The following is a 276,515-nucleotide window of genomic DNA, read 5'->3' on the forward strand; positions in this document are numbered from 1 at the left end:
TTGACCTGCTGCATGCTATCATATTCTAATTAAACTAAATTTGAGTAACATAAATCATTGCCTGCTCTCATAGTTACACTTCACATAGTCCAACTTTGGGGGAGCATGTATGAAAATCAGCACTGACAAGTTTATAGAGATGACTCGCGCTCCATCATCACAGCACACACACACACACACACACACACACACACACACACACACACACACACACACACACACACACACACACACACACACACACACACTGAGCTATCTCAGTTGACAGGAATAATACAAACATCACCTTGTCATCCAAATCACCCAGGAGGATGACTCCTCTTACTCTTTTTTTGTATACACACACACACACACACACACACACACACACACACACACACACACACACACACACACACACACACACACACACACACACACACACACACACACACACACGAAGGCTGTATATTCGCTGTAACCCTATTGTTGTTTTATGCAAACGGTCTGAAGCTGGATAGGACACACAGAGAGACACATGCAAATCAGCTTATCAGGCTACACAAGGTGCACTGCAGAGGTGAACGCTTCTCCACTTAGGAAAATGCTCATGAGCAGCTGTGGATTTCCAAAACTTTTCATCCTAACTTGCGCTTCCTCCTGAATAAGCAGAGAGGCCGACAGATTCAGAGCAGTGCAAACACTCTCCACCTGAGGTAAGTCACCCGTCCACAATCCTGCTTGTGAATATTAAAAGCAGGGTTCAGGCTGGAGTTTGTGTGGTTTGGAGGGGAGGGCGCATTAGAATAAACTCAAGATCATTTTCCTGGGTGGCCTGAGTGCTTCATTGTCCTGGAAAAGTTACAATCCTCTAGGAAAATCAGCTATATTTATCATTACAGATATTAAGATGAGCTCAGACACGGTAGAGCAGTCGGAGGCTTCAGCGGAGCAGACAGGTAAGAATATTTCATCCTCACCTCGGCTTAATCTGAATCAAAATATGCAGATGAAAGCAAGGAAGCTGTGTTTACTCTGATGCTACTGTTTCTGGGCAAAAAGTTGTTGCATCACCTCCTCCAGACTGAAAATACAGTTTATTCCCTCAGAGAGTGGCTCACAGAGTATTTATGTCTAAACTTTGGTTAGTTTGTTCATTTCAGTGAGTCGAGTTAAAGTTTTATTTACAGCAGGGATGTTTGCACAGTTGCATTCAAGATCCGTGCAACAAAAGGCTCATCGTGCTTGGGTCATTGCAAACAGAGATGAAATGAACAGCTTTTTGTTTTTGTGTGAGGCTGCATGTCTGGGTTATGCGTGGATACGTTTGACAGTTGGAGTCTGTTCGAGGTCGCCCCTGAGGCCATTTTCTCAGGTACAGATTACCCAGAGGCTGATGATGCCAGCATGAAAAACCAGGAACAAGCCACAGAAAAATGTGGAACTTTTATTTAAACAATAGATGCATGAGAGAAGTGACAGATTCTGCTTCACAGAAGTCCTAAATGCCCGTATTCTTTTTGCCACTTTAGACCATTAAAGTCTTGTTTCCAGCGGGGCCTCTTCCTGGAAAAAAAAACGCACAAATTCAGCTGTGCTAAACTCTTTTGTGCGTTTTTTTTAATTGCAAACAGATATTTCAGAGACTAAATCAAATGTGCACTTGCATGAAGAGACATTATGTAAGCAAACATAATTTTCCTTGTAATTCAAGTGGGTTATCTTCTCTGGAAACAAGAGGAGCGTTTGTCTCAGGTGAACTTCTACCTGCACCTGCTCCCTCTGTGCAAACCTGCTGTCTGGAGCTCACTCTTGCAGACAAGCTGGAGACAAAATCTACAGCTGCCTTAAAGACCAGATCTCAAGAGGTTTTGCCTCCTGGCCTAAACCAGTTTGTTCAAGTTCTGGATGTTCTGGTCATTCCCAGTACCTTAAAAGGATCTCTGAAGCTTAAAACACCTGAAAAAGAAGAGGTGTATTGTCACATGACCTCACAGCATGTCTTATCCGTGAACTAAAACCCTGCAAGCCTTAATTACTGGGTTTCACATAAGAATCTGGTTTGTTTACAAAAAATGTGTCCTTCAAATTATTAAGGAAAATTACCTGCAGCATTTTTATTACCATCAATAACAAAACAAACACAACAGAATCACAGTTTAATCAAAATGCTGGAAGCTTGTTTTGTTTCACTTCCAAAGGGTTCAGATGAAGGCAACTGGACTTCTTTGGTTTCTTGAAGACGTTTCGCTTCTCATCCGAGGAGCTTTGTCAATTCTAACTGGAATATGGGAGAGTCACGTTTATAAGCTGTAGCTGTCTGTTGCTATTTAAGGAGCAGAAACTACTCTAGATGCATTTCTGCGTCTTATCACAACAACTCCCTCTCAATAGAGGCTAACAACTCATCAGAGGATGGAGAGGTGGGGTACCCAGAGTGGGTAAATTACAATAAACAAAAAACTTGACTCTCCCATATTCCAGTTAGAACTGACAAAGCTCCTTGGATGAGAAGCGAAATGTCTTCAAGAAACCGAAGAAGTCCAATTGCTTTCATTTGAACTCTTTGGATTACCATGACCTGGATGACTGAGAACCTTCACCAGCATTTTGTTTCACTTCCTGATCAGAAAGGATGATTTATGGAAGAATAGGTTGATTTCTCAGAGGTGTTAAAGAATTCAAGATGGTTTATTGTGAACTTGGTTAAGAACACGCTTTTTTGAAATCTTTAAGGTGTTTTACAGTGTCATTTGTGTACAAAAATTCTTAAAAACAGGAGTGAAAATTTGACTGTGTGGTGATAATTAATGGAAATGCTTTGGCTCTAACTTTCTGTTTTTTTCTTGCCTTCCTTTTTTTGATAACATTACCTCTCAATTTAACCCAAAAGTCCTCAGAAACACAACTTCTTGTTAGTTTTATGATTTCCCATGTTTCTATTTCAATGTCATTCGAAATTATGTTTGGAAATGAACTAATATGAATCTTGATGGGTCTCTAGAAAACCTAAAGTCACCAGAATTGATAGGAAATAGAGATGTGAGGGGGAAAAAAGAACAAACCTTTTACTTTTCTGTAAATTAGTGATTGATGATGCTGAGCCCAAAAGAATCTGATTATTACTAAACAGAGTAAAATAGAACATTTGACATTTTTGGGGAAAAACAGTCGTTTTAATGTGTCGACTTCAGTTAAATTATTCCATTATTTAAAGCTTGTTCTCTACAGCCTCAAAAGAGACCCACGTCTGTATTTTCAGACATATTATTTCGTCCCAATTGTAAAGAAAACCAGGAATCCACAAAATCAAAAATTAAAGTTAATTTTTAAATGTTAAATGACTCAATAGATGCTCTCTAATTAGATTATGAAAGTCAACTTTAACGCAGAAAAAAAAGCTTAATATTTCTTTGCTTGCTGTCTCAAGGGTAGTTTGTGTACTTTTCCTGGATTTCTATCCCAACATCCAGACCCTGACCACGAGTATGGACCTGTGTTCTAAAGCTCAACACAGAGATCCATTGTGGTTCAATAATGAAGAAAAAAACTGCAGATATTTAGTGTTTACTGCAGTTGTTGCTACAGAAGCGGTCTTCTTCCTATGAGTGTTTGAAGCACTACAAATCCTTAAATGCACTATTTATTCCTGCATAATTAAACAATGCTAAACTCTGCTAAATTAATTTTGTTTACCAAAGTGGCATTTGTAAATTATTTTAAATCATTTCATTTCACTAAAAGCCAAGAATCAGACAGTAAACAGGAATCTAATGTCACAAGACTCAACACGATATGATATGATATATTATGATGGGATGGGGTGTGATGCAAGGCAACACTATAGGGTACCGTACAGTGCAATGCGGCGCAAAGCGATATTAAACAATACAATAGAGCAAAATGCTAAAAGTTATGATACAATACAAAACGATAAGGCACAATACGATAGGATATATTATTCTATTCAATTTATTTATATAGCGCCAAATCACAAGAGTCATCTCAAGACACTTTACAAAGCAAACATTCCAACTGAACGTGCAACAACTTCAGTTCATTATGTTAATTTGTTCAAAGTTCCTTGCCGAAGAATCCCAGCAGATTTCATCGAGTCACTGACTTGTTGGGTCAGAAACTTTACAGCAATTTCCAGACTGAGTAAGCATGTAGCGACAGCAGAGAGGAAAACTCCCCTTTACCCGGAAGAAAACTCCAGCAGAACCTGGCTCAGTATGAGCAGTCATCTGCCGCGACCCACTGGGAGTTACAAAATGATACTATACAATCCAGTACAGTAACTGTGTTATTAGGGTGTCATGGTATTTGTGTTCACATATGAATATTTTAGTACAGGACAGACGCAAGTTTCCACACAGATTTAACAGCATCTCATCTTAGCCAACATCACATTTGGTTACCCCCTTCAAAGGACCCAGTCTACATAGTCTACATAGGCTTGAATCAGTACCACACACGGGTCCTTTGTTGACCTGGAAGACCAGAAGTAAAACTGGCTGTGAAAGAAAACAGTCTACCGTCATATAGATTCCCACCCTCTCTTAGACATGTCCTGTCTCGTAGCACGATGGTGCTAAACAGAATGTAAAGATAAACGTATACCTCTGTCTCTAGCAAGATGATATTTTGTACCGGTCAACAGATCTGTCCTTTCAGCAGATATTGTGGACAAATGAAATTTTTTTAAATCAAAAACAAGAAGATTGGATGAACCTGAACAAGGCAACAAGCTGGAACTAATGTTTTCGTCTTCGTCTTCGTCTTCCCCTGCTTATCCGGGTCCGGGTCGCGGGGGCAGCATCCCAATTAGGGAGCTCCAGGCCGTCCTCTCCCCGGCCTTGTCCACCAGCTCCTCCGGCAGGACCCCAAGGCGTTCCCGGACCAGATTGGAGATGTAACCTCTCCAACGTGTCCTGGGTCGACCCGGGGGCCTTCTGCCGGCAGGACATGCCCGAAACACCTCCCCGGGGAGGCGTCCAGGAGGCATCCTGACCAGATGCCCAAACCACCTCAACTGGCTCCTTTCGATCCGGAGGAGCAGCGGTTCTACTCCGAGTCCCTCCCGAATGTCCGAGCTCCTCACCCTATCTCTAAGGCTGAGCCCGGCCACCCTACGGAGGAAACTCATTTCGGCCGCTTGTATCCGCGATCTCGTTCTTTCGGTCATTACCCAAAGCTCATGACCATAGGTGAGGATTGGGACGTAGATCGACCGGTAAACCGAGAGCCTGGCTTTGTGGCTCAGCTCCCTCTTCCCCACGACAGATCGGCTCAGCGTCCGCATCACTGCAGACGCCGAACCAATCCGCCTGTCGATCTCCCGATCCCTCCTACCCTCACTCGTGAACAAGACCCCGAGATACTTAAACTCCTCCACTTGAGGTAGGACCTCTCCCCCGACCCGGAGGTGGCAAGCCACCCTTTTCCGGTCGAGAACCATGGTCTCAGATTTGGAGGTGCTGATCCTCATCCCAGCCGCTTCACATTCGGCCGCGAACCTACCCAGCAAGAGCTGAAGGTCAGAGCTGGATGAAGCTAGGAGGACCACATCATCCGCAAAAAGCAGAGACGAGATTCTCCTGCCACCAAACTCGACACACTCCACACCACGGCTGCGTCTAGAAATTCTGTCCATAAAAGTGATGAACAGAACCGGTGACAAAGGGCAGCCCTGGCGGAGTCCAACCCTCACTGGGAACAGGTCCGACTTACTACCGGCTATGCGGACCAAACTCACGCTCCTCTGGTAAAGGGACTGAATGGCCCTTAACAGAAAGCCACCCACCCCATACTCCTGGAGCGTCCCCCACAGGGTGCCCCTGGGGACACGGTCATAAGCCTTCTCCAAATCCACAAAGCACATGTGGATTGGTTGGGCAAACTCCCATGCCCCCTCCATCACCCTTGCAAGGGTATAGAGCTGGTCCACAGTTCCACGGCCAGGACGAAAACCACATTGCTCCTCCTCTATCTGAGATTCAACTTTCGATCGGACCCTCCTCTCCAGTACCTTGGCGTAGACCTTTCCAGGGAGGCTGAGGAGTGTGATCCCCCTATAGTTGGAACACACCCTCAGGTCACCCTTCTTAAAGATGGGGACCACCACCCCGGTCTGCCACTCCCTAGGAACTGCCCCCGATGACCATGCAATGTTGTAGAGACGTGTCAACCATGACAGCCCTACAACATCCATAGCCTTGAGATACCCAGGACGAACCTCATCCGCCCCCGGGGCTCCGCCGCTGTGTAGTTGTTTGACTACCTCAGCAACTTCTGCCCCCGAGATCGGACAGTCCATCCCCAGGCCTCCCAGCTCTGGTTCCTCCTCGGAATGCGCATTGGTGGGATTGAGGAGCTCCTCAAAGTATTCCTTCCACCGTCCGACTATAGCCTCAGTTGACGTCAGCAGCTCCCCATCCCCACTGTAAACAGTGTGAGCGAGTTGCTTCCTTCCTCTCCTGAGGCGCCGGACAGTTTGCCAGAACCTCTTTGGAGCCGATCGATAGTCTTTCTCCATGGCCTCACCAAACTCCTCCCACGCCCGAGATTTTGCCTCGGCAACTGCCACTGCTGCACCCCGCTTGGCTATCCGGTACCTGTCTGCTGCCTCCGGAGACCCACAGACCAGCCACGCCCTGTAGGCCTCCTTCTTCAGCCTGACGGCTCCCCGAACCTCTGGTGTCCACCAGCGGGTACGGGGGTTGCCACCACGACTGGCACCGGCCACCTTACGACCACAGCTAGCAACAGCCGCCTCGACAATCGCAGAGTGGAACAAGGCCCACTCGGACTCAATGTCCCCCACTGCTCTCGGGACGTGGTCAAAGCTCTGCCGGAGGTGGGAGTTGAAGACCGTCTTGACAGGTTCTTCTGCCAGGCGTTCCCAGCAGACCCTCACTATGCGTTTGGGTCTGCCAGGTCTACGCGGCATGTTCCCTTGCCATCTGATCCAACTCACCACCAGGTGGTGATCAGTTGACAGCTCCGCCCCTCTCTTCACTCGGGTGTCCAAAACATACGGCCGCAGGTCAGATGATACGACTACAAAATCTATCATCGACCTGTGACCTAGGCTGCCCTGGTACCAAGTGTACCGGTGGGCATCCTTATGTTCGAACATGGTGTTCGTTATGGCCAAACTGCGGCTTGCACAGAAGTCCAATAACAAAACACCGCTCGAGTTCAGATTAGGTTAATGTTTTACTAAAGGAAATACAGAAAGTTATTTTTTAAAGACAGAACATTTCTATTTTCAGTGGTAAGTTTCTAAGGTGAGAAAGCTGAAGTACTGATATTGAAGTTTCTTAAACAAAAACTACTTCAACTGTTAGATATTATTAAATATTTTGGTAGCACTTAATAAGGTTCCCTCTATGAATGTTTATTAATGCATTATTAAGCATTAATATACAAAGGGTCCCTTTATTAACTTTTCCCATAATTGTTAACTACTAAAGCTTGAGTCATGCTTCTCCGTCTGTGTCAGTGTGGAGACATGCAATGCCATTATCCGTCATTGCGTAGGGCCCCGGCAGGTACGTAAGGAGTCAAGCCAACTTTTTTAAACATCCGTCCGTCAAGACAGAGAACGCAAGCTTGTGATTGGTCAGAACGCCGCTACACCGCCACCATTGCGCCCTCAAAATAAAGAGAGCCGAGGATAACTAGCGGCAGACACAGAGAAGCTTGAAGAATACCTCGCAAAAAAAATAAAATATGAACGTTTAATTCCCCCGTGACTGGATGAGTGAAAAGATATGCAGCAAGTGTTTTATTTGTGGACGGAAATGACAGGAAATGTGGGTTTAGAGGGTGAGCGCAGGAAGAGGTGGAGGAGAATGAAAGACAAATTTGTCAGTGTTAAAAAGTCTCTTATATACAAAAAACACAATATAAACACACTATCTTGGACCGGATACATGACAGGATACCACAGAACAGCGCTACGCCTTCTGTTGTCCTGCCGGGGAATTACTTTGCAACACTCCCCAGCAGAAGGAGAAGTATGAGAGCAAAACGCTTCCATCAATCCGTGCATGTCTGTCCCTTGCGGAGCTGACGGAGAAGCATGAATCAGGCTTAAGTGTCTTTAAGGTAAGGACGAAGAGCCGGGAGGGTACTGCTTAATAATGCATTACATAATATGGTTAAGCAGTTGTTCATACATAATTTAATAGTTTATTAATAGTTAATATTGTACTAAGTAATGTTAATAAAGGAATCTTATTGTTAAGTGTTCAATGTTGTTACCTAAGATTATTTTGTAGGAGAATTTACTGCAACTCAAATTCTACTTTAAAAGTAATTAAACTTTTCCTTTATTTGCTCACTGTACCAAGAATTAACCGAACCATGAAATAAAACCAAGGTAAGTACAAAACCTAGATTTTAGGCATACGGTCAGGGTTTGAATTACAGGAGAGCTAAGGGGAGCAAGCTCCTCCAAAAGGTGATGGGCTCCCCCAGAAGTCTTCAACTGACACACCCCCAGGGGGAACCCAGAAAATGATCCATCACTCCAACTCACACAAGCCCTTTTGACAAGACACACCGTGGCGGCAAATCAGCGTAATATAACCACAACTGTCATGATCAGAAGACGCCCACAGGAAACCAGAGCAGGGCGGGAGGAGGGGGACAGGAGGGAGGGCCAGAGCAGGGCGGGAGGAAGGGGACCAGGAGGGAGGGCCAGAGCAGGGCGGGAGGAGGGGGACCAGGAGGGAGGGCCAGAAGAGTCTGGGGGGCCGGCGACAGGGAACCAGGAGCCGGGACTGCGGGAGTCTGGGGGGCCGGCGGCGGGGAACCAGGAGCCGGGACTGCGGGAATCTGGAGGGCCGGCGACGGGGAACCAGGAGCCGGGACTCCGGGAGTCTGGGGATAGAGGACACTGGAGGATGAGGACTAAGAGGGGACTCTGGGCTAAGACTAAGAGGGGACACTAGAGGAGGACGACTAAGAGGGGACTCTGGGCTAAGACTAAGAGGGGAGACTAGAGGAGGACGACTAAGAGGGGACACTAGAGGAGGACGACTAAGAGGGGACTCTGGGCTAAGACTAAGACTAAGAGGGGACACTGGACCACGACTAAGAGGGAACACTGGACTACGACAGGACTCTGGAGACTGAGGGGACAGAGGGAACTCTGGACTGTGACTAAGAGGGGACTCTGGAGACTGAGGGGACAGAGGGGACACAGGACTACGACTAAGAGGGGACACTAGACTACGAGGGGATTCTGGAGACTGAAGGGACAGAGGGAACTCTGGACTGCGACTAAGAGGGGATTCTGGAGACTGAGGGGGCTCTGGAGACAGGGACGTAGACTCTGGGACTGGGGGGGGGACGGGAACTCTGGAGACAGGACCTCTGGAGACAGGGACGTAGACTGTGAGAATTATGGAGACGGGACCTCTGGAGACAGGGACGTAGACTCTGGAAATTCTGGGGACGGGAACTCTGGAGACAGGAACTCTGGAGACGGGAACTCTTGAACAGGCTGGACTGGAGACAGGAACTCTTGAACAGGCTGGACTGGAGATGGGAAATCTGGAGACAAGAACTCTTGAACAGGCTGGACTGGAGACGGGAACTCTGGAGACGGGAACTCTTGAACAGGCTGGACTGGAGATGGGAACTCTGGAGATGGGAACTCTTGAACAGGCTGGACTGGAGATGGGAACTCTGGAGACTGGAACACTGGGGACATAGACACTTGTGGGAACACTTGAGACTGGGACATAGACACTTGTGGGAACACTTGAGACTGGGACGTCGACTTTGAGACTTGAGACGGGGATGTCGACTTCGAGACTTCAGACGGGGACGTTGTCTTCGAGACTTGAGACGGGGACGTCGTCTTCGAGACTTGAGACGGGGACGTCAACTTCGAGACTTGAGACGGGGACGTCAACTTCGAGACTTGAGACAGGAACCTCCCACTCGGGAACAGGAACCTCCGACTCGTGGATGGACTGGACCAGAGCCTCTGCGTCCTCCGGGACCACCGCCGAAGCAGGATGCGATGCGTCCTCCAGGACCACCGCCGAGGCAAGATGCGATGCATCCTCCGGGACCACCGCGGAGGCAGGATGAGATGCGTCCTCCGGGACCACCGCCGGGACAGAATGCAAAGCGACCCTCGGGACCACCGCTGGAGCAGGACAGACGGAACCTCTCGGACAGACGGAGGTGGGACCCCTGCTGGACATGGATGTGGTGCTGACCCTGGGACCACCGCTGGACGTGGATGCGATGCAACCCCTGGAACCACCGCTGGACTGGGGCAGGCGGAGCCTCTTGGACAGACGAAGGTGGAATCTCTGCTGGACAAGGATGTGGTGCGGCCTCTGGGACCACCACTGGACGTGGATGCGATGCAACCCCTGGAACCACCGCTGGACTGGGGCAGGCGGAGCCTCTTCAAAAGGCGGAAGTAGGAACCCCACTGAGCGTGGATGCGGTGAGACTCCTGGGACCACCGCGGGACGTGGACGCGGTGCGCCTCCTGAGACCACTGCTGGACGTGGACGCGGTGCGCCTCCTGAGACCACCGCTGGACGTGGATGCAGTGCGCCTCCTGGGACCACCGCTGGACGTGGACGCGGTGCGCCTCCTGGGACCACCGCTTGACGTGGACGGGATGGAGGGACTTGAGGCTTGAGCGGCGTAGCTGCAAAACCTTGTGTCTGTGAAGGCCATGAACTAGTAGAAGGTCTCCGGGACTGCCACTGTTGCGTTGTCAGGAACCCGCTGCACAAGACGGTCGCAGCAGGCCTGGACGGAGGAGTGGAACCTCTTTGTGGCAGTGGCCTGATGGCCAGCCGCGTTCCCCAGAACGGTGACTCCTGCTCCTTCTCTAGTTCCATGAATTCCAGGAGCATGCGATATTCCATGACAGGTATGAAGAAAAAAAAATACTCCCAAGTGCTGTGTCGGTGTCGGGTCAGACTTTTGGCCAGATTATTCTGTCATGATCCGAACTCAGAAGACCCGTAATGACGCCAAACACAGTTAAAGTATATTAAAAAAGTATTTTATTTTTGGTGGAGTTACCAGATGGGCGAGGCTGGAAACAGAGTCGGAGATAGGCGAAGATCAAAATGGCAGGCAGAGTACAAGGCAGGGGTCAGGAGAAAAACGAGGTCCGGAGGCAGAGAAAAGGCAGGGTGGATGGCTGGAGAATTTACTGGCACAAAGTTTTCAATAATCTGGCAGAGACTGGATAGCTGGATGGTTCTTTTATAGCAGGGGAAGCAGGTGTGTGAGATGAGCTGAAGAGTCAGGACCAGGTGAAGTGGATGAAGCTGATTACAGGAACAGGTGAGATGAATGGAGTTGATTGTGAAGCTGACTGAGGTTGCTGGGGAAAACAGGGCTTGGCTGGAGCTTGGTGAGGGGACCAGGTGAGCTGAATGAAGAGGCAGAGGAGGGTGAAGGATAGGAAGTCATGACAACAATGGTGTGTCTAAGGGGCTCGACACACGGGAGGCGACAAACGACCGCGGTCAGCGAAATTTGTCGCTGTCGTTTTTATTACCTGACACACGGGAGGCGACCCACGGCAGTGGCCAGCGGCAAAGCTGTCCATGCGTTCTGTTCCATGGCGAAATTGAAACTTCCGTTGTTTTATTTGGCTGTGTCAGGTTGGAGCGAATTAAGGTTATCTAAGCGGTTCAGAGTTAAAAAAGTGGTAGATATGATGTTTCACAAGTTGCTGCTAGAGTTATGTGAAATCTTACTCCTGATTTTACTATATAAACCAATAACTTCTCCTTCATGTTTGCTCAGAGATGTACAGAGCTTCCTGTCCGCTCATTGGTCAGTGAATGAAACCTCCGTTGATTGGTCCTCGTCTGAGCGACAGCAAAGAAAAGTTGAAAATGTTTCAACTTTCTGGGATCGCGTCGCTGGGTCGCCTATGCACGACACGTGCACGAGCGCAAAATTTCACATGCACGTTTTTCGCGTTTCGCTTGGTAGGAGGGAGACCCGCGATTATCGCTTTGTTGCACACGTCTCATTGAAAATGAATGGAGGAGAGGCGATGTCACCTCCCGTGTGTCGAGCCCATTATAAACGTGCAACGCCGGCATGGCGATGTACAAATTTTACGGCATTCCTTCCGCTTTGCTTGGTAGTAATATTGCTGTAATTGTCTGTCTTATAAACATCGATTGCACCTTGGCTGAACAAAATCAGCTGAGACGGCAAACTGAAGAGATGCAAAGCCTGTGGAGCTTCTCACCGTTAGAGCTGGAGCAAAGATCACCAGAGGCTGCACGGGGACTGTGGGGAACAGGCACCTTTGGAGCAGCTTGTTAAAAAAACGTAATGAGCGTGGCTTTGATCACAATAAACAGGACACAATTGTGTCACATTACCGCCACGGTCTGACCACTTAAAAACAACCTAAGGCTCCCTGATGCCGCCACGGCTTTGCGGCAGATTGACAGCATTGTTTTGTAAAAACGGCTACAGCGTTATAAGAAAGGTGATCGAGCAAACAACACCCCCCCCCACCACCCTACCCTGCCCTTAACTGTGTTTTCGTGGGGCTACCCTGGAAACCTGTGTGTAATTTGAGCCCTGCAAACAGTTACACTCCTGTGTGTGATAATTTGCAGTACAACAGAGTGAAGTGGGATATAATATGCTACGATACAATGTGTGATGGTGCCTTCATACACTAATATAACACATAGTCGTGATACCACACATTCCAGTGTAATGCAGTCTAATATGATAGAGGACAACACAATCAGATTTACAATCCATCCATCCATTATCTGAACCCGCTTGTCCATGCAGGATTGCGGGGGGCTGGTGCCTATCTCCAGCGGTCAATGGGCTAACAGGCAGGGTACACCCTGGACAGGTTGCCAGTCAATTGCAGGGCAGATTTACAATACAGTGTCATACAATGCCATGCAATACAATACAACACAATACATAAGGATTTATTCAAAATATTAGTGTGATAAGAAACTGTTCAATGTAATCATATGCAATATTTGACAATACTCTATAATATGATACAATCTAATTCATGACATTTTCATAGTCAGAGAAATTTGGTTGCTGTCACAAAACTACATAAGCCATAAAAGCAATTTTTACACTAAATAAAAAGAGGAAAGGAAACTATTTTGTTTGGTTATTTGTAGTTTTTTTCCCCACTTTGAAATGTTTTTGTATAATTTCCTTTTAGTACAAAATAAAAGATGTAAATGATGTGCTTGGTTCTGAAGTACATTGTGGTTCTAGTATAAAGCACATTGTGAGTCATGTGGAAATGGAAAACAGTTCTGTGAAGCGTCACATTCAACCCTAAAGATTAACTGAAGGCAGAGATCCTCTCCTGGTGGTTTTCCTGATCACCGAAACGTCACAGCAAGAGATTTTAGATCCCAAACAAAAACATTTTTCAGCTTTCTGACTGAAGCTTTGTGCCTTTGCTGTGGTGAGCAACCACTAGGATTAGTGTGTGAGTGTACGTGTGCATGCAAGTGTGTGCGTGCAGGCGTGCAGGTGTGTATGCGTGTACATGCGCAAACAGAGGCTTCCTGCACTCAGAGATGATTTGCATGCTCTGGTCATTTCCATACTGGAACCTTGGCTGTGAAGCTGGCTATGCAGTGTGTGTGTGTGTGGGGGTGGTGGGGGTGGTGGGGGGGGTGGGGGTGGTGGTGGTGGTGGGTGGGGGGTTAGGAATTAGTCTATTTGCATTATGTCTTAAATGCGACCAACTCACTGCTTCTTTCGCTTGCTCTTTTCCTCTCTCCCTCCCTCACACACACACACACACACACACACACACACACACACACACACACACACACACACACACACACACATGCACGCACACAACCCAAAAGGCCCAATTTGACATTCAAATGAAGCGAGCTTATCCAGTAAACCTTTGCACCATCTTCCTCTATGATCTGTCTCCCCGCACACACACAGTTCTGAATCTTCCCAAACACACCGGTGTATTTTTGTATGCACATCTGCATTGTAAGGGTCAGCAAACCAGAAGTTTTCAAATCCTACAAAAACTCCAAGAATATAACTGAAATCATCACTGGCAAAATACAGAGAATATTACTTAAATATGTTACTTTTTATCTGATCTATCCACAGATTACCAAATTAGGGAAAACTTTAGAAAAAAATGTAAGATTTGTTTGTCATTCAGACTTGATAATTTTTTTATTCTCAGATTAATAAAAAACAGCTGATCTCTCTTTAGAATAAATGATAAATGACCTGCACTTATATAGCGCCTCTCAGATTAAGGACTCCAAAGCGCTTTACACTACAGTGTATCATTCATCTATTCACACATTCACACACTGATGGGGATGAGCAACGATGTAGCCACAGCTGCCCTGGGGCGCACTGACAGAAGCGAGGCTGCTGAGTACAGGCGCCACCGGTCCCTCCGACCACCACCAGCAGGCAAGTTGGGTTAAGTGTCTTGCCCAAGGACACAACAGCAGAATACTCTGTCTGGAGCTGGGATCGAACCTGCAACCTTCCAATTACTGGACAACCCGCTCAACCTGTTGAGCTACTGCTGCCCCAGAATAAGAGTTTACCCACTGTATAAAACATTTTAATAAATTATTACAAAGGTCAGAGTGGTACATAATATTTAACTGTGACAGTAAATATATTATGTAAAGCAATTTTGGGAATTTGACCACAGACCACAACAAAGCATCCATCCATCCATTTTCTGAACCCGATTTGTCCACGCAGGGTCGCGCGCGGGGGGGGGGGGGGGGGGGGGGGGGCTGGTGCCTATCTCCAGCGGTCAAGGGGCAATGAGGCGGGGTACACCCTGGACAGAGAGACAGTCCATCGCAGGGCAACACAGAGACACACAGGACAAACAATCATGCACACACACACATGCCTAAGGACAATTTAGACAGACCAATCAACCTAACAGTCATGTTTTTGGACTGCGGGAGGAAGCCGGGGTACCCGGAGAGAACCCACACATGCACAGGGAGAACATGCAAACTCCATGCAGAAAGATCCCAGGCCGAAAAGCAAACCCAGGACCTTAGGCAACAGCTCTAACCACTGCACAGCCTCACAGCAAAGCACTGAAATAAAAATTATTTCTAAAAATGCAATTTCACTTTTGCTTTCAGGTTTTGTGTCTGCATCTGATTTAAGTTTATGACCTGAGTTCAAAACCTTGAACTGTGTGGGATGCTTTATTGGAGAAGAGCAGGGTTTACTGACTTTGATATTCAAGGATCATATTAGACTTAATTCCTTAAAAATTATGTTTAAAAGTGATTAAAGAAGATAAATGTAATCTTTTTGCAGCTAAACAAATTTTCTTGATTGATTGATTGATAACAGATTGTAAAACATTAGGCACTGACGTTTTGAAGGTATTTATTGAGTTTTTATGATTTATTTTGTTTGATGGATAACATTTTATGTAACCTCCCTGACTTATCTTAAAAGATTTTATCAGAGGGCTAAAAGTAGTTTTAATGAGGTTGTCTCCATCAATGCATGGATGGAAAAAATAAATCAAGTTTAATCAATAACAGTCATCTGTTTGTGAAATGTGAACATTTGAAAGTAAATCTACTGTATATTATAAATAGCACTCAAGAAATGGTTCATGTTAAACCATATTTAAATTAATATTTTTAAAAATATTTTCTTCACATTTTTCATTGCTGCTCAGCTTATTAGCAATTGTTATTATTATCAAAATATACAGATGTTTTTTTTAAATCCCTAACATGGATGAAGATAAAAATGAATTATTATTATTATTATTATTATTATTCGGCTGTGCAGTGGTGCAAGGTCCTGGGTTCGCTTCCCCGCCTAGGATCTTTCTGCATGGAGTCTGCATGTTCTCCCTGTGCACGCGTGGGTTCTCTCCGGGTACTCCGGCTTCCTCCCACAGTCCAAAAGCATGACTGTTAGGTTGATTGGTCTGTCTAGATTGTCCTTGTGTGAGTGTGTGTGTGTGTGCATAATTGTTTGTCCTGTGTGTCTCTGTGTTGCCCTGCGATGGACTGGCTCTCTGTCCAGGGTGTACCCCGCCTGATTACCCATTGACCGCTGGAGATAGGCACCAGTTCCCCCACGACCCAACATGGACACGCGGGTTCAGACAATGGATGGATTATTATCATTATTATGTTATTTTTCATTAGTATTATTATAATAATAATGATAATTATTATTATTATTACTATTATTATTATTTATTTGATTAACACATCCAACTTTATCATTACTTGGATGTTTTATTCCTGCAGTAACAAACGATCATCATATATCACCATGCAACACTTCTGCGTATAACAAAGTTTTCTAAGTATTAATAAACCCATATAAGTTGCAGAAGAGGAATCACATTTAAAAATCTGACTTTCTTCTCTTTTCAGATCGGAACGGGATAGACTTCAACCGACAGGTGAGTTCCTGGCATCGCCTCCTGAGCTCCAGTTCTCAGGAATCAAGGTTGCATGAAAGAAGTCTCTGTTCCCGTCAGGATGATTCAGGGTGACTTTTTTTAAACATGCAACTCTTTCCTCTTTGCTCGCATGCAACATGTTTGTTTCCTGCACTGTGGGTGGAACAAAATTTACTTCTGAATCTTTGACAAAGCATGTAAATGAAGCCAAGTGTTGTTGCAAAGTTCCTCTCATTTGGTTACTTCATACCTGCTCTTTAATTAAGTTTTTTCCTCAGTAAAGTAGCTGCAGCTTGTTAAAGAGGTCAAATTAATGCTATAACTATACTTACAGTATCAGTTTAGGTGCATACTGCAGGGTTTCTAACCTGAAGCTGTTTTAAAGCTCTGAAGCAGCAAATCTTTCACTTTAGATGGGTTGGATAGTTAAATTTGTTAAGCAGATTTTTGACAGTTCATGTTCAACTTCCGTGGATACCTCTTCAAACAACAACTTCAACAAATACAAGCTTTGGGTCATTTTACTGCACATAAATACAAATATATAAATCATTTGCATTCAAACGTTGGAACCATCCACATAATCCAGAAAATATATGTGACCAACAGACATCAATCTTGGTGTTTTAAACATTTTATAGTATTTTGGGACATCAAAAGGTGTTGCGTACATCTTATAAAAAGAGTGTTTTGTAATAAAAATAGTCAGAAATTGTCGGAAATCTGTGACATTTATGTGATTTATTTGAAAATGAGGGATAAAGTTTGTATTAATAGGAATATTTTAACAAAAATGTATTGGCAGATCCAACCTTTTTTTTCTGTGCACTGAGGAAGTACCATGGCTTTCGGGAGTGTGTGTGTGTGTGTGTGTGTGTGTGTGTGTGTGTGTGTGTGTGTGTGTGTGTGTGTGTGTGTGTGTGTGTGTGTGTGTGTGTGTGTGTGTGTAAGGGGGGTGCTGATTTGCATATCGGTTTACCTTTACCCTAAGGGAGGGTGAGCTCTTTGTGTCATGTTGAGGAGCCAAACTGGTCCAGAAGCGAGAGCTCGTTGAGTGTGTGTGTGTCACTGAAAAGCTCTCATCCATCAGATCCTAGCCTGTGTTTTCCATCCTCTCAGCTCAAGCACCCTCTAAACCATCTTCTGTGTAATTTGTTTTCTGATTGCGTCAGCTGAGATGCGTCCTCCGTGTCTTGCAGATAAAAACAGAAGACATCAACGACTCGCCTCATTCATCCACCTCAGTGAAGATATGTCACCTTCCACAGGGCTCTCCAGTGCAGCTGAGTGGGGTAAGACACACTCAGATATGTACTCATACTGGTAAATATAGGTAGACAAACACTCCTGCAGATTAAAAATGAATATAAAAACATACGTCAGAGGATAAAGATCTTTACTTTTACAAGTTTCACTGTCACCAAACCAGACTGGAACAGCAAAAATTACAATTTGAACTTGAGTGAAATATGTGATTCTGTTCATCAGGTAACCCCAGCATGTTACATTGTGTGTATTTGTCCATTAATAACATTAAAATTGACAAAATAAACATTGTTTCATTAAACAAGTCTTAAAATTTGTAATGAAGAACAAAGACTCACCCTGGGATGTTTTACTAAGGTAAAAAAAAGGAATAAATAAATAGTTAAACTTGATTTCTTACTCTTTTTAACCATCGGGAGAGTTACTCCCTACTGGAAATTTTTAAAAAGCATCTCAAATAAGTTCTGTTGATTAGATCAAAATGGACATTTTAGAATAGAATAGAATAGAATAGAATAAAATAGAATAGAATAAACTTTATTAACCCCACAGTGGGGAAATTCACTCGTTACAGCAGCAAATACACTTAGAGTAAATAAAAATAATAACAAAAGAACAGATAATAGCTTAGAGCAGCATTTCTAATGTTTTATTTGACATATTAATAATGATGCCACTAAACACCAGTCACACATCAGGATTTGTGATTTTTCACTTGCAGTCAATCAGGATTTGCACCTCAGTGAAGAAACAATAGATATAATTGAAACATTAACTGTTTTAACTTATTGTTATATTATCCCACTTATTTGTCTTGACTCCATCTGACAAAAACACACCTTAAATGTTTGCGTCTATGTTTATTGTTATTTAAGGAGCTCCCATCTCTCCATCCCATGCAACCACTGGTTCTGATGCAACCTGCTCACCCCTCCCCCTTCCTGCTCTCCCAGAGTCCCTCCAGCCACCAAGGTAAGTGTTTTTCTCAACTGAGTTACTGATGGAAAATGAAGCCTGTAGTGAATAACTGCAGGAAAAGTAAAATCTGTTACATGAAGTCAGTGTTGATGTTTTGATCTGCAGCCCTTCTGCAGCCAAACCTGCTGTCCCTTCCTACTCAGAGTCAACCCGGTCTCCTTCAGCATCAGTCTGGACTGGCTCTGACTCCGCAGGTGGGTCTAAATGTTGCAAAGCAAAGGGATGCGTGCAGTGCATAAAAGCTTGTAGAATAGGGGTGGGGAACCCTGGTTCTCAAGAGCACGTTTTAGTTGTTTCACTGCTCAACATTCCTGATTTTGTAGTTGAATCAGCTGTTCAGCAGGTCTTACAGCCTGTTAATCACCTGCCGATTCAGATCAAGTGAGTTTAAGTAGGGAAACAACATGCAGGTTGGCGGCCCTCGAGGGACTGGGATTCCCCACGTCTGTTGTAGAACAGAGCAACAGTTAGAAGTTATTTGTCCTCCTGTTAGTTTAAATCCTTGTGGTGAAAATTTGGCTCAACCTTCTGGATGTCGATTTAATTCACCAAAGTCTGATTAAATAAGTACCCTGTTGTTGATTTGTTGATGCATTTGGGATGGTTGTCCATTTGCATGACCAAATTCAGGTCATGTTTCACTCATAGGGCTCTTTTTTAGTATTAAATTTACTGTTTTGTGCCTGTTTTTACATCGGCCTCTCTTGTGTTTAAGCACTTTGGTCAGCTGACATGCTGTTTTTAAATGTGCTCTACAAATATATTTAGTATGGTATGGCATAGTACATGAGCTTCCATTTAACTCTAGACTGCTAAATTAGCACACACTGCAAACACAGAATTTTCATTTTTAGACATTTTAAACTTTATTTCTAGTCTAAAAAGAAAACAAAATCTCTGGAAAAACAGGACTGCTTGTAATAAGGGTCAATATTCTTAAATGTGATCACAATTTTCTTGTTTTGAGTAAAAAAAACTACTCGGGTTATGCAAACTTTGCTTGGCTAGAATTCTTAAAAGAGCAAATAAATCAAAATTTACAATATTGCTAGTTTTAAGAATTCTAGCTGAGCAACTTCTGCTTACCCATTGGGGTGATTATTTTACTCAAAACAAGAAAATGTGGATCACATTTAAGAATATTTACCTTAATTTAAATAATGGATGTTTTCCTTCTTTCTTTTTAGACTAAAAGTAAAATCAAATGTCTAAAAATGAGACTTTTTTTTTTACTTTCTTAGAAGTCAGTTTTGCAACCCCTCCACTGCGCTCAGAGTTAATTTGTGATGTTTGTCCTGATTTGGTTCTCATGCCTTTTTTAGATTGTTTAAAAGTAGTTTTAAGCAAGTTCTTCTTTATGGGAGGTTTAGGTTTAGCTCATTATTTTCTCCTTTTTCATTTATGGCTGAAGATTTCTGTCTCTGCTGCTTCTCTGATGCAGGCTATGAGTCGTTCTGGTTTGGTTGGGCCGTCTATGTCTATGGAGAACCACATGGACATGTCCCATCTGCAGATGCCCAAGCACATGTCAGTAGCACCACAGGAAGAACCCAACGATCTGGAGGAACTGGAGCAGTTCGCCAAAGCGTTCAAGCAGAGACGCATCAAACTGGGCTTCACTCAGGTGAACAGACATGGAGAAGCTCACTCCGCCTACCTTTGCAAACTAAATTTAGAATTCAAATGTATTTATTTTCAAAAATGGAAATGCACCAAAATAAAACCCAAACTATACTGAGTTCGGATAACCTAAAACTTTTGTACATTTTAAACAAAAGTTGATTACATGAGGGTAAAAAATGCCTCCAACCTGAGGTTTAGATCTGTATTTTGACTTTGGGATGAATGAACTTCATGTGCTCTGTTGTTACCGTCTTACAGGGAGACGTGGGCCTTGCTATGGGAAAACTGTACGGGAATGATTTCAGTCAGACCACGATATCTCGGTTTGAGGCTCTCAACCTCAGCTTCAAAAATATGTGCAAGCTCAAACCTTTGCTGGAGAAGTGGCTGAGTGATGCAGGTACACGTTGGTGATCGTCACCGTGACTCAGATGCATTGTGCAAAAACCTTTGGGTCTACCTGAGCTGGGTCTGAATCTTAGTCATGTCTGCTCACTCGTTTTTGTCTTTTAGAGAGCTCTCCTTCAGACTCCATGAGCACTTCCACCTCCCTGCCTCCTCTGATGGAGGGCTACGGACGCAAACGGAAAAAGAGGACAAGTATAGAAACAAACATAAAGCTGACTTTGGAGAAACGTTTTCATGACGTAAGTTGGAGGTGGACGCATCGTTAAGCCTCTTTTAATTAAGCAGCAAACACAATTTAGAGTCAGTTTTTGATGCATTTTGAGATGCTGTTTCTAAAAAGCAATCCCATTTTGTTGCATTCTTGGCTTTCAGAATCCCAAACCCAACTCGGAGGAGATAACCCTGATCTCAGAGCAGCTTTCCATGGAGAAGGAAGTGGTTCGAGTTTGGTTCTGTAATCGAAGGCAGAAGGAAAAGAGAATCTACTGTCCAGTGGCTGCTTTACCAGTCAAATCTCACAGCTACAACTCCAGAATGGTAAGCTGGTAGACACATGCTTCTATAGCTCACATTTGATAATAAAATTTAACTTTTATTAAGAGCTTACTGGAAGTCAATCTCTGGCTTGCTATTTAGAGTGCGTGATTTTAATATTTGCATAAACCGATGATCCACCCTGGATATTGAACAGCATCCTTGATTATGGAGTGGATAGTAAAGTACAAAACAAAACCAAGTTAGTTGTTATTTCATAAAGGAAACGGCTGGGTCTTTTGTTTTAAATTCTAAAAAATTAGCTTTAAAGTGAATTATTCCAACTAAAACAAGTCTGTTTTTCTTCTGAAGTTAAGCAAATCAAAATGACACCTCTAATTATTTCCTACTTGTGTTCTATTCAATAATCTAGTCCCAAGTTTAGTGATTTAATATTTGTTTATAGTTACCTAACAGTTAAATACACAAGAATGATACTTTTTCTAAGCAAAGATATCGCACATCTAAAATGTACTTTAAACCTGTTTCAGGCCTCCACGTCTGGGTCCTACAGCCCTCTGGCTTCAGGTGCAGGTGAGTATCTTCTTATTGATCAGATTTCAATAATTTATTACCTGTTTTTTACATTCTACATGTGTTTTTCTTCCAGTTTCCTCCAGTTCCTCCCCAAACAGTGCGAGTCGTGAACCGTCTCCCAACGGTTTGGCCTCAGCTTCAGTTGCTCTGACCTCTCCGGTTAACCCAGCTTCTTACAGCGCACCGGGGTAAAACCCATCATACAAGCACTTGTCTCACACGATAAAGCCTGAACCTCTCATCTAGCCTTTAAGGAGGACATATTATGAAAAACTCACATTTACCATCCTTTTGTGCCACCATGTGGGCCTCCACTGCCACTACACAGTGGCAGTGGAGGCCCTAAAACAAGCCGTTTCGAAAAGACCCTGTTTGTGATGTCACAAACAGGGAAAGTAGAATAGCACTACTTCTTACGTTCAAGAGCGAGCTGCTGCTGGAGGAGAAGAAGCTGTACTCCAAGCCTCTCGCAGAGATCAGAGCTACTCAGCTTATAGCAGCCTGATTGGGGGATATGTGGGTATGGCCAGCTCCAGCTTGTTTTCTTAAAGAAACGGCTCATTCTGGAAGGCATGAAAACATGTTTGATATCAACCATAGAACTATTATAACTTAAGAAATGTTTCATTATATGTTCCCTTTAAACCAACATTTGAGCTAGTTTACATTCACTAATAGTGTGTTTGTCCCCTTGCCGTTTCAGGTCCTGGTACCGAGCTTGGAATTCTGCTCCATATCACCACTGAGAAACATGAACTGTGTGATATGAAGCTATCAGACATTGTTGGAATTGAGAAGATTGGGAAACACAACGTTCCTGTTTTGAGCAGAGTTACAAATAAAACGGACTCATGAAACGACTCAGAAAGACAAGCTGAGAATTGCAACGCCACATCAAAATCCTTCCAACCCTCAATTCAATATCAGTTCAGGTCCCAGAAGACTGAAGCTGTTTGATTAATGCTCACAGGAGCCTTTATTCTTGAAGATGAAGGACAAAGAAGGATCGACGTATCAGAAACACTGGTGGGAAGTCTCGTGTTTGCGTCTGTAAGCTCAATTTATTAAAATGTTGAAGGATTCAACTTCTTTTCCTTTAGCCACCCGTTCTGCAAAGGCCTGTTTGTTAACATGCTTTTTCATTTTAGTTTTTATTGGTCACATTTGAAAAAAAAAAAAAAGAATAGAAATTTGAAGTCATTCTGTTCTAAATCAGCAGTTTTCCTATTTTACTTATGACTGATGAAAAAACAAAGACAATGTATAAAACCTATGATTTCTATAAGCTTTGGTCATTTTCCATCCTTGATGGGTTTTTTTTATTCTAAAATGGTTTTGAAGGTCACTAAAATTGGCCTAAAATCGAATGACAGTGGCTCTGAAATGCACAAACAATCTTGGTTTTAGGAATAATAATATGAAGAAAAGTGTCCTACTTGTTCACACTTACCAGAACAATAAATGAGCAACATCTCTTTAATACTATTTGAAAGTAGAGTTCATATACTCCTTTGTAAGTAACTTAAAATGAGATTTAGAACACTTGTTAGTATTTCACAACAGTTTTTGGACAAGAATGGAGCTCTGTGGCACTCAGGAACAAGATGAATCAGAAATGTTAATAAAATCTTTTTTTGTGTGTTTTGATCAGATTTGTTTACTTTTAAAAAGCAAAACATGACTAGACTTCTCCGTCTTCTGGACATGAGAACTTGAGCCTGCGCCAGTCCAACATAAGGCTTCTGTCTTCCTTATTTTCAACTTTTGTTGTTTCTTCTTCATAACAGCTGGTAAGATATCGACTGTTTTGTTGTTTAACATTTTCTTTTTTGTTCCTTGTGTTTTATTTAATTTTGTGGAAACATGCTTCAGTAGTCTGATAGTCTGAGTTATTCATTTGACTGAACATGACATTTTATGTTGCAGTAGGAACAATCAAACATAAAATAAACTTTTTTGACTGAAGCTTCGTCTAGAAAGACTGAATCATAGAAATCTCATTTACGCCACAGGAAGTCACTTGTGTAATTTTGAATTCATAGGCTGGTTGTCATGACTTCAGAAAGAAAATCATTTATCATCTGAATTTCAGGACAAAAACACTCAGAAACAAAAGATCCGTGCTGAAGTTTTTATTTTTAAAAGCATCTTCCACTTATGGTAAATATGTGTTTACCAAGCTCACTCGCCTCATCAATACATCCAAACAATTAGTTCATCTAGAGGTCAAAGTTCACAGAGGATGAACTTTGGATGTCAAAACTGCAAACCCTAAAAGAGTTGGACAGACAGATGATCCTCCAAAATGTTTGTATTCCTTGAGTAAAAGTACCTCATTTACATAAGTCCACGTGGCTGTTAGGTATACGCTAAAATGATGAGAACAGAATACAAGTGTTGGTCTTCTGAAATATTTTATTCTTCACAACAAGCAGCAAAAGCATTATTTTACAGCATATCTGAGCCTTTCCACAGAAAAATCTTCCCAGGTTGTTAAAAACGTTACTTATGAGGAATCAGGATAAAAAGAATAAAGATAATTCACAATATATACACTTTAATGATAAAAACCATTTATTGATTAGTTATTTAAAAAAGGAGTAATTTCTGTTTTATGGACAAAGATGTTTTTCCCTGTACAGTGAGATGAGGTCTGATTCAGCGATGTTTCCCTCCTGAGTGTTTGGTTTCCAGTTAGATTTAGATTCAAAGAGATGTTCAGACTTCTTTAAACCTGCGAGAAAAGATTAAAAAGAAGAAAAGAATTCTGCTTATAATACATACAACTTTAACAAGCTATTTTTCAGACTTTTGCTCTTCATGCTTAAAATTTTAATCTTTGTTTAAAAATTCACATTAAAATGGCTGATTTACTTAATTTTATTTAAGTTTCTCTCAAAAGGCTCATTTGCTTATTGATTAGAGTGCACCGATCACTTGACATGGGGCTAAAATCGGCTGGTTTTCAGCCTGAAGGATGGTGAGAAGATAAGGCATTCAAAAATCCTATTTTTTCCTCCAAATCTGAACACACCGTTGCAAAAACATGAACTCTGGCTAGCTCAAGATATCTTAGGTGTAGAAGTGAAACTTATGCAAAGATTTCAATTACAATTTTTGGAAGGTCAGAAAAAGTGCAATAAGTAAAGTGAAAGACCTGTTTTAGCTACAGATCAGCGATAATGCAATTACTTTTTTTGCTTAATTTGTAAAAATATCAGTGTTCAGTAAACTGAACCAGTTTTTCTTTAGGATTAAGGGCAAAAAGAGAGCTTTGAATGCTAATAATTAGATCTTTGAGTGAATCGGACAAAATCAGAGCCAGCAGGTCAAAAATAAGACTGAACAGAAAATAGGAAACTGCAACCAGAGCATCTCTGGTACAGATAAACGATAATATTAAGTTTTCTATGTATTAGCTTCGTTACTACCAGTTTCAACATGTATTTATGCTAGAATAAACAAACATATATCTGCTTCTCCTCTTCTGTTTTAACTTCTGAAGAAACACAAACGTTTTTGTCTAAATGCTAAAATCCATCTTAATGTATTTTTGTATATCAGAGCTGGATTAGAAACTACATTTAATTTCCTTTAAAAATACAGTAAAATATATGTAAAGAGAAGTTATGCTCTTCTCTCATGGTGACTCACCCTCTGAGTCGGGGTCCACACCAGCCTTTAATTTCCTTGTAGACGAGTCTGGACAAAAGCTGAGGAACAACAGATAAACCATGTGGTTATTAAACTGTAGATGGTCACTGGTGATGTCAGCTCAATGCAAAACTGATTAAGTGAAAATGTTGGAACGACTCTGAAGTTTGTCTATTTTAGAGTCTAAAGTTCTGATCAACAACCAGAGTGTCTGACCAGGCAGGCGAGGACGTCTGCAGCAATGAGCATGTAGAAGACGTTGTTCCAACCCGTTGGAGAAATCAAACCAGCCAGCAGAGGACCCAACGCTGCGCCTGAAGAGATGACATACAAAACCTTTAGTTTCCATCAAAAAGCCTTTTATATCTTTACCTGCAAACAAAAGTAAAACCTTTTCTGGTAGATAGATAAAGTATAAATATAAAAGGTACATAAGAAACATGGAGCTACTTTATAAAATCGGCTAGTTTAAAAAATGATTAAAAACAGATAAATAAAATGAAAGAATATAAAAGTCTGGCATATTCATCCACATCTTTCACCTTTCCTCTTCTAGAAAGGCATAATTTGAGTAAATTACCCAGCAATCCACGTCCTTTAAATTCTACATGCAACTGGAATTATTTCTAGTTTCTATTCAAGAACTTTAAATTTCAAAGCATGTCACTTAAATCATTTTTGGCTTTTCTTTAATGCCTTGCTTACCTCCTGATTTTCAAAATATAATTTTTTTTTAACTTGAATTATTTAAAAATGTCCTTTTTTATTGTAAAATTAAGAAGAAATACCCTGTTCATCAATGAGGGCCGTTAAGAGATAACCTGCAGGTTATCTTACACCTCTGCTGCTGCGGTTCAGTCAAAACAATGATTGTCGGCCAGTAAGAAGAGAACGTGTGTGTGTGTGTGTGTGTGTGTGTGTGTGTGTGTGTGTGTGTGTGTGTGTGTGTGTGTGTGTGTGTGTGTGTGTGTGTGTGTGTGTGTGTGTGTGTGTGTGAATAGTAGTTCAAAGCAGTTTGAGTGATCTGTGAGACTAAAAACCCCTAGCATCTGTTTAATCCTCACAAACAGCTGAACTTTCAAAACAAAACAGTAAAACTCCCAACAAACATTATAATACAGAAAAATGAGTCACTGTCAGCCTGTTAGACCTCCTGCAGTCTGACCAGAAACGTCTGTTGCCATAACAACAGAGCATGAAGCATTTTGATGTTGAGCCTGTTTTTTTTCTTTCTTCCCATAAGACAAATAATTAAATTTTAAATATATTCCTATTTGCAGAAATGGGACACACTTTTAAGAATTATTTAGCTTATCTTGCCTGGTGGATCAAGGAGTCAGCAAAAACATGTAATTAAGTTATTAACATTTAATACGCAGATGCTCACATACCGATTGATCCAGTCCCATCGATGATGGCACTCACTGTTGATAAAGCCCTGGAGTTTCCTCTCAGACTCTCGTGTGTTCCCTGTAACGTAACATAAGTATCAGCTGTGTCAGACCTTCGGCAATGACCCAGAGCAAGACAATATTTCCCATGATGCTTCAGTTCATACCAGGTCAGCAGACACAGCTGTTGTTATCAGAGCGTAGGGTCCGTTCACCAGGGCGCCACACACCAACAGCATACCTACACATTTAAAACAAATCGCAATTAAAGACACTTAAAAATGACGTTTTAATTATTGTAAAAAAATTTCTTAATATATTTTCAAGAGTTCAATTGTAATTTGTGTGTTAGTTTATTTGTCAGCAGACTCTGCTGATTCTTCTATTTCAGTTCAAACTTGTGAAAATAGCATCAATCAGAAGAGTCTTGTTTATATTTTTAAAAGTTCATTAAGTTCACTTTTTTCCTGGGGAGGCAACATCATGGACTGACTTACTACCACAAAGTAAAGACGTGATCACTCAGTAAATACATCAGTGAACACCTTATCTCAGGATCAATTTCCAGATGCTAAAAACGGCCTTATCAAGTCTGTCTTTTTGATGTGATGTTGTGTAATCTGCTTCTTCTTTCAGCTGCTGTTTTCTGATCATGTAATCGAGTCTTTTTACTTTTATCGCTTATGCCAAGATGCATACGTCAATGAAATGATTATATCCACTTAAAGTCATTTGGCTTTAAGTCTAGTTGGATTACTACAGTTAGAGCTTTCTTTAATGCTGATTGGGGCTCAAAGATTGTTTTTATCTTAGTCAGAATAGGAATCAATAAAGAATCAAACAGTCTATGTGGACATTTTCACCATTGTGTCAAAGTTTAATGTAAATATGTTAGTAATCGTCAGCTGTATGAACCTGAAGAGAAAAAGATCTTACCAATTGTAATGCCAAGACTCTTTTGTCCAATGTAATTATAAAGAAATAGCTGCAACAAGAATAAAACAATCAGAACAGTTATTAATAAACATCTATGTTTATCAACAAAATGATCAAGAAATCTGGCTCAGTGTTTGGGCAATGCTTGGACTCATTTGGCATGATCATCGACAAAAGGATGAAGAGTAAACTTAAGACGGTTATGTCTCTGGAGGATCACCCCCTTCACCACATTTTTAAGGATCTCAGGAGCTCTTTCAGTGGGCGAATGTTAATGCCCCGGTGCTCCACTGAACATTTTAGGAACTCTTTTATTCCAGCTGCAGTGCGTTTTTACAATGAGCATTTCGTATGATTGTATATTTGATATTTTTATATTTTATCAGGACCAGTGAATGTTTTATGTGTGGATGTGCATGTTGTGTTTACTTGTCCAAGGCAAGTCAATTTCCCCCTTCGGGATTAATAAAGACAACCTTGAACCTTGAACGTTGAACCTATATCTCCTGACTGCTGCACGTGCTCTTGTCTTCTATAAATACTGTTGCTAATAAACCAAACTCCCAAAAAAACAATAACACCAGTACTGATGTCATGTTTTAAAAAGCACATAAAAGACAGAAATCCTTGTGTGAGTCCAGAGCCTGAAATGAATTTAAATGTTGTGTCGCAATATGAATTTTTTTCTTTAATCAGTTTTACTAAATATTGTTAACGGCAAATACCATATTTACTATTCATGAAATAAATAAATACAAAATTCAATTCAGTTAATTTTTATAGCACCAAATCACGACAAGAGTCATCTCAAGGTACTTCACAAAGTAAACATTCCAATACAGGTCAGTTCATTAAGCCAATCAGTAAAAGGTTTCCTCTACAAGGAACCGGTCAGATTGCATTGAGTCACTGAATCGTGTCAGTGACTTTACAGCAATCCTCATACTAAGCAAGCATGCAGCGACAGTGGAGAGGAAAACTCTTTTGTAACTGGAAGAAACTTTTAAGACTTTTAAATATCCATTTGGACAACGTGGACATAAATTTGTTTCATTTATAGAGTACCTTCCACAACCCTGGCAGAAGCCCAAGGTGTTGAACACAACAATAAAAACAATCACAATAAATACAATAAAATTATTTAAAAAACACACTAAAAACAGCATAAAAACAGATAAATGAGAAAACTATTCAAATCAAAGCAAAGTTTCAGATCCCCAATGAAAACGCCTGGATGGGCCTTTTGATGGGACGTAAAAATCTGGAGGGAAGGTGCCTGCCTAAAAGTCAAAGGGAGACCGGTCTGTTCCACAGAGTTGGGAGCCAAAACTGCAAACACACGGTCTCCCCCAATATGCACCTGGAGCGAGGGACCACAACAACTCCTGGTCAGCAGAACGAAGAAAACGGGTAGGGACATGTCTATGAAGTAAAGCTGATAGACAGGCAGGAACAGTACCGTGTAGAGCCCTATAAGCAAGCATCAGCACTTTAAACTTTGCTCTGTACTGCCCGGGAAGCCAGTGGAATTTCGCCAACACCAGTGAAACGTGTTCTAACTTGTGCCTGTCAAAAACCCAGCAGCTGCGTTTTGAACCAGCTGTAGGCGAATGCCCTGACTCAGACCAGCATACAAGCCATTACATAGTCGAGTCTGGACAGGACAACGGCATGAATGACGGATTGTAGGTGCTCTGTAGACAACGGGCTTGATCTTAGCCAGATGTCTCAGATGGAAGAAACTGGAACACACTACCTTATAAATGTAAAATGTCTTCTGCTTTTATTTTTATTTTTTATTTCCAAGAGGATTATGGATACACTCAGCTGCAAAGAGCTTATTTTATTCTTGAAGCTTTTATGGATAAACTCTGTTAACAGTAAATGAAGCTTTAAACGTAAACTCAGTCAGACATGACACCAACATTATTAGCTGTTAAACATCAAAAACATAAACAATTCTGAACTTTTGTTTTTGTAGCTCTGCAGGCTTCAGCTTTACGTGTTTTAAAGAGAAAGAAAAAATCTAATTCAGGGTCTTCTGAACTTAGGCTTATTTTACCAGTTTAATAGTTGGTCTTAGAAGTTTTGTTCTATCTGATGTTAGATATTCTCACCATGGGAGCAGCAGCAATTAGCATCACGTAGCAGGTTGACGCACGTCCTCCAGTGAAGTCAGATACAAGACCCGCCATGATGCCTCCTGTAGACAAAAATGTCAAATGTTTAAAAAGCAAAGAAATGGGAGGAATATGAAAATGCACATGAATTTTATATTTAGAATTTGCTGTGTTCACTTTTGACTATTTTAAAAGCTTGAAGCAACTTACCCACAATTCCTCCAACATCAAATAGAGTCGACATATCTCCTGCTTCTTTTGCCTTAAAATGTGCTGAGAGAATAACACACAAACAAACACACACACACACACACACATTAGATACACATAATTTTACATTATTGTTTTTACTGATCCTGATTGGATAAATAAAGACATTTGTGTATAATACTGACCAACGTTTGAGATGTAAAGAGGAAGCCAGTACAAAAACGTGTAGCTGACCAGTTTGGCAAACATCAGACAGAGAGAGAACTCCACGACTCCCTATGAGAAACACAAAGACAATAAATCTGTGTGCTATGATGAAAACGTGTCAGATTAAGTGGATCTCATTCCAAATAGAGTAAAATTACTCTTCAGTCACAGCTAAGCTTTTCAGTGTTAACTTCTTTCACATTAGTGCTAAAATGAACACTGAACTAGACGGGTAAATGAAATAAACACTGCATGTCTGCAGATGTTAACACTGACTTTTAACTCTACTGTTTGAGCTGGTTTACTCTTCAAATAGTTGTTAATACTCTATAGGTTAAATAAGTTGACACTGCAATATTAACACTTTACTTTTTACAGTACGGCAGCAGGAATGTCAGCTCCAACACCAACAAGAAAACAAAAACATGTAAATCTAGAATTTTACTGTGGAGCTGTTTTTGACTGCAGACCTGCAACCCTGGTCCTCTAGAGCAGTTGTTCCCTACCTGGGGTCCGTGACCTCCAAGGGGGGTCCCCACAATTTAGACTGTGCTGATTTTATGAGGGTACCAAGATTATATTTGTAAAAATATCATTCATTAAATCCCAATACCACACCCAATAGTATTAAAGCTCTGTGTAAGAGTTATAACTCTGCCTGCAGGGTTTTTCCTGGCTCAAATTGAGGCGGAGGTGGTACCATCCTGACCATGCACCAGCACATGCATGCATTCAACTGCCTCACTTTTTTAAAGGCAAAATATTTTTTCGTTCAGTGTTCTAATCTAAGCTTCTGTTGATAAATTGAATATTCCATTTGACAACGTTTCAAGTGAAACAAAACTGGTTTGTGAATGCTTGTGTGAATGGATGAATGATACACTGAAGTGTAAAGCGCTTTGGAGTCCTTACTCTGAAAGGTGCTATACAAGTGCGGGTCATTTATCATTTACTTATCATTTGTTGCTAAAAATTATTAAATAAAACAACAAAATGATCAGGCTGAAATAACAGACTCTTATTATAAAAGGCTCAATAATATGCATTAGATTGGTGTTTAGTTCCCTTTTTCCCATCTGATATTTATAGTTAAAATATTTTTAAATATTTGACCTACATTTCAGTAACATTTTAGGTTTGTATTAATAACACTCATCTTAGTAAAAATAACACATAAAAGTAAAATATAATGCATTTCATTAACATGCATCTGTATTGGAAATGGTAATAACATTTAATTTCTGCTGCTAACAATGTAATGGTGCAATGTCTATTATGTACAGGTTGGCAACAATCCAGTTTAACTTATGTTCAAAGATAGAAGTATTAGAATTATATACTACAACGGCTTGCTGTACTTCCTGCTCCAGTGTGTGGAGCAGACTTGTAGCAGTAATGTGACTCGTATCTGCAGCGGTTCTGATCCGTAGCGCTGCAGGATGCAGAATAAACAGGATGGTGGGGGCTTTCCATCCGCTTGTAGAGTTTAGTCTTTCTTAAGTTTTACGATCATCATATATTTTTCTGTGCGCCACTTGATCGTGAGACTACTACCCGTTAGCTTTAGCATTAGCCAATCTGCGTGTAGCTGCACTTTTGATCCCAAACTTTGGACTGGTTCTGCCTTTGTTGGTTCCTTTATTTTCCTCCACTGCATCCAGATTACCACACTGTGCGCCAGTAAAAAGCATTTTTCTTACACGTAACATACTTTTGTTCAATAAAGTTCTGGGGAAAACAGTAATTCAAAGATGATTCACCAATGCTACTAGTGATGGGAATTCCGGTTCTTTTGGCTCTGCTGGAAGGCCCCATCACCTCTGACGTTCTGTTTGGTCCCCATCTTAGGAGCGTCATCGAGAGGGCTCAGAAGACAGCTGAACTGTCAGCCACGGTGCGAGACCTGGTCCACCCTCGGCCCGCCTCTCACTCCGGCCGTTCCTCCAGAGGATGGGACGAACGGCGCGGAAACTTCAGGCACCCAGCTGCACCGCCCGCCCCGCGGAGCCGGCCTCCCGCTGAGGTGGAGCCGAAGCGGGACCAGAGAGTTGGCGGCCAACGGTTCCGAAAGAGCCAGCAAACACCGTCTTGGCAGTCACAATTGCAGGAACCTCGCCGAAAGCAACCACGAAAATGACTCGTTGGGGGGAATGTGTGTGCTTCTGACTGTAACGTTAACTCTATGAATGATTTTGGTTTTGAAATAAAACCCAAAAAACGTCACATAGAGAGCACAATCCTACAGTTCTCTGCAGAATCCTCTGCCGAATCCTCACACATGTTCCCCACACCAAGCACTGCGACACATCTGCATGTTCCCGCAGTCAGTCATATTACACGGCCAGCTGTACGGGTGCGCTCCATTTGCACACCGGCCCTAGCTTCCAGCCAGGCCCAACACATCCCGCTCCCCCCACAACGTAGGGTGGGACGGGATGTCATGGCGCTGTTGCGACCACGTGCGGCGAAACAGTGCGCGCCGCGGCTCCATCCGCTGGCATTTAGTCATCCCCATGCACGGGCCCGGCTCCCACTCGTCCTTTATCTTTGGACTCCACGCTCCGCGGTGCGGATCAGCCTCTTCCAGCTGTTTCACACTCGCCCTTTCGAGCGCAGCCCTCCATGGGTCGCTCCCAGTTCTCTGGTGCGAGCGACGGCGGTAAGGGCACGAACCCAGTCCTCAGATGTCGTTCACGTGACCTCGAACACGCGTTCGCTGTCGGAATGCGCGCAAGAATGGCGCCGCCCTTGTCTCATGAGCAAATGGATATCGGACACCATTCATTGCGGTCACACACTCCATTTTCAGTCCGCTCCTCCTCCCTTCAACGGGATCGTCACAGGAACAATCTCAGGCCCTGGAGCTGGAGCTGCGGGAACTTTTGTCCAAGGACGCCATTTCCCAAGTCCCTCGCGGACAAGAGCTCTCAGGCTTCTACTCCCACTACTTCGTAGTACCGAAGAAGTCGGGAGGAATGAGACCAATTCTCGACCTTTCCCTGTTCAACTGCTCCATGGCAGTGATGCATTTCCGCATGTTAACAATGAGGTAAGTCCTAGAATACGTACGCTCCGGGGACTGGTTCACGTCAATAGACCTGAAAGACGCATAGTTCCACATCCCAGTAATTCCCAAACATCGGAAGTTCCTGCGCTTTTCATTCAAGGGAGTTCAATACCAGTTCAATCGTCTCCCTTTCGGCTACTCACTAGCCCTGTGCACTTTCTCCAAATGTCTGGAGACCGCTCTGCAGCCATTGCGCACGGAGGGAATGAGGGTTTTATTTTACCTGGACGATTTGCTCCTATGCGCCCGGTCCAAGGACGAGGCGTCAGAGCAAACCAGGAAGTTAATAGAGCATCTGTCAACCCTGGGGTTTTCCATAAACTGGGAAAAGAGCTCCATCCTTCCATCCCAGTCGATTGTGTTTCTCGGGGTGGAGCTGAACGCCTCCCTAATGAGAGCACGTTTGTCTCCGGCGAGAGCGGCAGATCTCACCACGGTGATCTCCCGCGTGCAACCCCGCAAGATCGTGAGAGCCCTGTTAGTCATGAAACTTCTGGGCATGATGGCTGCAGCCCACGCTGTGGTGCCGTTAGGTTTACTGCACACGAGACGCCTACAGCGTTGGTTCATCTGCCTCCGGGTACACCCGATACATCAGAAGAGACGTATGTTGAGGGTTCCCCCTTCAGTGGGCGGGGACCTCGCTCACTGGGGGAATCCCAGCATCCTCTCACAAGGGGTTCCCAACAGACGTCCTACGTCACACGTATCTGTGTTTACGGATGCGTCACTGTTGGGATGGGGGGGCACGTGCTTGTCCCATACAGTGGCAGATCGCTGGTCCTCCCACACACACGAGCACATAAATGTGTTGGAGCTTATGACAGTGAGGAATGTGATCAGACACTTCGCTGCCCTTCTCGAGGGCCGTCATGTCGAAGTTCACACAGACAAGCAGGTGTAAATCGCCAAGGGGGGGTTTGATCCCTCCCACTATTGCGCGTAGCCACAGATTTACTGTGTTGGGCACATGTCCACCTGCTGTCCATCAAAGCCACCTACATTCCGGGGGTCCTGAACGTGGCAGCAGACATCCTGTCGAGAGGGGGACCCCGCGACTCCGACTGACGTCTGCATCCCGCACTGATATCACAGATCTGGATCCAGTTCGGGGAACCCTCTGTAGATCTGTTCGCGGCTCGGGAAAACGCTCAGTGTCGCCTGTGGTTTTCCCTGAGTCCCCGGAACCAGCCCCCACTCGGAGCGGACGCCTTCTCATACCAGCCCTGGCCTCAGACGCTCCTGTATGCGTTTCCGCCAGTCCCACTGATTCCCCGTCTCCTGGACCGAGCGGTCGGAACAGCTCTCTGTAATTCTGGTAGCTCCCAGACGCTTGTCCGCGTCATGGTTTCCGGACCTGCAAGCGCTAGTGTCCGGCTCCCCGTGGAGGGCGGACACCCTTCTCCAGGCGGATGGGATAATGAAACATCCTCCGGAAATAGGCCAGCGGCTGTGGGTCTGGCCGCTGAGCGGTCACGCTTAGAGGCTTCTGGGCTGCCGCATGATGTGGTCGCCACGATTCAGAGTGCGCGGGCGCCTTCTACCGTCACATCTTATGCTGCTAAATGGGCAGCTTTCCAGAAATGGTGCACAGAGCAAAATGTTCAAGCGCTCTCCTGCCAGCTCGCGGATGTCCTATCGGTTCTGCAGATACTGATGGACAGGAGCCTCGCATTTAGCACTATTAAAACATATGCTGCAGCTATCTCATCCTGTCACCAGGGTTTTGGAGATAGATCTGTTTTCAATCATCCCCTCACAAAACGTTTTCTAAAAGGTGTCAGAAGGAACAGACCTGTGTCCCGCCCGCTATTTCCCCAGTGGGATCTAACGGTGGTTCTGCGCGGCTTATCTGAAGCCCCATTTGAACCCTTGGACCAGGTCTCACTCAAGTTCCTGTCACTCAAAACTGCCTTGCTGCTGGCGCTGGCATCTGTCAAGAGAGTGAGCAACCTAACCGCCCTCTCAGTGGCTCCTGCATGCCTCAGGATCCGGGAAGATGGCAGGTCTGCTGTTTTATGCCCCAACCCAGCCTTTGTGCCTAAAAACATTAATACTTCATTCAAATCCAGGTCAATTTCATTGGCTGGACTTTTTCCTCCTCCCCATAATTCTGATGAGGAGGCGGCTTCCCACCTTCTCTGCCCGGTGCGCGCGCTCACACGATATGTGTCACGCACTTCAGGGATTCGCCGCTCACAAAGCCTGTTTGTGCACTACAGAGATTCTTCCCTTGGGCAAGCACTGTCGACCCAGCGTTTTGCACACTGGCTGTGTGACGCCATTTCACCAGCTTACACATCATCAGGGCGGGATCCTCCTGAGACACTCAGGGCTCACTCAGCCAGAGGGATTTCCTCTTCTATGGCGCTCCACAGTGGTGTGTCGATGGAAGACGTTTGTCAGGCTGCTTCACGGGCTTCACCCTACTCGTTATTATTTATGAGATGTGTCTTCAGGATCCATCACTCGTTCAGTGCTTGGACCTCAGCAGGCTGAGTGAAAGCGTCATGGCACCACATCAGCCCTACCTGAATGAATTTCATCCTCTTGTGGATGATATTTTAGTGTGGGCCCCACTCTTCTCTCTGGCTGCCTCAGCCTTTTAAGCCCTGGGCTGAGGCTGAGCGACCCTCGCTAAAAGGAGACATGTTGGGTGTGTCCATTGGTTGAGCTAACCAGTGTGGCGTAAACCCATCCAGCTGCGCATTATTCCAATAGCAGCTAGCTTAAGGGCTAAGACTAGACGAAATAGAACGTTGGTTACGTATTGTAACCCCAGATTCTATGAGTCTAGTCGCAGCCCTTAAGCCAATGGCCCCACTGGTTCTGTTAGGACTAAGAGCCATCGGAGGTGAACAGTGGAGTCACTCCACTTATATACCCACAGGGATGCCCACCATTGGTGGGCGTACATTTAAGCTCTTCCTGATTAGCTGATGCTGAGATCATCCTTCCAATAGCAGCTAGCTTAAGGACTGCGACTAGACTCATAGAATCTGAGGTTACAATACGTAACCAACGATCCTCCCTCTTCCCCGCCCCTATTGCTCTGTGTGTGGACAGTCTGGACACGCAGTTACACATGCTGACCAATCGCCTGTAGCTTTCATCAAAGCAAGAGGGGAGGGGAGGGGAGAGGGAAGGGGACGGCTCCCAATGACGAGCTGGCTCCCATCGTTCACTTCAAAGAGCAGTTCGTTCGCTACCGACACGTCACTAAGTGCTACGTTTAAAAATAGACAACACACACACAGACAGTTGTTTCCGTCGCACAGGTACAGCCCTGCTCTGATATGGAAGAGCCTGGGGGAAAATCAGGATGTCAGTAGCACCAACCAAAGATACGTACCAAGTAGCGAGAAAAGGAAATTTTGATTTTTTTCTGCAGCGGTTTTAGCACTTTTCGGTGCACCGCTGCTGATACAGCGCCCTTGTAGTGGTGCAACGCTGCAACTGCAATTAAAATAACATCCATATAGCTGGGGACAGGGTAAAATCAGGCTAGGGCGGCAAAAAATAGCTGGAGGCGGCCACCACGCAAATATTAATGCAGGAAAAACCCTGGCCTTTTATGGTCATTTTTATGAGGACCACTAGATGGAGCCACAGTGTGCAAGTTTTAAACAGAATGTTTTAGTGTAACAAAACACACATTTGTAACCAAATCTAACTATTTCTGTTATTGGAACAAATAGTTCCTACTCACAGGAATACGGAGAGCACCACAGAAGCTTATGGCCTTGGAATGGTCCTCTACAATCTCTGGAATCTCTGTGGAGATGGACCTGTTGATGCTTTGGTTCCCATTGGGCAGTAGAGGCTCTGTTTCATTGATCTCCTGAACATTCTGAAACATGATCACACTGCTGTGAGTTCAAATAGTCAAGTTACAGATGAAGGACTAGTGTTACTGATAGAACTCACATGATACTGAGGAGGAGTGCAGTTTACATCTTCAGGTTCTGAATCAGAAAGAACAAGAAGCTTTTAACCTTACAGGCAACAACCAACACATGACTAAAAAGTGACATATTTTATTGATATGAACAAATACAGACAGTGTTTGTGTTGAATAATAAAACTGAGTTAATCCAGCAGCAGCTTCATGACGTAATCAAGGGGAAATTGTGAAATAACTCTTATCGGTCTGTGTTTGGTGTGTTTATTTTCTTCTAACACACAAAAACTGACTTTCAACCAGGAAGAAGAAGCACAGGATCCCAGTGGAGGCGATGATGATTCCAGGGACGATGAAGGACATTCCCCACGCCGAGGAGACAAAGACACCAGCGATGAGGGAGCCCAAGATGTTCCCCACTGAAGTATGAGAGTTCCACACACCCATGATGAAGCCACGCCTGACAATTATAACACCAAAAAGCACTGAGCAGTCATCTTCATACAAGCACATTTGCTTTTACTTTCACTGCTTTCCAGAAGAAGGAAACAGTTTAGCCACTAAACACAGTTTTTAACTTCTCAGATCAGATGATTTCAGTTTTTAAAATCAACTATGGTATAAGAATTTTAATTTAAGGAGCTATAGATACATAGGGATGGTGTGATGGATTCTTCAGTTAAATGGGGGATTTTTGATCATTTTTTAAATATTCATTCAGTCAAAGGAGAAAATAAAACAAGTATTTAAAAAGGCAAATTAGTTGTTAGAATTATAGTTTTTACCTCCACTGTTTTAGGTATGAAAGTTAAAAAGTTTGGATATTTTGAATGAACACTGAGGAGCTACAGCACAGCTGGACCTGTCATGACTTCCTGTCACCTGACTTCTGAGATGCTGCCTGTAGCACGTAGGCATTTAAAACTGTTACTAGCTGGAATGAGAAGAGTGGGAGTCATTCAGACATGTGACCACTGCTGGGGAAAACGACACGTTCTGACCTTGTTCATGTTAGAAAGAACCAGTTAGACCTGTTCTTCTACTCCAAAACAAGATATATGATGCTACTCGTCACAGCTTGGTTCATTGTCGCATTAACATGTGACAAATGTGTCGGATTGTGTTTCGACTGGAAACAAAAAATAAATAGATAAAAATAAATCACTGTAGAGTCAGCATGACTCACTTCCCCTTTCCGAACCAGTTCCCAACACAAGCAACCACAGCTGGCCAGCCGGTAGTTTGCATGAGTCCGTTCATGACCTGAAGAGCGAAGCAAACAGAAGGAGACGCCAGCCTGTTAGTGCATTACAGCATCATAACCCTCAAAACTCAAAGTAGAAGAAGAAGAGGGAGAGGGATAAATCTTTACGATCCCATACAAAACCTACAGGAACATCCATGTGACACAGCTGTGAGTCATGTGATAACTGAGTTACGTTTCAGTGAAGAACATGAGATCTCAGCATTACTTTCTGGGGTCAGAGGGGATTTGTATAAATTCTCGAACTACACAATGAAAACTCCTGCAGGCAGTAAACAAGTTGTTAATAATGCCATAAATGCACTGGTAGTAACAATAAGGTTGTTTTGTAAAAGAAAGAGCAACCTCTTTGAAGGTCTCTTAATTAGAGTATAAATATCATTTGTATCTCTGGTTCCTCCTTTAGGAAAGGAAAAGAAGAAGGACCGAGGACTACGGATCTATCTGGCATTCATTCAGTCTGGATAATTGCCAGTACACCCTAGAATATGAGAGGTGCTCCAATATTCATCTTTTATGTTTTCCTCCTGTCGACCAAGGATGTTAGCAGCTCAGGATAGCATTAGCAGTAGTTCAGGATAGCATTAGCTGTAGCTCGAGCTAGCGTTGTTCTGCGATTAGCATTACTGTGACCAATGTTTATGTATCGCCAATGTTGAGGATGTGTCTTCTCTGTTCAGCTCTTCTCAGAACATCGAATTTCTCTTTGACCATTACAACATCACTAATAGGAAGCCGGTCAGGGACAGCACAGATTTTTTTAGGATGCTGCATCATCAGACACCGCAACCCTTTATTCAACAGCAACGTAAATCTGGTCTTAAATTTAGGTCCATTTTAACAAGACAAGAAATTTGCATGACAGTCACAAATCGTTAGCATTTATGTTATAAGCCTCAGGTGACGTGAATGTATATAAAACCTCTGGTGTCATCTGGACCAGATCAGTGATTCCAGCTGAAAATTTAAAGATTTTTATAGCTATTTTTTTCTAACTAATCACCAATCAGAAAACGAAATGACTTACAGTACTAACCATGCTCATCAAATATCTGTTTCAGAGTGAAGACAAAGTGTTTGTGACTTTTATTTTGTGTAATAAATATTCACTCTTTTTAAAGCAAGTGTAGGATTTCACAAGCTCAAATAAAACTAAGTTTGTGTTTGATTTCTTGAACACTGAGAAATTTCTGAACTTAAAAAAAAAAAACAAGTGGAAGCTACTCAGCAGCTGCAGGTCAAACACTTGAAAAGAAAACACCTTGTGTTAAATTTTGCTTTCCCGTATATTTCTAAAGCATCTCTGACATCTGAATGAGTTCCGGTAACTGCTGGTCAACAGAAGTTTAAAAAAAGAAGTGAAACAAAGCTTTGTGACACGTTTTTTGTTTGCAAAGAGGCCTTAAATATGAGTCCGTGTTCTCAGCAATGTTCCTACAGAGCTGAGCCACAAATGAAACCTGATGTGTTTGAGCTAGAAAGGCTTTGGTCAGCAACAAACGGCTCATCTGATCTCTGTGCTTCCCTTTTTTCTCCATGATGCAGACAGAATGGGCTTCTTAATGGCTATTTGAGGCACAATTTGTTTCTAAACTTTGATAAAAAGTGAATAATAAAAGGATATATTATTATTTAAATATGTATTGTTAGCTAAATTCAATTAGCAAGACTGAAACTGGGTCCATTCAGAGGTATTAAAACCAATTGCGGTTGTTTTATCTGATTACATCCTGTAAATGCAGACTTGGGTTTCTTTAGAGCTTTCATAAATAATCAATAAACCAGACTCTGGTCTTCATAGTGCATATTGCTATCAGCTGATGGGCCACAATGTAAAACCAATTTATGTTCAAATAAAACAAACCAGGCTGAGTAGCTGGAACATAATAGCCAGGTGTTTGACACTTGAATGAACTAAGGGGATCTTTTAAATGCAGCGTGCTGAGCATGCTTTTGCATCATTCATTTCTGTTAATTATTTCTGATAGAACCTATTTGACTTTACTATGAGTCAGCTTTAGAAGTTACCTCTGAAGATGGCTAAGTAAACACAAATGCAACTGCAGAGGGGGGCGAGCCCATCACTGGGAATAATACACAGGACAGGATGGGCATGCCAAAAAAGTCAAAGCCTCTTTGGAAATGGATAAACAGGATGTGGAAATTATTCTGGGTATCCAGATAATACTTGACTCTTACATATTTTATTACATCTCCCTAATGAGAAGTAGGAACACAGGTATAAAAACTGCTGTGTCTGTACCTGAATGAAGGCGTAGTACCATAAAGAGTGGATTTCCCAGTAGTAGCCAAGTCCAAACAGACAAGTAAACACTCCACTCAATAGCATCCCAACACTCAGGTAGTACCGCAGAGGAAGGCGCTCACCAAATATGCCACTGTGGATGTGAGAAATTGTTTGAAGTTGTTTTAGAGCAAAGTCTCAAAAGAGGATCGGCCGACACCAGCACATACAAACCTGAAAAACATTCCAATGGCATAGGCAACCAGGAAGGAATTATCCAGGACTCCAAAGAGGGTCTGATAGTTGTCCTGGTCTGGAGAGAATACATGAAAATGTGTTATGACACATCAGTAGATAAATGTTTTCATTTCTAGTTGTTTTCCTTTTTTCCCAATGTTTTTCTTGATGATTCTGCCCTCGCTTAAATTTAAACCTCTAAAAAGAGTAGCACCACAATTAGTTTGTTTCTTTTGAGAGGTTCATGTCTAGTGTAATCATTAATTTAAGGGCTAATTAGTGATTTGGTCCATCTCTCGCCCGGAAATCCAATGTATGTATTTCCTAAAATGTCAGAAAAAAATCTCCCCAGCCTTCATTAGTGTCTACAGGAGTGATTCATCACTAAATTAAACAAATCAGCTGTGATCAAAATCTAAAACATGCAGGAAATGTGCTAGAAGCAAACTGCAGCGCCAAGTATGTCAGCTCAACTTTTTTTAAGTCCAACAGACCAGACTGGCACTCTGAATTTGCAAATGTGGTATTCTGGCCACAGAGGGTGTTGGGGGTCAATGTGACATTTATTTAAACCTGTAAAGGGTCGTTTTAGCACATACTGGCTCAAAAATATCATTTAAAAATATGGAAAAGTTGCTAAGTATCCCTTTAAAGGAAAATTGCTGAGCATAGAAAACGACAGGAGGTTTGTTTGAAAAAATAAAAACAGGAAGAGCCAGCTTAAACTGTGATTGTGAAGATAAACTGGGCAACACTTTTCTTTTTCCTTTGAGTGACATTTATCTAACTTTATAATCATAAAATAAATCAGACTGTTAACACCTTTTCACCTGTATTTGCAAGCATCATGTCACTAATAAAAAGACCACTTGCTGAACACATGGGTAACAGCCAGTAAACGACTTACCAAAGGGCACCCAGTCACACCAGGTGTCATTATCGGTGATGTTGAGGTCTACTGGCCGAATGACGGTGGAACAGTTCTTATGCAGCTCACTCTGAATTTCAAACAAAAACAAACACATGCACACATGCACACACACACACACACACACACACACACACACACACACAGAACAGGAAACATGTAAGCCAACATGCATAAAAACATCAATAAAAAAACAAGCCAAACAATAACTGCAGTAGCTTTTATTTATTTAATGGCAGAATTTGCTTCTATTGCCTTTAACAAACTTTTTCATGACTTCCTCTATGTACTGTGCAAAAAGCAGTTCTACCACAAATAAAACTGCTACTGGAGAGCAAAAGCATGCAATGTACTGGACACACCCTGCATGAGTCATGAGTAATTAAAATCAAAGTTTATTATGAAGAATGCATGGAGTACAAAGTCCAAGGAACTGGTCCTAAAATGTAGGTTAATAAACTGAATCCATCTATTCAATTAAAAAAAAGCATCGTGAAGATATTCCTTTTGTTTTTTCTAACAGCATATTTTGAAATATTTGATGGAGGCAGAAGAATTATCATGAGACACAAAACAACAACAACACAAGGGATTCTGTCTGTTTTCCTTCTAAATCATTTAAAGAAAAGATGTAAGGACATACAACCCTGTGCTGTGTATAGGCTTAAAAAATTATATCTATATGTAAATAAATTCCATTATTTGCTTAGTAAAAATGTCAAAGAAAAATAGGATTTTAGTCAATATTTATCATTGTTGAAGACTGAATAAATGGATTGCTCCAGTTACCTTAACAATACTGATGGGTTTCCGTGACAGATGGTAAGCTGTGTAAAAGAGGAATGTGAGGAACAGAATAAAGCCGCGATACCTGCAAGAATAAAATTCAAAGTCAAGTTAATAAAGTAAATACTGAAAAGTCAGTTTTCTCTTTTTATTTTACAGCAAAAGAACTAATTATAAATAAATCCATGAAAGACACAGAATTGTATGAAAACAACAAAAAACACTTTAAACAAAAAGCACACATTCTCAGTTATGCACAGTGGGATCAGGCTAACGTAAAACAATCTAAATGAATTTATTTATATATTCATCACATCTGAGTTCAGAGACTTGGCTTTGTGTACCTCATCGGTCTGATTTATTCACATACATGAAACATGACACAGCAATGTGAAAATGAGCTTAAATTAACACTTCAATCATTTTACTGGGTACAGTAAATAATCACAATATTCCTTTAAAGTGAGTCTCTATCCAGAACTGGTTATTCATTATATATTTATTATGTTTTACTTTGCTCTAATGTTATCTGCTCTATAGTTTTGAAACAGCAGACTTTTTTTGACACAAGACCCACCCACCCTCTAAAATCCACATTCTTTTATCAGTGTGCATTGTTTTGGTACGTTAAACTTAAAAAATTGCATTTTCATACATTTCTAAATGTAGTTGCCTCACCTCACAGAGTGTATTTTAGACATCTAATGTTTGTCAGCATAATAAATGTCTTTTAAGGAATACATGAAAGTATTTAGTTAATATATTCTCAACAAGTTCTCAAAGTGGGGGTTGGAAATTCTTAGTGGGTCAGTCATAAGATACTTATGTGAAGGGTGTGGACATGATCTCCTGAAGCAAAAGAAACTGGGTGATCAGTCATAGCAAACATGTTCACCACAAAAATAGTCATCTCAAATACTTCAAGGGACGTTTGACAGCTAAAACATGTATAGAAATAATAAATTTCTTCTTCATACATTCTCCTGCAATGCCCTGGTCCTGTAGAATGAGCCCTGGCATTTTTACTGTGATTGCCTGTTTTTCTGTAAAATCACAGAAAAGAGAGCTGCTCGGGTCGAGCAGGCTGCTTCATGCGCGTTCACGCTCAGGCATAGCCTGTAGCGTTTGCTATCCGTAGCTTTAACAGCAGAGAGAGAGAGGCAGTGCCAACTCAGTGACTTTGTCGCTGTTCCTAACGCCTAGTGATGAACCTAGCTACATTTCTGAGGACCCTTAGCTACTTTCTGTAGAACTTTCTTCTAGATACTTCCTGCAAATTAGCAACAAAATAGCCATTTTCGCTCCAAACAGTTGTTTGGGTTGACGTTGTTTCAGCTGTCATCAAGGATATAAATGTTACAGATACATCTGACATTACTGGTGCTTTAGCTCACCTAGTAAGATGGCTGACTCTTATGCTGAGGACCTGGGTTTGATTCTGGATGTGAACATAGTTTATTTGGAGTTTCTTATTTACATTAATGGTATATATTGTTTTACAATAATAAGACGCCCAAATTTTTATTTGAGACTCTCCAAAAGGCATTGAATTCACAGATAAAAAATATGTGGGATCAACATTCATTTTGGAACAATTTTTCAAGCAAGGGATGGGAACGATCTGAGCATGCAGGAGGACTGACCCATTATAAACCTTTGTCAGCTGTGCTGAAGAGAAAGGTACAGAACCAAATTATTTAATTAATTAGCTGCGCATTCTCCTGTCCTCTGTCCTCCGGGCCACACAAACACACACACAACCACACACTGTACATTCGGCCGGTCGACGAGAAGGTGCAGCTGCAGAGACAAAGGCACATTATTTTATTAATTTGCTGTGTTCTTCTGTCCTCCGGGCCACACACACGGGACACTCTCAGAGCTCTGTGCTCTGTCTCAGCTGTTATTTTCGTTAAGGAGTGTGCACGTACAGCATGCATGCCTCGTGCACGAGCCTACTATTGAAGCTGCCGTTATGCTTTTGGCCTGAGGGAGCAATCGCGAGCATAAGAGCAAGTCACCCCCTACCAGAGTATAACTCCACTCCCACTTCCTGTTTGAAAAGTGCAACAAATGCTGTTGCCTAGCAGACCGAGAAGGCGGAGCCGCTAACAAATAACACACACACACACAGGCTCACAACGACATTGTGACATCATGTGGTACCAGCTAACATTCTAGGGTACCTCTTAGCCAATAGCAATGGCAGATTTAAATTCAAATGCAGTGCAAAATTTTTACCTGACAATGGCACAACACTGACAGTTTTAGGCAGAAAATTAAAATTTTAACTAAAATGCACTAAAGTTCAGAACTATTGACTACACGTGTCTGCAGCACAATTAGACACGCATTTATATAGCTTATCAGAAAAAAAGTTGATTTGGGGTTGACTTGCTCTTTAACTCATTTGCTGCCAGCCGTTTCCTGATCAGTAAAGCCCAACGCTGCCGGTGTTTTTCACCATTTTTACTGTTATTTTAATAGTCACAGAACGTTGCGCGCTAGGATTATGTCGACGCCACAACAACTAAAACAAAGTGGAGACACCTCTTACAACAGGAAGAATCTGCGCGTTTTGAGCTTTATCTGTTCTTTCGTAATCCGCTGTTGAATTGTGATCGGCAGAAGCTTTTCCGGTTCGCGCCTCACTTTTTTACAGAAGCGGCTCAAAATGATCTAACACATGGATTTTCTATTTCCTGATCACGTGACACTTTAGAGCTGAGATGTTTGTTCTTACGGTGCGGGGGCTCGTTCCGATGCCCACACATTAAAAACATGCCAATGACGACTTTCGTCATTGGCAGTGAATGAGTTAAAGGTAGTTTTAAAGTTATTGGGATGGTGTTTTTTATAGCCCTGTATTTAAAGAGCAAGTCACCACCTAATCAATTATTTTTTCTGATAAACTATATAAATGTGTGTCTAATCGTGCTGCAGACGTGTAGTCAATAGTTTTGCACTTCAGTGCATTTTAGTTAAAATTTTAATGCTCTGCCTAAAACTGTCCGTGTTTTGCCGTTGTCAGGTAAAACCTCTGCACCGCATTTGAATTTAAATCTGCCATCACTATTGGCTAAGAGGTACCCTAGAATATTAGCTGGTACCACATGATGTCACAATATCGTTGTGAGCCTGTGTGTGTGTGTGTGTGTGTGTGTATGTGTGTGTGTGTGTGTGTGTGTGTGTGTGTGTGTGTGTGTGTGTGTGTGTTAGCGGCTCCGCCCTCTCGATCTGCTAGGCAACAGCATTTGTTACATTTTTCAAACAGGAAATAGGAGTGGAGTAATACTCTGGTAGGTGGTGACTTGCTCTTTAATGACCAACAGCGTTTGTTTACTTCAAAAAGCATCAGAACAGTTGCTAATCATAGTTTGCACGTTGGAAAAAAAAACTTTGTCATAACAATAAGAAGAAAACCAACAGCTTTTGTATTAACCTTGTCCAAAATGTAAGAAGCTTTTAATGACCTTTATTCAGTAAAAAAAAAAAAAAAAAGAAACCAAAATAATTATGACTGCACCTCAATTAATAATAGTTTTGTCTGCTTCTAGAACACCAGCAGTGGATCATCTGAGGTTTGTGCATTAGGCTTGCTTCCTACCTACACCATAAAGTCTCTATAGACGGGAGTCTGGGGAGACCGCATGCCTACAAAGCCTCTTTGGTGTAGGGGGTTTTGATTCAGAAAAGAAATCTAGCCAGATTGTGGGATTCAATTTCAAATCAATCCATCAGAGTAGAACGTTATATGATAATGCACAGATGCAGATTATGGTCACTTTAAAGGGCTGGACAGCTGAAAAATGTGCAAATATACCTGGATTAGAAAACTTTAAAAATGTCTTAGTTGAAAATAATTGCTGGTTTTCCTTTGTTTTGTTGTTTGATTTGTAAATTTGGTTTGATTTTACAAAGTCGTTGGAGAAAAAAAAAAGTGCAGCCAGCTTCTCGTTTTTAAAGAAAATCACTGAAAAAAAGTATAGAGTAAACCCCGTCTTCTTCCCACGCAGCAGCTGTGTGATCAGGAGTGTGTAGTACACTTGTTTAAGCACATTCCTCACATGCTGGACGACCATATCAATCCATTAGAGTGCGAACGTGCATCAATAATCGAATATTTCCATCTAAAAAGAATTCCCAATTAAGCAATAATGGAAAAAACTGATATTACACCATAATAACAGGTGGGGAAACGTTGAATAATAATAAACAAAAACACTGCAGGTTGGCTGACCTGAAATAAATGAATAAAAACCAGGTGTAACGACCAGGCTGAGTTAATAATTGACAACAGATAGATATTCAAACAGATAAGGTTGTCTGTGTGTAGAGAAAAGCTGAACTCACCAGCTGTCCCGAGAAAGGGACGTAACTACTTGTATCCCGGGTGCCAGGGGCGACTTCATTTTCGATTAAAACCTTGTTGCAACTTTACACCGAAACTATTAAATTACAGACATTCCTTCGAGCATATGAGGCGAACAGATAGACGGGTACTATGTCTAATTAGGAGAAAAATCCGCCACCCTCTGATTTCACGGAACTGTCTAAAGTGAGAGAAAAAAAAAACCGGGAAATGGTTTTGAAGCTGGAAGATGAAAGTAGACGTTAGCTGCTGGAGGGGAAAAACGGCTGGTGTCCGGCTTCTTGGTCGGAGGGACGGTCCATTAGCATCCGGCAGAGCTCCATAATGTACCACTAAGTTTATATACACCGGTGAGAATGTGCCAGCCTACCTCCGCGACGCTGTATTAAAATGTTCAGCTTGGAAAAACACGCTGGAACAGAAAAGGAGTATTTTTAATACTCGTCCCAGATCCTCCTTCCCCAGGGAATTCCGGGAGGAGCCTGTTGTCAGAAGAGACGCACGTCATTGACGTAATCACGTCGTGGCAAACAGAAAGCGCGTCTTGGCCTCGGAGATTTTATTACAGATAAACGTTTAAAATAATTAAAGTAAAAAAAAATAATAATTGCAAACACGTTTAGATTAAATCTTTTTTCAAATTCCTTGAACATGTATTAAGAGTTTCAGGTGTATGTTTAAGATTTTACAGTTTATAAATATTCCCTACTAAATACCTATCATTTTGTTGCTGTTCCCTCCTGTATCCCCTCTCAAAATATTCGGAAATAAAAGTCAAATGTAAAAGGATTAAAGTCTGCGTGCAGATTTTAATAGAACTTCTCCAAGCATTTACTTGTCCCGACATGCCTTTATAGTGAAATGCTGCTGTACAACTACATGAAATTGCAAAACATGTTTTTCACTGTTGATTTAAAAAGACACTGAAGTATGCTTTTGTTTTTCTATTCTAAACAGTCAAAAGCAAATCTCCGACTTAGACTTTTATCTAAATCCTATTTGAAGAATTTATACTTCAGCAAAATATGCTGTATGGCAAAAGGAGTACAAATAGAAATCAGAACAATATGGCAATATTCACGAGCATCTTATAGTCAATCTTCAACATATATTATGCAAAACACATAAATGATACTAATATTCGCTAATAGAAAAAAGGACTAGATAACAATAAAAGTCTTTATTGCTAGTTTAAATGTATTTAATTTGGTTTAGCATACACAGCTGATTATATCAGTAGCAAATGTTACAGCTGAAACCAGTGTTTCATGTAATTTCTCAGCCTTTTAAACCCACAATATTGTAATAAAATTTTCATTTTGCCAATGGATAAACCCACCATACAGCTATGTAATCCCAGTAACATAGTAAACAGAAACACACAAATTTTCTATTAATAAAAACAAACTTCACGTCAGGATTTCTGAATAAACACTTTATTTAAATCTCAAAAACAATGGTTCTCAGTTCTCACAATTTTACACTTAGAAATTAAAACTTTCATTACTTATTTTAACATGTCCACTGAGCCATTTTTCAAGTTTGCACAAATGACTCCTACCGTTTACCTATTTTGTAAACTAATGAACTGCACATTTGACAAATGTACATACTGAAATAGCATAGAATAAGTTTTCTAGAATCCCCAAAAGACTTGCTTACAGCTCTGAACGGTTATAGTGGCGTCTGAGCCACTGTGGCATAATGTAGCTAAAAAGCTAAACGTTTACTAAACCCTGGTGGGAGTTTGATTAATCCCCCTGAGTCTTTTAAATCACAACAGAAACCACCAAGAAAACAAGATTTTTGTGCAAAATCGAACACATGATCAGACAAGGTGAAAACTTTGGCACATGACAACTGTCAGCGGACAGTTTATATTGTCTTTTTTAGGTTAAAAACAGATAAGTTGTCATCTCTGTCAGACGATTGGTTCAGGAGCTTCCTTTATTTAACACATCACTGCTGAGTGCAAAGCCTTGGCATACGCTGCAGAAGAAATAACAATTACATACGTCTGTTCAGAGAATGTGTGTGTTGTGATCATTAGTGTAGTAACCACCTTTGGGATTGTTGTGGAAGACACAGTTGTTAGCACAGGTGTCAGGGTGGGAGTCCCAGAAGGAGGAGGCGCAGCAGCAGAGAGGAGGAGGCTCCAGCTTCAGCAAAGAGAGTCGCTCCTTCATCTGAGCTCTCAGAGCCTCGACGTACCTGCCCAAGAGCCACCAGCAGGTTGTTAATCAGATCAGCCTCAACAGCACTAAGGCACTTTCATAAAACACTAGTTTGGGGTGACGGTGGAGTTAAGCATCTGCCCCGTTATTGGAGGGTTGCAGGTTCGAGCCCCACTCAGTCTGTCGCTGTGTCCTTGGGCAAGACACTTAACCCACATTGCCTGCTGGTGGTGGCAGTGTATGACAGCCTCGCCTCTGTCAGTGTGCACCAGGGCAGCTGGTATGATGTAGCTCATCACCACAATGGTGTGAGTGGATGAATTACTCATTGTGTTGTAAAGTGCCTTGGGGGGTTCTAGGACTCAAAAAGGTGCTATGTCAAATACAGGTGATTTTCCACTTTTATCATTACCATAGAAAAGTACCTAGATCAAACACACCTTTCAGTTCTCAACTCACATTATTTTGTCCATCCTGATTGTTTCTTGTTTTTCCAAATGGGTTGAAAACATTACTGATCTTTAACAGTTGGTGTGTTTTTCTTTTCCAATGATTTCATTTTTATGCATAAAAGTGGACAGAGTAGGCACCAATTTAGTTCAAACGTTCTAGTTAGGCATAAAAAGGATAACATGTATTCAGAATCAACCTCAAAGCAGCTCTTACGCAAAAAAGTACGTCAAAATGTCTTATCGTATTGAAGAGGTGGCCTGGATAACCTGTTCAATACATTCTTCTAAAGAATCATCCAGAGGAAAAAAAGGTGAACACAAAATCCTTCAAATAGATTACAGATCTGCTCCTTATTTTTATTCATTTGCATCAACTAATATTACTAATCTTATATTTCACTTTAAAGGAAAACATCTTTTCTCTTCCCAGCTACATTGAATGCTGGTTGGTCTATCTGGAATGCGCTGTACTTATTTGTGTGATACCTCTGTTTCTATAAGGTTGTGACAAAGCTGAATCATTACCACCACACTGATGGATTTCCCCTGTTACAAAAGAAACCAGTTATAACATAATGACTTATGTATGATGGCTTTATTTTGTTCATGTTTTGTGAGTCCGTATCACACATTTCTTCTTCTATCTGAGAATTTTACAGAAACGTCCCATTTGCGATACTCTGAGGGTAATTTACGTGTGCACACAGCCCTCTGATATGCAGCTGAAACAACAGATGCGAGCAGTCGCTAAATATGTCAGCCTTGTGCTCTTTTACATTATCCTTCACAACCCAACAAACTATTACCTCCTGGTGTCTTTTTCTTCCTCCTTAATCTTACTCCTTTGAAGTTGCACAGCTCTCTCCTCCTCTTCCTCTTCGAGCTTCAGCCGTGCTTGAATCAGCAGCTCTCGTTCCTCCAGCTTCCGTTTGACCTCTGAAAGCTGCTGAATTCTCTCCAATCTCCTCTCCTCCTCCAGACGAAGCTTTTCCTTTTCTGCTTTCATACTTGGATGAGGACAAGGACATTTAAAACAAGAACTGGTGACTCTGTCATGCATTAGCGAAGTTCTGCTACATTATGCTGTTCCACCTGATCCTCAGGCTCATCTATTCTAATCAGGAACAACCGAGCCTCAGCAACCAGCAGATTGCTGCCGTGTGTGTCTGCCTCTGTATTAACAGCTCTCAGTAACATCTCTAGCATTCCAGCATAACACGGTTTCCTGATTTCTGTCACAGATGACCCCAGCCCTTGTTCTGCCCATGGATAATTTAGTCTGTACCTTGCTAGGCTCCGATCAATCCTCCTGCCTCATCATCATCACACTTCTGCCTCCTGATCCTTCTGTGGACCAAACCCATCCTTAATACATTTAAAAATCTGCTTCTGTGCAGTTATCAGGTCCCGTTCCTGTACCGTGTTTTTATTCATTTCAGATTTTGCTCATAAATGTGCTTTATGAAAACATTTAGATGAATAAAAAGTCATGTGGAAGAACACACTGTGTTGTTGTTACCTCGCTGTCCTCTGCAGGTGTTTCCTGAGTTTTCTCTTTTCCTTCACATGTTCTCGCTCGCTGTTCATTTCCTGGCGGCGGTGCATCAGGAACTGAGACTGACGCTGCAAACGAAAAATCTGTAACATCCAGTCTGCCAGAAGTTTTAAAAACCTTCATCAGAGCTTTTCCTCTACCTGTTTTCTCACTTTTTCCTGGTCGGTCAGAGGCCAGAGAACCTGTGGGACTCTGGACTTGGAACCAGGATCAGGATGGGATTCATCTGGATCCCAAAGAGTTTGTCTCACCATCTGAAACATTTAAACGCAGAGACTGCGGAAAAATGATAAAACAGAACAACAAATATATAATCTGAAAATCTGTAGTCTCTTTATTTTAAACTAAAACATCATTGCTTTGATTTCCATACTTTTCCAACAGACTCACATCTAAGAAGGAGACGAGCATTGTGACTAGACAAAAGGGAAGCAGACACTCTGTCGCCAATGAAAATAGTCAGAAACATTATGTTTATCTGTAAAAGGGGGATTTTTCCAAACCTCTTTACCTGGAACGTGTATATTTAACAGCAAAAAGGAAAATTAGTAACAGAATTAATTCTGTGCATTCCACTATAAAATATGAAAATGTTCAGGGGGGAGTCCTTGAATCAAGAGCTGTTGGATCAACTTTGGAGAAATCATTTGACAGGATTGACGAGCTTGATGGCGTGGAGACGCTATCTTTGCTGCAGTCTATAAACTTCAATCTTAATAAGATCACAGAACCCTGTTTTAAAAACGTTCTTTTCACATTTCAGTTAATCAGGCAGAAAGATTCAGATTTCCTACAGAAAGGGTCCCAGACTGCATGTTTTAGCTTCTGTAACAAAAGAAAAGAATCATTTCATTTGTAGACAAAGCGATAGCAGTGATATGCTTTATCTAGTTCCAATGCTTCAGCTGCAGTTTGTAGAGATTAAAAAATGCCTTTGTTGTGGTTCTACTTGCAAAATAGGCAGAACTCCTTCCAACTGCAGCTACTTCAGGCACAAACGATGCCAGGGTGGAAGTATTTATTACTTGATACGGCAGAATTATGCTTTATGAGGATTGTAAATGCAACTTTTAGTTCAACACTATAGTCTGCTAAATCATTTTAACAAATTAAAAAAGGTAAGTCTGGCGGATATCAGCCGTGGAGGGGCTGATAGAAAGATTATAGGGAAACTAATATATATATTTTTTACTTCCTACATCTCCGTCCCTTTTTGAATATTATACCATTGGGATGCACAACAATTGTTTAATATAATAAATGTATTATATGACTAATAAATAAAGGTTACAGATAAATAAATAAATGTATGTTAAATACAAAATAAAGAGAAATCTAAACCAATACTGAAAACTTCTCTTTTCATCATAAGTACTAATATCTAACATCAATGAGATTAATAAAGTAAAATAATGAAACGTGACAGACTGAAGATGACACACAATCGAAACGCTGCTGCATGCTAGGAGTTTGGTCACCTTTTGCTGAACAAGTGGACACTCATGTTGACTAATGAAGAGAGGAACATCTTTCTCCTCTTCTTCCTCTTCTAGAACATCCTCCTCTGGTCTGTGCATGTGAGAACTGTCTCTCTGTTGGGTGGAGAGGGAAATGTTTTCATTTATAAACATGCTGGAGCACACCCTGTGCTTAAAAAGAGGAACAAAGCGTTGGGAGCAGACACTCACACGTCTGGTTGAAGAGCTGTTCCATCTGCCTCCTGGAAGATCTGACATTGTTTCCTCTGGCTGGATCGTCCGGCAGGCAGCCAGTCTGAGTCTAACCTGCCTCGTGACTTCACCCGGCTGGAAAAATGTGAAAATAAATCATATTCCATATTTATCACAATCCTAGCTTTCCATAAGTCACACATGGAAACAGTTTGCACATCCGGAACACATCACATTTTTTAATAACACATGATAATAACACTATCACAGCAACAAGTGCATTCTGTCCCCATGACACAGAGGCCATAAACAAAACTAGAACTCACAGGAAACAGACGGATCCCAGATAGAAAATATGTAAAGTAAAAAGCAAATGGGAATTTTAAAACGTAAATAATCGGTTTAGAAAAAGACCTTTACTTTGATGGGTATTTCGGCTCTGTCTCTAACAGACAGTTCTAATTATGAATGTGTGAAAGCCGCCGTGTGCCCTCTGGTAGATAGACAACCACAGAACAGCTTAAAACCCAACCTAATTTTCTAAATATAAAATACATAAACATGGTTTTTAGTATTGTTTGTTATGTTTATGCCTTCATAACTAAACCAAGATGCTTATTGTGTAAAAACCTGTTACCATTAAGAATAATCAACTTTCAGTTTTAGGGCAGAGCAAACTTTCACAGACAAGTTGTTCACAGCACAAATCAGCAATAAGAAAACTTTGACTTAGCTTCTTTTTGAAAGATTTTTAAATTCGTAAACTGCTGCCTCTCACTTTAGGAGAAAATAGAGGAAAATATTGCAGAAAAGAAATGACTAATTACACTTTCCTTTGAAACAAAGCACGGAACGCTGACCGGTAACGAAAAAAAAACACATCTGTGTGATCAAAGTGAGCATCATCAAAAAGACTGTAGAACTTGTGACGAAGTGGAAATGTGTCATCTTCATCAGAACATTGCTGTCCAACAGGATTCTGTCCGGTGTTGTCACACCATCAACGTTAAGCTCCACTAAAGAACAAATGATGTGATTTTTCTAAACACGACTAGTGACCATGTTCCCGTGAGTTCTTTCTGAGCTACTTTGATGGGAAAATCTTCCAAATTATAATGAGTTGTAGCTTTTAATTTCTGCATAATTAGAAGCTTGCATCTCACCTCTGGAGAACTCCTTTGTTGTAACGTCGTTTCTGCAGCCGTTTTCCCTTTCCTGGCAGACACTTGATGCTCCCAGACCTGGTGATGTGGGATTCTTATGTGAGGTGTCACCTGGAAAAAGACACAGAGCTCTAAAATGAAAACAAAAGAGTGATGTAAGGAGCATCAACAAAACAAAAATCCTCCACAGGCCCTTCAGTTGATCCAGTCTCAAGGATCTCTAATTCAGGCCACCAAAGGTCACTGTCCTACAAGCTTTAGCAGTTTCCCTGCTAATCCCCTGATTTAATCACCACATCATCGTGTCCTTGAGCTCCCCTCAAGCTTGTTAATCACCTGGAAAAAGAAACATCTAAAACATGCAGAACAGTGGCACTCAAAGACCGGATTTTAACATTGTATGCAAATTTCTCCACAAGTAGCTCTTTAGGAAAACCTTGAAAGTGCTAAAATGCTTTGTTTACATTCTTAAATTACCATAGATCAAAGTAATCTATTTCAAGAAACAATTCTCTGGAGTTCAGATTGGACTTAAAATTAGTACTTAAAAAAAAAGCAATGTCTAAAAAAATGTTAAAGAATTTTAAGAAACCTGAAGAACTGTTCATCAAGTCCACTTTAAAGATTACATGTCCTTGGGATTCCAGCTATAATTGTTGGAATAATGAAGATATGTTTTATTTGTTGCATCTAAACAATCATGAAGATATAATTTAACACATTTAACTCAGAACTTAAGAAAAACAACATTTTAGGGACTTTTAATTTAATTTTCATTGCTCTCTCTCTCACTCTCTGTTTATTTAGTAGTACTTCACTGTTAGAGTCAGTATTTCACCTCTGAATTTATATGAGGCTGCTGCTGTCTTTGGATGTTAGCTCGCTGGGCCACACGGTGCCGAACTTCATCCTGAAATCGTCTCAGGCTCTCTTCTTTCTTCTGTCTCTTTTCTGTTTGCAGCTCATCAGTCAGCAAAGCAAGATCCTAAAACACAACACAACAAAATATAGTATAAACTGAAAGTGGGACTTCTGTGCAGCTTATCATCTTAGCTTATACAAGTCATTTCAGAACCACACATACAAAAATAACAGTGATCACACCTGGTGGAACCCAACAAAGGACTCTCCTCTCAGCTTCTTGTGAACTTCTACAGAGCCACAATAGAGCATCTTCTGTCTCAGCATGACATTTTGGTACTGATGCTGCTCAGCACAAGATAGCTGGTGAGGACAGCTCAGGGGGTTGTGGGAGAATCCCAATCCCAAACCTGGGCTTGGAATATGCTGATTGGATCCATAAAATGCTGAAAAAGGCTGTTTAGATTTATTTATTTTTTCTAGAAGTTTCAAAGATCAGATATAAATGTCGAGGTGATCGCTCTTCTTAGTCTGTTGCACCTCTTAATAATGCTTTTAAAACCTCAAGTCCACAAAAGAAAAGAACAGCTGTTTCATAACTTATTTATGAAGAGGAATAGATTTTATTTTAAAGCAAGTAGGTGTCTACAAAAAACGTTCTGCATAAATGTGCCCCAGGGCTAGCCTGGCCTGCCATACTGGCAGGCCAGGCTACCCCAGGGCACAATCAGTGTGTAAATGTGTGTGAATGATAGATACACTGTAGTGCAGGGCTATTCAATTCCGGGCCTCGAGGGCCGGTATCCAGCACGTTTTTGGTTTTAACCCTGCTTCAACACACCTGATTTCAATCAGCAGGTGATTAACAGGCTTCTGCAGAGGCTGATGAGCTGCTGCACAGGTGACTCAACCACTTAATCCAGAGTGTTGGACCAGACCAGAGAAACCACCAAAACGTGCTGGATACCCAGCCCTTGAGGCCCGAATACGAATAGTCATGTTGAAGAGTAAAGCGCTTTGAAGTTCTCTGACTTAAAAAATGCGGGTCATTTATCATTCATTAATCACAACGTTCTGGGTTGCTTAGCAACAGTTTAAGCCATACTTACTGACGGGTGTTCCAGCAAGTCCTGCCCGCTTTCCACCCAGGCTCCTACCGCCACCACCGCCTGGTTCCTCGCAGCCAAAACCTTACTGGTTCTTGAAACTATGAGCTCCTTATTTTGGTCCACTCGGGCTCGGTTCTGGAGGTGTGTTAACGTTTGAACCTTGCTTACACTCATGGTCAACAGATGCTGAACTACAGCTAATAATTGTACTAGCTTGTGAGATCAATTAAAAACGGACGCAGCAGTTGACATAACTTACTCATCTGGAATATTCAAGGAAGAAAAATAAAGAAATTTTTGATTAAAAGCAGTAAAAACTAAAGCTATTCGTTTGAGGTTCGCTCGCTTCCCCCTTTTCTTCCTCTACGGTCTTTTTACGGTTGTCAAACAGCCTGAAAACCCGTCAGCGCCACCTGCTGAATAAAAACTGTTCCTAATAAATTACCTAAAATAAAGGCAAGCTTTTCCTTTTTTTAATCTGTTCTAATGTTAAACACCATTAATGCATGTTTGTCTGTTTCTGGTTGTTTTCAACAGGAACATTTTCCCACTTCATCAGTTTAGGTTTTATTTTTGTAAAACAGCTCTCTACTTCCCCCTTGTGGAGGAGATGAGATACTGAACGTTTATTACGAGAATTTTATTATTGCAAGTAATGAATTACAAAACAAATCTCAATGTATTAAAATTTTTGACAAAAACAAATACAATCGTTTTACATATAAAACAGAAATATGATAGCCTCTGTGTATAAATCTGAATTGTAATGTATTACAATTCCAAGAGGCCAAAAAATCTGTTACACATTTGTCCGTGTTATCTAAAACGCTTAAATTATTTTGGGTCCAATTTTAAACTTACTCTCAGTCCATGGCTCATGCACGACCAATTATGGTGCATTCCTTGTTTGTACAATATTCAAATTTTTATTTAAAACAAGACCAGCTTTTGGAATGAATTGGTTTGGTATTAACACAATCTTAGAATTAATTAATAAGTCTGATGTCCTGAATATGGACTTGACTAAAAAAAAGTTGATAGGCAAATAAAGGTTATACTTGATTTTAGAAGATTTCATACTAAATCTAATTATAATCATAGTGACCAGCAGGTGGTGCTACACGCAAAACATGAGCATATCTCAGAGTTCAAACTCCTTGGATATAAATAATAAAATGACAGAATTTTATCATGATTTCAGAAACACACACATTTAAAGTGAATTATTGTTAAAATCTGCAGCCGCATTTAACTGCAGCCATTTGATTCCTGCTGAACATGCAATTTACTCAATTTTCATCATTGGAACTTAATTTTTCCACATATGAATAATAAGCAGCAAAAGGCAGCACACGTCTCTGGAGAACCTTTTAATAGACACTTTAAAGACATACATCTAAACTGCCAAAACACAAATATTTTAGAAAAATCGTTGTTTTTACAAAGTCTCATTACAGGAATTTATGGTTGTTTTGCACCAAGAGCAACATGGAAACATCAAATATAAAGGTTACTCTGAATTTCAGTGGCTCTGACAAACTTGCGGAGTGCATCCGTCTGTGGAGACGAGTTTACCTGGACAGGAAAAAAAGAATTTTTAAAGAAAGTGGCTCAAGTATATTTTAGCACTGATAAAATAAACAGTGGCACATTTTTAATTCTCTGGGAGCTCTAATTGACTTCTGTGTGATTTGAGTGATCGTTGATTATCAATATAGAAACATAGCATAAATATCTATGTCCACACTGTGTTTTGGGAGTAAAAGTCCTGCCTAATCACTTGCACACAATCATTGTTTTAAGCATCAAATAATTAATCATGAATGATGAAGCAGATTACAAACTACATGAATTCAGTCAACAACTAAAAAAAAATATCTCAGGTGGTTTTAGTCAGGAAAATTGCTTTTGTTTACAGAAGAGAGAAAAAGACCTAAAACCTATACTGCAGCCAGCCACTAGGGGCGTTGTCACTTGGGTTCCTGTTGATTAATAAAAAAAAAATTATTTAAATTGTAAAAAGTCTGACTGATAAAAAGAGCAAGCCTTTAATTTTGGGAAGGTGGATTAAAACTGTAAAAATGTTGACAGAGAAGCTCCAGAAAACAAACTGCTGCCAAACTCCTTTCACTTCTGAATTCTGGGTTTATTACAAACATTTGTGACCAAAATTTAAGTGCTCTGACTTGGCCTCCTCACCACAGTCACAGTTGTCAGCTCATGGAAATTGTAAACATTAGAGGAACAAACAATGCCAAACAGATTCACAACGCATGAATTCTTCTGAACAAATCTGAAAAGTGTGGACCGTGGGGTTTGGAAATGAACACACAAGCAATAGGAAAAGACTCTTGGCTCCAGCTACTCCTTCAGCTATAAAACCCAAAGTCATCAGCTGTCAGAACTTGCAGTTACATCCCCACCTGGACTTCAACCACATCTCACTGATGTTGGACATCGGCGTGCACCCTTTCTTAGTGACCTTTTCAAAAATCCTCTCAGATATAAAAAAAAAGAAAAGAAAAGGTGACTCACCTGTATAGACTTGCCAAGCTTGGTTAGTGTAGGTTTATAGGTCTCCATGGTGACAGAGTCAGGACCAATGACATCACTGTAACACTGGTAAACAACAGCAGCGATGCGGTGCACCTGGCAGTGGTTCAGTACTGATAAAACAGCAGAAGGACGAACACAGCAAGGTTATCTGGTGACTAAAAGGTGACCTGGGTGAAGATGAGACAGTCTGACTGGGACAGTCGAGACAAACGTCCTTCATGCCGATAAAATGTCTGTTTGGATTTAATGTATTTAAGCGTTCTGGCAGCATAATAACCACATCAGGATGCAGGATGGTGCGTGCTCAGTAAGTGGAGAGGGGCCTAATGACACTACATTTCACTCAGCTGGCAGAGGCATTTGTTCAAAGTGAATGTTTCCACACACACACACACACACACACACACACACACACACACACACACACACACACACACACACACACACACACACACACACACACACACACACACACACACACACACACACACACACACACACACACACACACACACACACACACACACAGCTGTGTGGGGCTCATTGCCTGGCTCAACAGCAAGACAAAAATGTAACTTGTCAAAAGTCACACTTTGGGTGATACCCGTTCCACATCCCCCTTGTTAAGGGGGACGTCTACCAATTCCTTCATAGCAGTGTGTTTGTTTGCAGTATGCTTGCTTTAGAAGTGGGCACACACTCGTTATTTCAGTTCATTTGTTTTGCTCTCTCTAGTATTAATGAACGCCCTGTGGGGAAAAAAAGCTCTGGCGCTCCTGTTTTTGCGTGGTAGAAGTTAAGCCTGATATATGCTTCTCCATCGGCGTTGGTGCAGAGATACGCAACGCCATTATGCGTCGCCACAAGGGCTCTCCAACGGGCTCACAGATGGTGAAGGAGACCGCAAGCTTGTGATTGGTCAGGACGCTGCTTCCTGTAAATTCGTCACCAGCACCGTCGTTGCCCCTTTAAAAAGTAAAAAGACTGAAAAGATTGAAGAATGCATCATGGAAAAAGTGCTAAAATATGAACGCTTATTGACCCGTGACTGAAGGAGTATAAAATACGGAGCAAACGTGGACGAAATGATGGGAAACGTTAGTTTAGAGGTGGTGACCACATGAAGAGGTGGAGGAGAATGAAGGAGAAATTTGTTTGTTTCATAAAGTCGCTGACGTATTTAAACAATTTAGTAAATACACCATAATGGACCGGATACATGAGTGTTATGGCGGCAGGATACCACAGAAAAGTGCTATGCCCTCTGTTGTCCTGGTGGGGAATTGCTACGCAACCCTCTGCTGCCTGTGCAGAAGGTCCAGTGTGAAAACCTTTCCTACACTCTGTGTGCGTCTCTCCGTTGCAGAGCTCACGGAGAAGTATGAATCAGGCTTTAGTTGGAGGAGTGGGGGAGACGGGGGACAACACGATTTAGAGTCTCACTCATCAATATTAATGATATGCAAACACCTTGCCTCTGATTGGCTAACAGCAACGAGACTCTTGCACCACCTTTGTTTGTTCTTTTTTCGTGGGTAAAAATGTTTTCAGGCTTGTGTTATTTGTGGATTATTGGGTATTTGTGGTGTGCTAAAACACCAACGTAACTTTTCTTTACCCAAGTAAGATGAAGGCAGAGGAGGAGTTGGGTTGCTGTTAGACAATCAGAGGCTATTCATTTGCATATCATGAATATGAACGAGTAAGACTCCATATCCTGCTGTTTTCCAGCTAACTTCTACCCCCTGAAACAGGATGGCCAGAGCTTTTTTCTCTCCCCAGATAACAACTGACAAAGAGTATTATGGGCTATTCCCATCTGTACCTGGTCGGCCCGGGCCGGTTAGTGTAGGTTGTTTACATATCTGGGTGGCCTGGTATTTTTCCGGGCCAACCAAGGCTCATTCTCAGCCCTCTTCTCGAGGGGGTCTGCTTCAGGCCGACCAGGGCCAACACACCCACTGCTGACCGCAAATTCACACCTTCCATTAGAGCAAGCCTCTGATTGGTGGGTAGAATCAGCCCACATGGGCTTAAGGCAAGGATGTGTGGAATCAACCGGGCCAGGCTGGGGCCGACTGGGGCTACCCGGCCCGGGCCAGATGGGAATGGCCCATTAGAGACCTCAGCAAATTCACTGAAATAATATAACCCTAGATTTTGGCTGAAGGAACAAACACAGGTGAGTTGTTCTCCTTTTGCTTTTATCTGCACTAAAGCAGGTGACAGAAACGCTTGGTAATCCTGGTGGATCAGTCAGTCAAAAGAAAACTAAATTACTGTTATGGGCAGTCACATATTAGAACATACTACTTTTATTAAAGCTACACAAGTTTGGGAAAATCTTTGCAAAACTCCATTTGAACTGTGTCCCAGAAAACCCTCAGCTGTCCTACAAAACCCTCACCGCTTGCCCTCTACCTACATCCCAAAAAAAGAATCAGGCTACCCTAGTTCTTAGTGTGAACACTGAAAACTGTGAGATGTGTTTTAGAGGTAATGAGACAAACGAGTGACAGGAGGCCAGGCCTTTGCAGTGCGCGTGAGGCACAAATAAGCACCTATAAGGGTAAAATAGCAATAAAAGCAGATCTACAAAAAAAAAATAATAATAAAAACAGATTACTAAGAACCTCCAGAGGGAAACAATTTGAAGCACAGATAATGTTCAGCAACTCAAAGTATGAATTTAAATCAGGCAGATTTAAGTTTATGCTCATTTTATTGTTCTCTGCCTCTGGATATGTGGGTTATGTAATGGTCAAAGCAGGAAAAGGCAGGGCGAGCGGTGAGAACGTACGATCATCATTTTCTGTCTGCTAAAGAGCTCAGGGGCCATTCTATGTGATATAAAGCTGTTTAACAGTGCATCGGGTTGGCTTGTTTAAATTAAGCGTATATTGATTGAGGAATAAAGGTAACGTGCACATAATATGTTAAGCTGTGACGTTCAGCGATCAACATCATCCAGAGATAACAGCAACAGATGATTAAATGAATTAGCATAATTTGTACATTAACTAATCACCAGTCTTGGCTGCGCAGCTGCATCAGGATTCTCCTCAGGTTCTTAGATGAGTTCTAGTTTCCACTACATGAAGGGACTTTTGTTTTACACGCAGCTATTTGTGATTGTTTTACTCAAATACACATTTTATAGGTAGGGAATGTATAATCTGGGTTATCAGTAGGGTTGTCACGGTGTGAAAATTTAACCTCACGGTTATTGTGACCAAAATTATCACGGTTTCTGGTATTATCGCGGTATTTTTTTTTAAACGTGCTACATTTTCAGACAACTAAATAAACCCTGTATATCAGAAAAATATTGTCCTCGGTTTGTGTTCCAGTGAGCTTTGCAGATGTGGGTAAATGTCATCAGGCAGTAATCATTGTTAAATTCATAATTATTCTCGGAGAGAGACCAACTCTTATCTGCCCCTGGGAGCCCCATAATGCATAGCGTCATTTCAACATGGGGGTGTCCGCGACACGGTTTATATGCAGGTAGCGGCGCTGCGGCTGCTTTATATAGCGACTCGTTGCATTCTCCCTCAACCCAAATCCTCGGATCACGCATTTTAGCTAAAACGCTAACGTTAGCTTGCCTTGCGTTGACTGTAGAGTTGTGGGTGATGGTCACGCAGATGTGCCATGAGATTTGAAGCGTTGCTACCTTTCACAGACCCTTTTTCTGCACGTGCTGCAAACAGGATAGCCGTCTTCTATCAGCTGTCCCTCGGCATTCTTCAAATATCCAAAAATGCCCGTACTTCCCACTTTGTCTTCTTTGAGGGATAAAAAATGTCCTCCTGAGCGCTGCCGTCTCTTCCTTTGGCCATTATTTCAGCTTTAGCTTCAAGAAAGTTTTGGTTGTAAACAACAAAGTGCGCATGTGCCGCCAGCAACTTCAGCAGATGATACGGTGGCTGGTAAGGGTCACCGCGCCTACACCGCAGCCACGGTAACCCACCGAGATATATTTTTTAAAAAACAAGACGGTTATTATTATTGTCATTTTTTTTACCGCTACACCGGTTACCATGACAACCCTAGTTATTAGTAATTAATCAAGCTTTGTAGGTTGGACTAAAATTTTAAATGTCAGAAGTAAAGGTAGCTAGAACCACCCTGAGTGCCATGAAACAACAAGTGATTTATGATTTATCATCTCCAGCCTCACACAGAAACATCTCTCTAATAAAACTCTAAAAGGACAATCAACCTGGGACGAAGTAGTAGTAGCAGTAGGTCTAGAATTAAATCCTCAGCTAAATGTGCTAATTTGTGAGACTGATGAGTGAAAGTGAGCCTTAGCAATGCTTCTGACATGCTCATGTTAAAGAAAATCCGAGCACACCTGCAGCTGGAAGTCCTGTAACTATGTTTGGCTGCTCCAGTGGCTGGCAGACAGGCTGATCACTGAAAGCACTGGTGTGGAGAGCTCGCAGGAAGGGAGCAGAGCTGCTGCACAGATAGTCTGCCGTCTTGTAATCAGCCACCGAGCCATCTGACAGCACGGTCACAGTCAGCTCCCTGGGCTGCAGGCAGTCAAACACCTGCAAGAGACGATGACAGCGAGACCAACAAAGCGTTGTGTTACACATCATCTTCCATCATTAATGGAGGCAATATGTGCTGAAATAATATCCCCTAAAAACAGCATTCTTGGCCAAAGTCAGCACAGATCGTGTTGTTGATGCCAGATTTTACTTGTGTATCTGTGTTTTGGTGGCTAATTCTGACATGTGTGAGAGCTGCCAACATTTTCCCAATTTGCAGTTGTCAAGTTCTGAGAACTTGCGCCCATTATAAGCCAAGGTCAAACAAAAAAAAGAAATTAGACTCTATGCTGAAAGAAGTGAAATCTGTCAGTCCTCTGCTGCTGCAGCAGCAAATCAATTTAAAGGTTGATTGTATTCAGAGTATTTTCTAATTCTCAAGCCAGCTCATCTGGCACCAATCAGCAAGATCTCCACCCTCCTGTTTGCTCTAAAACAACAAAACCTCAACAAAAAAACCTCGGGCCATGTTGTTTGCTGTTTAAATGAAGGATGACCTAGTTGGTGTGGTATCAACACTCTTATTTAACGACATATGTGCAGTTCTTGCGGTGTCCCATTGTGAGGTTTCACAACAGATTAAAAAAATCCGCAGCCTCATCAGGCTGATTGACAGTACCTTTTCAGTCCACTGAAACTGTTGATCTTCTGCGACGTAGCAAGTCACATGGCATATCAAAACCTTTAAGGGGAAAACAAATATTTCACATCAAAACTCACAGATAAAATCAAACACAGGCATCTATCTGCAGGTCGGTTAATGCCGAGGGTGTTTTCAGCACGCACGCGGTGCAGGAGAGTTAGAAAGATGGATTCAGGTTTTTAGTAAAAGTCTGTCGCTGGGTGAATTCATTTAGGTTATTCAGGTTTAACGGGTCTACCAAACAAAAAGAAAGTAGACACATGAAGCACCAGTCCCTAGGGAATGATTAAATAATTAATAAATGATCTGTTTGAGGATTTGATAAGTTCAGATCAGGGGCCTCATCTATCAAGCTTGCTTACGCACAAAACGGGGTCGGAAAACTGCGTAAGCAACTTCCACGCAAACTTTGGGATTTATAAAAGAAAACTTAGCGGAAAAATGTGTGCAACTTTAAGTTGACTAAGGACCTGGCTTACGCACATGTTGGACATGGAGAGCACCTGCAGTGCTGCTGCTGAGAAGGATAAAATTATGAAATCCTGCAGCATTATACCTTGTACTGCTTTGTTTTCACACAGAACAAGACCCCCACACGCGCACATGCACACATGCACACACACACACACACACACACACAGCCTGAAGCACAGAGTACGGAATGCAGAATATCAGCAGGGGGACAGATTGAGACAGAATGTCATGCGTCTGTGACAGTGTGTGTGTCCTGTCACTGTGACCCGATTGATCATGCACCCTGGCTGCTTGGACAAGGGAGATCTCCGTTTGGGTGACTGGCTAGTGCGTGTGACTTTCACCAGGGAGTCTGGGGATTGAATCCTGATTGGACCATTTTTTTTATATCCGCCACAGATCTCTCTGAAGAATTCACAACATTGACGGCTTCAGCAATGCTGTGCCACTCCGTGGATTTTCGCTTATTTGTTTTGCAAAAGCACTTCCTTTCATTTCTTCACCTCACCCACAGGTACCGAAATTTCTGCTTCTGTGAAATTGTGCTTCCTTGATCTGCCTTGATCTACGGTCGCCATGTCATTGGCGAAGCACTGCAACAGCCGGCTTATGTATATGCATGAGATCCACAAGGCACTTTGCATTGACTATTTATGGCAGTAAGTGGGCGGGGTGAGGGTGGGATGTGACTAAAAAGCAGCTGAGAACCTTTCTAGATAGTTTCTGATTTATGAAGCGGAGATTGCGTGAAGCTGTGCGTACTCCACGTTTGATAGATCACAAACCTACTTGGCGTAAGTACTTTTTTTTTTGCTGAGCTTAAGAACGGTTTTAGTAAGGATTCTACACGATGTTTGATAAATGAGACCCCAGATCTGCATCAGATAACTTTTTTATTTGAAAACCAACTACTGGTAATAATTTAACAGTTTCACTTATTTTAATATATCCATCCATCCATTTTTGTAACCCGCTTTTCCATGTAGGGTTGTGGGGGGCTGGTGCCTATCTCCAGCTGTCTTTGGGCAAACAGGCGGGGTACACACCCTAGACAGATTGCCAGTCCCTCGCAGGGCAACACAAGGACACACAACCATGCACACACACACACTTAAGGACAATTTAGAGAGACCAATCAACCTATCGGTCATGTTTTTGGACTGTGGGAAGTGCACTGGAGAGAGCCCATGTGTGCACAGGAAGTAAATGCAAACTCCATGCAGAGAGACCCCAGGCTGGGATACGAACCCAGGACTTCCCTGCTGCAAGGAAACAGCGCTAGCCACTGCGCCACTGTGCAACCCTTATATTAATATAATAAAACACAAATCAAATCCTTTTCTTCCCATTACCAGGGTGAACTGACCTCTCCTTACAGCCCAAAAACCACATAAACTGACCTCAATCCTGTGAAAACTGAACCAAAATATGCCACCTTTATAGTGGGAATAAAAGGACTTTCAGTAAACCGGTGATTCATAAATATTTTGTGAACAATCACGCTTATCTGCTTCTGTCGTCCCTCCGTTTGTTAAAATCCCTGCAGCCCTCTGAAAGAAGCAGGACAGGTGTGATAAATCTGAAGCTTCCGCTGCAGCACACAGTCATTATCTGCATTCATCTTGATTAAATCAAACGTGAAGGACGTAAGGCAAATACAACAAAGGCACGCACACGCGCGCGCGCACACACACACACACATACACAACTGGCTGCTTGAAACTCTAAATTCTGACACTTAATCCAACATGATTTTCTTCTCTTGTAATGGCCTTTGATGAAGTAAAAAGGATCATTTTTGTCACAAGTATTCATCAACACGTAGCCTGCAGCTGGACAATAATGACATTAATAGAAACATCTCTAACAGCACAGGAGACCAATTAAAGGGAGGATGAGGAGCAGAAGTTCTCAACAGTCATGTGCTTTCTGAGGTGTTATTCAGCAGCAGATATATTCTGAAGTGTTGATTTTCTCAGTGTGTCACTCACTGCTGGGGTGTCCTTGTGTCGGTAGAAAACACATGCCGACTCCTCGCTGGTCTGCCCGGTTGCAGCACGGCTCCTCTCGTTCCACACCAGCGCTCGTCCAACTGCGTCCCACTTTGCAGAGGCGAGAACGTACGCTGACAGAAAGCCTGCAAGGACAGATCCTCTCAGTATTCAACAAACAGCTCGCATGAGAAAAGAGTGGGGCATTTTTCAAGCGACAAACTGTGTTGGAACATTTTAATTTCATCTTATAGCTGGAGCTCAGAGTCTCATGACAGGCGAAGAGAAAGTCTGATGCAAAAATGAATGAAAACAAATGCCATTGAAACAATTATTGTTTGATTTGGGTCAAATCTGTACCATGCAACTATGAACAGCACAAACTATGAAGACTGAAGACTTATTAGTGTGCTTTATTAAGAAATAGATGGTTCACGAGAGAAGAGTTTTTTTTACTTAAACTATTTCTAATATAACAGGTAAGTAGATAAACAAATAAAACAATAAGTCTTGCAGTAATAATAACCTGCAGAGACAGAATCATTTTATAAATACATTAAATTTGCTGCACAGATGATCATACAGATTACTTGTATTAATAATAATAATAATATTAATAATATATAATTAATAAAATGCCAAGATTTTGTTTCAGTTAGCAGACAAGACTCAGTATGGATGAGTTAGTTCTGTAATATTACTGGCTGTGCCACATGATGGACACATCATAGATACGACCAGAGCTGGACACAACTCACTGGCAGCATTGTGTCCCACGGCGAGGACAAAGTCTGAACACAGCAACTTGTTTCCACTCCTCAGTGACTCTGTGACATCAGTGCTCCACTGCAGCTGAACAGTCCTGATTAACGGAGGTGTGGGGCAGAAAAAATACACATGATTTAAATGTGCTGAACACTCATTCAATCAATACATTTGCATTTAACTCCTCAGTTAAAGTTTTACTGGCATTATCCTGGTACACAATAACATTAATGAAATACTCTGTATGTGTTCAATACCTGTGCAATTCCAGATTTACATAGTATGTCTATGTCCCTTATAGTATGCTGCATAGTTTTAGAATCCAAGTTTTTCATTTTTTATTTGAGGTTTTTAGCGGTCGAATTTTACGATACTAGCTTACTGCCTATGTGTATACACATGTACCTTTGTTATTATTTTTCTTCAAATTATTTTCTTAAGTGTTTGCGTAGCTGTAACAAGTGAATTTTCCCACTGTGTGATCAATAAAGTTGATTATATTCTGTTCTAGTAGGAATGAATGCCTTTTAAGTCATACTTATGGGGGAAAAAAGCCCAGAAGTGCCTGAATCAGCACCGAAAAACACGGCAGAATTCGGAGGCTTATTTCCTGATATTTGGACATCTTGTCTCTGGCAAGCTAACAGCAATGCAACTCTACCACTGACTCCAATTGCTCTGCAATGAGGAGCTTCTACTGTGTGGTAGAGCTGCTAATGGTAATGGTTAGCCTCTGCTAGTCGAGATGTTCTCTGCCGTTTCCTGGATGCTAAAACAGCAGCATTCCCCATCGTAAGTCAAGATGGGTGAATCCACAACTGTTAAGTGGCATTGTGACGCAGATCTGTCAGGCTTTTCAAATCCTAGAGTTTCACCGTTTATTTTCTATCAGAAGCTAATTCAGGAGATAGGTGTAGGAGGCTGTTTTCATGTTCGGCCTGCATGAAAAACTCAGAGTGACCCATCATAATCAGAAATAATCATTAAACATGTTTTTTCAGCATTCCACACCTTTGACTTTCACTGGGTTTTAAACATAAAAAATGCCATTAAAGGGCTAAAAACATGTTTGTTTGTTTTTTCAATCAAGGCTTTTATGATGAATGTGTATTGGTGCTGCATGCACATGCTGAACTAATTCAAGTGTTTGTGCTCAGCCCACTCACTAGATTTAAAAAGGATGGCAAAAATAATAGAAAAACATTACTTACTCAGGACAAAACAAAATTAAACTTAAACAATAGCCCTATTGAACAGTTTGAACAAAAACAGTGACAAAGACGGTGTTTGCCATGTTGTTTGAGAGTAGATTTGATTGGTTTTAGGCAGAAAAATGAACAACATATAAAAATGCTTTTCTTAGCTTCTGCAGTGAGTTTCAAAGACAACGTTTACTGTTTCTGTCCTGACGACAGCTTTGGAGTTCATAGGATGACCAAAAAAATGCTAAACATAACAAACAAGTCAGATCCTGGACAGGTACTTTTCAGCTCTACTAACAACAAAAATTATTTGCTCCTTTTGCATTAAAGACTTATGGTTGTTTTTATTTAAATTGACAAATTGAAGTTTGCACCACTCCTACAAATGCATTGCTGCAGCATGTAACAGTGATCAGTAATTAAAGAAAGTAGTTAAAACACTGTAAACAAATCATGATCAGACGGTGGTAGTCTATTCTTCTGCTATTTTAAAAAGCGTTAAATAATAAATTAAGAACAGAACAGCAAAATACATTTGTTTTCGTGTGAAAAATTGCATAACACTACATTTTTTGCTGTTATAAATCCAGTTTCATCGTGGTGCGTTCAATGACCTAAAATGTCATTCGTCATGTTAGCTAAAGCCACTGGGAAGATGCTCGTAAAGGAGAGATGTGAGACACGAAACTCCACAAATATAAAATTGGGATCTACATATATAAATAGCATACATATAGCATATAAATAACTTATTTAACTATTCTAATTCCTATTTTCTTGTCTCCCTCGTGCTACTCATGCTAACGTATTTTACCTCTTTTCGTCCAGTTCTCTGCGGATTTGCTCATCTTCTTCATTTTCATCAAGGTCCTCGTCGTCTTCATCTACAGCCCGAGAATATACAGATAACACTTCACCGAAAAACGTTGCCATTATGCCTGAAACTTAAACAAAAAGTGAAAGTTTAGCTTTGACACACACATTCACTTCCGCCGGCAGTAGATAACTGTCAAAATAAAAGCGTCACCGTCTCCTTGTTTCAGAATAAAAGCGACACTTTTTCCAAAGATAAAAGTGAGAGCGGTCTGTTTGATAGGTTTTACTAAAACAATCCAGCAGTATAGTTTCAACATATTTTTTCAATTAGTTTGGGTAACATAGTGAAAAAAAATTAACAATGCTCACTATTCCTCCCTTACATTAAACCTCAAATTAATCCTAAACCTTACACATTCTTAATGATAAAGTCCTATTTATTTGTAAAAAAAATAAAATGAAATAAATAAACAAAATACATTTAAACATGGATTCTTTTTTTTACTGGTTTTTCGTGATTTATAAGATGATTTTCTTGTCTACAGAACTGCAACATCATCTGACAATTCTTGTGGGATTCCACTGGATTTATGCAAGAGCTGTTCATTTAAATCACTAAATAATTTAAGGGTGTGGCTCTTCCATAAGTGTTGTTTTACAAATCCTTTTAGTTTGAATGTGACAAGCAACTGGAGCAGGCTGCGTGCTATTTTTGGCCCTTTTCACCAATCACGGATAAACTTGACAGGTTACAAGCCTCCACCAGCCTCTATATGGTAATATATAATTAACAGTGGATAAAAAGCAAGAAAGTTAAAGGATGCTGGCAGATCATCTTCAGCATGGCTGGCTGGAGACATAAGCCAAGTCATTCTGGGGCAATTTGGCCTCAAGTTGACTGCAGTGAATCTATCCCTTCGATTGTGTTGTATAATTCATTTCCCTGTAAGCGGTGCCCTGAGAGATGAGGGGGAAAACAGAAATGTAATGATATCAGCATGGTCATAAAAATTCTTCATTGTCACCAGAAAATGTCCAGTCTTAGAAAGACAAATTGGATATCAGGGTGAAGCTAGGAGGAGAATAGAAAGTAAGCTATATTACTGGTGTGGAGCAATAATGTATCAGGAGGCCATAAAGTAACAACTGGAAGGTTTCCCGTAACAGAATGGAGCAACATGCTACGAGGAAGCTTCGGGCTGCTGTTAATATAATTGATAGTCTAGAGGAGGTGAGTGGGAGGGATGTTCTGCAGCTTAACAGACACTAAAGCCTACGGGGCTCAAAAAAAGGGGGGAATGTCAAAACACGACAAACAGGAGTGTCGCCACTTTACTGGCCATTAAAACAGGAAACCAGTACAACCTGCCAGAGGAAAAATACTTCCATGTCTGTCCATCCCCATGCCAGGACGAAAATGCTGATGGTCCCTCTTTGAATTTATGTCACGATCCATGGTTAAAGAAGAAGACCTAATGCAGGACTAAGAAGATGGAGGAATAAACCTGTAGGAATGAAGGCTTTGGAAGTTGTTCTTTGGGGAATCTCTAAGGCACTAGGAAATTGTCATCTGGAGGAGAAAGTAGCTTCAAAGGAGCTTTACTTCTGATATTTAGACATCTCGCCTCTGATTGGCTAACAACAATGTGATTCTACTACTGACTCCTGCAACGTTGATGATTTATCACCACAAATAACAAAAGCCTGAAGGAGTTCTAATGTGTTGTGGAATTGCTAATGCTAATGGTTAGCTTCTAATGGCCGAGACATTCCCTGCTGTTTGCTGGACGCTAAAACAGCCTTCCCCGTTGTGAGCCAAGCTGGGTGAGTCCATAAGTGACAGATTTATTATGTAGATCTGTCTGGATTTCCTTACAAAAGACCTTAAACAGAAACAGTTTCTCATTTTAACATCTTATTGATCCCCACCCTATATTTTTGGGAGTTTGATTCATTCATTTTTCTGATGATCGAAATAAATCAATCACAGCCGATTTTCTCCTGTTTAAAATTTTGTGGTTCAGAAGGATCAGCAGCTCTGGGTCTCTGGTGCATCCTTTTTTAGAACATTATTACCTCATCAGTCAACACCAAGCATTTCCACAGCGTTACAAAGTGGATGATTGAACAGCTGCACATCTCAGCTTATTTTTTTTCCTTTTTAGGCCTGGAGTCACATTTGTGTCCTTTTACATTCCTTAAGGCAGCATCTGAGATGTATTTTTATTTTTTTCATATTTAGTTTCTTTAAAGCCCCATAAATAAAGTTTTTCAGGTTTAATGAGGCCGCTCAAACATTTTCCTATTCATTTATTTTTTTTGCAGCTCAGTCGCCGACCTTGCAAAGCTCGCTGAGTGAACCGAAGTCTTTGAAACACTCCTTTCTAATTGGATGTTTTTGCTTTGTGCAGAGACAGATAGAAACACACATCATCTACAAGGCCTACAGGCAGAACCAGCAACTAATGCGAGAAAAAAATAACTCCCCAAATCACAGCCAACCGTCATCATGATTAATCAGTTTAGGGCCATAAATAATCTGACGATGAGTTGTCCGGGAAAAACTGAGAGAGAGACAAAACAGTAAATAATGATAAATGAATAACTTTCTAATGGTTTATCAATAACCGCTCGGTGTAATGCATGAATTAATTTGTACATAATCTGTAATGAATGTTTAAACAATCAGACTGAACTAGTTCTCTGTGTTCAGAAATTAATTTGAAAATTAATGATGAATGACTCAAAAAACCTCATGGTAGTGTCTTTACAGTTGTTATCAACTACTAATTGTAGTCAAGCAGAATGTTGTGATTCATAAAATTAAATTTGATTATTAACGCAGAAAACATGCTCAGCGATACCGAAACTACATGTTATTTACAGCATCAGATAAGAGAAGCGTCTGGAGGAAGACACAAAACAAAATGTGAAACGACTGTGAAAAGAAGTGATGAGTATAAAGAAAAGATTTTTGTTTAATGAAAACCTATTTTTTAATGATTATTCCTGATTGTAATCAGCCTCTCTGAGTTTTTCATGCAGGCTGTACATGAAAGTAGTCTCCTACATCTATCTCGGTGAAACTCTAGGATTTGAAAAGCCTGAATGGTCTACGTCACACTGTCACTTAACATTCATGGACTCACCCATCTTGGTTGACGAAGGAGACGGCTGTTGATGGTTTAGCGTCCAGAAAACAGCAGAGAACATCTCGGCTAGTACAAGCTAACTGTTAGCATTAGTACCTTCACCACACGGCAGAACTCCTTAAGGTTAATTGTAGAGATAAAACATCAACGTTGCAAATCAGTGTAGAGTTGCGCTGCTATCGTCCAGTCTGAGGAGAGATGTCCAAAAATCAGGAAATGAGACTGAATCCTGCCGTCTGAAGCTCAGCTGTGATGTGGGTCACTAATAGTTCCTGGAAAGGGTGCACCAGTATATTTGCCCCCCCCCCCCCCCCCCCCAGAACAACTTACAAGGCATTTACTCCTTGAGACCACTGCTAATGTATCGACTGAACAAGTGAACCACATCTTTAAAGAATGGGAATGAATGTTTTATTTGAACAAAATTTTGGAGTTAAACATACATAAACGCATCTGATGATGTAAGAATGATTGGATTTTACACAGCTGCATGGTGGCGCATTTGCTAGTGCCTTGAAGCAAGAAGGTTGCAAGTTTGAATCCCGGCTGTTTCCTATCATCCTCAAGTGTGCTTGGGTTTGCAAGCACTCCAGTTTCTTCCCACTTACCAAAAACATTCAAGTTAGGATAAATGGTTAATCCTAACTAAATTGTCCCTTGGTGTGAGTGCTTCTCCCTGTGATGGACTGAAGACATGTCCAGGGTGTCTCCTTGCCTCTGGCTGAGTGACTGCTGGAGACAGACACACGCTCTCCACAACCCTATAGAGGATGAAATGGTTTAGACAAGGAGTGTGAGAGATGTGATGCTCTCTTAAATTTTGTCTCCTGTCTGATGACTGCAGGGTGGGACAAGTCCTGGTCACTTTGGTCCAACATCTGCATGTTTATTCCCTCCAGGGATGGGACAGCTCACATGCAGCAGCCCTTCCTCTGTAAGGCTTTGACATCCTGAACACAGACTAGGATAACATCCTATGTGAGGATGATTTAAAACTATTGAGAACCCTGAAGACCTCAAATATATACAGTTGTTGACTGGTCAAGTACTTGGTGTGGACATGATGAGACTACGTCAGGTCCCGAAGCACATTTCAAAGACAGAACACCCCTCTAATTACTTCTTCACATAGAAAATTAGCCGATTGAATGAATAAATGTACAACTCGTGTAAAAAAATCTATATCAGTTCCAACTTCGTCGTCGTCTTCCTCCACTTATCCAGGTCCGGGTCGCGGGGGCAGCATCCCAACTAGGGAGCTCCAGACCGTCCTCTCCCCAGCCACCTCCACCAGTTCCTCCGGCAGGACCCCAAGGCGTTCCCGGACCAGATTGGAGATGTAACCTCTCCAATGTGTCCTGGGTCGACCCGGGGGCCTCCTGCCGGCAGGACATGCCCGAAACACCTCCCCAGGGAGGCGTCCAGGAGGCATCCTGATCAGATGCCCAAACCACCTCAACTGGCTCCTTTCGATCCGGAGGAGCAGCAGTTCTACTCCAAGTCCCTCCTGAATGTCCGAGCTCCTCACCCTATCTCTAAGGCTGAGCCCGGCCACCCTACGGGGGAAACTCATTTTGGCTGCTTGTATCTGCGATCTTGTTCTTTCGGTCATTACCCAAAGCTCATGACCATAGGTGAGGATTGGGACGTAGATCGACCGGTAAATCGAGAGCCTGGCTTTCTGGCTCAGCTCCCTCTTCACCATGACAGATCGGCTCAGCATGCGCATCACTGCAGACACTGAACCAATCCGCCTGTCGATCTCCCGATCCCTCTTACCCTCACTCGTGAACAAGACCCCGAGTTACTTAAACTCCTCCACTTGAGGTAGGACCTCTCCCCCGACCCGGAGTTGGCAAGCCACCCTTTTCCGGTCGAGAACTATGGTCTCAGATTTGGAGGTGCTGATCCTCATCCCAGCCGCTTCACACTCGGCCGCGAACCTACCCAGCAAGAGCTGAAGGTCAGAGCTAGATGAAGCTAGGAGGACCACATCATCCGCAAAAAGCAGAGACGAGATTCTCCTGCCACCAAACTCGACACACGCCACACCACGGCTGCACCTGGAAAATCTGTCCATAAAGGTAATGAACAGAACCGGTGACAAAGGGCAGCCCTGGCGGAGTCCAACCCTCACTGGGAACAGGTCTGACTTACTACCGCCTATGCGGACCAAACTCACGCTCCTCTGGTTAATGGACTGAATGGGCCTTAACAGAAAGCCACCCACCCCATACTCCTGGAGTGTCCCCCACAGGGTGCCCCTGGGGACACGGTCACAAGCCTTCTCCAAATCCACAAAACACATGTGGATTGGTTGGGCAAACTCCCATGCCCCCTCCATCACCCTTGCAAGGGTATAGAGCTGGTCCACAGTTCCACGGCCAGGACGAAAACCACATTGCTCCTCCTCTATCTGAGATTCAACTATCGATCGGACCCTCCTCTCCAGTACCTTGGAGTAGACCTTTCCAGGGAGGCTGAGGAGTGTGATCCCCCTATAGTTGGAACACACCCTCAGGTCATCCTTCTTAAAGATGGGGACCACCACCCCGGTCTGCCACTCCACAGGAACTGCCCCCGATGACCACGCAATGTTGCAGAGACTTGTCAACCATGACAGCCCTACAACATCCATAGCCTTGAGATAGCCAGGACGAACCTCATCCGCCCCCGGGGCTATGCCGCTGTGTAGTTTGTTTGACTACGTCAGCAACTTCTGCCCCCGAGATTGGACAGTCCATCCCCAGGTCTCCCAACTCTGGCTCCTCCTCGGAATGCGCATAGGTGGGATTGAGGAGCTCCTCAAAGTATTCCTTCCATCGTCCGACTATAGCCCCAGTTGACGTCAGCAGCTCCCCATCCCCACTGTAAACAATGTGAGCCAGTTTCTGCCTTACTCTCCTGAGGCGCCGGACAGTTTGCCAGAACCTCTTTGGAGCCGATTGATAGTCTTTCTCCATGGCCTCACCAAACTCCTCTCACGGCCGAGATTTTGCCTCGGCAACTGCCACTGCTGCACCCCGCTTGGCTATCCGGTACCTGTCTGCTGCCTTCGGAGGCCCACAGACCAGCCACGCCCTGTAGGCCTCCTTCTTCAGCCTGACGGCTCCCCGAACCTCTGGTGTCCTCCAGTGGGTACGGGGGTTGCCACCACAACTGGCATCGGCCACCTTGCGACCACAACTAGCAACAGCCGCCTCAACAATCGCAGAGTGGAACAAGGCCCACTCGGAGTCAATGTCCCCCACTGCTCTCGGGACACGGTCAAAGCTCTGCCGGAGGTGGGAGTTGAAGACCGTCTTAACAGGTTCTTCTGCCAGGCGTTCCCAGCAGACCCTCACTATGCGTTTGGGTCTGCCAGGTCTACGTGGCATCTTCTCCTGCCATCTGATCAAACTCACCACCAGGTGGTGATCAGTTGACAGCTCCGCTCCTCTCTTCACTCGGGTGTCCAAAACATATGGCCGTAGGTCAGATGATACGACTACAAAGTCTATCATCGACCTGCAACCTAGGCTGCCCTGGTACCAAGTGTACTGATGGACATCCTTATGTTCGAACATGGTGTTCGTTATGGCCAAACTGCAGCAAGTCCAATAACAAAACACCACTTGAGTTCAGATCAGGTGGGCCGTTCCTCCCAATCACACCCCTCCAGGTCAAGCTGTCATTGCCCACGTGAGCATTGAAGTCCCCCAGCAGGACAATGGAGTCCCCTGATGGAGCACCATCTAGCACTCGTCCCAGGGACTCCAAAAAGGGTGGGTACTCTGAACTGATATTTGGCCCATAAGCACAAACCACAGTCAGGACCCATTCCCCGACCCGAAGGTGCAGGGAAGCTACCCTCTCGTCGCCTGGGGTAAACCCCAACACACAGGCAGAGAGTCTTGGGGCTAACAAAAGCCAACCCCAGCCCTCCGCCTCTCACCCGGAGCAACTCCAGCAAATGAGAGTGTCCAACCCCTCTCAAGGACTTGGGTTCCAGAACCAATGCTATGTGTCGAGGTGAGTCCGACTATATCTAGCCAGTACCGCTCAACCTCTGCCACAAGCTCCTGCTCCTTCCTCGCCAGCGAGGTGATGTTCCATGTCCCAAAAACCAGTTTTCTTGTCCGGGGATCGGACCACCAAGGCTACCGCCTTGGTCTGCCACCCGATCCACATTGCACCGGACCCTTCATGTTCCTCCTGCAGGTGGTGGGTCCACAGTTGGATGAGCCCATATATCCGGTTCGGGCTGGGCCCGGCCGGGCCCCATGGGCGAAAGCCCGGCCACCAGGCGCTCCCTCATGGGCCCCAACCCCAGGCCTGGCTCCAGGGTGGGACCCCGGTCACCCTCTGGGCCGGGTACTCCGACTCTTTGAATTTACTTCCATGAAAGATCCTGTGAACCGTTCTTTGTCTCACCCTTCACCTAAGACCAATTTGTCATGGGAGACCCTACCAGAGGCACAAAGTGCCCCAGACAACATAGCTCCTAGGATCATTAGGGCACTCAAACTCCTCCACCACGATAAGGTGACGGTTCAAGGAGGAGCAGTTCCAGCTTAAATAGCCAAAATATTTTAATCCGGGTTTAAAAGTTTGTCAGGTTTTCTAATAATCACTTCAGTACATTTTTTTTAGCTCAGAACTTTTGTAGCTCATTCAAAGGTCAAAATGAATTTGTCTTCTCTAACTAACAGAAAAGTTTTTTCAATCCTCAAGTTGGATGCAAGATCATTTGGGTAATTGTTTTTGACTGGAAGTAGAGTTTTGCATTTAAAGAAACTGACACTGACATGTCTAAATAATCAGATGAGGAAATTTTAACTGTTGAAACAAAAACTTAAATTTTGACTGATGATTTTGAAGTTTTTTTCTATATCTTCTGTGAGTGTGGCTGAGATAATTGTTGAAAATAAAGAAATACCATCTCCCAGACATCTAGACAAATGGAAACCGAAGCCCTTTTTAAAATAGCTCAACCATCCCCTCTGAGTTTGTGTATTGACAGTCTCCACCACTTGTTTGGAGGCTATTTCTCGCATCCAAACCCACGCTAACAAAAGCTGAAACGCTCCTTCCACCACCTCTGAACACTTTTCGGCACGTAGGAGTAATTCAAATTGTTCGTTTCGACTGTGGATTGTAGGAGGACAGAGCCTGGAGAAATCCCACGCAGACACACAGGGAACATGCAAACCCCACACAGATAGGATCAGTTGCTTAGGAACAGAATTGTTCATCAGCTGTGGGTGTGATCACGTCGGAGCAAGGTGTGGGTTTTTATTCATATAAAGGCATATGTAGCAGGGCTCTGATAATGCTCTCTGTGCAGCTGGAAAAGGTGAACCACCACTTTCTGTACCTGTGACACGAATCAAAACGCAACCATGGCATCTTGTATTTAACTTGATTGCAGCTAATCAGTTTGTTTTGTAGCAAAAGCAAGCTTTTTTGTGGCAATTTTAATAAGAGATGATGTGCAATTAATCAAAATCAACTCAGAACTGCAGGTACATGTTTTTTTTAGGTGAAGCTGGTGTGGATGTCATGGACTCCTGCAGCTTAGATGCCAAAGAAAGCTAATCTGTTTCACAGAATGAGCAGTGCAGTGGTTTATCCCTCTTTCTTTTATTACTCTATCACTTTCAGTATCTGCACAACATCATAAAGGCTTTCAAGAAGCTGAAAAGGGGAGCACGCTTCACTCGTACTGCAGCTGAGACTGACAACACAACACATGGATATATTACAATTTAGCACGGCTGCAGTGATAAATGCATCCCTCTCAGGCCTCAGTGATGTTTCTGATGTCTTTTTTAAATGTTTGAACATGAAGCCCTATGCAGCATTTTTCAATGGGTGGAGAAACTGTCTGGCTGAGGACTCAGTTGGATGATTAAAATTATAGAAAATACACTGCAGACTGTACGTGTAGGACTTTGTCATGCAGGGAATCAATCATGATCAGAGTAAAATGATATCCGATAGGTAGACGGAGGGGTAATGAGGCACACTAAGCTGTGATGGATCAGTGGGTAACACGGACCAAACAAGAAAGTTAAAACCTAAAGTTGTTCCAAATGAAATCGGAGAGAGGAAGGAGACAGCAGAGCCGATAAATGGAGGGCAACCATAAATTATTTTAAAAACTCACAAAATTATTAAAAAAACAAAGAGTGAAATACATAAACAAAACATAAAACATATCCAATACAAAATTTAGAACAGTTTTTGATTATTCATATTCTTATTATAAATCCATCCATGTCGGGTCACAGTGACAGTAACCTCAGCAGGGAGGCTCAAACTTCCCTCTCCCCAGCCACTTGGGCCAGCTCCTCCGGGGGAATCCCAAGGCGTTCCCTGGCCAGTTGAGAAACAGTGTCCCTCTAGCGTGTCTTGGGTCTCCCTTTAGGTCGTCTCACGGTTGGACGAGCCTAAAGAACCTCACCAGGCAGGCGTGCAGGACACATCCTAACCAGATGCCTGAGCCACCTCAACTGGCTCCTCTCAATGTGGAGGAGCAGCGGGTCTACTGCCAGCCCCTCCTGAATGACCGAGCTTCTCAACCTTTATTGTAAATTGTAGCAGCAAATTTGAACACAAACATGCACCATTCCTTTTATACTTTGAAGTTTTATAAAATGGTGAGCATGTGTGTGTTTTTGATTATTTTGTTCAGTGTGTATTTTTAAAAACAAAGATTGTTGATCCATTCAAGGTTGCTACTATTTTTGAGAGCTCATACCTTCAGATCAGCTGCTTTTAGATGTAATTTACCAAGTTCAGTGTCTTGGGCTGTCTTGATTGGTGGTGGGAAGGTGTTTTATAAAGTAATTAATTAATTAACAAACTAACTAACTTACTTACTAACAAACACATAATAAATAAATCAATAAATGAATTGCTTTTGAACGTTTCCAGATCCAGGTTCAGGAATAAATAAAGAACAAGGTGACTCCTTATTTGTAGAACAAACTGTCTTTAAGATCACAGCATCTGCTCCACCACTCAGTTCAAATCACAGCTTCAAACACATTCATCTCTATTTAATTTGACTGATGTGTTGTTGTTTTTTATCAGTGAGGAGGCGAGTGACTCTTCACCAATGGATCTTAAATAATTGATTTGTTGAATCGAGGACCTTCTGTGTAAAGCTTGCGTAATAACCTCCGCAACATGAAACTCCTGACAGTAAAACTAAATTACATTTACTAAACTATTTTAATCTCTTCTTCATTTTTATGCTGTGTGCAGGGGTTTGGACTGTTGGTCTCATGAACTCAGGGAAGAAAATATTTCAAATCTGCTGAAAACAGGGCAGACAAAACCACAGGCTTGATCTTCCTGACGTGGAATGAAGGATGGGTTAGGGTGGCGTCGTCCAGGCACAGCAGACGAAGATTGGTCTCTACCTCCTGATTGTGCCTCTCGGTCAGCCCATTAGTCTGGGGGTGCAAACCTGAGGAGAGGCTCACCTGGATGCCCAACTGAGCGCAGAACAATTTCCAGAATCTGGAAACAAACTGTGGACCCCTGTTAGACACAATGTCCTGGGGCAGGCCGTGAAAGCGAAAGACCTCACGAGTCAGGACGTCGGCCATGTGAGAGGCGGTAGGAAGCTTTCTGAGGGGTACCAGGTGGACCATCTTCGAAAAGCGATAGATGACTGTGAGGATGACTCTTTAAGTGTTGGATGGAGGCAGACCGGTGATGAAATCCATACTGATCTGGGACCATGGTCGATGTGGGATGGGTAATGGACAAAGAAGACCAGCAGGGGGTCTATGAGATGACTTGGCCCTGGCGTAGATGGAGCAGGCTTTAACAAAGTCCTGAGTGTCCTTAGAGAGTGTGGGCCACCAAAATCTGCTCATTTGGGTGACAGAACAAATGAGAGCAGTGGCAAAACAAGAGTACCTCAGTCCTAATGTGGTCAGGGACATAGAGACGATCCACCGGGCACTGAGAAAGGTCCGGGTAGAGATGTTTAGTCTCCTGCAGTTTATCTTCCAGCACAAGGCGGGAAGCACTCAGCAGGACCCCCTCAGGCAAGATGGTGGAATTACCATACCATACCATACCACTTTATTTATATAGCGCTTTCAACACGGCATTACAACCATACAAAGCGCTGCACAAAAAACAAGCAAGAAAACACAAGTTAAAATAGTCAGGTAGATGGAAAATGTAAAAAGGAGCAAAAGAAATAAAAACAACAGATTATTAACAGTAAAAGCAAATAAAACCAGACTATAAAAACACAAAATTAAAATCGAATTGTCTAGGAGGGACAATGGATGAGCTAAGGAGTTATGGAATTAGGGATCGAATGCGTAAGTGAAGTAGAGGGTCTTCAGATGAGATTTAAAGACTGCGATAGAGGAAGCTTGCCTAACCTGCAGTGGTAATGAGTTCCATAACTTTGGGGCACAGACTGAAAAAGCCCTTTCCCCACGAGTCTTCAAACGTGCCTTAGGGACAGTTAAGAGGAGTTGATCTTCAGACCTAAGAGCTCGAGGAGGGTGGTAGTAATGAAGGAGATCACACAGATAGGGAGGCGCTTGACCATTCAAGGATTTGAACGTGAGAAGTAAAATTTTATAATTGATCCTGAATTTAACGGGCAACCAGTGAAGCGTTTTAAGAATAGGTGAGATGTGGTGTCTTCTTTCAGCTCCAGTCAAGAACCTTGCTGCAGAATTCTGAACAAGCTGAAGCCTAGACAAAGCCGCCTCACTGATACCGTACATAACGCGGTCAGGCAACGCCAACCCTCCAAACGTTATCAGCAAGGGAGTCGACCCACCCTCCGCATGGCCACAACCGATCCCCCTCTGAGACTGTGCAACAACTCAGACTCGGAGACATCATTAGGAATGTTGTAAACCACCCCTTTAACACCAACCTCAACACTGCACAGAAATGTCAACTCCCACTCCCAAAAACTGCTCAAGCTAAAGTGCCTTATCCCACTGCTCAACCGAACAACACACAATGGACAACACACCACCAGGCAGGACCGTGGCGTCCACCACATCACCAACCTTCTCCTGCAGCTCTTTAGACACCCGTAGCAGACTGGAGAAAGAGAAACTGCCCCTGCCAGACGCTTGCAAGCGCACAACCAGGCCTGACTCACCACCGCCACCAGTCCGGAGCTGCTTAGCAGAGCCATCCGCCACAACATCCTCCGGAGACAAGTCACCATGGTCCCGCTTGCCGGTACCCCAGCTCTCCACCTGCATAGCGACTCCAGCACCACCGCCCGTCCTCCGTCCCATACCCACCGAGATTGAATGGGAGCAGCATCAGAACCGTGGTACCGGACCTGTACAGGCCGTCGGCCGATCCCCATTCACCCCTCCCGGCCAACCCAAGCCGTCAAAAGCTTCCAGCGGCTGATGTGCTCCCGGCGATCAAACAGCCGTGTGTCAGCCCCAGCGACTGACTGCCCCAGAGTGCTGGTGGTTGACTGTGGAATATATAGCTGGTGAGGCAGGTGTGTGGCATGAGCTTGATGAGGGGACCAGGTGTGATGCATGAAGGCTGATGAGGTGAATGGTGGTAGCATGGAGGTCAGGACATAGCAGGATCATGACACATTTACATTAGGAAATCACTTTTTAAATTAGAATAAACTAAAAGTATTAAATCAAGCTCTAACGCAAGGTCCTTTGTCAAACTGTGCATATTTATTTCCCTCATTTTATTTTTCTTCTTGAGGCTAATCATTTTTGCTTTAATTATTTCTTTCACACATGGCTGTGCACACCTCATCGGAACAAAAAGAAAACATATCTACAAGACCATGACTGAAAAGAAGCAGGAAGTTCATCTCCTTTCCAAACACAAGTTTTTAGCCCAATCTCTTAATCTAATTAAACGTATGTGCTCTTTGAATTAGAGCCGATATGTTTTTATAACACTGCGGTTTAAAAGCTGACTCTCATCCTTACTGAGATGTTAAACATAAACACGTAAACTTGAACGCCACCCACAAACAGTGCTTTTAGGTGGCGTTCACAATGCTGCCCTAATAAAAGGCCAGTAAATGGTTTGCAGGTATGTCACCATTTCTTTATGCTTAATAAACATTTGTAACAGCAGTGTTATTTTACCATAAACTGTATTTAGCACAAGCTCTTATTCAGCATTTCTAAACTCATAAACAAGCCTCGTAACATTAACAAAACTACATCATACCACTTTGCATCAATACTTCGCTTTTGGCATTGATACATTTTTGATATGCCTTTAAAAATGCTTAATAGCTATCTTAGGTGTGTTCTTGCTGTGTCTTTCTAAATCCATGCTTTCGTTCTTTTTTAAACACAGAAACAATTTTGTTTACCTGTTAGTAGCTACAGTTTCGCCGACGGCTGCCGGCTTCTTCAGGCTGACGCTGATGAAAAAGAACCAGAAACCCAGAAAGACAAGAACCAAAACCAGTGATAACCCTACCATACATCAGAGGCATAACGGAAAAAATAAGAGCAACAATGAAAAAACACAACATAAACACACCAACAAAGCCATACACAACAGTTAGAAACAGACTAGTACACCCAAAAGACAAAATATCAGCTGGACAAAAATGTGGAGTCATCTACGAAATCCCATGCAAAATATGCAATAAAACATACATAGGAGAAACCGGACGCCAACTCAATACACGGACAATAGAACACAGAAAGGAGTGTGAGAAAGAGGCAAATCGTAAACACACAAGAGCAGCAAAAGAAGAAGCAGAAAGTACAATAAAAAAGTCAGCCGTAACAGATCATTGCTTAAGAGAAAACCATATAATGGACTGGGACAGCACACGGATCATAACCACCGAACAACAAAAATACAAAAGATGGATCAAGGAAGCAATCGAGATAAGGAGACGTGGATGTGGGACCATGAACAGGGACGACGGAGTTTACACGCTGGACCACGCATGGGACTGCATCGTCGGAGAGGGGAGAGCAGGCAGTAGAGGGCGACAACGTCCTCTGCTGCCCGCAGATAAACGGAGAAGGAAGTGACGCGCCACCATCAGCGTCAGCCTGAAGAAGCCGGCAGCCGTCGGCGAAACTGTAGCTACTAACAGGTAAACAAAACTGTTTCTGTGTTTAAAAAAGAACAAAAGCATGGGCTTAATAGCTACTTTAAACAAGTTTACTAGTCATTTTTAAATGTTTAACATTGTACCATGTTTTACACATTACACCAAGACTCCCTTTGATAGATGTCTATCATGCAGCAATAAAGAACAATATTATATATAAGTCTTATATTTCCAAATGCACTTTGTGCCTAAAAAGTAGTAACTTAGTCTGAAATGTTTCATTTAGCAGCTGAAGATAAAGAAAACAGAGCTGGCTCACTATTTGGCAAGACAAAGGTCAGTTTTGTCTCTTTCTCATCCTTAATTAATGCAAATGTTATGAACGATTTCTAAAGTGTTAACAGATGAATTAATGACATAGCTATTAAATATTTATTAGACATTTTAAGGGGAGCCTCGTTGTAAAAATGGTCATATGGAGCTTACGGACATAAAGGGTTTTCATGCACAAATCAAACAAGTCAGCCTACAGAATGCAAAAGTACCAGATCCTCACATGGAAAATGTAAACAGTTTTTCATGCACTAATGTTAGCTGACAGCTTCATCATTAAGAAAGAAGAAAAATCAATTCATGAAAGACATTTCCTCTATATGAACACAGGGCCTCATTCATTCTTTCCTAAAGAATTTCTGTTGTGCACAGGAAGAAAGTTGTTTTGTGTCAAGTTTGTGTGTGTGTGTGTGTGTGTGTGTGTGTGTGTGTGTGTGTGTGTGTGTGTGTGTGTGCATGTGTGTGTGTGTGTGTCTGTGTGTGTGTGTGTGTGTGTGTGTGAGTGTGTGCGTGCGTGCGCGTGCACGTGCATGCATGGTAAAATGGCTTTCTTGCAATTCATTACAAATTCTGCTGACAGAGACCTGCACAAAAAGCAGTTGTGTGCTCGTGGAAGGAATATAAAGAAGTCTGTTCCTGCTTGGAGATGGCCTGCAGCTTTAAAGATATGGGCTCGTTTGCATGAAGACGTAAACCGTCACACACACACGAATAAACGAACACTGGCGGGACACCGGTGTGTACGTAAATATCAGGTTGGCATTCAGAGCCACAAACCTCTCTCATTACTGTTAGCAGTTCTGCGAGCAGCAAGGAAAGGGAATAAAATGCTTCAGTAATGGGCAGGAAAATAAGGTCCCGTGTGTCTTTAAGGAAAATCCGGACAGTTGTTGAGTTTACAGGTTAAAAATACTTTATAGCACAGAGACAAGGTCAGTAAAAGAATCAAGAGCAATAACGCAGATAAAAAATGAAATTCACTTTGAGAAAAAAGCAGATGAAAGAGAAGCTGAAAAGTAGCTGAATTTATGCATGATGTTTAGGAACTAATAACTAAAGTTTTTGTTTTAATAACTTTTAATACAACTCTCTGCCCAATTTAATGTAGTTCTGTTGTGTTTTTGAAGTCAGATAAACTCCTAAACCTTAATTAACCTTCCTTGTTTTCATTAGTCCTCTTCCTTGTTTGTGTCAGTCTGTTTAGCTTTGTGTCATGCACGCAGAAGGATTCAGCTTCCCAGTCCAGTCATCAAATGGTAATTACAGCTGCAGGGTTTTTCTTTTTGTCAGTTCATTATATCTCTTCACCTGTTTGTTCTTGCTCTTCTCTTTATCTGTGATTTGCTGCTTTAGGATTTCTGCCCTGAAGCACCCTTTGTTTTGCCTTATCATTTAGTTAATTACAGTTGGCCTTCTGCTCATTTATCTTTCTGCCTGTTGGTCCTGCGTTTGGTTTCTCTCCTCAACAGGTAATGCTGATGATAAGTCAGATCTTATTTCCTACTTTAGTGTGGCAGGTATTTACCTGTCTTTTCCTGGAGATGTTCTCCCTATTATTAATGTTGTCACAATAAAACCTGATTAAACTGTGGATCTATTTACATTTTACATTTTATCATTTATTTTTGATCTCTCTCTGAGATTATTCTGTTTTTCCTGCAGATTGACCTTTCCAGATTCTTAACAATAAAGAGCAACTTTTTTTAATGTATTTGTGCATTTAAAATTTTTATTTTATTATCTGATGTTTTATGTTGTCACATTGATTTTAATGTCTTGTGTTCTTGCTGATCTTGCACCTGGAAAGCACATTGAATTGCTTCTGTGTATGAAGTGTGCTGTATAAATAAAGCTGCCTTGCCTTTAGGGTGAAATCGTAAAATAATGTGAAAGTACCAGCTCACAGACAATGATAGCAATAAAATGTTCATCTTACAGAGCTAGAAAAAACCAGAAACACATTTTAATAGAGAAAACATTAGATTAATAAAAAAAATCCAGATTATTAACAACATTTCTCATCTGAATACCAATGGCATAAAGCTGTGGTCTTTATTGAGAAAGCAATTCTTCTCACAGGGATGAACCATGGGGAAAAGCAGAGCCACGGAAATGAGGGTACCAAGCAAGCAGTTTCCATGGCAACATGATCAATGATGTTAAAAGCCTGTTTAAGAGAAACCAACAGAAGTAACTCATTTTTGGCCAATTTATGAACCCCACCCCCCTTTTATCGTGATGAAATCCCAAAGTCCTGAGTATCATTATGGAATCAGAGGTCCCAGAATCACCGTTTTAGTTTTTAAGTTTTCTAACTAAATCAGAAAAGATCAGTTTTATAGTTATAATGTGAGGTTTTGTATTTATAACATCTGTGCCAATGTTAACGAAGGTCAAAAAAATAACCTGCTGAAAAAAGCTTTTAAATCAAAATCAGTGTGGTGGAGACTGATGTCAGATTTAAATGTAATCCATCCAACAGAGTCACAGAGGCAAGAACCCCAGATGCCTCCCTCACCAGCACCCTTCAGCTCCTCCAGAGGGATCGCGAGGCATTCCCAAACTAGAGAGGATATTAAATCGCTCTAGCAAGTTGTGGGTTTGCCCAGGAGTCTCTTTTAAGTGGGAAATGATAAGAAAACCTCCAGAAGAAGGAGACCAGGAAGCATCGTAATCTGATATCCAAACTCAAACTGGCTATTTTTGATGAGCAGGAGCAGCTTCAGGGTTAAAATTTCATCAGAGTTGGAACATAGACTGGCCAGCTTCTTGACAGACAAAATTCTGGCCCATTGGTCCATCTCTTGCTCCATTCATTGAGAGAAGTAAACCAAGATCCTCTGCTTAAAGGAAGGACCAGATGGAGCTTTCCAACCCCTTTCCATTTGACTTCAGAAGCCTTCATGAAGAAGGAGCATGGAAAGCAGGATTGAGAAATGGGGAATGGGGCACCTTTGACCACCTGGTTAAGCCTTGGCTGCAAAAAGGCTGCAGAGGAATAAAAGTAGCAGGCATGAGCAGAGGGCAATGGGTTCTAAACTGGCTTCTGCATACAAAAAAGCAGATATATCTCATATTTAAAAGGTGCTAATGAGCAAAAATCAACCCACAAACATGTGGGTGGGAAATATTCCCAATTAGTGTGTTTCATTTCAAAGCTCTTTTACTGTTCTGAAGGCAGCCATAGGTTGAGAGGAGAAAGAAGAACAGAGATGGTTGAACGTTTTGAGTTTCCTGGCACTAACTCTGCAGCTTAGCTCAAAGCTACCGGATGCTGGGCTCGTCGTTGTCGTGTGACAGACTGCAAACCCCTTTTTGTTGTGGCTCACTCTGTCAGCAGCTTGATTTCCAGCCACAGCAGGAGCAAACACAGTTAAACCAGCTGCTGCTGGTGTTGAGCAGACAGCATGCAGTTTACAGAGGTGTGAAATTGGACAGGGTTTTATACTTGTCTCTCCAGCTCCCTTTTTATTTTCTACACATCCACTTTTTATGTGCAACACCATGAAAGCCTCTGAGTAGAGGCTGTTGGAACATGCACACCGTACCTCCCTAGGATTCATCACATCGAGACTTAAAAGATACACAAAAGACACTGAAGTCTTGAACAGAGATTGGAGGGGAAGCAGGAGAAATGAGCCACAGTGCCAGGAGTTTTGCACCATTTCCAAGCAAGATGCTAAAAATACATCACTTTGGGATTGGATGATTTAATTTATTTGAGGGGATCATTTTTTTAAACTCGTCCTGCAGGATTTCTGTATCAGTTTGGGTCGTTTTGGCAAAAGCTGATCTACTCGGCTTAGTGGACAAGTATGAATATTAGAATAAGTGCTATAATCACTCTTCATTCAAGAGTCTTCAAACATATGCCACACTTTAAACTGTGCATGAAAAGCTGCATAAATCTTTCAGCATGCACTCATCTACAGCGAGTTCATCATCCAGGGACCCTCACTCCCTCTATAGCCATTCATTTTTCATGGAGCCCCGCTGGTGATGGAGCATATCCACGAGTAGGACCAGGAAATTACTGTGAGTCTCAGACACTTTGTGGGCGGAATACTAAGAAGTACAAAGACCTTTATCTAATTCAAGGCCTCTCTTTGTTTTTATCTGTTGGTATGAGTCACCTCCAGAGTGCTGACCTTTTACTGAACGCAAACGCCTAAAATCTGCCCTCTGGGTTGAATTTATTTGGTCATTTTAAAAAGTCAGGCTTGGCTTTGAACAAAAAGTTATTATTTTTAATCTGCAACAGGTTTAGTCTGCAACTATTGACAACCATATCAGTATGAAAGGTGACACAACAGTTGTTTCCACAGTTTTTATGCATAATGAAATCGTTATGAAACTATTTTCTGCTTCAGTGTTTTCTGAGCATTTTGTCAAACAAAGTACAATTAGAAGAATTTAATGGGGTTCACAGGTTTTTATTGGCAATTACATTCAATTTATGCAAAGAGTCAATAACTTCAGAGTAGTTTTTGTATCTGAAGACCTCCACTCTTCACCCTGGCATGCTGTCAATTGACTTTTGGTCAAAATCTGATGGCAGCTAATTCTTCCATAATCAGTGTTTGTCAGAATTGATGGGTTTTTGCTTGTCTACCCAGCTCTTGAAGACTGACCACAAAGTCTCCTTCGTTTCCTTGACGTGGACCCGACTTAGATTTTGTGTCCTGTACCACTTATGCCCCTTTTCCAACAGCACTACTCAGTGTGACTCAAATGGGGTTGACTCAATTGGTCAGCATTTTTCAACAGCATAGGTCAGTATCTTCCCCTAACTTTTCAGTAGCTGCTTTGCCGTGGCTCCAGGCATACTGAGCTGTGCCAAAAACACGGCTGTAGGGCCACTGGTTGGCTAGGGGGAGGAGTCACTGGTTGCTCCAGAGCTTTCTGCCTCATAACTGTTTCTGGGTTCAGAGTCTAATAAAAAACAGCGACTGAGCAGAAAGTTCAACATCACCACCATTGTTGTGCTGTTTTGTGTTTTTATGTGACTCATGGATCATCTTACGCAGTAATGGGTGAAGATCACAGTTAGCTCCTGTCATCCTCATGAAACATATGAATGTTGATCTTACCAAGTAAAATGCGTTCACTGCAAATCTGAAAATACGCTGAGGGCTGCTAGTCCGTTTGATTGATCGCTGCAGTTCATTCCTGTTTTTGGTCTTCATCAAAGTTATTAAAAAGGACAAGCTGGGTTATACCTTTGTTTGTTTGCAGCAAACTGTTTTCACCATTTTACTGTGAATTTAACTAAAAAAAAGCAATACAAGGCTACAAACGGGCTTATTTCAACCTGTGTAGACAGTCTGTCTACCATCCCTAATGGCTAACGGGGCGGTCTCGTGAGCGGTGAGATGTCAGGTACAAAGGGTGAGCCTGAGTGGTCTGAGTGAGGGAGGGGTGGGTGTGGCCAGCTCCAGCTTGTTTTCTTAAAGTCACAGAGCACAGAAACAACTCATTCTGGAAGGTACTGAAACTGACAAGAAGAAAACTGACCCCTTTGTGTGAGAAGGATTTATGCAAAGAACTTCATGAACATGTTTAGTATCAACCAGAGGACAATTATATCTTTTTAAACTCATTGCATGTCTCCTTTAAGGCAAAAGGCTCCATTATGCTGGAAATACATATTTGTGTCAGTTTGTCAGATTTGGAAGCAAAGTCAAATTTTTGGTTTTGCATCGTCATTAATGTTGGCATTCTTCTCTGTTGAAATGACTGATCGTTTGGTTGTGGTCATGTTCTTGTTCTGTGCTGTGAAGTGCTGTTGCAGCAGACCCAAAGCAGCTGACACCAACAGAATCAACAAGAATCAGGATCAAAGATGCAGCAGTAGATTGGTTCAGTCCGATCCTCTGGTAGAAGTGTCAAAGAGGAGAAAGCTGCTATAAAATCTGTTTCATGAACAAAACCTGACACCACTGAAGCAAACAAGAATATCTGGACAGCTGTGAAGGCGGTCAGAAACTGAATCATCCCAGAGGATAAGATTCAGCTGAATTTGAGCGTGTGACTGAATGCTGAAAAAAACTGCTTTTCAAATGTCATGTTGTACAGTATGTCACTGTGAAGATGATGGACTGTAGACAACAACTCTGCAAGTGCACTGCCAGAGCTCCAGAGACTGAGGGTTGTCAGGGAGACCACTTTAATTTCTTGCTACTGCAAGCTAATGTTTTTGCCTCTGGCTTTGAGTGTGCAAGCCTGTGTTTGTTCATGCTTAGGCTAAATATCTAAAAAAAAAATGTATTGAAACTCCCAGAAAATAATCACTGGTTAACTTTTTGAGTCAACCCAGTCCAAGATGGCCAGCACAGGTGGCGTTAGCAAACACAAAAGTTTGTATGATGCAGTTTATTTTACAGATAACCTAAAGTTGGGTGTGGCTTAGAGTGGTTTACTCTTGTGATTACTCTTGCATGAAAGATGATGGCCGACATACGTTCCTCTGAGAAATTCTAGCCTTTTAGTGAACATTGAGAAACATTTAGCTTGTTCAAATTTGAATCATTTATGGATAAATTCATGTTACCTTAGTTGGTCATTTGATTTTAATTTCTAAAACAAGAATAATCTGGTTGACAAAAATTATTTCATTAATTAGATCTATTTTCTATGACAGAATTTGTCTAATTTGGAATTCTTTGTTAAATTATGCTACAATTTTAGGATTCTGGGTATTTTTTTAAATATCTGTTGTTTCAACTTCTTTTAAAATATTCAGATTATGCTTATTCTTATAGATTACAAGCAGATTATTTTAAAATGACAGGAAATGGATTTTAATTATGATACCAGAATAAACAGTTTTGCATATTTCAAACAGTGCTAATAAGGAAAGACCTAAAACCCCAATCCTGTTTTTGAGAAATCAAATGCATTTAAGGCAAGAAACAATAAAAACAGAGGGGGATAAATAACAAAAGGACAGACTACCAATTTAACAGAATAAGGAAGAAACCAGAGCTAATGCATAAGGATTAAGAATTTCTGAGAAGACAAATATCAGCACAAAACTTCAGAAAAACTCAAAATTAATTTTTTTTATATTTTCCAGCTCTCTCTGTGCTTTGTCTGTTTTGTGCATTGCACCCATCAGCAGCCCATTCAAAATTCAAGCCCTTTCCATACAAACATTTTATATTCCATATATGCCAAAGTTGTATATATATATATATATATATATATATATATATATATATATATATATGTATGTATATGTATGTATATGTATGTATATATATATGCATATGTATATATATATATATATATATATATATATATATATATATATATATATATGTGTGTGTGTGTGTGTGTGTGTGTGTGTGTGTGTGTGTGTGTGTGTGTGTGTGTGTGTATATGTATAGCTGTCTCCTTGTGTCCCGCTGACAGCACTGGGTTGTCATGGTCTGCGTCTGTGTCTTCCTTCATGTGTCTCCTGATGTTTCTCCATCCCTCTCTAGATTCCCTTCCGTGTCTCATAGCGCCCTCATGTGTCTTTTGTCTGCATCTCAGTTAAGTGTCTCATGTTGTTACCCTTTTAAATCATTCATCCCAGGTCAGCTCCAGCCTCTTTGTCGTCAGCTCAGTGTATGTGTGCGTGAGTGTATGTGTGTGCGTGTGTGTGTGTGTGTGTTGTGTGTGTGTGTGTGTGTGTGTGTGTGTGTGTGTGTGTGTGTGTGTGTGTGTGTGTGTGTGTGTGTGTGTGTGCGTGTCCTTCCCAACTCAGTGTAAGTGTGTGTGTGCGTGTGTGTGTGTGTGCGTGTGTGCGCGCGTGTGTGTGTGTGTGTTTGCGTGTCCTCCACAACTCAGTGTAAGTGTGTGTGCGTGCGTGTACGTGTGTGTGTGTGTGTGTGTGTGTGTGTGTGTGTGCGTCCTCCCCAACTCAGTGTAAGTGTGTGTGTGTGTGTGTGTGTGTGTGTGTGTGTGTGTGTGTGTGTGTGTGTGTGTGTGTGTGCGTGTCCACCCCAACTCAGTGTATGTGTGTGTGTGTGTGTGTGTGTGTGTGTGTGTGTGTGTGTGTGTGTGTGCTTCTCCAGCTAGTTTGAGCCCTTCCCTCTGTCTTTAGATAATTGTTGTTTAGTTTTGTGTTTAGGTATTTGCCCTCCTCTGTTTCTGTTTTCCCAGTTAGATTATCATATTCACCTGTCTTCCCTCCAGCCCTCACTCCACACTCCTGCTGCCATTTTCCCTAATTACTCCTCCTTGTGTATATAAGCCCTGTCTTGTCGCTGTCCTGTGTCGGTCCATTGTTTGTAATTCTGTCAGTCTTGCCTTGGATTACTCGTGTTCTTGTTCTTCTCGTATCTCAAGTATTTTTGGATTTCCAGATCGTTATCTGGACTTTGGATTTTCGGCTTCCAGCCTTTGGACTTATTTTGATCTCCTTAAAATAAAGGATTTTTCTTATTCTTCATCTCTGCCTCATGTCATCCTGGGTACTGCATTTTGGGTCCCACCAACACTGTATCATGACATGGATCTACTCCTTTAAATATATATGTATGTATGTATGTATGTATATATATATATATATATATATATATATATATATATATATATATATATATATATATATATATATATATATATATATATACATACAGTGGGGCAAAAAAGTATTTAGTCAGCCACCGATTGTGCAAGTTCTCCCACTTAAAATGATGACAGAGGTCAGTAATTTACATCATAGGTACACTTCAACTGTGAGAGACAGAATGTGAAAAAAAATCCATGAATTCACATGGCAGGATTTTTAAAGAATTTATTTGTAAATCAGGGTGGTAAATAAGTATTTGGTCACTTCAAACAAGGAAAACCTCTGGCTCTCACAGACCTGTAACGCCTTCTTTGAGAAGCTTTTCTGTCCTCCACTCGTTACCTGTATTAATGGCACCTGTTTGAACTCATTATTTGTATGAAAGACACCTGTCCACAGCCTCAGTCAGACTCCAAACTCCACTGGCCAAGATCAAAGAGCTTTCGAAGAACACCAGGAAAATAATTGTAGACCTGCACCAGACTGGGAAGAGTGAATCTACAATAGGCAAGCAGCTTGGTGTGAAAAAATGAACTGTGGGAGCAATTATCAATGGAAGACATACAAGACCACTGATAATCTCCCTCAATCTGGGGCTCCACGCAAGATCTCATCCTGTGGGGTCAAAATGATCATGAGAACGGTGAACAAGAATCCCAGAACCACACGGGGGGACCTGGTAAATGACCTGCAGAGAGCTGGGACCACAGTAACAAAGGTCACCATTAGTAACACACTACAACGGCAGGGAATAAAGTCCTGCAGTGCCAGACGTGTTCCGCTGCTGAAGCCAGTGCATGTCCAGGCCCGTCTGAAGTTTGCCAGAGAGCACATGGATGATATAGCAGAGGATTGGGAGAATGTCATGTGGTCAGATGAAACCAAAGTAGAACTTTTTGGTATAAACTCAACTCGTCATGTTTGGAGGAAGAAGAATACTGAGTTGCATCCCAAGAGCACCATACCTACTGTGAAGCATGGGGGTGGGAAAATCATGTTTTGGGGCAGTTTTTCTGCTAAGGGGACAGGACGACTGATCCGTGTTAAGGACAGAATGAATGGGGCTGAGATTCTGAGCCAAAACCTCCTTCCATCAGTGAGAGCTTTGAAGATGAAACGTGGCTGGGTCTTCCAACACGACAATGATCCCAAACACACCGCCCGTGCAACAAAGGAGTGGCTCCGTAAGAAGCATTTGAAAGTCCTGGAGTGGCCTAGCCAGTCTCCAGACCTCAACCCAATAGAAAATCTGTGGAGGGAGTTGAAAGTCCATGTTGCTCGGCGACAGCCCCAAAACATCACTGCTCTCGAAGATCTGCATGGAGGAATGGGCCAAAATACCAGCTACTGTGTGTGCAAACCTGGTAAAGACCTATAGTAATCGTTTGACCTCTGTTATTGCCAACAAAGCTTATGTTACAAAGTATTGAGTTGAATTTTTGTTATTGACCAAATACTTATTTTCCACCCTGATTTAAAAATAAATTCTTTAAAAATCCTGCCATGTGAATTCATGGATTTTTTTTCACATTCTGTCTCTCACAGTTGAAGTGTACCTATGATGAAAATTACTGACCTCTGTCATTTTAAGTGGGAGAACTTGCACAATCGGTGGCTGACTAAATACTTTTTTGTCCCACTGTATATATATATATATATATATATATATATATATATATATATATATATATATATATATATATATATTGCTCTGGGAGCTACACATTTATTATTGTGACCTGCATTATGTGATATAAATATTGATTAGAATCTAAACAGAGAGAAATTATGGTGTGTCAGTTTCATTTTCTGCAGTAAATCTGAGATTATTACTGACGTTTTCACAACATTTATTCTGGAGGGACTCGGAACTTATTCTAAATGCTGATTTTGATATTTAAAGCTCTCATAAGGTTTAAACAACCACCAAATTTACTGCTTCAGCCTGACAACAGCCTCGTAAATGTTGCAGAAAAGTCTCTAATTTAAACAGGATATTTGTGGTAATAAAGTGATTTTAGAATGAATATAATGTGCAAAGAGGGCTTCAAGAAACACCCGCCCCTGCCAGCTGACTGGTGGGCTATGGGATTTTTAATGCAGCTGCAGCTTTTCATTCAGATGCTGAGTGGAGCGGCGGATGACCGGAGGAGGGACTCTGCCCAGAGGAAACCAGACGGCTCTAATCGCATTTTCACAAAACTCACTTTGATGCATAGCTGAGGGATTCTTCCGCTACCTGTGATATTCATATGGGGAAGTGCTGCCCTGGAGAAAGACTGAGAGGATTGCGGCAATTCAAAGCATCCCGAATGATCGGAGCTCAGCAGCAACATCTCATTGTGTGAAATGCGTCACCGAGATCCAGTTTACCCATTTCAGCTCTCCACTAAAGGACTGGTCCCCGTATTGACCGTTGTGTCAGGTAATAATTCAGCTTTTCAACATAATCTTCATAACTCTAATAATTTCCAGGCTCTGAATAACACTGATGCAGACACAATCCTCTGCGTAAAAGCTGACTTTTTGCGCTGCGTGCGGAGACTGGTGGCTTAATCTCACAGGCCTTTAATTATAACAGATGATGTATTGTTCCGAGTTCCACCCAATCTTATTCTAATCTGGGCCAAGGCAGGGGTCTATGGAGCATGACTCAAAAGGTGCGCTGTCTCCACGTTTATCGCACCGTTGGATTTCAGTGCCTCTTTTGAAGCAGGCTGAGCGGGTCACATGTATTTTCTCTTCGGTGCAGGTAACCACATGCGCGGGCCGGTGTCACCGTGCTGAGCCCGAAGAGCACGAAGGGTATTGGGGTCAGACAGAGACACGAGTGGTCGGAGACAGACGGACCGGATGACAGCCAGACCCGCCGAGGCCTCGTCTGGGCTGTCGGTGCCGCTGCACCGCTGCCACGGAGGTTTCCAAGCCAATAATGGCACCTGCGCGGAGCATCTCAGCCTCTTCCCGCCGTTCTCCTCCACCCTCGCTCTCCTCGTGCTGGTGGCCGTGCTCGTGGGGATCATCCTTGTTTCCCTGGCAACGTTCCACTTCCACAAGAGGAAGCTTCGAAATAGGAAGATCCAGCGCGCGCAGGAGGAATACGAGCGCGACAGTCGCAAACCCGCGCGCGCCCGGGCGAGCGGGGAGCCCGTGAGGCCGTGCGTCATCGTCCGACCGGTGAGGCGCGATGAGAAGCTCTCGTGCCAGAGCACGGACAGCGGAGACGTCGCGGCTGAGGGCCAACCGGCGCCGCACGAGGCAGTTCCTCTTGACTGTTAACTCAGAGAAACTTCAGGGAACGAGACTGTGGACTAAACCGGAAAAGCAATAAGGCACAAAGATTCACTCCCATCTCCGCTGCTTGTAGATGACATAGAAAGCAGTAAAATGCAGAATACTGAGCAGATTAGGCCTTTAGGGATAATAGTGACCCACAGGTTAGCTGTGTGCCAGCACACCTCCATAGTATAACACACACACGGGCCACGCACCAGCTACTGGTTTAATCAGAGTTAAGGAAAAAAGATGAAGGCTCGGATGGGTCAGGATGGGAGTCATGAGGACATGGAGACTCAGAATGAAGGTTCTGCCTCGGAAAGAATATAGCCTGGCCAGGTACCTGAGGGGGGAGTAGAATACTGATGACTAGGGATAAGCTAAGGGATGAAGGACAAGAATGATGGTGAATGGATTTGCTGTAACCGGACTGGATTTACATGAATTTGACCAAACTGGTCAGTACACAACCGGATTTGTGTGAGGCTTGTTTTGTATCATGCTCTCAGATTACTTTAGTTGTGAGTTTATTGGTGGATTTGTATTGTGTAAAGAAATGTAATTTAATTTAGCTAAGTTTATGAGAAGAGTTTAATGACAAGTCGAGAGAAAGGAGTGGGATGACATGGGGATGAGGAAGATGATAAGGGTTGGGATGAGCATGAAGGGATTAGGAGGAATAGCATGAGTGGGATCAGAGATTGGGATGAGGAGAATGAGTTGAGAAATGAAGGGCAGAGAAAGGGTGGGGATTAAAAACGAGGAAAATAAATAAAAGGGAAGAGATTGAGTGGGATTAGTAAAGCATGAGAAAGGTCTCATAAAGCTGACCACTGGTGACAAGTTGCAAACAAAATTACTTAGTGTTTTTAATGTGCTTGCCTGAGCCACGGGCCTGCACTTTCACATCACTGTAACTGTTCAAAAATATGCAAGAATCTGACTAGATGTGAAGCAGGCGAGACAAAGTTGCAAATAAAATAAACATTTTGTAATTCAATTACAAGATATAATGTACAAATGTTGCATGAATGTTGCAATTCATTAACAGTTTCAACAATAAGCACCAATTCCAAATGAAAACTTCTGTATTTACTCTCATTTTTATGTTTCCAACCAGTCGCCAACAGTTGCATTACAGGATGAGACAGCAAAGGACTGACATAAGGAAGACAGAGGAAAGGGTGAATAGTACCCGTGCTGGATCATGAACGTTTGAAAGGTGATTTGTTTATTGTGGTTGTGGCGTGGCCCTTTCTCCACAACCTGAGTTAACACCATTTAGCTCTTTAACTCTTTCTAAAACTGTATTAGCCTGCTTTGATTTTTGGACCTCTTCTTGTCCTCTCTGCCTTGTTTTGACTCAAAGATGTTTAAACTTTAAATCCTCACTGGGACATGACACATGGGAGTGTGACAATACTAAGACTCAGTGACACAGCTCTGTCATCGATTGCCCGCTGACCTTCCTTGGCATGTCCTCCAACACACTACCAGTAGTTAGACTATAATGGATGTTGTGGTGCTGTTAGCCAGTGCAAAGCTGCACATACGCTATAGAAATAGCTTATTTGTTTGCTATTTTTCTTCAATTAAGTGACTTAGCATATTTGCATAAAGTACTGTCCTCCGATGTCGTTTAGACATATGTTGGTAGCTATAGATAGCTTGACAGGATGCAAGACCTTTTGCTGTAGTTATGCACACAAACCTGTTTTCCTTAAAGTGTCAAATAGCCTAGCAAGTTTTAGTGCTTATACAGAATTTTGATTTATGAATATTTATAATCTATTCTCTGAAGTATATTAAACTGAGAACTCTTCCCAGCAGAGGCTCTCAGTTGAAGCCAGTCTTTTTTGATCTGTCATATCGTGTCATTGTGAGCCTGATAAAATACTGTCATTTATTATGTGAATACATTGTAAATGTATGCCACTGTGTGAGCTGGAATGTTTTGCAGTAACATCTTTCTGGAGTTCATATAACCTGCCTTATCCAAGGAAACTATGTAATATTTATAAATAAATGCGTAATGCCTAAAGGCTTTGCTGCTCTTTATGTTAATATCAGGGCTGCATGTTGAACCATGGTGACCCAAGGTCAGGTTATAGGTGTAAGGTAGACGTGCCACTGGGTGCTGGAGAGCGTAGCTGCATTGCCGCCATATTGGACGGGTTCCTCACTCTCCAAACCCAACTAGAGTCAAGGCAGTGTGAGCAACTATGCCCCTTTTCTAGCCTACTTGGTGGGATTTTATATTTAAATTTTTGTTCATTTATTTTATTTAACTATATCTATATTTTAAATATCATGTCTGATTTAAAAGAAAAAGCTTGATAAATGTGGGTTTTTTTAGTTTGCTAAACAAAATAAAATAAATGCACTGGATTAAAATGGAGACCCATCCAAGATGGCGGCCAGCCACTACAGCAGCTCCAAAAAGCAGTGCCAGTCCACGTTGTGTATGTGATGTCTGTGGGTGTTAGAGGACCATGGAGGAAAGCCAAGATATCCCTAACAACACCACACACCTCCTCCTTGGGGATCGCAGAGCATTCGTCTTTTAGAGAGAAAATGTAATTCCTCCAGGGGACTCTTGGTCTGTCCCAGGATCTCATTTCAGTGGGACGTGTACGCAAAGCAAGGAAACCTCCTGGTCATACGTTGGAAAAATATCAGCCAACTTCTTTTGATACAGAGAAGCTGTATTTTTCTTGTTTTGAGCGTCACAGTCGTTGTTATGATAAGTGAATGATGGACTGTTGATGGACCAGTAAAGTCTTTCTTTTCAACCATCTTTCAATCTAGAGTTTTGTCTTTACCATCATTAGACTGGAGCAAGTCCTCAATACGGAAGACAAAGCCCTGATTTATTAGTCTATCTTTCTCCCTCCACACTAAAATCACTCACAAGAAACAACAAAAGATCAAATACATCCATTTGAAGCAGAAACACACAAACAACCCAAAGGAAATATCCCACCCTTTTCCAGTTAATCACCATGGTGTCAGATTACCTGGAGCTGAAGCCTAGTTCTCCGTCAGCAAATTTGCACTCACCAACAACACCAGCGCCGTTGACAAATTCAAAGGAAGTGGTGTTGTAGCGAGCGTGTACTTTTAGTGGTTCCGTTAGAACCTTAGAATACGTTGCTTTTTCAGGGTAATGAGGCCGTAGGTGAGTTTTATTGTACAGACCCTGGTTTGGACTCCCTAATTAGAACTCATTTTCTATTTTAAGGTGGAATGGAGATTGTTGTACTTGTTCTTCTGTGACAACACACTTTCCTTTTAAGTTCCTGTTATTCAGTGGTTCTGAAAGTTTACTGGAGGCCATCCAGCTGACTATTATTTGGGGCCTATCAGGATTAACTTGCGCCTCTGTCAGCAATGTGGGCGATGGTAACTAGAAAATGATTCCTGTTAGTTGATCAGGCTAACATGGATTTATCAATTAATCTAATTAATCCACCCTTTGAAATGGTTCCTTCCCACGCTAAACAGAGACTTTTTCACACGTGCAGAACAGAGCCTGTTTGAACCATCTAACCATTATGGTTTATAACCCTTAGGAGGTCCCGCTGCACGAGGGAGGAGGAGAGACTAGCTCTCATTACCTAAGGTATCTTTTCTTAATCTGTCACAACCTGAAAACAAGTACTGAAGCACAGGAACAAGCAATTTCAGGTGGCTTACCTCTTCTATCAGATCTGGTCGGGGCTCCCACTCTTAGACTAAGAGAGACATCTAAGAATCGAGAATGAGGATTCGTTTTCCAAAAAGTTTATTTCAAAATTAAAAAATACAAAAAAGAGTACATCTAAGATTAACTAATCCCCTTAGGAGGATGCTACTTCTAAAAATCTTACTAAGAATAACTGCTCTCTCTTCCTGCAACTGTCGCTGCTACTTCGTCGACTTGTGTCAACTCTAACTGCCACACACGAACTCTACTTCTAACTGCCCTTTATATATCATTCTAGAAACTGCCAAGCAAAACATTTTCCATAGTGAAGCAATATCTCAACCAGTCATGAGACAACCTAAACAATGTAATCATTTGTCAGTTACATACATCTTTTTATCACAAGACAGCAAAACAATTCAATTCAATTGAATTCAAGTTTATTTATGTAGCGCCAAATCACGACAAGAGTCGTCTCAAGGCACTTCACATAATAAACATTCCAATTCACAGTTCATTAAGCCAATCAGAAATAATGTTTCCTATATAAGGAACCCAGCAAATTGCGTCAAGTCACTGACTAGTATCAGTGACTATACAGCAATCCTCATACTAAGCGAGCATGCAGCGACAGTGGAGAGGAAAACTCCCTTTTAACAGGAAGAAACCTCCAGAGAATCCTGGCTCAGTATAAGCAGCCATCCTCCACGACTCACTGGGGATCGAGAAGACAGAGCAGGCAGACAAAGACACACACATACACACACACACACACACACACACACACACACACACACACACACACGACAAGCAATGTGTCTATAGTGGTTAGCAGCAGTGTGCTAGTCGATGGCCCCCTCCATGAGGCCACCACAGCTCAGCAGAACGTCATGGTAGCTTCTTCTGGGGAGAAAACACTTACAGAGAAAATAAAGTTAACAGCTGAAATTGCACAAAATAGTACAGTTAAAGAGCAGACTGTAGAATAAAGCAGTAGAGTGTGAAAAGTGGTCAGTGTGTCCTCCAGCAGTCTAAGCCTATAGCAGCATAACTACAGAGTTAACTCTGGATAATCTATCCTATTTAGATGGAGGCCTGTTGGAGGCAGGGCAAGGGAGAGCCGTCTTTACCGACTGTACACTCCACCTCCCTGTAATCCCCCACTTGTCCAGATTTAGGCTAACATCAGATTTTAACTATAGGCCCTATCAAATAAAAATGTTTTAAGCCTATTCTTAAAATTCCCATTGCAAAAACAATGTGATTACTTGTCAGTTACATATCTCAAACGCACGACAGCCAAACCCATATGATCGTTATATTTGTAAGCTGGTTTCAGCTCCACCCAAAGTCTACAGCTCCCCCACGGAGGACTTTCACATCCAGAGATGTCTCTTCAGTTGGCCTTCTTCTGTCCCACATTCTGTGCTGCTTCCTGTTCAGTTGGACCACTCCTCCTTATCACCTGCCTGATTCCACTCGCAGCAAAAGGCTCTCGCTTATCTTTGTGCACCTTATGACTTCGTTTATTGCCCCCATTGTTTCTGGCATGTGAGAGCTTGCAACAGTGTCAAGCCAGAAATGATCTTTGGCTGTTGTTGGGCTGATCAATCACAGACATGCACTCTTTATTGCATTTTATGGATAGTAAAAAATTTAGCTCTACTGTGCTCCGTCCGTCCTTGCATGCCTGTCACAGAGCCCTTGCGTTGACAGAAAATGGCGCTGCATGTCTCCATACCTCTGCAGACGGAGAAGTATAAACTATGCTTAACTCTCATCCCAGCTGCTTCGTACTTGTACTCCAGACACACCTCTCTCTATGACTATGAGATCCTGGCCATAATCTGAGGCAAGGTGCAGCTCTGGTGGAGTCCAACCATTTAGGCGATGAACTTGGTCTAATGCAGAGAATGTGGACAAAGATCTTGCTTTGATTGTACAGCAGGGACCAGAAAGTTCTTACAAGTGACCCTAGCATTTCATATTATGCCAGCATCCCCCACAAAGGTCTCTAGAGGACATGGTTGTATGCCTTTTCCTTGTCCAAAATGCACATGTGAACTGGACAACCAAAACTGCCATGAGCGCCCCCCTCCATGAAAAGTGAAGATCTACTGTTCCATGACCTGAACACAAGTCACACTGTTCCTCCTGGTTCAATAACTGGTTGGATCGCCTTCCCAACATCCTAAGGTCAACTTTTCCATATGGAGTCTCATGTAGTAGCAAATTCAAAAACAGGCTGTAATAATGAGCACTAAACAGATGCAGTGTCATATGGCACAATATGCAAATGTGTGAATAGACTTTAATTAACCGACTCACCATGGGTAAAAATGACCTTCTCAATGAGCCTCACACAAAGAACCATGCACAAGAATCAGTGAAACGTGTGAACTACGTGTGTCTCTTGAATACAGAATCAAAACCACTTCATAGAAAGCAAAGGAACCTGTACACAGATACTATCACTCCTTCCATTAACGTTTAGGCTTGAAGGTTGGATGTCCCCCTTCTTACACTCAACATCTCTCTGCAATTAATCCACATCATGTCCTACTGGAGGGTCAGGGGAAGCCGGTCTGCATCTGTTGGTGAGTTGGCCAAGTGCCAGGACATCGTGTTCCTAATTGTCCCTAACAAAAAAGGGCCTGAGAATATGAAGCAATCATTGGACAAACGCCAGCCCTGGAAGATGCACTAAAAGTCTGCTGCCTTTATCTCATTGGCATAAGTGCAGCACAATTAAAGCATTTTTGTCCCTGCAGGGAAACTGGAAGAAAGTCAAAGAAAGATGACTAATGCATTTCACATTTAAACACATTTTCTTCAGAGCAATTAACAGATTAAAACTTAGCAAATCAAACATATTTTTTAAAGAGAAAAATAAAAATACACCAGAAAGCTTACATAAACTGCTAAACTCTAACAAAGATTATGGTTTTTCTTGTGCTTCTAATTTTCAGCCAATTAAATTAGATCAATTTTGCAATAATCATACATAGAAATAATCATTTTTTAACATCCATCATGTAAAAAACCATCAAACCTCACTATTTGACCTGCCAGTGAGACAAATCTCTCTGATAAAAGGGAAGTTTAACATATGTATTTAGGCAAGGAAGCAGCTGGTGCCAAGAGATAGTATGAGATTGTTAAAACTGGTTTCCATGGAGACAATTTATTGCAACTTTATGGATAGCAGCAGTTACATAACAAAATGTTAGAAAGTCAGTGGCTAAAGCTGTAGGTGAATGGTTATAGAGAAAGATGCTGAGCAGCTCTCAGCTGTCAGGGATGGATGGACGAATGGGAGGAGGTCAGGAATAGCTGGCTGTCAGATGATGGGGTCAAGTGTCAGCAGCTAAAATAGATGGCGGCAAAGCAATTGAGATCAATGGCTGATAATGGACTCGGGTAAGTTTTGACTTGTAATATATGTGTGACTAAGAATCAATCAAGGTCAGCAGCTGAGAATGTATGGAAGTCAGTGGTTTATAATGATTGAATATAAGTGAACAGAAGTTGATGGAGATCAGTGTTTCCTTAATGATGATGACGAGGGACTGATAGATGAAGGTCAGCAGCTAGTTATAGACAGAACTCATTCATTAGAAATCCAGCTCACTGAGTATAAGTGGATGATTTTAAGACTTGATGGTGTCTGGAAAGAAATTAAGATCCATGACATAAGAAGGGTTTTGGCTATGAATGAATGGGGGTCAATAGTTAAAAATTAATGGAGCTCAATAGTTGGAATAAAATGAGGTCAGTGTAAGGTAGAGATCAGTGGTTGATTTATTCAATATATTTACTTAACTGTACCATGTTCAGCGCTTTGGGCTTCCTGACAGGGTTGCGGAAGGCGCTTTATAAATAAAGCTTTGATTGATTGATTGATTGAGGACAGAAATGTCTTATCTATTGTGACATATGCTAGCCTGAACAAAGGCAGTGTGAATTTTTTTTTCTAATTAAGGTTTGCTATGGGAATAGCCTACTTATTGTCTCCAGCTCAATTTAGAATTAATGAGGCCATTTTTTAAGGTTTTGTTGTCCCAAGGAGAGTGCTTCTGAAAACTTTGATTGGCTAGTTAGTGGCACAAGCCCAGGTCCTTTGTGGCTGTTGGTAATTCTGTATTTTGGTATTAAAACAGGTAAAGATTTAATGCAACTCATAAGCATCTTTGGTTATCATAAAACGCACAAAGAATTATGTTTCATTTCAGTAATTGAGATTTTTCTCTTAAACGCAATAATTCGTTTTTTTGGTGTGATGTCAATCTGAATTTTAAAGCCTCTTTTAAAGTGACCCTAGAATTTAAACCCTATTTACCGTGTTGTTGTTGAATGTAGGCAGCGTAGGGTGTCGGATGCAACATATCGCTAAGTCTGTGCAGTCTTCGACCTGCTTTCTTATGTAAATTACTAATGTTGTAATGTAATGGTCCAGAAGTAGATGGGCGTGACAGAGAAATGGTTCTTTTTCAGGAAAGCTGGTTCATCATGTCATAAGCACACACCACCTTAAATTTTCATGTCCCAACCCACTTCAACAATGGCGCTATGGAAACGTTGGTCATGGTGATGCTAACCGCAGAACAACACTAACCCAAGCTACTGCTAACTAGAACTTATGCTAACCCAAGCTACTGCTAACTGCACTTTTTGTTGGACAAGAGGGAACCAACAAAAAATGCTGGAGCACCTCTCAAGTTCCAGGATGTACTGCAAACATCCAGTCCAATGAATGTCAGATTGATCCACACCTTTTCACAGAGGTGTACAAATGACAACTAACTGGATGACTAATGTGGATAATAGGAAATTAAAAGGGACTGTATTGTTGGATCTGAGTGCAGCATTTGATGTAGTGGATCATGATTTATTATTAGAGAAATTAAGTTTGTATTGTTTCTAAAAATCAGCTGTTAAATGGGTGAAAAGTTCTCTTACTGAAAGGGAGTTTAAAGTACTTTTTAATGGCAGTTACTCAGAAATGAAGACGCTCTCATGCGGGGTGCCTCAGGGAAGCTGTCTTGGAACTTTGATATTTTCAATTTTTACAAATGATTTGTCATTCATGTAGTTGGTTGTGAAATATATTGTATTTTCTTGTGTTATTCTGTGGTATTTGGTGCATTGTATGGTGGGGATGAATATGGTATGTGTAACCAGTTTGCCTGATGGCCCAGTGTTGATGCATTTCAAGGACAAAAGGAAGAATAGCCACACAGTGTTTTAACACACACACGCACACACACAAACACACACACACATACACACACACACACACACACACACACACACACACACACACACACACACACACAAACACACACACAAAGTTGGTTTCTCACTACAGGCAGTCTCAGAGCCATCAAGGTAAACCGGCCAATCAACACACAGCTCATTTAATATTCATGTCTAGACCGTGTGGGGGGAGGGGGTTGGGCTTTATCATGGGGTTGAGTTTAGCCATTTCTCAGGACTTCCGTGCATATACTTAATATAGTCTAAAAGATCAGTTTCTAATTGGAAACAGAAAACTATTTTAGTACACCTTAAAATGCTTTAGGTCTTTTGAAGTAGCTCTCTGCGGAAACAAAACAAATACTACTTTAACCCTTTGAACATTTACACTTTGGTAAATCATGAATAATTTTGACTGGACTGGAATAATGACTAAGTTAGGTCAAAACCAAAGCAGATTTCTGTCCTCTCAAAACAGCTGTAATCAAAAATTTGATTGAAACAAATGCACATTTTATTTCTAATCTCAATACAGTCAATTTTTTATTTTTCACAAAGAATTATCAGATTGTCTATGAGCACATGCAGCAGCTATAATGCAGCCTGTTGCACGTCCAGCAGATATACATCTGCTGTCTATAGGGGTGTCAGCGTTAGCGTGAAGCACTATGAAATGTTTGTGGTGTTTTTAAAATACTTTCTGAATGCAACAGAATGCTCAAACTCACAAACGCCCTAGACCTCTAAATGCTGAAACCACATTCTGATCCTGCAGCAGGTTGAAAGGTTACAATAATAAACATATTCCAGCAAAGAGCAAACAAGCCCATTTAATGTGAGGTGTGACAACCAGTATGTTAATTAGCCTGTTTGCTTGGCCTTCCAACAAGCAGTATGGTGGATCTCAGAGCAGGGTGTTCTCACGAGACCTAGTGAGTAAATCACTGGGTGCACTAATTAATAGGTTTCTATGTGAAATGGCCATTAAACCAATATTCTGCCTGCAATCTGCCAGCCTGCCTGGAGAGGAGCATCAGACTTTAAAAGGAGACACATCAACAAGAGCAGCTTGGGTAAAGGAAGAAGAAACTGCATTAATAAACACTTCACAGGCCGCTGCATCACAGATTGGAAAAATTCAGCATCTCTGCTATAAAGCATGAATCCATGAAGATGAAAATATTTCTCAAGGTGAGGGGATGAATCAGACTGGCATTCAGTTGCATCTTTCTCATACTGATGAGGTTCTGCCCCCCGACTTTGCAACTCACTGCGATTATTCCTCCGGGCTGCATTAGCAGATTGGTTCTGGGCTTCGTATCTCTGCTCGCAGCGATGAATAGTGTCAGTTTGCTGTCGGGAGGAGAGCACACTGCTGCTCCCATTCTCACCCCTGCTGTCAGAGTTTGAGGAGAGCGATTTGTCATCACGAGATTCACTTTATATGCTTCATTACTGTGGGTTCAAGCTGTGATTTCAAGGGCATAAGGCCCAAAAAAAAGTACCTCCTTCTTGATCTGTAAGCAAAAGAAGGCATAACAGGAGTGTTGGGAATGTGTCACAGACAGAACGGATGTATAATAGTCACACAGATCACTCAATGGGATAAAAATTAGGCACAAAGCAGGCTGGAGGGGTGGAAATGTCAGTTATGAACCAGACTAATGTACAGTATATTTCAGTCTAATCTTGGTTGATTCAAGTTCTAGTAGCTGTTTTAATCAGATCTAAACAAACTAATTAAATGGATAATCTGATGTAAACAGATGCATCATTAGGCCTTAAAAGTGTTCCTTTGAATGCTTTGACGTTGAACTCTGTGATCTACACACACAACTGAAGGGCGTGTTTCCTCTTTAGTGATGCAGGATCTGTTTTCGGACCTTGTTTACTTGTCGGTCTCTCTGCCTTCTTTATTTTAAGAATGAAATGCTGTCATGGCTTAGAGACGCTCCGTGTCTTATTTTGAAATATTTTCACCATATGCACCTGTCGTATTTTCCTTTATGCCTTTTCAGTTTTTCAGCAATTGCCATGCTTGAAATCCAGACCACGTACCCGTCAAACTGATGACCAGAAGCAGCCCTCACCCCGTCATGGCTTTGGAAATAATCACATACAGACATTTAGACAGATGGAAACGTATTAAAGAATTGCATTTGTAAAAATCAGCTTCAAATTAAGATTATTAAATTGCCCAGTTTTATGAATTTGTTTTATGCAGCTCCAAATGTGGAATTTAGTCCAAATCAAACATTTTAACCCTCTCAGGCTCAAAACGAGTTTTGATAAAAGGGCGATCAACTACTGTAAGTCCTTCAGGGGTACTTCTGAGTTTAAAAATGCTCATGCTCTAATTTCCTTCTAGGATTAATAAAGTATCTTTGAATTGAATTTGAATTTGAAATACATATGTGACGTAACCAGGTAGGTAGGTTTTCAACATTGCAAATCTGCAACGTCTGTCTGTTGTTGGTGATAATAAAGGAAATGTACAGTTGGTTTACTTCAAGACTTCTTTTCCAGACCAAGCATTTGCTTACTGCTGCAGAAAACAAGAACAACAAAATTGCATCAAAAATTAAAGGCCTTGCACTCCTTGAAGGAATAATAATCCTACAATAATAATGGACTTAGAGCTGCTTTAAATCCATAACATAATGCTAGATGTGATTTGACTCTATGCTCATTTTAGAACAATATCTGGACAGTTTGTTTTTGATTCAAAAAGTTACCCAGCTGTAGAAGTCCATGCAAACATCATTTTTTGAGATTTTTGATTAAATCTGTCCAGTAGTGCATCATATATTTTAAACACAGGCACAAACATCATAGCCCATTGTTTTCCCTTCAAGAATGAGCACTGTAACAATCCAGTGGGTCATAAAATAAGTCAAAATCATTATAAACTGATTAAAAAATGCATTAAACAGCTAGATAATTGGTTCACACTGTGTGCCTTCTGCTTGTGATGTTGAGCAGAGAAACACCTTCTCTACAAACTCACGATGGGTATTGATTTATTTATTTTTCACCCTCCTGTGGCCTTTGTGCATACTCCAGTTGGTGGATGAAAGTTTAAAAGACAGAGCAGAGAGAGAACCGGAGCAAACATGAGGTTTGTTGTACACGAGCTGGCTCCTGCAGTGCAGAGAGGCTTTAAGATGAGATTACTGATGGATGAGGCGGCTGCCCGCTAACACTCCTGCAGATTTATGGCTGCTAGACTTCATGTCCTGTGCACTAATCCATTTGGGGGGACACTGCATCATTTTTCTGACAGCAGAATTAGGGTTCTGTGTGATTGCTTACCTTTGTTTATTGCACAAAGGCTTGCAACATCCAATCGTGCACAAAGGCCAGGGATATTTTTCCTGGTAAGAGCGTTATGTAATGCTGTGGCAGCTGTTTCAGTGTGGAACAGAGGTGATCCCATTACAGCAGCAAAATGAAACTTTTCATATAATCCTTTTGCAAAACACTCTGCCATTTAAATAGGGAGTAGATTTGTTTATTTCTAAAGAAAAAATGTTTTTACTCTGGTCTGTGCATTTGTAGCCAGAAACCTTTTTGGCAGAGCACATGATGCAGCTGTGAGAACAAGTCAAATAATTCAAACTCTTAGAAAATTCATAAGAAAATGTAGTCTCTAAACAAACCACACATGCATGTGTTTTGGTCTGTGGGAGGAAAGTGGAGTGGAGAAAACCCATGCATGCATGAGAACATGCAAACTCCACACAGAAACGCCACAGCCTTCTCACTGCCAGACACCTCTGCTACCAACCATGCAGCACCAGAAAAATAGCAAAGAAATAACCATGAATATTTTTCCCTGTCTGGTTATTCTATAAAAATGCATCTAAAATGTATTTTTAACATTAGACATAAAAATGTTTCTTTTTTCAGTCTTTTCAATTCATTTACAAAACAAATGTCAAATTTTAAATTGTGTTCTAAAACGTATTCAATACATTTGGCTAAACTATAAATTTCTAACATTTTTTGTATTTCTAATGTTACAGAAATATGTTTCTTTGATTTTCAAATCTAAATAGGTCTCAGTTCTCTAAATCAAATTTAAAATGTGCTTTTTAAATTATCCTTGTTTAGTAGACTTAAATATACGTTATAGTTTAAATAGCACACGTTAATTTTTCTTCTTTAACGGAAGAATTCCAAATCCAATTATAATCAGTTTAGGTTTGCCTGAAAATAAAATATAAACAGTTGTTTAGCAGTAAAAAGGTTGCAGGTCTGAATTAACCTGCTGCCCCTGGTGAAGAGGAGCAAAAGAACTAAATACCCTGCAGCTGGACTGACGATGAATCATGAGGCTCTTGACCAAAACCAAGCACACATTTACAGGTCCTTCTCAAAAAATTAGCATATTGTGATAAAGTTCATTATTGTCTGTAATGTACTGATAAACATTAGACTTTCATATGTATTAGATTCATTGCCCACAACTGAAGTAGTCCAAGCCTTTTTTTGTTTCTAATATTGATGATTTTGGCATACAGCTCATGAAAACCCAAAATTCCTATCTCAAAAAATTAGCATATTTCATCCGACCAATAAAAGAAATAAAATAAAAGTGTTTTAAATACAAAAAAAGTCGACCTTCAAATAATTATGTTCAGTTATGCACTCAATACTTGGTCGAGAATGCTTTTGCAGAAATGACTGCTTCAATGCGGCGTGGCATGGATGCAATCAGCCTGTGGCACTGCTGAGGTGTTATGGAGGCCCAGGATGCTTCAATAGCAGCCATAAGCTCATCCAGAGTGTTGGGTCTTGCATCTCTCAACTTTCTCTTTACAATATCCCACAGATTCTCTATGAGGTTCAGGGCAGGAGAGTTGGCAGGCCAACTGAGCACAGTAATACCATGGTCAGTAAACCATTTACCAGTGGTTTTGGCACTGTGAGCAGGTGCCAGGTCATGCTGTAAAATGAAATCTTCATCTCCATAAAGCTTTTCAGCAGATGGAAGCATGAAGTGCTCCAAAACCTCCTGATAGCTAGCTGCATTGACCCTGCCCTTGATAAAACACAGTGGACCAACACCAGCTGCTGACATGGCACCCCAGACCATCACTGACTGTGGGTACTTGACACTGGACTTCAGGCATTTTGGCATTTCCCTCTGCCCAGTCTTCCTCCAGACTCTGGCACCTTGATTTCTGAATGACATGCAAAATTTGTTTTCATCCGAAAAAAGTACTTTGGACCACTGAGCAAGAGTCCAGTGCTGCTTCTGTTGCCCAGGTCAGGCGCTTCTGCCGCTGTTTCTGGTTCAAAAGTGGCTTGACCTGGGGAATGCGGCACCTGTAGCCCATTTCCTGCACACGCCTGTACACGGTGGCTCTGGATGTTTCTACTCCAAACTCAGTGCACTGCTTCTGCAGGTCCCCCAAGGTCTGGAATCGGTCCTTCTCCACAATCTTCCTCAGGGTCCGGTCGCCTCTTCTCGTTGTGCAGCGTTTTCTGCCACACTTTTTCCTTCCCAGACTTCCCACTGAGGTGCCTTGATACAGCACTCTGGGAACAGCCTACTCGTTCAGAAATTTCTTTCTGTGTCTTACCCTCTTGCTTGAGGGTGTCAATGATGGCCTTCTGGACAGCAGTCAGGTCAGCAGTCTTACCCATGATTGCGGTTTTGAGTAATGAACCAGGCTGGGAGTTTTTAAAAGCCTCAGGAATCTTTTGCAGGTGTTTCGAGTTTATTAGTTGATTCAGATGATTAGGTTAATAGCTCATTTAGAGAACGTTTTCAAGATATGCTAATTTTTAGAGATAGGAATGTTGGGTTTGCATGAGCTGTATGCCAAAATCATCAATATTAGAAACAATAAAAGGCTTGAACTATTTCAGTTCTGTGTAATAAATCTTATATGAAAGTCTAATATTTATCAGTACATTACAGACAATAATGAACTTTATCACAATATGCAAATTTTTTAGAAGGACCTGTATGTGATCATGGGACCCAGAAAAGCTCTGAAGTCCCAGTTTGGATTGAACAAATGGTATTTATCTCATCCAGGCTGCAGGACACGGCTGAGAGGAATTAAGTAAAAGTGAAACCGCCAAACTTGTAGGACTAGATTTCGGTTTATTGTTGCCGTCTGGCCAACAACAGTCACAAATATTCACTAAATTCACACCCACCTTCTCAAGTTATTCCTCATATTTAAGCCAACTTACAGTCAAAGCTGAACAGACAGTAAAAAAGTGTTTAAAATGATATTCATAGATTTTAAATAGTCCATGTTACATTCACTGGCCTCCTCCTTTCTTCTGCTTCAGTTTCTTCTTCTGTTTCTTGTCTGCTTTACTGTCGGTTTGTGTTTTGCTCCTTTTCGCCGGGCTGGACTGTGAAGGAGGCGCCGCCGCGCCGTCAGCAGCTCGTTTCCTTTTAGGCTTCTTGTTGCGTTTCTTTTTGGCCTGCCCCGTCTCTTCCCCTGGTTTGTTTGTGGAGCTTGACTTGTCCCCCGCCGGCTCCAGAACAGGCTTGTTGCGCTTTTTGCGCTTTTTTGTTTCTGGCAGAAAACCTTTTTTCTTATTGGGAGCTTCTTCCTGCAGCTCAGCATCCTTGTCGGGTTTTGTCTTCTCGGTTTTGGGCTTACTGGAAAATAAACATACAAAAATAAATAAAACAATAATAGAAAAATGACCAAAAGGCAAATAAAATTCAGAATTTTTTCTTGCCAGGAAATGTTAAATATGCTAATTGAACAGGAAAAAACGTGCAAACGTTTTAATTTGTAACACTTTAAAATTCAAATATAAAATTTCAGTCAAGGACGACCAGTTTCCTTCTTTCTCATTTATAGGTGCTTTATTTTTCAGTTAGGACACTGAAGGGGGCGGGGCCTAAAACATACACTGCAACCAGCCACTAGGGGGCTATTTTTCCCCCACTGGTTAATCTTTCACATTAAAATCCTCTAAAGAATAAAGTGTTGCCTGTTCCACACATTTACATACATCTGCTGTAGAGGGTGCGGTTCTCAAACAGGAAATAAAAACTAAATAAAAGTCTAGTTGAAGATCTTCTGTGGAAGGTGAAACAAGGCGATAAGGTCAACTTCTCTCCAATAATTACATGAAGATCTAATTTCATCAACGTTGCATCGTGAATTTTAGATCTAATGAAAAAATATTTCTCCACGTGGAAAACACAAAAATAAGTTTCCACATATTAGGATGACAAATAAAGGTTTTGTTTTTTAGAGACGTTTCTGGAGGCGTGTCCAAAACTCACATCACTCCAAAGTGTTTCATCACAGCCCAGTAGGTGTCCTCCAGTGTTCCCGTCTTTTTGAAGGTGACGACGTTGGTCAGGGGCTGCAGGACATTTCGGAGAGGCTCCAGATCCACAGAGAGTTTCTAAAGAAACAGCAAAGACACAGTCTGGAACCTTGCTGACTTCCTGGTTGTGGGTTTGATCCCCACAGGTGAGTCCACCCACCTTCCAGTGAACATGTTTCACCAGAAACTGACACAGCTCCAGGGTTCTCACCAGCTTCTCTTTGGCCACTTTGCTGTCACTGACCTGCTCCAGACTCTGGAAAACAGCAGCAGGAGGGTTAAATTAGCTCAGATTTAACAGATGCACTAAATATTTATGTGTGAAGCAAAAGCCTTTGAAAGTTCAAATCTGCAGTTTTTCTGTATTCTTTCACCATAAAGTAAAGCAAAAATCTGAAGATTAAAGGACAGAGGAGTTCTGATTTTAGTTCAGGAGAAAAGACAGGAGAGGTGGAGGATTTACGGAAGCATGTAATTACCCATGTCTTCACCTCCCTCTCTCTGGAGGACACGAGGAGGACAGCGAGAAGAGCAGTGCCTCCAATTATCATTTATCACAGCACCATGCAATCTCATAAACTTTCCAGATTAATATAATTAAACTGCAAACAGGCCTAAAGTATGCACATGTATTAACATCTCTGCTTAAAGCAGGGGACACGACATGCGGCTGCAGCCTCGTGCACACGGAGAAAACCGATTTCAATCTGTTCCACAAGGAGGGTTTGGCAGAATTAGAACTGAGGCTGGGAACAGGAAGTGGATGGAAAACAAAAAACAAAGGAGGAAATGAGTGAAAGTAAGATGTCCTTCATGGCAGACAGTAATGATTTTGCCTCTGTGTGTGTAGGAGCCATATGTGTCACATATGTGTGTGTGTGTGTTGTGTGTTGTGTGTGTGTGTGTGTGTGTGTGTACTTACTGCAGCCAGCTGCAGCGTCACCTGCTCACAGAGCTTTGTCCACTTTGCGCCGCTCAGAATCTGCTGGACATCTCTGCTCTGCATGGCTCTGAGCACCAACACACACGCCTGACCCTGAACACATACACAGAACGAGACTCCTAAAGCCTGATGAGTGGAGTGCAAACCCAACACGCTACTCCGCCAAAAGCTTTGCAAAGTCTCAAGCTTCTGCCAAAGCTCTGATTGGACATTCTGCCTCTAAAAATAAAGACTAACTTCATGTCTCCATATTTAATTTCACCAGCGATAAATATTCTGATTCCAAGAATCGTTTTCTCATTTATGTTTTAATCAAAGCTTTTGTACCTGCTGATGTTCCCGGACTCCAGATGTGATGTGCTGCACAGCTGTATCCAACAGATTCACACATAAAACCTGAACAAAGCACCAAGTGTCACTAACTGCTCTGTGGTGACTAAACTTTACAGCATGAGACGAGGGTCTGCACTCACGGGGAATCTGCAGAACAAGTCGGTGAACATCTGAGAGGTCAGGGGGCTTTTCCTCCGACTCATGAAGGAGACCAGAGCGTCTCTGAAGAGGCTGGAGACCCGATCCACATCCACATTACCCATAAACCTCGGCTGCAGACAGAAGACGGGAAAGGGTATGCGTGAAATTCAGATTTTAATACTATTTAGCAGGGATGTGTATTTTTGAAATTCTGGCGATACGATACATATCACACGATACAGGGGAGACGATACGATATATCACGATATATTGCGATACATTCAGTCAGACGTTACAAGCAATTTTTTGCTGAATTTTTTGTAAGAATGTTCAATAAACAGTCAAATCTGATACGTAACATGTTTAACATGAGGTATCTGAACCGTGATGGAGGGATTTACATTTCAATGGTGGAAACAAAACCCGTTGCACACTGCTGCCAACTAGCGGGTGGCAGTTGAATTGCACAAAACGAAAAGAAAATACACAAATGTTTGCATGTAAATTCTTTCAAGAATTAGATACACGGCTTTTGAATATCGATATAATATTGCTGGAAAATATATCGCGATATATTGCCATATCGATATTTCCGATACACAGCTTTTGAATATCGATATAATATTGCTGGGAAATTTTTCACGATATATTGCCATATCGATATTTTCTTACATCCCTACTATTTAGTAGAAACTGTTCATGCATTGACAGTGGGAGCTGTTTTTAACTGAAGTGCATAAAAAAATAAAATCTAAAACATGTCTGACAAACATAAAGGACACAAACCACTGTCTAAAGATCACACACTAGTTAAATGCTGTGTGTTGATGCAAGTGTAACCAGAACGAATTTCAACAAAAATGTTAAACCTGCTGCCAGTGGCTTACTAGGATCACCATGGTAACCGCCAGCACCAGTGAAAACTTGAAAAACTGCAAAAGAGTCTGGAGGTGACTTAATTCTTTTAGCGTTTTTTTGTGCAGAATTTATGACAAATTTTCTGTTAGAAAAAGAAAAAAAAATGTTATGAAGAATTTGTCGTGTGGTTAAGGGTGTGGCTTCTGCGCTCTGAGGGGATATAAGTAAAAACTTTCAGTCCTAAAGAAAGAAAAACTCCTCTGTTGTGTTTCTGGAGGCTGTCTAAAAGATTTTTGAAACAAATTCTGTTTACGCTGTTATAACACACCATTCTTGATTAGGTTGCTTGTTTTTTAATTAGAAACAAGCTGAAAGTCAGAGAAGGTTAATGGAATGAATAGTAAAAAGGGGCGCCTCGATGCTTAATTGTCATCTTTATTAATAAAACTGATTTATTTTTGACTGCCATAAAAAAGGTAAATAAAATAAAATTCTAACCACATTTTAACTATATTTATTTTTCCTTTTTAATCTGTAAATATTTTTTATCTTATATTAAATGTTAAAATGAACCCTTGCTGCAGCTTTAGGACTTCACAATATTTAAAAATTAAACTAACCCTAAAACAAGATGCAAAATCACGATGCAGCCAATCAGTATCCTCTAAACACAACAAATGTCATTTCATTTCCATACATCGTGGAAATGGTCCCAAAAACACAACCGTAAGCAGATTTTCAACAGTATAAAAGGTTTATTCATGTCTAAAACGTCAGGTTGATGAATTCTTCAAAACCCGGAGAAATAAGAGCTGACAGCCTCAGCTGGTAATAAACTAATTAGCTTCAAGCTTTTGAGAAAATCTGTTTTTTTCCTGCCAGATTGATGTCACTTTTCCTTTTCATGAGACGTTCTTCCAAATAATTCGATGCGCTTTTTGAAAACAACGGCTGACAACAGCTCGCCCTTCGCAGCTGTGAAGTAACCACGGAGACGTGTTTGTGACGTTTCTGTGCGTAAATAAACTCAGATTTCTGCCTTCTAACTGACTTTTTATAAAAGCAGATTGGGGAGAGTAATTAGCTGGATCATCTGGTGTAATTTTATTTGAAATAAATACGTCTTTAATGTTTTTTTCTCATTGTTTATAATCTTATCTTTTCAAAGTAAAATGCTTGTGCAGAGATGTGCTGTAAAGGAGGCCCAGTTATCCAGGACAAGTCCCGACCCGAAAAAAATTAATGGAACAGACCTGGATTGAGTCTGCTGCAGGGCTGGACCCAGCGCCCACACTTAAATACTCAGTCACCTCCAGTAAAAGGACTTTTGTGTGATTTGTTTTGTGCAAAGCTGTAGGAATGAGGTGCCATGTGAGTAATCTGATTCCTCTCTAAACTGATCAAAGCTCAGCAGCCTCCCACCATGAGGAGGCGAAGACAAGTGGAACCTCACGAGTGTGCAAACATACGTCGTTGGCTGCTGCTCCATCAGCTATCCGTGCCTCCTTGGTCTCAGCAGGTGGAGCTCCTCGCAGCACTTTCACCAAATAAAGAGACGCACTAAAGGATTCACACACACAAAGAGCCTTGATTCTGCTTTCTGTTCACTTCAGAGCCCCATCACGGGTGAGAAAGTTCAGGGATGTGTTTTTTATCTTCAGCTCGGGCATCGAACCGTAACATTTTACCTGAAGTAGTAGAGACACACGGAGGAGTCGCTCAGCTTCAGAGATTTACTCATCAGTTTGTCCAGCAAGTCGTGCAGCTCCCCCTGTCTGTCTGCGGCGGTCCTGCAGTACACTTTGGATCGACACAACTGGTTTCTACAAAAAAGGCATTTTTATTAGAAATAATTAAATAACAAATTATATGTCAGTAATGTGTTCAAGTGTTCCTGTTGACTTATAACAGCGCTCACAGCTGGGACTAATAACCATCTTCTGATTCAAATACTTTTACAAAACTACAAAATAAATAAATAACGTTTCTTATTTTATAACAATAAAACAAACGAACTGCACTGACGTCTGATGTTTGAACTGCTGAGAGCTGCTGGTGCTGATCTATCTCTGAGAATTAGCAATAGTTTTTTTGCTAAATCGATCGTGTTGAATATTGTCCGACCCTTTGGTGAATCTATGCTTCTACTGTGTGCGGTTCTTTGGTTTTCACCTGAAGATGTCTGCTGCTCTCCGGAGGAAGTCCTGCTCCTGCTGCTCGCTGCCGGAGCTCATCCCTCTGTCGATCATGTTGAGCAGAGGCTCCACCAACCCGATGATGAGCGGGCTGCCAGCCTGCCGGGCTACGAACACCTCCACCAGGTCCAACACCTGAAACACACAAACGGCGCCATTAGATGCCCCGTCCTGACTGGCCCCGAGCAGCAGGAGCGTTCCTCAAACACACACCTTCATCCTAAAATCTCGGACCAGTGTCTTCTCCTTCTGCAGTTTGGTCTTCTCATCTTTCTTGGCCTGAATCTTCTTCTTCTGCTCTGAGAACAGCGTTGACAGGCTCTGGTCCAGCTTCATCATAGCATCGTCGTCTAAATCTTCATCGCTGCTTGCGTCCTCCTCAGTGGCCTGAGTGTGACGCACGGCAGATGAGCTTAAGTTATCTTTGTTTCTCCTTGAAACAATCAGGAAGAGATGAACTGAAACCGACCAGAGCGTTCTGCTGCTGGAGAACCTTCATCAGCTCCAAACGAAAACTTTGGTCCACCTCCTCCTCCACTGCTTCATCTCCATCAGAGTCTTCATCCGATCCAGCCTCGCTGTCGTCCTGGAAACCAAAGCAAAATCTGCATCAAATGTTTGATCTAAATCTGTAAATTGTGAAGCCACAAGAGTGTAGAGGAAGAAGACCTCCATCTCCTCATCCTCGTCCTCCTCAAGTTTCCTCTTCTGTGTTTTGTCTGCATCATCAGTGACGACTACAGCACTGTCCTCCTCGTCCTCCTTATCGGGGTCCAACACCTGCACAGAGCCCGGAACACAGGCGTGTCAAAAACACGGAGGTGCTCCATCAGAACTGTTTTAGCCATCGGCGCTGAGCCCACTTACGTCCAAGATGGCGGTGAGGGCTGCCGCCGTGACGTGGGGGCAGATGGAGGCGAAGACCGTTTTGCAGACCTGCCTGATGAGTCGGTTCTGTTGAGACAAAAGGGACAACAAGATGTCCACCATCACCTCCACCCACTCTGGCTCATCCGTCTCCCCTGTGAGGGACGAAATATTCAAAACCGTTAAATAAAAATGTCTTTCCCTGAATATTATCCATGTTCTTGCTTCTTATGATGAAAATAAGTGGAAAAAAAACTTCATTTGGGAAAGAAAGATTAAACAGCATCAGTGTGTCTCACCTTCTTTCTTTTTCTTCTTCTTGGTTTTTTTCTCCTGAGCTTTATCCACACAATTCTGTAAGTCCTTCATGATGTCCAGGAGCTCGTCGGGGGCCTTCAGGTCAGACAAAAAGTCTATTCATTTTGGTTTCAATGCACAAAATACTAACGGAGAAAAAGCACAACCTTGTTTGTGAGGTTTGTAATATTTGCAGAGGAAATTCAGACTTTTTCTCTAAGCAGCTCAGTGTTGCAGTAAGGTGGCGTGTACCTTGAACAGATGCATCCCGACCAGCAGGAACAGCTGCTGGAATGCGCCGCTCTCTGCTGTTGTGCCTTTTTTCCTCAAGTTCTCCACCGACTCCAGCATGCTGAAAAACAGCAATAACAATTTCCTGCCTTCACATCAACATAAAATCTCAACTATATCATCACATTTAACCGATAAGTAATCAGAAATGTGAAGCCTGAGTGTCCCCTCACCTGTCCCAGGCCTGTCTCTGCTCAGGACTGAACGGATGGACTCTGTGAACGTGTTTTGGATGGTTTAGAAGGAGCTGGGCATACTGAACCAAGCGGTAAATCCACATGGTGCCATCAGCTGTTACGCCGAGCACCCGTCTCTGATTGACGGCCGTGCCGTCGTCGCTAGGTGGCATGTGGTGCAGCGACATGAGGAGTCTGGATGGAAGACAGATGGGACGGGACTTAACTGAAGCTGCAGAGGCAAAGTCTGACTTCTTTAATAAAGTTGGTAATACTTAAGGAAATTAGACTTCTTCTCACCCAAAAAAAGAACTGACGAGCACTCCTCTGGTTTTCTCGTCAAGCGGGATGGAAGGCTTTGAACTAGTCTCTGCGATGTCAGAGGAGGCCTTCTGGGTGCCGAAGAAGGCGTGGAAAAAGACAAACCTGGAAAAGGAGCAAGTCAGAATCATGGTTTTCTCCTCGACTCCCACAGAAACCCTGAAGCTGCTCACCAGGAAGCTCACCTGGCCACGTCCATGATGAGATCCTCCTGCTTCTTCACCTGACTGTTGTCGATGATGGAGGCAAGTCGAGAAACAATCCACCTCCTCAGGTGGAAAACGGCGCTGTCCTTCCTGAAGGAGCATTAGAGTTAAAAGGTGTTTTTTCAGTCAGCTAAAGAAGCGGGCGTATAAACTCACTGCTCTCCACCCTCCTGCTTGCCCTTCTGCTTGCGGGTGCTGAAGTCCAGCAGCTCTTCCATCCGAGGCTGAAGAAACATTCCTTTAAGCCACTCCACGTAGCTCTGCAAGGCTGCAGGCTGAAGATGCTGCACCACCTTCCACACTGGCAACACCACAGGCAAACCCAAGTGGGTCAGCGAGGAGAAGCCCACCATGACCGCCAGCTGCTTGTCTGAGTCCTGACAGGCCTGCAGGAAGTCCAACACGTAGGTGTCCATCTCCGGGGCCAGCTTGAAGCGGCCCGGTTTCTGGAAAAGAAAAACAGCCATCCAGATCTACAGCTCACCAAGACCTCACTTGTTATTCCTCTGATTCGAGTGAAATCTAAAATTCACCCTGGAACTAACCTGAGATGCAAGAACGTGTTCTCCGTAGTGCATCATCACTTCTCCAGATAAGACCGTCTTCAGCTGGGACAACGACAGCAGAGGGAGGGCGCTTCCCAGCAGGCGGAAGCTCAGATAACTGAACAGAATCAACAATGGGAAGGCTGGATGTTAGAATAAAAATTCACTTGCAGGGAAGAACAAAGTCATACAAGAAAATAAAAACTACACTTTTCACATTTTAGAGCTTTGTTTCCACGTTTTGGGTCCGATTCATTCACATCCTCGTAATAAACTCACTGAGTCACTCCGAACGGCTCCCTGAACATTCCCTCTGTGATGGCTTTGTTCCAGAAGAGCTGGAAGCTGTCCTCCTTCAGAGAGAGCTTCAGGAGGTCCAGAGCAACGGCTGGTAGAGTTAACTCCTTCTTCACAGAGTGAGCTGCCATCTTTAACACCTCTATCAATCTGACAGATAAGGTTTTTAATGATAATAAGCAGGAGGAGACGGTTGAATGCGTATTTTGAGACCTGATTCCCGAATTCTCACTTTGGAATGTTGTCAGCGTTAATGATGGTGGAGGAGCCCAGCAGCTTCTTGAGTTTCTTCGGCTTGAGAGTTTGAGGGAAGCGCTGCAGCGCCACCAACAGCAGCTGCAGCTGCTCGGGAGTGTTGAAGGCTGACGCCAGGTCAGTCTGCAGGGCGCCCAGCAGGACCTCCTCGAACACCTCCTCTGGGATCTGAAGGCCAAGAGGGCAGCATGTGAGTGCGTTTTGAGGTTAAACTGATACAAAGTGGAAAGCTGCAACCAGGACGCAGCGGTCACCTCAGTGAGGATGTCCACCATGGTTTTACTGGGCAGGTCCTTCAGGTGCTGCTTGTGCTGAGTCAGACTCTGGAGGAGCGTCACACATCCCAACACCACCTGTGGCTCCTGCAGAGATCAGAGCTGCTATAAGTGTTTTTGACTCTTTAGAATGTTAACCTTAAAAAACAAAAAAAAAAAAAACTCCCAACTCACTTCAGCGAGACGTCCAGACTGATGAAGAGCGAGGACGCCAAACAAGTTTCCGAACATCGCATTTCTGGCAAGTTTCTATGAAACAACGTGATTTTGGTGAGTGGAAACGCCCGTTAGTGAAGTTCCTGATGCCAAAGGAGTCCTGAGCATCTAAACTCACCTTCTTCACAGCCTGTATGTTGTGTTTCTCTTTGATTCTGTTCAGTATACTCTGCAGGGAGACGTCCTTAAAGGCACTCAAGACCTGAAAGAGGAAACTTATCGCTTAATTTGAAACATTGAAGTTTTTTGATTTCTACAAACTGGTGAACTTTAAAGTTGAATCGACCAATCAAGCGGGCTGGCGGTGCCCTCACCTGTCCCAGAGCCAGGCTGAACCCAGGCCTGGCTGTCTCCCGGGTGTGGGACAGTCCGTCCACCAGACGTTTAAACGTGTAATCCAGTTCATCGGCCTGCAGGACAGAAACAACATCCGTAAAACTTTCTACACACCACTGAGACTGGGAACATTTAGACATCACTACTCTCAGAAGAGCCCCAGGCCAGCTGTGGCTACATGGTAGCTCATCCCTACCAGTGTGTAAATGTGTGATTGTGCTGTGAAGCGTCTTGGGGGCGCTATACAAATACAGGCCATTTAAAACTCATGTCTTTATCTTTGAGTATAAATGACTTGATGAACATTTTATTTTTGTTTTGATATACCGGTATTAAACTTGCACTTTGCTTTATACTTTATTTTTATATTTAATTAACGCCTTCTACTTTGTTGTGAACTTTTAGCTGATTGTTAAACACTAGTGAAATTGTTTTTAACAGAAACTAATTTAGTCCGTTAAAACTTGATTTTCTTTGAGTTATTGTCCAATTATGAAGAAAAAGTTTTTTAAACCAAAACGTAGGCGATTTTATTAAGAAATTGACAATTTAGTCAGTGATATAATCATTTGAATCTAAAAACTTTTATTCTGATTTACTAAAACTTTAACTTCAGAGGACATAATGCATCTGAGTCTGGATCGTGTCCAGGCAGTTTCTCACCTTGTTTTCTGTTTTCAGGTACTGGATCAGGTTCTCCACGGCCTTCAGTCGGACCTCCTGATCCGGTTTAGCTAAATCCCAGAAGAAGTCGAGGAAGACCCGGTTCTGCTGTAAAACCCCGGCCGGTCGCAGCGGCTCCGCTGCCTTCACCAACAGTTCCACCATCTCTACAGACATCTGCTCTCAGAACCACCTCTGATCAACATGCTGCTACGGGAGGAAAACGTGTTTCCACAGACACAAACCACTTCCGGGTCAATTCAGATGAGGGTTGCTCTTTAGCGATAGGCCGGCGCAAGACTCGGATTTCATCGTTAAAGAATGCTGCCCAGTAGTTGCACCTCCACGTGCGCCGGTGACAACATGATGTAAACCCCCATTTTTTTGTTCTTTCAATAAACTTTGTTTTGATCATCAGCGTTTTTTGTGGGAAGGTGGAACAGTCTAAACCAGGGCCAGATCCATATCCATGGAAACTTCTTGATGTTGAGGGTTTTTCTGACTGTATCTTTTTTTTTCAGTTAAAATCTAAGTGAAAGCTACTGAAGCTTATTTAGGAAAGAGCATTCTCAGGGTTTAATCTTGTTTTTCTAACAAAGACCTCAATAAGCGCCTCCTGAATTTTATCTTGAGAGGTACTATAACTAATGTTTCTTATTCAATTGGCAAAAACTAAATCCAGACTTTAATATGAATTTAGTGACAATTAACCCATGCTACTTTTAAATCACTTTTTATTTAATTATTCAGTAAGTAAATTCTTTCTCTTTAAGCATTTACTCGTTTTGTGATATGATGCTGTGACAAGAGCGTTCACTTTGGTATTGTAGACCATCTTCATTACCGTGTTTTTGGTTTCCTAACTTTAAATCAAACCACACACATCCACAACACATTTCATCTTTGCATAAAAATGTATTCTTTATTAAAACTGCATGCATAACCCGTTGCTTCCTGCACAAATTAATGAGCAGAAAAGGGAAACTGGATGTTGACAAAAACATGACACATCACAATCACATGGTGGCTCTTTGTGCATTCTTTCACTCGATCCGAGCAGTGAGCACAGTGTCCAGAGCGCTCTGAGCATCTTTTATCTGCTGCTGCAGTCTCTGCTTCATAGCCTCGTTCTGGGCTTTTTTCAGCATGTCCTGCATGTCTTTGATAGCAGCCTGGTAGCCTGGCGCATTATGAAACACTCTGATAGCCTTGTCGCCGCTGCACACCAAGAAGCGGCTGTTAATGTCAAACCTGAGGTCGGAGATGTTTTCACTGTGGACACCGTGCAGTTCCTTCTCCAGATTCCCAGTGGCAGCATCGTACATCGCTATGTTACAACCATTGCTGATGGCCACAACACGGCCATCAGGGGACAAAGCCACTCTGCTGCCTTCGGAGGAGGAGCAAGGGACCGTCTTCAGGAGGTAAGGATCCTGCTGCTTTTTGTACTCTACATCTGTGTTCCACAGCTTCCACGTTCCATCTTTAGAGACGGTGACCATCCTGATCGATAAAAGAAAGAAAAACAAATCAGTTATATTAAAGTGTCGTAGATAATCTGTGTGTTTTTTCCATTTAGCAGAGTGATTGCTTCAGATATCAAACATAGGAACTGGATCTCACTGATGAATTTCAAGCTTCATTGTGCAAACAGAACTAACGATTTAACACCCACTGTGTCCTCATCAGATGACACCCTTGGTGTTGAATCATTAGTTCTGTTTGCACAATGAAGCTGGAAATTACTCAGCGTGCCCCAGATCATCTTTGGTATTGGAAGCTGTTTGTCTTATCGCTTTTAAATTCAAAGCACAACAAGCCTCCTCTGTGGCTCTGTGTTGTAAACAAACACTTTTATTACCTGTGAGAGTTGTTAGAAAAAGCAAAAGCATGAACTCCTGCAGAATGGCCTTTCAGATCAAACGCTCGAGCGACCTCTCTGAACTCTCCTCCCTTCCCAAAGCAAACCTCCCAAACCTTCACGTCAGGAGTGAAACCACAGGATGCTACAAACCTGAGCACAGGGAGAAAACAATGACAATCCTACAGATTTTGATATGCATCCTTTAAAACTATGCAGACCAATTTAGCTTGAGTTGTTTTAGTTTTAGGTTTGTGCAAAATGTGCTGTGGTTAAGCCACCATCAAACCCTAAAAGTCTATTTTGGTGCAGGATGTTTACGCCACCACTGAGAGTTGAAAAGGTCAGGGGAAAAAAAAAAAAAGATTTTAGCAACGAAACCCAGCTACAGATATGCTGAGTCTAAAAAGTAAACACCACATTTTTAATTTAAGTTCCTCTGACTGACCTGCCACAGGGGGAGACAGCAGCATAAGAACTGGTCATCTGGTTGGTGTTGATGGAGGCCAGCAGCTCTCCTTTCAGGTCCCAGATGTGGATAGTAGTGTCTGTGGAGGCACTCATGATGAACTTGCCTGCATGGAGGAAAAAATATCCATGTTTAAAACTTGTGAGAAACATGGAGATCTTTAACATAAAAATAAAAACAACAAGAACATAAAAGAACATTTAATTTATTAATGTGTCCTGTACCCGTCTCTGCAATGCCAATATTGATTATTGGGGCCTTGTGTTTCTGTGGGAAATCCTCAGGTGCAGCCTTGAAGCTGAAAGTTCCGTCATCCTTCTTGATCATTTTTAAGATGCGTATCGTGTCTCCGTTGGCGAGCCAGGTGATAAACGCCCTACAGGACAGGAATGCTTTGAATTGAGTAATGACCCAAAAATGACTAACAGCAGCAGGTTAATGTCTGTGTTAATAAAATAAAAAATTAGGGTGGTTTTATATCAGAATGAGTATGACAGACCTGGAGTCTGGACTGAAGCGGACAAGCGTGGCGTGATCCAGCTCCACATTGGCTCTCAGACACTTGTGTTCCCGCTCCAGGAAGTCTTTGGTGCTCCAAATCCGAACGGTCCGATCATCAGCGCAGGATGCCAAGTACTTCCCGTTACTGCTGAAATCCAGGCATGTCACGTTCCCGCTGTGGCCCTAGAGGGAACACAAATGAGCAGGAGGAATTGTAAAAGGGCTAAATATTTAGAAAAAAAATCTCTATTTCTTGTATTTTTAACGCGCGTCCACCATTACTACACGTGAGCAGTAAATTCTGAGTCAATGATGCAAAAAGGCCACCCTTCAATAAATAAAATAAACTCTTATTAAGAGTGTTTCTTGTAATTTTAAGTGAGATAGTAACAAAAGTCTGGTTTTAGTTAGAAAGATTAAGGGACAGATTTTTAAAGAGGCAACAACCTCTTTACAATATCTTTACAAATGTAGGTGTGTGTAAGACTTTAATATAATTAGGTCAAATGATACAGAGGCTGAACGTGAGCTTATCTGTGAATAATACATGCACATTGTGGTAAAGCTGGTTTCGTGTTATGATCTGTGATCTTAGATGAGGTTTTGTGTGTGTGTGTGTGTGTGTTTTCAGTTTACCTTCAGTGAGGAGGCCAACAATGGATCGCTGAAACTGTGCTGTGCAGGTTTATCTTTGCGACTTCGCTGCTTTTCCTGCTTTGGTTTCTTAGACGTAGGGCCTTTTGCAGCACTGGATTCAACTGAAGCACAAATAGTTGTCATAATTTACACTGTGTGTGTGGGGAGGGGGGGATAGTTCTTGTCAACAAGTCAAAACGTCAGAGTATTTGACAACACAATTCTGACAATACGTCAGCTTGTCAATTAAAATATAACAGAGCATTTTTTCTAATTAATAATATCTATATATTATTAGTCTGAATTGGTAGAACTATAAATGCGTAAAAATAGAAGGCTTGCGTTTGTGAAGGACGTTATTCTATTAACGTCAACATAACTTAAGTGAAAACAGAAGAAACTGGTGAATCGCTAATTCATTATCACTTCAAGTATTTATTATATCTTAATTATTGTAATAAATGCCAACATCACACACTGATCTGATCGGAGAACATGTTTCACCAGTTAAATTATGGTAATAAAACGATACAATCAGGTTACTCAAAACCGTGACCCCATTGGTCCGTCAACAAAAGATGTCCCCATCGGCCAAAGGCAGGTGGTAGTCGCTGAAAAGTTCCTTCAGTTAATGTTTTCAGTCCGAGTTTAAATTGGTAGAGTGAATAATATTGAAAACACAGTGACTTTATATTAAACATCGAATTATTTGATAAACGAATAATTGCGTTAATTCAACAGACTCAAACGCTGCTAACTCTCCGCGTTTCTGAGTCACCAATGCGGTAATGTGCTCCTACCTGAACTCTCCACTGTTTGCTCTATTTCTTCTCTTTTCTCTTCTTTCCGTCTCCCCACCGCTAATGCCACCAGACCAACCAGTGCACCCAGTAATAAAGTCACAGCAACCAGAGCAGCTATCTCCATGTCGAAGTATTTCTGCCACGTATTTCATACACTGCTAAAAGCTAGCCCATTCTAACAGGGCTCTGCGCATGCGCTCAAATACAATTCTTTTAGAGATACGTTCACGATCCCCAATTTCAACCGTAAATATAAGCTGTAAAATTAAATAACTTAGAAACCGCATGTTCAAAATTTTCTAATTTAATTTCTGAAGTTGTGTAGCAATAACTATCGGCTTTATGTTTAATATTGGTTTGCTAAAAGCAAAAAGTTTATTCCTGAAAAAGAAATATACTCAAAGTGAATCATAAAGCCTGAGCTAGTAAAATGGAGACAAATTTTGTACTAAATCGTTATTCACCAGCTCTAGAAGATTTAATGTGTATTCTTACATGTCATTATCCCACACAGTGGCAAAAATACACTAAAGCTTTACATGAAATAAACTCACAGTAGGTGTAACTTCGTACTACTGATATTCAGTGAATCCAATAAAAATAGCTGTGGACCACCTAGTGGACTGGAATGTAATCGACAACGAGAAACGTGCAGAAAACGATGATAAATTATTGCTATGAAAACTTTTAAATACGTCAAAAGAAGCTCTCAACTTTTGATTCATTATAAATTCTTTGACTAATGGCAAATGACAAAATATATTACGTATATAATTCCAGCTGTAGTTTCCTTTCATACGGTGCACTGTGTGGGATTTTAAAGTCGAGCCAGATCACTAAATCACACTAAAAAGTGTTGCCATGGTACCAATAAATATAACTTTTAATGTTCACCAAATCACTTGCATTTCATTTTTATTTACATTTTTCGCAACAAAGCTTTAAAAACGGCTAAAATATCAAATGGAGTTGAACAATTGAAATTAATTTTAGTTTTCTGGTCATACGGTTTGATGACATGAGATAGTGAGGGGTTTCAGGTGTATTTGTTCAAGCATCCGCACAAACCCAAACTTTTTATTCATTCGAAATTGACCCAAAATAACTGCACAGGTGATAATCACTGAGTGAGAACAGGTCATTTTGACAAAAAAAAAAAAAGTATATATATATATAAATCCTTAAAGTCAGATGGAAATATAAGCCATAAAAACAAACCTGCATCTTTGAGACTTTGTCCTAAACAACCAGAAAACACTTTCAGTTCCATCAATGGTGGGTTGACTCGTGGGAGGTTAATTTTGCATTCACGACATAATATTTCTGAAGTTGGGGTAATGTGCTGTAAAGATTATTTTAAAAACAATTTATCACACCTTAGCAAGCAGCAGCTGAAATTAAAATCTAATATTTTCTGTAAATGAATAAAACATTTCAGTGCCTGGGATTTAAAAAGAGGTAGTCTGGCACAAACACACATCTCAGCAACTGAAAAAGAAATAAAAGATTGTTTTCACAGGCATGAAGTTGAACAGTTGGCTTTGGTTCATCAGCACATGTCAAAAGTAGTCACCCTCCTCACACACAGACCTGCAACTCACATCACTGTTGGCAATCACTTGGAAAAAAGAATCCCCAAACAAACAAAACAAAAAGGCCATCCACAGGAGGACTATGGGAATGCTGGTTATGACAGTATGAAACAAATGCACGAGGATCTGCACGAACCACATTAAGACATTTGCTAAGTTGTCGTTTAAGTGCAGAAACATATCATTCATCGACCAGGTCAGACAGCCAATTACAAAAATAATTTAAACGCAAACGTCTTGTCACTACATTTTCACGCCTATGCTGTATCTGACTCAGCCACGCCCCACTCGAACACTCAGGAACATATAAACCAGTGAGCTCATCGTGTACAAAAATAAAGGTCTGAGCCGAAGTTCTGTCTCGGCCTGACGGCTTTCTCCTTAAGTCGAAACAACGGGAGTGTCCGCGTACTGTAAAAACAACTTCGGGTTTGTTTCTGTTCAGAATCAAACTAATCAAGTCTTTTGTGTCTTTTCTTTCAAGTATAGAACATTTTTATGTATTCTTTCTCCCCGCTGCTACATTCCCATATTGTCTGAGCTGATGTGCTCCTTCAGACTCCTCCACAAACACGGCGTTCTGGGCCAGCACAGAGGGAGGGGGCGGTGGCAGCCTGATTGGAGGGTGTTGGGCTTAAAATGGAGAAAAGTTTATCAGGTTAGCCATAGCAGCAACAGCTGAAGTCCTCCAGAGAGCCACGTCAGCTAGTTACTTCTTCCTGTTGTGTAGCCTCCGAGCCTGCAGCCTCTGACGGGCGGCAGAGGACTTCGATCCAGGTCCGATAGTGAAGGCGGGAGTCGCTGCAGACCCTGTTAATAAATAAACAGAAAGCCAAACAACCGTTAGGATGTTTCATCTGCAACAAAAGAAGAAATGTCCTAAACTATCAGACCTACCAAACTGAACAGGGTTGAAGCCTTGGACTGGAGTTGCAGGACTTCCAAAGGGAATTGGACCTGCAGCAGCACTCTGACCAAACGATGGAGTAGATGTCCCTGAATAAATTAACAGTGAGAAACCTAATTAGAACAAAGGACAAGTCGCTCATTTCTACTGAGACAACAGAAATATCAGCCGAGTCTTTCATGGTGCAGAATTTATTTTTTTTCCCAAATTAAAAAATGATCTTTTTCTGATTAAAACATCAACATTTTTTCATTGTCAACAAGCACGATAAACATAACACTTCTTCACACATTTAAACCTCCAATATGTTGTGCACTCAGCATTAATAAAAGGATTCCTTTTATACTCACCAAATGCTGGTTTGTCTGGAGCTGCAGCCCCAAAGTTGAAGGCTCCCATCTGCAGTGCAGGATTAGTGGAAACCGGAGTTCCAAACTGGGGACAAGGCATGCCAGCGCCAAAGTTAAACCCACCAGATGCAGGCTGAGCGGATCCAGACGGAGCCGGCTGCGAAGCAGCTCCTCCAAACGCGAATGTGGTTGAAGAGGAGCTTTGAGTCTGGGTGGCGGCACCAAAGCTTGGTGCAGCTGGGGGGGCAGCTGAAGGAGCTGCGTTGGAACCAAAAGCAAAACCAGTGGAGCTGGCTCCGAATGCTGGTTTGGCTGGGGCCCCAAAGGTGGCAGCTGTGGTGACAGCGACAGCCCCGAATGTGAAAGGGGCTGGGTTGGGGGCAGGATTAGATGCAGATGATGTGTTGCCGACTTCAAATGTGAAGGGTTTTGGTGCTGCAGGCTGCGGCGCCGGACCTTCAAACGCTGGTTTCCCAAAGGCGAAGGTGGGCTGGGCGGTGGGGGCAGCTGTGGAGACCGTGTTAGCCATGGCAAAGCTCCCAAATGAAGCAGTGGTTGTGTTTTGGCTGGGAGCAGTCTGACCAAAGGAAAACACCTTCTGGCTCGATGCCAAAGGATCAGACTTTGTGACACCAAATGCAAATGTGCCTGAGCTGGAGGTGGTTGTAGGAGCGGCGGCGGGAACAGCTGCAGCAGCCGTTGTGGTTTTACTTGCAGCTCCAAACTGAAACGTAGCCCCTGTGCTTGGAGGCGGTACCAAGGCAGCTGTGCTGCTGGTGATGGATGGTGCAGCCCAGTTTCCAAACGAGGACTTCAAGGCTGGTTGAGCTGTGGCCTGTGTAGTGGTGGTGGAGGAGGATGCTGTGGAGGCTGCACCGGCAGACGTGTTATTAAAGCCAGAAAACAAAGATGGGGCAACTGTAGCGCTGCTTGTTACTGAACCGAACATTGGAGTTGTAGTACTTGTAGAAAGAGTTGAGGCTGCAGCGGTGGTGGTGAAGGAGGAGCGCTGTAAGAAGGCTGCAGCAGTTGTGACTTCTCCAAATATAGGTTTGAAATTTTGGGCAGCAGGTTTGTTTTCTGAAGGTGTGGTAGCTGAGGAGGTGGAGGTGGCAGCTGGAAATATCGGTTTGAACCCTGCAGCCAGCAGAGGGTTGGTGTTAATGCCTGACCCAGAGGTACCAGCTGGAGGGGCAGCAGCTGTGACGGTGGTGGGGGCTGAGAAAGTAGAGGGGGCGCTGACCTGACTGGATAGCCCAAACAGGGTTGGTGCGAATGTGGACGCTGCAGGGGTGCTGGTGGGAGTCTGGGAGACCTGAGCCAGCAGCTGAATAAAGGCAGAGGGCTTCTCTGCAGCAGCAGCAGCAAGAGGCTGAGGCTGGGAATAAGCAGGGATCTGTGGGGCAGCAATCGATGTCTTCAGGTTAAAGCCGCTGGCTTGTACAGGTGTGGTCGATGCCGATGCTACAGAAATAACGAGATACAGGAAAAACATCTGATGCATATTTATGGCAAAATATACATTTAAGCAATACACAAGCAGGGAAACAACACCATCAACTTTCTCTGTTCAGAGATCGCACCTGTGGTTGCACTGGGAGCTGATGTTGAACTAGCTGGAGTAACTGACTTCATCTTGAGAGTTTCCAGCAGTGAGCTGGTGCTAGCAGGAGCCGAGCTGATGCTGCTGCCTGGACTCAGATCCAAGTTGATGACAGGAATGGTGGAGCTGGTTACTGTGGGAAGCGGAGCTGCCAGAAGGCTGCTCAGAGTGGAGCTGGAGCTAACGGAGGCAGCAGGCTGAGAGGAAGTGGTGGCTGCAAGAGATGCAGGTTTCTCTGGCACTGGAGCTGAAGACAAACACATACAGAAGAAGTAGTTTTTACTGAAAAACCTGCTTATGGGATAATTTATAAGGTGTTCAAGGCTGCAAGTATAAAAAATGTGAATTTATTCCTGCAGCTGGCTTTTTCTTACCAGTTGTTTCCAGGACTTTTTGGATTTTACTGATAGCAGCTTTTTTCTCTTCGTCTAGATCTTTGGCTGTGATGGTGTAGCCCAGCTCAGGAGGTGGAGGCTGCACATGAACAACCACAATAATGCAATCTGGATGCAAATAAACAAATGTGAGGGAGATCAGCGCTCCTCACCAGAGAGATGCGATCATCTCGGTGGCTGGACACCAGCTGGATCTTCCGTTTTCTCTTCCCACCACTTCCAGTCGAGTCTGCAGAGGTTGTGACTGGGGATTTGATCACCGGAGTTTGTTTTACTGCAATATTATGAAACAACATCATATTTGTTTGTGACCATACTTTGAACATGAATCATCTAAATTGGAAAAGTCATCTACAGATAAATGGGAATTACTGGTATCAAGGGTCTTGTCTGATGCAGTGTGGTCCGACTTCACTGAGGATGCAGAGCTTGGAGACTGAGTGTCATCCTCTCTGTTGATTAGAAAACATAAAAAAAGCTTTAATTTGTAGTTAAATGTGGTTTAATGATGACAAACATGCAGAAACAGACCTGGGTCTTTTGGCAAATCCCTCTGGAGTCTGAGAGCGAGACGATTCAGGGCTCGATAGAGGAGAGCTGGGTGCAGATGGTTTCTTCCACTGTAAAGAAAAACAAAAAATGCTTCGATTTGCTTTTGCTATGCAAAAACCCCCTTTACTAGACTCCGGTAGATGAAGATACCTGACTAAAACCTATCGAAGAGCTGTAGGAGCTTTGGATTGCATTTCTTCTGGTACCCGAAGTTCCTCTCGGGGCATGAACTCCAGAACTAGAGCTGATGGAGGAGGTGCGAGACCTCTTCATGGTGGTCTCGTCTAAGGATGCGGTCATCCCTCTTTTTAGGCTCCCTGGTCTGGAGAACATTAATAAAAACAACATTTAAAGCTTTGTCCAACATCTAAGATTATGATTCAGCTTTACATACAATTCTTACTCACTTAGGGACCAGCTGGGATGGTGCTCCATTAGGCAACAGAGGCTCAAAAGCAGAGTGCGAACTTCCACCGCTGTCATTGCGCCTAAGAAAAGCCATAAAAAGAAACCATAAGACAGCTGCTATTGTCCAGACTGAGCAGACAGTACCTCAAGAATCTATTAAACAAATTTTCTACCTTCTTTTGCTTCTTTGCTCAGCGGTGAAGCTCCTGTCCTCATCCTCTACTTCCCTCTTGCGGCTTTCCTTCAACACCTTGAGGACGCTCTCTCTGGAGCAGGGGTCTGCCGGGACCCTGGTGAGCCCTGCACAACTCAGATGATTCACACTAAAAACCAGAGCAGAGGACAGTCAGCACTGATTCGGCTGAAAGTAGCAAGACCTCAAGCAACAAATCAAGGGCTATCCAAATAGTAAATTAAAAGACAAAAAATTAAAAATTAAAAATAAACGGTCGTGCCCAAAAACATTTAACCTGCAGAGACCTGGGAATGTTGTGGTCGGGCCTGGCGATCTTTACAGTGACGGGACTGAGAGCAGCAGGGGAATTTCGAGGACTCAGGATGTTCTTTTTTCTGAAACCATCCCACTTGACAGGAGGCAGGACTCCTACTGAGGAGACTCCAGGCTGCTGAAGGGGGTAGCGACGCTGGGGGGTGATGGTGAACCTGTTAGCTGCACCCAGAGGCTCCCTGCAGAGGAGATTGTAATGGAAGGAACAACTTCAGCAGGTTAAAACGTACAGATGTTATGGAATAGAAATAAAACAATATAAAACAATCACTTTACATGTGAAACATGCAGCTGCATAGAAAAAGAAACTATGCTGCTCATCCTAACCAAAAAGTAAAGATATGCACTTTAACGAAAAGTTAGTAAAATGCTCTGTTAGTTTTTAGACAACACAAGCGTGTAGACACAACAAGCCATCAAAACAAAAGATTTATCACAGTAACTTAGCTAAAAGCATGAGTAAAAGAAGCCAATGAAACAAAGTTATTGGATGTTTTTAAAACGATTCCAAGTTAAAGAGTTCTGGTTAGAGCTTTATACGTTTCAAACATGTGGGTTTTGTGTGCTAACAAGCTAGCTAACGCTATAAACATTTCTTTTTCATGCAACACGTGAATTTAAACAGATGGATCAGAGCTTAATAAACCTAATTAACTCACCCAGAGAACGAAAGCCTCCTGTTCGGGGTATAAACTGCATGGTTGGGTCTGGACAGTTGTTCTCGCAGTTGCTCCCGGGGATTTCTCCCGGCTTTTGGCCTCCCAGAGACGGCCGCTGGACTTTCGGCTTTCCCGATGTAACTCCCCATGAGAAAATCCCGAGGGCTGAAAAGAATCGAGTCACTTGCTAAGGCTTCTCCTCGACAGAGCCCGGTTTTACTGAGCTTCGGGAGTCCCTCTGTCTCCCGGTGATGGTGCTCGGATCGGTTGCGGTTCTTCGTTCTACTCCGCGCGGCCACCGAGACGCCGGTCGCTGTCCAACCCGACGACCAGCGCCGCAGCACGCCCGAAACGTTTAATCCAACCCGAGGATTCGGGCCTAACCTGGCGGGAAACGATTCTCCGCTGTGATAATAAAAAGCAAAACAACAAGCTGCAAAAATTAAAGTAGCGTACAGAAAAGTGGGGATGTAGTAAAAAGCGAAGGTGATTAATCCTAAAACAGAGAGAAGCGCTAACTGTTTCTCCCTAGGTGACATGGCGGTAGCGCGCCGCCTCTCTCGCATTCAACATGCTGCTGCTCTATCCAACTGCTCGCGCGGCAGCGCTCCCTACCGAGCACAGGAGCGAACTACACCATCAATCCACACGTCACCGTGCACACTCGCCTATGCACGCAAGCACACACTCACAGCAGACTTACCGCTCAGGGAAATAGCAGACTCAGATTCTGCAGCATTCTGGAGGGTTTCCTGTTAACCGCGATCATTAGATGAAAAAGGAGAGGAGGGCGTTTTTTTCAAGGAGGCATGGGGCAAGCGGCTCCGAGCGCCAACTTGTCACATCGGCAGGTGAGTGGTTGAGCCAGGTGGAGGTGCGGCTACCTCAGCTGGAGACCAGTGCACTGCAGCCACGTGGTGATTTGCTGACAATGTCACGTTTTTCAGCTTAGCCATCAGCTGTGGCTGATTCTAAATAAATGTGGAGCAGTTTTTAACCTGAAGATGGAGATATAAAGTTTTGGGCCGAAATTAAATTTAAAGTTGCACCAAATTGCCACACTGATTACACATCTACAGACAAAAAAGTTAATTTAGATGTTACTCTTAAAAGTAAAAGACTCATGCGGAGTTAAAAGCCATAAAAAAGGGGTTTCAAAAGAGATTTAAAACAAGACAGCGATGATGCCAACCTAATATTTAAAGGCAGCACATTCCAGACTACACTAAAAGCCCCCACCTCAGAGGCTAGGTCTCATTCTTGGGACTTCCAGGAGCATCCATCTCATCAGCTGACCTTAGACCCACAGGAGTAGAACAGCAGCAGCTCAAAAGTAATGTTGAGTAAGGCCCTAAGGCCATGCATAGATTTTAAAGTACCTTATACTGGATACTAAAGCAAGCAGGTAGCAGTGCATTGATGCCAAGACAAGGGTAATGCTCCATCTTTATCCCAGTATTGTAACCTTCGCTTTAAATTAAACGTTAGGTTTCACAAACATGTTTTGATGACTCTTCCCTGCTTGTGAAACAATTTCAAAGATAGATAAGTCTGAATTATTTGCTGTAACCACAAATACATATACTTCCTTCTGAAAGCTCAGATCTGCCCTCAAAATATGCTAACATTAAGTTTTACATGCATTTGATATTTATGAGCTGTTAGTGTGGAGATCTAGTGGGATTTGGAATTAAGTTTGAGATTTAATTTTGAAGGCAATTGTGGCAGATTTTTTTTTGTTAACACCGTTTACATGTTGCCATCTAAAATTGGTCTATTCTGCAACTTTTAGAAGTCTGTTTAATTGGCTTCAGGGGAAACTGCTGAACAATTTTTGTAAAACATTTCAAATGAAAGCAAAAGCAAATTTAACCTTTTATTGTGATAACGGAACATTTTTGGTCACAAGTTAAAAACAAATGTAACTTTTAATTTCCAAGCATTACATGGCAAATGAAACCAACTGTGGAACCATGACTTTACTGCCCACCCCTCAGACGCAGGACAAGGTGGAGGGTGGACTCCTTCTGAATGTTGTAGTCTGAGAGGGTGCGGCCATCTTCAAGCTGCTTGCCAGCAAAGATCAGCCTCTGCTGATCTGGGGGGATGCCTTCCTTGTCCTGGATCTTAGCTTTGACATTCTCAATGGTGTCACTTGGCTCGACCTCCAGGGTGATGGTCTTTCCTGTGAGGGTCTTGACAAAGATCTGCATTCCACCCCTCAGACGCAGGACAAGGTGGAGGGTGGACTCCTTCTGAATGTTGTAGTCTGAGAGGGTGCGGCCATCTTCAAGCTGCTTGCCAGCAAAGATCAGCCTCTGCTGATCTGGGGGGATGCCTTCCTTGTCCTGGATCTTAGCTTTGACATTCTCAATAGTGTCACTTGGCTCGACCTCCAGGGTGATGGTCTTTCCTGTGAGGGTCTTGACAAAGATCTGCATTCCACCCCTCAGACGCAGGACAAGGTGGAGGGTGGACTCCTTCTGAATGTTGTAGTCTGAGAGGGTGCGGCCATCTTCAAGCTGCTTGCCAGCAAAGATCAGCCTCTGCTGATCTGGGGGGATGCCTTCCTTGTCCTGGATCTTAGCTTTGACATTCTCAATGGTGTCACTTGGCTCGACCTCCAGGGTGATGGTCTTTCCTGTGAGGGTCTTGACGAAGATCTGCATTCCACCCCTAAGACGCAGGACAAGGTGGAGGGTGGACTCCTTCTGAATGTTGTAGTCAGAGAGGGTGCGGCCATCTTCAAGCTGCTTGCCAGCAAAGATCAGCCTCTGCTGATCTGGGGGGATGCCTTCCTTGTCCTGGATCTTAGCTTTGACATTCTCAATGGTGTCACTTGGCTCGACCTCCAGGGTGATGGTCTTTCCTGTGAGGGTCTTGACGAAGATCTGCATTCCACCCCTAAGACGCAGGACAAGGTGGAGGGTGGACTCCTTCTGAATGTTGTAGTCAGAGAGGGTGCGGCCATCTTCAAGCTGCTTGCCAGCAAAGATCAGCCTCTGCTGATCTGGGGGGATGCCTTCCTTGTCCTGGATCTTAGCTTTGACATTTTCAATGGTGTCACTTGGCTCGACCTCCAGGGTGATGGTCTTTCCAGTAAGGGTCTTGACAAAGATCTGCATGATGGACCTTTAAAATAAAATAAAAAAAAGCCAAGAGATTTAACGTAACTGGTATTCACATCTAAACTCAATTTACCAATTCAATTCGAAATAGTAAAAATAAAATCTTATGGACGCGTGCCAACCCGCTTCTCCTCCTCAAGCGCCATTTTGAGAATATTGACCTTCCCTTTGTTCAGACAGTCAAAACGGCTAATGGCGGATGCGAGAAGTGTTGAGTCATTGCCGCATCCAACGAACGTTCACAAGGCTTTAAAATGACCACACAAAGACTTACAGTTCTACTAATCTCTTAAGGTTAACAGAAAAAAACCGACGCTGTAATGGAAAGAAAACGACGCTGAAATAATTAAGGTTTCATTCAAAGTCTCCTAAACCTTCAACGAGACACAAATTCAGAAAGATTTTGAAAAGCTCAGACTAACGCGTAAAGGGCCCTAAATGTTAAAATACTTACGATTTCAGTTGGTTAAAGAAGCTTCTTAGTTATACGTATGGACCTTAAAGATCGCTGAATGACTACTGAAACGGAAGAGTGACGCTATCTTATATACAAAAAGCGACACGTCATCGGTTTGTATTCTTCCGCATAGAAAATAGATCCGCATGACCGTTTCAGCCTAAGTAATTTTGCTTAATTCAATAGTGACTTCTTTAAGGTTATACAATTAAATCAAATCACATATATGCAATCGAAAACCGAATGTCAAATAACTACACAGTTCAAAGAGCACATTCGACGTATTCGCGGCGGAGTGATACTTGAGCTGAGTTCAGCTGAAACCTGGTCTCAGAATTTTCCAGAACCACCACAGCAACAAGAACCTTCTCCTGGATTCTGATTGGGTAGCGTGGTTGTTTGTTTGACCAACGATTGGTTGCCGAGTTACTTCTCTGACTGTAAGTGATGCACGGTGACTAAGTTATTTTCTTGTGATTTATAACAATGACTAGAGATATTTTACCCAACTTATCAATTTGAGTCAACGTGTAAGACTCAAAATGAAAGACTGTAGTCTCAGTTTCGCCTTAGAAAAACACTGTTAGATGTATTTATCAAACCGGCATGACTTTGCACTTTAGCGACTGGCGAACAATCCCGTCGATCTTGTTCAACAGAAACCAGTAAAGATGTTAGGTAGTCGTTGTAATAACAAACGGGTTACATAAAGATCTACAGATCTTGTAATTTTGACACGTAAACGGAGTTATTTGCAGCAAGAGGCAGGGCTAAGTACATTGTGTACTCTCATTATAGTTGAATTTACATGTTCAGAGCGGTAGGACCCAAAGTGACAACAGTCTTAATTTAATTTTAATACCAAAACCATTCATTTAAAATGTGCTTTCCCCCTATTTATCATAATTACAGAGCACAAAGTGTCCAACCCCTGATTTTGATGCCAAACAGAATGTCAACACAGCTGCATGACAATGAACATTTTGTTTTTTTTCATGATTGAAACAAATGATAAAATAAGCCAAATGGCCTTTTTGTTATCACTTTATCTTATGATCATAGAGATCATGTGATGTTTTTCTTATTTAAAAGTCCATTCATCAACTCTGTTAAATTACAATAAATTAATCAAAGATAACACTGATTAAAAGGTACTGTAAGTTATATAAAAGCTTCTAGATTTCTGATTTGAGGCTAAGTATAGAAAAAAAAGAACTTGAAGCCTCATCTGTAACCACTTTTAGCTCAAACCAAATAAAATCATGAGCAGAACCTCAGATGGGAGTCTATTTTGGTGATCTCTATCACAGAGCTCTATCTGGGTCACAGTATTCCCTCACCCCATCCGTTGAACTCATGGTCATAAGACACCAAACCCGTAATCCATTGCTTTACAACATCAAGTTAGTTGATCTGCCTCTAAAGAATGTGTTTGTGCAAGTCTGCTGTACTCTGCCCGGCCCCTTGCTGGGAATTATATCACCCTGTCTGAAAGAGTTTCAGGAAAACAACTGCTCAAGCAGGAAATAGTTCTTGCTCGGGTCACATGAGCATGTGCATGGGTCTAGCAAAGTACTTGAGAGGTTGAAACAATTATTAAATTGAGTGTTCACAACTTACAAATTAAACAAAGTATATTCTTTTCAAGGTTAATGATTCTGTTATCACAGATGGACTTTGATCAGGTTTATTGAGTTTAGTAGGTGACTAGAAATCTCTGTGAGCCACCCAATTCCACGTCAACAGGCTTTGCAACCAACACGTCACGTAGGTTTCAGCTGCACTCAGCTTAATTATTAGGTAAATATTTAGCAGTTGTTTTACTTGACATGCTTCAGGGCTTCTAAAAAGATCCATTTGAATAGATGGGATTTTTCATTTCTTTTTTACTGCTTTTATGTGCAGAATGGAGCTTGTGAAACATTCAGGCGGCTGCCACTGTGGTGCTGTCAGATTTGAAGTCTGGAGCTCTCCTGACCTTCATGTTTTTCATTGCAAGTGCGTATTTATAAGTCAAAAGTATATTTAAAATATCTTTATTAGTGCTCCTTAATTGATGTTTTAAACAAATAATAAAATCTATGTATTCATTCTCATAGTTGTAGCATCTGCACCAAAAAACAAAACCACCATTTCATTGTCCCAAAAAATCACTTCACACTCCTGCAGGTAAGAAAATCTGCCTCACAATTGATATTTATTTTAAAAAACGGACTAATTAATTATTTTCTTTTCTCAGGGGTTGGAAAACTTGACTACCTACACCTTTAACACACATGTGGCTAAACACACCTTCTGTAGGACTTGTGGAGTTCAGAGTTTCTACACACCGCGGTCTAACCCTGATGGATATGGTGAGAAGTCTAGTTTCTGACAAGACACCAACACTGGTCTCAAGCTCTGATGTTGTACTGTATATTAGCTTGTTTGCTTTGAGTGACCTTTTTGTCAGTGTTTATTTAAAACAGATATGTGCCACAGGCCAATATTAATCACTTGCAAAATGCTCAGAATGCAACTTATCGCCTTCTGACAGAGACAAGGATGTATGAACATATTACTCCTGTGCTGTGTCTGAACCCGAACCAAATCAGCCCGATCAGTTCTGTTGGATTCGGGCCGTGAATTATGTTATTTGAGCGGGTTGTCACGCGGCGCGCTCCACTTGCTCGATCAGCGACTGAGGGAGACAGAGAGGATTGGAGGATGCTCTTCCAAACACGCATTATTATTTTCATAAGTTCATTAATATTTCTCCTGGAAGCTTATTTGTGAGTGGCCCTCGGACCATTATAATTGAGGACCCCTGCTTTAAAGGTTAGGACAGCTGAGACAATGACCCTATTAATGGGTTTAAAAATGTGTTTGTTTTCTCTGGCATTTAGTACTATCCAGTAGGTTGCAAGTTTGAATGCTGTTTTCTTGTATTTCAGTCTGTTTTTAAGTAACACCTTACAATAAGGGTCCCTTTATTAACATTACTTAGTGCATTATTAAGCATTAATAAACTATTAAATAATGTATTAACAACTGCTTAACCATATTAGGTAATGCATTACTAAGCAGACACTCCCTTGGCCTTTTGATGTAACCTTAAAGGGACAATGTGTAGTTTTACAGTTAATCTCTTAAAATATCAGTCGAAACATTGTTGAAAATGAATTAAATAATGCCCAGTTGTTTAAAAATATTGGCAGTGCCGTAATATATAACCATAAAAATCAAGTGTAAAATACGAGGGAGCAGGTCTAAGTCTCTGGGTGACGCCATGTTTCCTTCTACAGAAGCCTGTGAGGACAAAATGCATTTACTGATTTGTAACAAAACTTTCTCAATTCATAAACATCGTTGTTGTACACATTTACCTTTTCATTCGTTGCCTTTGATTAACCGGAGTCCGATGTGTTTGTCATTTTGCTGGAGGTTCTGCTCCCAAGGATTTTTGACCCTAATGGCCATCCGTTGGTAAGGTCTTACTCCAACACAAAAATACTGCTTGCTTGCAATGATTTAGTTATGTACTGCCCCCACCGCCAGGGAAACTACACATTGTCATTTTAAGGACACTTAATATTTAAAATTTATCAATAACTTTAAAACAGGGACCTTTTGTTTATTGCTTAATAATGCACTAAGTAATGTTACGAAAGGGGCCCTCATTGTAAAGTGTTACCCAGTTTTTATGTATTTTAGTCTCTTATTTTTGTTATACAGTCTCTTGGAATGTATCATGTTATTGTTTTTTTAGCTTCGTGAATGTTTTATTGTACAGTTCTGTGCAGCACTTTGGGACGGCGACTGTTGTCATAGAAACGTGCTTTACAAATAAAGTTTTGCTTGGCTTGACTAATGTAACTGTGCAGGTAAAGCTGAGCTGTCACTAGAATATGAGGACTTTTTTGTTTTTAGTTCAGCTGTAAATCATTTGTTTCCTCCTCAGGTGTTGCTCCACACTGCCTGGATCCAGGGACGGTTCACAGTGTCACGGTGGAAAAGTTTTGTGGGGAGCAATGGGAAGCAAGCATGCAAGCTCACAAGTTCATCAAAGACATGTCTAAACCTGGACAGGACGTGCAACACAAATAACATCACTGTGATTCAAGACTCGCACTTTGGTTTAATCAGCGTTTCATTAGAGTTTATGCACAGCAACAGTCTAATACAGATGTTTTTTAACAGTAATATTTAAAAAAAAAATACAATAAACTCCTCTTATGTTACAAAAGGAGAGGACAGTGTTCAATGCAACTTTAAAAAATAGTGTTATCTATATGCAAAGTGTCTATAAAACATTCTGTTGTATCAGTGCTTTAAGAAAGAACGAAAGTTCAACAAACATCAGGTCAGAATGAGATGGAAGGTTCAATAAATCTTCAAGTTCTTTGGTCCCTGTGGAATTTCTTGGAACGTGTTGATGAACATGTAGCGGGAGAAGGTGATGTAGAGGTGTCGAAACCACAAAAGTTGAGTGTGGTGACACACCATGGCAGCCTGAGAAAGAAAAAGAAATGGTGGCATTCAACACATCACATTTCATTCAAGTGTTTTAAATTAGGACTCACTTACGTTAAGAAATTATGGAATTATATTAAATCCCTTACTCCTCAATCAGTAGCTTAGACAGGTTTATGTTTTGGTTCTTTAGCCTTGTAATCAGATTACATTCTACTCTGCTCTATAAAAGGGGGCGGTGAAGTGATTTCCCCGTAAACCCGAACACACACAGGCTTACTTTGGCTTGCTTGTAGCCCTGTGAGCCACTGATACAGCAGAGGCGAGATGGTAGAAGCCAGCTGATGGGAAGCTCCAGGAAGGAGATGTACTTCCTGAACAGGCCAACAGTTACCAAAGAGAGCAACACACAGCCTGGGAGTAAAAACACAGAGACCCAGCTGAGAATGTGTTGAAAGTGCTAAGAAGTAGAAAACTGCCCTCACGACGTCATTTAGCATCAAACATAAAAAAGTCCTTTTAGTTTCACAGTAGTTACAAAGAATTCCCCATCAGTCATATGAACTTTCCGAGGAAAATTGAAGCAAAAGTGAAAAAAGAGAAGCATGTGCTGATGGGGCCTGAACCAGACAGACTTGTTTTTTTCATCTGCCTGTAAAATGATCATTTAGCATGATGACACATGCTGAAGGAACATTTTTACTGCAGCTGAGGAGTCCAATTCACGCTTCCACCAGCAAATCAAACGTTTGAACAGAAGAGAGCGCCAAAGAGTAATAAAACAACCAGCATAGGCTATGAAGTGGGGCTGTTAAAATCAACACATTAACCTAATACATGTTTTTAAAGATTACTTCATACAAAGTGATCATTAAATTGGAGCCTGATAGAAATTTAAACGTTTTCAAATCTACCTTCAGATGCTTCTCCAGTGTAGGCCAGATGTCTATAGAAAGAAAAAAAAAGTTGTATTAACTTTTTTATTATCCCAACCTGTTTACTATTAACATTTAACATGTGAAACAATTAACATTATTAACAGTAGACACTGTTTTCCTGTAGCTCTGCATTTTAGGATGTGCTGGTTGTTGACAAAAACCTGTGAGCCAAACATGGAGATGCAACGTGTGGTGAAACCAGCACATGGAGCCCTCTGGGCTCCAGCCTGATGGGAATCATGAGATGTGATCTGGAGGGCTCACGAAAACAAACAAGACGCACAAATTAAAAGAGTAAAAAAAACAAACAAAAAAAAAACAAAAAACGCCAGTAGCTGGAAAGACGTTTAAGTGTATAACAGGGATTCACAAACACATTTCTGTAAACCAACAGGCCGATCATGGGCGGCCTCTCCAAACCGGAGCTACCCTCCCTCCCTCTTCACCACTATGGGGACAGGATTTACGGCCGCTTGCTGGGACCAGAGCCCAGCGCCTCTGAGGACTCTGTTTGGACGACCTCTCTGCTATGTAACAGAGGGGTTCTGAAAAACATGATGTGTGTGTGTGTGTCTTTGTGGAAAGACATTTGGCAAGATGGTTGTTGCTGTGAGTCCAGATTTGCTGCATTTTCCTGGAAAGTGTATTGCTGGTATGGAGTGGACTGGTTTCAGTGTTTTAACCACATAACATTAAATTAAGAAAATACACATTAAGTTCAGACCTGACAGCTTTATTGATGGCTATGTGATTGGCGTGGCCACTCACTCCTCTCCCATCAAAGGTCAGCACCTGAAACACAAAATGTCGCAGACACGGTCTGAAAAGCAAGACCTGTACCGTCTAAATATAAATGAGAACAAATGAAGGCAATTCGAAGAAAAGATCAGGAGCTAGTGGAAGAACATCAAGTCTGTGGAGCTGCAGCTGACGGCCAGTTATTTAAAAGCATTTTTCTGTGTGCATACTTGAGCAGCAGAGGAGGAAACGAGGAGGAGGGTAAAAAAAATCAGGTCAAAAGGAGAGAAGGAAGACAGTGATAGACATGAGCTGCTGTGCTCAGGTGTGTTTTCGTCTGTGCAATGTTTACACCTCTCTCGTCAGTTTTAAGAAATTTACCTCCAGTTTGGTATTTTTTGCGCTGTTTCTTCTCATACTTTTGTGTAAACAACACAGATCTCTTTTCTTGCAGCCGGACTTGACAGGATGGGAGGAGATGTTGTATTCGTTTGTCGACAACAAAAGGAGATCCGTAACATCAACCATAAAAAAACCTGCTCCTGTGTTTTCTTGTCTCAGACCAATTCCTATTTTAGCCCTTGCTGGAGTTAAACAAGATTAAAGAAAAACAAAGCCTGGTTCTAAATTTGTCACATTCCCATTAGCTAATAGTACAGAACAGAGCTAGAGATGATAAACATCTGTAAACAGTTTTTCTGCTGCAGCCCTTTTCCCCTGGTTTTCATGAGGCTAAAAATGCAGCGTGGGCTGGATTTAAAGAGACGGAAGCTGAAAGGGATGATTACACAGACCACAGTCAAATAGGGATAATAAACTAGGAAGCTGTGGTGCCAAAAACATATGGTCAATACCAAACAATGCACAACCTCTTCTTAGATAGAGTGGCTGGGAAATGGTGTGTTAGTGCCAAACAAGAAGTGGTAGAAGGAGAAAAAAAGGGCAGTGATTCGAAAGGCAACAACTTCACACATACCATACTGATGGAGTGAGCTGTCATGTGCTTCATGATTATAGAGGAGACTAATGAGATGCTCCACTCTGCTTTAGGATCGTCTGGAAGGTTTCTGCACAGCAAAACAAAAAAAAAAAGAGAGAGGCTTTGGGTATTTTATCTGTTAATAATAAACAAATGGTGTGTGTTTATTGTATCTTGATACAATCCTGAAGAGGCAGACGTGTTATTTCCTTACAGCGGTTACTCTCAGAAAAGCACTGGAAAGTAAGCTTTTGTAGGTGCAAAGATGAATGGGTACTGGGGAGTTCAGAGGTTAAGGGTCAGGAGGCCAATCGCTTCGCTCTCATTTGAAACTACAGCCTGGAGGCGATGCAAAGCACACATCAAGCATCACACTTGGCTGGCCCACTCTTTCGCCCAACTACACATTTCTAAATCTCGTGTTTTTGGTTTTCAGAGCCACACAAATCAAGTATGGATTCTGCTGTTTCATAAACCCAAGAGAAAGAAAATAGAAAACTATAAAAAGACTTTGGCTCAGATCACAATCAGAAAGGTTTTATTTCCATATGTGTGAACAGGTTCACAACATTAGGGAATTGCTGTGGTACTTGGTGCAACAATAACAAATAAGCACAATAAAATAAAAATATAGAGCAACAATATTTAGGAAAAAGACTCATATGTACATGACAGCATTGGTACTGATCAGCTGTGATGCAACCTGCACTCCCCAATGTCCTGGAGGTGTACAGGTCTTGTATAGAGGGGTGTTTGCAGCACATGACCTTCTCAGCAGAGCGCACGACACGATGCGGCTGAATATCTTCAGCTGCCTCAGGAAGTACATCCTCTGCTGGGCTGTTTTTATGATGGAGGTGATGGTGAGCTCCCACTCCCACACATCACTCCCGGGCGATGGTGGTACCCAGGAAGCGGTATGAGTCCACCATCAAAGTGGGAGTGTCGTGGGAGTGGGCGTTTAACACCAGGTTGTTGTGGCTGCGCCAGGACACCAGCCGTTTGACCTCCATTCTGTAGGCAGACTCGTCCCCCTCTGAGATGGGTCAGATGACAGTGGTGTTGTCTGCAAACTTGATTAGTTTGACAGAGTTGTGGTTGGAGGTGCAGCCGTTGGTGTAGTTGGCTGATGTTCGGTTCGCAGACTGAATCCAGTTTTTGTGGAAAATAATGAACCTAAAGAAAGACGGTGTGTCTGCAAGACAATCAGAAGTTTTAAACTTTGGACGAAAATAAAAATAAAGGTAGAGCTGCAAGGCTTTCAGGCGAGCTGCAACCTTGCTGTATGCATATGAGTGCACTAAATGTAGGTGTGGTGTTGTGTCAGCAGTTGCCTCCTTAGCTTTTGTTGCCAACAATGAGCCTGATCAGTTGAGCTTGTGGGGGGAGAAGTGATGGATTAGAACAAATCTATTGGCGTTCTGTAATGTGAGGGTCAGGGGGTTGGAGGAATGGGGGTTCAGAGATAGTCTAAACTGCCCGTCATGGACTGAATGTGCTGCCGGGCCACTTTATCACCAATGACCTACATACCAAAGGTTTGTTCACAAATACATAAAATAAAATAACATTTATTCAAACCAATCAAGAAATTTGTGCAAATTTGCCATCCTGATATGAAACTGTCCTTAAACTTTAATCTCGTAAAACCAATTAGAGGAACAAATGAGGATTTAGTTTGAGTACATGAATAGTTAGATTAGGTCCCTTGAAATATCCACTTTAGAGTCTGACTTTATTTTCCATTATTTATTATTTCATGCATTTTTCCATTCTGCTTGACGACCGTAACAAAGCCTGCATGAGGGAGGAAGAAAAAGAACAAGAAAAATGAACAAGAGACAAGACACCTGACCTTTCTCGAGCAGGATGCAGGCTGACTGTCAGCTTCGTCATGGCAACAGCACACAATGTCCTAAAGTAACCTCCCCAGATCCTCTTTGTAGCTTTGCATGCGGATGTCTAATTGCTTGCATGCATCTGTATGCAGTTGTTGAACTTTAGCCCAGTAAAAGGATTTTGTGTGTGTGTGTGCGACTGTGCGTGTGTCAGAAAAGGCTTGTTTAGACTGGTCACATGGGCTCCAGGCCTGTGAAACTGCCAGACGTCTGTCCACACGGTCAGATAATATGTCCTGCTGGGAACGGCCTAGATGCCCCTCCACGCTGACAGCACGCCCACAATAAGCCACTGTAATGATCCAGCTGCAGCTGGAGTTACTAAGGCAACGGACACATGTTTTTTTTTTATTATTTACAGCTGCTTGTGGCCGCAGGATTTTAACCACAATTCACACAAGCCGAGGTAAAGAAAATTAAATTATAACCATGGGAATTACAGTGCTGTTTTGAAAGTGAAGCTGCTTAAGGAAAATCACACTCTGTTCCTGGTTTTGAAGGGTAAGGCAGTGGAAAAGCAGCCGTCTGACTGCGCCGAGGCTGGTGTGTATGTTGCTGACAAATGTATCACGACTAAAGGCACAGCCAGAGGTCAGTGGCAGGGCTGGAACATATCACCAAGCTTCCTGCACCCTGCCACAGGAGCATAAATCACCTATTGCTATTTTTACCACCAATCAATGTATATTTAAACTACACTCAGAACTAGCATGGTTCAGTGTTTATGCGTGCAGGGATTTACACTGATCCAATTAAAAACAAAAACACTTTCAGTCCGGGGTTTAGAGAAGATTTTTGGGGTAAATCAGAGCCCGGCTAACAGCTGAAGCCAGACAGAACCAGAGCTGGCAGAGCAGTGCTCCGGTTCTGTCTGGCTAAGAACGTCACAATAAAAAAGTGCAATGGTGAGATTTGTGCTGCGAGCAGCTATAATCGAGTCTGGGGAGCGGACAGAGGTCAAGCTTGAGCAAGCAGAGATGCAGCAGAGCATGCTCAGATTGATTCTGATCGCAGAGGCCCCAACATGCACTGGGCCCCCGGACACTGTCAACACAGCTGTCCTGTCGGGTGAGCATTAAACTCGCGCGTTGCTCCTGCCACCTTGGAGGACTGGTCTACGGCCGCTCAGTCATCATGACCCACATTAGCAGCTCCCTGATCAGCAACATGATGAAGCACACTCGTTTAGAGAAAAGAAGGTGATGAGTTTTTACAGAGCAGCGACAAATGTTTGCACCACAGACACACACCTGGTCGTCAAATATGAGGACAATATTGTGACGTGAAGCTTCAGGTTTGATTGGATCACATTGAAAAAGGTCAGCTCTTTTGTCAAAGTGATCATTTTCAATAGAATCTTCGCCTAAAAAATGTGACCCGAAAATCTGCTCCAAGATCACGCAATGTGAGCAATTTGGAAGAAAGACGAGGAATCAAACAGGTTTGAGGGTTTTTCCATTTAAAAACACGACACGAATTCATGTTTAAACCATTCAGGTATTAATAAAATAAATGATCATTCTCAACAGAACTGTGCTTTACAATACTATATCGTGTGACGGCTCATTCTTCATATCTAAGTTTATTTTTAAAACATAAATGACATTTTTGATTTAATTAACTTTTTTGAGAATGTATTACCACCATTTGGCAATAAAGGAGCAGAGAACGAAGCACGAACCCCAAACAGCTGCCTCTGATGACTAAAACGTTATGTCAACAAAACAGCTAGTTTTGATCATAAATGAACCATAACTTGACACACGTTGTGTTTACCTCAGGAACAGCATGAAATCTGATATGTGCTTGGAACTAAAATGCCCCTAAAAAACCAACAGAGTCTCTTGGATAATTTCCAGCTAAACACACAGTGAACATTTGTGTTTTGAACGATAAAAATAAACTAAATGTTGCTCTTTTGCTTTTTTGTGTGTAATAAAATGATCAGCAAAAGCAAGGTTGTACTATAACAAAGCTGGCCATGTGCAGTCAAATAGAGAAAATAACTACATTAGTGTTGCCGCTGTGTGTCCCAGTTCATGGCAGCAGACTTGGACATAGACAGAAAATGTAGAGGGGGTGGGGGCTTCTCAAAGTGCTGATTAGGTGTGTGTTTCAGGCAAACAAGGGAATACAAAGAAAGGGAAACGGGCCACACTCCAGTTCAGCTGAAGTGCAGACAGCTCTGAGAGCAAAGTTCAGCTGTATTCTGTGTGTACAAGAAGATAAAACGTAGGATTTTGTGAATGTGTGTTTGTCTAAACACACACACACACACACACACACACACACACACACACACACACACACACACACACACACACACACACACACACGATGTTCTTTAGGGCAGACCGTCTGGGCATGCTGCCAGCTTATTACTGTGAGCTCCAGGTTAGTGTCAGAGTTCATCCAGCTCTCCTGGTGAGCCAACGAGTAGAGCCTCACACGAGGGCAGCTCTGAGCTTCTTAGAAACTCCAAATATGAGCGATGCGAAACATTTCAGCTATCAAAAGAAAGATAAACCATTTTAATGTGATCCATTGTTGTGATTTGGTGTAAATAAAGTTTAGATTGCAAATAGAATAATCTATTACTGATATTTCTCAAAGATGATTTTTCATTAATTATCACTTTGTTGTGTAATCCAAAATTACATTAAAATTTAAAAGCAAGTATAAAGCGTGACTCCTGTAAATCTGAGCTACCAGCTAATGGTAAAGAAATGGTTGTCCAGGGTATGGCAGGGTGATATATTTATTAATCGCAATATCAGTGTTCAATATATTAATATTTAAAATATTTACTGCTTGAATTGAAGTAAATGATGGATTTTAGAAATGTAGATGACATTCATTTGTAAACTGAGCTGATGGACTCTTAATGCCCACCTTTTGGACTTGCCTTTGTGTGTCACAGGGCCGACCTGCAGCACTAACGGTTCAGATAGATCAGATGTGCTATGGGGAGAATTGTCAGGACGAGCTTGAAGACAATTGTTGAGGGGAGATGTCTGGTGGACTTTAAGAGGCAAGCAAGGAAAGACCAAATGTCTGAGCTAACAGAACAATTTAATCTATTTAGAGAGCTTTTTATGTGGCTATAAATAAAAATCATAGTGTATGATAAACAGATGAATCCAAAAATGTGGGTAGGCAAATTCAGACAAATCACCACTAATTCAATACTATTTACCAGCTTAGAGACAACACGTTATGTGCTCTGCTGAGAAGGTAATTGGCTGCAAACTTCTCTCCATACAGGACCTGTACACCTTCAAGACATTGGGGTGAGAAGGTTGGATCACAGCTGACCCGTCTCACCCTAGACACAGTCTTTTTGACTTGCTCCCATCTGGCAGGAGGCTCAGAGCCATTCGGACCAGAACCTCTCGCCACAAAAACAGTTTCTTCCCCTCTGCAGTTGGACTAATGAATAACAATCCTAGGACAGCTCACTCCAGTCATTTTGTTTCAGTGACTTGACCCTGTGGTGTGTTTGCTCCTGACTGGTTCGCTCTGATCAGTACTTACACTGTCTTGTATACATTAGTCACTTTATAAGATCATTTAATTGTGCTTATTTCTTATTTTTGCACCAAGTACTGGATCAATTTCCTAATATTGTGAACCTACTCACACATAAAGCAATAAAACCCTTCTGATTCTCTGATTGATTGTTATACACGTTTTATGATGGGAGTAAACAGCCACTTACTTGTGGTTTATTATGGTGACCCTGGAAGCTGGGATCCCCAACGTAGAACAGCTGTTCAGTAGTTCCTGTCTTCGCTGAGCTCCTTGATTGTAGTAGTTACCTGTACAATGTTTGACAAATAACTGACTGTAAATGCATCATATCAGCATTAAAGTTCATCATATAACATTATGTGGTTCCAGTTCCTTTGGATAGTTGAAATTTAGCACTGTAAAGATGCTAAAATGGATTATTACATATTTTGTAGTACATCTCACCACTGATTTAGAAGGTTAAATTACAGGTTTGTCAGCGATTACAACCTTTAATAATTTGTTTATTAATTATGAAGTGGGAATAAAACATGTGAACTCTGAAAATACTTTAACGATTTTAGGGAGATTTCCTAACAATTCCTTTGATAAAACGACAAAAAAACAAACATTATATTGCAAATGATAGATAAACTGAAAAATCACAAGTGGAAAAACCATTTCTGAGAAACGAGATCCACTTAAAATGTGAAGTAGTACAATATGTTTGAGAACAACACAGTATATTTTATATCTTACTGATCCCTGCAATTGGCTTAGGGACTATAAAGAAAACGTTAGTTTATTGATTGTTAAAGCTACTTTATTTAATTGAATGGACATTATATCTTTTTTTTCTTAGAAAGGAAGTATTCTGTTTTTGTTGGCTCAACTGAACCTAAAACAAGCTAACCCGGAACAGAAGCAATAGAAGGTTTCCTCATAGCTTTTCTGTTGATATAAACCCCCAATAAAAGTGTTCAGTGACTGTACCTTCAGATAAGCACAGCAAATGAACGCTGGCGTTCAATTCAACGAGTCGTATTATTGCTGGCGCGAAAAACATGCATTCATCATCTGGATGCGCAGTTACAATCAAAGCCCTGACGTTTACTTCGTTAGCTGATGAAATGTTCATCATATGTTTCAGCGAGTTCACTAAACTGCGCCGGTCTCGATCGTAAATCCATTTTATCCAAGCCAAATATGAGAATACAACGAACAAAACTAAGAAAGGAGACATTATTTTGACCGTCGCCGTAAACAATCCGGGTACGAATACATGTCAAACGTTTACATGGTTCCGGATGTTCCTGTGTGATGTTTCTTCTTGTTTAAAATATTGAATTAAATGAAAGCAGTAAATAGAATTCAGAATGGCAAAGAACTGGTTTATTTTTACTTTGCCAGTAATAAGAGTTGCAAATGTTTTATTCACGCAATCACGCACATTTGTGTTTCATCTTACCTACAATTTTATAAAAAAAAACGACCAGATTACTATAATGCAATAAGATTATTTCTGGTCGACAATTATTGATAGTAGCTCAACGTGTTTAAAACTAATCAAACTGGGCCAAGTTCTTGTTTTTAAAAGAGAAAATCCCAGCGGCATCAGCATGTTTGAGGGGAAGCTTTAGTTGTCACACTTCAATTTCCTGGTTGATATATAAGAAAAATAGTTTCCGATATAAAACTAACTTTTTAAAAACAAATATGTATTTTCAATTTTCATACATATTTTAACTACTATATTGTTTCCGAAGTAATTTTTTTTATTGAACGACGACAATTGATTTTACCAAATAAGGCCTATTTTTCGCTGTTAGGATATCGACCGACAGATGCGGCGCAGTCTGTAGTCTGCTCAGCCGTTCACAGCCCACAACCCGCGGATTTACAATCAACTGTTAACGCAGATTTCTCCCTGGGATACATTTCTTTCCCATTTTTATATACTTCAAATATGCGGTGAGTACAAGTCGTTTGCATGTAGCTCATCAAAGAGTCTAATTAGCACTGTTTAAACGACTCGGTGTACGCTGAAAATCTGCCTTGCAAGATGGCGACGTGGTTGAAAATTCAAAGGTGAAATAGAGGCTGGGTTAGGCAGTGAGCTCCAACAACATCTTAAATGTACTAATAACATCGTAAAGTGCTCATATATCGCTTGTGTTTGCGTTAATGTGTTTTCCTCGGTGCACGTTTTTGGATTTGCTGCTAGTTGATGTGAAAATGACCCAATTTCCATCCAAAATAAGGTATAAAAGTCCTGTTGAGTTTATGTGACAGTATGCTGTTAAATTACAACAAAAAACGTCACACAACGGCAGCATTTACACAGTTTTACCCATTAGAATGGGTATTGTGAGAGGAAACAATGTAGATGTTCTACGAATACACTCTTAACACAATATGTTAATGTTTTCCACCCAACCTAGCTTGCTTTTACCCTCAAAACTCTTAAAATTATGTCTGAAATCCATTTTAATTTGATGCAGTTGTTAAAAAGGTCGTGTAGGGATAGCTCAGGGTTAGCTCATGTTTTCCCTCCCCCACACTTTATATTTAATAAAGAGAACGAGTCAAAAGTTGAATCATTTTCTACTAAATATGTAGACTAAGACCTGCTTAATGTGTAGCAGAAACAAACTAACAAACAGGAGGCCATGGTCAGGTCACATCACAAAGGTTAAACCAGATTACTGTGAAGGCAAACAGGTTTTAATATCCTTCTTGCACAATAACTTTATAAATAAATATTGCTATTCAGATAATATTTGATGTTTTGTTTCACCGAAACATTGTTTTGCACAGAGGTTTTATTCTTTGGTAAATCATGATTAAATAAGAGTAAATGGTGTGTATGTCAACATAACATTGACGGCGTCCCCAGCTGTATTGGTGTAACCTATTTTCAAGGTTGACTTTATAGATTTTTAGCTTTTGTTTTGGATGTTTGCTTACAGAATCATTCCAGTGCTATAAAAGTAACTTTATTTCTAAATTAGAGCAATCATTACAGATGTTTAAAAAGACCTTTTAGGGGTAAAACTGAAATTGTTGTCAGATTGTATTTGAAAAGTGATCACCAAGGAGCTGGCATGTCAATATTTTATTTAACTAGAAGTTATCTGAGATTAACATAATATAGTGTAGCTGGTCAGATGGTAAAAGAGGGGTTGCAGTTTAATACCCATTTATGAGATCTGTTACCCTCACTGCAGTCCACTTACTGGGTGTTACCGTCTATAAAATAATTAAGCAACACATCAACAACTTTGCTAGTAATAACAAATATATTATTCTTTATAAAACATACTTACAGAGTTTGGAGTCATCTGCTTCTCTTTTCATTTGAGGGGATCCTAATTGGGTTTTGCTCAGTTGTGTAGAAGCCTGCTAATACAAACCTCCTTGTACACTCTTCTTGCTGATCTTACTGTTTTATTGGCCACCAGTCATGTTGCATGGTTAAACCATGATGTTCACAAGCAGATGAAGCAACTAAAAGTGCCCCTGTGCAACAGTTTCTGAGACCCCAGTTTACATGTGCATTGCCATTTCTGTGATTGCAAAGAGCAAGCAGGCAGGTACTTTGCATTAGGCAGTTGTGGTTCTGCCTGCTGCTATTTGGATCCTTTTTCATTTGCTTCTTTTTAAGTGAGATTGTTTTGCTTTAGAGTGAATTAAAAAATGACTGTGGAGTATTTTACATTTACTGGTCTGCATTGCTACACATTAGTTGAATCATTTAGCTGTTTATGAATGCCTAAAGATAGGTTTTATTTTATTTTTTATTGAAGTGATAAAATGGAAGCAACCAATAACACAATGGAAGCAGAGAAACACCAACTTCTACCAGAGTTGACTAAATGGTAAAGTGGCCTATTTATACATAGCATTTTCCAGAGTTCTACAACCCCTCAAGGTGCTTTACAACACACCCATTCACACACATTCACATGCTGGTGGTGATGATCTACAGTGTAACTAGAGTTGCCTTGGGTCACACTGGTACCACCAGTCCCTCTGACCACCACCAGCAGCCAAGACGTTGTCTTGCCCAAGGACAAAACTACTACGACAGACTGAAAAGGTCTCAAACCTGGCACCCTCCAGTTGTGGGGCATGCACTTAACTCCTCTGCCACCGTGGCCCCAGATTACTACAGTAATCTTTTAGAAATCGTAAAATGGAATCTTCACTCATTAAACCAGTGGTTTCCAAGTTCTTCAGCTTTTGCTCCACAAAATGAGACCAGCTGTTGGAATGTAATGCATACTAGTATTGTAATGGGGCATAAAACCTACAGTTTACAAGCTTGACCGTCCCATATTCCAGTCAGAACTGACAAATCTCCTCGGATGAGAAGCAAAACATCTTCAAGTAACCAAATAAGTCCAGTTGCCTTCATTTGAACCCCTTTGGATAACCATGACCTAGATGACTGAGAACCTTCACCAGCAGAATGACAAAATGAAACATTCAAATGATTCAGTGAACTTGTCATAGAAGCACGGCTTCTAAGTTCTCCATCTTGTGGATTAAAGACCAAGTTCACAAATTGTTTTCCTTATGAGTCGATCTCTGTGGGGAAATAACCCACTCTCCTGTTTCAGGAACTAGAAGTGAGCCAGAAGAAAGAGGAGCAGAAGATGGCAGGTTGTGGAGTTTTATTTCCAGACATCTCACCTCTGATTGGATAAGAGCAATGCTACTCCACTACTGTCTCAGGTTGCTCTGCATCATTGATGCTTTATCTCCACAAATACTATAAGCCTGAAGGAGTTCTGCCATGTTGTGGAGTTGCTAATGCTAATGGCTAGCTTCTAATAGCCAAGATGGGTGAGTCTATGAATTCAATGTGATGTGCAGTTGTCAGTAGGGTTGAATGATGGGACAAATCATTCAACCATCGCTGATGGGCTTAGTCGTTTTGGTTGTTTTTACAAGAGATGGTTTGTTTATTTATTTATTCCCCCCCCCCCCCCCCCAGCGAGTTAGTTTGTTAATGACAGATATTTTACACACACGCACAGAGAACATAGTGGAGGTAACAAACAAGAAAGGATCTCCATCAGTGCATCTGAGCATTATCTCATACTTTCACGCATCTCGCTGCTGAAAGTGCACGCAAGCCAAGAGGAGCTGAGAGAGCATCTGTGACGCACTCGACATCGTGCACAAGAGTGCAGTGTTGAGCTGAAAGTGGAAATCCTCCTATTTTTCAGAAAGCCTGGAAGACCTCTGGTTATTTCATTTGGAGAAATGTTTCCTGATTTTAAAACTTTGGCTTAACAAGTAGCGCTCGTTATTCAGCACCCGCTTGTGCGCTTGTGTATCAGCAGAGCGTGGATTAATCCAGAACAACATTTTAACAGCCACAAGTCTTTCTGAGACAAAAGAACCTCAAACCCTCTTCCGCAAACTCCCTAGAGACATTTATGCACAAGCTGAAGGTGATCAGTTCAGGTTTCCACGGATCAGAAGGAATTTGCGTTTGAGCCGCAGCAGGTGAAATGTTCCTAATTTAAGGGAAATTGTTTAATTGCATTGTTTATGTTACTGGGGCACTCTGTTCAGCTTGTTTGGACTAATTATTAATTAAAAATGTTTGGAAATTGAATGATTATTTATTATTCTAAAAATGAAAGTGACAGGGATAAATGGATCATGTGACCTCTGGCTGCTCCCTCATAGTGCGTCCAAATTCTGCAGCAAAAATGTAATTTCTCAAACTCAAAGGAAAAAAATCCCAATAGCCTTTGTTCCGAAAAAACATTTTGCTTAAATAAAATGCCATAGTGGGCACCTCAGAGTAACAAAGACGAGGCTTCTTTTTAACAATTTTACCGTGTTAAATGTGGGCTATATACATCAGACTACCAAACAACAAATACAAAATTTAAAAAATAGAAAAATCTAAATTTCTCTTCCACCAAACATGTGCACATCTATAAAAAAAAGAAATCAGTCTTTGGACTTCTACCGTGTTCACAAATCAGTCCGTGCATCGTGATGTTGCATAAAAATGTGCATGCATGAATAAATCGCCCATCGTCATTCATTAGACTGATGATTGGCGGTGGAAAAATTATACAAATCGCCCAACCCTAGTTGTCAGGCTTTTCTGACCTGATCATTTGCCTGTTTATTTTTCACATTCAGCGTGCAACTGAAACTTTGAATGACCTATTCGTAAAAATGACAAGTAAAAACAGTTTCTCAGTGAACTTGCTCTTTAAAGGAGACATAACATGCTTTTAAGTTATTCCTTTTTACATCTAAATCCTTCAGTTGGGGGTCTAAAAACAGTGGAACTGCAGTTCTTTGGTCTGATTTCCTCATTATTGTTGCTCTACAGACCCTCATCTACCCCTGTTCTGAGGAGAGTCTTGAGAACGAGCCGTTTTGGGTACTGTCTCTTTAAACTGGAGGAGGAGCTGTAAACTCCGCCCCCCCCTCCATAGTGCAGACCTGTACTCTCCTCCCCCAGCCGGACTTTGTAGTTCTATAGAGAAATCATTATTTAGCATAGCAGATTTAGCATAGCATATTAGCATTTTTAAAACATGTGGGGAGAGTAGTTCATCAAGCTGTTTCAAGGCTGCTAACTCTCTCATGCATTTGTCTGTAGTCACTCACACACACCCGTCACGGCCGACGGAGGGACAAGCTAGCAGGCACGTGCACGCGCGCACATACACACACACACACACCCGTCACGGCCGACGGAAGGACAAGCAGCAGGCGCGCGCACGCGCGCGCACACACACACACACAAGGAATGCTGCTTGCTTATTTATTTCTATAAAAAATGTTTTAAAAAATGATACAGCTCATTAAAACACCATTAAAAGAATATATTTTATTAAGATCTCTATCTATATATATATATATACATACATATAATTATAAATAATTTTATAAGTAGTCTTATTTTATATTGGGTGTCTTAATGGCTGAAAATGGATAAAAAGCAGTTACATTTTAATTTAAAGATTTGAGATTCTAGTCAAAAATAAAGAACATTCCTCCAAATGTTCTTTAATGTGATCATTATAATTCTAATGCTTACAACTTTTTTATTGTCTGCAATGTGTAGCCTATATCTTTATTAAATGTGTGTTTTGCTGTAAAGTGGTAATTCTCTCTAATGTGTACAGAGAGGTGGACATCAGTGCTGCAGTGAAATTCCCAAGATCAGTCTGCTTTGCTGACAAATATAGTTAAATCTTACCTGCATTCTAAATAAATACCGTTAGGTGAAAACATCAGTAGGCATCGAGTTATTGATACAATTCCTAACAGCCAGAATGGAAGAAGAGCATGCTGGGTCATCCTGGACCTGAGCCTGTTCTGTGTATTTACCTACAGGATGCAATAAATGTCTACAAGGCGGAGTTTGGACCATTACATCTAAAAGAAAACATACAATCAGTGATTTTTTTAATTGTTTACATTAATATACAAATTTTCTAAGTATTAACCTCACAGCAAATACGTAGAACAATATAATAAACAGGTTTTAGTAGTTAAACAGGCGTTATGCACACAGGTGCTTTGTGTCTCGGTGCTGGTGGTATCTAGGTCTCAGAGTTCCTGTCCTCCTGCCGTCTTCTGTTGTCCTCAGGATACGGATTGACGTTTCCTGATGATGAGGGAGGGGCAGTATGTGGGCTTCAAACTGGTCCTGGATAACAGTGGGAGACCTCCGTTGTCTCTGAGACCAGAGGGTTGGTGAGATGCAGATCTTCTCTACCTCATCTAGAAATGGAGTTGGTTCAGGGAAAACTTTTCCAAAGACCAGTTCCATGATGTCATCGTCATATTCTGCAATGATAGACAATAACTTTAATGACATATTTTGTTTACAAGCAGCTTTAGGAAAGTTGTTTCTTTAGCTTTCATGTTTATAGTCACGTTTGTGTTTGTTCACAAGTTCACTTTGCTGCAGTGACTTCATATTCTTACAAATGTAATAAAATAGTGACACTAAAATTATACAAATGATTCCTTATGAAAGGAAGCTCATTAGAGAGCAGTGCAGACAGACTTACTACATGCTGCAGCTGTTTTTGTAGGCCAGCTGCTGCTGAACTTGGGGAAAGTTATTCTGCACACATCCAGATCAGATGGTCGATTACAGAAAATAATGTAATTCAATAATTTCTAAACAGACTAAACAAGTAAAACGTCAAATAAATCACTCTGCTGTCATCAGACGGAGTGATTCAGGGGGTGAGGTGTTCTTAATGATGAGGGTGGCTGAGGTGTGTCATCACTCACTTTGGTCTGGTCCAGACCGTCTCTTTACTGGTGCGTCTCCTTCCTCAGTAGGTGAAGCTTCAACATCTGAACGTTCTGTGTTCCTTAGAGGAGAAGAAAAGTAACATTAGCAAGCTGGCTAAATTATTTTTACTAGCATCTCAAGGACTTGGAGAAGCAGATCTTCACTTACCAGACCAGTTTGTCCCAGCTGAGCTCATCAGGGCGTTAGTCTGACAGCCTGTCAGTGAAACACGGCTCCAGCCTTCTGGATGTGGACTCTAAAAAGCAAAGGAACATTTCTACTTTTGTTTTAATTATTTTAAAGCTGATTTTATCAGCTTTCCAATGCTCACGCTCATACAGACGGTGAGCTTTGCTGCGTCTGACTGATGCAGAGTTCGTTTTTATATCTGCAGTGAGACAAAAAACTAACCTCACTCCACTCAGAGATTGTTCTTTAAAACTCTATTAAATCCACTGTTTTGACGCACTTTAATGACTTTGTCACGCTGCATTTTAGCTGATATGGGACTTTATTTACTGGATGCTAAGATTACATCACACTCACGTAGAATAACACACAGGCTCTCTGCTGTTACAATCAGTGGAAGGTTATCATCTGGTGTAAAAGAAGGAGTTGATCAGAAATCACGTTTTATTCCACGAAAATCAGCCAAATCCACATTAATCTGGGTGCTAACTTTACTAGCATACTGTGCTAGCGATAGCAAGCTGGATGCTAACGCTTTAGTGCTGCTAATGCCCGTAAATCTAAAGTAAAGTTTGTCGACATTTTAGAGTGATATGAAGCTTACCGCTCTGCTGCTGTGTCCCGGTGCTGCCAAATTCAGATGGAAATGACTCCTTTTAGATAGATGAAGCCCTCAGTACTTACTAGCCTGAAGACACGAACGAACGAACCACGCGCACGCACGCACGCACGCACGCACGCACGCACGCACACACACACACACACACACACACACACACACACACACACACACACACACACACACACACACACACACACAAACACACACAAACACACACACACACACACACACACTACTTTTTCTTCTGTGTTTTTTTAGCAGTAGTGTCATCAGCTCCTGGGTTTAAATACTGCCACACCACCCTTCCTTAAAACGAGGAACAGTTTTGAGCTGTGTGTGGCTAAAATAACCAGACATTCTGCATTTTTCCAATAGGACTACAAAAAATCTTAGCAAGAAGAAAAAATGGCGGATTGGCTCTGTGTTTAGCTGAGGGCCATTACCATATTTGGTAGTTATCCTGACGAAATAAATTACTGATGTAATAGATAATTTGAAAAACTGAACGGGTGGACAAATATGCCCAAAACTTAATTATTAAATATCTAAATAGCAACTCCAGTGAATAATATAAGCCTTTTTGCTCACTTAGACACTTAAAATGTGAAACACACCGTGTTAATGGATAAAAAAGTGGGTTTTTCATGTTATGTCTCCTTTAAACAAGCCCAAATCATAATTATTTACTTAAAGGAAACAAATCAAGGTTTCATTGGTTTAATTATTTTCTAAACGCAGCGTAGTAAATTTGTTTTTACTTTTTTGCTAATGCTGTAGCCTTCCTCAGAGCACTGCCGAAAGGAACATAACATTTCTGCACATTGTATACCATCTTCATACAGGTTTAATGTACATCTAAGAAGTAAATAGTTTTTCTATCTGATTTTACACCCTGTCAGTTTTTAATCAACTCAAAAGGTTCTTGAAGATTCGTGCTTTGTAAAAATCAATTCTTGTTTATAAATGGATTATAATCCACTTTCTTGCTCGTGCTCCATCTTTCCATCTGTTTGATCAGATTTGTCTTTCTAGATTTTGCCAAATTAGAGGCAAAATAATGTATCTGCATTATCAGTTGTTTATGACAATGCAAATTTATGGTCAGTAGTTTGCTGTCATGTATATGATATTGTAAATATTAGAACATTTAATAGTATATGCCATGTTTTAGTGAACATGTCAGACGTGTGCAGACAGTTTGAAAAATACCCTATTCTGAATGGTGGCAACAAGTGGATCCTCCACAACAAGTTTATCATTACTGGAATGGTGTCTGGTGGGAGTTTGTTGGAATGAGTTTTGAGCTAATCCCTTAGAAAAAGTGTCAGAAGTGTGTCTCAGGGCAGCGATTAGTCAACATAATCAGTGACATGTAACTACAAAACCATGATTGATGCAGTGTTTTTTGTTTATGCATCATTAGCCTTCAAAAACTATATTAGTCAAATATCTGGGGGCAGGATAATTGATTATTGTTTGTCATGACCGCATGAAGCCTAATGAAGAACTTCTGAGGAGGAGGAGCAGAATGCAGAGCAAGGTTGTCCAACCTTGGTCCTCCAGGGCCACCATGCAGCATATTTATTTGCTTCCGTGATTCAGCAGATTCTTTACCTGTTTAGAGGTCCTTAAGCTACGCAAAAGCATTATCAGATGTGTTGAAGCTGAGAAACATTCAAAACCAGTCTTTATCTCCGGTCCTTGAGGGCGGTTATTCAGCATGTTTTTGTTATTTCCCTGCTTCAACACACTTCATTCAATGGTTGAATTACCTTTTAATCCCATTAATGTCCTACTGATTAAAATCTGGTGTATTTAAGCAGGCAAAACAACCTGCTGAATATGGCTCCTGGAGGACCAAGGTTAGACACCTCACATGTAGAGCTGGGGCGACGGTGGCACAGGAGTTAAGTGATCGCCCCATAATCGGAAGGTTGCAGGTTTGAGCCCCGCTCAGTCTCTCGCTGTCGTTGTGTCCTTGGGCAAGACACTTAACCCCCTTTGCCTGCTGGTGGTGGTCGGAGGGACCGGTGGCACCAGTGCTCGACAGCCTTGCCTCTGTTGGTGTGCCCCAGGGCAGCTGGTACTACATCGTAGCTCATCCTCATCAGAGTATGAATGGGTGAATGGCTGATTGTGTTGTAAAGCGCTTTGGGGGGTTCCAGGACTCTAGAAGGTGCTATGTCAAATACAGGCCATTTAGAGAACCCCAGGGTTTATACTAACATCATTTTAGTTTTGAACTTCAGATGTCTATTAAAATGTTTCAGTGATCAACAAGAACTTCAGAATATTAGTTTTCAAATTCACGTTTGTCTACGATAAGATTTGCTGCAGTTAGGAGCTGAAACTCTTAACATTTAGTCTTTGTTTTGTACAAGTTACTCCTATGTTTTTGTTCAAAAGCATTAGTGTAAGTCATGGCTGCAGAATAAAAAAAGATCTATAAAAATTGCATTTTTATTATTTGCAATATCAATTTTACAAGGCCTTTTTAAAAACTGTAGACCCAAACTGCTTGCAAACATCTACATAAATAGTTCTAAGGACTCTCAGCTCATAGGGGGTGTTGTTGGTATTGTGGTGACAGAAAAAGTGGATTTATCATTCTCATAGCAATATTACAAGTGCATATTTTCTAATAGCCATAGCCTAAATCAGTTTGTTGGGTAATTTTTGATTTAATTCTGACTTTATTTCTCACGCTGCCAAAAAACCAGATGATATCACGCCAGGGGTTTACATCTCAATTCACCTGCTTGTTAGAAACATTTATTGCAGTATCAAATCATTGTGAATTTGTTTGTCCATTGAAAAACAAATGGTGTCATTTCTGATGTTCGCATAAGTTATTCTTTTAAATTTCTTTTCATTCACAAACATTTTACAAACCTGTGTTGTAATTCTTAAAATGTAATGGTGACCAGTGGAGGTATTGTGTTTTCTGTTTCCAGGTGGTTTTTATATCCAAACATGGTGTAGCTAAGCTTTCTGACCTGTGAGGCAGCAACAGCCCACCAGCTCTGAGTCAGGATGTCCAGTAGCTCGGGCTATCCCCCTAGCCAGGGGAGCTTCAGCAGTGAGCAGAACCGATACCCATCACACTCTGTCCAGTACACCTTCACCGGCACACGCCACCAACAGGTAAACCCTCCACGTGCTTAGTTGTGTTAGCTAATGTGTGTTTTTGACTCTCCTGAAGGCTGTTTAAAATCATCTTGAGACACTTGCATCTAAAATCCCTCTGGAATGGGTTCTGGACCAGATATTGCTTAAGTTTAAAAAAGAAACAAGAATATATTTTTAGCAATAAAAACTATTTGCAATTTGAATTATTTTTGTTTTAGCAGCGTTTATATCAAATGATTCCATGCCCAATTCCAGTTTCTAATTTTTATACACTTTCTGGTCTGTGATTATTTTGTTTAATACTAAAATTGGCAAAATTACATTTTATCTTCTTTACATGAATTACAGCGAGCACAATTGCCTAACTCTTAGTCGTACAATGTCATTGTAATCTGAAGATGATCGGTTTGGATTAGATTCTGCTTGGTTTGTCGTGTTTTCAGATGCATACTGTCTTAATTTGTAGTGAACATCATGCTTCATTTCATCCCAGTGAGCAACATATTTAGCTCATTTTCATACAGCAGTGTATGTCCCTGCTGCACTAGTGAGGTGTTGCTCCTTCACACCTGACTGACTTCGCTCTGATGCCACTTTGTATATTCAGGATCAGATGGCAGCTTTATTAGAATCTATGTAAGCGGTCTGCACATGCTCCTATGATCTTGTGGTCCGTAAAGATTTCTAACTAATCATGTGAGTTTGATGCTGGTCTGTACTTGAGGATAAAATTAAGTAGAGCTATAAAATAAAGAAGAACAGTTAGCAGGGTGATGATCTCCCAAGTTGGATGCATCATCATAGGAGTGTTTGTCTCTGTTAGACAGCGGTTAGCTTGTGTTATACTGCAGTAACGGCATTTCTACTGTAATAAAGTTTTAGTTTTTAATTTTGGCACACTTTTAGTTGCACATTAATTGACTTTTCTAAATGTTGGCTAGTCCTTGTTTGCTATTATTGGATGGAGCTTCGCCGAATTTCACTTTCGCAGAAAACTATCAGCGGAACATTTCTGAACATTTCATTATTTGCTTAAATTGTGGATAAGAACGGTCCTTAAATGTTTCCTGAAACTTTGTTTGCTGAACCATACCTTGCTGATAACCTTCAGGTGTTTCTTTACCTCTGTTGTTTTTACACTGATTCTAATCGGTTTTCAGTAACAAAAATTACATTAGTTTGCTAGATGTTGTTGTGCCTCTACTCTACACTCAGCGATAAAGCTTCAGAGGAATATCCCCTTCTTTATAACGTGGACATGCTTTGGTATTCTGCCCTTATTTTAAGAAGCATAAACTCCCACACTTGCTTTCAGATTATAATGAATCTTTTTAGTAGACAAAAAATTATTATGCAGATCATTTTCAAATCAGAAAGGTTATCATTGTGTTATTTGGAGAGTTTCAGTCAGGGTTGGGCATCGTTTGATTTTGAACGATTCCGATTCTTTCAAGACATGACATGTTTTACATGAGCCAGCTAACCACAGGTCCTACTTGATCAAATAATCTTAACTTCAACAATTCACACACCTACCACCTACCAGCAGCAGTGTGCTATGAGTTTTATTTCCACCTCTGAAATGTAAATCCCTCTATTATGGTTCAGATACCTCATGTTAACTCATTCACTGCCAGCCGTTTCCTGATCGCTAACGGCCTTCGCTGCCAGCGTTTCTCACCGTTTTTACTGTTTTTTTAAAGAGTCAGTGAATGTTGCATGCTAGGATGATGTTGACGCCAAAACAACCAAAACAAAGCGGAGACTCACCTCTTACATCAGGAAGAATCCGCATGTTTTCAGCGTTATCCATTCTTTCATAATCCGTTGTCGAATTGTGATCGGCAGATGCTTTTCCGGTTCGCGCCTCACTTTTTTTTACAGGAACGGCCCAAAACGATCTCCTAACACATTGATGTTCTGCTTCCTGATCACGTGACGTGTGACATATGCGGATGAAGATCAGCTTCAGGGCTGAGATGTTTGTTCTCTCAGCGCGGGGGCTCGTTCCGATTTTCAAACAGTCGTCGTCAGACTTTAGTTGTCATTGGCAGTGAACGGTTGGATCTAAAATGACGACTTTAGTCGCCAATGGCGGTGAGTGAGTTAAACATACATATCAGTTTGGACTGTTTTTGGCATTTTTCTACAATAATTTCAGTCTAAAAAAATCGCTAATATCGCCTGGCTGAATGTATCGTAATATATCTTGATACATTGTATCGTTTCCCCGTATCATGATACATATCGTATCACCAGAATTTCAATACACATCCCTACTTTTAATGTTATATTAATGTGGATGCTTTTTAGCGCTGATCAGTGACATCACTCACTACCAAAGCTGTTGCTATATGCTGACATCTGCAAAGTCTTGTAAGGGCTGAATTTGAATGGAGACACAACAGCTGGGAGGACTAGAGGATCCTGTCTCCCGGTCAATTTCCATGTCCCAGACTTTACTCTGATGTTCCGGTAATGGAAACACAGCTAATGTGAGAGTTGGCAGCCCTGGTTAAAGCAGGATGGTATGACAGGGTTTTTCCGGCGTTCAAATTTGCGTGGTGGCCGCCTCCAGCTATTTTTGTGCCGCCCTAGCCTGGTTTCACTCGGCACCCAGCTAAATGGATGTTATTTTAACTGCAGTTGCAGCGTTGCGTCACTATAGGGGTGCTGTATCAGCAGCGGTGCACCAAAAAGCGCTAAAACTGCTGCAGAAAAAGATCAAAAATAGCTTTTCTCACTAGTTGGTACATATCTATGGTTGGTGCTATTGTAGGCTGACCATACGTCCTCTTTCCCCCAGACATGTCCACTTTTCACTCTCTGTCCGGGGGGGTTCCTACATTGATCAAAATGTTCGGTTTTTCATCCAGGAGCAGGGATCGAGTTATGGGGGCTAGATATCTTTCAGGGAAAGATCCAGTTTCTGCCTATATTAAAATATTTATGGACTCTGAGCGTAGCAGGATTCTGTTGAGCGGAGAGGACGCAAGAGCGCTGATCGTTGGTGCGTCCAGCGCATGATACATTCTCAAGGTGGCGCAACAAAACATTATTATTAACACATGATCGTTCATATCTGTTTATATTCTCTGGTATTCTGTCTTTTAATAGTTCCTGACGCGCTCCTCTCATCGTGTGCTGCAGTGATTTCACCTCACTGATGCAGCATCGAAACGCGCACTCCACTTTGCGGTCAGGAGATCCCTTTGATCTGCTCAAAAGTAACTGATGAGGTGAAAAAATAAGGATCCAGGCAGCAGTTTTTCTGGAGAATTTAGAGGAGATGCAGGAAGATGACAGAGAGGACAGACAAATAGTTAAATAAAAACAAGAAAACAAAGCGTGAAAGTCAAATGTAGGTAGATTTATCTCCAGTACACGTTTTTACCTGTATGAAATAAGTTCTACACATGTAATATTTATACATCTGATACAATTCAGATCACCTTCAAAACTCAGTCACACACCCAGGGCCGTTTCAAGGCATTTTGGGGGCCAAGGCAAAACGGAACACCCCCTAACCCTAACCCGTACATAATAGACATGCCACCATTACATTGTTAGCAGCAGAAATTAAATGTCATTACCATTTCCAACACAAATGCATGTTAATGAAATGCATTATATTTTACTGGATATATTTATGTGTTATTTTGACTAAGATGAGTGTTATTAATACAAACCTAAAATGTTACTGAAATGTAGGTCAAATATTTAAAAATATTTTTAACTATAAATTTCAGATGGGAAAAAGGGAACTAAACACCAATCTAATGCATATTATTGAGCCTTTTATAATATTTAGTCTTTAAAAAAGTGAGGCAGTTGAATGCACAGAGTATGCATGTGCTGGCGCATGGTCAGGATGGTACCACCTCTGCCTCAATTTGAGCCAGGAAAAGCCCAGTTTGAAGTAATTTCCTGTCATGTTTGTAAATATCACTGTATATTTGTTAAAACCGTATTGACCCGAATTAGGGCTGCACAATATATCGAAAAATTATCATCATCGGGATAACAGGACGTGCGATAGGCCCATCGCAAAACACGTCAAAAATGGCGATAAATGTTTGGTTCAACATTTCCATCCGTGTCATACATCAGCTTTTTGTAAACCAGCTCTGTTTTTTACGCGGAAATATTATTTGACCAATCAAATGTAGCCCTTCTTATATGTGGCCAATCAGATGGGTCCGTTCACATAATACGCCCGCCCCCTACATAGACTCTTTTGGAAAGCAACAGCTGAACAGAGTTTGCGGCGCCGTTCCCTTGTTCGTCATGCTGGCTCAGAGCAACGAACACACTTTGTGCTGAGGTTTCTGAAATCAGCGCTGCTTTCAAGCGTGAACGTGAGTACGCTCGGTGTCGTTAATCATTTTTACCGGGCTGACTCCGACATGTGCCGGTGAACCAACCCACCTTCATGTCGCTGTTGTTCCACCGGGTGGGGATGTTAGCCCCAGGCTCCGGTTAGCTTCCAGCTAAAAGGCTACAGCACTCTCCTCCCAGTCCCACCCTGCTAAAGAGGGCCTGGAAAAGTTCCCCCACACATCAAAGTGATTTTTCCTTTATGAGCTTTTATAACCTTGTTAATCAGGATAGTTGATTTGCTGCTGCACATAAACTGTCAGTCAGAAGCTCTGCTAGCCGGTTATCTTAGTTCAGTTTGTTAGCTTGTTATGAGAATCATAGTTGCAGTTTCATCATCTGAGCTGCTTTTTAAGATCTAGGTAAACTTGTTCAATTTGGGGTTAAAACCAAACGTTTTCACATATTTTCCATGTAGTTTTTTTTTGCCAGTTCCTCTTCTGAAAGGTAGACAATTGTTTTTCTCTTTCCCTCATAAAATCTTAATATTCTCCTAGTTTGGCCCAGCACAGTTCACTTCCCAATTACAGCAACAGCCTTATATCTTAAACACATAAGTGGAGAAAATGCTCAGTAGCAATGAGAGAATTTGCTGTTGCATTTAAGTGATGTTAACTATTATTTAACATTAGGGCTGTAGCGAAGCCTCGACGAAGTCGACGGCTCAATTCTAAAAATTTGTCGACGTCAGATCTGGAAATCGACGCACCGCGCCCACTTGTTGCATCCCCAGGAGTTTGTAAATAGAGGAGGAATCTGCCTGTTTTTCCTCTAGTTCGCCCTCTTCTCCGCCTTCACTAACATCTCCGCCAAATACCGAAGACCCGGAACAACGTCCGTCCACTACTAGATTATTTTCCTGTTTTGCCCCTTCGTCTCCCGGCAACGGACAACAACTTCCGGGGTCAGATGCGCTGCTTCGTGTCTATAGCAGATGTAGAAAATCACCGGGAGCGCTTCTCCCTTCATTAAGGAGCTTCTTTCAGACATTAGGAGAGCTGTTTTGGTGGTAGCAGTCTCTCCTCCGTGCTGGTCTGTTTGCTGCTGGGTGTTTTTGGTTTATTTAAACTTGGTAACTTGAACTTAATGTTGGTAAAGCTACTGTTAGCATCTTCGCTAACAGCTTCTTGCGTTGGGATAAGCTGTTACGTTTTGGTTTAGAGTTCATCTTTTTTGTGGTGTAGATCTCCCTTTTATTACATTTAGAGTGTTGTGGGTTTTCGGTTAAGTGTAAAATATCACCTGAGTTTGGTTTAACCCGTAAGACCACTCGCCTCACGCACATAAGTGACCAAAACAAAGCAGCATGGAGACACTCCATCTTCTACCACCTCTCAGGCAGCAGCCTGCACTCCCAAGTTCTACACGTCACCAGAACATAACCAACCGCAACACAATAAAAGCAGTGTTATACAAAATGGAAGGCCTGTAGTGTTTCTTCTCTTACAGTAAGAATTTATCAATTTTTTTGAGGAATTTATTTGAGATTTTCTGGTTTTTGTTAATTGTGCAATAGAAAAATAATCATTAGATTAATTTTCTAAATAGTCATTAGAATAGTCGACTATTCGATAAAATAATCGTCAGAATAATCGTTTTAAAAATAATCGTTTACCCCCAGCCCTATTTAACATTTAAACTTACTTTCAGATTTTTTTATTTATTCAAAAACCCTGGTAAGGGATGTTTTTCTGTATTCGGAGCATCAGAAAAAGTTTTATGGTGGAGGTGATGTTTTAAAGTCACTGAGAAACTGCATGCATGCAGTTTGTTGTTTTGCTGCTAATACAGTAGCAGGTGCAGCTGCATATTTTTGCAATAAAAATGGTATGTTGTAATGGAATTCATGCATTAGTTTTTGTTTGCTTTGAACCCAGAGCAGACGTCACACGCCAGACGACATCAACACTGCATACTTTAGTATTTGTTCATTAATCTTGAGTAATATCGATATCGCAATATTAAGCACTGTTATCGAATATCGCAGCTTTTCCTAATATCGTGCAGCCCTAACCCGAATATAAGACGAGTTTTTTTTTTTCATTGAAAATAATTTTGAAATGTGGGGTCGTATAATCAGGGTCTAATTCACTGCCAGCCGTTCCATGATCAGAAAAGCCCTTCCCTGCCAGCATTTTCAGTTTAAGAGTCACAAAACGTTGTGCTCTATGATGATGTCGACGCCAAAAGTACCAAAACAAAGAGGAGACTCACCTCTTGCATCAGGAAGAATCCTCGTGTTTCGAGCGTTATCCGTTCTTTCATAATTTGTTGTTGAATTGTGATCGGCAGAAGCTTTTCCGGTTCGCCCTCACATTTATTTTACAGCAGCGGCCTTCTGCCTCCTGGTCATGTGACTTTCGCAGATGAAGATCAGCTTTAGAGCTGGGATGTTTGTTCTCACGGTGCGGGGGCTCGTTCTGATGCCCACACAGTAATCACTTTTGTCGTCAAAGGGAGTTAACATATTAAGGCAGAGTTATGAGAAGTATTAGATGACTGTAGTCAATTCAGCAGAGGCGTCAAACATTGCATGCATGGATGCATTGGATAGCCGTGAGGATGACGTTCTGGGAGGAGCTGGCAGGTGTAGCGATGGTACACCTGGACCGCAGCAGCATGAGTGAGAATGAGAGTGAGTACAACGAGACAGAGGGCGTCTGAATAAAAGCCTCATTTGACTTTAGATTTCACATGTCAGCAAAGTTCTGATAGTTGGCATTAAAATAGTATTTTTGCTCAGTATTTGTTCTCAAATTTTCAATAAAAATAGTCGATTTAAAAAGTGATTTTTTTTTTGTCCTTTCCTGAAGATTAGTCATGGAAAGGGGACGGGTTGTCTTATAACCGTGGTCGTCCTATATTCAGGTTTTTATTTTTTATTTTTCAATAATTATCGATATTGATCAACATGAATTTAATTTAACCAATTTGGTTTTTTGAATATTGTCCAGCCTTACTGCCAGTACCAAAAATCTTTGCTGTTGTTCATAAAACTACTTCACCAATTGTCTCATGTCCGTATTCTGACATTTGTTTTGCCTGATCAAAGACCAAAAATGATACTTTCTTCCTATCTGATCTTGGACTAGCCGTTAGCTCATCAGTCCCATAGGGCACCTGTTTCCTACATTTTTGCTCTCGACCAGGTTGCTGTATTTTCATTCCTTTTCCCCAGGATTTCCCCATGCCAGACTATCGTACACACATGCAGGACCCACAGGGTCGGAGAAGACCCTCCTTATTGTCTGAGTTCCACCCGGGAACTGAAAGGTATGGTCGGCCTGTAATCTACACCAGAATTTATTTTAATCTAGATTACAGGTCTTCAAAATTAAAGTCTGTTATTGTTTTACTAAACAGTCATTTTTGCTTGAGATCTTATTACTGTTCTGACTTCAGGCCTCCAGAGAGACGCCATGGCTACGAGCAGCAGTTTCACTCCATCACAGCCCAGGCAGATCATGAGGCCTTGGAGGCTAAGCGGCCTCGCATGGAGACTGTTCCTGAAGCCCACATCTCCCGGACTCCTCCCACTGCTGGGGGGATGGTGCTGCCCATGCCTCACTCTGTACAGGACAGTTTAAGAGCCACTATGGAGATCAAAAAGGTGGGGTTCATATAGTTCTCCACAGATTTCTTCTAATATTTTTTACAGGCCTTACAATGATTCATCTATTTGTAAATGTCAGGAGCCTCAGTTTTCTGTCAAAGTGGAGTCCCAGTCCCCAGGAGTACCTACGCTGCACATGGGGGACGAGCAGGACACTTCACCTTCTAAACTCTCCAAGGAGGAGCTCATCCAGAGCATGGACCGTGTGGACAGGGAAATTGCTAAAGTAGAGCAGCAGATTTCAAAGCTGAAGAAAAAGCAGGTGAGAAACCCAGCTGGGCCTTTTTTTCTGTCTCAGAGCAGACACAGAGGACATTGTGTGGCCTGAATCGAATGTTTTGTAATGTAATAGTCCCATTTTGCAAGATTGGGTCTGTCAGTGGCTGAAACAGGAAAGTCACTCAAGTTGATTTTCAGATCAATTCTGCTCAGGTGTCTTTTTTCTAATGTCACTTGCACATTAGCATCGGCTCTGCCTGCCCGCCCCAGGCTGGCCGCGTTCGTTCCACACTGCCTTAGGAATGCGGACGTGATTGAACACATAGGCGGTCTACGGCCTGTGATGTCATGAGCTCATCTCTGAGGATGTGGGTGGAGCAAAAGAGCGTGAATCAATGTGTTCATGTAGAGCTGAAAGGTGAAGTTTAGCTAACCAATCATAAGCCAATGACACATACTGTTAAAGAGTTACGGTAAATCAAAGTAAGCATGTAAAATGTGTTGATGATTTTGTGAGAAAAAACCTTCAAGCGGCCCTAAGAAACGTCCAGGCAGGCCACTTTAGTAAGACAACTCTAGGACAACTCTCCATGTTACGTGTTAATTTAAAAACATTTGAAAGCTATTTTAACTCTAGTTTTCACCGTTGCATTATAAGAGTGAAGTTTTGATGGTATGATGTCATTTCCTGTCATGTTACAGTACATTATGAATATGGTGCTGAAGCAAAATAATTAATCGAATTGAAATCGCAAAAAATCTCAATTTTTTCTTAAAATTGTTTGGTTCTAATGCTTGAAGTTCAGTGGTGTCTGATAAAACCTCCAAATTAAAATAATATTTACAGTTTGTGGACAGCTGTCAAACTTTTCCTTACAATTCTTTTTGATAAACACTCAGAACTCAGTTGTATTTTCCTTTTGAAAGCTCAAACCAGTTCACCCAAAGGTTTCACCAGTTTAACAAAACAAACCTAAGAAAACATTCCTTGGCTATTCTTTCTGACCGATTTTAGTTTTTAGTTTGTGTTTGTTTTTCTAAGGCAGTCTATTTAAGATTTCAGACTCTTTATATCTGAGAATCTATCCTGACAAAGATGCCTCAGCTTAGTCTGGAAAGATTTTCTGGGATTTGATTATCTGTAGAGTTTCAGCAACTCCTCGTGTGTTCCTGCACCTCACTATAAAAGCTTCACCTCCTCTGCCCTTATCAGCATGGACTCATTGGCAGAAACGATGGGGAATATTCCGATAAAACCTGCACGAGTCTCTCACATCAGGATGATAAGATCCAGTAAACTCCATCAAAACCCGGGTTTCTCACCACAAAATAAAAACAAATTCAGATAAAGCTACCGGAACAGAGTTTGGTCATGTGTAGAAAAGTGGGACTCAGTGGATTTCTTATTTCTTATTTATTTATCAGACGTTTATGCATTGATGTTGTCTCTTAGCAACAACTCGAGGAGGAAGCAGCAAAGCCGGTGGAGCCAGAGAAGCCGGTGACCCCTCCCCCTGTGGAGCACAAGCACCGCAGCATAGTCCAGATTATCTATGATGAGAACAGAGTAAGTTGTCCTGACTCTTCGTTGTTTTTTTAGTTTACTGACTTGTCCGAGTCTTCAAATCTGCAGGTAACCATAGCAACCCCAGCCAAGCAGTAAACGTTGTCTTAAATTGACTGAAGCCTTTTTGTTAACATACTGAAATTTCTCCCCGCTGTGCCTGATCTGGATTTTACACGCCACAGTTGTGTTAAGTTTCTACTAAAACTTTGAACCTAAAAATAACAGCAGGTAATGTTAAGTGTAGAAAATCTCCTTTTTCTCCTCACAGTAGAGGGATGGGGTGTTTGTTATATGGGGAGGTCACCGGAGTTCATCACTGTCAGACAGTGTTATGGTGGGAGAGAGCCGAGACACTCTTCTCCTCAGTCAACCGTTAACCCTTAAGGAAGAGAAGCTGCTTGAGATTTGCATGCAGCTTTTAGTCTGACAGCAGTGCTTGTTTGTCTACATCTGATGGGGGCTTGTGAAATTACGCCGCAAGTCATTATGTTCATAATGATCTTGTACAAGCTGAAAGTCTCCGCTGATCCAGGAAAAATCTCATGCCAGAGCCAGTAATTATATTTTTTTCGTTTCATGTGTAGCTTTTTTCTGGCAATAACAGCTGTTCACTCTGAACGTACGAAGGACTACTGCTCATAATTGAAAAGCCATTTAAAGACTTTGAGTTATTAGAAAAAACATCAACTTTGGTTTTAGTTCTTTCAGAGCCTTGTAGAGAAAATAGTTTTGTATTTTTGTTTTATATGGAACAGAAAAATAACCATTGTTGGTGTATGTCTAAGCTATTATGTCATCACTCACATTGATCCATCAATGTTTTTTAAATTTTTTTAGAAGAAAGCTGAGGAGGCCCATAAAATTCTGGAAGGTCTTGGTCCCAAGGTTGAGCTGGTACGTTTTTCAACCTTTAAAAATTCAAGGAAACGGTTGAGTTTTGCTGATTAGCTGACAGCTAATGAATAATTAACCTGGTGTTTTGTTTTCAGCCGCTGTACAACCAGCCATCAGACACAAAGGTCTACCATGACAACATCAAAACGTAAATATGTCATTTGTTTATAAAAGTCCTTCTAATGAACATATGAATGGTTTGCTGAGGTCATTCCAGCACGATTGCACGAGTCATGATGTTTCACCTGAGTCCTCATAAGCCCAGCTGTCTAATCTGATTGCTGAGTCACCTGACTGAGTTGCCTTACTGACACCAAGGAGTGTGATGGATGAAGGAAGTGGCCGTGCGTGTGCACGCCTGCCTGTCTAGGTTTGTGTTGGGGGTTGAAGGTCGTGTTGTCTGGGACAAAAACCCCTTATCAGTGTGTACCACGAGAGCAGCCCATCTGGCTCGGCCTTTTATCAGGACAGAGAGCATTTCTATGTGAACCTGCTCAACAGGCCACGCTCTCAGGGTCAGGGCTCTCACTATTTTCTCCCCGCAGCCACCATGACGTGTAAACAGAAGAGTTCCTAGTATTCTGTTCATGTCACACTCCAAATTAACAATGGTTTTGGATGAGTTGTTGGAATTAAAATGAACTCATTTCAAATGTGCTTGCCAAGCACAAACTTGTCTGTTGATATATAACAGGTTCAAAGAAGACTCTGGATGTGCAGTGCTGTGAGAAAAAGTACCCCCCCCCCCAAAAAAAAAAAACAGATTTCTTCTGTTTTTGCTGTTTTCAGCAAACTGTTTTCATTATACCTAACTAAATGATGATTTCATTTATTACAGCAAAACAAAAATACTCTCCAACCTAGCCCTGTATGAAAAAGTAGTTGACCCTGTAATTAAAGAGGTCCTTCACTGAGAAACATTTTTTACTCACTATTCAGTCTGAGTTTAACATGCAGGGTGAACATGAAATAGTCTCCTACACCTACCTTCTGCTCCAGGCTTGTGTTATTTGTTGAGATAAAACGTCAATGTTGAATAGCAAACAATGTCAGTGGTAGAGTCGTGTTGCTGTTAGCCAGTCAGAGGCGAGATGTCCAAATATCAGTAAATGAGACTCCATATTTTGTCGTTTGAAGCTACTTTCTCCTCTGATTGAATTCTCCGCACTGAAACAGGTGCACTGGAGCATTTTTTCCTCCATCATATGATTCACAATGCATTTATTCCTACTGTAGACCACTGCAAATGTATTAAAAATATGAGTGAAGGACCTCTTTAATAACTGGCTGTAATCTCCTTTTAGTTGGTTTTCACAAAGAACCTTTTTTCTTAATAAATGAAAAAAATTATTTTAAAAATTAAAATTTACTCTGCTTATCTTTGATATTAACTTTTGTTTGCTAATCTGAAGCAAGAACAGAAGAAATCTAAGGGGGACAAATACTTTTTCACATAGTTTTGATGCTGTGCAAGTATATAAAACCATTAGTTAACAGGATTTTTATTGTTCTCTTTCAGAAATCAAGTCATGAGGAAGAAGCTAATTCTGTTCTTTAAAAGGAGAAACCACGCCCGTAAACAAAGGGTGAGTGTCAGAAAAGCAACGTGGGAATTGTTTGTGGTACGATTGATGTATTTGTGCCAGCAATTCACAAACTGAAGGTGTTAGCCATTGTTTTACCAATAGTCAGTGAAACCATCTTCACATGACTGCTGTACTCAAATGACCTCTGCTCACAGAAATCACCTTATCATTGAACCACTCTTAATGTCTGATACTTGAATACAAGTCAGGTGCAAGGTGATGGTGGCAGAGGAGTTTTGTGTCCATACAGTAATCGAAAGGTTGTAGGTTTGATCCCCGCTTCGCCTGTCGCTGTTTCCACACATTGCCTGCTGGTGGTGGTCGGAGGGACCGGTGGTGCCTGTGTACGGCAGCCTCGCTTCTGTCAGGGCAGCTGGGGCTACAATGAAGCTCATCACCATGTGGGTGATTGATTGTGTTATAAAGCACTTTGGGGGGTTCTATGACTCTAGAAATTGCTATATCAAATACAGATAATTTACAATTGGCCATTTGTTGAGCTTCATGCTGTTGGAGAGGAAATTGTTATATTAGAAAGACAAGGAGCATGCTAAAATGTATTAAAATTTTCCATCTGTCTGTTTTTATCTGGACTTGGAGAGTAGCTGCCTCAGCAGAGAGATCCGAACCGTCCTCTCCCTATTAACCTCCATCAGCTCCACTGGTGGGATCCCAAGGTGCTCCCTTACACATGGAGATGTAATTCCTCCAATGTGTCCTGGGTTGACCTGGGGTCCTCCTGCTGGCAGGAAATGCCCAAAACACCTCCCCTGGCAGACCAAATACCTGAACCATCACTGCCGGCTCCTCTCAACATGGAAAAGCAGTGGCTCATCTCAGAGTCTCTCCTGAATGACTGAGCCTGGCCACCCTATGGAGGAAATGGTGCCCGTTACCCAAAGCTAGCAACCATAGGTGAGGATGGGGAGGAAAAATGGTACATTGACATCTAAGTTTCCTCTTTATCAAAACTGACCGACTCAGGGTCTGCATCTCTGCGGATGTTGTTGTTGTCTCGATTCACTCGTCAATTTTCTCTTCCCTCTTTCACTCACGAACAAAACCCTGAGATCTTTAAACTCTCCCATCTGAGGAAGGACCTCTCCCCTGACCAGAGTTGGCAATCCATCATTTTCCGATCAAAAAACTTTTCACTTTAGCATCATTTCTATACAGAAAACTTGCTAAGTAAAATTCAGGACAACATTAGTTGTGCATAAAAAGAAAGAATTGTCATCATTATTTTCCCCTTTAGTTCATCCAGACACCAAGCCTTGAATTTTAAGGATATAGTCATTAGTATTTTGGTTAAAACTTGCAGACACTTTTATAGTGTGGCCCACTTACCCTCATTGGTTCTACTTTTTCATTCCGGTTCACACTAATCGTTTTTCGGCTGTTGCAAAGAACTGCGTTGTCTTACACTGTGCAAGCTCCAGAACGGTGGCACGCTACATGACCAAGATTTCATCAAGCGAAACTGCATGGTGTCTCGCCCTAGCAGGACACACCAACTTCACTACAATGTAGTCACCGGAAAGCTTTGGTCACTAAAAGCCGACAGGTACCCAAGACAGCAACGATGAAAGAAAAAAAGCACGAACATTTCTCTTATTAAACTCTGAACTAGAGGTCGACCGATATTGTTTTTTCTACTACCGATGCCAATATGTAGGAGACACGGTCGCCCGATGGCCGATATGTACTGCCGATTTTCACGGTCGATATCCAGACATTTTTCATCTTATTTTCATGCTAAAATGTCACTAATAACATCAGTTAAAATTCCCAAAGCTGAATCAGTTTTTGAACTGACTGTTAAATCTTAACTTTGTGCATGGCTCTGTATTAAAGTCAGACACCTAAATAAAGTTAATGAAAAGTGTTAATTATGCAGATGTATTTAGTGAACGTAAAAAGACATACTTCAATTAAAATCAGCAGCAGCTGCGGACTGCCCAAGTATGTACCTGACTGAATCGTCTTTACTAAGGACAAATATTGGCTGATGCAGATATATTTAAAAAAACTGTAAATATACGGTCCGATATATTAGGCGACTGATACACCGGTCTCCTCCTACTCTGAACCAAACTCCAGAAAGGAGTGCTCCACCTGTTCTTGCATATAGTCTCCATTGTTGCTAATGTTGCTAATGCTACACTTGCATTATGCTCTCCTCGCTAGGTTTTTGCGTTACTCCCTGGGTGTATGCTCATTGGTCGATTGCAGAGCTACGTCATAGACACTGAACTGGTCGGTCACAGACCTGCAAATCACGTTCTCCGTTTTTCGTCACGCTTCTATTCTCGACAAAATTTTTGTCTACGACAGTTGAAAGTGTGACCTGGGCTTCATACCTGAGCTCTTCAGTCGTACATTACAGCCAGTCGTCATAAGGCTGCATCGTGTCACATTAGAGACATTTTCAACCAAGGAAACTATTAAACGCGAATCACAAACGATTGGCTTTCACCTCTCAAGTACAGCTGGTCTCGGCTAAAAGAGTTAACCGAAATCTAGTCGTCTTCAGGGAATTTAATTTGCCACTGTTTCTCTTCACTGTGGTAGTTGGGATGTATTTCCAGAACAGGAGACGCCTTGGTTTCCCCTGTTTGTTTGCATGTTTTGTGTGAGGGAGTAACAACTTTTGTGTGCAGTAGAATAACAAATATTGTTACATCAAACAACATTTCTGGGAAATGGCTAGCTGAGCATTTGCCTTCCTTATCAGTTATTTAAATATTGCAGAATCATCTAATGTTTAAACTGGAGGCTGTGGGTTTGTGCTGCCTTGGTTCAGTGAGTTTAAACTCTCTCTCTAGCTGCTCCGTCAGAGTCAGACGGACCTTTTAGACTCTGAACAATGGTAGAGTGCACATGGCCCTGTGCCAAGAGGAAGGTGAATTGTTTGTCAGTCACAGCAGAGAGTGGAAATAAGGCTTGTTTTGTCCTCATCACCGTCCTCCTGTACCTCCACCAAAACCTTTAACTCTTACTCTTCTGGGCATTAGCTGCTTTTGCAGGTTTTCTGTCCTTTATGGTGGACAGGCTGTACCTTTTTAACAATAACAGATTGGGCTTCAGTAATGAAAATACAAGGGCCTTCTGGAGGGCTTTTGAAAACATACCAGATGCATCAGAACAGCTTGTACATGGATCAGGAGACACAAATACAGTTAGTTCCTGTCCCTAGTAGAACATTCGCTTTTCTATAAAGTAAGCTTGTGTGATAAGCTACCTGCTTTAGGTTATGATCTGAGAATGTTTTCTCAAAATGGCATGTAGCGGAGTTCTGTAATGGTAGCACAAAGAGTAAGTACATTTCTGTTTAAACTGCATATTACGAGTATTTTTATGAAAATATCAACATGATCTCCCGTTTCTTGTTGCTAGTGCGAGGTTATCTTGTTTCTCTGCATTTAGACAATCTTTTTCTGATGGATTTTGTATAAACAGGAGCAGAAGATCTGTCAGCGCTATGATCAGCTAATGGAGGCCTGGGAGAAGAAGGTGGAACGCATGGAGAACAACCCCAGACGCAAAGCCAAGGAGAGCAGAACACGGGAGTACTACGAAAGGCAATTCCCCGAAATCCGCAAACAGAGAGAGCAGCAGGAGCGCTTCCAGAGGTAACCGAACAGGGGCAATTTCTTCACCAGGACAAATCTACAGATAAAGAAGTGCAGATGCTGACTAAAGTCTAAAAATGAACGGGGACTAAATACGAATCTTTTTCATTTATCAGTTTCTCAAGGCTGGGTTTACTTATTTTTATACTTGAGTTTTTTTTTCTTCATTAAAAACATTGAAATGATCAAAATTGAATTCATCATAAATTTTGCCATTGTCACTTTTCAAGTTTAATCAAGACACAGATGGCTGCAGCTACAGCACATTTTAATAATCCGTTAATATAACAAATAATGCTTTTATTCATTCAATAAGAAGCTTTTCTTGTTCCATTTTGAAAGCCACATTTTGGGCTTTTATTGAAACATTGAAGGAAGTGTTTTTGTGCCCGTGCTATTTACGCAAGCTGCTTGACTGGAGGAGGAAGCAAAAACTAATCAGACATCGAGTGTTTTATTCATTTCTTTTGGCCACAAAGTTTTGTTCAAAGTATTTTTAAAATCTCCTTAAGAAAGGATTAGAGATAACATTTTGGTTTAAGTTAGATGTTTTGTGTGTTATTTATAATATTTTTTAACGTTTGTAGTAAATTTGTAACGTTTATTTTTCTTTCTAAATTGGAATATTTGTTTCCCACAGAGTTGGACAAAGAGGGACGGGTCTTTCTGCAACAATTGCAAGAAGTGAGCACGAGATTTCAGAAATCATCGATGGCCTTTCTGAGCAGGAGGTAGGTACCAACTGCAGGAAACCTTAAAGGTGACATCCTGACTGTCAGTATGAGCTTCCTTCTGCCCTGCACAGAAAAAAATAAAGCGTGCAATATATCTTACTAGTAAAAGTATCTCATTTGCTGGTCAAGAGACATCTTTAATTGTGAAGCAGTAACAGTAGGGAAGGACAATGTGCGGACAATGTGCATCAGTAGTAACTTTGTGCATCTCTGATATTGACCCAGGATTCAAAGTCTGTAAAGATGGAGGGAACATTACAAATACCTCCTCCAGACTCTTGTTTCAGCACACCGAAAATCACCAGAATATCCGTGTTCTAAGTAGTAGAGTTACAGTTTGTCTCTTTTTACTAGAATAAATGTTTTTTTGTACTTTATCACAAATGTTGGAAGTTGTTTCCGTAAATTGTACGATTGCTTACCAAGTAGGGGAAACAGTTGTCCTTAGAACTGACATTGATCTCTTGCAATGTCCCTCAGAACAATGAGAAACAGATGAGGCAGCTATCAGTCATCCCTCCCATGATGTACGACTCTGAGCAGAGACGGGTGAAGTTCATCAACATGAACGGCCTGATGGATGACCCAATGAAGGTGTACAAAGCCAGGCAGTTTATGAATGTTTGGACCGAACACGAGAAGGAGATCTTTAAGGAGAAGTGAGTTGTTGGTGTGTTCTTTGTGGTTGGTTAGTTGGTTCTTTGGGTTATTTGAGTGCATGTGGCTCTTTTCCACTAGCACCTACTCAGTGCGGCTTGACTCTCCCTATTCTATTCCGCTCTACACGATTTCAACTGAGAAAGGGCTCTAGTGGTTGGGCTTATAGTGGGACAGACCCCAGAGATCTGAAAGTAGCGTGACACAAAACAGTACCCGGCACAAAAGCACAACACAACTATGGTGAGCTTGGTAGCAATGTTGAGCATTCTTCTTAGTCCATGGCGTTTTGTCAGTCTCCGATAAAAAGTGACCCATAAGAGGCTGTTGGCAGCAAGGCAAAAGACTCAGGAGCACCCAGTGACCAACAGTCTCTGACATCACGTTTTTTGCCTGGCTCAGTACACTTGGAACCACTTTGAAGCAGATACTGAAAAGGGGGCAGCAACCTAGTACCTGATACTATTGGAAAAGAGTCAACAGATGGACTTTGGGACTAAAAGGTAGGGTAAGAGTTGCTAAAAAATGTTCGAGCAAGCTAAGTTTTTTTAAATAATGCAATGCTTTAGTGATGCACCGATATGAAATATTTGGGCCAATACTGATATCCGATATTAATATCACTGTTATGGCCGATATATATAACCGATGTTTGCTGATACCGATATACTGATGTTAATGCTTCTAAAATCAGCAGATTTTGCATAGAATGAAAATTATTAAAGCTGAATTTACATTATTATGTACACACCACACACATTTACGTTTCTGAAATGATTTAATTCACTGTTCACATGACTAAACAATTACACATCACCCCCCTCACCCTCTGAAACAGGCAAGCAAATGGAGGCAAGATGGAAAAATATCGGTTGTTAATATCGGCCCGGTTTTATTTATCAAACTGATACCGTTATGTTAAAAGATGACTTAACATCGGCCCATACCGATATTGTTGCCGATTATATTGTCCATCCCTACAAAGCTCTGACCCTCTTTCTTCAGGCTCCCCTCTAAGTCATGTTTCCAGAATACAGGAGAGTGCTGGACGCAATGGTTACTGTCAAACAACCATAAAAACAGAACATTATCTGACCTTTCAAGAAGAAATGGGGTCACTATGGCATCGATTTGCCATTCTTGTCGTTTCTTCAGTTGAAGGAACCTCCTCAACTCTAGGAGTTCACTTCCTGTTTAATTGCTCTTGCTATGCGATCATTTGCATTAAATGTTCTTGAGTTGCCAAACTAAATCAGAAGAAGCAGAAATATACACAGTGAGAGACGACTCAAACGAGGTGTTCCCTCTCGTGGTGGAGGATACATTTTTTTTGACTCTACACTAGTATCACTGAGGTACAGTCAGGTCCTCAGTGATACTACTATGCAAACTGTTGTAATTCCTACACCGTTCACCTGATTGGGATGTAAATACCCTCAAATAAAAGCTGACAGTCTGCAGTTAAAGCACATCTTGTTCATTTAATTTGATATCCATTGCGGTGGTGTAGAGCCAAAAATGTTAGCATTGTGTCGATGTCCCAATATTTATGGACCTGACTGTATCTTCATTGAGTTTCTAGATGTTCTGTTTTATGCATCCTGACATGTACTGCACACGAGCAGTAGAGGGGACCACCAAAGATGATCTAGTTCCACCTTCCACCATTTCAGAATTGTCTGTCTGACTTTGCATCTAAAAAAATCAGTGCTGACTTGTTTTAAATATTTAGTTCTCCACAAATAACAGATTTTTTTCCAGGTTCATACAGCACCCCAAGAACTTCGGCTTGATTGCCTCTTATCTGGAAAGGAAGGTAAACTGTAAAATTTTGAAAACCGAATTAGAAAACTGTTAAAGCTCCAAATGAAATAAGCAAACAAATTTTAAAAATGCAGATTATTTCCTTTCTTATTTTCAGTGCGTTGCTGATTGTGTCCTGTTCTACTACTTGACCAAAAAGAACCAGAACTACAAGACATTGGTCAGACGAAGACGAAAAGGAAAGCACCAAGTAAGCCGCTCTTATTTAAATTGTGTGTGTGTCGCCACTAGGGCTGAACGATTTTGGAAAATAATCTTAATTGCGATTTAATTCACGATTATTTTCTCAAGGGTCTTTTCTCATATTTTTCAACTGACTGAAACTAAAAAAAATCTATATAATTTGTACTGAATATAAACAAGTTTATGTATCTACATATTTTATCTACATGTATTAACAAGTTTATTTGTCTACATAAACATAAACACTCACAAGTAAAGACAACATTTTGTATTTGGAGGTACAATGCTTTGCAGCCAGGAGCACATTCCTTGAAGGAGCATTGGTATTGGCATCAACTGTGAAAATGTATTTGCTGGAATGAAATGTGTCCCGTTCATTGAAGTCTTTTGTGTTTAGTTTTTGACGTCTTGTCCATGCAGAGCTTCTGTAGTTCAGTAACATTCATAGATGCTAGCCAAAACTCAGTGGAGTTAAAGGGTGTGTCCGAATCCACGGGTAGGATGCGTATGTGTACGGGTCCTCGCCGGTCTAGCAAGGCCGCTAAGACCGGAACCCAGCGGCTCTGAATTTGGACAGTCTAGCCTTCACCTCTATGGTGGCCCCTAGGTCCCGTCACAGCCGTGGTGGCAGCTACACGCAAAGGAAAAATGCTAAAGCTAGCGAAAATCGAGCAGGAATATTAAGGAGCTACAGCAGCTTCATGTCCATCAGCAGCGTTTGTTCACAAACGTTTTCAGGTAAAGTAATTTTGTTTATTCTAGAAGCTTTCAGGACTTACACGTTAACTTTAGATCGTTACATGTATGTTTTAAGCTACAGAATGAACTTGTTAAATGTACACAACACATTTCTACAGAGTATTAACAGGAAGGTAATTAATATAAACCAAATGCATTATAAATGTTGAATGCAGTAGGATGTTTTCTAATGTAAATTTGACCTTATAACTATTTTGCATCAAATGGGGGTGAAATGTTTTAAAAAACAGGCTTTTTAATAAAATAGCATTGAAGTGTTTTCAATGTGCATTTGTTTATTCAACTTAAGCCTAATAATGATTAGATTTGTATTAAAAATGTAAATTATCTGTAGTTTTTAACTATTCCCTGCTGCTTTTCTTTAAACTGAACAGAACCAGTGTACTGCAGGTTATAGGTTTATTTTACATTTTTCAATTAAAAAAAACTTTTAATCTATTACAGGTCAGCATGCACTGTGCTGCACATCTGCATCTGTGCTGGTGAAGTTGTGGGTCTGGAGGATTAGCCTGAGGAAGATGTGTGTGAAGGAGGTCAGTGGTGCTCTGTCCTGGAGGTGGTACCAGCAAACCACCACTACTGGTAACAGGCAAGTCATTTATGTAGGAACCTCTATTAAAAACAACACTGTGGTTTTATTTGCTGAAGAGTCACAATTGTTATACCGGTGGATCCATAAACCATCTCCTCATTTCATATTTCTGAATACATGCGTCGTCTGAGCCAGCCCAGCAGTCCCTGTAGATGGACGATGGAGTGGACAGTGAGAGGAAGTATCCCAAAGCTCTCTCTGCAGTCTGTCCTGTATGATGTTCCTCTGACCAGAAACGTCCAGACACGGGTCTTTTCCAGCCCTCCATCCACGTCTGGATCCTCCTGCAGCAGATCCAGTTGCATTGTTAAAGACTTCCGGCTCACTCAGTTTAAATAAATGATCCAGGAAGAGTCACTCAGGTTAATCCTGCTTTAACCGTACATAACTGGTCAATATTTGTTCTGATCTGTAAATAATTGTCACATATTATAAATAGTCTTGTCTCCTTACCGTATTTTCATTTTCTGTTCATGTAACATGTTCAAAAACATCTATAGTAATAAAACTGGTGATAAAATCAATGACCATAAAGAGTTATCGGTTAGTATTTGTTATAATAAATGTGTTCAAATATCAAACAGCTAAATAATATTACCATGATGACAGTAGAAGGCCTCTCTCCCAGGAGGACCACCAGGTAAAGCCTCTCCTGACCCTGGACACCTGCAGTCCTACAGAGAAAATCAGAGACCACAGGTGACAAAAAGGCAATAAACACATTTTTACATTTATCCACATGAGAAGATAAAAATTATATTCTTCACACAAACACTTTTTACTACATTAAAACGTGTCAGCTGTGTAAATCCTTGAATGTAAAACTACTTTTCACAGAGGAACTTCTGTGGTTGTGTGTAAACAGCTTTACTCTTCACCTCTAAGCTTAATAAAAACGCTTCTTTGCTCTGTTGTCCTTAAAACAAATGACAAGTTTAATTCCACACACACACACACACACGGGGGGGGGGGGTAACTGGGACCCGCGATACAAACTCGTTCTGGCTGATTTCTGCCTAAAATGTAATTTAAAAAACAAATATACAAACAAAAAATGTCTAAATTGAACCTCTTTAAGCTTTTTTGGTTTCTACGGCTAGTTTTTAACAAACTTATGTTTAAAACTTCGTAGCTCTCCCCATTTTCTCTTCCTGCTGCAAATCCACAGCTGGCGTGCAAAGCATGCTGGGGTAGTCTTGTTCTGTGAGGATACAACAGACCCGTCCTCGAAATGTGGGCGGAGCGAGGACACGAGAATGAGTATTCTTGGAATTCGGACAGTACTCGTCGCTGCGCTGTGACGTCATCAACCTCAAAATGCACTCTTACAAGCATCCTTCCCGTGGATTCGGACACACCCAAAGCTTTACTAAAATACCTGTCAGTTCTTATTTGATTAATGGCAGTTTTTACATTTTATTAGACTCCAAATTAGGGCTGAGCGATTTTAGGAAAAGATTTTAATTCCTTATTTTTCTAGCAGAAATTGCGATTTTGGTTCAATTCACGATTTTCTGCAAACAAAGGTCCAACACTAGCCTTCCAAGCCATCCTGTAGATTAAGTGAAAAGATGGTCTAGATTCTAATCTAGTACAACAAATCATTCACATTAATATTTACTATTTAATCATACAAGAAAAACAGTTAAAGTTATTAATATTTTGTCCCATTATTATCCTTTTTTATTTTTTAATGTGTTTGTGAAGCAACTTGTGCTTGTGATTTTTATCTAGAGAGGAGCTTTGTAAAACATGTTCTACTCCAAAAATGCATGGAGGAAATCTGTAGGTAGAAATCGCTTTTAAATGTATTAAATAACAAAAAAATGCAGTTTTCCCTGCATTACCAGCATAAACCACGCTTTAGAAATCAGCCTGAACCTGCTCCGATGTGGGAGGAGTCTCTCTCTCTCCCTTACTCAACTGTGTTTTCTCTCTCTGTCCCGGGCTTATCTACAGTGCCATTATTATCAGCTCTAGTAGCGCTGTGTGTGGGAACATAAAACAGGGAAATAACCTGAACATGCAGCTCTGTCAGCTGTGGAGTTGAGCTCGGCTCTGGACGGTACACCCCACCCCCCTCCCCCGCGCTGGCTTTTGCTGCCGCCATAACATGGGGGAAAACCCCAGATGCAAAAAAAAGTTACACAACTGATCCTGGATCAGTCAAAACCGCTAAAACCGCAGCTTTGACGTTCATGTGATCGTGCTGTTTGAAATCGCAATTTCAGTCCAAAAACGATAAGATCATTCAGCCCTATTCCAAATGTAATCGTTTGGCTCATTCCTAATTCGTAATTTGTAAGAATGTAATGAGCAATATCAGCATTAGCATCCCTGTGGGTTCTTCCATGTATATTAGCATTGTGCTAACCACTCGCTGCCAGTCAAATCACAGCCTTTACGATTAGAAAATCTCCTTTTGCTACATCACAATTTAACTGTATATGCAATTAATCTTTCAGCCCTAGTCACCACCATATTAAGCACTCATAGGTCCTACTTCAACCGAGCAGTTTATATGTGAATAATTAGGCCTTCAAAATCTTGCTAACACATTTTGAGAGCAAAACCAAATCATCTACCAGAAAAAGAAACATCAAGGTAGCTCTTGCTATTTATAGGATACCCAACAAATTTTTGTTTGGATTTGTGAAGTTTACAAGTAGTGAAGCACTGATATGAAATGTTTGGACCAATACCAATATCCGATATTAATATCAATGTTATGGCCGATAACTGTTTCTTGCCTACACCGATGTACTGATAATGCTTCTAAAATCAGCTGATTTTGTATATATTGAAAATTATTAAAGCTGAATTAACATTATTATGTACACACACCACACACATTTACGATTCTGAGATGATTACTATCACTGTCACATGACTAAACAAACCCCCCCCCCCCCCTCGCTGTTTTCATATGAGATCAGAGATGAGGAATAGATTAATCAATAGAGGATTTCATAAAGCAATTTGAAATGATGAAACATTTTATTTGTCACTTAATTGATGTGTTGCTGAGCTGATCAACGGTGTCCAATAGAAACACTCTTATTCAGTTAAGAGGTTGGCAGAGTTGTTTAGAGTGTGATGTAAATCATGTGATTGGTCCATACATACGCTCTTCTCTGTAAAGTAGAAGATCTTTGACTGTCAGTGTTGATGTGTGCTTTTTGAAGTAATGAGTCTTGGCTCTTACAGCTCCTCCCTCTAAATATTTGTAATTCTCTTTGAAAAGAAATTTACATGCAACACTCAGCTCCAGCCACGATGTTGATGATGGTAAATATTGCCTGCAAAAGTAACATGGCTGCACCCACTGTCAGCTCAAAAGTTGTTCGGTTGCAGCGTTCTCTCATCAGTGCAAAAGCAATTCGGTAGGTGTGGAGCTGAGACTCGGCCAGAATGTTTGAATATTTAAAAAAAAGGTTTGAAATAGAAAAGTTGAAACTAGGGCTGGGTGGTATCTTGATATTTTTTAAAAATCAATATATTCAAACGGGAAACAAGATGACACAGTAAAGTTTCTTCATAAATACACAATCAGTGAATTTCTAGAGTTGGCAAGAGCATCTACTGCTTGTTGCTAGCTTACTCCATCTCTAAGCAGTCACTACATTTACTCTCATGTGTCTGATCGATCTGGAAACCGCTGGGTCAGTGTTCTGCCTTAAACTTAGCATAATGCTTTGTGGTTTTTAATTTTTCTGGGCTGCACCTCATGATTTTTATCTTGAAGTGCTATATAAAAGATTTCTTTCTTTCTTTCTTTCTTTTTTTCTTTCTCTTTCTGTCTTACTCTTTCTTTCAGCTAGCCTTTTCACCATGGCTGCTGACAGATTTGTTTATTCCATTTATGTGGCGAGAAGGGCTAGACCCTTCCCTCGTGTAAGCTGGAAATGTACGGAAAGCTGCAGCAGACAAAATACCTCAGACACGTATGATCAGTGATATGAGTGAATACAGTGGCATTACTGCCACATAACACGTGAGTCTAATCCTCAAGCGGATGCAATTATACATGAATTTAGCTTAAGATGATTGATTTTGTCCCTGGACAAGGAATAATCACTGGTAATTTTATGAATGATGGGATATGAGCCACATCTAGATGGAATTTAAATTATATTACAAATTGAATGTCAAAGTATGATTTTACAATTTGATAAACCAAAAGAAGTCCTCCAATAAAAATAAGAGAAAATACTTTATTTTTTTATTAGCTTGAGAAACGTTATTCAGTTCAGTTTTTAAATTAAAGAGACAGTGTGTAGTTTTTACCATTAACCTCTAGAAATATCCATCAAAATGTTGTTGAAAATTAATTAAATGAGTTGCTGAAAAATATTGGCGGCTTTGTAACATATGATCATAAAAATTGAAATACATGGGAGCTGGTCCAAGTCTCAGGGTGACGCCATGTTTTCTTCTACGAGAATCTGTGAGGATAAAATGCATTTACTGATTTGTAACAAATGGCTACAAAACTTTCAACTTTTATAAACATTGCTGTTTTTCACATTTACCTCATAACTTGTTGCCAATGATGAAAGGGAGTCTGATATGCATGTCATTTTGCGCTTCCAGGGATTTTTGAGCCTTAAGGCTATCCGTTGGAAAGGTCTTACTCTTAACAGAAAAATAATGCTAGCTTGCAATGATTTAGGTATATACTGCCCCCTATTGCTAGGGAAAATACACATTGTCACTTTCAAACTTCTTATGTTTATATTTAGTTCTTTTGCTTCAGATTTTATTTAGGCAGTTCTATGTGCATAGCATGTGTCTATAAAGTTCTTGGAGTTCCCACGATTAATGAATGCATCATGAAAGGGCTGGAACCTCCAGCCAGGCTGCAGGCTATCAGTCACGTTTCCCTGCCCACTCCTTTCAGATCAGGGCCTGAACTTAGGTCTGAAAAAAGCTAACTTGAAAATGTGAAGAAAAAAATTCTGAAACTGAACAAACTTGGGAAAAAAACAGATTTGAATTGGAACAACACACTAAATCTAACAAAATAATTCATAATATTAAACAAAAGTTCTTTTTTAAATCATCCAAACATTCTAGCTTCGTATTTAATTCCCTATAACCACTTTTTTTGGCATGAACAGCATCTGATTAGGTTCAGTCCTTAAATGCCTAATAGCTGGAATGCTAAATGGAAAGTGTGGTATTTGTTTATCACAAGTCCTATTGTGATTACAGCAACTCCTAGGGTGTTGTTGCATCATTCTATAACAAACACTTACTTCCATAAATACATTTTTTCTGTCATTAATTCATTTTCCATAGTTGTTTTATCCTGCTGAGTATTGCAAGAGGACTCAGGAGAGAAAAAAAAAACATTAAAATATGTAGTAAAGATGTTTATCCTTCTCATTGGGCTTCTCTTTCACCCATGCCACAGCCCTTTGCACAGAACATTCTGTCCAGGACATCATCTGTGCTTCACAATACTGTGGTTGTAGACGGTTTCTTCACACAAGGGGAAGTAGAGAGCACAAGTGTTTGTGATTACATTCAAAGACCAATATTTTTCTTTTTTAAATGACCTTACGTTCCTTATGGATGACTCACATTTTGTCAGCTGTTTAATGACATTTTCTGTCTGCATTTAAAAGATTTTGTGAAGATTCTGCACATCTTGCACATGTGGTCGTACATTGCTCTTAAAATTAGGAATTGAGATTCAGTCGTGCATGCTCTACTGGTGTATTTTAACTCATTTTTCTTGGTTGGATTTTGGAATGCTTATTGATTTATCAAGTTTCTTAACTTTCTAGGCGTTTCAGTCAGGATACACAGTCAGGGCATATAGGCCCTTTTGATTGCTGTTAAAAGAAATGTGCATCAGTGTTTAGTGGACTTCCAAGCCAAGCTTCTGGTGTGTGAGTGAGCAGAGTGAGTCATTAGAGTGAGAAGGGAAAGGACACAGAGGGAGCAACAGCAAGAGCAGAGGAATGTAGGGCAAGTGAGTGAAAAAAGCCCTGAGTGAGACAGAGTCAGCGTTGGCAGCCTCTCTGCTGATCCTGTGCTCTTTCTCCTTTTTTTTTCATTTACTTTTTCTTGCTTAAAGAGAAGGAGAGAGATAAAAATCCACCCCTCTTTAAAATTCTGAGTTGGTACAGCCCGGCCATCTGACAGGCCCAAAAACTCACTGTGCTGTTGCGAGTGCCAATCAAAGACGAGTGCTCAGCGGGGATTACCTTGACTGACCCTGCAAAGATTAGAGCGTGCATGTGAGATGGACAATTCTTTGGGCGGCTTAAGCGGCCTGATGACACGCTTTCCTGGAATATGTGTGGCAGTGCTGCGGCCCGGCAGCCCTTCTAAGGAGCTCTGCTATGGTGCTGTCCTGCCCCCCTCTATTGCTACTGTTACTAGCACTATGGAGGCACTGGAGGCTAAATTCACATTTGCAACACGAGTTGACTTCGCTGCACAGCAAAGGAAAGAGAATTTTATGACCAGCAAATGAGCGTGAAGGTATGTCGCCAACTTTTAGATCACATTTTTTACTTTTTTAGTGAAATCCGAGCTCCTGGTTCTGGTTTTGTGCATGTGTTGCTCTCTGTTGCTTGGCTAGTGTGCTTCTTAGCCTGGATAGTCATTTCAGGCTTGTAGGCAGTCAAAGAAAGCTATTTTAGGGTTAGTTTTCTAGGGCATGTGCAGGGCGAGCTTTTATTTAACACCCAAGTGAAGCCTCTGTGGTCATTTGCATGTATTTATGTTGCTGGCATGATGGTATTTGTCTCTGTGAAATATAAAAAAGTATGAAACTTAATCTTCATGTAACACATTTTTAAAATAGATTGAGCAGATGTGCTTAAATGATGAAGTAGCATTTGTCAGAATCATCACTGGTCTTAGATTGGTTTTATGAAAACAGAGAAAACATAATAGGCATTAGTGTTTTACTCGTAACACTGACGAGTCAGTGGAGGCCACCCCCTCTCCCAAATCCCAGTACAGTCACCACATTAGTTCTGATGAATTATTTTCTCCTTATGTGTGACAGACTTCTTGCTTAATTTCTGTTCTGATTTCAGACAGTAAATAAAAGTCCCCATAATGTTGTGATTTATCACGCAGCTTTGGTAGAGTTTGCTTACCCGTGAACAGCCGTGATGTTTAAGCTGCTCGCCTGATATTGAATAGCTCGGGCCCGTGGAGACATTGATACCATAGCATTTCTAAAGGTCTGCTGCAGTGTCATGTGGGACCAAAATTAAAAGCTAACTTTTCAACGTGGTTGCAGGGAATCAATCTGTGACATGTGGTGCGCCTCTGTTATGTTGTTCCACTCAAACAGGGCTGCAACTTTGGATTTAAGTTCTCTGGAGTGGCAAGAGGTACACATCAAAGACTTAAGGTTATTTATTTAAGATATGTCAGAATACTTGTGCTCTTTTTATTTCTAGCAAATTTGCACTGCATATTTATGTAGCTGTTAGCTAAGGTGAACATTCAACTGGGCTTTGACAAACAATTCTGCAGCCAAAAACCACAAAGCATCCTTTAGTAAATGGACAGAAGTTGGATACAAAACCATGTTTATCTTTTTCATATCATTTGCAGATTAATGAATGTATTTGTTAATGAATAAAAATGTATACTGTAGGTATTTTTTAGTTTCTACTGCTTGGGGTGGAAATCTGTAGTCTTGTCATGATTTGATTCGACTACCAAATAGAGGTTTGCAATGTGATTTAAAATGATCACAATTTCATCATCTCAACTCTGTGATAATTTGTTACTTTTAAATAACAGGTTCACTAAAAAACATTTTTTACTTATTTTTTCAAGCTGAACAAAAAAATGGTCTTCTATTTCTCGTTCCTGTATTGGCTTCTGACGCTTGGTTCAGAGAAGCCTAACAGATGTACGCCATACTGTCACTTAACATTCATGGACCCGTCTTGACTCGTGACAGGGACGGCTGTTGTTGGCTTAGTGTCCAGGAGTAAGCAAAGCACATCGAGGCTAGTAGAAGCTAACTGTTAGCATTAGCAACTCCACAACACGGCAGAACTCGTCCAGGCTTGAGTTATTTGTGGAGATAAAACATCAGTGTTAGTCAGTGGTAGAGTTGCGTTGCTGTTATCCAATCAGAGACGACATGTCAAATATCAAGAAATACGAATTCAAATTCTGCCGTCTAAAACCAACCTTTAAGGTTGGTTTATGCTTGACGCGTCCGCGAGGTCCGCATGGCTCCGCGCGGAAAAGTTGCGTCATTTTAACAACCACGCCCCTCCACCGCGTCTCCGCACGGCCCAGAATTTCCGCAACGCACACCTCGGAAAATTTCTAACCACGCGGACGGTCGGTCGCGGAAAAACATGGCGGACCGGCAAGAACTAATATGGCAGAGGTTCGTAAATACAGCCATTTGTATGATTCAGCTCTCAGAGATCACCGGGATCGTTGGTTACGTATTGTAACCCCAGATTCTATGAGTCTAGTCGCAGCCCTTAAGCGAGCTGCTATTGGAAGGATGATCTCCGCATCAGCCAATCATGAAGAGCTTAAATGTACGCCCACCAATAGTGGGCCCCCTCGTGGTATATAACCGCAGTGACCCCACTGCTCGCCTCCAATGGCTCTTATTCCATCATAACCAGTGGGGCCAAGTGGCTTAAGGGCTGCGACTAGACTCATAGAATCTGGGGTTACAATACGTAACCAACATTCTATTTCGTCTAGTCTTAGCCCTTAAGCGAGCTGCTATTGGAATAAAGCGCAGCTGGATGGGTTTACGCCACACTGGTTAACACAACCAATGGACACACCCAATCAATCTCCTTTAGTGAGGGAGGTTCAGCCTCAGACCAGGCTTAAAGACTGAGGCAGCCACGATAAGAGAGGGGCCCCCACTAAAAAAACATCATCCACGAGAGGATGAAATCCATCTCAGCAAGGCCAATGAGGTGCCATAAGCATTCATTCAGCCTGCTGGGGTCCAAGCACTGAACGAGTGATGGAACCTGAAGACACATCTCGTAAATAATAACGAGTAAAGGAACAGGATGAAGCCCATGAAGCAGCCTGACAAATGTCTTCCATCGACACACCACTGTGGAGCGCCATCGAAGAGGAAATCCCCCTGGCTGAGTGAGCCCTGAGTGCCTCAGGGGAATCCTGCCCCGATGACGTGTAAGCGAGGGAAATGGCTTCACACAGCCAGTGCGAAAGACGCTGGGTCGACAGCGCCTGACCAAGGGAAGACTCCCTGTAGTGCACAAACAGATTTTGTGAACGACGAATCTCCGAAGTGCGTGACACATACCGTACAAGCGCGCGCACCGGGCAGAGAAGGTGAGAAGCCGCTAACTCCTCAGAATTATGGGGAGGAGGAAAAAGTCCAGCCAATGAAATTGACCTGGATTTGAAGGAAGCATTAATGCTTTTGGGCACAAAGGCTGGATTGGGGCATAAAACAGCAGACCCGCCATCTTCCCGGATCCTGAGGCATGCGGGAGCCACTGAAAGGGCGGTCAGGTCACTCACTCTCTTAACTGATGCTAGCGCTAGCAGCAATGCAGTTTTAAGTGACAGGAACTTGAGTGAGACCTGGTCCAAGGGTTCAAATGGGGCTTTGGATAAGCCGTGCAGAACCACCGTTAGATCCCAGTGGGGAAAAAGCGGGCGGGACACAGGTCTGTTCCTCCTGACACCTTTTAGAAAACGTTTTGTGAGGGGATGATTGAAAACAGATCTATCTCCAAACCCTTGGTGACAGGATGAGATAGCTGCAGCATATGTTTTAATAGTGCTGAAGGCGAGGCCCCTGTCCATCAGTATCTGCAGAAACGATAGGACATCCGCCAGCTGGCAGGAGAGCGCTTGAACATTCCGCTCTGTGCACCATTTCTGGAAAGCTGCCCATTTAGCAGCGTAAGACGCAATGGTAGAGGGCGCCCGCGCACTCTGAATCGTGGCGACCACATCATGCGGCAGCCCAGAAGCCTCTAAGCGTGACCGCTCAGCGGCCAGACCCACAACCGTTGGCCTATTTCCGGAGGATGTTTGATTATTCCATCCGCCTGGAGAAGGGCGTCCGCCCTCCACGGGAGCCTCCACGGGGAGCCGGACACTAGCGCTTGCAGGTCCGGAAACCATGATGCGGACAAGCACCTGGGAGCAACCAGAATCACCGAGAGCCGTTCCGACCGAATTCGGTCTAAGAGACGGGGAATCAGAGGGACTGGTGGAAACGCATAAAGGAGCGCTCGAGGCCAGGGCTGGTGTGAGAATGCGTCCGCCCCGAGCGGAGGTCCGTCCCGGGGACTCAGGGAAAACCACAGGCGACACTGAGCGTTTTCGCGAGCCGCAAACAGATCCACAGACGGTTCCCCGAACCTGATCCAGATCTGTGATATCAGTGCGGGATGCAGACGCCAGTCGGAGTCGCGGGGTCCCCCTCTCGACAGGATGTCTGCCGCTACATTCAGGACCCCCGGAATGTAGATGGCTCTGATGGACAGCAGGTGGACATGTGTCCAACACAGTAAATCTGTGGCGACACGCAACAGAGGGAGGGATCGAACTCCCCCTTGGCGATTTATGTAGGTTGTCTGTGTGAACTTCGACATGACGGCCCTCGAGAAGGGCAGCAAAGTGTCTGATCACATTCCTCACTGTCATAAGCTCCAACACATTTATGTGCTCGTGCGTGTGGGAGGGCCAACGATCTGCCACCGTATGGGACAAGCACGTGCCCCCCCACCCCGACAGTGACGCATCCGTAAACACAGATACGTGTGACGCAGGACGTCCGATGGGAACCCCGCGTGAGAGGATGCAGGGGTTCCCCCAGTGAGCGAGGTCCCCGCCCACTGAAGGGGGAATCCTCAACATACGTCTCTTCTGACGTATCGGGTGCACCCGGAGGCGGGTGAACCAACGTTGCAAGCGCCTCGTGTGCAGCAAGCCTAGCGGCACCACCGAATGGGCTGCGGACATCATGCCCAGGAGTTTCATGACTAACAGGGCTCTCACGATCTTGCGGGGTTGTACACGGGAGATCACCGTGGAGAGATCTGCCGCTCTTGCAGGCGACAAACGTGCTCTCATTAGGGAGGCGTCCAACTCCACCCCGAGATACACAATCGACTGGGATGGAAGAACGGAGCTCTTTTCCCAGTTTATAGAAAACCCCAGGGTCGACAGATGCTCTGTCAACCTCCTGGTTTGCTGTGACGCCTCGTCCTTGGACCGAGCGCACAGGAGAAGATCGTCCAAGTAAAATAAAACCCTCATTCCCTCCGTGCGCAGTGGCTGCAGCGCGGTCTCCAGACATTTGGAGAAGGTGCGCGGGGCTAGCGAGTAGCCGAAAGGGAGGCGATTGAACTGATATTGAACTCCCTTGAACGAAAAACGCAGAAACTTCCGGTGATTTGGAATTACTGGTATGTGGAAGTATGCGTCTTTCAGGTCGATTGACGTGAACCAATCCCCGGGGCGCACATATTCCAGGACTTGTCTCATCGTTAACATGCGGAAATGCATTACTGCTATGGAGCAGTTGAACAGGGACAGGTCGAGAATCGGTCTCATTCCTCCCGACTTCTTCGGTACTATGAAGTAGCGGGAGTAGAAGCCCGAGAGCTCTTGTCCGCGAGGGACTCGTGAAATAGCGTCCTTGGACAGAAGTTCCCGCAACTCCAGCTCTAGGGCCTGAGACTGTACTTGCGATGTGAACGTCGTCTCCACGATTCCGTTGAAGGGAGGTGGAGTGACCTGAAAATGAAGTGTGTGACCGCAATGAATGGTGTCCGAAATCCATTTGCTCATGATACAAAGGCGGCGCCACTCGTGCGCGCGTTCCGACAGTGGACGCGTGTGCGCGGTCACGTGAGCAACGACTGAGGGTTGTGCATGCGCCCTTACCGCCGTCGCCCGTACCAGAGAACTGGTGGCGACCCATGGAGGGCTGCGCTCGAAAGGGCGAGTGCGAAACAGCTGGAACAGGCTGGTCCGCACCGCGGAGCGTGGAGTCCGAGAGTGAAGGACGAGTGGGAGCCGAGCCTGTGCACGGGGGCGACAGAGTGCCAGCGGATGAAGCCGCGCACTGTGCCGCCGCGCGTGACCGAGACAGCGACCTGACATCTCGCCCCACCCGACGATGTGGTGAGAGCTGAGAGAGTTGGGCCCGGCCGGATGCTGGGGCCGGAGCGCAAATGGAGCGCACCCTTACGGTTGGCCGTATATTATGACTGCCTGCAGGTATGCGTGCAGCAGTGCTTGGTGTGGGGAACATGTGTGAGAACTCGGCAGAGGATTCTGCGGAGGACTGTAGGATTGTGCTCTTTGAGTGACATGTTTTGGGTTTTATTTCAAAACCAACATCAACATCATTACAATCATGTACACACACATTCCCCCCAAAGAGTCACTTCCGTGGCTGCTTTCGGCGAGGCTTGTGCACCTGGGACTGCCAAGACGGCGTCTGCTGGCCCCGCCGGAACCGTTGCCCGCCATCTCGCTGGTCCCGCTGATGTGGAGCCGAAGCGGGAGGCCGGCTCCGTGGAGCGGACGGTGCCGCTGGGCGTTTGAAGCTTCTGCGCCGTTCGTCCCATCCTCTGGCAGAACGGCCGGAGTGCGAGGCTGACCGAGGGTGAACCAGGTCTCGTACCGTAGCCGATAGTTTGGCCGTCTTCTCAATCAATCAATCAAAGCTTTATTTGTAAAGCGCCTTCCGCAACGCTGTCAGGAAGCCCAAAGCGCTGAACATGGTACAGTTGTAAGTAATTATACTGAATAAATCAACAATAAAAGAAATTCAAATTACAAAATACAAATTACAAAATACAAAATGGAAATAACAAAATAGATGAAACATTCCGGTAAAATACAAATGTGTGAAACACAATTGGATTGAGTGGATGGATTGAGTGTACCAATGAAAACTGTGGAATGGATTCAACATAATAGAGGGCCATAATCAAACATGTTCTGGAAACGCCAAGTGGAGGAGGTGTGTTTTTAGGTGATTCTTAAAGACTGGCAGAGAAGGGGACAGCCTGACTGAGGGTGGCAACTGGTTCCAGAGTAACGGTGCTAGGACTGAAAAAGCCCGGTCCCCACGGGTACGACACCTAGACCGAGGGACAGCGAGCAGGCCTTGGTCAGAGGAGCGCAGAGCGCGTGATGGGGAATGTCTGTTCAGGAGTGTGGCCAGATAGGGGGGAGCACCACCCTGAAAGAAATGATAAACAAAGACGAGTATTTTGAATTGTGAGCGATAGGAAATCGGAAGCCAGTGCAGGGAGGCCAGAACTGGACTGATGTGGTCCCGTTTCCTGGTCCCAGTCAGGAACCTGGCAGCGCTGTTCTGCACAACCTGTAGGCGACGCAGTGTTGACTGACACAACCCTGCATAGAGAGAGTTGCAGTAGTCAAGCCGAGAAATTACAAAGGCATGCAGTACCCGCTCCAGGTGGGCTCTCGACAGCATATGCTTGATTTTAGCAAGGCGTCTCAGGTGAAAGAAACTGGACCGGATCACAGAATTGATGTGAGCATCAAATTTAAGTCCTACATCAAGTTTCACCCCCAAACTGGTAACAACTGGTTTTGAGTATGGAGAAAGAGGGCCAAGATCAGCATAACGATCCACATTCCTGCTGTTGGGGTGAAAAACAATGAGCTCTGTCTTTCCCTCATTCAGATGTAGATAGTTGGACATTAGCCAAGACTTCACCTCATTAACACAGGAGACAAAGGACTGAATAGAGTGACCTTTCTCCTGACACAATGGAGAGTAAATCTGGCAATCGTCAGCATACAGATGGAATGATAGGCCATGTTTACGAAAGATTGACCCCAGAGGTAGCAGATAAATGGCAAACAAAAGTGGACCAAGGATCGACCCCTGCGGGACCCCCCACCGGAGCCCCTCCCAAGAAGAAAAAACATCACCCAGTTTAACACAGAATGTCCTGTTTTGGAGATACGATCTAAACCAGTCCAGAGCTGACCCTTTGATCCCAACCCATCGTTCCAAGCGATCGAGTAGAATCGCGTGGTCAACTGTGTCGAAGGCTGCTGTCAGGTCTAATAACAGAAGCAGCACAGATGTTCCCTGATCTAGTGATAGATAGATGTCATTTAGGACCCTCAGTAGAGCAGACTCTGTGCTATGGCCAGACCTGAACCCTGATTGGAAAACCTCAAACAGATCAGAGTCAGCTAAATGTGAGACCAGCTGCTGATAAACGACTTTCTCAAGCAGTTTAGATGTAAAGGGCAGGGTAGAGATAGGCCTGTAATTTTCGATCACAGAGACATCAGCACCAGGTTTCTTCAGGGTCGGCCGAATAACTGCTGCTTTCAAAGCAGCTGGGACCACACCTGTGCTGAGGCTCTTGAGCCCTTGAGTCTTCTGAGCCCTCTTGAGTCTTCTGAGCCCTCTCAATGACGCCCCTAAGATGGGGACCAAACAGAACATCGGTGGTGATGGGGCCGTCCAGCATCCCCCTTTGCAGATGCTCCGGAATGGAGGGCAGGGCCTTGAGCCAGATCGCTCGCTGGATGAGGGTCTGCCAGGCAGCGATGCGAGCAGAACCGGTGAGCACAGCAGCACACAAATTGAGGATAGCATCAGCAGTCTTAGTAATGACGGCTTTCGACTCCTCGGGGGCTTCCAGCTCCTCCATCATCCTCGAGACGCCGAAGGCAAGGAGGGCGATGTTATTCCCTGCAGCGCCGGTCTGAAAGGCACACTGATGTGCGCGGTCGGTGAGCCGCGTCAGCAGCTGGTCATGTTTTGAAGCGGGAACAGCTCGCGGGCCAGCGAGGTGGTTCTTGGCGCCAAACAGCGAGGCCAAGTCCGGCTCTAGCGGAGGAACGGACGGCCAGCCTTGGTCGGAAAACCCCTCGACCTTGGTGATGGGCGCATAGGTGGAGACTAGCGCCTTGAGCTTGGCAGGCTCGGAGAAGGCGGCAGACCAGCAGCTCATAGCAGCGGGAAAGCGCGGCCAAATAGGGTCTAGACAGCGTGTCTGAGTTGCCCCGAAGATTCCCGCCAAATCATCCGCTTCAGGCGGGGCTGGTTCTGGCACAGCTAGCCCCTTGTGGGCTGCTGCCGCAGAAATGATGGCGGGCAGCTCCTGGAGCAGTGCTCTTACTGCTGGCAGGGAGGAGCGAGAAGCCACTGGGGCAGAAGGACCCGCTGGGCGGAGCTCATCGACCTCCGTTATGTCTAGGAGGGATGCCGCCTCGTCGTAGTTCTTGCTGTCGGTGACGTCATCCAGCCGGTTGAAGCCAGCCGGCTCCTGACCGGCGTCGAAGAAATCCGACGCCTTGTCCAGCGGGTACGAGTCAGCCACCGGAAATTCTTCGTCGGCGGCGGGAGTGAAGTACTCGACCCGGCGAATCTTCTCTGCCACGGGCAGAGCGGCACAGAACGGGCACGAGGCCTGCAGGGTCAAGGCCAGGCCAGCGTGGTGAGCCCCGAGACAGACCTCACACTTAGCGTGCAGGTCTCCGCTGGAAATGGAGCCCGACTGGCAGGTCGGGCAGGGTCTGGCGTCGCTGGACATGGCTGGTAAGTCTTCTCGGATAATCTTGCTCTTTCTGGATAAATTTGCTCTTTAAGAAGCTCTCAGCTTGGCATGAAGAGAAAAAGGAGGCGAGCAGTGGGGTCACTGCGGTTATATACCACGAGGGGGCCCACTATTGGTGGGCGTACATTTAAGCTCTTCATGATTGGCTGATGCGGAGATCATCCTTCCAATAGCAGCTCGCTTAAGGGCTAAGACTAGACGAAATAGAACAACATGTTGTAAATAATTCTTGGAGAGAAATAGCTCGCACTGTCGGAAAAGACGAGAACGCTGTTAAAAATGCTGAAATGCCATGTTGTAAACAGTAATTTCTACTTCTACTATGGTGTAGTGTTGAATGCATGCCGTAGAGCTCCATGCTGCCCCCTACAGTTTGGGAGAATATTGGCTCACCGCAGAGACGAGCCGCACGAACCATAAACACTGTGACTTGTGAAGCGCGTTCCAGCCGCGAGCCGCATCACCGCGCGGAAAGTGAATGCATCAAGCATAAACCAAGCTTTAAGCTACTTTCTCCTTCAGTTGACATCTACATCCTCAAACAGGCGCACAAGAGCTTTTTCACCTCAGAGTAAAACTTACAAGGCATTCATTCCTGCTAGAGACCACTGCAAATATATTTAAATATGAGTAAAGTTTATCTTTAAAGCAGAATTTATTTCTAATAACCAAATAATTAGTTAAAATATTAATTAGCACCAATTTAGTGTTGAGCATCGATTGGAACCGGTTCCAACTGTTCATTTTTCCCGGAATCACTCAACGTGTTTTATTTCGATTCCTAGTTTCAATTCCTAGAATGCCGACGGAAGAGGAATCCGCGGCCGATCTCCGTGAAAAATAAACGGGATCTGCAAACTGTGATCAAGGCTTTTCAGAGCTGATCACACACCAGCTGTCTGTGTGCAGCACTGAGACCCCCCTCTCCCCACCCAGATTTAAACAAAGGCCTCTGCTGAACTTTTACTCCGTAATGTAAACTTTAATTCCTGCAGCGTAGAGGAAACGTGTTAAAATACGTCAACACGGTGGATTTAATAGAAGCTTTAAAGAACAAACTCTGGACGGTGTGAGGTGAGTTTAACACACAGAGTGTCAGCAGTCAGACATGTGAGCGTCAGAAGGCTTAACAATAACCTGTAGATTAAAGTCATCATGCTAGAGAAGCTTCTCTGTGGTGGACCACACCAGCTTCTGCCACAATAAATAATAATAATAAATCACACACAAAGTTTTGAACATTTTTAATTTCCTTGCTGAACTATTTTTGTTGAGTTTTAATGTTTAAAATCTGTTAGGTTGTTACTGACAGCAGCTACATTTAAGTTTCCCTTTCTGTTCTGACTGAATGCTGCTGCAGCATGGAGGTGTAGTTCTCAGTCATCCTGGACATGATCATCCTGAGAGTTTTAGCTGAAAACAGCTGGACGTTTCTGGATATGTTGGAGACATTCAGCTTCTCATCCCAGAGGCTTCTTCCAGACTTTGGTTGTGGTCAGAAACAAACACACTGGTTGTGCTGCGAGTCTTTTTCTTTTTTTTCTCCAAAACATGTTTCTGTCTAAATGAAGGTGATGTTATTGTTCATAGAATTAAAATTCATGTTGAAGTTAAGATTATTTCATCAAGTAGGACCTGTGGTTAGCTGGTTCATGTAAAACATGTCATGTCTTTAAAGAATCGGAATCGGGAATCTATAGGAACCGGAATCAATTCAAATTCAAATTCAAAAATACTTTATTAATCCCAGAGGGAAATTGATTATCGAAACGAGGAATTGGAATCGGAATCGTTCAAAAATGTTTGCTTATTATGAATATTAATGCAGAAAACTCGTAATCCTGACGTTTTCCACCGACCCAGTCATCTGACAAACTCTCACCCCATGAAAACGGGAGTACAAAGGGTTTATTGCACAGAAAATGACTCAAGGCACTCATTCATAATGGAAACCACAGACAGACTTATAGACAACGATGAGTGTATGAGTCTTTTAATTCTTCATTCATACTACTCGCTTGTTGAACACATGCTGAACTTGTCGTTAAGTGCTCCCGTAAATGGTCCGAGTGCTGCACTTCCAAACTTTCTGCCTTTTACACTCCTCTACGTCGCATTAATAATTAACCCTTAATAAAATCAAGTTTGCCCATTTTAAAATCTAACCAAAATTATTTTTGTCTAAATCTTGATGCTTAGAATAATATTTTACCGGCCACTCTTAACTTGTATTGAGTATCTGCAGCTAGTTTGTTCTAAATATTGAACAGAGTGCTATGTACTTGGTCTGAAAAGTCACAAAATGAAAAAATAAAATTGTGCCGACCTTCCTGCTACTAAAGCAACTGCAAACTTGATTTTTGTCTTTTTTTTTTAACCATTACTGGGGGCAGAAATGTTCCACCAAGGTTGCTTTGTAATATCTCAAAGACTGCATGTGACAATTTAGAACTGTATTATTTTTTTCATGGAAATTTGTGAATTAGATTTGTTGGGTTAGGGTAACAAAACAAAACAGCTTGGTCAGAAGTGAAGAGCATTAAAAATGAAGTCAAATTTATTTTCCCTTCCTGCAGTGGCAGTATTGGAAGTGATGGCTTCCTCGTCTGGCTTAAATTCTGTGGTAGGAAGTGGACGATTGACTTGTGGCTCTGTCATTTCCTAACTCAAACAGGACTTGTGAATCAGCAAAAGAGGGCAGAAAGTTGAAGCTCCTAAAATATTCAAGACCGGTGAGGCAGGAGCTTCGTTTTAAAAACACAAAAGAGCCACAGGACTTTGTTGGCTTGTAGAACATCTCGGTGGAGGCTCTTTATGCAGTGTGGGAGAAGAGGTGAAGCTTGGTTTATGCTTGACGCATTTACTTTTGTAATAATTAAATATCTTATTCTTGAGTAAAATGTGGCTTCAAGAAGCAACTTCTGAGTCCATACACACACAGGGATGGAGCACAATGGTTACAACTGAATTAGCTCCAGTATTAAGATATTTAAACTCACAGGGGCTGCAGGTCTCCTGTTTTATGAGCAAAGGGCTGGGAATCAGTCGGTAAGGAGCGGTAAAAGTTATTTTGCCGCTGCCATGCGGAGCGGTTTGGGAAACACATTTCAAAGACTGAACCAAGTCCGGCTACCGAACCGAGCAAAACACTGAAGACTTATCACCAGTGCGCGAAGGTGCGGGTTTCAACCAACAGGAGAAGGAAGGAGAGGGGCTAGAAGGCAAATCAGAGGAGCCGGACCGATGTTTTTGAGCAAAACTGCAAATGACAGTTCTTTAAAAAAAAAAAACATACTCAAGTAAAAGTAAAATACAGATTTAAAAAAACGACTCAAAAAGTATAAATATACAAAAAAGCGACTCAATTACAGTAATGAGAGTAAATGTAATTCGTTACTTTCTACCTCTGGTTTTACTTCAATGTAAATGACAAAATGTATGTGTTTTGACTAGTGCTGAACAATTAATTGCATATGAAATTAAATTGCGATGTGACAAAAGGAGATTTTCTAATGGCACAGGCTGCGATTTGACTGGTAGTGAGTGGTTAGCACAATGCTAATATGCATGGGAAAACCCATATGGATGCTAATGCTGATATCTCCAATTACATTCTTACAAATTACGAATTAGGAACGTGCCAAATGATTACATTTGGAGTCTAATAAAATATAAAAACTGTCATCAATCAAATAAGCACAGACAGATATTTCAGTAAAGTTAGAAACCCTAAGAGACTTTAACTCCATTGAGTTTTGGCTAGCATCTATGAATGTAACTGCACCACAGAAGCTCTGCATGGACAAGACGGCAAAAACTAAACACAAAAGACTTCAATTAACGGGACACACTTCTTTCCTGCAAATACATTTTCACAGTTGATGCCAATACCTATGCTCCTTCAAGGAATGTGCTCCTGGCTGCAAAGCATTGTACCTTCAAATACAAAATGTTGTCTTTACTTGTGAGTGTTTATGTTTATGTAGATAGATAAACTTGTTGATATGATATGTAGATAAATATGTAGATACATAAACTTTTTTATATTCAGTACAAATTACATAGATTTTTTTATTTCCGTTAGTTGGAAAATATGAGAAAAGCCCCTTGAGAAAATAATCGTGAATTAAATCGCAATTAATTATTTTCCAAAATCGTTCAGCCCTAGTTTTGACTATATCTGTCACGTGATTTCAGATTTATTTGCTTCAAAATTTTCAAATTAAAAAAGACCACAAATTTGAAGTAGCACATATGATGTCACCCCGAGATCCAATGTAGCTGGCACTTTTCACATGGTGAGATTTATAGTGGTTTTCTCCATGTTTAATGTTCCTTCAATCATCCTGGAAGGGGGACGTGAAACTAACTAAACTCAGCCCTTTTTTTTCTTTCTACTCCTTCTTGTCTGGTTTGATTACATACATTTGGTTAGACGAGCAGTTGGAGTTCTCCACATCTTTTCACACAAAACCTAAAGTAAATTTTGCCGCTGTTCGAAAAGAAGCACTTTCTTGGCATCAAAATGTATCTTGTTCAAGACATCATTTGTGAAATCCATGGCACATATGAAAAAGGATCAGAAAATAACTTTTATCTGCTCATAGACTCCCATTCATTTTTTGGCAGTAGGGCACTTATGGTCTGGATGAAGTATACTTTATAAATATTATAAAATATATTAAATGATAGAGATGAATTAAAAATCAATTATGGTCGTGGTTGACACTTTTCAGGTGTTGCTGAAGCATCTGCCCTCTTGCCATAAATCGCTGTACTTATTTTTTCCAGCTATTCTTACTCCTTTAAGATTCTTTTTGATGCTGTAGTTACTCATCTGATATACCTCTATAACAAATAGTGTAACACTTCATGTGCAGTCATGTTGCTGTAGTCGGGAGGCCACATCCCTGATTGTATTTATTTAATTTTGTGTCACAAATTATGTCCTTATCTGTCGTCTCTTTTCCTTCCTCTCTTTCTGCCTTTTAACCATTGAGTGAAGTGCATTCCTTTGCCCCATCTGGTACCAGCATGGGATGTTTGGTTTGGCATAGCCAGACTTGTTCCAGCACAGCTCCATCATGGAATAGTCAGGAGGAAGTGTTCTGTGTTGCACCACGCCAGCAGTGAACATTGGGAATGTTGCTTTGTCCCGGGTTAAAATTCAGATAAAAGTAGTAGTTCTCCTTTTTTGTGACACAACAGGTAATAATGTTGTGTGGAGGCAAAGGTGGTGTTTTTCTTTGTCTTTGCACCAGAGACATACTATGATAGTTGTTGCAACGACACTTCAGGGATATGTTAAACTAACTTTGAGCAACCGACTCATTTTTTCTTTGTGTTTTGTTTTTAGCCAACACCACGTCCTTTACACGAAGACAAGTCAGAAGACAAGAACGAAGAGGATAAGTCGGAGAAGTCAGAGAAAAACGAGGACGAGGAGAAGAAGGACGAGGAAGAGAAAGATGAAAAGGAGGATTCTAGGTGAGTTTTGAGTGAATGAATGTTTAATTTGGTGTTTGGTCTAATCACAGTCACCATTTCTGAAAAGATGACATTTAACATTATCCTCTCAATGTTGATTTTATCACATGGGAGCCATTATTTAGAACTCGCGTTAGAAAAGTTTCATTGGCTGTGTCCAAATAGGACAAATAGCATTTTTGGAAGGACTCGGTTTCCGTAGATCAAGTTCTTCCTCAAAGCGGAAGTGTGTGGCTGTGAATCTGAACAGTCAAGCCTTTTTAATTTTTCTCACATGTACCTCAGTGAATTTCCTGTTGCCTAGCAACCAAGATGGTGCTAAACACAACTAACCTTAGTGGCAGTATATGAAGAAATAAGGGTACCACCATATAACTTGACAAAACACAATTTGAAAAGGCAAAATAAAAAAAAACAACACAACAGCTTTAAGCTTTTGTTCATTTACTTTAAAACTGTGATCCTCTCCAACTTTGTCTGCCATTATTACAAGAACAATCTCCCATTTGGCTTGCAATGAATCCTGGGATAGTCTTAGCCAATGAGGATAAAACAGACCCATCCTAGAAAATCTGCACTAATTTGGACACATTATGAGTACCTTTTGGAATTTTTGGACATACTTGTCACTTCGCTTTGACTTAATCAGACACACACATGCTTGTCGACACTGGAGAAGCAGTTGACGAGGCTTTTCATCTGAGCACATTTCGGATATCGGAGCTTTTTAGCTCATAGCAGCCTAGGTGGGCTTGGCAAGCACTTGCTAGTTTCCCTTAAAGGGACAGAAGCCTGAAACTGCTTGTTCTGGAACATACTGAAAATTTCAAGATTAGAAAATGCTCTGATTGCTTTATGCTTTTTTTCATAGACATGCTTTGTATCGACCATATAACTATTATAACTTCTTTTTCAACAGTTTTCCATAGTTTTAAACCTAAGCAAAAGAAACAATCACTGGGACTCGGGGTAAGTTTAATGCAAGTCCCTTCAGAGGTTAAAAAACGGGTCTTTACAAACAAGAATAAAAGCTGTATAGAAAAATGAATTACTTGAATTGACTTAGTTGAATCAGATTTCAAAAAGGGTTTAATATTAGCCAAACTTTTGCCAGGCAGCATTTGATAAGGTCTCACACAGAAACACAGCATAGGGAGGACGTACCTCATAGTTAAAATCTTCTCAATCATTTTGAACAATTGATTTTTGACTTGTTCGATTTAAAAAAATGTTCCCATTGGTGCATTCAAACTTTATTTTAAATGTCCACAACTATTAGTCTTTTATTACACTTTTTTGGCAAAAACAATGAAATTCAGATCAGAAGTGTTGAGCACAGAACCAAACGTGCTACAGAAGGCTATTTCTAATGCTAAATTCTTGTGCACGTGCAGTAAGCTTCTATGTAAATTACTATAATGTGAAGTTTTTTTCCATTGCAAAAGTTTATAAGGAACAGTGTTCGCATGAAGTGCTTGCAAAATTTCTAAGATTAAAAGGAAAGTTATTAATCATTGATGACCTTTCCATTTAACTTCACTTCAAAAGATTCAAGCTGGTCCTTTAAGTGTCGGTCCTGCTGTGTCTTGAGCTCTGTGCCGTGAGAGTGGTGCTCCTGAGCTAGTGAGGCATTGTAGAAATGACAAAGGTGCTGGGAGGAGTTTAAACAATGGCATCGGCTGAAAAGATGATTATTAATACACTGATTTGTGATGAGCTGTGGTTTATGATGTTGCTGAAAAGTTAATGTTCTGTGAAGGTGTTTTCAGCTTCAGAAGTTGGCTGTAGATGTGTTAGCATGTGTGTCACCTATAGCATGTTCAAGTACAAGACGTTGTTTTTTTTACTGTTTTCCACATGATTTGCTGCTTTTTTTAAGGAATTGATGTTATCTAACCTAAAAGTCATATTTATTTAGCTTTTTAATTGCCTTACACATTATTATACTTCTTCATATTAGTTTTATTTTGCATGTTTGGACAATAAATGAATTTTCTCAATCAGAAATAAAAATTGAGAAAATTGTTTTGTGCCTTTTAAATAAAACAAATAAAATAGAAATTTTATCTATTTTGTTTTTCTTTTTTTGTTACATTATTGGTAAGTTTCACATTTCAGTGTCCGGTGCTTTTCCATGACAGAGATGTATTCAGTTTGATAATGATCTCATTCTGGCCTGCTCTAATAAATACACACACAATATAAATCGCCTAGTTCACTATTTTTCTGATTCTCTGCACCTTTTTTTAAATGTCTGAATAAGTAATAATTTTTCATAATTTATTAAGACTATTATGTCAGATCTAAACATGTTGACTCAAAATACAAATAAAAGAACAAATAAAAGTCCCTACATAATGTCCAACAAGTCCAAAATGACTTGTCTGCCCATATTACATCTAAGAAGCTGCTAGTTTGGCTTTCATGTCTACAGTCAGTGAGAACAGATTACAAGAAGTGCCTCTTATTGCTGCATCATCAGGGAATATAGGTATTTGCTGTACCAACAGCTAAAAGCTATGTTTCTCCTGTCCAAAACCACAGGGAGATTGGCAAGGAAAAAGACAAGTGTGACGGTGTGGAGGACGAGGACGGAAAGGAGCAAAACACGCCGCGTGGCAGGAAGGCAGCCAGCAGCCAGAGCCGCCGTAACAGAAGAGTCGTCACACGCTCAATGGCCAATGAGACTGCATCTGTTGCAGCTGAGGACGCACCCCCTCCTGCCCCAGAGTCCGCCCCGCCAGATCCTTCACAGCTCCCTAATTCTGATCAAGCACAAAAGGCCATGAAGGAGCCTGCAAAAGCTCTAACTCCAGTAACCTCAGCTGATGCTAATAAAGGTGAATCGTCTTGGTTTATTTAAGATGTGAATCAAAATGTCAGCATAAAGCTATTTTATTGTTGAGTTGTGTTAGAATATGGCTCTGTTAGCTGTCTTAGTTTTAAATCATGCAGGCTCCTTTCCACCTATTTGACCCAAGCACTCAGCTGCATTGAATTCCATTAAGACCTGTTTGAACACTACCGTAAATCCTCTAATATTAGCCTGTATTTAATTAACTGCCGGGTATCATATTTTGGCCAGTGTCGGAGTCGGCGGAGGTGAATAGTAACAAGCAAGTACGGGGGGCGGTTGTGTCATCCGTCTCACTTTTGATTTGCCAGTGATAGACCGCGAGGGTAACTTTGACCGTGCAGAGACGAAGAGGAGGCGAAAATTTGATATCAAGTTCAAAGATAATGTGCTGATTATGCTGCAGAACACTCTGGGGAGCAGTAGCAGGGGTTTTATGAACTAGTCACTAGTCGACTTCACCGCTCTATAAAGACTTTTTATGCCTGTTATCGACTAGTCGCTGTCACGTGATAATGACCGGCAAGATGCAGTCCACGGAAAAGACAGCAGCCTGCTGTCAGCAGGTGACAAGCTCCTGCGCGTCGGGAGGCAACGCGCTGTGCCAGAGCGTCGGTACTGACACCCGCCGTAAAACGGACATTTAACCAAATTGTGACGTTTACCCTCTTGCAATTTAACATTCCCCTCACCCCCATCCTAACCTTAACCAGCTTGCGCATGCAAAGCTCTGATTGTTGACGCGCTCCAGACATCTGCGTCCTGAGCACGGCCACAGTAACGTTATCAAATCAGGTGTCGCCACCTCAAAAACTAATTTAACACGCGATCGTTCATGTCGGCTCATTTCCTTTTATTTATTTTTGTTTTTTTATTCTTTTATTTGTGCCTGATGCGTTTCGCTGCTGTGGATCGGGGCGCATCACCTGTTTTGTCCTCGGTGACGCACCTAACTGATGTGTTCGGCGAGCACTCCGCTGTTTTTGCGGTCGGTAGATCTTTTAGAACTGCAGTTCAAAGGTAACTCATAAGGTGAATATAAATGAACCCAGGTAGCAGTTTTTCTTTTGGATTGAGAGGAGATGCAGGAAGATAATAAACAGACAGGACAGAAAAATAGTCATATAAAAACAAGTTAGTTTTTGTACCTGCTGGTTGCAACAAACAGACAGCATTGAAGGTAATCAGAAGTGAGGAACAGAAAATGAAATAATTATTTTAATGTTTAGAGCAGCAGGAACACTGAGAGGCTGCAGGCACATCAGTGAGTTTGCGGCCGCTGCGCAGGGGGAGGGCTGAAGCAGAAACTACCGTTGTTAAAAGAAATGTGTTTAACTTTGAAAATGTGGGCGCAATTTTAATCGTCAAAAACTCCAGCGAACCATTAGTTCATTTTGCTCAAATAGAAATTGAGGCCTGCCTCTAATTCTGGTCCTCCTTCCAATAAAGGCCTGGAGCTTGATGAGCTTGAGTCAAATACAGGCCCGGGCCTGTATTAGAGGATTTACGGTGTCCATCAGCATAGTTATACACAATGTGAAGTCTCGTTACTCACTTGTTTTGTTGGGCTCCAAGTCTGCCCCTTCATCTAAATCACCTTAGGTTTTGTAAGGCATCCTTTAATGCTTCTCCATTTTGCTTATCTTTATTGCTTTACTAGATTTTAAAGGGGCCCTAGAACAACTTACAATCTGAAACTGTGCTTGAGCGTTCTTAATAAATGACATGCACTTGTAAATCGCCTTTCTGAGTCAGAAGACTCCGAAGTGCTTTATACTACAATAAATTGTTCATTCATTCACACACACAGATGTTGAGGCTCATAATGGGTCAGGAGCCTGGATAAATGGCCAAATACAGTCGCATAATAAAGCCCTACAATGGTAAGACTGGTTTACCCCACCCACTTGGCCACGATATAATTAAATGAGCTACAGGCTGATTGGCCACTTTACCCCGATGGCTCTATGATGCTGCCTGACGCTAGAAACTCTAAAACTGTGTGGGATCTGGATAACTCAGTAGGCAAGCTCTGGATCTATCTAGCATTCATTCAGTGTCTGGAAATTCCTAGTACATCCTGGAATTTTACTTGTGTGCTCCAACATTCTTCTCAGTTGTTTTCCTCATTCGACAAAGGACGTTGACAGTAGCTTGGGCTAGCATCGTTCTGCAGTTAGCATTATTGCCACCATCATTTATATATTGCTGACATTGAAGCAGGTTTGGACATGCAAATTTAAGGGTGTGTGTCTATGCCGATGACATGTTAAACTAGCTTTTCTCATTTCTCCGTGATCATTACAAGATTACTAATTTACAAAGGAAAGCAGGTCGGAGGGTAGACTTTTTGATATGTTACGCTTAACACCCCAAGCTGTCTATATTCAAGGTAAATGTGGTTTGAAATTCTAGAATCTCTTTAAGTGTGTTCCTCTGCCCCCCTCTCTCTCTCAAATGTAATTTGATGTTTTTATTGTCAAAACTGAAGATTTTATGAGTGTGTGGAACATCTCCTTTGTTCTCATGTATGATGCTGCAGACGAGGTCCTAGATGCTAGCTGTGGGTCAGTGTTGCCTACATGAAATGGTGCCAGTCAGGATAAACAAGAAGTGGGAGTTAATAGATGTTGTGTTTATGTCACGTTCTAGGTGGTCTGCTTTCATTTAACACACATCAGTGACCACCCTTGAGGTGCCCAGCATGCCTGGAAGTATCGTTCATTTATACTTAGAGGGAGGTGGTGATATTAGTTAAGCTTAATGTAAAACAGCGTGCAGCTGATGGGACGTTTGTTAGGTGTCGTCTAAACAATGAGAACAAACGTCTTCATCTTCAAGGTGGCTGGGCAGGGTGGGGGTGTGTGAAAATGTCCTAATGTCAAGGGTACATCTGCAGCTATATTAGTCCAAATGTTTACACAGTCTCGGTGGGTGCTGTGGAAGAGAGTAGGCTAGAGTTCGCTAACCGTGCACTTCTGTGAATTTCACTGATGGGGGGTGGTGAACTGTGTAGCCAAGAGGCAGAAATGAGGTGTGTGTGCATGTGTGTGTGTGTGCTTGCATGCGTGCGTGCATGCGTGTGTGTGTGTGTCGGGTATGTGTGTGTGTGTCGGATGTGCAGTGTCACAGTGTAAGTGGTGGGAGGGTTGTGGGCTGTCCATTTGTCTCCATCCAAGGCCATTTCCCAAAGAGGGAGGCCAATGTCTCTCAGCTTCTCTGCTGTCTGACGCTGTGTCAGCTGACCTGAGCCCTCCCCTTGTGGATTAGACAGGAGGAGGGCTTTCTTCAGAGCTGTGGGGAACAGGAAAGAAGGAGAGACTAGAGGAGAGAGAGAGAAAGGGTGGGTGAGAGTGTATGTGAGGGAGCAGGTCTCGGCAGTGCTGAATGTAAACAGATTATTAGATTAGTGGCCATGAGAAGAAGACGGCTGAAGACAAAAGCCGGCTCTCTTTCTCTCCTGGGTTATCTCCCTCCCTCCTTCACTTTTTGTGATTTTTCCCTCTCTTTCTCTGTTCATGCTGATGGGGCTGTGCCTCTTCTCTTTATGATTTAGCTGGTGCCGGTGAAACCGGAGAAACTTCTCGCTGGACCGAGGAAGAGATGGAAGTCGCCAAAAAAGGTAGAGTTCGATTTATGTCTTTCCCTTGTTTCTCTCCTTGCGCCTGTATCTTCTCTGCGTTTTATGATCACGCTGCTCCTTTTTAGATTTTCTTTTTAATTACGCTACTTCACCCTGCCCATTTCTTTCATGCACTCAGCATTTATGCAACCTTTTTTCTTGTAGAAATTTGCTTCATTACAACATCTGATTTTCCCCCATCTCAACAGCTCATAGCTTCTTTTTTCACTTTTAAACACATCCGTAAATATTTTACAAAGAGTTTTGTTGTGTGAAATCCACAAAATACTTATCTCTATACTGTGCTTGGTTCAAGGCTGCTCGCTCCGGTCGTTTGTCAGGTCACATGCCACTCAGTTGTGCCCCTTTTCCACTTTTCACTTGACTTTAATGCTACAAAGCTTTTAAGCTTAGCTTCAGGATTCCAGTAGCAAATAAAGGGATTAAATTGGATTAATGAAGACTTACAGGAGTGGATTTTGTCTTCAGTCATTTTACAAAAAAAAATGCAGATTGTTGTTAACTTCTCAGTCATTCAGACGCATGTGTGACATGTCTGTAGATTTGGTGTAAAAGCCTGGTCATGTGACAAACTTGTGTGCAAAATCACTTTTATGTGCATATTTTTTTTAGTCACAGATGAACTGGAACAGTGTTCTTAGTTTGGCTTTGATCATGTGGGAAGTGTTAACCTTAGTCCTAATATGTTGGCGTTTGGGTAAGACGGACTAAGACACAGGTCACGCAACCAAACCCCTTATTTGTTTAACAGGAACTGAAATGTTGGGTTTTTTGTGTTCAGTTGTGGGATAATTTGTTAAGCTGCAAACATTCTTTATCTAAGTGGGGCTGGCAGGGAGAGTAGGCCACAGTGGACAGGGTAGCCAGGCAAAATCAAATACCCTGGTGTCAAAGGTAAATGGAAGTTCTCCGGTTCATGACTTTAAAATCTAGCACACTCATCAGAGCTGATTGTGGACTAAATTCACCCTGAGTACAGATGTGAAAGAGCATCAGCAACCCTTCAAAAACATTTTTGGAAACTCAACTTTTCTAAATATTTTCTAAGACTATGTTCATTTAGGAGGCTGCACAGTGGTGCAGTGGTTAGAGCTATTGCCTTGCAGCAATCCTGAGTTCGCTTCCTGGCCTGGGATCTTTCTGCATGGAGTTTGCATGTTCTCCCCGTGCATGCGTGGGTTATCTCCGGGTACTCCGGCTTCCTCCCACAGTCCAAAAACATGACTGTTAGATTGATTGGTCTGTCTAAATTGTCCTTAAGTGTGAGTGTGTGTGTGCATGATTGTTTAATGTTTATTTTTCTCCTTAGGGTTGGTTGAGCATGGCCGAAACTGGACAGCAATCGCTAAAATGGTGGGCACCAAAAGTGAAGCGCAGTGCAAGAACTTTTATTTCAATTACAAGAGACGTCACAACTTGGACAACCTACTCCAACAGCATAAGCAGGTAAACCACTTCCTTGTGAGCTCTGTAATCACTCTGATGTACGAAAGCAAGACGATAAGCCTACGTCCGTTTCCCAGGATTCTCGGAGGGCCCGCGCTGATAGGTCTCAAGGGGAAGGCCAGGCCACGGCAACACCTGATGATGACGAGGACAATGCAGAAGATAGTGAAGGTCAGAAAAACGATTAATGGGAATTTGGTGTCCTTTACCACACACACGTGTTCTTTAGTTTGAAAACCTCCTGTTTTTGTCCAAGGGCAGCGGGGTTAAAAGCTGCACTTTCGTCTGCTTTGGCTTTGTTTGTCCTTGATTAAGAGCTTTGGTTCAGATTTGTGAAAAAATACAAATAAAACATTACTTATAAGAACCAAAGACACTTTCCTTCATCTTGTCACACTTAACAGGTTTTTGTTTCAGATTTGTTTTACTTCCTCCCCATCACTCAGTTTCAACCCTCCGATGCACCTATAAGCACTGATGTTTCATAAAAGCTTCAATTTTATTTTAAAAAATTAGATTCATCTGCAGATTTTTTTTCTTTATTATAAAACTTGCGAAGCTTTCTGACTCATCACCATGGCAACAGCTGCAGAGAGGGCGAACACGAGCAGATATTATGAACAGGTGGAATCTGTTTTCCAAACCTGATTCAATGTTTTAGCATTTAGTGTTATTTTGCTCCAAAAACCCTGTTAGATTACGTTTCCACCTTTATGGCCCGTTCATGTTTATCATAGGCTCTGAACATAATCAGATCAAACATCACCTGTAATAAAGGAGACCATTCAATACACAGAACACGGCATAATAACATTAGTCAATAGGGAGTGGCAACACGGCTCACCTCAACAAAATATGGCAATAAAACTGCTCTGCATGGATCATTATGAAAGGTGTGAAAGTCACCTTAGAGATGAGAGCTATTTCCCTATCAATACATTGCTAGTAAATGAAGTAGGTTATATGGGCAGGTTCAGAGGTTATCCATATGACACCACTGATGTCTTTGGTTACGAGAAAACCGCTGATAATGTTTGCAGACTGTATGAGTGACTTGACAAGAGAAATCAGAAGAAAATGGTGAAGAGTTGTAAAAATGTGATGCAGTTTTATTAGAATTAAAGAGAAAGGTCACTGCAGACAACAGGAATATCAGTTCAAAATGTGGATTTATTTAAAAATTGCTGAGAAATTAGTCTTTTGAATCTAATATAGGATTTTAAATGCCTCCAAGCTGTGCTTTGCAAATGTTCTCAACATGGAAACAAATGCTTGTAAAATTCATGAATTTAAGTCTGCTTATTGTCTGTTAGGTCACAAGGATCCCCAGTGAGACCAACAGCCTTTAATTTTTAATGACATTTACTTGTTTAATGAGCAATCTCGTGACTTATGATGCAAGCCATGTTGAATGTTTATCTTCTGATTCTTTTTTAGGTGGAGACCACAGCTCCGATACAGAGAGTGCCTCCTCTCCCTCTCAGACCGACTCCTCAAAATCAGGTGACTCCAAGAAGCCAGACAGCACCACAGCGGATGCTCAGGGCACAGACCAGGACAAAGGTCAGGCCGGCTGTGCAAAGGCTGCAGAGACTTCGTACGGAGGACTCAACGTCAAGCAAGAGAAAAGCCCAGAGAGCGAGCTTGGATCCCAGGAGGAGAAAGTCAGAATTGCTGCTTTTCCTGGTCCGGTGCATCCTAAAACAGAACCTCAAGATGTGGACATGAAGGCTGGGGAAATTCAAGTCAAGATGGAGCCTGAGATCAAGGAGAAAGGAGAAAAGGGAGATCAGGGTGAAAGGCAGAGGGAGCTCCACTCAGATAATGACTCAAGCGCCACCTGTAGTGCTGATGAGGATGTGGAGGCAGAATCTGATCGACCGAGGTGAGTTGCTCCAACGTTTGTATACTGCGTAGCATGGTTTGGGGTGGCTGTTTTTTACATGTCTTATTCAACTCTGTAGAAACTATCCACTGGAAAAACCGTCGTTGCTCAACGCTCCAGGCTCCGTACTCATGTCCTCACCCAAACAAGCTCAGCTCAGCATCCAGCAAATGGAGCAGCGAGCGGCCTCCATCCCCCCCATGGTTAGCTTCACTTTGATTTATTTGAGCTGGCACAGAAGGAAGCCTTATGTTTTTTTAGTTTCTAAACATTATATTTCATGTTTGGTTTGAATAAAAATTAGCTTTTGATGTTTATTTCATTCCATAAAATGCAAGATTTGATGTGACCTGAGTCATTTAGACCTTTTCTCCTTTAATAATCTAGGTGCCTGGTCCTTATGGCCCCGGCGGAGTGTCCATCACCGGTTTAACCATGTTTCAGCACCAGATCAAAGCAGTGCATGACTCGGCACACCAAGAAGAGAAGCAGAGGCAGGATCAGGGAGACCTGGAGCGCAGACCCCCGTTCAGCACTCGCAGTCCTACCATTCTGGACAGAGATGGTAGGACAACAAAACCAACACATAATGCTTATCGTAACTATAGCTAATAGGTTTTAAGGTCCTGCTTTTTCATGCAGTTTTAGAGAGAAACCTACTGATGGTTTTGACTAAACCGAGATCTGAACTCTGGTTGAAACTGTGCGGTGTTTTTGTTTGACTTAACTCGAGCAGATCAGATGATTCTTGTGCTCCTGGGTTGTCAGTCGTAGTTCAGCCACTCAGAGGGATAGCTGTGATGTCATGGTGGGATTTTCGAAAAGCTTTTAGCACCTTTGAGTCAAAGTGCTGTGCAGAGTAGAGCGCGTCTGTAAAGCCCTGAGCTCTGACATCAACGCAGCATGTTTGTTTCAGCAGGTGTGTCCCAGTGGTGTCTCTTGAACAAGTTTGTCCATTCTTGGTCAGGTCTGTGCGTGTAGCACTAGGCTTTAGCTTCTGTAGCAATTATTTTTCCCTTTGTCCTTATGCCTGTGTACTGCAGGTAAGCCGTTACCCCCCATGCCTTATGACATGATGCTGGCTCTGGACCCGGAGGGTCACTCTGGTCAGCCAGGCTCTCCCTACAGACTCTCCCCCAGGGAGCTGAGCAAGGCCCCCTCTCAGCCTGACCCCAACGCCCCCAATGCTTCTTACTACAGTGTGCCACCAGGTAAAAGCACACATCTGCTCCTCCTCTTCCTTGTTTACCCAGCCTTCATGTGTTGGGCATTTCCTTGTTACAAAACAGGAATTAGATTTATTTCTTCTGTTCGACATCGGAAGCTCAAATGCCTTGTCCTCAAGTAAAAGAGGCAAATTTTGATCAAATGTATTAACCGTTTTTGCCTGAATGTAAGATGATTTATGTGATATTTAGTCAAATAGGAAACTAGCAACAGATGCATGGAAGTTCCATTTTGTTGTTGCTTTAGATCGAGTTTCCTTTTGAATGAACATTTCTACATAAGATATGATCAAACATAGTTTAGCTGAGGTTAGGGATACGTTTTGTGGTACTTCTGCTGGTGAGGAAGGCCCAAGCCTTCAGGCTGTTAGTTGAAATGATTTGGTGCACATTTGTACCTGCATACATCAAAAGTCTTGGTTGTTTTATTCGACTCTTGAAATGTCTGGCCTGAGTTTGTCTCACTAATGGTGTGTTTCTTTGATAGTTAGTCTTTGCTTGTGTCTAAAGGAAGCTGAATGTTTGGATCAGCAAATAATAGTTGGCATCAATTTAGTGATGTCCTTGTACTTTTTGGAGATGAATGGGATTTGTAGGATTATAAAATGTGTTCCATCCAAAATTCCCTCAGGAAAGACGTTTCTGCTTTTTGATTTTCCAGTCATATCTGCAAGATGATTTAATTGTTTTATACTTTAATTGTAACAAAAAAGGCTTGAAATATCTGGCTTTGCTTGTAATGAGTAGGGCTGTGTTGGAAAAAAAAATCGATCATCCGATTCTGAATTGATTCTCATAAATATTCAGGAGGATCGATCCATACGGCACCAAAGTCGCTTAATTGCAACAAGTGTTATTGCTGACTTTAATGAGCCACAGCTGCAAATATGATCCCTCATGAAGTTTCTACTTTACACCAGAAGATAGTGGAGATGTTTATCTTCAGTAGTCTAAGCAACATTTGTGGGTCTGTTTGTATTAAAAGTTTCTGAGTTTAAGAGTTTGAAAACCGCCTCCTTGTCTTGAATGAGGCCAATATAAATATCAAATTGTGTGTGTGCGTGTGCGTGCGTGTGTGTGCGCGTGTGTGTGTGTGTGTGTGTGTGTGTGTGTGTGCAGCTACAACTTTTGGATAAAATCTTAATGTGTTATTTTTAATAATGCCCTAGCTTCGTGTTCCAATAACAGTCCATTGCTGCAGTTATTGACACCTCTTACTTCCTCTGTTAACTGCCCTGGATTTGTTTGCTAATTCCGCCTGACGGCGTCTTTGTGAAAAGAAAAATTCTGAGAGAAGGATTGGGCCATGCAGCCATTTTAAATTGCCAATATTTCATGAATTTGTCGAATTGAATGAAATCTTATCGCAATAGTCGATTCTAATTTTTGAGAATTGGAATCGAATCAATTCTTTAAATTTGAATTGACACCCAGCTCTAGTAATGAGTCTATCTCAATATGAGTCTTTTCTCTGAACAGAAGCAGTTTAGGAAGTTATCAGGTGTGGTTATTTAAAACTTTTACACAGAAATTCTCAGGATGGCAGAAATATGTGTCCCATAAAGCTGTTTATTTTACAGGTAGTTATGAAATAATCAGTCATTTTTGCCTCTCCTATCTATTTTTGACTTTTCAGTTGATTATCTTGCATTACATCCCATATTTTGTTCTCTGCAAAGGTAAAGAGCCGAATGACTCTCGGTTGTCTTCCTGAAACAGCGCTGTATAAATTTATAATAGAGGGGCTTGTTTTCTCTTCCACCCCCTCATGAGCCGGCAGGATGATGACGTCCATGCCTGCTGGAAGAACTCGTACAGCCGTTTGCATTTTTGATTTTGTAGAGTGCAGCGCTTGAGGCTGCGGGGAGGTTACTGTTACTGTGTGTGCGTGCGCGCGCGCGTGTGGGTGCGTGCGTGCATGTGTGTGTGTGTTTGTGTGTGTGTGTGTGTGTGGTTTGTTATGATCCATTTTATCTACTCAGCTTTCCCAGGGTACATTAAAGCAGACAGAACACACGGGCCAGAGTTGCCCCGCTCTGAACAGGGAGGCCATTAACTGTAGACTTCACCACTTAGAAGACTGAAGCTGAATATTTCATTTTGTAGTCTTCGATGTGAAATGAATATAATTGAAAAGTGGTGTTTTCGAGTTCAAGAGTTCAAGCAGCAAAAGAGTTTTACCGGACTGGGTTGGGAGATTTTATATTTGCTCTCGAAGGAAATATTTCATTGTTTTATTCTTTACTCTCATTTCCCCACCAGTCCTCCACCCTGCTCCCAACCAGCTGGTTCAGGGTGTAAATGATGGAGTCCGCGTGACGTTCAGCAGACCCAGCCGACCTCCCAACATTCCCTCTCCTCCTCCACTCATTCCAACCGCCAAGCCCACAGACAAGCCTTCCTTCATCCATGGAGGCTCCATCTCTCTGGTGAGCCGCTCTTCAGGAGGATCTCTTGTAGCTATTATCAACCTCTTACAAACATGGACAAATTTAATTTGTTAATCATTTTCATGTGGGATGTTAAAATGAGCAGATTTGCATTTGTTCTCATCAGCATAACCCGCTCGAACCTACAGTATTATTTGGCACTGTCTAACAAATGCTGTGTTGTTAAACGTGCATTCTTGACATGATCTAGCTTGGACCATGGCATTACATGCAAAAGATGATTGATCTGCATCACTTGACACCACTCAATTGTTCTCATAACTACAGCGACCTGAACATGAGACGAGTTCTTTGTCCTGTATTTTTTTTTTTTTTTTTTTTTCAGGGAACTCCTGGCACATATTTGCCCTCCCATGCTGTCTACGGACCAGAGGGGACTAAGAGCTCAGTGGGCTCCATCTCTTTGGGTCTACCTCGGCAGATGGATCCCAACAAGCCTGGTAGGGTGTCAGATAATCACGTGACAAATTTGTTTCTCTGCTGCTCAATTCAAACCAAAATAACAGCTTTCAGACCCATGAGTGAAAATATTGGACTGGCATGAGGGAGGCGTTTTAAGGAGCACATGGTTTACTCAGCACCACTAAATGAGCATTCAAAAGTATTTTATTGGTTTATTAAATTGTGAATTTTGATATACTAGCTCAATTATTATGGCAATTCTCCTCTCCAGTAGTTTTAAGAAGAAATAGCAGTTGAATAACCTAATCTTCTTTTACTGTGGAGCAAAAAGTATTTTAGTCAGCCTCCAATTGTGCAAGTTCTCTCACTTAAAAATATGAGAGAGGCCTGTAATTTTCATCATACTTCAGCTATGAAGGGAAAACTAAATCCAGAAAATCACTTTGTTTGATTTTTAAATAATTTATTTGCAAAAATATGGTCTGAAAATAAGTATTTATTCTCCTACAAACAAGCAATATTTCTGGCTGTCACAGACCTGTAACTTCTCCTGTACGAGGCTTGAACTTGTTATCAGTATGGAAGCCACCTGTCCACAACCTCAAACAGTCACACTCCAAACTCCACAATGTCAAAGGACACCAGAAACAAATTGTAGACCTGCACCAGGCTGGGGAGACTGAATCTGCAATAGATAACAGCTTGGTGTGCAGAAATCAACTGTGGAAGCAATTACTAGAAAGTGGAAGACATACAAGACCACTGATAATCTCCCTTGATCAGGGACTCCACACAAGATCTCACCCCGTGGGGTCAAAATGATCACAAGATCGGTGAGCAAAAATCCTTGAACTTCAAAGTTACAAAGGCTACCATCACTAAGACACGACACCGCCAGGGACTCAAATCCTGCAGTTGCATTCGAAGAACACCATACCTACTGTAAGGCATGGGGGTGGAAACGTCATGCATTAGGGCTGGTTTTTTTTTTTTTTGCGAAGAGACCAGAACAACTGATCCATGTAAATGAAATGACGAATGGGTCACATATCAGATTGTGAGTGAAAGCCTCCTTCCATAAGTAAGGTCATTGAAGATTCTTTCAGCATGACAATGATCCCAAACACACCACCCAGTAATGAAGGAGTGGCTTCGTAAAAAGTATTTCAAAGTCCTGGAGTGGCCTAGCCAGTCTCCAGATCTCAGCCTCATAGGAAATCTTTGGAGGGAGTGGAAAGTCTGTGTTGCCCAGCGACAGCCCCACAACATCACTGCTCCCGAGGAGATCTGCACAGAGAAATGGGCCAAAATACCAGCAGCAGTGTGTGAAAACCTAGTGAAGACTTACAGAAAACGTTGGATTTCTGTCATTGCCAACAAAGAGTATTTAACGAAGTATTGAGATGGACTTTTGTTATTGACCAAATACTTATTTTCCACCATAATTTACAAATAAATTATTTAAAAATCAGATAATGTGATTGTTTTCGTTGAGGTTCACCTATGATGAACATTACAGACCTCTTGTCTTTTTAAGCTCAATTGGAGGCTGACTAAATACTTATTTTGCCCCAGTGTGTGTGTGTGTGTGTGTGTGTGTGTGTGTTGTAATATTGCGTAAAACACTGAACTGATTTTAGCTAAACTCTCTGAAAGTTATCATTAAATCAGTTGGAACAATTATTTATTGTGAATTACTTTGATATTTTATGAGTTACTTAAACTCCAATAAATTTGTTGTAAAGGCCATTTTCTCTTGTTTATTTTTGTTTTAAATAAACTGGCAAGCCAGTAAATGCAGCTGATTCAAGATGGCCACCACAGCTCATCAGTCACAGCACTAACATATTTTGAGTGTGAAAAGAGCACGGGACATCTCTTTTAACAATAAATATTTGACCAAAAATAATTGAAACTCCAAAATTTCTCCCAGAAGCTTTTATGTTTTATACTCTGTGTGGGTCACAAATGTCCTTTAGAGCATATTAGACTTTTAAGTTAAATTCATTGGGACTATATTTCCTTTTTAATTAGCGTTTCTTGTAGCTGTTCTCAACACTAATGGCAGATCAAACTCTCTTCTTTTCTCTGTAACCATCAAGGCTCCTCAGTTTCATCCATGCAAGATGGCAGAGAAAACTCTGCAAAGGTTGGTGAGGGCCTAGCTTACAGAGGATCAATTACTCGGGTAAGGATTTGATAAAGTGAGGATTTTTGTGACATGTTTTACTCTTCAGTTTGTGTGTGAAGTTTTTTTTTCTGCTCTTCTCTGTCACAGGGCACTCCAGCGCTTTCCCAGTCCAGCATTGCTGCTGACATCCTGAAAGGCACGATCACCAAGATCGTTACAGAGGACCTGAGCAGCCCAGATAAGTCCAGGGGAGAGCAGGTGGCCAAAGGCCACGTCATCTATGAAGGCAAAAGCGGTCACATCCTCTCTTATGATGGTAATCCTTGGATTACTGATGTTCCTGATTGTTGCACTTCTTCACAGAGAACACAAGCTAATCTTTTTGTGTCCTGAAGGTGTAAAGAACCCCAGGGAGAGCACGCGAAGCCCTCGAACAGGCCACGAGCTGAAACGTACCCATGACATGATGGAGGGACCCATGAGCAGAGGGCACCCTGTTAGGGAGGGAGCTCCATTTGAGGGTACATCCTATGTGTGTTTGTTACAGAACATGTTCTAGTGCGTTTTCAGTTTGTAAAGGTAACGATGCCATTGTTTTTCTTTTCTTTCAGGGTTGATTAGTAGAGCTTTACCAAGGGAAAGCCACCATGTAGACTCCAAGGAAAGACCATTGATCACTGGTTCAATTATGCATGGTATCTAAATATAAAGCTTTGTAACATCTATAATCCACTCAGTCCACACTTGATAAATAAGGGTTATTAAACTATTCTGTTTAAATCTCCAGGGACACCAAGAACAGCTGCAGATCCTTATGAGGATGCTATCAAGTATGCAAAACAGATAAAGACAGAAAGCCCACCCATCAGATCTTATGATGGAGCTATTGCCAAGAACGTCAGTACTATCAAGGAAATGGGGCGTTCTGTTCATGAAATCCCCAGTAAGGACCAGCCCGGTCCAGACATGTGCAAGACTCCTGACCTTCCTGACAGGAGAGTAATGGAGGGCGCCATATCTCAGGTCTGACCATTAAAAATCATAGATTATAACATTGAGGTTTAGTCTGTTTGACTAACCTGTTTCAAACATCTTCCTGCTTTAAACAGAATTACTCCCTGGGCCAGCCTACCATCAAACACAATGTCAAGTCACTGATAACCAGTCCCAACAAGCTTCCCCACAGCATGCCCCAACTCGAGGCGATGGAGAGGGCCAAATACGAGGAGAGCAAGGCCGTACGTCACACATCTGTGGTCAACTCCACCACCTCTGTCTTGAGATCCACACACCAGGAGGCTGTAAAAGCCCAGCATAGCCCAGGCATGTACGAGGACACCAATGCTCGTAGGACCCCTGTGAACTACAGCACCAATCCTGTTTCCAGAGGCTCCCCCATGCTGGGACGCACTTCAGAGGGTATACTTTGTTCCAATTCTATCACTAACTGTGGACCTTAGAACTCTATAATGAAATAAAATGTAATGTTTACCTTGCCACTTCTTATTTGGTTATTTGTGATGGAATTGAATTGTTGAATCATGAGTTATTTATGTTCATCTCCCTGAAGGTGGCATGAATTCCACAAAATCCACTGCACATGAGAGAAAGAGTACCATGACCCCAACTCAGAGGGACAGTATCCCAGCCAAGTCTCCGGTGTCAGGAGGAGACCCTGTAGCCTCTCACAGCCCCTTTGATCCCCACCATCGGCCTGTGGTTCCTGGAGAGGTGTACCGACCTCATCTGCCTCCACATCTGGACCCTGCTCTAGCCTACCAGAGAGTTCTGGATCCTGGTATGGTCTTTCATCCCTCTTTCATGTCAGAGTCTGCGTTGATTGCTAAAAGCGACTCTTAATTCATAAGCCAGTGCATATCCAGGATCCTTTTCAGCTCTTGATGTCAGCAGTGATCTGTATCTGTAAGCCTTCTGTTCATGTTTTTTTTTCTCCCTTTCCATGTTCTCTGCTGTAGCGTTCATATTCCCCAGGCAGCCCTCGCCGACAGGCTACCACAACACCTACCAGTTGTACACCATGGAGAACACACGGCAGACCATTCTTAATGACTACATCACTTCCCAGCAGATGCAAGTCATCCCTCGTCCTGACATGGCTAGGGGTTTATCTCCACGGGAACAGCCTGTTGTCATCTCTCGAGGTACGGCCCTCGCCTTGCTGGCCACCTCCCATCTGGGGAGGAGCTGTGGACAGTAGGCGCTGTAGTATGCAGACCGTGTGCTTGTGAAGTAGTGGCTACCTTTTCCAGACGCCCAGAAGCAAATGACCTTAACAAATTTTGCTGATTTGCTCTTTTTACCGGGGCTGCAACTTATTTGGCCATGACTCAATTTTTGCCAGTCGGGTATGGTCATCCAAATTGTGATTTGCTGAGTGGTCGCCTCTTACCAGCCGACCACTGTTCCACTTTGTTTGCAGCCCTGTTGCTTACTGACCAATCTGTATTTGGGAGCACTAATAGATAGAGGTGATAAGTGTACACATTGTTGATTCATTCAGAAATTGGTGGATTGGTTTATGTTGTTTACCGCTGGCCCTTTGCTTCTGTCTGTAAAAGGGATTGATCTAGCCCAGATGCCTCCAACTATCCTGTTGCCTCACCATGGGGGAACAGGTACTCCTACTTTGGAACGCACCGCCTACCTCACTGGAGCTCAACCCCCTTTCCCTCTTAGAGCTTTCAACCCAACTTCCATATTGTCAGGTGAGGACCCCCCCACCCTCCCCGCTGTCCTCCTTCTGTACCCTGTCTCTTTTGCCCTGGTCTTCATTGTTCCTCACACCTAGTGAGAGTGTCCCCCTGAGTTGGTCCGAGAGAGGTAAAGATAAATGTTGTCTGTTTGGTCATAGATAAGGGTTAAGGGACTCAATGTAATTTGCTGGGTTCCTTATTCAGGAAAATTTTAACTGATTGGCTTAATGAACTGAACTGTTTTGAACGTTTACTTTGTAAAGTGCCTTGAGACGACTCTTGTTGTGATTTGACGTTATATAAATACACTTAAATGAATAGTATTGACGTGTTATTCCAGCCATACTGGATGTGGTTTTATGGTTGGTTCTACCTGTTCTCCATAAGTCACCAGTTATTATTTCTTTATCCTCCTTGTTATTATAAACCTTAATTTCATCAACAAACATTTTATTTACACAATGTAAATTCATGCAAGCCAAGCACCTCCAGCTTTGGAACTTTAACTCCAGTAAGCAACAACCAATCAAACGGAGACCTCCACAGACACCTTCATCTTCTTTATGTTATGTTTGTTCAAATATTAAAACAGATTAAAATTGTCACATGCTCAGTAAGTAAAAACCCACAGTGAAATGTGACTATGAACCACCCTATATACACAAGTAAAAGCAAAATTAAGTTTGAAATAAAATTATACATAGAAAGATGGAGGAGCAACAGTGTAAGCAAGATAATATTAAATAAAACTAAAGTTAGGAAGATAAGGATACATGAAATGTTTCAATCATAATCTGTGTATTTAAAGATGTGAAACTCTAAAAAACACATTTTTTAATGATTATTTCTGATTATAATCATCATTCTAAGTTTTTCATGCAGGCTGAATATGAAAATAGTCTCCTACACCTATTTGCTGCATTAGCCTCTGAGAGGAAATAGACGGTGAACAGGATTTGAAAATCATGTCAGCTCTATATCACACTGTGATATAACATCCATGGACTCACCCATCCTGACTCACGACGGGGAAGGCTGTTGTTGGTTTAGAGTCCAGGAAAGAGCAGAGAGCGTCCTGACTAGTAGAAGCTAACCATTAGCATTAGCAGCATCACCACACAGAAAAACTCCTTCAGGCTTGTGTTATTTGTGGAAATAAAACATCCACTTTGCTGTTATCCAATCTGAAGTGAGGTGTTCAAATATCAAGGAATAAGACTCCAAATCCTGCTGTATTGAGCCGCTTTCTGCAGCAGACTTGTCCATGCTGATCCAAGTGATTCTGGGCATTTTTTCCCCCAAGTTTGACTTGGAAGGAATTAAATCCTACCCGAGACCACTGTTAATGTAACGATTAAATGAGTTTCCCACACCTTTAAGTAACTAGTGCTAGTTTTAGTAGTGGGACTTCTTGTTCTGATCGAGGAGGGTAGAAACTCCCCCTGAGTCTCTCAGTTCTGGCTGTTTTCCTGGGTTCAACAGCTGAAGCAGATGGTTGGCTGGGTGAAAAGTGCTTAGTGCTTCAACTCCACTGTTGCACTGTTCCATAGCTTTGGTCTACACAAAGAAACACCTCGACGTTTCCTAGTAGTACCTGCTTATAATTAAAAAAATAGAACACACTAGAGTTGTCCTTCAAGTTATTCTTAAACATGAATGTGTTTCTTTAGTTGTTTAGCCATAAAACATCACTTTTTTAGGAAGTACATTAATAAAAAATTTGTTAATATTAAGAATAGATGTAAAAGTAGCCTTGCCGCTCATTTTTTAAATAGTTAACTCAGTGTGTGACCGTTTTCATCAACACTAGGGGTGTAATGGTACGCTAAAATCGTATTTGGTTCGGTTCAGTGTTTTCAAGAGCTCGGTTTGAATAATTTTCTATATATTATTATTATATTTATTTAATATCTGAAGCAGCTCCTATAGTGAGCAGAACCAGGTGTCATCACAGGCTGTTGATCTAGCGTGATGTGTTTAATTATTTCACACGTTATTTGTGCAGCTATGAGTGTCACGCTCATACAGACATATGTTGTGTTTGACTGTTGATGCTCCGTGTTTTTACTTCTGCAATGAGCCTTAAAAACTCACCTCACACCGCCCAGAGTTTCTTCTTTGAAATTCGTATTAAATAACGAGCTTCCTCCGTGCCGTATTTTTTGTTGTAGTATGAAACTTTTACATCAATTGTAGCAGGGGAATGTTCAGCAGACGTGTTTAACATTTTTGCCGCTGTGTGCCTGCACAGTTTGAGAGAAAAGTGGGAGGTGTGATGGCTCCGTTCAGCGTCTCTACAGGCTCCACGGTAGCAGCGACAGCCATCATGCATCACTCAAAACAGGGTCCGTGCGGAAACTTGCCTAGGATCTTTTATCTGCCTCACTTAAACCACGCAAATAAAAATTCATTATTTAACGGATAAAATAAACCGAAATGGTATGCAAGTGGACCGAACCGAACTGGCCGAAACGGTTGAACAGTCCCCCATGAACCGTTACACCCCTAATCAACAGGGATGGCATGGCACATGATGGTCAGAAGCAACTTCTTTCTACAAAACACCTGTAGATTTGCTGCGTCTGTAAAAGTAGGAAGAGAAAGCAGATCATACCGTAACTAAAGGAGACTGCAAAACCTGACGTTTGCAACGACAGATGCTAAACCAATGTGATAAATATGCTGCTATCTTGGCATTTTTGCTGTCCGTACACTATTTCTTAACTCATTCACTGCCAGCCGTTTCCTGATCGCTAAAGCCTAGGGTTGTCCCGATCCGATCACATGATCAGAAATCGGCCCCGATCACATGGTTTCAGGCTGCTCGGGACTCGGGCTTTACTTCCCAATCCAAGCGCCGATCCGGACTTGGATACCAGGTTCAAATTGCAGGAGCAACTTGGTTCTCCTTAAAGGTTCTCAGGCTCCCCTGATGCCCTTAATTTACACACCCAGAAAGAGCACAAAAGAGATCCAGTTTCTACCTATATTATATTATATTATATTATATTATATTATATTATATTATATTATTTACATGGACTCAGAGTAGCAGGGATTCTTTTGAGCAGAGATGCAGAGAGCGGTAGGCAGACCGCTGATTATTCATGAACTCCAGCTGCGTTCTGCACACGGCCACAGTAACATTTTCTAAGTTTCTAAGTAGTGTCACCAAAAAATATATAACACACAGTCATTCGTGTCCGTTCATTTTCTCTCTGGTAAGTTCTGTCTGTATTTGACCATGACGTGGACGCGCTCTCGCTGCAGCGCTCGTTACTGGCTCAGCCGGGCAGCGCGGCGCACACTCCGCTTTTTTGCGGTCAATAGATCTATTTGATCTGCTAATTAAAAAGTTACTTGTGAGGTGAAAAAGAAGGAAGCAGGCAGGAGTTTTTCTGGAGGACTGGGAGATGCAGGAAGATCAGAGACAGACAGGAAGATAGGAAAATAAAAACCAAGAAAACAAAACAAAGTTCTTAAAAAAATAAAATGTAGGTAGATTTATCCCACTACAGGTTTCTACCTGTATAAAGCAATAATTTATCAGCATGTAGTATTTATATAGTTGATACAATTCAGATCATCTTCAAAACTCTGTCCCATGCCCAGGGACGTATCTAAGCATTTTGGGGGCCAAAGCAAAATGGACCCCTGCCAGGTATTTTAAGTTGAAGTGCGATCAGTTTTTATATAAAACTTTTTATATTTGCAATAAAATCCAAAAGTGAATAATTTGTTATTTAGTACTTGATTGTTCAAGCTACCTCACAGAAGTGATCTGTTTAAAAATTTAAATAAAATGGTAATTAAATAAAAAAATAAGGAACATTCTGGAACTGTTTCTTCCTTTTCTTTCTTTCTTTCTTTTTTTTTTTTAATGTATCGAAAGTATCGGATCGGGACTCTGTATCGGCAGATTCTCAAAATCAAATGACTCGGACTCGAGGGCAAAAAAACCTGATCGGGACATCTGTACTAAAGCCCTTCGCTGCCAGCATTTTTCAACGTTTTTACTGTTTTTTTGAGTCACAGAACGTTGCACGCTAGGATGAGTTTGACGCCAAAACAACCAAAACAAAGAGGAGACTCATCAGGAAGAATCCGCGTGTTTCGAGCGTTATCCGCTCTTTCAAAATCCGTTGTCTAACTGTGATCGGCAGGCGCTTTTCCGGTTCGCGCCTCACATTTTTTTACAGGAACGGCCCAAAACGATCTCCTAACACATGGATTTTCTGCTTCCTGATCTTGTGACGTGTGACGTATGCGGATGAAGATCGGCTTCAGAGCTGAGATGTTTGTTCTCTCAGCGCGGGGGCTCGTTCCGATGCCCAAACATTAAAAAAATGCAAATGACGACTTTAGTTGTCATTGGTAGTGAATGAGTTAATGTATCTTTTAGTGTCGGCTGGCTTAGCTGAATTGCTGCAGCAAACTGAGCAGGATCTTTTTAAGGTGGCGCATCAGAGTTGAACACAGCAGTACCTTTTCCACCTCGTTAAATGGTCAGTTTGCACACATTACATGTTTTTATTACACACCCTTTGCTGTTCATTTAAAAATACATCCAAATTAGACATTTTCTCTCTCTTGAGGTGATAAGTATGCTCTATGTGAGCTAACTGCTACATGTTATGGTGTGTGAATTCCCGGACTACCTTAAATTGTGGGACTTACAGCATTGATGTCTGTGAAACAAAGAATACTGATGTAGAGGAACTCGTTGAACTAAGCCATTGTTTTTTGTTAGAATTTTTTTTTCTTTTTAAATGGTTATATCCGAATGTTCCCACCGATTCCGATTTCCTGAAAATCACGTGATCAGATCCAATTTTCAATCAGGTGATTGGATCGGAGCATCCCCACTTATATCACCCATTTAACAAAATAAATGCAGTTTGGAATTTCACTCAATTTTTATCTTTTTGTATTTAAATTTTTGCTATTATTAATAAGTATACTTTTACAGAGCATGTAGATTAACTGAAAACTAGTTTTATTTTTTTTATTTTTTTGTTACACTTAAAGTATAAAATCGGTTTTCTTCTAACGTACTGCTATAATAGTTTAAATGAAAACATTTTATAAAGGCTCTTGAGCATTTCGGGGTTTTGTGCCTTTTAAGCAGTTGTGTGTTCAGAACCATATAAGTTATTGCAAAGTAAGTCACTAACATGCGTCAGCTGCATGGTTTGTGATAAGTGTGAAGTTGCTAAACTAAACCTGTGTGCGTGCATGCACATGTGATCGCACCACCAAACTCCGTCAGAGAGCTACTCTGATGAAGCTGTTAATATGTATGAATACAGAATTTAGTTCAATCTGTTTATATGGTGTAAAATGGAGGACATTAAAATGGTGATTGGATCAGTTGTGAACCAGTTAGAAATCGTGACTTTTTAACCTAGGGACAGAGGTAAGCACTGACGCCCCATGTAACTATAACAGGCTTAAGAATATGACTAAAAGAACTATAAAAGAAATGAAAGCTGACATGTGTTTTATGCCTGGGATGCATTCCCTGGTTTATTGATGATTAGCTGTAAACCTGTAAACAAAATGTGTTTTAATTGAGTGGTTTTGCTGAGAATTGTTTCCTTTTGTTTTAAAGATGTGTCACAAAAGACAAGATGCTGAAACTTAAAGCCATTCAGTTGGTTGAAAAGCCCAGTGGGTAGTTGTAAATATTTTGTGCATGTTGTCTCTCTTTTTTCAGGCCATCCAGCTCATCTAGCTGCAGAGAGAGAGCGGGAGAGGGAGCAACAGGAGAAGGAGCGGGAAAAGGAGAGGGAGCAGCGGGAGAGGGAAAGGGAGCGTGAGCGGGAAATGCGGGAGCGAACTAATGAATATATTCGTGGAGGTACGTTTTTTTCTGATTATTGCTTCAAAGTGCAGCAGATGTGTTCTTAAATTCTAGTTAGATTTGTTTTTGTTTTATTCAAGCTCTTGAGTTTTGAAACCAGTAACGACTTTTCTCCCTCCTGTGTTTAGGTGCAGCCGAGCAGCAGCCAGGCCGGCCCAGGAGCCGAGGGTACATGCACCCTCCTTCTCCCTCGCTCAGGACCCAGGATGTGGTAGTTCAGCAGCGGCCGAGCATCTTCCAGGGAAAGAGTGTCATCACCTCTCTGATGTAAGCTTAAACCCTCACCAATAAGACTATGTACCGAAACTCTTTATAGGGCAGACTAAAAACATTCAGTAGGTGCTGGTTTCGAAAAATATCTCTTGGTGTTGAATTTTGATATTTTCCCCCACAAAAAAAGTCACAGTTAATCAGCTGCACAACGCCGTAGCACTCACTGCTGCATGTGACTGGGAGATGCTGCTCTCTCTCTCACTCGGTTTACAACACTTCTCTGAGTTCGCGAACCAAGAAAATGCCGATAAAATCAAAAATTTGGCTGCATTTTGTGAAAATTAATGGCAACAGAACTAAATGTTGTATCTGTTGAGATTTGTGTTGCTTAATATGGAAATACTTGCAATTTAATAAAGCACCTCATCATTCATGGCTTCAGTTTCTGAGCTGAAGCATGTGCCATCTTCTATTGCAAACAAAAGCCAAGCTATTTTTCTGACTCTTGTTTAATACCTACATTCTGTAGGTTTTTTTTTACCCCTTATTTATACTGTATGTTTATTTATTTTTGGAACTAAACATTTTTTTATTCCACACTTTTTAAGTTGGACACAGGAAAATACCGTATTTTCATGACCATAGGGCGCACCGTGTTATGGGGCGCAGCTTCAGTTACGGGTGTCTTTTTGGTATTTAACACATACAAAAGGCACACCGGGTTATAGGGCACGGGCACGGTAAAACGTACGTACCGGTAAAACATCTGTGCGGGCTCGGGACTCGGAACATATCAGTGCAAACCAGACATTGTGAAAATTATAAACAGCCAAAAGCATGCTTCACTTTACTGGTCTAGTCCTGGTTCAGACCTGATTTAGAGCGCACGTGCACTTCCTCATTGCGTGCGCTGACGGCTCGTGCTCTTCTAATGGGCTCGACACACGGGAGGCAACTTCGCCTCTCCTCCATTTATTTTCAATGAGACACGCGCGACAAAGCGATAATCGCGGGTCTCCCTCCTACTAAAGCCGGGCGTACACCGGGAGTGCTGCAGGAGGACACACAGGGATTTATGGGGGTTGGATGAGGAAAACGAAATAAAGAAAGTAAATCTGTGTTTTGTGATCAGTTTAATTTGACATGAACACGACAAGCACGCTTTCTTGACAATCTTTGTGAGTAAAAAAACATGTAGAAATAAAAACGAACAGCGTGTGTTATTAGGGAAATAGCGGGCGAGCAGTGTTGATGCAGGATTGTACATGCGCCGTGAGCGGTTCTGGTACTTTTTGGGTCGAAGCTGCTCACAGCGCCGCTTCAAGCGCTGATGCGCTGTGTTGAATTTCAGAATGTGTTTAGTTGGTGGATTTAACCACATAAACTTTCCACATGAACAAAATCATATGTGTGTTATTAATAGGCCTAAGAAAATAGTGTGATTTGAATTGTGTTTTATTAACCCTCTGGGGTCCATGGACGCGTATCCGCGTCTTTAGATCAGGTCTGATTTGGGACGCTGTAGCAGCAAGACTCTGCCTCCCTGAGTTTCGATTTCAATTCAGCTTTAAAAAGAAGATTATAAGCTACACCCAAGTTTTTAAATTTTGTTAATAGGCAATGTAAAAGCAGAGTTATACTAAACTCAAAAACTACCTATTTTTAGACAATCTGATAACTTGTCAAAACAGCAGTTTAGTAATCTGTGAGAGGGAATGTGCTTGTGAACATAAAAAACCCACAAAAACACGAGATCCTTTTGCTGTTGGTGGAAGTCTCACATATTCAATTGATAAAAAGTATCATTATGTAGCTGAGAGAGAGAGGAAGGCCGCACGAGTAATGAGATGTGCGCAAAAAGGAGCCGCTTCGCGGGGAAAGGAGTGGCGAGAACGGAGTAACAACAAATTAGACAGATATTGACGTAAACTTCATATTTTGGAGCGATCCGGACAGATATATTGTCTCTGCAGTTTAGTAGGCTTTTATTAGGCTTATATAAAGGATGATGAGAAGGATAAATGTCCACCAGGCAGTTTAGATAGTACGGCTGTTTTTGGAACTGGAAGCAGAGGAAGTGGACGGAGACTTACAGCCGGAGTCAGAGGCAAATAGCGGGGATGCTGATGACGATGTTGCAGATCCACAGGTCTGTCTTCGCTCACGTCCGCACGTTCACACCACGCCCCTTGTCTTCTACTACGTTCGCGTCTCACAACAACACATTAGGCGCACCGCACCATAGGGTGCGGCGTACATTTTGGAGAAAATGTAAGACTTTTAGGTGCGCCTTATGGTCGTGAAAATACGGTATTGATATTTCTGTTTATTTAAAGCTGCAATAGTAAATTTGGAAAACAAATCGACATAAAGCATTATTTTTGTGCTTCTTAACAACGTACTAACATAGTATAGCTATAAATATATTGTGGAGATTAAAAACAAAATGAAGAATCTGGAACCTCAGGGAAGATACCCGGGGGGGGGGAGTGTTTCATGACTGTGTTTGCATTCAAAATGAGCTTGTTCTGTAGATTCTGATTCAGAAATGGGTTTAAAGACCAATTTCACTCTTTTTTCAATACATTTGCAGTGGTCTCTAGTACAAATAACTGCCTTGTGAGTCTACCTCTGCGAGGAAAATGCTCTGAAGCTCCTGTTTCAGGAAGTTGAAGTGAGCCAGAGCAGAGGGGAGAGGAACAGAACACAGCAGGTTTTGGAGTCTTTATTTCCTGATATTCTGATATCTCACCTCTGATTGGCTAACAGCAACATGACTCTTATCTCTGACTGTTTAATTCGCAACGATGATGCTCTATCTCCACAAATAACGCAAGGAGTTCTGCCATGTGGTGGAGTTGCTAATGCTAACTGTTGGCTTCTACAAGTGCTGGCCAGTAAATTAGAATATCATCAAAAGGTTGAAAATATTTCAGTAATTCCATTCAAAACGTGAAACTTGTACATTATATTCATGCAATGCACACAGACCAATGTATTTCCAATGTTCATTACATTTAAATTTGATATTCATAAGTGACAACTAATGAAAACTCCAAATTTGGTATCTCAAAAAATTAGAATATTCTGAAAAGGCTGAATATAGAAGACACCTGCTGCCACTCTAATCAGCTGATTTACTCAAAACACCTGCAAAGGCCTTTAAAAGGTCCCTCAGTCTTGTTTTGAAGGCACCACAATCATGGGGAAGACTTCTGACTTAACAGCTGTCCAAAAGACAATCATTGACACCTTGCACAAGGAGGGCAAGACACAAAAGGTGATTGCTAAAGAAGCTGGCTGTTCGCAGAGCTCTGTGTCCAAGCACATTAACAGACAGGCGAAGGGACGGAAAAAATGTGGTAGAAAAAAGTGTACAAGCTCTAGGGATAACCGCACCCTGCAGAGAATTGTGACGACAAACCCATTCAAAAATGTGGGGGAGATCCACAAAGAGTGGACTGCAGCTGGAGTCAGCGCTTCAAGAACCACCACGAGGAGACTCATGAAAGACATGGGATTCAGGTGTCGCATTCCGTGTGTCAAGCCACTCTTGAACAAGAAACAGCGCAAGAAGCGTCTCGCCTGGGCCAAGGACAAAAAGGACTGGACTGATGCTGAGTGGTCCAAAGTTATGTTTTCTGATGAAAGCAAGTTCTGCATTTCCTTTGGAAATCAAGGACCCAGAGTCTGGAGGAAGAGCGGAGAAGCACAGAATCCACGTTGCATGAGGTCCAGTGTAAAGTTTCCACCGTCAGTGATGGTGTGGGGTGCCATGTCATCTGCCGGTGTTGGCCCACTCTGTTTCCTGAGGTCCAGGGTCAATGCAGCCGTCTACCAGGAAGTTTTAGAGCACTTCATGCTTCCTGCTGCTGACCAACTTTATGGGGATGCAGACTTCACCTTTCAACAGGACTTGGCACCTGCACACAGTGCCAAAACCACCAGCACCTGGTTCAAGGACCATGGTATCCCTGTCCTTGATTGGCCAGCAAACTCGCCTGACCTTAACCCCATAGAAAATCTATGGGGTATTGTGAAGCGGAGGATGCAATACGCTAGACCCAACAATGCAGAGGAGCTGAAGACGACTATCAGAGCAACCTGGGCTCTCATAACACCTGAGCAGTGCCACAGACTGATCGAGTCCATGCCACGCCGCATTACTGCAGTTATTGAGGCAAAAGGAGCCCCGACTAAGTATTGAGTGCTATACATGCACATTCTTTTCATGTTCATTCTTTTCAGTTGGCCAACATTAGAGAAACAAACATTTTTTCATTGGCCTTTAGAATATTCTAATTTTCTGAGATACCAGATTTGATGTTTTCATTGGTTGTCACCTATAAATATCAAAATTAAACGTAATAAACATCGGAAATACATTGGTCTGTGTGCATTGCATGAATATAATGTACAAGTTTCACGTTTTGAATGGAATTACTGAAATATTTTCAACCTTTTGATGATATTCTAATTTACTGGCCAGCACTTGTACTAGCCAAGACGTTCTCTGCTCTCTCTTGGACGGTAAATCAACAACAGCCGTACCTGTTATGAGCCAAATGGATGAAGCCATGAAGGCTAATTTACAGTGTCACATAAATCATTCTTCCATCAATTTCCTATTAGAAGCTAATGCAGGAAATGGGGGTAGAAGACCATTTTCACATTCAACCTGCATGTTAAACTCAGAGTGACTGATCATTTTCAAAAATAATAAGTAAAAAATATGGTTTCTCAGTGAACTTGGTCTTTAAATGCTAAGCTCTGATAGACAGACTAACTTCATTAACAGTGAAATTAGTTTAACTCGACCTGAACCAGCTGTTCATCCGTTTTCTCTTAAAGGATGTATAGAAGCTCCATCCCCGTTCTCTTGGTCATTTTTGTGCTTCATGTTCTGATGCTGGTTTGTGTTACAACTGTTAGATTGAACTGATCAACCTAGGTCCTTTAGATCTTGTTAATACTTCCCCTCTTTCCTTTATCCTCGCAGGCCTCATCCACCTACATCAACATCAGCGTCACAGAGCAGCTCCCGCTACAGTACAGCAGCTGATGCTTTGGCTGCTTTGGTGGACGCAGCAGCTGCTGCTCCACAGATGGATGTCGCCAAGGTGAAGGAGAGCAAGCACGAAAGGGACGATGAAATGTCCTCGCCAGCTGCGTCACGACGAGCACAAAATCTCTCTGAGCAGCAGCAGCAGGAGGCGGACAGACGGTCACTGCACTCACCGTATAACGCCATGCCTCTACCTGGCGGTAAACCCCACCCAGCTTACACCGATGGCACCGGGGTTGTGTCAAAAGAAAAAGTTCCTCAAACAAAGGCCCGCATCGAAGAGGAGCTCCGGACTCACGGAAAGACGACCATGACAGCCGCTAGCTTCATCGACGTCATCATTACACGCCAAATAGCTTCAGACAAGGATTCTCGTGAGCGAGGCTCTCAGAGCTCTGACTCCTCAAGTAGCTGTAGGTTATTTTTTAAACCTCAGTTCATTGAACCACACTAACATTATTAGTTAGCTGCATAGAAAAACAAAACAGTGGCTTGTTCTCACTTTTGTGCTTTGTTCCCTACCTTTTTTTTCCTATCAAATATCTGGTAGTGTCATCTAGTCGCTATGACAATGCTGCTGGAGGAGCCATTGAAGTGATCAGTCCTGCTAGTTCACCTGTCCAAGTCCAGCAGGATAAACCAGAGGATGTGCAGCAGCAAGCAGCAGGTATGAAGACAATCAGCTGTAAAAACCGTTGAGTTGTTACAATAATGAGGCAAAAGCAGCAGCAGCTAAATTTGGCTACAGTTGGAGAACGGGTCGAGCATGCCTGACCCAGTGGCATTTGAGGCTCTCAGACAGGATTCCACTCCCACCAGCTCAGTCACCGGACCATACTCAAGTATTCTTGCCACCTGCCAGCAGATGTAGAGCAGATCCTTTTGGCGCAGAGCCTAACAGCTCACTGCTGTGCCATCGTATCTAATAAAGCTGTCCCCTGTCGAACTTACAGTTGGCTTGCGTCCGTTTGAGATGAGTCGTTACCGGTCGTCAGGGGAACAACCTCCACCTCCTTCCTCCCAGGCAGACAGCTACTCACAGGTCCCCAAAACTCACAGGGTCATGACCTTGGCGGACCACATTTCAGTAAGAGTACTTCATTGTGTGTGTTTTGTAACTGTAATGTATTGCAAATATCATCAGGTGCGACCATGCTTTTTTTTTTATTTGCAGCATATAATAACCCAGGACTTTGCACGGAATCAAGACCCCCCAGTGTCCTCCTCAGCGCCTGCGTCCTTCCAGAGCGCCACGCCACCAGTGTCCTCTTCAGGGCGAGTCAAAGCACCAAACCGATACAGTCCTGAGAACCAGGTCCAGGCCCCACACCACCAGAGACTCTCTAGCAGGGTTTCTCCAGAAAACATCCCTGACAAGCCCAGATCCAGGTACACAAAGTCTCTAACGGTCATCTTAATTTTAAAACTGTTAAGCATCAAACTCATCCTCCTTATTCTTCACAGGCCTGGCAAGTCTCCAGAACGAGGCAGGCAGATGGAGAACTATGAGCCCATTTCTCCGCCTCAAGTCTATCAAGGCATGGACAAACAAGAGGCGGGTGGAGTCCCATCCCAGAGACGAGAGGCTGACAACTCTGAGATTAGGTACGACATCTTCACAAGCTTTGTAAAACAGTTCTTTGTTTGCAGATGATTAGTTTGCTCCATCACAAGTTGGATATCACACTTAAGCTGTAACCATGTATATTTTTTGGTTAAAGGGGTGACTCGAGGTCTCCGGGCAGTGTCAGCTACCTGCCTTCTTTCTTCACCAAGCTGGAGAACACCTCGCCCATGGTTAAATCCAAGAAGCAGGAAATCTTTCGTAAGTTGAACTCCACCTCTGGTGTTGGTGATTCTGACGTTGGTAAGTGGGTCTTCGCTCCCCATTAAATGCCACTAATTCTTCTCACTTCTCGTGCATGTAATAACACTGTTTTTCGGAATAATTTTGGTGTTTTATTTTTAATTTTCAAAAACTAAAAATTGTGTTGCAGGAAATGCACAGCCAGGCACAGAGATCTTCAACTTGCCTGCTGTAACTAGCTCCAGTGAGTTGAAGTGACAGCTTTTCAGATGCATCACAGTTTGGTTCTGATCTTATCTAATGGTTGGTTTGTTGTGTGTTTATTTGTAGGCAACATCAATCCAAGGAACCAGTCCTATAATGACCCAGCAAGTAACCTGGGCTTAGAGGACATTATCCGTAAGGCTTTAATGGGGAACTTGGAGGAGAGGCCAGATGAGCACCAGGGAGGAGGAGGGCCCATTTCCATCAACAACTCATCAGTCACGGGCAGTGACACCCGGCAGGAGGCCACCCTGTCTCCTAGTATGGGTACGCTAAAAACTCAGACAGCTGACACACACGTTCAGTACAAAGTCTGCAAGCTGCTGACTTACACACACTTCCTGTTTGACTGTGCAGGAAAGCAGAAGCAGAGCAAAGTAAACAGCCGCAAATCTAAGTCGCCTAACCTGGTTCAGGCCTACGCTGGAGGGGATCGTCCCTCATCAGTGTCCTCCATTCACTCTGAGGGTGATTATTACCGACCAACTCAACCTGCGTTGAGCTGGGACGATCGACCCTCGTCAACAGGTGAGCAGGGACGCTTTTTTAAAATCGCAGACCACGTTTGTTTGAGCTTCTTTTCATCATTGCACTCCTCTCCAATTCCCTTGCAAGGTCCTATGCAGTTTCCCTACAACCTGCTGAACATGCGGATGATGACCAGCGCTCCACCCACCTCTATCGCCTCTCCCTCTATACAGAGCCAGCAGCAGCAGGCACCTCCAACTGAAGCACCTGTGGCCCAGCCGCGAGTGTGGCAGTCTCTGCTGTCAGAACAATACGAGACCCTGTCTGACAGTGACGACTGAGGTCTGCTTGCTCCAGCTCCCAGTTACCAGAAGAGAGGCCTACGCTGAGGCTGGCCGGTTCACACCCCTCTCTTTGGAGAGTGTGACAAGCTGATGAGGCGGTGTCATTTTTATTTTTGGTGCTATAGTGCCCCCTGCTATTAGTGAGCAGTACAAGCAGCAGCATGGGGCAGGCAGGGCTCTCTGGAACATGACTTGCTTTTCCTCCAGAGTCTTGCACCCAGCCTGTCGGAGAAATGACAGAGAGGAGACGGCGTTGGCTGTTGTCAAGCGGAAGAACTTAATGTGTAAAAAGAAGAAAAAACATAAGAAGCTATTTCTGAATTGTGTCTGATTTCTGTAAAGATACCTTGTCTTTAAGAGAATTGTATGTAAATAGAGTAACCTTTTGCAGTGTTTTTCTTAACTTGGTTATTTCTTATTTTAATGTTGCTTTTAAATGGATCCACCTTGAATAGGAGGAGCAGATGTGTAATTTTTAATAGTGCAGTTGCTCTCCCAGTCCAGCGCCAACCAACTCAACCCAGATGTTTTTTTTTTTGTTTTTTTTTTTTTGCTGTTAAACTGGTGCGACGCTTAGAGAATCCAGACCTGTGGTTTGTACTTGACCCTTAGCCGATTATAAAGTGCGCCATGCTGCTCGCCACCCACCAAGCACCGCCAGAGCCTGAACAATTTTCACATCAGGAGGGCGAAACAAAAGCGTAACGTTTGGAACAGCATCAGTCAGGTGAATGGATTGTAACTAACAGATGGTAGAGGTAACCTGTCGCCCCGTTACAGCAGAGACGAGGTGAGAACACTGGTGTCACAGCAGAATGGTGAAAAGTCTGAAATAAGCTTTCTGGAGAAATATGACTACTTCTGGACCCCACCTCGGTAATGAACGTGAGCCAATGAATTGTTTTTATTTTATTCTTGCTTCATTTATCTTCCTTTAAGAGAGCTGACTATGCAGCGTGTCAACCCAGAGTAACTTTTATTGTTTCAAGATGTCAGGAAGGGTTATTAATTTTTTTCTTTCAAGAGGGATGCTTTAGCCATGCCTTGCTAGTTGAGAGAAGGCAGCTTTAACACATTTTCTCAGAGATATATGTTGGTGTTTGATGTTCATATTTGTTTCTATAGTCCCTCTTTTTAATTTTTCTTTATTTTGCTGTCCTGACAAAAATCTGAACTCTGTAAATTGTCTTTCCATGACACAATAAGATGAGACTAACCAAACCTAAAAAATGGTCTGCACCATTGTTGCACTTTTGATTGCTCTGTGGCTTTTGAACAAGACGAAGCATTCTACCTGCTGTGTAACTTATTCAACTTCCAGCCCAGGACTATACTAAGATGTGCTTTAACTTCTCCCATCACTCATCTGGATGATTTTTACTTCCTGTCTTTTCTTGCAGCTTGGTACATGACCATTTTTCCTGTTGACACATGCATCAGAGTAAGTTTTAGGTGCATGGTACCGTTACATCCTTTAGGAGTTAGCTGTCATGGTGATTCAGAGCCTTGATCACTTATTCTCTGCTTTCATTGTGTTGGACAGCACATACGATTTCTTCTAGGTCAGCATCATAAACGACTGTTTCTTTTTTTTAATATGTGACAAATAATTCTAACTTTCACTCTACTCGGTTAACAGATTTGTTCTTTAAACTTGATGTTTCCTTTATCAATTAATTATTATGATTTACAAATGTTGTCATGGCACACACTCAGATTTTTATTTTGTTGGTTGTGTTCTCCATCCTGCTGTGATGGGGTGTTATGTGTTTACAGGCGTAATAAAAAAAACAAATAGAAGTTTACAAACTTGAATCTTAAAGGAATCTGACATGAAGCAGAGAAAAAGTAAGAATTTGAAGCATATATCAGCTCTATTAAACACACAGTGGTGACATTTACTTTGTCGTTTTTTGAAATTGAGACTTGAACCCCCCCCCCCCCCCCCCATGTATTATGTGATGTTAAAATGCATTGTTTGTATCGCACAATGTCTCTTAGTAGGCTATTACAAAAGTTCAGACCAATCAAATAAAGTGGATCAGTTCTCCACTGAATTGTAGGTGTAAAGGTGTGCTATATTATATTTGATTGCATTTTTTGTTTGTTTTATTTTTGACAGCACACTGTCCTGATGCTTGGTTTCTGAGCTGTTCTCGACTATTCACTTGGACTCTTATCAGCAAATCCATGAAATATCAAATGAAACCATGTCATAAGTTGCAATATAATAAATGCAGTCTCTAATGGTTTTTTTTAATGTGATTTAGTATTCTTATGCTCATTATTTACTGTCTTTTGTTCATATTTAAAGTGACTGTTTGGTTTTCCAGAATTGCTAGATATCTTGGCCACAGTGAGATTGGGGGGGGGGGGGGGGTGTCTATACAGCTATTGACAATTTCTAATGAGTTTCCCAGGTGGGTTGTTCCCGCTTTAATGTACTTCTGAAGCAAAAGCAAGCATTTTTGTACACATTTAAAATGTATAAGGGCTACTTACACCAAATCAAGATTTGGAGTTGGGTGCTTTCATTTGAAAGGATGAAGGTAGATGGACATGCTGATATATTAACGAAAGCTTCTGTCCTCCAGGAAACGATCTATATTATTTCCACTGGAAAAGGCGAAAGAAGGGTTGGTGTAGAGGTATAATAAAAATATAGGATCAAGATGAAAAAAGGAGAATATGGTTTTCTGAAAGGGTGTTGTCACACTTACGTACAGTAGGAGGCAGTGTGAGCCCTCGTTCGCAATCCGCTATGAGAAGAAGAAGAAAAGCAACAGAAACAACAATGCAGTCATTCTTACCTGCAGTGGCTGAACAACTTTTTAAAGACATTAAGAAAACGTATGATGAAGCTGTTCAAAGTAAGATCACAACATTAATGGTATTAACGTCTGCTAGTTTGGTTTCTGCTACGGACATCGGTTACGGAAAATGAATGTAGCATTACGGCTAGCTTACAGGACTCGGAACTGTTTTTATTTATTTTTCCCTTTCTTTTTTTTATTAACAATTGTTGAATCGTTTACTTTTTAGTAATTAATACGTAAATTCATTTAAGTTAGCTCCCTAAACACAGAGTTTACACATTTTCTTTGCGTAACACTAGTGTAATTTAGGATTTGGACTGTGGGGGGCGCTGTTTCTTCATAACGACATCTCTTCCTCACGTTGTGACAGATTAGTTAAAAATAAACAGCTTTTCATATGAACAGCAGTGCTTTTCTCAAGACACATTATAGTTTACAAACCTGCTTTTTGTGTTTTACACCAAGCCAGAGCTAATGTTACACTGGTGGATACTGCAGATCTTACTCCGAAGAGACTGGAGTAACATTCAGCTCATCCAGAGTGTTACACTAATATAAATTTACTATTTTAATTTTAATCTAAATTTATACTCAAGTGAGGCAGAATATAAACCCTATAGAGACTAATTAAATTTGGACGTTGTAAAAATTGTGATAACCTTTCTAATTGTTCTTGATTTGAAACAACACACAGTAATTTCTTACATGTACAAAATTATACAGATTATTTTGAACATTCGAACACTTTATTATAATTGAAATATTTATTGGCATCCTTTTAGTATTTATCATTTATTACCCAACACAGATTTGTCATTTTATAGTAACTAAGGCAGTTTTTGTTTTTTCCTTCAGAGATAGCCAAACAGCTTTTTTTAAATAAACTTTTAATTATCCATACAATCCTTGAACAAAATATGAAAACATTTTTTTAATTTTTAAAAAGTATCCTATTTTGTTTTTGCAGTTCCCGATGATCTCCTTGTTGCGTAAGTAAATGTTTACTGAACACATTTCATATTTGCTCCATACTACTCAGTTGGAATCATTGTGATGGGTATAAAAGGCCATAATAAGGAGATGAATGGTGGTTGTTTTAATGAAATCAGCTGAGTCATGAGTTTGCTGCTGTTTAGTTTCTGCACAGTTTCACTAAACCCTTTTGTGTCTTACAGACTGAAATTTGTCTTTGGCTCTTGTGCATTACAAGCTTTGGACCTGGTGGACCAGCGCTCTGTCACGTGTCTGACGTCTCCCAGTGGGCGCAAGGCTTTCCAGGTCTGTCAGATAACCACAATGCATGATGTCATTGACTTTTACGAGCTTAATTTTTTATATATTCTTTGTAATTTTTTTAAAGTGTCTGATGCTTCAAAAATGGCTCATTTGGATAATAATTCTTACAAAACAATTGTTTCATTAATCACTGAGTGAGACACTGAAAGACTTTCAGTCATATCTTATTTGGACTATTAGAGGTGACATTTGAGTTGTAATATTTTTGAGACCTTAGTATAATTTTCATCGGAGACAAGGCACTCCGGATGTAATTTCAGCTATAATTTAGGTCAAAATGTTCACATCAGACAACATTTTTTCCAAGAAGCCCAAACAAACTTGTTTCAGTGTGTCCCATCCATCCACTGTTTGGTCTTTTTACAAAGGAAATAAACTCACAGCTAATATCTAGCTACTGTTTCTATCCCAACTGTAGAAAAGTTGCTCTTTCAGTGTTAGCAGCCTCTGATCTCACTGATTTTTGCCTACAGAACCACTCGTGAGCACTGAGTAGAGATGTGATCAGTTATGTTGTGAGACACTTGTGGGACAGCTGTAGCTCGATTTGGTGCCATCTTAGAGGCGTGCTGGTTTTTCCTCGAGCATAACACTAAACCCAGCGGTGTGTGTGTTTTGTCTGTCTATGTATTATTACTCAATAAGTGTTATTATTGTTGTTATTATAACAAACATCTAATTATTACAAAATCCTTTCTTTTAAATGATTCTTATCCTAAATATGCCTAACATTTTTTTATATAAATCTAAAGATTTATAGAATAATATAATTTATTTTAGTCTCACCTAATCCCAGATTATCAGCATAAATGTGTCTAAATGTGAACTTTTGATATTTTAGGTAAAGACAAAGCCATTTAGTTATCAGATAATATATTTCCGAGGTCATACTAATCCCAATTAGGAGAAATAAAAGCAAAAAATTCCTTGTAATAAGCAAATCTTCTCATTGAAATCTTGTTTTAAAAACTTTTATTATAGATCTATTTTATTCAAAACCACAACAGGAAAGGTTTGATGACATAGTTCTGAAATACGGTGCAAGCAGTTTTCTGATTTTATTTTGAAACATTTTATTAAAATAATCACTTTTTTAAGCTTTACAACATTTAGCTTTCTACTTCCCAAACATTTACAAAGACACGAAGAACAAAAGTTTAAAACTATATTCATGAATCCTTTTAAACAGGAAGTGATCTTTTATTTCCTGCATTTAAACAAAAGATCCAGTTTTTCCAGAAACAGCTGATTGTCTCTGTGTCCCACGCTGTCCTCAGAGTAAAGCCTGGTAGGACGCAGTGGTGTGAGAAACGGGGTCATCGTGCCCTAAGGTTCCTGTAAACTCCTTCAGACTAAAAATAGTTGAGCTGTTAGTGACAACAGAGCTGAGGAGGAATGTGAGTTTTTGTTCTGCTAGGCTGGGATTGTTTCACCTGATTCCTCCGAAGACACGCTGACATTTCCTCTTCCTGCAACAAAGAAAACGTCGATTCATGACAGAACGGGTGTTTCCTATTTTTGTTTGTTTTCTTCATGTATTTGTAGCTCCTTGTGTCTTGGCTTAGATATTTTTCTCTGGATCTGATTTAAAGATCTAGAAGACATAAATGCTCCTTTAGGATCCTGCTGTGTCTGTCAGCCTCAGATTTCAATTGGATTCTTTGATGAACAAAACAGTTTTTAAATTGTTTTAAGTTGTTTAAATTAAACCGAGCCTAAGACGGATGTGCTGTAGGTGATAAAGACATCTCTTTAACCCTCTCAGGCTCAAAATAAGTTTTGATAAAAGGACGAGCAACTACTGTAAGTCCTTCAGGGGTAATTCTGAGTTAAAAAATGATCATGAAATACGTATGTGGAGTAACCAGGTAGGTAGGTTTTAACTGTTGCAAATCTGCATCGCCTGCCTCCAGAGGGTTATGGATCTGAGGTCAAGTCGTGGATGCTGTAGCTCTGTGCGCGACATCTTTGGTCTGGATGTGACATCACTATGACTTGGAAAACACTGAGCCTCTGGTGAACAAATGTGGTGGAAACATTGAAATAAAGTTGCCCTCAATTAATGACCAAGTTCCCAAAGGCTGATAGAAATCTCCTTCATCTGACTAATGTGTGTCTACAGAACCGACAGATAAATCAATTCCATGATTTTCTGTCATTTCCTGCTTACATATCATATTGTTTCGTCAGATTCTGCTGAATTTCTCATTTTGTGTTTATTTGGTCCCGTTTACGCTAAAGGAAAGAATAACTCACGAGAACGTGGCATTTCACTGTTGGGATTTTTCACCTTATCTCATTTCTAACATCCACTGACCTTTACCTAAGGAAGGATGAACCGGCGTCCGTTAGGACACACACGTCTGAGCAGAAATGCTGCATTGTTCTAGAATAAATTAAATGAAAGGAAATTCTATTGTAGCATGATGAATATAATTTTTCTATTTTTGTGTGTTTTTTGTCCTAAAAGTTTGAGTCTAAATGAGAGTAAATAATGAAATGTGGCTTTTCCCATTACATAACATGTTTTATGAATCTATTTTTAACAAATCCACAGAGTTAATCAGATTGCATGATAATTTTCATTTTACAGTTCTTTTTTTATCATTTTATTTCTTCTTATTTTCATTTAGATTTATGGTTATTCAAGTGCACTCCAGCATCTGGATTTCAGAATAAAGTTACGAGTGAGAAGCTCTTTCAGCACATAAAGCAGAATCTGGACGCCGTAAATGGACAGGAAAGCAGCCAGTGGCTGAGAGTTTCTACACACGGAGTCGCTGACTTAAACAGAACTCAAGAGGACATCATGTTCTTGACTTTTTATGCAGATTATTTATTTATTGAAGATCACCAAATTCTGCCCTTGGATCGTTTAAGCCGCCAGCTTTGCTGTGAGCTGCAGCAGAGCCCCATTATGCTTGATGCCTGCAGAAAACAAAAAGAGTCCAAGTGTGAGCTGGTTTTCAACAATCCTGGCTTTTTTGTTTTACTATTCCTCCTCACGGTGCGTTATCTATCTTCTCCATGCTGCTTTAAGTCTGCATCCCTGTCTCTTTTCTGCCTTGTTTATAATGAAATGTAGCACAGAACAAATGAGGTGTTTTTACTTTTGTAGGTCAGAGGGAAAGGTGATTTATTCAAAGCCTGCAGAATAATGGAGCCAGCCTCAAGGAGCATTAGTTATTGTGCGCTAATCCACCAACGTGTGGTCCTCGTGTCCACTTGAGAGCACAGGAGCAACGCTTAAATCTCAGTCTTAATCTGGGAGGAAATGCTGACAGCTATCAGACCTGCTACAACAATTAAACTTGTTTAATCTTGAGCTTTCAGATCTGATTTTTATTAACATTCTGGAGATGATTACTTGCTGACTGGCTTAGACAGCGTCTGACTACGGGCTTTGACATTCTACAGCCTTATAAAGATGCTCGACTGGCCTGAGCTGTGAATTAAAACCCATGTCTTCATGGGTCTGCTGTCACAAAGCGTGAACAGTTAAATTCTACATCAGCTGCAGGCCTCGTGTGGTCGGGAGATCGCTGCAATCTAAGGAAATCATATTTACAAGTAATTCACTCTGAAGGTATTAGATGTAAATTAAAAGACAAGATTTGCCGGTTGACGTCAGAGTTATACAGTTTCTTATTAATTTGCAGAGAGAAAGATGAAACTTATCAGTTAAAAGAAAGAAAACACCTGTCTGGAATCATTGCTTGTGTTTTAATGCCTCTCCATCCATCTACTGACTCTCATTAGCTTCATCATCATCCTTTTGCAGGTGGTGGGAGGCTCGGGTCGTTTGTACACCTGCTTCTTGTCCTGTCACTACTGCCCGTGTCCCGCTTTTGCCTACACCGTGCTGTGCAGAAACCAGGGCCTGCTGGTGAGTCTTTAATGTTTGTTACAGTTGCTCAGAATCTTTATCTTGAGGGGCAAAAAGAGTGTTCACGTTTTTACATTTTAGAGTTTCTCATAGTATTTATGAGTGGAACCAGCATCCAGGTACTGCTGATTAAATGTGTGTTTAGAAGGGTTGCAGGACAAAGCTTGTTCTCTCTAAAATAAATATAGCTGGTTGTAGAGATATTTACCCATAATGCACTGCAGCACATTTGGATAAAACTAAAAGCGGCACCAGCTGTCAGCACGGTGGTGGAGGGCTAGTGACGTGGGCCCCTTGCTGCATGTCACCATAAACCTCTGGAGGTCAAAATGCAAAAGTTTAGCCCAAAAGCTGAAGTTTGGACTAAATGGAATCATTAAACAGGACAATGATTCAAACACAACAGCAGATCTACAACATGATGAGCAAATGAAGAAAATAATCAAGGTGCTTTAAAGCCTGTAATCCAGACGTCAGTCTGTTAAATACGGCGTGGTTGGACCTTAAGAGAGCTGTGCAGAAGCACATGTCAAACCTGTCTGACCAGTTTCGAGAAACCAGTTTAAAGAAATATATCAAAATTTAGGTATGTTTATTCTCAGCTTAGCTGTCTGTAAATCAGATTTATATATTATCATCAGATCCTGTAAGACTTTGAATAAACAGACTGTCTAAAATCATGGACTTGTAAATATCACATCTTATTGATCATTTATCACAAATGTAGCCAATCCTTAACGCTACATATCATGGCGAGCCAGCCAGGAGTTCCTAGCTGCCTCCCGGTCCGGCCAAACCAGTGAACAACCATTTTGAGACCATCCTATCGTTTGACCTCAAGATCAAAGCCTCTCTGCAATGCTTGCGAGTGATTACAGACACAACAGCTCTTTTAAGAGCCACTGAACAGTCTTAGACGCAAAATAGACTCTCCAGCTTCCTGCCGTTACCTGAAGATTACTCAGACTAGGAGGGTCGTATTCTGAGCTGTCTACAGGCTCTGATACCAGAGGTTCACGCCATCGGCAGTGTCCATCTCAACCCCTAGATCGCTTGGGGATCTTCACACAAAGGTGCGTAGACTCGGCACAAATTGCGTCGGATGGTGTTTTGTTTAGCTTATAAAAGCTTACAGCCAAATTGATTTTTACAACCCAGACTCCACAATCTCAGATACTTAAGAAAGGTTTAGCTAAAGCATCTAGTTCCATTACATTCAATCATTTCATTCATACCTTGTCTTGTAGTTTAGGGAAATAGAAATAAATTAAATTTTATAAACTATATATTTGACTCTGTCTGAATTAATATGAAGTGTGTATATGGTCCCTGAATAAATAAAAGAAACTAAAGTCTTCTGATGATTCAACATTTCATATTCATATGGAACATCACATCTTATTGATCATTTAACACATATGTAGCCAATCCTTAACACTACACATATTTTTCTTGAAAGAAAGTTGCACAAGAATGTGATGCCTCAAAAACGTCAAGTTCAGCTCAGAAAGGAATGGTTGCGTCAAGAATCAGTTTTGGCTCAGAGGCAGCAAAACCCACCAAAACCATGATACAACCATCACCGTGCTTCAGTAAGGATTTTTCCCTTCAAATATACATTTGGAGATGTTTACAACCCACAGATGGATGACAGTTTCCGCTATTTATCCTTTACAAGTGATTGTTGTTCAGTGCTCTCCTGTCTGAGAGTTTGGTTATTCTGAGTTCTGTTAGTGATGTCTTGGACTCTTACACAACAGGACCTTTGTAAGTCAGCAGCTCTCATGCTGGACTAGACTCTGAGAAACTTTAACTGTTTTTCTTTTGGAGCTGGATCAGTTTGTGACACACAAAAATGTTGTAACTCTTAGACTTTAATAGACCGCTGTGCCTTAAATAAAAGAGCCCACTCACTCACAGCTGACTAATTTTATCCTGAAAACTTTAACAACTAACATATTTTACATCTCGTTTAATAAATTATTTCATTTTTTCTCCACAAGTAAAGAGCCAGTTTAATAGACCTTTAGGTCTTAGTTTTACGTCATCTTAAGTTTCACTTAGCAGTACACCGTGGTACATTTTGTACTTTGTAGACAGACATAAACCTGTTTCATAGCCGTTGTGTTTTGTCAGTCGAGCTTGAATCCCAGTGGAAACTTACATCCTGTCCATCAAGTGAGACAAAACACACACTGAATTGTGTGTGCACATGTGTCGTGGTCAGGTTGTATTTTTATATTGTCACTGATGGGTGTGTCCCCTCTAGAAACAAACATCCTCCACTTATTCGCGTGACTGTTGGGGAGATTTGTCTCCCTGGAGGTTGCTGCTAAAATCAGTGTGAGAAACAGAGAGCTGCGGCAGACCATGAAGACTCCCTGTGATGGTATCACTGATGCCATTACCCATGAAAACACACTGAAGACCTAAGAGAGTGTCCTAAAACTGTTCTGCAGCTTTAGTATTTTATTGGATAAATGATGAATTTGTTTTTAAACTCAAAACCCTTGAGAGCTGTGCTGAATTCGGTCCAGCTGGATTTAGCGTGTCCATTCAGGGGCTGTCCAGAGTTCCGTTTGGCTCGCAGCAGCATGCAGGTCTATTCTCTTCCTAGAAGTAGGTCAGATGACAGAGAACCAAGCTATGACACCAAAAGCTCTGGTGTCTGTGGCTGAGAGCCATCTTCTAATAATCAGTGAACAAAAACAACTTTCTGACTTTGTCCTTTCGTCAGTGCGGAGGAGGACTAAACTACTTATGAGCAGTGTTGGGCAAGTTACTTCAAAACTGTAATGCATTATTTATTATGTGTTACCCTCATTTTAAAGTAATTCATTACATTACAATATTACTGATTTTAAAATGTAAGGCATTACACTACTTTTGCATTACTTTAAGTTACTTTCACCAAAACAACTTCAATATGAATCTGGTAATGTGACGCTCAGTGAGCTCATGACATATATGTGGAAACTGGAAAGTGATGTGGTGTCTGAGCTAGGATTGCTGTTAAAAACAGTCAGATATAATAACAGTGCTTTAAAATTATTGTTTATTAAATAAAAGTAACAACAATCTGTACTCTCAGCACGCTGCCATCTTATAGAGCCATCTGAGCAGGGAGGGAGGTGGTGGGGGCTCCAAGCCTATATTTGCCCTGGTCCCCTAATGCCTTGAGACGGCCCTGGATGTGGGACTGACTTCTGGGGTGATCTGATTCTATCACATGAATAAATATTAAATGCTTATATATTATTGCTTTTCACTGGTAAAAATGAGTATTGGGGATAAATCTACCTACTTTGTTTGCTTGATTTTATTTGAATAATTTCCTGCCCTTTCTCCCTCTAACCTTCCTGCATGCTGCATGTTTTCTCCGTCTTCCAGAAAAACTGTTTCCTAGATTTCCTACTTTCAAACTAATCAGCCAAAGGGATCTACTGAATGCAAAAAAACAAAAACAAAGAGCTTCATATGCGCTCCAGCAGCAATGAGTTGAAATCACCGGGGCACAGATTATGAACTCAGCTGAAAAGTACATGAAGTACCAGAGAATATGGGCTGATATAAACGATCGCTGTGAATATAACAGCGGCCGCGCGCAGGACGCAGCTGGAGTATTTGAGCCATTACCGCTGCGTCCTCTCTGCTCATAGAATGCCCGCAAAGCTGAGTCCATAAATGACGTCATATATGTGGATACTGGATCTTTTTCAGGCTTCCCGCAATTTGAATTTTTAGGAAACCCACTTCTTGATTCTGGGTTTAAAAATGCATTGTAATTACTGCGTTACTGACAATTGGACCGAGTAAATATTACCATTTCTTTCCCTGTAATGCCTTACATTACCACATTACAGCAAAAAGCAAGCATTACAGTAATTAATTACTTTTGTACCACGTTACTCCCAACACTGCTTATGAGTAAGTTCACAAGTCAGTGATTAAAAAGCTGATATAGATAGAATTAGGCTTTTTTGGTCAAAAACCTGATGAACCTTAGGACAGTTCATCATCCAACTATCAAGATTCTGATGTTCCTGCAATCTGGAAATTAATAAGCCTTCATCGCCCGTCATCTTCGTTGATTTACATAAACGTTTAGGACTTGATTGATAATTGGAAATTGCTCTGTGACAAATACGTCCTGAGGGAAGATTTCCCAGTAGAATATTACCAGCAGGTCAGATGAGATCTTTGGGTTAGGATTACTGGGCCGTCATTACTGCTTCATATCCGCCACATTAATCACATCGGTTTGTTAAATCATCGTCTGTGATCTTTTCCTCCAGTGCAAACACATCCTGGCTGTCTACCTCTGTCAGGCGATGGCGGTGACCCAGCAGGAGAGCGTGTCTGATCAGCAGATGACCGCACTGCTCAGCAGAACCGAGGCCCCGTGACAGCAGGTGGACCAGAGACAAAGAGCCTCCCGGATAAGAAGCTCTCCTTAGATTCAGCTGTTCATTTTTATTTTATTTAAATTTTGTTTAAAATCTGGAAGCATCGTTGCAGAACCATTATTTTTCACATTTTAAAAATCCATTTAAATAAAGATTAATTGTAAACAACATAAACATCGTCTTTATTAACAAAATAGTTCACCATACATACAGATTGCCTCATATTAAATAACAATACTGGGTGTAGTTTGTTGGTCAAAGAGTTGACTCTGGGGTTGAACATCAGTTTGCAGGTTTCTCCTGATCAGTAGCAACAGGACAGCACGCCAGACAGGTCAGAATAAAAGGCAGGAATGCTGTTTTACCTTTAAAACGGAAAAAAAGGCAATAGTTTGACATCAAGCAGTAGCTTGCAGAAAGCTTGACACCTACAGTACTTGTTTTTACACATCATCAATCAACAAAGACGATAAAAGAAAGTTACAGTGCAGTTACAGTATCGACGTCTGTTGGAATGTACTAACACGCCGGCACACTCCCGTGTTTTAGCCCTTGAATTCACTCGTCGGAGGAGCCGAACAACAGACTCAGGGAGCGATTGTGAATTAGTGGCTGGACTTCAGAGCACTTCTCAAACAGGAAACAGAAAACGTCAGTGCTTTGTCCGTTTGATGACCAGAGCACGTCGCCTCTGTCACAGATGTTGGCAGAGGCGTTTTCGTGCTTTACACAAACTGTAATTTGCACGTTAAACTTCCAAGAAGGGCAGCAAGAGTTGAATCTGCCAATTAAAAACTTCTATCACGGGTTCCAACGAGTGCAACTGACCTATATCACAGCATTTTCTACTGTTCTGTGCAATCAAGACTTAGTCACACATCTTTTCAACACAGTTAAATAGGTTTATCACAGAGACTCTTCAGTGCAACGCATTGATTCATTTCAGGTCTAATGACTGCTGTGGGTTTGGAGCTGATCTGATCTGATAAATGAAAACAATGGAGCTTTTATATCAGCCGCTCTGACAATGAAGACTTAAGGACATGATGCTGCTCATAGCTGTCTCTGTACTGATGTGTTTTATTTCTACCAAGAAACAGTCAGTTTATTACTTCCTGGGTCGGTGGCTGAAAGGGATTTTACAATAATTTGTGTCAAAGTTATAAATAAATAAAAATCTTGCTTGTTGTAGATGGCTTCTTGAATGGCCTCTTTTTGGAAAAATAAAGAGTTTTTGTCCTACGGGACTGATGAGCTAACCACTAGTCTGTACCAAAGGGTATTGCTAAAATCTTAAAGCAGAACCCATCTTGTAAATTTCATATTATTGCATGCGAGGTTATTTTAGGAAGTCTACCAGGAATTCAACATTTTTTACTCAATTTTCTATTTTTATTCTTTATTTTAATTGCTGAAGGTTACAATATTTGCCTACTGCCTTTGTGTTTTTACCTGTATTATTTAGTTTCTATTCTCTAAGTGTATGTGCAGTCGTAAAGAGTGAATTTCCACACTGTGGATCAATAAAGTCTATTCTATTCTATAACCTTGTTAAGTTCAAACAACAGTCGGTGCATTTACATGTACATCTATGTTGATCTACAGTAATAAACTGTAGAAAACTTAGTTTACATGTACATTAGAAAATCAAGCTCTTGAATGAAGTGCGTTCCACTCCACTACAGTAGGTGGCAGCATGCGCCCCTTCAGGTCGGCACTCTTCCGGTTAGCCTATAGCAACACAGATAGTAAACAAATGCACAATGGGCAAATGAATGGACAACAATACTGCAGTGCAGCTTATTTGGTGCGTATGTTATGGTTTGATGAGACGATATTATCAGAAGGCCGCTTCCATGCTGAACACAGCTCGACTGAACCGTTTACATGCAGAGGAAGTCGGTCTTCAACTGCATTATCTGGATACTTCAGCTTTATTAGAACCAGACTAATGTGTTTACATGCATTAAAAATAATGCCAGTAATTTTAAGGCAATAGTTCAGTTAACTGATGTGCATGTAAAAGCACTGACTGATAAATGTTTATAAAGTTAAGCCTGCATGATTTTTTGGGAAATTTAGGAAGTTGGAGCAGTTTTAAGATGGCAGTAAATACATTTTAGTTCGAGCTGGGTTGGACGCACCGGTAGCTCATCAGTCCTGAAGGACATAAAATATCTCAGCCTAGTAATTATTTATAACATTTGTGCAGAAATGCTCTTCATAATGAGCAGGTGAGTTCCTGACACAGGATGGTTTGTGACGGAGATGAGATGGTGCTCAGGGGAATCTTTGTTTCTTGGTGTATTTAATTAAGTGGCCTTTTTTTTAGCTCTCTGCATACATTCTTCTTGCTGTTCTTCCTACGATCACTGGCACTTAGTTCAATAACAAAAAGAACAATATACTCTAAAAAGGTACTATGTATTTTTGTTATCTGCCTCATTTTTGGGTAAAGATATGCAAAGTTTCATGCCTCCATATCCTCTATCTAAATGAACTTTATAAATAAATACAGAAAATATGTCCTCTCAGAATACGGAGGCAATGATTGGTTCCTTTCGAAAGCTTGATGAGCCAAAAATAACCACAGAAGAGAAAACCTACTACAGTACCTTTTTCAGTCCACAAGCACAGATCTATTCACACAGTTTTTTTTATCGTTACATTCTCAAAGACATGGTCTTGTAATAAATTATTTAACACTGGCACTGAATGTTTACGATAAAACCAGCAGGGCAGAAAAAAAGGGCTGTTTTTTGCAGCAAGGTCATCTCAGAATGAGGAGTTTGATTTGGATTCTCTTCACATTCTTACAAATCCAGTTTGCTTCAACAGTTTTATCTAAACCTTCGCTCAAAAGTTATGTAAGACTTGTTGAGTATTTTGTTGACAACCCCCGTATAGTGATTTGTCACAATTTATAAATAAATCTCCACATTCAAGGCTGGATTGACACATGTCACCCTTGTTCTGTAAACATTAGAAACCTCAGTAAAAACCAAAATCAAGAGTTGATCCCAGTGGCCCATGCCGTGTCTCTATAGCAGAGGGTCAATGGTCATGTGGATCTGGTCTTTGTGGCGTCTGCTGCCATTGGAGCTGAGGTAAAGGTCCTCCCTGCGGCACAGCAGGTGCTGGGACAGGATTTTGCGGAACGTGTTCCTGAAGTCCTGGATGCGGTAAGCGTAGATGATTGGGTTTACCGCTGAGTTGGCGTGAGACAGAATAATGGCAACATACATGACTGACTCCGGCTTCTCGAGCTCCCTGTAAAACAGAGTGAGACAGTTGAGGATGTGGACTGGCAGCCAGCAGACGACGAACAGTCCCACAATAATGGAGAGGGACTTGGCTGCTCTGATCTCCTTCTGCAGCAGACCGTGGTTTTGATTGTCCCCGTTGCCCACACACTTGAGCTCAATCAGCCTCAGCTGCTTCCTGGCCACGGTGAAGATCTTCACGTAGATGCCCAGCATGATCAGCAGTGGCAGCAGGACACACACGAAGAAGTTAAAGTAGACCATGTACTTCATGTCCACCACACTCTCAAAGTAACACTCGAGGTTGCAGTTCTGCGGCAGCCCCCCCCTGTGTTTGTAGTCCACAGTGTTGTCCTCTTCAGAGCTGCTGTTGTTGCAGCTCGAGTACTTTAAGTTCCACCCAAAGAAGGGAATGAGGCCAATCACAAAAGAAAGGATCCATAAAATTGCTATGATTTCTCTGGAAGTCTTTCCTGTCATCAGCTCCTTGTACCTGGAGGAAACAGCACAAGTGGGCACAGAGGTCAAAGGTCACCATGATCTCACAAAGGCATTTTTTGTGTGTCTGTGAATCCCACTGTAAGCTTGACAGGAGCAGCATAATGTTTCTGATCAATAACCAAAAGTCATGGTCAGGAGCAGGTGGCCACCGGGACTCTGTGCTGACAGATTTAAGATGTTTTTCAAAATTAAATCAAATAATAAAAGAATCGGTCAGGGAGACGATTTTTCCTTTCTTTTTTTGCAAAAGTTAAAAAACTTGATCTTCTGGCTTCACTTCATCTCACTCATGAACACAACCTTTATGGGTGCTCGGTGGCAAAGTTCAAGAAGTAAAGCCAATTCAGTATAAAACATAAATGCAGAGAAAGTGGTTAAAAGCCTGTGAGTCTGCAGCTTTGTAAAAACACACCAAAGGGATGTTAACACTAAATAATCCTACCTGTACCGTCTGGTGCTTTTTCATTTCTCAGATTTTATTTACAAATCTTAAAATGTAAAGATTAAATAAAATCATATTGCTCGATAACCATAAACTAATAAAATATGTGAGACAAAAAATCTATCAGCCAATCATTAAAATAAACATAAATACCAGTAAAAAGCAGCCAGGTGCTGCAGGGGCTTATCGTTTTGCTGTTCTGGAGCATACAGGCGTGTGTTAACACTATGTCAAGGATCTTAAGACACAGAATGCCACTCCTGCCCCTGAGAGCCACGTGTCCTTAATGATGTTCCTCTGCTCATCTATTGTTTACATTCACATGATTAAATTACCTCAGCACGGTGTCATCTATGTCTGCCATCATTAGATCTTTCTTCATTGACATAGATGCATGAACAAATAATGCATTTACAATTAAAAATCATCTATAAAAACACGATCAGCTATTTCATGAAAGCAGTGACTGAAAACTGGTGAAAAGCCTAAATTGCAGTTATATAGAAAAGCACTAAAAGGCTCAACCAAATCACATGATATTTTTTCCATTGATTACAGTCTAAAACAGCGACCCACATGCTTATGTTCTTCCTGATGACACCTATGAAATGAAAGCTTTTACAGTGTCACACACTCCCCTCTGCTTGCATTCACGATCTGTATTCACCATTCAGCTTTCAGTTCACCATCAATACTGCAGCAATCCAATCAAGTCTTAATGACTTCATTAAATGTGCTGAAAAGTGCACAATATGCATGCGTTCTGTTTTGATCTACAGGCTAAAGCAGCAAAATGAGTTTGAATAAAGGTATTTGTAAATATGACTTTCTCCTGTAATCTAGATATAATTTAGACCTAATGTAGGCTGAGCTGTTACTGATTAGCCATTATTGCAATTCAAAAAGTAATTTTTCCTCATAGTTCACAAGAATAAAACTTGTTTAGAGCTTTAACTGTTAAAGGACATTTTGAAGAAAGAAAATGATCATTTATGAGAATATAGAGAGCCAAAGTCACACCCATCTACTTCCACACCATGAGTCCCCGGAAGAACGAAAAAAATGAATGCACGTCAATGGGGCTAAAAATGCAATTTTTTAATTTAGCTTGTTTTGTGCCGTGGATTTCACATATTATGTCCATGAATTTTAAAGACACATTTTGATACCAAAAACGTGCTTATTTTCTACGCTATTTTAGGTTTTGTGTGAAAATAAGTCCAGGACTACAAATGCGCATCACGAAAGTGACGTCATCAAACCAGACATGGAGAAAAGTGAGGGAAAAGGGCTGTAAGTTCAGCAAACTTCCCACAGGAGGAAAAACCCACCATAAATCTGGTCATTTGGTAAGTAGCAGCTACTTTGGGGGAGAGGAGATTATGTGGTGACGTCACAAATGCGACGTGCGATTTCTGGTGTGTAGTCGTGCTAATTACAAACTTTTACAAGCCGATAAATCTCAAAGTACGTGACTGGCGTGGTCAAAACACCCATCATTAGTTATCATTTAAATTGCAGTACAACATATGTGTAATCCAGGGCGTAAGGCAAAGCAAATTAGAAAATAGCGTTTTAGCCCCATTGACTTGCATTTGTTTTTTCGTTCTTCCGGGGACCCGTGAGCTGACCGGAAAGAGAGGAGACTTGTGCTCCCTATGCTGGTGAAGGCTCTCTGTCATCCAGGCCATGGTCATCCAAAGGGTTCAAATAAAGGCAACTGGACTTCTTTGGTTTCTTTAAAGACATTTTGCTTCCCATCCGAGGAGCTTTGTCAGTTTTGCTGGTCAAGCTTACAGGGGTGTGTCCAGGGAGTGGCCTGGGGTAGCACATGCCACCCTTAGAATCTGATTGGCCACCCCAGGTGCCACCTCACTAAGTTCCAGTTTAAATTGACTTTACATTGTCGACAAAAGGCTTGGGTTGTAAACTCCAAAATAGTGTGTGGTTACATGCACCTTTCACCTTGTTTTCTAGCCCAGGTATGTAGTATTAATATTTTTTCATATTCACATACATAATATTTAGAGTCCCACTCAACTCCAGTTGGTGGCAGTAGTACAACAAGAAGTGACTTGCTAACCACCACAAAAGTAGAAGATGAAGAGGAAAAAAAAAAGGTGATTGTGCAATGTGAAACTCAAAAATTCACTAGAAAGTAAATAAATAAATAAACGATTTGTGTAAATAAATAAATAAGCATAACCATTGGTGCCACCCATGAATAAACAAGTGCCCCACATGGGCCACCCCATTTTAAAAGTCCTGGACACGGCTCTGCAAGCTTATATACTGTAGCTATCTGTTGTCACTTAACAAACTAACACCCCTACTTCTTAACCCCCGATGAGTGGTTGATGTTGTTAGGTCCTTTTGTGTGGGAATGACTGTTCTGATTTCTCCTGCATCTAATCACAACAACCATTCCAACACAACAAAACCTAACAACATCAACGACTCCCAGGGGGTAGGGAGGAGGGGTATTTGTTGTCAGAACTGACAGACAAAGCTCCTTGAATGAAAAGCAAAATGTCAAGAAATAGGTTTTAAATTTACGAAAACAAAAATGTTTTTGCAAAAACAGTATGGATGTTTTTTCCCCCTCTGGGATGTTATTTGTGGACAATTATGTAAAATAAATGAATATAAAACAATTACCAGGAATTTTAATGTCATTCTGTTGTGGAAATTCAATGTAACAAATCAATGAAAAACTGAAAAGGTGTTTAAACCAAGCCCCCTCAATGCGGGTCTGATATTGAAGCCCATGCGGAAGTGAAATAAATTGCAGTTCCACCCTCATCTGCTGGGGGCTGGTGTCAGAAGCGAGCAAATCCTCATTGACTCCCATGTTAAAAATACCAATTTCACAGCAGAAATAAACATGTTTACAGCCTGGTACCAAAACATGTTTTTGGTTTAATTGATCTAGTTTATACTCATGACAACTCTGAGGGGGGTGAATTTTTTGTCACTCTTCTGTTTAAGTGTTTAAATGCCTAAAATTCTGTATAATTAATGAGCATCAGACCCACGTGACCGCAGAGCTAGCTCCATGGAAAGGCCTCAGTAGCCTCAGTCTGAGCTTTGGTCTCACCTGAAAACTGTTCCGTGATTTTTAAGTCTCTGAACTTAGACCAGTAGCTGTAGCATTTGTGTATTCTTTTTTTGGATATTATTTGTGCAATTGTTGGACAAAATGACTTGCTGTGGTATTAATTGCACTAATAGAGCGTCCAAGGAGTTTCCACTTCATTTTTTTGGTAACTAAAATTATATTTATGTATTTCAGGTCATTGCCGCTTTTGCACTAGCTGAGCTTTTCAAAGTAGCTAGCCAACTACCATTTTAACATGTAGTGTTTAACCATGAAATTTAGATGTAATACGGTAAAGTATATGTCGATGGGTGTAAAACCCAATGCATTTAACATAAAAATGGGCTGAAATATGACGTAGCTCTCGGAGGGAGACTTCCGTGTTCCATTCTTCCACCCGGTTCTCCCCAGCGGTCAGCCCGGCGCATCTCTAACCACTTCGGCGCCTGTCTGCTGCGCGGGCTGACCGCTTGTGGAGCTCTCAGGCTCGGAGAGAAACCTGACCACAGAAATACTGCAGCTCGTTGAGTTGGTTGATAGTGCTTGATGTTAGTCTCCAGAAGTCTGTATGCCATCAGATAAACTTGCTCGTTTTTTATATTTTTTGCATATTTGTAAAATAGTGGTGGTGGGGAGTGACTAAATAACTAATTTGTCGAAAAATTCAATTCAATTCAAAGATACTTTATTAATCCCAGAGGGAAATCAGAGCCGTGACCGGATGCCCTGTTATCATCTTATCTTAAAACTAAAATCATTTTGATATGTTATTGCACAGATAAGCTGTATTGCTGAATCCCAGCAGTATGGGGTTTTTGGTTTGTTGTTTCTATTGTGTTCCTTGCAGGTATTCATTTTCTCCCTGCGGTTGAGTTCCTGCCACCACCCCCAGTTTCGGCTGCTCAGCGTCATCAGCTGACCTGACCTTTTGACCTTGAACCTTTCACTAATATCTTCAAAGCAAAATCAGCACAAACACATACTTTAGCAGCACAAACATAGCACAAATGTTTGACTCCAATTTTGTTAGATTTGAAGAAGGTGGTGGTGGTGGGGGGTGGGGGGGGGGCAACTTCACTTAGGTCCTTCAGACTCCTGTTTTCCAAACTCTCTCAGCTGGAAATCTCCACTCTTCTCTACTGCTACTTGATTCTGGCCACTCTCACTCAGGACGTTCAACCGGAAGCTCTCAACTGTCCACATTTGGCTAAATGGCAACATTTTTTCAGTCTGGCTAAAAGACTCTTTAGTCCGTCTCATAATCATGAGTTATGTCATATTGAACAACAGTTGTATTTGATTCTAATTTTAATGAGTTGCTGAGTTATCTGTAGCAAGGTACTCGGCTCTCTGGGAGGTGGTCTGAGTTGGTTCTGTGCTCTGTGGCGGCTGCTGGTTTCCTGGTGCTTAGGGCGGTTCCAGAGTGCACCTGATCTTTGGAGGTCTCACACTTCACATCCCAGCACATGCACAAACACATGCTTGTTGATGTTTGTTGTTCATGGTTTACATGTTTATAGTTGTTCATCCCACGTTTTCTTGATGATTCTTAGAAATGTTTCTTTACAGGTGCAGCAGCTGGTTGCTGTTTTTTATGTTGGTTTCCTAGTTGTTTTTATTTTTCTCTCTTATTTACTTGTTTGTCCTCTTATCAACCCTCTTTATTCCAGATTGGTTCAGCATTTACATGCTAATGTGGCGATACATAACCCAAACCAATATTACAATAACATAATTTTTTATTCAAGGGGAACCTCGTACACATTAAGGCTCCTCTTAATATAGCAAATCTGTTCAGCACATTCTGACAGACAGACCACCATTCTTCTGTCATGTTGCTGTACATGACATTTTTAGACTTTTTCTTTTTAAAGATAAATAGTATTACATTTAAAGAACAATACTTTCACATTATGATTTCCCCACACTTTCTGTATACCTGTATTTTGTTGTTTTTCAATAAAGAATGACAAATTATTTAAGTTTATGGGTTTTTTTAGCACACAAATATCTACAAAGCTAATATTTACATGGATACATAACAAGTATGATTGGGTTTTGCATTACGGCAGCCTCTAAGGTTTATTTTAGTAAGATTTTTAAACCAAGTAAAGTTAGTAAAGAACACATTTCAATTGGCTGCTAAGAAACTGTTGGACTTAAAATGGGCCTGTTGTAGAAACAACTTGGCATAAATGATTCTTCCTTCCTTTTTTGTCTTAACCAAAGAAATTCCAGTAATCGAGCAAAAACATTTATTTTTTCATCACATTTTATAAAATAACAGGACACAAAATGTCGGTACATTAAAAAAACATAAAATAATAAAAGGGGCCCAGACAGCTGCAGAGTGAGTGGAACATTGGGTCGTGAAGGAAGAACAGAGTTGTCAACAGTGTTATGGCTATAGACAAATTATATCAACAACACATTAGCTATAACAGTCAGGGATATGTTTATCCTGTTTGCTTGAAAATAAATCTGTCCTAAAGGCAAAATTCAAAAGCATTGAGACTCTCACCTGGAAGTCTTTCACTGCTTTTGGAGCTGGCCATTAAGATAATCGGCAATATTAGTTAAAAAAATATCATTTCCCCATTTGTGAAATGAACTTTGTCTGACAAAAATATCCCTGGACTGTCATGTCCGATGTGAGGATGCACAACAACTGCACCATTTAAGCTAGAAATAAATGTAGCCATAACACTGTTGACAAACCTCCTGGCCTTCTCAATTTTAGCAGGTTTTACACCTGCCCTCCTTCTACACCTTTGGGTGATGGATGACATGATGATCATCATGTGAGGTTGTAGAAGGTGAAGCCGGTGCAGGTCCTCTGTCATGTTGACCAGCTTCAGACTGCTGACCACCCCCATGTCAATTCCGCCACAATGCATGAGAAGGACATCAGGAGCTGCTCTTCCTCGCAGGGAGTGGAAAAAGAAGGGGAAAAGGTCTTTCCACCTCAGTCCGCCCCAACCGAACCAGGAGACACGGACGTCAGGGAGGCCAAGGTTGTCTCCAAGGGTCTCTGCAGCTCTCTGGGCACCACGCCTCACTGTCTCCAATGATCCAAATGGCTATGGAGAAAAAAAATAACAGGTTTGGCCTAGCTGTTTAAAATGCAAAACCATACATGAAGTGGTCAAGACAGGTACTTGGTACTTACACTTGCTGCTTTGTGTAGCTGATGTTGAAGACACACAGGAGGCCATGGTGACCTTTTAACAGTTCTCAGAAAAAAAATGTAATAAAAGAATGAAACTTAAAAACTCCCAGACTTCATTTCATGATTGCTAATCAGCTATGGCTGATTTATTGTTTGGATCACAGTGAGTTACACCAATTCTAATATATTTTTATTTCTATAATACATACATACTTTTTAATTATTATTTTCACATGACTGTTATCAGGCTCTCTTGTTCTGGTTCTCATGATAATTCCATTTCTTCCAGTAAGTTATCTTGTGCTTACTTCATCTGTATAATGTCTCTTTACTTTTGGTGAATTGTACGGAGTCCAGAATAAAGGCTACTTGGCTTTACAAGATACAAACAAGTATTAAGAATGTTACACTGCCAAAAAAAAGCATCCCCTATTATTTCAAGTAATGATAAAGTTATGAATGATGTTTCATTTTCTACACAACCCCATTTGTCCTCTGAGCTACTGCTTAGAGTGGTTAAAGAGGAGTACACACAGACAAACAGGCAGGTAGTAGTTTAAAAAAAACTATTGATAAATAAAATACTGTTTTAACGTAAGGAACCTCAATAACATGACATCCCCCACCCCCCACTCAGTTTTCCCTGAAGACTATTATTTAAGAATTATTAGATTAACCGATCACGAGATTGTGCAGTCTGCCATTAAAAGTGGATAGAACATTTTTTACTACTTTTGACAAACTCATACTGTGTCCTGTTTGCGACGGAATCAGCCCTTTAATCAATACTTTAAAAGGTTTAGAGGTCATAAAATGTTTTACCTGCTATGCTAAAAGCAGAGAATTTGACGCATAAAATAGCAGAGCACCGAAAAATACATATGGGACACAGTAAAGATTGAATTAACAGTAACGTCAAAAGTATTTGTATAAAACCCGAGATTTCTCTCTTTTTTAATATATATATTTATATACGTTCAACTGTGACAACATATTAAGTTTTCAAGATGCACATGCATGAGTAACATGGTAATAGTACGAGTACATCTTATAGCCGTCGCGATGCGCGCTCTCGCGGCAGGGGATGCAATTTTCGGCAGGCAGGCTGTTCTCGGCATAACACCGGCTCCAGACCAGCAATGAGCTCCCCTGCCCCACTGGGAATAAAAAACACACAGCCATCACCTGCTGGAGCTTGTGGCGCACATTTACACACCTGATCTAGCCCAGTTTCAGCTCCTCTGCCCCGCCATCACCTGCTGCAGCCTGTGGTGCGCTTCTACGGGCCGGCTCCGACCCAGGAATGAGCTCCCCTGTCCCGCTGGGAGGGTTTCAAACACCGCCATCCTCTGCTGGAGACCGTGGCCCGCTGCTGTGCCGCGTTGTTTATTCTGTTATCGTTACCGGTACTTGTCTTGCAATGTGAAACGCTTGGTCTCAGATTTTGTAAGAAAAATAATAAAATTTCCCCCCAAAATGCGACTTATAGTCCAATGCGACTTATATGTTTTTTTCTTCTTCATTATACATTTTATGGCTAGTGCGACTTATACTCCGGAGTGACTTATAGTCTGGAAAATATGGTATGTTAAAAATATTGAAAACTTGCTCAAAGCAAAATATGTTTTCATTAAGGAAATAACTTATAAACTTACCGATTTAATACTTTTTTATTCACAGAAAGATAGTTTTCATGAAAAAGCGCCGCAAACATCCACACAAACTCCGTGTGAGCTTCAGGTCACTGGTGTTCCACAGAGTAAGCTCCGGTTGTAGCTAGGTAGCTACCTCCATTAGCTTAGCTCCCACCTCCGCGTTAGCTTTGGGTTAGCTTCAGGTTAGCTTGTAGCTAGTTCGACCGGGTGTCGTCATTTGATCCCAGCATACAGCCCCATCCTCAGCTCCACTTCTCTTCCCTTTTGTGGAATTGTCTGGGCTTGACGGAACCTGTGACACGGTCAAAATGGCGGTGGTGGCCACCTCCCATTTTTCCTCAGAAACGTGTTATTGGAGTCTATGAAAACCCATATATGTATATATGTATATATGTATATATATATATATATATATATATATATATATATATATATATATATATATATATATATATATATGTATGTATATATATGTCGATGTTTTAAACTTGGATTTTTATTCGCATTTATATTAAAAAAACAAACTTTTATTTCATAATTTGGAGACAAAGTTATTAACAGCCATTGTGGAAGGTTCAAAGAGCCACTTCATGGCTCCAGATTTAGATATGAGCTGGTTACAAGATCAAAACCATCCCAACCATCACAGCATAATTTCAGTTTAAAAGCGCAAACAGCCTCTGCTCTGTCCCTGATCCAGGATACAGATAGTCCACATGGTATAAAAAGCCTCTCGCCGCTTCAGATTTCATTTCACATCTACAAGAGCACCCATTGCGCCCATCTCTTTAAAGTAATGATATCAGGAAATGAATTGAATGAATGAATTTGCAACCACTCAAGAGAAACGTGTCAATCACCAGAGAGTGAAAGCAGGCTTGTCACCAACATCAACCAATTAACCTCTAGAGACCGCTTCATCAAGAACACACAAGCAGTTAAATAAAATGTTTATGCTTATTCTTAATAAAATCATATTTATTCCATTATTTTCAAATGATAGAAATGAAAATGTGATTTTGAAACCAGATTTTTGTGTTTTTACCCATATTTATGTCAATGGATTTTGCTGAACTACAGAGAGAACGTGTGTGTATAAATGTGTCTCTTACAGCTTTTTATTGGGATACTTCTTGTCTTTTTTTTAATTTTCAAACTTTAGTAAGTTTGATCTGATGTTTCCCAAGGTAATAATCTAGTTTATTACCAATAAATTGCCCATAAAGCTGCTAGCAGCAGACACACACATGGAGGCTGCATGGGAAGAAGCAGGGTGAGTCACCCTTGTGTTGTCCTCACTGTCCCCATCATGTGCAGAGAGCTGAGAGTAAACACACGCTGTTTCCTCTGAGTGATTCAGCTGAGATGCGGCACACTAATGACTAATATTTATACTGACAGCTTTGCGCCCGCCACACAAACACACACACACACACACACACACACACACACACACACACACACACACACACACACACACACACAGGAGTGAGTCAGAACCAGAGGTGACCGCTCCACACTTCTGTTGTGAAAATTCACAAACGATTGTGGATTCTTGTTACAAATACTTTAGTTGTACAATAGTAAACATTTTAAAGCTTTCAGACACAATGAGAAACACCTTTTCGATGACTGTGTTTTTAATCAACCTTTTAAACGTCACCAAAATAATCCTTCTCTCTCCTAGCAAACATCGCTAAAGCATAAAACAGCTCTAATTTATGTGCAAACGTTTTTCCATCCATTGCCATCGTAGCGTCCAGTCTAGTTTACATTTTATTCTCAATCTTCCCAGAACAAATAGAATATAAGATTTTATTGATTAAGGCTGAAAAAAGCTACCCAAACCATGCTGGTGATGTGTGAAGGAATAACTGCCACCCTGGTTGAATTTAGAAACAACAGTTTTAATTTACGACTTCATTTGGAAAGCAGTGTTCAGTTTACTGATTGCTGGCAGACTTCAGAAATTAAGGAAATTACTTCAGTGGAACCTGTCTGACAACAATGAAGGAGGCTAAAAGATCTCAAAAAACAACATTGTTCTAAAACAATGATGAGGCTAAAATGGGACTTTTGGAAGATGTGTCCCGCTACATTTGAGAAAAAACATGGAGGTGGTAGTGTGATGGTTTGGGGATGCTGTGCTGCTCTAGCAGGAGAATATTCAACCTTTGGCCCTAAACAGGTCATTCATGCTTGAAAATCCTCAAATGTGGCTGATAAATCAAAATTGGCTAAAAACCAGTTTCCTCCAAGGAAGTAAGTAATCCGTAATCAAGCTACGGGTCATTTCCGTTTCCTCACAGGGTCAGGGTCAGTTCAATAGCTTATTTTCTTTTAATAAATGAAAAAAAAGATATGAAAATTACATTTAACATTTGCCCAGGTTACCTTTGTCTGATGTTAACATTTGATTAAATGACTAAAACAAGAACAAAATTGAAGACATCTATAGGCAAATACTTATTTGTGGTAATGTAAATAACTCAGGGGGAAGAGCGCACAACAGCTGTGGCTGGTTTTTCCCTATCGCTGAGTGAAACGTTGTCGTTCTAATGTAGAGAAGGAAAATATGTCACCAAGTTCAACTGCATTCCTCATTTTATGTGATTTGAATCATGAGAAACATCAGGCTCTCGCTCCTTCTGGGTCTGCTCGTTTTGGGATTGATGGAAAAATTGGAGTGATAAATGAACAGCTGCCGGCTTCTGTAAAGACTGTAGAGACTGATGATGAGGAAGTGGCTTCACTGTGAATAATTACAGACAGGAAGTACCCATACAGTTCTGTTTCTGAGGGAATTTGACAAAAGAATTCATGCTCGGTTGCCATAACAACACAGATGAATTCTTATTAATCATTGGCTCACGCTATCCTAAGTTTTCATAAATCTTAACAAACTGGTTGATGAGTGGTGCACGAGCTCCGCCCTTACCCTGTGACCCCCTGCAGCAGGCCTGACTAGCCACTCCATGAATATTACAGCTTGGTGCTAAAAGATGCAGAAGAAGATGCTCCAGTGATTCTCCTCTCATTACCAGCTGTTCATCTTCATCCCCTCTCCATTTTTCTTTTAAACCACAGAGGTCAACAGCATGTGCAGGACCCATTTCTCATCAGGTCCAACTTCTGCACATCCCTCCCGCTCTCTCTATTTTATCCATGGAGACAGGGACTGAACAAGCGGCTGAATGGATTAGCTACAGCATGACGACAGCACGCTGGCATCTATCTTTGTTCTGCTTTCTTTTCCTGCTTCATCCACTCTCACTCGCTCTCTCACTCTGTGGTCAGTTGTTTGCCTTGGGGCTACTGACCTACACCATGCCACACACACTGTCTAAACACACACACACACACCCGTTTTGATGTGCGGCTGGGTCCACAGCCCAATATCTAACAGGTAGTCACTCAAACTTGACAGCTATGTTCTTCACCCTGGAAGAACGGCAACAATTTTAATATTTATTTGACTGTAAACATTCTGTTATCTAACTTCAGTCTGCAACCAGTGAAGGTTTTCAGCATCACTCAGTTCAGTCTCATAAATTTAAATCTTAATCTTAGCTTGAGCTTCCCCTCTAACTCTGAACCTTCATCCATCATCACATCAGATTTTAATGTAATGGAAAACATGACTTCACTGTTGTAATTAATGGAGGTGAACAATAGCAAGTTGAAACTTCTGATTCATTTATTTTTTAAAGTTTGTGTAGTTGATAGCTAACCAGTACCTCACAGCAGCTCAGTGCATTTAGGCATCTGGATGTGAGAACGGGTGGACTGGTTCCAACCGAGGACTGCCGAGCAGTCTCTGAACTCAACATGTTGAACATGAGCAGGACTCCAGCTGCAGAAGACCACACCGGGTGTCTCTTCTGTCAGATAAGAACAGAAAACTGAGGCTAAAACTCACACAGGATCACCAGAACTATGGAAATAAAGTAGATCTGTTAATTATTTGCTAAAGGTAAAAAAAAGGTGTGCTCAGTCTGTAAGAGAGAAGAAGAAATCTAAAAACAGGAGAGTCACCCACAAGCACGCAAGGTTTGAGCACAAGGGAAGATAATTCAAAGGAGATGAGAGGAAAGGTGTCTGGGCAGCATTCAATCTGAGCAGAACAGTGGGTTTGATTAAAAAAAAAGAGAACAACTAAGCTAGATTGATTATTTTAAATCTGAAGAGCACCACTTTGAGTTTAGGGAGCATAAACGAGAAACTCTGATTAAAAGTTCTAGTTCAGGAGAATTTTACATGATCCTGGCATCACCACCTTAAGCTTGGTTTATGCTTGACGCATTCACTTTCCGCTTGATGATGCGGCCCGCGGATGGAACACGCTTCACAACTCGCAGCGTTTATGGTTCATGCGGCTTGTCTCTGCGGTGAGCCAATATTCTCCCAAACTGTAGGGGGCAGCATGGAGCTCTACGGCATGCATCCAACACTACACCATAGTAGAAGTAGAAATTACTGTTGTTTACAACATGGCATTCCAGCATTTTTTAACAGCGTCCTCGTCTTTTCCGACAGTGCGAGCTATTTCTCTCCAAGAATTATTAACAACATGTTGATCACGGTGATCTTTGAGAGCTGAATCATACAAATGTCTGTATTTACAAACCTCTGCCATACTAGTTCTTGCCAGTCCGCCATGTTTTTCTGCGTCCGACCTTCCGCGTGGTTAGAAAATTTCCTAGGTGCGCGGTGCGGAAAGTTTGGGCCGTGCGGAGGCGCGGTGGAGGGGCGTGGTTGTTAAAATGATGCAACTTTTCCGCACAGACCTCGCAGACGCGTCAAGCTTAAACCAACCTTTAGATTACTGGTGTTGTAAGGCTGTGAGGGGGGTTTTCTTGGCCCACTTCGGGTCATGTCCCCCCTGCCCCACCCCCAAAAGTATGTCCATGCCCTCAGTACCAACTGAACATGGTTTAACATGAGAACAACTGAGCTTTTTATTGTCTGGTGAAGAAAACCTTCAACTACTGAGCCTGTGCAGATTTGCACAAGCCTCCAGCTCCATTGTTCTCCTGCTTTTGTTTTTGCAAACACACAATTACCTGTGAACCCTGGTATATTTGCATTTATTTTGTTCTTGTGTTAGCTCTCCAGCATTGAGTGTTCTCTGGCTTTTTCACATAAAATAGCAAAAATTTGTGAAGAAAATAAAAGATCAGTTTCAGGTTAATCTCTTCTTTATGGTAAGTCAGTGCATGGGATATTTTTTATGAACATGGCTGAATTTTGTGAAGGTTTCTGCCACAAACAGGTTGGGGCTGCTGGAGGTGCTAGTGAATAATTGCAGATGTGCCAGTGTTCACAGGTAATCTGTGTGTTTGCAAAACGAAAGCAGCAGGACAATGGAGCTGGAGGCCTGATGGAGTGGAAGATTCTCATCATGGATGTAACTGTTCTGGTCCACATCATATCGGTGTGGACCAGAACCTCTAATGAATGACATCTTGTTGACATGAGGAATTAAGGCTGTTCTGAAAACAAAAAAGGGGGGCAAACTAGTACTACAAATGAGTACTGTAAAAAGTGGCCAAAGAGTGTAGCTTTTAAGAAAAACTTTTTGGGTAACTCTTGTTACTGGCTTTGGTTCATTAAACAACTTTGTAGCTTTTTGCCAGCCATAGTTGAGTAACAAATGCCCGCGCTGCAGCCTTAGCTCGCAGGAGACACAGCAACGTCACACTCACTGATAGTAAATAGTAGCTACGTCCCTCATTATTTTATTTTGAAAGGAGAAAAACTGACAATCCCCCAGCCGGCTGAGAATGAAATATGATTGAGTATAACCTTCCTTCCAACGTGATTGAGACATTAGACTGTAGAATATAGAACTCTTACATATTGCACCTTTAACTGTTTTTTTTCATCTCAAATTTGATCAGAAATCACTTTGTTGTTTCATAATGTCTCAACAGCTGATCTCAGGTATCCAAAGTGAGATCCTGCTGCCTTAAGCCTGATTCATGCTTCTCCGTCTGCGTCAGTGCGGAGACACGCAACGTCCTTGCGGGCCTGCTGGAGAGCTCCACAAGGACGGATGGAGTCGAGCTCTCTTTTTTAAACATCCGTCGAACGAGAGGGACAACGCAAGCTTGTGATTGGTCAGGACGCCACTGTCGTCATTGCGCCCTCAAAAACATAAAGAGAGCCGAGGATAACTAGCGGCAGACACGGAGAAGCTTGAAGAATACCTCGCGAAAAAACTCTAAAAACATGAACGTTTAATTCCCCGTGACTGGAGGAGTGAAAAGATGCGCAGCAAGTGTTTTATTTGTGGATGGAAATGACAGGAAACGTGGGTTTAGAGGTGGCGAGCGCTTGAAGAGGTGGAGGAGGATGAGAGACAAATTTGTCTGTGTTAAAAAGTCTCTTATATACAAAAAACACAATATAAACACACTATCTTGGACCGGATACATGACGGGATATCACAGAACAGCGCTACGCCCTCTGCTGTCCTGGCGAGGAATTGCTTTGCAACACTCCCCAGGAGACGGAGAAGTATGAGAGCAAAATGCTTCCATCAATCCGTGCGTGTCTGTCCCTTGCGGAGCTGACGGAGAAGCATGAACCAGGCTTAAGAATGATTACAACTCAAAAGTTTTATGACCGTTCATGCAACCTCAAACATTTCATCATATCATAAAATATTTAAAACTAGCATCATCAATAATAAATAATAATAATAATAATAATAACATCAATCCACCTACAACTAATATTTGTTTATCCAAACTGAGGTTGTTCAATGATCTATCAACAACAGGTATGATATTTACACAAAACACCTCGTGTATCCAGATTCACTGGATATCCAGAAACAAAACAATCCAATAGAATTAAGAAGCTGATTTTTTTAAATCAGACGCCTGGGGCATGAGAGAGGCAGACCTGCTGATAAAGGTCCAGATGTGCTTCGGTTGAATCCAGAACATCAACAGAACAGGAGGAGGAAGCAGCCAGAGGGTCTTTTTCCGAGGAATCACAATAGTGAGACTGGGGGCTTGAGGAGAGCATTGAGAAGAGAGTGTGTGAGAAATGTATCTCATGGGATTGAAACATCTGGCTTTTTCACATTAAAAAACATCTGCAGAAAACTTTAATCTAAGAAAGAATTGTGGTTCCACAGGCCTCAGAGAGACCCAACTCACACACAAAAGCTTGTGGACACATAATTAGAGCCACACACACACACACTGATTATGTTATCACATGTATGACGGGGTGTGGAGCTAGGTTTACAGTAACCTTGTAGAATGTGTAAAAAGTCAGGTTTGATCAAAAGGAGGTCTTGTTTTGTTCTGTGGGTCAAAAATAGAAACTTTACAAGCCCTTTGAGAGGTGCGAGGCCACTTTTGTCCCAAACTAATGTCAAACTATCCATTCTAGCCGCGTTGTTTGACCGAAATGGAAATGACAGCATGTCTAAGCCAAACAGCATCCACTTCTCACACAACAAAGCTGGGGTGTGTTCTTAAAAATAAACTCTAACGGAAAGCTCGCTAGCATGCTGCAAGTCTACAAACAACACCACCTGCAGACAGACACTTCCCATCTGATGATATTCTTCAATTCCTGGAAATATCATGCAGCACAGTGCTGTCCCTGCTGGCTGCCTCTGCTTCCATGGGTTCCAGTGGAAATGACACGCAGCGATTGAGTTTCCTTTAGAGTCCAATCATATGACACAGTTTCAGGAGAAGTTGGAGCATTATAGTGTAATTTAAAAAATGCATACTCTGATTGCAACAATAAATATGATATTAAACTTTGATTAACATTCATTTATTCAAAATCACATTTCTCTGTCTCCAAAAATGAATTAAGTTCACAAATCAGAAACTAAGGAGAACACACCTGGAGAAGTGACACTAGGTGATTTTAAAGATTTATTTTATCATCAATAAGAAAAAAATCATTTAACCTTCTCAGGCTCAAAATAAGTTTTGATAAAAGGATGAACAACTAAATCCTTCAGGTGTACGTCTGAGTTAAAAAATGCTCATGAAATACGTATGTGGAGTAACCAGGTACAGTTGTGGTCAGAAGTTTACATACACTTGTAAAAAATATAATATAATGGCTCTACTGAGTGTCCCGTTATTTCTAAAACTCAGATTTTTCTCTGATAGAGTGATTGGAACAGATACTTCTTCGTCACAAAAAACATTCATGAAGTTTGGTTCTTTAATGTCTTTATTATGGGTTAACAGAGAAAAGTGATCACATTTGCTGGGTCACAAATATACATACAGCAGTGCTAATATTTGGTTACATGTCCCTTAGCCATTTTCACTTCAGTCAGGCGCTTTTGGTAGCCATCCACAAGCTTCTGGCAAGCTTCTGGTTGAATCTTTGACCACTCCTCTTGACAGAATTGGTGAAGTTCAGTTACATTTGATGGCTTTCTGATATGGACTTGTTTCTTCAGCACTGTCCACATGTTTTCAATGGGGTTTAAAGTCAGGACTTTGGGAAGGCCATTCTAAAACCCTTATTCTAGCCTGATTTAGCCATTCCTTTACCACTTTTGATGTGTGTTTGGGGTCATTGTCCTGTTGGAACACCCAACTGTGCCCAAGACCCAACCTTCGTGCTGATGATTTTAGGTTATGTTGAAGAATGTGAAGGTAATCCTCCTTCTTCATTATCCCATTTACTCTCTGTAAAGCACCAGTTCCATTGGCAGCAAAACAGCCCCACAGCATAATATTCCCACCACCATGCTTGACTGTAGGCATGGTGTTCTTGGGGTTAAAGGCCTCACCTTTTCTCCTCCAAACATATTGCTGGGCATTGTGGCCAAAAAGCTATATTTTCGTTTCGTCTGACCACAGAACTTTCCTCCAGAAGGTCTTATCTTTGTCCATGTGATCAGCAGCAAACTCCAGTCGAGCCTTAAGGTGCCGCTTTTGGAGCAAGGGCTTCCTTCTTGCACGGCAGCCTCTCAGTCCATGGAGATGCAAAACACGTTTGACCGTGGACAATGACACCTGTGTTCCAGCAGCTTCTAATTCTTGGCAGATCTGCTTTTTGGTGATTCTTGGTTCACTCTTTACCCTCCTGACCAATTTTCTCTCAGCAGCAGGTGATAGCTTGCGTTTTCTTCCTGATCTTGGCAGTGATGAAACAGTGCCATGCACCTTATACTTACAAACAATTGTTTGCACTGTTGCTCTTGGGACCTGCAGCTGCTTTGAAATGGCCCCAAGTGACTTTCCTGACTTGTTCAAGTCAATAATTCGCTTTTTCAGATCCATGCTGAGCTCCTTTGACTTTCCCATTGTAGCGTTTGTGGGCGTTTGTATCCAATGAGCCCTATTTACCTGGCCTGTGGGGGATTCAACACCCACACTTTTCCTTCTGTTTTGCTCACCTCCACACCAGTCTGGTTTCTTTACGTCACACTCACTCTGTTTGCCTCATCTCCTTCTTCACCTCCGCTTCTGACAGCCAATGTCGGGTTTCCAGGAGAGCAGGAGAGGGAGGGATGGAAGAGCTCGACTGAATTCATAATTTTACATCTTGACATTAGCTGTACAAAGTCTGAGTTTGATAAAGTGAAGAACAACAATTTGCAGAGGTTTATAACAGGCGCGGCACCAGGTTTTCATTTTTGGGTGGGCCAAGGTAATTTTGGACGGACCTTAATAAGCAGTGACTTAAGTGAAGCAGGCAGGTCGAGCTAGAAAATTTCATTTAAAAAGATGTCATAAATGTGTTCCCCCGTCATTTTTATTTCTAAAATATGAAGTAAAAACTCACAATTTAATTTTCATTCATTTGTCATTAATATGTAGTCTACACCCGTGCGTTAACTGGACCATCTTCCAGTAAAAGCAAAGCATCCAGCCCACCTCTCCAAATGCGTAAAATGTGCATCAGCCGCTAGTTAGGCGCGCCGCGCGCACCGTCAGCTACGTCAGCCCAGACAAGAGCAGAGCAACTAGAGAAAGAATAGAGGATAATTGTGTCTGGATGTGGATGGAGATTACATTTTACAGCAGCCTGATCATCATTTAAATACGTAACCCATCACCTGCCCTCTAGTCCACGCTATCAGCATTATTTTAATTGGTCTGTGTGTGTGTGTGTGTGTTTTCCACTTCAAACACTGGTCTAACCAACCAGACCAGCGTGTCCAGTAACATATTAATGTTACAATTAAACAGTTTCACTTCATGTAGGCTAGGAACATTTCACCTGCCGTGGCCCGACCGATTCTGCTCCACATAAACTTTGTGCGTAATCAAATGTCTCTACAGGTGCTTTCTGAGCTGAAGAGGCTATTCTGCCTCAGACTGGATGCGTCATGCGTCTCCATATTAGAGACGGGAACAAGCGCTGTTCAGCCAAAGTTTCATAATTTCATAAAAAGAACATTTTTTCCAAGTGACACATCCCTCAGAGAGACCGGGTTTCCAGACCGCTTCAGTGGGAGGAAATCTTATCGCGTGCACCGTGGTTCTGTACTGCGCTGCGAACCCCTCTACAGATCTTCAGCCCACTGTCCATGGACAGTGGGACAGCTCTGATGTTCTGATGGGAATCAAGTTACCTCTGCGATGTGCGTAACGATTAAAATGTCAGCTCATCCATGCGCGTCGGGGTAATTCTTTCAAAACAACCAACATCCTTGAGTTTATCCGTCAATATGTGGCAAGGTGGAGAAACGAGGGCCCGGGTGGTATTCGATCCCCAGACTCCTGGGTGAGAGTCATATGCTCTAACCAGTCAGCCAAAGGGACATCCCCTTGGCCAAGTAGCCAGGGCGCATGATCTATCGGGACACTGTGACAGGACACTCACTGCCACACCTGATTATGAAACTTTGGCTGAATAGCGCTTGTTCCTGTCTCCAATGTGGCGACGCATCCAGGAACCTGTCTGAGGAGAATCCCAGAATCTGACATCCTCCAGCTCAGGAAGCGCCTATATGATTACGCACAAGCGTGACGCGTCAACCCGGTCTCACAGTAAGACCGGGTTGGACCTGTTCAGGTTTACGCAGACAATCTTTACATTTAGAATTGGCATACAGGTGTAAAATTAATGCAGTAAAATATAAAGCTTTTTATTTAAATATCCATTCATTATTTTACAAGCACAAAGAGCCGCATCAGATGGATGGAAGAGCCGCCGACCCTTGTGCTAGCCTACTTTATTGTCCCCAACAATTTTTAAACCTCACTCAAGTGAATGAATATTGTCCCCAGCAATTCTGAAAACAAACTGACGCCCTTGCCTAAGAGAAGTCACCAGCTGTAGTCACTCATAATCACTCACAAGAAGTTAAGAGGCCATGCTATGAAGCTCAGTTCACTGACACGTTTCTAAGTCACCAAAATTGCTAGTTCATGTTGCTGTATGTATATTTGTGACCCAGCAAATGTGATCACTTTTCTCTGTTAACCCATAATAAAGACATTAAAGAACCAAACTTCATGAATGTTTTTTGTGACAAAGAAGTATCTGTTCCAATCACTCTATCAGAGAAAAATCAGAGTTTTAGAAATAACGGGACACTCAGTAGAGCCATTATATTATATTTTTTACAAGTGTATGTAAACTTCTGACCACAACTGTAGGTAGGTTTTAATGTTGCAAATCTGCAACGCCTGCCTCCAGAGGGTTAAAAAAGCAACCCAGAGAAGCCTCTGTGCTGAAGAGACGAGGCTGAAACCGTTATTGAATGGTTCTGACCTTTGAGCCCTGACTTGGTTCTGAAGTGGAAATCACTGCTGCTGAAAAGCACTTAGACCCTGTTTATTGGTGGATCTACCAGAGAAAGATCTTAAATTCTGCCCGGTCTGGTTCAGAGAGATTTTTTTTTGTTTTTTTTTTTTTCAATAATGAAAATTAAAGGTTTTTTTTTTTGATCAAATATCAAAAATCTGCATCAGCAATGGTTCTGAGAACGCAACGTAACAAACTGAAATCTATTTGCAGATTTTGGAGCAAAACATATTCCAGATTAGACGATTTTTCTAAAAAGACCTCATAACCCAAAATCTACATTCATCATTACATCTCAAGTGGTTTATATCCTCATAAAATAAGTTAAATAAATAAATAAAATAAAATCACTTAATTATCCAGCAACCAAAACCATTTATAACACGTGACTTCATGTTAGCCGGACTGTTAAGCAACTCATTTCACTTCTGTCTAGAATTTCTGCAGCTTTTTAACTTTTTTTGCATGCAGCAAATCTTGTCTGTGAAACCACAGGAAAGATTTCAGATAAACTGTGTACAGCCTGGTCTACAGGAATTTCCATGACTCAGATGTAGCACTGCTGGTGCTCTAACAACCAAATCTCTGACAGATTATGGAAGCAGAGTCCTGAAACTAAAGTTGGTGAATAATTTTATTAAAGTCAGAACTTTATTTTTTATCATAAAGTAGATGTTGATCTGGTGTGTTTGTGATGTTGGGGACAGAAATTCTGCAGCTCATATAAAAAAAGATCATAAAGGGAAAAACCAGCTGAAGTTACAGATCATGTCACCAATTAGAGCACAAGTTGATGAGATCAAGACGTTTTCCCTTTCTTTATCAATAAATGATTGTCTAACACAAGTGAAAGATGTATTAAAGGCAGAGTGGCTCTCACCTCAGCGGGATCTTCACGGCCAAATATCGGTCGATCGCGATTGCGAGAAGACTGAAGATGGAGCTCTGAGTGAGTACCAAAACAAAACAGGCGAGAAACAAGCACCCGTAGAAGTCCAGCTGAATGCCGATGCTGATGGTGATGGCGAAGGGGATGGCGAGGCAGCCCACCAGGATGTCAGCCACAGCCAGGGACACCAGAAAGTAGTAGGTGGCGTTCTTCAAAGTGCTGTTGATCGCGACAGCCCAGCACACCAGCACGTTGCCGGATATGGAGAGAATTGCAATTACTACTTCAATCACGATGTAGTACATCTTCATCTCAGCAACGTGTGTGTGTGTGGACTGAAATCTGCAGGCTGGTTACAGAAACGAAAGTCATCCGCAGCTCCTCTAGTCCCAGAGGAGTAAACAAGTCCCTCTGCTGTAATCCAGGAGTACTCCACAAGTGGCTGCAGAATATGCCATCTGCGGAAAAGTGACCAGATCCGAGATTAGCAACACATTGTTTCTGTTTAAAGAGCTTTGATGTGTGCCCGGATCTGTTTGTAACAATTTGCTCTTTGATCCGAACCTCGGTGTGACTCACCTTAACGTCGCTCATCACTTCTAGACGTTTTCACGCACGTAGCGTCCGAGCTGGGGAGCGTCTGAGCGGTATCTGTGCGTGCGCGGCGCAGTCAGAGTCACACAACTTCAGTTTCCATCAGAGGAGGAAACTCATGAAGGGTGGAGGGGGGCTTATTCTCACACAGAGGCCACGCCTGACACACACACACATGCACACACACACCCGTTAAAAGTCCAGGGGAAAAAAGGGTGGAATCCCAGAGAGCGTCACCGCGCGTAATTACGCACCACTTAAATGGCAATCGACCTCGGCTCCATGTGGTTCCACTCACGGAAAATGCTGTGTAATGTTTGCGGAACACTCAAAGTAATCGTTTCTGGTTTCAACCAGGTTGCTTACACTACATGTATGTAAAACTATATGTGAACGCTGTTTATAAAGGGAAGAGAATAAAATAAACTATTATGTTTAAACTTGGAGTGGTCACGAAAAATCAACAAACCAGTCACCGATTGCTCATTTTTAATTACCTATTAAAACGTATCAATGAAGGGAAAAACTGCCTATAATAATAAAGGGTTATAATAATACATAAAAATAACAGGGGTTTTTTTTACATTTAAGGTGGGATGTTAAAAAAAGGAGTCAAATGAAACGCGAATGATCTAAATATAAATGTGGCTCCATATCATTTATAAATATAATTTATTTTAATCTGAATCCTTCTGCCAGTTTAAGCGGATTGCATATTTAGACCGGAGCCTTACTCTCAGAGCAGATTTACTCTACAACAGGAAAAGTGTGGAAATCCGTTGTAAACTTTTTTGAATGTTTACCACGAAAGATCAAATCTGCTGTTTCAACTGAGTAGACATGCAGAGAAAAAACTAATGACCTTTTTTTTTTGGGGGGGGGGGTAATTAGAGCTGATGTATATGATTCTATGCTTTAATATTTGTGTTGGGATCAGTTTTTTGTGTGCCCACACCTCTTTGTGTGTGTGTAAAGCTGCAGGTGTATTATGTGTTTATGTGGATTTCTCATTAATGTTCTTTTAATGAGGAGTGGGCGTTAGGGTCAGGCTGCACCACCTCCATCTCAGCCCTGTAAGCATCAGAGAAAAGGGGCTCTTGACCGACAGCAAACGCAGAGCCTATAGGCTGCCAAGGGAGAGGAGACCCCAACCCCCTACCAATGCAGGGCCAGCCATGACCTCAATGCCCAAGGGCCCATTTCAAGCCCCAACGGACGACCACGGTCTGTCCTAAATCCCCAACGACAAGGACCAAAGACAGGAACACAAAGGGCAACCCCAGGAGGACCAGCCAATACGCTGCTTTACAACATGGACCCTTGGACCACACCCATTTACTGGAGTCTAAAATTTCATATTAGAACAACAATAAATATTTCCTTTAAAACCATCCATTATATATATATATATATATATATATATATATATATATATATATACAAACACCCCCCGGACAAAAACATATTAACAATGATTCAAACAATCTTTATTAAACAAAACTCCTCCGGCGAGCCTCAACATCCAGTACCCGTCAATAGAAAACAGCATCAATTCTTACTTTTCAATATGCATCCTCTGTAAATAAATAAATAACATGTTTTATCTCTCAAAATAAGCAAACACACATCTGTATGTAGAAGCTTGTCATCCAAGAACTGTTATGGCAACACGTGTGAAACTGGACGCAGGATGGTCCGAATGAACCCATCCTTGATGCTGAGAACAGTTCAGATCCTATAAAAATGCTCCTATAAAACTATTTGGCAATTATTAAAATCTCAGATTTATTTAGTGGAAAAGAAGGATTTACAGTGGGGCAAAAAAGTATTTAGTCAGCCACCGATTGTGCAAGTTCTCCCTCTTAAAATGATGACAGAGGTCAGTAATTTACATCATAGGTACACTTCAACTGTGAGAGACAGAATGTGAAAAAAAAATCCATGAATTCACATGGCAGGATTTTTAAAGAATTTATCTGTAAATCAGGGTGGAAAATAAATATTTGGTCACTTCAAACAAGGAAAATCTCTGGCTCTCACAGACCTGTAACGTCTTCTTTAAGAAGCTTTTCTGTCCTCCGCTCGTTACCTGTATTAATGGCACCTGTTTGAACACATTATCTGTATAAAAGACACCTGTCCACAGCCTCAAACAGTCAGACTCCAAACTCCACTATGGCCAAGACCAAAGAGCTTTAGAAGGACATATGGAAAAGAATTGTAGACCTGCACCAGACTGGGAAGAGTGAATCTGCAATAGGCAAGCAGCTTGGTGTGAAAAAAAATCAACTGTGGGAGCAATTATCAGAAAATGGAAGACATACAAGACTACTGATAATCTCCCTCGATCTGGGGCTCCATGCAAGATCTTATCCCGTGGGGTCAAAATGATCATGAGAACGGTGAGCAAGAATCCCAGAACCACACGGGGGACCTGGTGAATGACCTGCAGAGAGCTGGGACCACAGTAACAAAGGTCACCATCAGTAACACACTACAACGGCAGGGAATCAAATCCTGCAGTGCCAGACGTGCTGAAGTCAGTGCATGTCCAGGCCCGTCTGAAGTTTGCCAGAGAGCACATGGATGATACAGCAGAGGATTGGGAGAATGTAATGTGGTCAGAAGAAACCAAAGTAGAACTTTTTGGTATAAACTCAACTCGTCGTGTTTGGAGGAAGAAGAATACTGAGTTGCATCCCAAGAACACCATACCTACTGTGAAGCATGAGGGTGGGAACATCATGCTTTGGGGATGTTTTTCTGCTAAGGGGACAGGACGACTGATCCGTGTTAAGGACAGAATGAATGGAGCCATGTATCGTGAGATTCTGAGCCAAAACCTCCTTCCATCAGTGAGAGCTTTGGAGATGAAACGTAGCTGGGTCTTCCAACACGACAATGATCCCAAACACACCGCCCGGGCAACAAAGGAGTGGCTCCGTAAGAAGCATTTGAATGTCCTGGAGTGGCCTAGCCAGTCTCCAGACCTCAACCCCATAGAAAATCTGTGGAGGGAGTTGAAAGTCCGTGCTGCTCGGCGACAGCCCCAAAACATCACTGCTCTCAAAGATCTGCATGGAGGAATGGGCCAAAATACCAGCTACTGTGTGTGCAAACCTGGTAAAGACCTATAGTAATCGTTTGACCTCTGTTATTGCCAAATGAATGATAAATGACCTGCACTTGTATAGCGCCTCTCAGAGTAAGGGCTCCAAAGCACTTTACACTACAGTACATCATTCATCCATTCACACACACATTCATACACTGGTGGAGATGAGAGGCGAGGCTGCTGAGCACAGGCGCCACCGGACCCTCCGACCACCACCAGCAGGCAAGGTGGGTTAAGTGTCTTGCCCAAGGACACAACAGCAGAATTCTCTGTCCGGAGCCGGGATCGAACCTGCAACCTTCCGATTACTGGACAACCCGCTCAACCTGTTGAGCTACTGCTGCCCCCAACAAAGGTTATGTTACAAAGTATTGAATTGAATTTCTGTTTTTGACCAAATACTTATTTTCCACCCTGATTTACAAATAAATTCTTTAAAAATCCTGCCATGTGAATTCATGGATTTTTTTTTCACATTCTGTCTCTCACAGTTGAAGTGTACCTATGATGTAAATTACTGACCTCCGTCATCATTTTAAGTGGGAGAACTTGCAAAATCGGTGGCTGACTAAATACTTTTTTGCCCCACTGTATGACCTAAAGAGGCTTCAGATT

At 41.7% G+C, this 276,515-nt stretch overlaps 14 protein-coding genes and 1 long non-coding RNA gene across 23 annotated transcripts; 5 read left to right on the forward strand and 10 right to left on the reverse strand.

Moving 5' to 3' along the window:
• Nucleotides 1-608: 608 nt before the first annotated feature.
• On the forward strand, nucleotides 609-22,989 carry pou2f3 (POU class 2 homeobox 3). Its single transcript, XM_070555751.1, has 13 exons — nucleotides 609-695; nucleotides 882-938; nucleotides 16,431-16,459; nucleotides 17,659-17,751; nucleotides 18,601-18,697; nucleotides 18,809-18,897; nucleotides 20,145-20,327; nucleotides 20,585-20,726; nucleotides 20,840-20,973; nucleotides 21,107-21,271; nucleotides 21,760-21,802; nucleotides 21,879-21,993; nucleotides 22,509-22,989. The coding sequence occupies exons 2-13, from the start codon at nucleotides 890-892 to the stop codon at nucleotides 22,549-22,551; spliced, it is 1,182 nt and encodes a 393-aa protein (XP_070411852.1). The 5' UTR covers nucleotides 609-695; nucleotides 882-889; the 3' UTR covers nucleotides 22,552-22,989.
• A 1,213-nt stretch (nucleotides 22,990-24,202) lies between these two features.
• slc37a2 (solute carrier family 37 member 2) lies at nucleotides 24,203-47,392 on the reverse strand. Its single transcript, XM_015961160.3, has 18 exons — nucleotides 47,105-47,392; nucleotides 42,755-42,836; nucleotides 41,945-42,035; nucleotides 41,035-41,113; nucleotides 40,819-40,954; nucleotides 38,478-38,554; nucleotides 37,585-37,751; nucleotides 37,318-37,355; nucleotides 37,100-37,240; nucleotides 30,302-30,392; nucleotides 30,117-30,179; nucleotides 29,904-29,989; nucleotides 27,787-27,835; nucleotides 27,018-27,091; nucleotides 26,851-26,929; nucleotides 25,676-25,773; nucleotides 25,460-25,518; nucleotides 24,203-24,539 (listed from the first exon to the last, which is right to left on the reverse strand). Exons 1-18 carry the CDS (start codon nucleotides 47,161-47,163, stop codon nucleotides 24,524-24,526), a joined length of 1,485 nt encoding a protein of 494 aa, XP_015816646.1. The 5' UTR covers nucleotides 47,164-47,392; the 3' UTR covers nucleotides 24,203-24,523.
• Nucleotides 47,393-48,543: 1,151 nt separating this feature from the next.
• Nucleotides 48,544-56,487, reverse strand: ccdc15 (coiled-coil domain containing 15). The gene is made up of 10 exons (XM_015961162.3): nucleotides 56,108-56,487; nucleotides 54,976-55,122; nucleotides 54,138-54,248; nucleotides 52,993-53,109; nucleotides 52,783-52,896; nucleotides 51,445-51,558; nucleotides 51,269-51,372; nucleotides 50,556-50,756; nucleotides 49,186-49,334; nucleotides 48,544-49,112 (listed from the first exon to the last, which is right to left on the reverse strand). The coding sequence occupies exons 1-10, from the start codon at nucleotides 56,279-56,281 to the stop codon at nucleotides 49,075-49,077; spliced, it is 1,269 nt and encodes a 422-aa protein (XP_015816648.3). The 5' UTR covers nucleotides 56,282-56,487; the 3' UTR covers nucleotides 48,544-49,074.
• Nucleotides 56,488-57,462: 975 nt separating this feature from the next.
• psmg1 (proteasome (prosome, macropain) assembly chaperone 1) lies at nucleotides 57,463-69,320 on the reverse strand. The gene is made up of 7 exons (XM_015961165.3): nucleotides 69,115-69,320; nucleotides 67,092-67,195; nucleotides 66,334-66,479; nucleotides 63,845-63,907; nucleotides 63,024-63,222; nucleotides 58,643-58,773; nucleotides 57,463-57,682 (listed from the first exon to the last, which is right to left on the reverse strand). The coding sequence occupies exons 1-7, from the start codon at nucleotides 69,231-69,233 to the stop codon at nucleotides 57,605-57,607; spliced, it is 840 nt and encodes a 279-aa protein (XP_015816651.3). The 5' UTR covers nucleotides 69,234-69,320; the 3' UTR covers nucleotides 57,463-57,604.
• A 25,113-nt stretch (nucleotides 69,321-94,433) lies between these two features.
• LOC107386638 (uncharacterized protein C11orf87 homolog) lies at nucleotides 94,434-95,693 on the forward strand. 2 transcript variants are annotated; one of them, XM_054730662.2, is made up of 3 exons: nucleotides 94,497-94,636; nucleotides 94,793-94,871; nucleotides 94,964-95,693. In XM_054730662.2, the coding sequence occupies exon 3, from the start codon at nucleotides 95,065-95,067 to the stop codon at nucleotides 95,488-95,490; it is 426 nt and encodes a 141-aa protein (XP_054586637.2). In that variant the 5' UTR covers nucleotides 94,497-94,636; nucleotides 94,793-94,871; nucleotides 94,964-95,064; the 3' UTR covers nucleotides 95,491-95,693. The 2 variants fall into 2 exon arrangements, with proteins under 2 accessions (XP_054586636.2, XP_054586637.2); XM_054730661.2 differs by lacking the exon at nucleotides 94,793-94,871 and having other exon boundaries at nucleotides 94,434-94,636.
• Nucleotides 95,694-110,526: 14,833 nt separating this feature from the next.
• Nucleotides 110,527-121,213, reverse strand: mybbp1a (MYB binding protein (P160) 1a). The gene is made up of 27 exons (XM_015961171.3): nucleotides 120,961-121,213; nucleotides 120,276-120,371; nucleotides 120,080-120,163; nucleotides 119,920-119,994; nucleotides 119,725-119,832; nucleotides 119,448-119,638; nucleotides 119,198-119,365; nucleotides 118,919-119,036; nucleotides 118,530-118,819; nucleotides 118,353-118,463; nucleotides 118,147-118,272; nucleotides 117,844-118,041; nucleotides 117,632-117,731; nucleotides 117,382-117,475; nucleotides 117,083-117,237; nucleotides 116,885-116,995; nucleotides 116,685-116,801; nucleotides 116,429-116,602; nucleotides 116,193-116,350; nucleotides 115,709-115,843; nucleotides 115,490-115,580; nucleotides 113,162-113,293; nucleotides 113,016-113,084; nucleotides 112,668-112,781; nucleotides 111,906-112,001; nucleotides 111,699-111,823; nucleotides 110,527-111,059 (listed from the first exon to the last, which is right to left on the reverse strand). Exons 1-27 carry the CDS (start codon nucleotides 121,135-121,137, stop codon nucleotides 110,711-110,713), a joined length of 3,762 nt encoding a protein of 1,253 aa, XP_015816657.3. The 5' UTR covers nucleotides 121,138-121,213; the 3' UTR covers nucleotides 110,527-110,710.
• Nucleotides 121,214-121,855: 642 nt separating this feature from the next.
• Nucleotides 121,856-125,440, reverse strand: tbl2 (transducin beta like 2). The gene is made up of 7 exons (XM_015961173.3): nucleotides 125,228-125,440; nucleotides 124,428-124,549; nucleotides 123,790-123,974; nucleotides 123,515-123,666; nucleotides 123,270-123,396; nucleotides 122,822-122,974; nucleotides 121,856-122,463 (listed from the first exon to the last, which is right to left on the reverse strand). Exons 1-7 carry the CDS (start codon nucleotides 125,352-125,354, stop codon nucleotides 122,004-122,006), a joined length of 1,326 nt encoding a protein of 441 aa, XP_015816659.3. The 5' UTR covers nucleotides 125,355-125,440; the 3' UTR covers nucleotides 121,856-122,003.
• A 1,949-nt stretch (nucleotides 125,441-127,389) lies between these two features.
• Nucleotides 127,390-132,903, reverse strand: pom121 (POM121 transmembrane nucleoporin). The gene is made up of 13 exons (XM_015961172.3): nucleotides 132,205-132,903; nucleotides 131,518-131,724; nucleotides 131,211-131,360; nucleotides 131,037-131,117; nucleotides 130,780-130,951; nucleotides 130,609-130,697; nucleotides 130,450-130,529; nucleotides 130,230-130,351; nucleotides 130,057-130,156; nucleotides 129,663-129,929; nucleotides 128,080-129,543; nucleotides 127,720-127,818; nucleotides 127,390-127,632 (listed from the first exon to the last, which is right to left on the reverse strand). Exons 1-13 carry the CDS (start codon nucleotides 132,768-132,770, stop codon nucleotides 127,532-127,534), a joined length of 3,498 nt encoding a protein of 1,165 aa, XP_015816658.3. The 5' UTR covers nucleotides 132,771-132,903; the 3' UTR covers nucleotides 127,390-127,531.
• A 1,164-nt stretch (nucleotides 132,904-134,067) lies between these two features.
• LOC107386644 (polyubiquitin-C) lies at nucleotides 134,068-135,974 on the reverse strand. The gene is made up of 2 exons (XM_015961177.3): nucleotides 135,787-135,974; nucleotides 134,068-135,336 (listed from the first exon to the last, which is right to left on the reverse strand). The coding sequence occupies exon 2, from the start codon at nucleotides 135,327-135,329 to the stop codon at nucleotides 134,184-134,186; it is 1,146 nt and encodes a 381-aa protein (XP_015816663.3). The 5' UTR covers nucleotides 135,330-135,336; nucleotides 135,787-135,974; the 3' UTR covers nucleotides 134,068-134,183.
• A 1,556-nt stretch (nucleotides 135,975-137,530) lies between these two features.
• cenpv (centromere protein V) lies at nucleotides 137,531-140,175 on the forward strand. The gene is made up of 5 exons (XM_070555754.1): nucleotides 137,531-137,556; nucleotides 137,695-137,787; nucleotides 137,889-137,958; nucleotides 138,029-138,143; nucleotides 139,730-140,175. Exons 2-5 carry the CDS (start codon nucleotides 137,696-137,698, stop codon nucleotides 139,873-139,875), a joined length of 423 nt encoding a protein of 140 aa, XP_070411855.1. The 5' UTR covers nucleotides 137,531-137,556; nucleotide 137,695; the 3' UTR covers nucleotides 139,876-140,175.
• On the reverse strand, nucleotides 139,887-149,597 carry pigl (phosphatidylinositol glycan anchor biosynthesis, class L). Its single transcript, XM_015961174.3, has 7 exons — nucleotides 149,298-149,597; nucleotides 148,513-148,612; nucleotides 142,894-142,984; nucleotides 141,904-141,971; nucleotides 141,156-141,187; nucleotides 140,522-140,655; nucleotides 139,887-140,280 (listed from the first exon to the last, which is right to left on the reverse strand). The coding sequence occupies exons 1-7, from the start codon at nucleotides 149,545-149,547 to the stop codon at nucleotides 140,152-140,154; spliced, it is 804 nt and encodes a 267-aa protein (XP_015816660.3). The 5' UTR covers nucleotides 149,548-149,597; the 3' UTR covers nucleotides 139,887-140,151.
• A 545-nt stretch (nucleotides 149,598-150,142) lies between these two features.
• Nucleotides 150,143-235,233, forward strand: ncor1 (nuclear receptor corepressor 1). Of its 7 annotated transcripts, none has more exons than XM_054730663.2 (46): nucleotides 150,143-150,275; nucleotides 160,366-160,555; nucleotides 168,096-168,190; nucleotides 168,320-168,527; nucleotides 168,610-168,792; nucleotides 170,203-170,316; nucleotides 171,154-171,210; nucleotides 171,306-171,358; nucleotides 172,730-172,796; nucleotides 176,256-176,428; nucleotides 177,069-177,159; nucleotides 177,643-177,821; nucleotides 179,569-179,635; nucleotides 179,741-179,833; nucleotides 202,112-202,242; nucleotides 204,787-205,082; nucleotides 208,653-208,718; nucleotides 210,049-210,185; nucleotides 210,263-210,356; nucleotides 211,623-212,070; nucleotides 212,150-212,273; nucleotides 212,458-212,635; nucleotides 213,114-213,281; nucleotides 215,559-215,725; nucleotides 216,072-216,186; nucleotides 218,251-218,336; nucleotides 218,427-218,595; nucleotides 218,675-218,800; nucleotides 218,891-218,974; nucleotides 219,067-219,302; nucleotides 219,389-219,698; nucleotides 219,850-220,077; nucleotides 220,256-220,441; nucleotides 220,859-221,005; nucleotides 226,710-226,853; nucleotides 226,985-227,123; nucleotides 232,069-232,547; nucleotides 232,685-232,801; nucleotides 233,088-233,221; nucleotides 233,309-233,523; nucleotides 233,599-233,739; nucleotides 233,856-234,001; nucleotides 234,132-234,185; nucleotides 234,272-234,472; nucleotides 234,563-234,733; nucleotides 234,821-235,233. In XM_054730663.2, the coding sequence occupies exons 2-46, from the start codon at nucleotides 160,445-160,447 to the stop codon at nucleotides 235,012-235,014; spliced, it is 7,122 nt and encodes a 2,373-aa protein (XP_054586638.2). In that variant the 5' UTR covers nucleotides 150,143-150,275; nucleotides 160,366-160,444; the 3' UTR covers nucleotides 235,015-235,233. The 7 variants fall into 7 exon arrangements, with proteins under 7 accessions (XP_054586638.2, XP_054586639.2, XP_015816652.3 ...); XM_054730664.2 differs by having other exon boundaries at nucleotides 233,856-233,959; XM_015961166.3 differs by having other exon boundaries at nucleotides 179,581-179,635.
• On the reverse strand, nucleotides 156,023-157,483 carry LOC139072233 (uncharacterized). Its single transcript, XR_011521818.1, has 4 exons — nucleotides 157,394-157,483; nucleotides 156,769-156,856; nucleotides 156,597-156,679; nucleotides 156,023-156,140 (listed from the first exon to the last, which is right to left on the reverse strand). It is a non-coding gene; the product is annotated as an uncharacterized lncRNA (long non-coding RNA).
• Nucleotides 235,234-237,584: 2,351 nt separating the features above from the next.
• zswim7 (zinc finger, SWIM-type containing 7) lies at nucleotides 237,585-247,595 on the forward strand. The gene is made up of 5 exons (XM_015961180.3): nucleotides 237,585-237,887; nucleotides 238,801-238,822; nucleotides 239,009-239,111; nucleotides 242,911-243,015; nucleotides 247,311-247,595. The coding sequence occupies exons 1-5, from the start codon at nucleotides 237,779-237,781 to the stop codon at nucleotides 247,419-247,421; spliced, it is 450 nt and encodes a 149-aa protein (XP_015816666.3). The 5' UTR covers nucleotides 237,585-237,778; the 3' UTR covers nucleotides 247,422-247,595.
• Nucleotides 247,596-250,266: 2,671 nt separating this feature from the next.
• On the reverse strand, nucleotides 250,267-272,945 carry adora2b (adenosine A2b receptor). 2 transcript variants are annotated; one of them, XM_015961179.3, is made up of 3 exons: nucleotides 272,771-272,945; nucleotides 272,183-272,649; nucleotides 250,267-251,177 (listed from the first exon to the last, which is right to left on the reverse strand). In XM_015961179.3, exons 2-3 carry the CDS (start codon nucleotides 272,500-272,502, stop codon nucleotides 250,463-250,465), a joined length of 1,035 nt encoding a protein of 344 aa, XP_015816665.1. In that variant the 5' UTR covers nucleotides 272,503-272,649; nucleotides 272,771-272,945; the 3' UTR covers nucleotides 250,267-250,462. The 2 variants fall into 2 exon arrangements, with proteins under 2 accessions (XP_015816665.1, XP_054586644.1); XM_054730669.2 differs by lacking the exons at nucleotides 272,183-272,649; nucleotides 272,771-272,945 and adding an exon at nucleotides 266,458-266,812.
• Between the last annotated feature and the right edge of the window lie 3,570 nt (nucleotides 272,946-276,515).

The sequence above is a fragment of the Nothobranchius furzeri genome, chromosome 10, assembly GCF_043380555.1.
Source record: "Nothobranchius furzeri strain GRZ-AD chromosome 10, NfurGRZ-RIMD1, whole genome shotgun sequence".
Taxonomy (NCBI): Eukaryota; Metazoa; Chordata; class Actinopteri; order Cyprinodontiformes; family Nothobranchiidae; genus Nothobranchius; species Nothobranchius furzeri.

What these genes read in the sequence shown, in the direction of transcription:
- pou2f3 (XM_070555751.1), top strand. Translation starts at nt 890, where the DNA reads ATGAGCTCAGACACGGTAGAGCAGTCGGAGGCTTCAGCGGAGCAGACA. An exon ending in CTCCAGTGCAGCTGAGTGGG is followed by an intron (nt 17,752 to 18,600) that starts GTAAGACACACT and finishes TTGTTATTTAAG; the next exon opens with GAGCTCCCATCTCTCCATCC. An exon ending in ACAGCTACAACTCCAGAATG is followed by an intron (nt 21,272 to 21,759) that starts GTAAGCTGGTAG and finishes AACCTGTTTCAG; the next exon opens with GCCTCCACGTCTGGGTCCTA.
- slc37a2 (XM_015961160.3), bottom strand. Translation starts at nt 47,163, where the DNA reads ATGAAGTCGCCCCTGGCACCCGGGATACAAGTAGTTACGTCCCTTTCT. An exon ending in CAGCTGTGTCTGCTGACCTG is followed by an intron (nt 26,930 to 27,017) that starts GTATGAACTGAA and finishes GTTACGTTACAG; the next exon opens with GGAACACACGAGAGTCTGAG. An exon ending in CGATGGGACTGGATCAATCG is followed by an intron (nt 25,774 to 26,850) that starts GTATGTGAGCAT and finishes TCATCTCTTCAG; the next exon opens with GCGCAGCGTTGGGTCCTCTG.
- ccdc15 (XM_015961162.3), bottom strand. Translation starts at nt 56,281, where the DNA reads ATGAGTGTAAGCAAGGTTCAAACGTTAACACACCTCCAGAACCGAGCC. An exon ending in AGCCTCATATAAATTCAGAG is followed by an intron (nt 54,249 to 54,975) that starts GTGAAATACTGA and finishes GTCTTTTTCCAG; the next exon opens with GTGACACCTCACATAAGAAT. An exon ending in GAAGAAAAAGACACCAGGAG is followed by an intron (nt 49,335 to 50,555) that starts GTAATAGTTTGT and finishes GCTCTTGGGCAG; the next exon opens with GTACGTCGAGGCTCTGAGAG.
- psmg1 (XM_015961165.3), bottom strand. Translation starts at nt 69,233, where the DNA reads ATGGCAACGTTTTTCGGTGAAGTGTTATCTGTATATTCTCGGGCTGTA. An exon ending in AGAGAACTGGACGAAAAGAG is followed by an intron (nt 67,196 to 69,114) that starts GTAAAATACGTT and finishes TCCGTTAATCAG; the next exon opens with GACTGTTCAGCTGCAGTGGA. An exon ending in AGTTTCAGTGGACTGAAAAG is followed by an intron (nt 63,223 to 63,844) that starts GTACTGTCAATC and finishes CGTCTCTTGCAG; the next exon opens with GTGTTTGACTGCCTGCAGCC.
- LOC107386638 (XM_054730661.2), top strand. Translation starts at nt 95,065, where the DNA reads ATGACAGCCAGACCCGCCGAGGCCTCGTCTGGGCTGTCGGTGCCGCTG.
- mybbp1a (XM_015961171.3), bottom strand. Translation starts at nt 121,137, where the DNA reads ATGTCTGTAGAGATGGTGGAACTGTTGGTGAAGGCAGCGGAGCCGCTG. An exon ending in AAGCAGGAGGGTGGAGAGCA is followed by an intron (nt 118,464 to 118,529) that starts GTGAGTTTATAC and finishes ATGCTCCTTCAG; the next exon opens with GAAGGACAGCGCCGTTTTCC. An exon ending in CTCGTCAGTTCTTTTTTTGG is followed by an intron (nt 118,042 to 118,146) that starts GTGAGAAGAAGT and finishes TCTTCCATCCAG; the next exon opens with ACTCCTCATGTCGCTGCACC.
- tbl2 (XM_015961173.3), bottom strand. Translation starts at nt 125,354, where the DNA reads ATGGAGATAGCTGCTCTGGTTGCTGTGACTTTATTACTGGGTGCACTG. An exon ending in GCAAACAGTGGAGAGTTCAG is followed by an intron (nt 124,550 to 125,227) that starts GTAGGAGCACAT and finishes TTTGTGCTTCAG; the next exon opens with TTGAATCCAGTGCTGCAAAA. An exon ending in TATTGGCATTGCAGAGACGG is followed by an intron (nt 123,397 to 123,514) that starts GTACAGGACACA and finishes TCCTCCATGCAG; the next exon opens with GCAAGTTCATCATGAGTGCC.
- pom121 (XM_015961172.3), bottom strand. Translation starts at nt 132,770, where the DNA reads ATGCGAGAGAGGCGGCGCGCTACCGCCATGTCACCTAGGGAGAAACAG. An exon ending in CTTCGATAGGTTTTAGTCAG is followed by an intron (nt 130,698 to 130,779) that starts GTATCTTCATCT and finishes TTTTCTTTACAG; the next exon opens with TGGAAGAAACCATCTGCACC. An exon ending in GAGATGATCGCATCTCTCTG is followed by an intron (nt 130,157 to 130,229) that starts GTGAGGAGCGCT and finishes GTTCATGTGCAG; the next exon opens with CCTCCACCTCCTGAGCTGGG.
- LOC107386644 (XM_015961177.3), bottom strand. Translation starts at nt 135,329, where the DNA reads ATGCAGATCTTTGTCAAGACCCTTACTGGAAAGACCATCACCCTGGAG.
- cenpv (XM_070555754.1), top strand. Translation starts at nt 137,696, where the DNA reads ATGGAGCTTGTGAAACATTCAGGCGGCTGCCACTGTGGTGCTGTCAGA. An exon ending in CTTCATGTTTTTCATTGCAA is followed by an intron (nt 137,788 to 137,888) that starts GTGCGTATTTAT and finishes TCATTCTCATAG; the next exon opens with TTGTAGCATCTGCACCAAAA. An exon ending in ATCACTTCACACTCCTGCAG is followed by an intron (nt 137,959 to 138,028) that starts GTAAGAAAATCT and finishes TTCTTTTCTCAG; the next exon opens with GGGTTGGAAAACTTGACTAC.
- pigl (XM_015961174.3), bottom strand. Translation starts at nt 149,547, where the DNA reads ATGTCTCCTTTCTTAGTTTTGTTCGTTGTATTCTCATATTTGGCTTGG. An exon ending in TTTGCTGTGCTTATCTGAAG is followed by an intron (nt 148,613 to 149,297) that starts GTACAGTCACTG and finishes AACATTGTACAG; the next exon opens with GTAACTACTACAATCAAGGA. An exon ending in CACTGGAGAAGCATCTGAAG is followed by an intron (nt 140,656 to 141,155) that starts GTAGATTTGAAA and finishes TTTTACTCCCAG; the next exon opens with GCTGTGTGTTGCTCTCTTTG.
- ncor1 (XM_054730663.2), top strand. Translation starts at nt 160,445, where the DNA reads ATGTCCAGTAGCTCGGGCTATCCCCCTAGCCAGGGGAGCTTCAGCAGT. An exon ending in CCTCTTATCTGGAAAGGAAG is followed by an intron (nt 179,636 to 179,740) that starts GTAAACTGTAAA and finishes TCTTATTTTCAG; the next exon opens with TGCGTTGCTGATTGTGTCCT. An exon ending in TAATGAATATATTCGTGGAG is followed by an intron (nt 226,854 to 226,984) that starts GTACGTTTTTTT and finishes TCCTGTGTTTAG; the next exon opens with GTGCAGCCGAGCAGCAGCCA.
- zswim7 (XM_015961180.3), top strand. Translation starts at nt 237,779, where the DNA reads ATGAGAAGAAGAAGAAAAGCAACAGAAACAACAATGCAGTCATTCTTA. An exon ending in GTATGATGAAGCTGTTCAAA is followed by an intron (nt 237,888 to 238,800) that starts GTAAGATCACAA and finishes TTGTTTTTGCAG; the next exon opens with TTCCCGATGATCTCCTTGTT. An exon ending in GCAGAAACCAGGGCCTGCTG is followed by an intron (nt 243,016 to 247,310) that starts GTGAGTCTTTAA and finishes CTTTTCCTCCAG; the next exon opens with TGCAAACACATCCTGGCTGT.
- adora2b (XM_015961179.3), bottom strand. Translation starts at nt 272,502, where the DNA reads ATGAAGATGTACTACATCGTGATTGAAGTAGTAATTGCAATTCTCTCC. An exon ending in GCCGTGAAGATCCCGCTGAG is followed by an intron (nt 251,178 to 272,182) that starts GTGAGAGCCACT and finishes TGTTTCCTCCAG; the next exon opens with GTACAAGGAGCTGATGACAG.